Raw genomic sequence first — 217,952 nt, 5'->3', positions numbered from 1 at the left:
GTAGGAATAGCGCGTTTTCCTCTTTAGGATGCGTGTGCACAGGAATGTAGTGTGGGGTGAAAGTGGCTGGAGCGGTTGTCTCGGGAGCACGTCCATGGTTGTGGCGAAGTTGCCAGCTTGCTGGTCGCTTAACCAAACTACTGGGTTTTAGTGCGTAAATACCCGCCGCAAATAACTCCTGAAGACTAGGGTTAAGTTAGATAGATCGGGTTAGGCAGTTTAGAGGGGATGCTCAATTTTGAGGTTATTTTGTGGTCTGCGATGCGCACTATTTAGGTCAATACTATACATTCTTTTGTTTACCGGGGACTGATTTGCTGTTGGGCATCGTTCAGGTGGTGTTCATCATCATGGCAGGAGTAGATGAGTTCATTGCTATTCCTTCGGAGCAATTTTTGGATCAGTGTACTAGGGATCAGTTGTTAAAGATAGCTGACCATTATAAAATCAGTGTAGGCGACCGAAGGTTAAAGGAAAACGATAGATTTACTATAAGGGCACATTTGTATGATATTGGTGTTTTAACACCCGTACAAAAATCACATAGTCCTACTAATTTGGCTTTGGATGAGTGTTCGCAGGATATGTCTCATAGTGTAGCTTTAAATTTTGAACAGCAAAAAGAAATGTTGATATTGCGGATGAAGTTGGAGAAGGAGAAGGAGAAAGAGTTAGAGTTGGAACGGATGAGGCAGCAAGCAGAAGGTGATAAAGCGTTGGCACTAGAAAAGATGAGGCAACAAACCGAAATGGCAAAGCTAGATTTGGAAAGTGAGAGACTGAGGTTAGTTAAAGAAGGTAAATTCAATGACTTTTCCAGGAATGAAGAGTTTGCTCGAAGCAGCGGTAATTCAAGTGATATTTTGAATAGTTTGCGCTTGGTGCCTAAATTTAGTGAGAAAGACGTGGATGTATTCTTCACGTTGTTTGAGCGGATTGCAGACACGAGGGGCTGGGTTGATTCAGACCGTATCGTTTTGCTACAATGTGTGTTAACTGGGCGTGCTCAGGAGGTTTTTTCCTCGTTGTCTCTGGAAGACAGCGGTGATTGTGCAAAGGTTAAAACTGCTGTACTGAAAACGTATGAGTTAGTCCCTGAAGCATACCGTCAGCGTTTTAGGAGTTGGAAAAAGGGAGATAAATCATATCTTGAATTTTCCCGTGATTTGGGGATTCACTTTAGTCGATGGTGCTCGGCTTCAGAAGTGAAGGATTTTGATGACTTGTGTAACTTGATGGTGCTTGAACAGTTTGAGAATTCAGTTCCAGAACGAATTGCCATGTACATAAGTGAACGGAAGGTAAGGACAGCAGGGGAGGCTGCTGCCCTTGCGGATGATTATTTCTTGACCCACAAAGGTAGCGGTGTCGATGTCCGCACGCATGCTTTGTCTGGGGGAAATGTTGCACCTGCAGGAGGGATGTTTTTTTCTAGGGCGTCAGGTGGGAGTTTGCCTCGAGAACAGAGAGTTGATCATGGAAGAGAGACTGCGTGGCGTTTAAGTTACGGAATAGGCCAGATGTAACTGGTGTAAAGCCGGTGGCTCTAGCGGCACCAATTTCCAATGTGCTTTCAGACCAGTCGAGGGTTGAGTCACCAGTTGTGATGTCAAAGCCTGACTTAAGCTCATACTTGCCGTTTATTTCAAAAGGACATGCGTCGTTGGTTGGAAATAACTAGAGGGTGCCAGTGACTATCTTACGGGACACGGGAGCATTTGAGTCATTTGTGCTAGAGTCTGCTTTGCCGTTTTCTGAGGAAACTGATACTGGATCTTTTGTACCTGTTTTGGGCATGGGTATGTCTATTTTTAATGTTCCTGTACATAAACTTGTACTTCATTCAGAATTGTTTGAGGGCGAAGTGAAAATGGGAGTACGTCCTGCTTTGCCCATAGACGGTGTCACTGTAATTCTGGGAAATGATGTGGCAGGAGCACGTGTGTGGGGAAGTAGCGCGGTACATCCAGTGGTGGTCCCAGTACCGCTGGGTAGTAACGGCCCTGATGAGAATGAAAAGCAGTTTCCTGAAGTGTTCACGGCCTGCGCTGTAACACGAGCCATGAAGCGGCCGACTGATTATGCAGAGCCTATAGAAGTGGAAGACGTAGAGAGTGAGGCATTGGAGTTGTTTGTAATGACTTTGTCTAACACTCCCTTGTCTGTCTCCCATAGTGAATTGGCGCGTGAGCAAAGAGCCGATGGTACGCTAAAGGAGCTTTTTCAGTCTGTTCTGCGGGTGGATGGGGTGAAAGATCGGGCAAATGGTTACTTTGTACAAAATGAGGTACTTGTTCGGAAGTGGGTGCCACATTGTGAGAGCTTTGTGGGAGATCCTGTGTATCAGATTGTCGTTCCCTCCAAATTTCGTGATTTGGTCTTGCGTGTTGCTCATGATGAGTCGGGGCACATGGGGGTTGGTAAGACGTATGATCGTGTCCTTAGACATTTTTTTTGGCCGCGGATGAAGAAAAGTGTTGCAAACTACATCAAAACATGCCACACTTGTCAATTAACTGGTAAGCCAAATCAGAAAGTGAAAGTTGCTCCCCTGTATCCGATTCCTGTTGTAGACCAGCCATTTGAGCACCTGATTATTGATTTGTGTAGGCCCTCTTCCTCGTTCAAGGTCGGGTGCGATGTATTTGCTAACTGTTATGTGCAGCAGCACCAGATACCCAGCAGCATATCCGTTACGCACGCTAACAGCAAAATCAGTGGTGCGTGCTCTGGGCCAGTTCATATCCATCTTCGGCATTCCTAGAACCATTCAGAGGGATCAAGGGTCAAATTTCTCCTCTCACTTATTCACACAGGTATTGAAACTGTTTCATGTGCAGCACAATCAGTCTTCTGCGTACCATGCGCAAAGCCAAGGAGCGCTGGAACGTGTCCACCAAACTGTAAAATCAATGTTGAAGGCATATCATACCCGGGTATCTCAGGAATTGAGTGCACGGGCAGATGATCCTCAGTCAGTGTGTTGGTAACACAGTTTTGTCTCGCAGTGAAGCTGCTTGTGGGGATGATTTACCAAATCATGACTGCATTGTTAACTGGTCGGCGTAAGAACTCTGAGGTACTTTCGGATTTAAACAGGGTATTGTCTCATTTGTCCAGAGCCCCATGTCAGTGATTGTTCTCTAGTTCTTCATTGTGGTGTCTCTCTCACTCTTAAATCGCTTCCAGGTACCAGTTGCAGAGATGAGTGTGAGGCTACAGGATGAAGGCGAAAGGAGCAAGTACTGTTCGGGGGACTTTGTATTGGGTCTAGTGACAGTTGGGTGTAAATATAATTTAAGGCCGTGACAATCAAAAAAGAAAAAGAAAAAAAAAGTTTAAATGTTATAACGTTATAGTGGTTGTTGGTCAGGGTTCCGGTGGGGACCCTGTCTTTATGGGCGGGGGTGTGACGGCCCCAGGGCCACTGCCAGGGTATATGTGGGTGTGTCTCTGTCTGTGTGGGTGTGTGTGTTACAGGGTGAACTTCCTGGTGGAGTGGAGGCCATCAGGCAGATCAGACGCAGCTGGCCACTGTCCTGAGTGCATTAAAACCTGCCCCTTTCGGAGTGTTTGGGCGACTTCTGGTTTTCTCCGGTTCCCCAGCGCAATGGTGGTTTCGGTGGTCGAATTGGTTAAATTGGAGAAATAAAATTGTTGGCTGACAAATCCCTGTAGCGTGGTTTCTCGTATTTGTTGTGGCCTTGGAGCCGAATCATAACACTGCAAACACACTTACACACAAAAATTTTAAAAATAAAAGTGAGGCTTGGAACGAACAAATGGGTTTACAATGAATACCTCACACTTATGTTGAAATGTGTATGGGGAAATGAAACCCCTTAAAATGTGCACCTGTCAATCACCTGTGTAACACGTGTGAAGATACTAGAGAAGTTTTACTGTTGCTCAGTAACAGTTTCAAAACCTAGTTTCTAAAACAAAACAAGACTAGACTCAAAAAATGGTTGAAACAATACATACTTCTAAAAGTGCTTACAATTGTCTTAAAAGCTCTGTATCTGTTTTTTACTTTTTTGCTTTTACTTTGATTTGACTTAAATTCTTTTTCTGAAAATTACATTTTTCAGATTGGTCGACGGCCGTGACTTTAAGTTGCTTTAAATCAGCACAGCCTTGGGTTCTGTTTGGGATTAGTTGGCGCTGAGCCGAAAACAACAATAAAGAGTTGTTGGCCTCAGAATTAATTAAAACTGTCGGGATCTCAATGAAAGAATAAGAGTACTTTAAGTTCATTAATTAATCAAATTAATTAATCCAATACACCAATATTTATAATTTCATGGGGGAAAAAAAACATTTTTGGTGTCTTTTGATGCCAATGTACATTTTGTTCTTGGTCCTAATCAATTTCTAGCTCGTGAAAATGTACTAAGCCTTTCCTTTAGGTGATGTTGTTAATTAACATTATCAAGTCAATAAAGTAGTTTATGAAGTGTTTTATGATCACGTCTGCTGCCCTTTACAAATGCAGATGATGACACGAGTTAATTTCAGAACCACATCCCCTCACCCACATTCTTATTTAAGCTTTTTAATAAATGTTTCATCATAACAAACCAAGAGAGAGAGCATCGATACTCCGCTTAATGACGCGTTATTAATAGTTTGTATAGGCGGGGTTCCCGAGCGCATTGCCTTGAATAAGGAAGTTGCAGTCATTCTTCTGAGCGCGCAGTGATCGTCACCCTGTCAGCAGACCGAGGAGCAGCACCTTACAGCCATTCCGAGGATTCCTCCACCTGTCCAACAGGTGCAGCTGGCTGACGCGGAACCGAGGCGCGTGTTGGAAAGGCGGCTGTGTGAGCGCGAGAGAGAGCCCTTCTAGAGGAACCTATGGCCGAGTGTGTGCGTAAAGCGTGCCCGTGCCTGGGCGCGCTGTGGCAGAGGATCTTCAGCGACAAAAAGCCTCCTCCCCCAGCGAAAGGTGGTGCAGGAGGAGGCGGCGAGCCGGAGGTCCCCTCCGCTGATGACGAACCCCAGACTCCGATCCCCGCGTCGGACGCGGTGCCCGAGGGAGGCTCCATGTTCAGAGCGCTCTGGGCGTTTGAGTCCCGGCACCAGGACGAGCTGTCGTTCCAGGAGGGAGATCTGTTCACCGTGGTCAACCGCAGCGGAGACTGGTGGTCCGCGCGGAAGATCGAAAAGAACGGACGCGTCCTGGAGACCGGGATCGTGCCCAAAAACTACCTGGAACGGGCCGAATCCCTACAGATGCAACAGTGGGTGTTTCAGTTTTTTTCCTAAAGTGCTCTTTAACTTTCTGCGCGGTGGAGTTCTGATGAATGAAACAATAGTTCATCAGAATTCTTAATTCATGATACTGTCTTACTGGATATTTAAGACGTGACAAATATTTTATGACATCATTTGGTTTGACATACGGGCGTTTTTTTTTACATTCCGACTAAGGGAAATGACGTCATTAAAGAGCAGTAAATGTAAAGGCTTCCCAGGAAAACATTTTAAGAATGACCTGCATGGTGACATTGTTGTCGCCAGGAAGCACCGTGGAGTATATGGCCCTCGAGTCAAAAGAATTGAAGGTCCAAAGGTCAAGGCGTTTTCATTTGTCACTTAAACTGTCCAGACACATTGGAATTGTTGTGCAGGACAGAAAGATAATGTTCTCAACAAAGCAGAGGTCAAATGTTAATAAGAACAAATATCCTCAGCTTTAGAAACTAGCAGTGTACAGACACATGTTTACTGCAGCTCGTTAGTAATGGATTGATAGAAAGATAGATAGATTCCCTTTTAACATGATCTCTGTCTTCTTGTATCTAAATGAAGCCTACAATACTTTAAGCTGAGGTCAATACCTCTATTCCGAGGAAGAGTCCAATTTTGAAACATCAATCTAATATATGTTTTCTATTACATAAAACAGAAGTACGGGAATTTTTGGGAGACAACCAAACTATGAAAAGATGATCTGATTTACTGTCAATAGTGTTTTGAATGTAGCTTGAATGAGGTTAAAGTTTAAATTGTGGAACTTGTAACGCAGCTCGCTCCACTTCCCCATTAAAGATGCCGTGTGAAGAAGGATTTGAAGGCATCATGCGGGGTAACTTCTCCCGCGGGCCGACCATGTGAGAGCAACATCACGGTTTCTAGAGCCAGCGTTTGGTTTGTCCGTCAGGGGCTTCTGAAAAGACATTTTGAGAAATTGGCGACCAATTCTTAGTCCTTTGATGCCGTTAGTGGCAACTACTCTGATGTAAACAAAATTAGGCCGACAAAAATAGAATATTGCATCAGTGGTAAACTGGATGTCATACATTTGGGTCCACTTGGTGTGGTGTTGGCTCTCCCAGCCTTCGCGGCTTCACATGAGAGGACAATCCACAAAGAACTTGACATATGGCTAAGATGTTACCTAACATATCTATGCAAATTATATTCCAATAAACACGCAGAGACACTTCCAGTAAATCTTGAACATTCTTCAAATAAATAGGTCAGCCATCCGTCTTCCTTCCATTGTGCTGTAGACGTTTCTATTAACTGGGGTTGGCACGCCGTCAGCACTGTTATTATGAATCATTGTTGGTCTCTGCGTCAGCCCTGTGATTGACTGGGGGCCGGTCCAGGATGTACCCCCGTACCTCCCCCTACAGCTGGTACTGACTAGATTCCAATCAAACCTCTGTTTTCAGTCAAGTTTGTGTGAGAAATGTCAATAAGCTTTCATAACGCCGGGCCGTGTCTGTGTCTGAGTTGTGGAGCAAACTGTGAAGTAAACACAGGCTCACCACTTCTTGTTTTCTCTCATTCTATCTCTTTCTCTCTGTTTATTGCTTCAACAGAATGGGAAGTGTGTAATATGAAGTTATTCCCGGATGTCAACATCTGCGAGAAGGCTGAAATTAAATATAGTTACTGTGTAACTGTTCTACTATCAGAATAAAAACATTTCACTGAGAAGTCAGGCAGAAAGCTCAGTGTTAAATGTGTTTTTGCTTTTGTGTACTGTGCTGCGTAATATTGACACACCTGCTTCTCTAAACACTTTTGACATGTTTAGATACTCTGACAACTTAAAGTTACACCTTTAAAAACTTTTTTCAAGATACCCAGATGACAACAGGGACATGTTGTCTTCTTATCAAACACTGTTTGGTTGCCAAAAACATTTGCCAGCCCATATAAACCGACTTGTTATTGTGTAGTTAACGTCTGAAACCATGACGACCCTTAATCTGTGGCTTTCTGTCTTGGCCTAGGTGGTATTTTGGTCAAATGAACCGCTTTGAGTCCCAAGGCCACCTGCTGGGCTCAGAAAACGATGACGGAGCTTTCCTCATCAGACGAAGTGAGAAAGAAAACATTGGATACGTTCTTTCAGGTAAGAGGAGGCGGGGGAGGTCGGAGTGAGGAAGCCCAAAAACGAGAACAGTAGCTGCGTGGTGGAGATAGAGCCGCTGCGTAGATTGAGGCAGGGTGGAGTCCAGCTTTAATAAAGAAGTGCAGCCCGTGTTATGAGAATGAGATGTGGGGGAAGTATTGCGTTTAGAAAAGGGAAACGCTCGGCCCGATGTAGTTTGTTGGAAGAAAGGAATGGATGGCATTGATATGCACTTTAATCAAGATTGTAAAATAGATTTACCACTTTCTTATCAGTACAATAAATATGAAGTTACAGCCAGCAGAAGAGAGCTTTGCCTGGAACAAATGCTGAAAACAGCTGGTCTGGACCTTCATCCCTGAAGCTCCCTCATTAACGAAGGAGGGAGTATAAAAGTTTGGTGTTCTAAAACCCAAACGCGAGTATTAAGTGTGATAAATCAAAGAAGTAAAAAGTGGTAAAAATGGTCCTTTACTTCTGTTATTACAGTCACACGGCATCTAGCTGATCCCCTTTCAAAACCAATCAGCACAACCAAATAATGTCAGTGTTTAGTGTAGTAATCAGCTCCTCTCAACACAGGCTACAACAGGGGAGTCCAAAGTGCAAAATATAATACGGAATAAATTATATTATCCAAGTTGTAATAAACCGAAGTAAAACTTTAACCAAAGAAAAATTTGGAGGAGCAGTGTTGGGAGACACACAATTAGGAAAATCTGCATTACAGTAAGAACTTTACATTCCTGTAGGATTATTGAATGTTCCTTGTTATTTTACATTTCTTTTGAAATAATCTGGGCTTTTCATTTTAGAAGCTCAAACTACAACAAATGAAATACTCTATCAGGCCTGATTCTGACTGTGTTCATGTATTTATCTCTCTGCAGTGAGATCAGGCAGTCGGGTGAAGCATTTTAAGGTCCTCAGAGCAGAGGGAAGTTTGTTTTTCGTGGAGTACAACAAGAAATTCAGTTCTCTAATCGACTTGGTGGAGCACTACTGCGGCAACAACCTGCTCAACATCGGCACGCTGGGAAAACCATGCAAGAGGGTAGGAGAAGCTCTGATTCTTGTCATATAAACACAACCTGAGGACAAATTTTTCACTCAAATAGAGTTGCTGCTAGCGAGTGTGACACTGTGTTTGTAGATGTCTTACATTGTTTGCCTACAAGAAAGCGGCAATATGAAATTTGCCGAAGGAAAAATATAAACATGAAACCATAATGATGAAAAGTAAAATCCCAGATATGTTATTGTTATAACAACAATGTTTCAACTATAATTGAAACTATTATTCTATCAACCAAAAAAAGAATCCGCAACAATGTGACAATCCACCATGTAGGTGGTTTTACAAGCTTCAGCCGTCTGAAATGTCTTAGCATTTTCAATTCAGTCAATCCGGAAAATCATTTTTAGGTACTTTAGTTACGGCATCAAACTGTACAGATGTATCAAATTTACAAATGTTGCAGTGATGTAAAAAAAAATAGCTTGTTCATTACAAACTACTTTAAGCTATTTATGTGATTAGGATGTATGCGCTGTAACTGTGTCCCTTTGTTAGACACAAATATGTCCTTGTGTGTTTCCTCCTTCAGAAAAAGCCCACCACCACAGATTTGAATCATTTCACTGTGGATGAGTGGGAGCTCCCGAAAGAAGAGTTCACCCTGGAGGAGCAGCTGGGCAGTGGGTACTTCGCTGAAGTCTACCGGGGACGCTGGAAAAATCACATTAACGTCGCCATCAAGATCATCAAAAGTGGTATTTCCCCATCTTTGTTGATCTAAATAAGCTGGAATCAATAAATGGATTTTTCATCACAAGGAGTGGCTTGGAAAAACCTTGAACAAAAACAAGAGATGGGCGTAAAATATTTAATAAACAAAAAAGGAAATAGAGTATGTAGTTATTTGCCATTTTCATCCAGTGATCGAGTCAGAATATTGGGTTCCAATGATGCGTTGTCTGTAAACTAGTAGGCGGTGGTGCAGAGCTCCTGTGTTGTCTGAGAATACAAGTGTCCATTTTCAAAAACATGTCAGACCACATTGATCGAAACCGATGAGAGAAAGAACCAGAATGCGGAGACATTAATTATTGTAATTGCCGTAATACATTTCTTTGCTGTCCCACTCATTGGCTGTCAGCGGTGTTACCTGGGACCGAAGTAACACAGCTGTAGTGCTCAGTGAATACCGATGCCACGTGGAGCAATTATCCGTACAATTACTTTCTGGTTGAGTTAACATTCACCTTTGACAGGTGAAATAGTGATGTGAGCTATTGTGGAAGCTTGAAGCAGTGGAGTCTGTCAAGTGGCTCTGACTAACCGGAGAACTCATTACATTAGTACGTTAATCATGTAACACCGTACAATGAGTCATCCTTCTCTCAACAGGAAGTAAAAAGATCATATCCGGTTATTTCCAGCTATTTTTGTCCACAATGTAACTCAAGACTGAATCTAAGGGCAATTTATTGTTATTTATGATTAGTGATAATTTGAGTTATGATAGTTTGTATCCCAGGTGAAGAGCCAATATACAATGAAACACAGGATTCTCTATTAGTTTATACAGTGTGCTCAGGAGCCAAGTCCTGTATTTTAGCAGCTAATATTTATTTGAATTGTCTAGACTTGATGAACAATACAATACAGCACTTGTTTTTCCTATTTGTCAAATGGTCAAGATTCCTTGGTTTCCATCTTCTGTGTTGTGCATTTTTCTCTTCTTTTTCATCTCACTTTCTCCCCCCCCCTCCCGTCCACTCCCCTCCCCCCATTGTCTGTGTCCTTGCAGAATCGGAGTTGAACCACCAGGAATTTCAGAGGGAAGTTCAGATGCTGAAGTGTCTGCGCCATCCTCACCTCATCTCTCTGTTTGCTACCTGCACAGCCTCAGCACCTTACTACATCATCACCGAGCTGATGGAGAAAGGCAGCCTGCTTACTTTCCTCAGAGGTAGAAATCCTCCTCTCCTTCCTTTCCTAAATCCTCAGCTCACATTTTTCCCGTTCCTCGCTCTTTACTGCCTTTAGGAGGTCAATGGCACTCTAGAGGCGTGACCCCCTCACAACCAACACATTGGTCTCAAGCACATTCATTCTTCGCCACTTGGACAAAATTGCAAAAAAGGGATAAAATGCCACTGTTGGCCAAATCTCTGTTTTTCATTTCCTTTCCTTTTATAGGTTCAGAGGGTCGGAGTCAAGACATTGGATCCCTCATTGACATGGGGGCCCAGGTGGCTGATGGGATGTCATACCTGGAGGAGAAGAACAGCATCCACAGAGATTTGGCAGCTCGAAATGTCCTGGTGGGGGAGGACTACATGTGTAAGGTGGCGGACTTTGGATTGGCCAGAGTGATCAAGGTACGAAAGGGAGTTAAATGAAATGTATTTTCCGAGTCAGATCAAGGCTGCAGGTTTTAAGACAAGAGATTTCTCATGCAGGAGCCGTTCTACATCACAGAAGATAAAAAGATCCCCTACAAGTGGAGCGCTCCTGAGGCCATCAGCCACGGGAAGTTCTCCAACAAGTCAGACGTCTGGTCTTTTGGTGTCTTGCTTTATGAGATTTTGACCTATGGAGGCGTTCCTTACCCAGGTCGGTGGAATTCATTGAATAAAAATATGTAATTTATAGCAGATTCAATCAGTTATACATGGTGATAGTGAAATGAAATATCGAGCTGAAATCCTTAACTACGGTTACAATAATGTCCGTAGGCCTTAATTCAAGAATAAACAGGCTTGCTTATGCATTTGAATGCGCCACAGTAAACACAGCCGCAGGGTGTTAACTTTCTAAATCACATCAGTTCCCCTCGTAATATTAGTGTGTGGGTATAAGTATATGGGTTGAGAGAAAGCCTCCATGTGCATTTACAGTAACAGAATTTAACTTCTGCTCCCGCGCAGCCTTCACCAACCAGGAAACCTACCAGCAGGTCACCGACGGTTTCAGGATGCCAGCTCCGAACAATTGTTCCGAATCTCTCTACAAAGTTATGCTCAGCTGTTGGAGCGCCGACCCCTCCGACAGGCCCAGCTTTCACGACCTCAAAGTCAAACTGGACAGCAGCTCCTACGAGATGGAGTGACCGCCAGCGTCCACGAGCCGCAGTGCAACCTCAGCTCCACGGAGAGTCACGCGCTCGGCCGGGATTTTGTCGACGACTCTCAAATTGAAACTGATTTTAAAGACTCTTTTGTAGAACGACTTTGATTGTGTGTTTGCGAGGCGCAAAAGAGCAAATCCCGATGTACTTTATTCAGTCGACTAGACAAATTGATTGTTTTCGTCATTGATGCAACTGGTGACTTTTGTAGAGATCGCAGATATTTATCTGCCTCTGGCTGGAACAATGTCAGAAGATGTGTTTAGTCTTCCTCAAAAGATTGAGCAGGTATCGAAATATCTACTGGTGAATTTTATCTATTCGCTCACAGTGAGAAAGAAAATAGCGAAACTATCACCAAACATCAGTTTACAAAGTAACACACAAATGCAAAACACCACTTGGCAAGACAATCTCACCCAGCGATCAATTTAGTAGTTGCTGTGGTGTTTTTTTCCATGATCGTGATCTTCACCATCAGAGCGCGTGCGATGGAGGCAAAAGACAAGCATTGGAAATGTGACAACACAACAACCGGGATGCGCCGCAACATCTGCTGATGATGGTCATGTAATCAAAAGTACCTTGAAAAAATAAGCTTTAAAACACTCTTTTTACAAATGTCTCACATGTTGATACTAATAAAGCGGATACTAACAGGCTGCAATGTTAAGCCGTTGATGGTCACTGACGGCCAGTGAGGGGCAGCAAATTCAAACTTGTAATCAAAATATATTTTTCCATTCTTTTTGAAACTGTAAAAGCTCCAATAACAGTAACAATATACTTAATATAACGTGATATCATCAGTGACAACAGGCTGATTTGGTATTGGATACTATTGTTTGATTAAAACAAAGTTACAAAAGCGATGTTCAAGTCCTGCTTGAAGTTTCCTTATATATTAAAGAAAAATCAGAGTCACTTCCACATACAGGTTATTAATTAAACAATGCTATTCAATCAGAACTCAATATCGATGACCAAATCCCAGGTACAGATTAATACTGAACAAGTAAGATGTGTTTAGAAAATATAAAAGTTTGATATGTGGATTAAAATGAGTTTTGAGAAAAAGTAGAAAAAGACAGTTTTACACTTCAGTTTTAAAGAACTTGTCCACTCCAATAAGCTCCAAGGTCCTGGGATGTTTCCTTGGTTTAAAACTGTAAGCCATCAATACGTGTTTGATTCTTTTCCTTCTTACGTTCGCGTGAATGAGTCCACAAACGAGTCAGAACAGAGGCCCGGGAGGAGGAGATAAAGCTCTATGGGCTCCATCGAGATCAAGTTTCATCTGAATTTTAGACGTTTCTGCGCACCACCACAGCAATATACAATATCTATTAGCGAGCGAACGTTAATAGCAATTTATGATGCAAAACCAAAAAATTAGTATCAAAACAGAATATTTCATTTCCTAATAGTTTGGGTGTTTCCATGCCTTAAGCGTTGACTGTGACACAATTATTCAAAATGTTGCCTCTGTTGCCTACGCAATTCCATATGTGAACTGAGGCACTCAATGATCGGTTGAAGAGTAGACTTCTGTTTTAATTCAATGGATTGAACCAAATCACCACAGTAACAGTGTAAGGAATTACAGCCATTTGACAGGCGCATTCATCCCCATTATCACAAGTAATTGGACATTTGTTTGCCAGGCGGTTTAATGATCAGGTGCAGCCTGTTCCCTCATTATTCCATCACATATTAAGCAGATAAGGGATACGGCTGAAAGAACCCATCAGGACCGGCCAAATCGACAGTTTGGTACATTGCCAAAAGACGGCCTAACTTTAACCTACAAAACGTAGGTTATAGCATAATAAAAGGACATCGCTCATATCTGACACTGACTTAAGAGCTGTTGTAATGATTATCAAGCCTGTTACGGCCCTTTTGTAGATTCCAGGACAGTAACACGACAATCAACGACAGGCGACAGTCAGGGTAAAAGGGGTCTTTCTGCTTTTTTATTATTACACACAAAGATGGCTCCCAACAGGAGGGAGGGAGATGGTGGAAGATGGGACCTACAGGTCTTCCAAAAATTATACATCTCCAGAATATTAACTAACATCTAGTAGGGTAATTCAATAATAAATACAAATTTAGGAGAAGAAAAACATGCTAATTATTTTTTCTTCTTCAAAAGACTTCTTACATTTTATTTTTGAGACTATAAAAACGGCATCAAATGTTAAGCTAGATAAGCGTGGTGGTTAAAAAAAAAACAGGTATTGACCAACATCAGTAATGTATGTAGTACACTTGCCAGATTTTCTCCACAAAGCACATGAAAGCCTCTACGATTCTGTGTACAGATACGCTGTTCGATGCGATCCAGGAGAAAGTAAAGTGCCCTCTCAGGTCAGGTCAGATTAAAAGCTTGCTCTTGTAAACTGCCTCCCATCTGAGACCTTATTGCCCTGCCGCCTGCTGACAAGGCAAATCTGCTTGGCTTTTGTGTCCTTACTCGCAAGTGAGGATTAATAGACTTGTTGTTCCACAGGAAGCAGGGCGAAGTCTGCTCTTGTATAACAAGCAAGGGAAACAAACGTTCACACCTGCTCGAAGTTTCATACGGAGGCTACTTGCCATTCTCCAGCAAAAAACAGCCCGAAAAATCTCATTCAAATAATTTGGTGGGATTATATTTAAAATGGTGAGCGCTTCTGTGTGAATCCTGCAGCTTCGAACTGAGAAGACGTGGAAGTGGATTACAGACTGGAGTTGAGCTCCACCTGACAAGATAAAGGAGCTTTTATTTTTAACAGCTAAAACCCTTATCGAGTGTTGTCACGTTAGCTATAGATTTTAGGTTGCTTTCAATCCCTGTTATTTGTGGTCCTTGCACAAAACAACTAGTGATAACAACTGTTGTTATCAACAGTTCAGTCGCTGACACGTCAATGAAATTCACATTAAAAGCAAACAGTTCAGCATTTGGATTTGTTGAAAAAAAGCTGTGCGATATAACCTTTGAGTTTGAGAGTATGAGTGGGACTCTGGAACGCAGCTCCAGATGCCTAATGTACGGACTGCTCGAAATCACGTCCACTCTTAGGATAGCAGCTCCCTTATCCGAATATTTGGGCTTGACATTTGCACAGTGAAAGGACTATAAACGATCTGTGCACATGAGCTGGTCCCACTTATTCAGGGAGAAACACTCTGCTGCTGCGTTTTGGGTTTGCCATTACTTTGTAATACCTATTTGTAATAAATAGAACATTCCCTCCAAAAATAGATACGTTTGCATGATATAGGGCTGCCCACTAAATTACACCAATTTGTGGCATTTTCCTTTTCCTGAGTTGTATAAATGTTCAGCCCAGGGTTAGATCAATGGAAGCCATACACTTATAAAAACTGTCTCTCAGGATCAGAGAACTCCTTTACTGCAGTAAACTACGATTTCAATAAATATAAGAAAGAATATATTTGAATGACCATATTTTTCCCATCACGGGTCAATGATGACATTTAGGTCTTTCAGGTAAAATACAACACTTTTAGGAGGGGGCTCCTCATGAACTCTGACTGGGCGGAGGCCGTGAATTACACATCAGTGAAAATCCAGGGACAGTCGAAAAAGTGTGCGCTGTCACGCCGACGGAAGGGGAACCTCCACTTCCATCCACGTGACCTTTGATCTACATCCACCTCAGAATGTAGGTCGCAGCGAAGCTAAAAGAAGTGGCTGCATGTCTGCGAGGTAAACAGCTGCTGACCTTTTGACTTGGATGCTACTTGACGCTTTGGCAAGAACACAAGCCACTCCTTCTTCAAGACCACCGCTGAGTGGTCGCTGCCCGCAGAAGGGAGGCTGCAGATGTTGGGTTCATATCCTGCACAAGATCAATCCGACACTGAGGAGTCTGCAGAGCGGCAGCTTGTGTTTTGTAGCGGATTTACTAATCTGACGGTGAGTGTCTGCATGAGGAAGAAAAGTGTGTGTTTATCACCGGGGAACCTTCAGTGGGATTCAATGAGGTTAAGGTACAAGTAGATGAGATTACATTATTTGGTGTTTCCTTCTTTTGATTCCCTCGCTTCCAATCCTTTCCTCTTCTCTTCCTTTTGTTGTTTCCTTATTCTTTCCTTTTTTTTCTTTGCTGGCTTACTCCCTTCTTCGCTCTGTGTTTCTTTCCCAGATTCAATTTTTGTCTCCTTGTTTGCTTCCTTTTGTCTTTCTCTTCGCTCTTCATTCATATCCTAGATCCTCTTTCATCCTATCCATCATTCTCTCTTTCCATCTCCATTTTATGTTTATTTCGTTTCCTCCTTTTCTCTTTGTTTCTTTCCTAGATCCATGTATTTTTTCCTTCTTCCTTTCATTTTCATCCTTTCATTTATTCATCTATTTACTTCTAATTCGATATTCCCTCCCTTGTTACCTCCTTTTTTACTTCTTGTGCCCTCCATATTTCTTCTTCTTTTTATTTACGTTGTCATTTCATTTAAATATAAAGTTTTCCTCCTGTCTTTCTTTTACTTGTATTGTTTTTTTTCTCTCTGTCTTTTGTTTCCTATTCAGCTAATGCCTTCATTCAGTTGATGCGATTAAAACAGAAAAAAATAGAAAGAAAACCACAGAAAATCAAAGACCTATGCATTTTGTTATCTGAGAGCGATGCAACGGTGAAAAACATGGAGGTTGGAGGGGTTTAGGTTTGAGGGAAGAAAAGGAGGGGCAGGCTCTATAGGACTTATAAATCAACAGTGGGCGGTCCGGACCTTTCCCCTACATCTTACCCACCGTCCAGCCTACAAGCTGCCTTTAGGTTCCCTTCACACAACGCAGAAAAAGAAAAGTGGCCATATAAGAGATCTCCTTTCTTTTCCTGGATTGTGGCATTTATACTGCTGCCAATATCTCACCAGGTTAAAGTTCAGCAAGTCAGAGTCACAACTTTTTATCACTTTTGACTGAACGATCCTGTTTAACAAATTGAGATCCACATTTAATAGTTGTTTGTGGGGGTTTGTGGCTCTACTCAAGCACATAGAACTTTGTATCTTTCTGTTATGAAACATATTTAGTATATTTAGCCATTGATGCCACTTCATGTAGGATCCATTTGGGAAAAATGTTTCCTTCAATACACTGCACATATTCACAGGAATGTGCATTAATTCCGTCTCTTATCTTTAGTTATACAGTTTAAAAAAGCATTGTTTATTTAAACTGTGACTGACTGATTACTTAACTTTATTAAGGAGATAGTACATTTAAAGTGAACTTGATGGAAGCCTATGAGGGATAAGCCACTCAATGAAATCATCTGTTACCAAAAAATCAAAAAAAGAATTTAAACAGGGAGATTTACTTCCCATTGCTGTAACCTTGTGATAAGATAAGCAGCAAAAACAGTAAAGTGATGGACACACACACACACACACACACACAGTATCTAATAATAGCAGCATCAGGTCACAGTTTAAACACACTGTCCTTTGGTTCATTGGGGAAACCGTTTCCCTTGTTTGCTTCATAGGATATTGAACTCAGTTTTTACCTTGTGTTTTTCCTCCACGTCACCCCGACATTAGTACTCTGTGCTGGTGTAGTTTTTAGTTTTGGTACTAGAGGCGTTCTGTTCTCTTTCTGCTTATGCAAACTGACCAGTGCATCTTCCGTTTGCTATTTAACACCAGTTTATTTCTACTGAAGAATCTCCAGGCACCCAATTTAAGTCCAATTCAACATTAAAATAATTCTGGTTAATACACAACACTGCTACAGCCTGCAAACTCATGCTTTGATGTTATTATACAATTCAGGACTGCACAATGAAACGTAGCTGCAGCTTCCTGCACAAGCATATAAAATACAATACAATTAGGTTTTTAACATCTCTGTCTCTCTCTCCCTGTAGGTGAGCGACTGCAAACATCTGGCAGCATGACCAGCGTCAACTCTCCAGCCTGTCTGCTCGCCCGTAACCACTTTTACAAAAGTAAGCCCAATTTCTTTATATACAATTTTGCTTTTGATGAGCAAAAAAATACCAATAATAATTGGTTATTTGATCTAATTATTTTTGGTTTCAACCATAATTGCAAACCAAGCAATTTGAAGACTTAGACCTGGACATTTCTTTTCTGGACAAGTTCCGGCATCTCAAACAAGCAGATTCTCTGCTTTATATGATTTCTAATTTAATACATTTTTCTGTAATTTTCTTTCTCAGACTCGTCCCCCAGCCACGAGAAGATAAATCCTGTTGTTGAAGTGTTCAGCTGTCAGAACCACTCCATCACACACAATCCGAGACGGTTCACCCTCTGGGTCACCATGGTAACGCCTCCAGGTAAAACACTACACACAGACCAGGTAACATGTGGTACGCTACAATGTGATTACAATGACCATGCAGTGCGTGCACCCAGTGACCGGTACAAAATGCAGTGACAGGAGCTGCCCAGCAGGAAACTCAACTACTGCCAAATACAACTGTAGAATCCTGCATGATACTTTTCAAAGCACATTAGAGTATTTCTAAAAAGAAACATGATTAAACTCTTTGTGTTTTTTTTGTTCCAGGATTCCCAAGTGGCATTGGCAACAAAGGGGTATGGGTCAATGTTGTTCTGACCACTTCTCCTGTTCACCTCTCCGCCTCCAAACCAACCAGCCCTGCTGACCGGAGCGTCAAGTAGAAGAAAACAAGCGCACCTCATTGTTCACAGAATGATAAGGAAGGTTATAAAGCAGTTTCTCATAACGTCCCCATTCTTGAGGCCTCTTCGCTGCTCGGGTTTGACAGCCTGAGTCAAACACACAAGCTCAGACACAGCGGAAGATTCCAAAGTAAAAAGGCACATGAATGTAACATTTACTATCAAAGCCTGTGAGTGCAGTCAAACACGTTGATTGCATACAGTTCCAATCTACATTTATGAAATTGTAGTCCTTAAGTGGAGTTAAAAGTTTGTACTGTCACAAAGTCGGATTTGAGTAAATACTACTTCCATCTCTTCATTGGAGCAACGTTGTTAAAGTGGTGATCGATGTAAATGTAAAGCGATCATTTCAGTGGACCAGTAAATTTGTGTTATGAAAGATGGTATGCAGGTCATTTTAATCCCAATCCCTACACAAATGAACTGAGGATAACAAAATATATACAATGACTACCAGCCCAAATTCACAGAAGTGTATTTCAATTTGGCCTTAATTTGTGTCCTTTTTTGTAATATGGAAAAAGGAAGCCGGCTACTTAGCAGCTGTTCTCAGTAATGAAGGTGACTGGGAATATGTCATCATGAACAGCTGCAGCGCTTCCATCATAACTGATCATAAGTATGCACACACGGCTAATCTGAATTTAGAACTGCAAGGGTTAGTCAACTAAATCAATAATTAATTAAAAGAAACTTACACCGCCAAATATTTTGAAAATATAACTCCGGTACTTATTAGAAATTCCAAACCTTGGAATGTGGATGTAGTCAGCTGATCTATTCAAATTCATTTGAAAGTAACTCTACCTCTGTTTGTGTCGTAATGTGCTAAAACAGATCATAAATCTTACGGTTCTGACGGATCAGTCACGGATCTAACATTCCCTATGGGTGGAGGTAACTAGTCGCTATTCTTAAAACTATCATGTCGCCCAGCAGTGAAACCATCAAGTCAAAGGAAGAACAGATGTTGTGGAACAGAAGAACAAGGTGCAGAGCCTGAAAACAAGGGAACAAATTCCAGGCGAGGAGATGAAATTGCCTCCTTCCTTCCAACTCTCCAACGACCGACTATGCAGCCGGTCACCCGGAAAAACTGCAGCGTGGGAGGACGAGAGGCCGCTCCGCTCTTCAGATGAGCCACAGAACAAACCCTCGACCTTTTCAGCACTGTGATACAGAGGCCCCACTTTGCAGTATTGTTTGTCTTTGCTCCGCTTCATGCTGCCAAACAGACGGCAGAGGGCTGAATAGAGGACAGCGGCGCTTACACAAATCCATCTCACAGTCAAATGGAAAGATCCATGCATGAGGATTTGTGCTGCAGCACAGTCAGCGGGGACAGTCGAGGTTTTCCGCTTCTGTATCGTCGAACCCTTTACTGTGTGCATGGAGCTGGCTTCTACTTAGTGACCACTAGCAGTTTTTGAACATATAACTTGCTGACCAAACGACTTTCTGTTTTATTACAGTGAACTCATTCAATGTTAAAAATGTGATGTGGTATTTATGGAATAGATGCGTACAGAAAAAAAGTTAAGCTTTAATTATGCCTGTGAATCAAATAATTGAATCACAAAACTTTTAAAAATCTGCATGTGAAACAATGTCATATAATTGTTCGGGCAACGATCAAATATATGCTGATATCACAAAACAATACAGTAATAACTACAATTGTGATGATATGAGACAATATCATATTCCCATTTAACACAAAAATACATTTACGTTGAACTCACAAAAAACACAAGTGTCATTTGACCATTTCATTTCTGGAGGAGAGAGTTGCGCTTGAACGGAAATGATAAAAAGGTTTTGCTATGGGGATTTCAAAATAAAAGCATTTTAAAAAGCTGATATAAATCAAGGTCGCTTCCTTTGCACTCATAGTGAATTGTTGCTCACCGAATCAACACTGATACAGATAAAATGATTGTTACATTATGCAATGACCCCAACCGTAGCTCCACCCGCCCTGAGGGACATCTAGGAAGATTATTCATGGTGGTCTCAGACATGCAGGACTGAACACTTCGACTTCCGGCGTTGCAGAATTTAATCTATGGTTATTTGGGTTGGCTTCTTTGCTAAACGTCAGAAGCAGCAATAGAAACTTGAATCCAGAAGATAAATATGTCATGAAGCAACACGTACACACTACAGCAGCAGCAAATTGACGTAGTTGAAAAAACGTGAAGCTGATCTCAATACGCACCGGAAGTAAGTGTACAGCAGGCATTTTGAGGCGTTTAAATAACCCTCCTTGGGCCATGTGCGTCTGGTCGGCTCGTTATATGAGGTTATGAAGAGCGGGTCACGTGATCCAGCGTCACAGGCTGGTTTTCGTATTCCGCACACCTTGTGACTCAAGTACTGGAGGATTCTTTTTATTTTATAATTATTTTACCCGTAATCATTACATCCCAAAAAAATTGTTACTCAAACTGCTTGGCTGAGAAAGTCACTATGTTGCTAATAGTTTAATTTACTCAAATAATGTTTACCTCATGAATAGATTCTAAATGATCACCGTAAAATTATACTGACACATTGTAAAGTGGCTATTCTGCTCAAGTAACTTTATTTTAATAGGTGTAGTATATTCTGCGTCAACCAAGGGAAGTTCTAAATGTTAAACTGTTTCTACACAGTTGTTTTGCTGAAACCATCTGGCGGGGTTTGACCAGTTTGATCATCCTTAGAACTGGCTGGCCTACAGATGTGGGTGTTTAGACAATGAGCAAACAGTTACACAACTCCACACTCCGGGTTCAGCGGCAGCAGTTGAGGACGTGAAGTGCTGCGCTCTGGGTGTTTACTCTGCTCCTGGAACAACCCTGTACAAAACAAGTGGACCGCTGCTGGCAAACATTTACAAGTTCACATCCTGATCCTTACAGGGCCATTTTAACCAACTACTATGGCAAAGTCTTTAATAAAGTATAACCTGAGTTAAAGTAATGTTCAACATTAAAAACCAGTCGTGTGCAAACTATACTCCTAGCATTTATTTTTAATTAGTTTTTGAAGGCACATTTCTGCTTTTAGTGTTTGTGAGGGGAAGAAAGACTGACCCGAAACGGAACATTCGGCTGCAAGAGTCTTTATTGCATTCGCAATCACAGGGTGACAAAAGTGTTTAACAAAGGCATGTTGATGTGAATGCACCACGGGGTGTCTATGCAATACAGTATACAAACACGGTACAAATATTCAAAAACAAGTGTATCAGTTGCATCACAAGCATGTTTTTTGTACTTTATTTGAAAATTGCATTTTTTTCTTGGTTGTCAATAAAAATAAAAAAAGTAAAAAAAACACACGTTACATAAACTAATCCATGTAAGGCAGCCCTAGAACTACAACATATAATTAAAAAAAAAAAACTAAGGTTGTAAACGGGACATTGCCCCGTCACCTAGCGTTGGTCGTTGGTTCCACCCTCCCCCCCTCTGAGGTACGGCTTGGATCAGGGCGAGACTGCAGGATCAGGAAGAGGTGGGGCTTCCTGAGTCACTGCTCTCATTCACCTGGCGTTGCATCACCATCTCCTGGGCAACGCAGGTGATCTGACCATTTGTCACTGTTCCTTGGACCCCCGCCCTGACAGAGACGGAGATCGTAAAAACCGGTTCTTAAAAGTATAGAAAGGGTGTGACTGTTAAACCAGTCATTAGTTTACACAGGGACAGGTCATAGCGCATGACGCAACCACAAATAACCCTACCCAGAAAATGGATTACAAGCAGTGTGTTGCGATTGATTAATAAAAAGTTTTCTGCGAACTTTCCCCACCTCAAAAATCCTTTTTATAGGGCCGCTTCTGATATGACTTCTAGGAAGTTAAGCTATTACTACTGGAATACAAGAATGACTAGGTCCTGCTCTGTTGTCTGCCGATAGTGTTTACGACCGTTAAGGACAAGCCAGTTGAACCAGTTTGCAGGACATGTTTACAGACTGACAAACTGCAAATGCAATCTTTTGATAGCAATCTTTGAGCCTGGTACCAGGTTAAAAAGTTCAACCTGAAAAGAGTCAGTCAGTTTACATGATGGTATAATTCAAATCTTTGCTTAGTCGGACTATGCTATCTTTCGGGGCAAGTGCTATTATTCCAATATACATGCAGTGAATAAATCGAATCATTGGCCGAAAGCATGTCATATCTAATAAGATAGGTGGCGCTGTTTTCATTACAACTAGTTGTGATACAGCCATTTCCGCTTGACCACTACCAACAACAACACTACGAGAAAGATGGCGAATGGAGAGCAAGGTGAAGCTACAAAGGTGTTTACATGCAACGGATAATTCAATTTCAGTCAGACTAAGCCAGTTATTCGAATCCATGTAACCACGCTGAATGAAGTTCAAGGGAACGTCGGCGCGTCTAGTAGGAGCAAGCAGTAGAACGGACCACCTTGTGGCTAAAGCACAACACACACTATTGACCGAGAAACTAACACCAACCCATGACAGGTCGTCTCAATGGCAGCTTTATTGAACCAAGCAGACCTGGATTCATTTGTGACACTAAAGAAGGGCATTTAAATGAGTACTTACTTCTGTTGTGCCTCCTCGGTCAGAGGGGTCATCCCTGGCTGCTTCCCAAAGAAGAAACTGGACCACCAATGTCCAGAGTCCTGCTTGGGGAGTCCTGAGGAGGTAGATAATGAAGACAGGTTCATAGCAGTAACACAGCACCCACTGTCCATTTCACTCAAATGCTCTGTAGTAATTTAACATATTGACACCATAGGACAGAGTGGACGACATTGCTCTGTTGAAGCAAGACAGCAGACCCGATGAGTGTGGAGAGTATGCACGTTTGAGTTGAGTGGGTGTTTCATCAGCTGCATTCCACGGGGGGACATGACTCAGGTTTCACCCATCGGGACTCATCCTCACTGTGACATCTCCAGTAACAGCTAAATTTACGCTCAGGTGGCGGAATGACCAGTACAAGCACTGTGGGCCATAATTAACTTCTAGGTCAGGCAGATTCTTAAAGTGCGTACAGCTTGGCATGTATTTGAACACAAGGTTTTTTTTTAAATGCTGAGATTTTTTGATCCTTAATGAAGTCTGGATTATATGAGCGCAAGTAAATCCCACAATCTCAAGGAAACTTAACGTTCTTAAATGTTCAGTTTTATGGATACAAACACACACCTGGATGATGAGGGATGACCTCTCCTGTGTACTCCGAACTGCCACAAGAGCTGCTACTGGATGTAGAACCAATGCGCCCTGCAGGAGGAGAAAATCAGCAATAAAAATAAAATATTTATTTTTTTAAAAAGGTGAGAAAGTGGTAATGCATAGTCAACCAAACTGAACAGGTAAAACGTAAAGCCGGTAGAATGATGACTCATCCAGCGTTAAGCAGGAAGTCAGCTCGACCCGTTGGACTGGTGTGATTAGGGAATGGGAGGAAGGGAGACTCACTTCGGTAGTAGTCGTTGGTCGCCACGAGGGAACCACCTGCTGGAATGGATGCCATTATACTGTAGTTGGTTACTGTACTTGATGGAAACCTGGAGGAGGAGAAAGTTTTATTAAAGAGTTATTTATTATTAAAACTTGCAGGTATGCTTTACTTATTTTTATCTACACGCTTTACAAGGCAAAACCCCACAAAGCGATCCAAACCGAAAAAGATTTCACAACAGGGGCTTGAAATACTATACTAAAAACCATAACAAGCATTTGTCTTTGCTTGATAATCTAAACGAGAAAATATGACAGTCTCATGCACGGCAGAGAAACAAACGTGGATGATTCGATCAGGTCTCACAGACCAATACTTAATGACTAAAACCCAAACGCTTCGTTTTGCTGTAATCGCACGTTAACGTCCTTAATGTGATGACGTCAGTCACGTTTTGCAGGGAGTCTTGTTTACACGAGATGGCCACTGCACCAAACCGACATTTTGACGATATTCTGTGACATGAAAATAAAATAAGGTTCATTTAAAAGATTATGACACTTAATTGAAAGCCTAAATTCAAAAAGTTATGTGCTAAAAATCTTAGCAGTTTTTAAAAGGCAATAAAAACCCAAATCGTGGCCTTTCTGGCCGCCGTAGCGGGGACATTTTGTCTCCAACAAAGACCAAAACAAAATCAACGGTTGACGTTGTGTCATCACGCCTGGTAACACGGCCGTTAGTGTTCTGTGAGGAAAACACACAAATACGACACAAATAACTACACACATAACGTTTATTCTTCTAACGTGTACGTTTTACCCCTCCACACCCATAGCAAAGACCCTAACGTTAACTGCTTCCGTTACCAAGCTAACGTTCGCTCGACCACAGCTCCCAGGAGGGATATGTGTCAACCCCAGAAGAGACTATTCCTAAAAAAGCAAGTTTGTTACCGAAACCAAAAAGAGACGTCGGTAGCAAACACTGGAAATGTCCCTCACCTCTTGTCCGCCCACACCGCCAACAAAATACTGCGGTACCACAGTTTCAAAAAGCGGGGGAAAACCTCACCTTTTTACGGGACCAAACGTGCTCGATCTTCCGCAGCACCCAATTCAACTCAGTCGCCGAGGCTGGGGGGGGTAAACGCTAGGCGACGGGGCCCATTTGAAAATAAGTTTTGGGTAAGTGTAACCCTCCAAGGTCCGAACGGATGTCGGCGATGCTTCTCGTCGCGTAACGGTAGCTCGCGACTTTATATAATGGTTCGGTGACGCGTCAGTGGGCGGGGCGTGTCAAATTACAGCGAAACAGCGAATAAAGAACCAAGAAATGGGACGAAAGGTCGCCGACGAGAGATGATGGGCGGGGGGGACTGGAAATATATTTTTAGTGTGTTTCCAAAATAAATGGAAGGGAAAGAAATTAAACTGCAGGAGGCTCAGACATTAAAGTTAGGAATTTTCCCCTTTTCTTTATGTATTTAATGTATTTAATTTCAGTTATTTAAAAGTGATATTTAGTTACAATATTTTCCTGATTTCACCAAATTTCCGTGAGACAAGATGTTCTCTGCACAATCACCGATTATAGTTAACGAATCACAAAGACATGAATACATACAAGGAGTCCCCTCTTGTGGTGAAATACATGAATTGCACCAGTCTGAACATTCACTACAGTGGGCCTGTGGCCTCTATTGTTTGTAGAAACGTATTACAGTTTCAAGTCATTTACCGTTATATACACATTGTTGCGATTGGCATATAAAGAAACGTGTGAATTTAACCACAGAACTAAAGGAATCCAACATAAAAGTACTTATTGGAATATCTCAACCATATTGCCCATATTTGTAGCAGACAAACTTATCTCTCAAAAATATGGGATACCTTATTTTAAAACATGTAACATGTTCTATATGATTTAAAGTAATTAAACTGCCTAAACTTTGACAATTCCTTCATTTTCTTTTTGTCTGTGTGAAGTTGGTTGGAAATATGTAGGTAAATACATTTCTTTCAACGTTAACGCTACGTAACTATTCAAATGTACAAAATACTGAACGTTGTCGGCAGGATTCGAACCTGCGCGGGGAGACCCCAATGGATTTCTAGTCCATCGCCTTAACCACTCGGCCACGACAACTGCGTTGCTGTTTGCAATGTTTGAATATCTACTCTACTATAAATATGAATATAACAGGATAGTACTCAATAGATGGTAAACATTCAGTCATCAAAATAATGACGAGACAACCATTTCTTTGTAGGCAGTGCTATTTCACTGAGCCTTAAAATTTGCCAGACTGATAGGAGAAAGTCGCCAGCAGAGTGGCGCAGCGGAAGCGTGCTGGGCCCATAACCCAGAGGTCGATGGATCGAAACCATCCTCTGCTAAGTTTTTTTAAAAGTAACAGTGTTACGTTACATTTTATTTAGCTGACGTTTTTATCCAAAGCGACTGGGCCCGCGACCCGGGGATTCTTTAGCTAAAATCCCCACACCAAATAACATTCATTCTCTATGGTAGTGCTAAACCACTACGGATGTAATATATATTTGGCCACCGGTGGCGCTGCGGTGCGGACCGAGCATTTACCCGGATTTTAAGCGTTTCTCCGGACATTCTCCGCAGTCTACCTGGGAAAGAGCACCGAAGGGACGGTGCCCTTTTGTCGCACCTCGCGCTGTGAGGAAATCACCCAAACTGCTTCAGCACTACCATAGAGAATGAATGAGAAATTAGGGATTTTAGCTAAAGAAACGCAGGTCTTTATAAATACCTCTCCGTTACGCCATACTTTGTCCTTCCTCGTTAGTATAGTGGACAGTATCTCCGCCTGTCACGCGGAAGACCGGGGTTCGATTCCCCGACGGGGAGTTATTTTTTTTTGGGCCGGAGGAAGTTACATGCAGGTTCTCTTAACATTGGCGTTTTCACTATTAAACTACAATTCAATCCACAAGATTTAACCGTAGTTTAAGGATTGGAAGCAGGAGTGGTTCTTTCTTTACCAACCTTGAGGGAGAAGGCCTTCTAAATACTGACAACAAAAGGCATCTCCCCGGCCCAGGCAAGGAGAAGAATCTGTTCACTAGTAAAACGGCTTCACCGCAACCAGTGGGACAATATATATTACATCCGTAGTGGTTTAGCACTATTATAGGGAATGAAACCGATCCGATTTAGAGATTTTAGCCAATACGTCTCAAGTTGCTTGTAAATCTAGAAAAACCTCAGTTTCCTCTTATGGCACCGTTCCTCGTTAAGGCGGTCCCCAATTAGTCTCCAATTCAGAGCAGAGGGGTATGTTTGACTCCTAAAACAATTCATTTAATGCCAATTGATTTAAGACCAAAACAAATTAAAATAAAAACTTACTGACCAAACACTTCATTAATTTAAAGGAATGCTTTATTAATATCCAAACATATACAAGAAAAAATAAGTCATTCACCATAATTGTCCAAATCAAATCCCTTTTCTACATCAGTTAGGCCCAGGATCTAAATAAAGCTGTAAAAACGCCACTGTCCTCCAGCCTCTGCAGCGACTAACACTTCCCATTGGCACCCAAATCAAAAGATTTTTTTTCTATCCACGTCTACAAAACCGATAGCAGCTTTTAGAACAGGCGACATGTGCACTGGTGGGGGCGGGGAGAGGGGGGGGGGGGGGGGGGTTTAAATCTAAAACCGTTTCTTCCTAGTATGTTGAGATCTTTGTGTATTTGATAATTCCTCAGCTTCATACAAGAAAAAAAAAAACCATTTTAGAAGTCAATTTGTTGAGATCCATATTTATCTCGACAGAGCAGAAAGGCAGAGCCCACTTGGGGCAGAAAGACTTTGTAACAGATATCTAGGGATTGGCAACTTGTTTTTAAACTGATTGCAAATCATTTGTACAAATACCAAAATGTCACACCTCTCCCAAAAAAACAAAACAAAAAGAAAAACAATTCACCTAACAGGAATACATTAACTAGCAAAGTGATCAACACAAAAAAAAAAAATACACGGCAGCAGTTATAAAGCCGGGAGGAACCACATTTTATTGTTGCAACATTGTAAAATATTATTGGCAATGTGAGACATCGAAACACCTTTATTAAATCAACAGCAACACAAGATTGACTGGGCCAACTTGTGTGTGTGGGCCTCATGCAGTAATAGTATTTAACGTGTGCTAACTGGAGTGCATTGAGGGGTTGTTAGCCAAAGTCTCTAATGGCAACGAGCACTTTATGACAGTTTGTGGCCACTCAAGACTCAACATTTATGCTCACTCTCCCAAATGGTTTAGGAGAGCCTGCAGACTGGTTCAATCAAAACCAGTCTGTGCAACTCCAAAACCTTTTCTACCAGCTGAATTATAACAAGTGAACCATTTAAAGTGAGTAAGGCTGATAGAGAAGCATTGACATTCAGAGTAGTGTACAAAGCGACGCCTCACATGGAGTTCTGAACGCTAAATAGGATAGTTACGATTATCTGTAGTGTTCATGAGGTTCTTTTCCATCATCCCACGTGGTCGAGAACGTTTCTTCAGTGTGGCTTTGAATAGAGGATCGATAACTGCTGCAGTTCACCATCAGAAAGGTAAAGCAGTGATAAATATTTTGATTTTAAATCACAGCTAAAACGGATATATATATTCCCCCCCCCCCCCCCCAAGTGTCTAAATTATTTCTTGCAGCACATTGCTTTCCTTCCATGTGGTTTCTCCAAAGTGGGCGGGGACACACTTGACTTATTTGAAGTACCTCATACAATCATCCTCCAAAAACGGATCCCAACGGTGCCTCCACCAACCGGAGAACTACAGTCAAACAGAGGGAAAAAAAAAAAAAAAAAAGGGGTTCCAAACATTCCGACACCACGGAGATTTGCGTCTGACTTGCAAATGACGGCGCAGAGTGAAACCATCGAGGTACACCGTCGTCAAATGAAACCATTTTGATTATGTTCTTTCGTGTACGATTAATCGTGAGGCCAGACGGGTACAAAACAAATGCAGCTCATTAGTCAGTTTCACAAACATTTCTACATTTATAAGACCACAGATGTACTCAGAGAAAAAAGGAAACTTAGAAGAAAAACTGTCTGTGAAACTGACCCAGACCCCCCCCTTGCTTTTTCCTAAACCTCCCTACCTGACACTGCCATTTGGCCGCAACAGTGACAATATATTTACTCATTTATTTTTATACATATTGATAAAAGTTATGTAAAAACATTTTGCAAAGCAGTGTAAAATAGTTTGTAATACAAAATGGTTTTAAGGTTGCTTTTTTTCCTTCCTGTTTTTACATCCTGGGAGTGTTTTGCCAGCCCCAGGTCTTCTTTGCATGGGGAGTATGATACAACTGAGATGAGAGATGCACGGAGCAGTAAAAGGTCTAAGGAGTGAGATGTGAGGACCCCCGACCCCGAGAAAAATCACTAAACTGTCACCTGTGTTCACATTGCGGGGGAACCCGCACAGCTGCGGGGAGGAACCCTGTGAAAGTTTGAGAGAGAATATATGGAGATACCGTGGAGACGCTAGCATGTGCAAACAGTGTGGATGTACGACGGAGGTCAAGTACACAATAGCAGTTAGAAACAAGAAGACAGAAATGGTAGCAGAACAAACCACCGCCTCGCTTATGCCCGTAAAATGCCCCCCACCGTCTACGCACCCTCTCTAACCGCTGATATGGGGCCCAGAAACACACCTACAGAGTGACCTTTTGGGGGATCACAAGACCAAGGATAAACGTGATCTTCCTCGTTTAGCTGAAGAGCGGGACATCTTAATAATGCCTTTTAAAAAACAACAACAAAAAACAACAACTATTTGGACTTGTTTGAACCAACAGAGTGATGTGCGTCTAACCGGGGAAGAAGTAGAGGCAGACGGTGATGATGTGACAAGAACACAGCCCGTAAATTATTCAGGTTTAGAGAGAGATCAACAAAACATCCTTTTCCTCCGCAGCAGGGCGGAAGAACGGAAGCTGCGGGACGAGCAGTGAGAGACGCTCGCCCCGCCTCAAAACCAGTGTGTTCTTAGTCTCCTGCAGACCTCGTGGCAAATAGCCAGTGGCGGCGCGTTGGTGAGCTGGAGGGTCAAAGGTCAGGGCTGACTCTGCGGTGTGAAGTGATTAACAGTACAGTCTCAGGTCGGGAAGAAGGTGGCAACGAGGAGGTAGATGTGGAGCAGGGATGCATTCAGAAAGACGGGTTGTCCTGAGTGGGGGTGGTGTCGGTGGGGGAGCCGATGGCCTCCTCGCTCCCCCTGGGGCCCACGACCTTGTGCTGGGGGGGGGGGGGAGGGGGGAGGAGGAGAGAGAGAGAGAGAAGGGCGCGGGGTTATTGATTGTCTGCGCAATATATAGTTTCTTTCCGGTCGGGGAAAAAATACCCTTCTGACTACATTTAATATGCATTAGCAAGTCCTAAAATCCATGACACTTCAAAGAAAAAAGGGGACGTTTGGCAGTAAACAGTATCCGAAATTACGTACGTTTATGAATGTCCGCTCACCTTCAGGTTTCCCATTTTATCCTCAAACGACTTGAAGGTCGCAGAGTTCCTGCAGAACAGAAATATAAAGTATGAAAAAAGGTAAAAACACTTTAGTTTACATTTCTTTACGTGCGTGTAATGTTCAAAACATTTCAACTGTTGAATACACACATCTCTTCATCTGGGGTTAACTTGCAATCAAAAGGTTTGTGAGAACCTGCTTTTAAAAAAAACCCCATTTAAAATGATTTAGTGGTTTTATGAGTCACTGCAGCCATGATAGTTTTAAGCAGATAAAGAAAGTAATGTGTGTTACACTGACAGTGATCAGGTTGGTGTGTTACTTTACCTCATGGCGGGCATACTTATAGAGTGGCGAATGGAATAGTTGCTACTTTGTAAGCATTAAGAGAGGAGACAGAAGTGCAAGTGTTATAAAGCGAGCGAGTTGTGACAAACACACAAAACACAACTGCATTTCAAACAACAACACCTAAGTTGGCCTCAACTCATAGCGCCATTTCTTATTTACGTGCACTTTAGACTGTAAAACACTTTTCAAATGGAACATTAGCTTCGTATAATAACTAAACAAAATGTGACTCAGATGATTAATTCTCTTGGTTGGTGCTACTTTGTTTAAAAATGATTTCACGTTTGCTCGCTGTCATGTCTAGAGAAGTGTCCTGGGAATTTTAGAAGAAAGACAGCAGCGCTGGTAACACTTTATTTTATGGTTCCCAGATTGAGAATCTCTCCCTTCAGTAATCTTGTCAGACACAAGATGAAAGCTGAGTCCGTCTACGGCAGAAAACGAAGCGCTTTTAGCGGACCAACATGGACGGTGGGGGGGGAAGTTCTCAGCATTGTTACATTGCAGCATTGTAAATGTTGTCCTCGTTAGACAAATATGGGCAAGGTTGAAAGACATTCAGGTCCACTTCAAGAACCATCAGCTCACTACATTTTTTCCAGGTCAGCATTAAATAGCTTTCCAATAAATAAATAGTAAGGGAACATTTTTACTTCAATAAAATCTAATAATTGGTCTTTAAATGAAGTAATCATAAAATAAAGTGTTACCAAAAAAAACGGCTACAGTTTTTGTTCAGGTACCAGCAGAAAACAACATGCTTCTTTAAGCGTTAATGCGCCACGACAATTAAGGAAAGAAAATAAGAGCATGTTGGGAAAAACAAGTCAAAGCATCAATAGAAAGAAAAAAAAAAAAAGAAAAAAAAAGTTTGAATTTCATTCTGTAACACATTTCATTCTGTACGATCAAAACCGGGCACGTTAGTCTTACCTAAAGGAATTAGAGAAAGGTAGAGCTCTGCAGGTCAAACCAAGGCAGCAATAAAACAAAACAAGGTGGGGAGAGACAGCGTGAGCCAAAAGCAGCAAACCAACAGCAGTAACCGGGGGAAACACAGCAGGAGGAGATAAAAGCGTTATCAGGAGGGAAAGTCTGTGTGTGTGTGTGTGTGTGTGTGTGTGTGTGACGAAGGACAGCGGACTAAAGGAACGTTGGGAGACCGCGTCTGGTTTCTCACCGCCATACTAAATGGCGTTCTGTTGTTACACCGAATCAATGACTACGGTTACACAAACCAAGTGTAACAGTTTTTGACCTTGTCCTAAAAGACAATATTCCTAGTAACCTGTTTACATGGCAAAGGAAAATGAATATTCCAACACAATTCCAAATACAACAATCTCAGGGGACAAATTTTGAAGATGCACAGGAAACACAGTGGATGACTGAATAAAAACATGCAGGGACAGACAAACAGTAAACATTGTAAAATATTGCTGGAATATGTTAGTGGGACATGAGAACCACACACACACCCATGCATGAAGAGTAAATATGAATGCGGTGTTGTTACATGGGAAGGACTCATCAACTGGAGCATCTGTTTTTCCATCAACAATGATGTTCTCATGCGTGTTTGACCCGGGCGATTCTGGCCTATTCTAGAGTTGGAAGTAATTACTCTTCACCCTGAAATCACACTTGTGTAAACACTACAGACATCGTCGAAAGCCAAAGACGCCGTTTTACTTTCAAACTCAGCATCTGGGATTTTCCTTTAAAGACCGACCAGTGGCCTTCTACGTCGTGAGTTTTTAGTGCCAAAAGAAAAGGCTCGTGTTTCAATGGAAAACCAATTAGCCCCTTTAGTTAGTCAAATAAACACATAAAACAAATATGATTTGACCGTCAGCTACTGGTTCTGGTTAGTGGACACATGAGGCATGATGGGTCGGTAAAATAAGACAAATGGAGAGCTACAAGAACAAAAGAGCTGCTTGTCACCGTCACAGAATGTGTGTGTCTGCAAGTCAAAGCTCTCACCGCCATCTACTGTAGGCGGCGCAGTGACACACAACCCCACTATGATATCAAGGTCGGAGATCTTTGTGGTTGAACACTTCCTTCTTTTATTCTTGTATTTTAACCAGACTGTCGGGAATTTGCGTTTGCCGTGTCATACCTCATGTCGCCCAGTCTCTTGCTGAGGACAGAGCCCACTGTGGTGAACGCTGCACTGGTCTTCTGTCCCGCCTGGGAAAGGGTCTCTTGAGTCTTTTTGTATCTGCAGGAGAGAGGAAGAGGATGATGGAAGGGAGGTAGGAATGGAAAGAAAAAAAAAAAAAAGAAAAAAAATGGAGAAAATAAAAGAACAGGTGGTTTGTGTAATAAAAAAAAAGTGGGATGGCAAAAAAAAAAAAAAACATTGAGGAAAAGAATTGAGTGCGAGCAAAAAGAAAAAGGAGTCAAATGAGCAGAGGGGGATGGGAAGGTAAAAACAAAAAAACACATGAAGGGGTAAATTAGACCAAACCCAATTTAAGTTGCTTCTGCCCTCAAAAGAAGAAGTGTCCCCCCGGTGATTAATAATCATACGGAAATACAGTCTAAGGGCTGGTTTGTCATCAAACAGGAACCTGGTACAATGTGCTGTTAAAGGACTTACTGATCAAATGAATCTAAAAGTATTGATACAGTAGTAACAATAATCTGAATGTGTTATGAATGAACCTCCAAAATGTTCAGTGCAGTCCAATGGAATTAAAGCGGAGATCAAGTCAAATGGAACATGCGATATCACACTTGGAAGACGAAGAACTTCGGGAATGTTTGTTTCAAATATTCAAACCGTTTTATCTCTATTCACATACTTTAAGTGTAGTGCTTGCAGGAAGCTGAAAAGGCTCCATTAATCCAAAGCACCCACAATCTTGAGTAACAACAATCGAGCAATATGAAAACAGAAGCGTCCGCCCTACCCGTGTGCACGATGGAAACAGATTTAAAACAACAACTTTGACCAAACACACCCAAGGATGAAAGGTACAGCAGTTAAGTCTGCTGTAATAAAGGAGGGACGACGAGGAGAAAAAACGAAAAACACAAAAAGTTTGAAAACTATCAAAGGTAGATTTCAAATCACGTTTTAAAACTGGTTTCCTTGAGAGAAAAGATCAGACTTGATAAAACAGCCTTGTTTTCTTTCGCGGGCCATCTCTCTCAGCCCTACTGCTTCCCAGCTCCAGCGCCATAACGAACACACAGGCGGTGTGACTAACGTGACGTGATCGGGCGCCTCGTGAGGTCATTTCAGCACTTTTTTTTGGTGACGATTACATACACGAGTAGAATGAACCTTCTCTTTCCACCAAAAGCCAGAATTAATAAGAGGAATTTCATAAAATTGTTGAGCGGTTCCTTTAGCAAAGCGGCTAGCTGGGAAGTTGACCTGTGGACAGGAATAACAAGTGTGGTCAAACTACTCCTGGTGGCACGGAAGCAAAGAAATATGGAACAGCAACACAAAAATAAATAAATCAGAACTGGCGAAAGCAACCAACAGGCTGACGCAAACATTCCCTCGGCGTGTGAATGGACACACAAGAAACACACACACGCGAGCGCCATGATCACCTGGTCCACCCAAAAATACACCAAGGCTCAGCAGCAGATGGTTCAGAGTCAGAGCGAATGCAGTTTGAGAGATAAACGTGAGGCTGGGTACAAACACTACAGGAACACTGGCATGCCATAAAAACCGGATAATCCGGTACTTAAACTGAAACTAAAATGTCTAAAATTGTCTTAAGAGTTTTGATAAAACAGAAACATGTTAATTTAACCACCACTTGAAAGAAAAAAAATAGATGGATAGTCAAAAGCAAAAAAGAGAATAACTCCCAAAAGCAAAGCAAACTTAAAGAAACCGTAGCAAAACAAACACGAAAAATGAAGGGGTCAACTCACGCTTCAGAGCGGGAAATGTCATCCAAAGTTGCTGAGGCAGACAGATATCTGAAGACACAACAGCAGGATAATGACACAGGGGAGAGGCACACACTCGCAATACACAACAACAGATCACAGTAGAGAGCGGCCCCACGATGGGAGGGGGGGGGGCAGACGCAACTTCAGCATCGACCGCCTGCTATCGTTTTACTGGTTGGATGTGCAGCAGGATTTTAAAGCCTTTAACATTTGAAACCAACGTGATGGGTGAACGTTTTCCTTTTAAGAGGAAGCGTACAGGGAAATAACAGGATTAGACACAACACACAATGTAAAATAATAATGTGACCAAACACTTTGGCTCTCATGCGGTTAATGAACAGAAAATGATTTCACATCGAAACCTCATTAGAACCAGTCAACAGGGAGGAGAACTGTACAGTCCACCAGAACATTGTTCTAAATTATTTTTAATTTACTGCTGGTTTATGAAGCCACGGTGCATTTAGATATACTTTCCTTGTTGAAAACTCTGAAATATGTAACAATGTATTATTGGGGAACCGCCTATACATTCACATAATTTAATTTTGGAAAATACTGTAGCAGCCCTGACTGCTGTTTATTATGGAGTGAACACCGCTTCAGTAAACCCAGAGTCCAGGTATTATAATTAACAGTATCCAATTAACCAAGATGGGATGGTATTTGGGATTCCGATAGAACGGAAACATCCGTAACACGTGAAGAAGAAAGTGGGGGATATTTCAGCATTGGGTGGTGATCCACACATCGATGAGGGGAATGCGGGTGCACATAGTTTTCAAAAGGTCCCCGTTTATAATTTGCCGCGATGTACACGGCAGGCAATTTGCCAAACGTATACGTCTCAAAAGCAAAAAGGCTATCAGCAAGAACGCAGCCTACTTGAGGAAAACAGTCCGATAGGAACTCTCAAACACCAAAAGGGTTGAAGCACCAAACACCAGACGGAACGCTCTATTCAGGACTGGTAACAAAGAAAGCTTCATCACACTCATGCGAGGAGTGCAGCCTGGACGCCATCTACAGAGAGAGGAAGTGTGTTTGTGCCGACTGCTCTTTAGAACAATCGAGCCGATAAGGAAGCAGAGCCAACAACACAAAAATAACGGGAGATCCAAGTCCACATTGATCTTTGAAACACAACCCACTCAACTCAGAACAGCTGATTACAGTTATACTGTGTGTGTGTCCTTATAATATATAATGGCATTAACATTTTAGAAATGTTGGTTATTTAATATATGAGAGAGAGAGGAGAGATACACAATTAGTCTCTTTTTGACATCTGAACAATATTTGAATTGGTTCAGTTATGTGTCTGCCTTTTCTTATCTTGCATTAATGGTGTTAAAGTTTGACTAAGTTTCACCTTAGTAGGAGGACGCATTTTTACATTTACGGCAGTTACAACAAACACGTTTGCGGTTTAACAAAAACAAGTCAAATATAAAAGCAAAGTGGCGTGATTAATAGGAGCCGGCTCTCCTTGTCGATGAGCACAGCGGGGGGTGACATCATACACGACAGCCTCGTCACATCCCCTTTGTCTGACAACACACCACCAGTGTGTAACGGCTGGATTTGCATTTGCAGCAGAAGACAATGCTTTTGAGAGCAACAAAATGTGTTTTTGTTGGAGGGAGGACATTGAAGGACCCTCAACGATGATTTGTCCAAAATGCTACAATAAACTTCAGCAAAGCCAACAGAAAATAAAAGGCAAGACATTGAAAATATAAAACATCAGCAGCTCTGAATGAGCAGAGCTTCTCAACGCACCGCATTTTGTTTCAATAAAAAGTCTTCATCTCTCATTTGACTGTAATAGCCAGGCAACGTACAATTTAAGTGGCCCATTGCTTACTTTATTTGGCTCAGTTCAACTCTATTTGCACCTCATAACTCCTCTCATCATGTTACTGTTAAAATAAATAAATAAAATAAAAACCAACATCCCCTTATTTTCACCTCCCGTCATCACATTCCTCTCCTCCCACTTGTTGCTGCAGCAGTTGCGAGCTGCCCGTCTGTTCACCGGGTTGCATTCACGTCGAGGATGAGAGACCAAAACAAACAAACAAACAAAAACACACACACACACACACACACACACACACACACACACACACACACACACACACACACACACTTCCTCTGCTACTCTAGCAAATATGTAATAATCCACTATTGTTCTGGTTCGGTGAGCAAACACCCCACAGAGAGAGGAGTGAGAAGAACAGGCAGATTCCGGCGTGTGGCTGCTGTTTGTGAGGAAAAGTCTAGAATCGTGTCAGCAGTCAGTCGGATGAGCCTGCCAATCCGGTTCATATAACAGGCGGCCAGGTGGAAAATTCCATTAGCTTCAGACGCCGCCGCAACGGAAGCAGAAAAACCACCGCGTGGCCTGGATCGGCCCAGCAGTACTGTAACATCGTCAAAATAAATGTCAACCTCAAAACCAACTCCCGGGGAAGCTTTATCTACTCTGGGAGTTTATTAAAAAAAAAAAAGATGAGATTCCCATAGAACAATTAGTCCCCCCCAGTTTGAAATTCAGTCCAATACTGGTTAGACATGAGAGAAAGCGGCCCGTTAGGCCAACGAGGGATTCTTAAGGAGCCACACTGATGGCATCGTTGAGGTCAGCCCTCCTTTATCAATACATTTTAGACAGAAAAAGTCAGTGTGTGAGTGTTTTGCCCCCTGAAATATTAAATGTTTAAATCAGACCATACAAAGTTGAATCTATTTTTATGAATATTTGAAGATTTCAACCCAGATCCTATAGCTGTACACCTAAACTGAAACAAAGAAGATTTTCCTTCATATAATATTATACGTTATTAATTAAGATAGTTGCCGTGGCTCTGTGATGTTTTAATAACATAATATTGAAGCTCAGGAAAAACTTTCACGGTGCCGTCTTGTGCTCAGGGGCCTTTTGTCTCATAATGCCTCAAATCCAGGCAACTACTAATGGGCATCAGCTGATCACCAGTTATTACATCACTATATAATTGCTTTGACATTGTGTGCCAGTTGATTGTATTTAGCTAGTGAGCCCCCCGGCTCAAATCCTTATGGAACTATTGCAAGAGTTTGGCTCAATCTAGTCCAATTTGCAAAACAAAAAAGGTGAATTGGTGATCACAAACGCGGCTTATTTTTGCTCGAGCAAAGCCTGGACTCTAGCTTTCAAACTAAAAGTTCTACAGCCTGGTGAATGGTTATAAACGCCCCGAAGGAAGCGTCTGAGAAAATGTTCAATATTGAAGGCCGCTGCTTTGGAGAGGAAGTAGAGAGGAGGACGTGTGTCAGCACTTCTAGACGGAAGAAGAGAGGAAAGCTGACCTCTGGGAGAGGAAGTACAGAGACAGATGACACTGATAAGAGGAGGTGGGGATAGAAAACAGGAGAGAAAGACTAAACTAACAGCTCCTAGTTCTACCGTCTGCCCTGACTTCTATTTAAGAAATGCTGCCACGTCTCTGCAAACAGCACTGCTTCAAAAAAAGATATCGGATTATTAGAAACAAACAGTGAGTCACGGGTCACAGTAAGACAAACGCACACTCAGTTCAATCAGTTATGCAACTCAGACTGAAGAGAGACACACAAAATCCCACTGCAGTGCTACACGTCTAGCCGTATGTGCAACAGGCGTCTGACAGCTGCAGGAGAACTGATCTGGAATCCAACAAAGCAGGTTTGTCACATCTGGAAAAGCTCCTCAACAGGGTCGCAGAAACAAGAAATATGAAGATGCAAAAGACAGTTTTACAACCACGAGAAATACTTTTAATGTTCACCTCAAAGCGCCTGCTAAACTGAATACGATTCACTTAACTTAATGCTTCCAACATTCATTTGGAAGCATTCCCTTTAAGCATCTCATTGTATACGAGCAAAAGAAGAAAAAGAAAAAAAGGAATCCTGATGAATGTCCTGCAAGCACACACCAAGTCAAACTGCAACTGTTGCGATGCGAGTGTTGTCAAACATGGTTAGTAGGTGAGAAGGGAGAGTCAAAGTCAGAGCGTGAGAGAGCAAACAGCGCACTGACTCACAGATCCAAGCTGGTAACTCTCTCATTCCACTCGCTCAGTTTCTCAGTGGTTCTCACATAGCTAGAAAACACAAACATGAGGGTGTTACACCGCTGGGGTGAACATGGAGGATTTAAAGCACGTTGGCTTGAAGAGGAAGGAGAATCTTTGAACACATTATAAATGAAGTATGAACTAAAATATGGTCTAAATAATGTAAAAGATGTAATTATCCTTTAAAAAAAGAACCTTCCATTTTTGGTGGCTGGTTTTTGAAGCCACCGTCACTTGTACAATTCATATTGTTCTGATTTTCACTCGAGTGAAAAAGACCCGATCCTGACAAAATACTGGAGGTTTGACCGAATATTAAATAAAACAAACAAACGAAGTCTGAATGAAACGTCACCAGGGGTACAATAAGGGGATATGAGACTTTGACCATCCCTGTATACAGATACATGGCGTCATCTTCATGATCAGCAGCACAGCAATGATCCCTTTACCCTCGAAACATCAGAATAATTTGAAAAAGTTTTGACTGTGTGCTCAGGGTTCTTCCGTGAGTGAACACCTTCTGCAGAGGTGTAATAACTAATCATGAGGGATCATCCCGATCCAAAGAGTCTAACTTGCAAAGTCGAAGCATTAGGTTTAATGTCAAACAGAGAAGCGGCTTTGTAAAAGAAAACAATAAGCCATGGTGAACACAGGATATTAATATATACATTTTCCATCCAAAAATGCAGCGCCTTTGTCTCAGCCAACGTCGATCATTCAGAATATAATTGGAAGACTTGAGAAGCCCGGATGAGTCACCACATGGTGATTAGTTGTGTGACTGGCCTCTTTCTGATAAAACCGCTATCAGAGAGAACGCGGGGAGGTCCGACTCATCGCACCGGCCCGGCGCTCAAAGCCACTTCTACTTCGTCATGCTTCCAATCACGCTAGAATACTTTTTAAAATGCGGGCATTGGATACGGATTCCTTATTGAAAAAGGAGCCTCATCTTTTATCATTTGCGTTTCAAAACATTAGTTGGAGATTCCGTCTGGTTCCTAAACTAAATGGCCATCTGCTAAAATCAGAGCAGTTGAGTTTTTTTTTACCATTAAACATCAAGGCAGTTTTGAACATTTAACCGCCTCAGCTTTGTAGAAGCCGTCATCCTGCTGTGGATAAAGAGTCATTTATACAGGCGGGGAATCATTTTCCGTCTCGTCGCTGTGCTTAAATAATCCGGCCGGATTAATACGTACGCGTTGGAGGTTTGTACGTCTTGCCAGCTCTTGGTGAAGTTCTGCCGGAGTTCGTTCAGCGGGTTGAGACCCAGTTTCCTTTTCAGGTCTGCGGCGTGTCGCTCTTTGGCCGAGAGAACCTGACGCAGAGTGTTGATCTCCTCCTCCACCTAAACACACAACGGAGACGCCTTGAGAAGTGATGTCTCGGGTCGTCCTCTGTATTGTGCATTTGGGTTTGGAATATCTTGGATAATGATTTTGATTGTCTCTCTGCAGTCTTCTAAGCGGTCGTGTTGAATAGATTTATACATCGGTTAATATTCCGGCTCGTTACAGGCATTATAGCAAACGTGGTTGGTTCCTTGTATTCGTGTTGAGCTGTTTTTTAGAAGGACATTTCTCTTTGTATTTGCTTTCTGCAGGTTCAACCGTCAAGTCTGGTTGAACCACTCGACTTGTATGGGTATTTTCACAGTATCACAGTATAACAGTATCACATGACTATTGTGGTCTCTGGTTACATGTCAACATTATGGGGACTATGGAACATCCGGGCCCTACCTTTGTAAGCTCTGTGCGGAGCTCCTCGGCCTCCTCCTCCGTCAGGCCAGGTGGAGGAGGGTTCGCTGCGTTCCCCACAGCCCCCTCCACCGGCACGTCAGAAAGGCTGTCCGAGTGGTCCACTACAAGGCCCTTGTTAGGAGAGTTCAGGTTGATATCTGGAACAAGAAAGCAAGAGAGAGAGAGATGGAGGAAAAGGTGAAGGATAGGAGACGTTAATGGGAAGGCAGCAGGAGGCTAAAAACACACACACACACACACACACAGACACACTTCGATCAGTTGAAGTGTTAAAAGCTTAGAGTGGTTTCCTAAGAGTATTCTACCCCCCCTCTCCAGCAGGAAGAGAAAGTGTCAATTAGTTGCACTGCACTCTGGAAAAAGACCCATTAAAAAGGTCAGAAAGGACACAATGCAGTGGACCAGAAAAGGAGGACAATAAACTTCCCAAAAAGAACAAACGACAACCATAAATCAGTCCTGGTGTAAACCGTAGGTTTGCAAAAGCAGAACAATATTACTTTCTGCACTAAAATTCGTCAGCATTACTTTTTCAATGAGTCCAGCCTTCGTCATTAACCTGAAGGCACCGGCAACAATTTGGCAACTCCTAAAGCTTAGCACTGTAAGAGAATACGTCACAAAAAGGGAAAAACAAACAAACAGGAGCTGCATTCTGAAACTGGGTGAAAGTACACAATCATAACTGATTACCAGAAGAAAAATAGCAATTTTACGGCTGGCGAGGGATGAGTGGGCCTGTTCCGCTGTCTTAGTAGTCCAACATTCAAACACCCATCCAGCTATTTTATATAGGTTAAAATAGTTTGACCGCTGGTCTTTAAGCGTGTCGGAGCAGAGGATGGAAAACACACAAAGGCTCCCACCGAGCGGTGTCTCAGAGAATAAAGAAATAAAGCCAGACAATCGAGATGTGGCTTCAAAATCTCTAGACCATGTGATCCCTCCTCGGCACCAAAACTCCTGATCGGAGTGACGATGCACAAACGAGTTGAATCCGTGACTTACAGGCCAACTGCACACTCGGCACAATCGGGCAGCTGTCCCCGGTTCAGCACTCCGGAAGAGTTAGCGGGCCATCGTGGTGGACAACCCACTGAAGCCCCCACCACGTCAATTAGTTGGCCTGCAGGGCTGACCGCTCCGCGTCAGTCTGGCACACTCGCTCGTGGTGTGCAACAGCGTATTGCAGAGTCCCGTGCGGCGCTGCCAGGTGTCTAGCCGAGACAGCGCACGCGTGTGTGACAATAAGTAGGAATTAGTAGTAACGTTATAGCCGTGAACATGGCAGCGCATTTAGCTTTAACACAAGACACGGCAGACAGACGCATAATAGCGCCACAAACGATCATCATCTGTGGTTAGTGCTGCGTAATGCAGAGCTTTAACAATAACATCCGCATGAGAGTTGGCGAGGGATATGAACGCTCCGCCCGCTACGTATATGTTGATTGAGCCAACAATGATTCAGCGTGGCCCACAGAAAACAGAGGATGGAGAGAGAAATGAACCAGGGCTCCTGTAGGAACAGGAGAAAAAAAAAAAAAAGATTTCTTTCTGGGATTTAAAGGTCAAGCTCGGTACTGTGTGTCAGACGCACCTTGATTTGTTACACACTCCAGAAGGCACCCTGACAACAGCCAAAGCTCAGTTCTGTTGCATGTGTCATTTGACTCATGGACGATCACAGCCACACCCTTAACTTGAATACCCTCTGCTGCTTTGCATACATTCCTGTGGATATTGATTTAGAAAAAGTGACCGGTGGTGCTTCTATGATTGATGATGAACTTTGATTTAGACTTTATCCAAATCTGACAACTATTGTTGGCATTTGGCCCATTCAAAAAATGTATAAATTATTATCATTTCTATAATTCATATTAACACAGATCCTTAAAAGCAAGTTAACCGCACAGCTCATATGGCTGTAAATGAGCTGTGAAAAAAAACAACCCATGACATAGCAGTTTCAACATGCCGATTGATTCCCAATCGACTACCAGCGGCTAACACAACAGGGATAACACGTTGCTGACCGCGTTGTCTTTACTAGCAGCTGTTAAGTTAAACTCAGCATTGTAGAAAAGGAAGAAAGCAGAGTCACGGTTTGCGGCTTTGAGGAGGGTCACGGACACGACGCGGATGGATCTCCACCCCCGTCGATGCTTATGTTTTTCAGCTATTGTTGTAAAGTAAAAAAAAAAAACTTGTCAAAACATACATTAATCTCAAGTAACACTACAAGCATCCACGCGTGTTTAACCATAATCTACTAAAAACTTAAGTGAAACGTACACAGTAACGTTGATGCATTTAATATCACACGTTCTGCTGCCCAAGGGTTACTTTAAGTTTTAACTTGTGATTTAGAATAAAATACATTTTACTTTAGTCCATTACTGGTTTAAATTAAGAAGGTAGCTATCGGAATACTGTTTTCCACCTCTGGCTGAGTCAGGAGCCGTCAGTGACAGCGACGGAGCAGCAGCTAGCATGCTAGCAGCGCCGAAGATGACCGCACAGTTAGTCAGCAAATCCGGCTATAGTCGACTATTAAAGGGGGATTCAGATGTACTGCACGGACACGTGTTCGGATAAAGGCGAGGCAGAGGCCATAGCTCGTGTTTAACTTTGGGAAGCCACTAAAACAAAAGTGCTAACTTTAGCTAAGCGTTTAGCTAGCATTAACGTTTGTCTTTTTGTTTACAAAAGATATAAACTCGAAACTCGGAATTTAAATTCCGGCGAGACTCACAGAAGGTATGGTGACGTGGTTCACTTGTGACACGTAGGCATGTCAGTCGATCAGATAAAATTATCAAGAAAAAGTTGTCAGTAATACGAAACGCTTTGCCTTCCTCTTCACCGAACTTACTCTTGTCCCTGTCAATTACACCAGCGGGCCCATACGGTCCTCACGACTGCAACCATGTCCGGTTTTATCATCTCCAAACACGTAGAACCTTTCAACTACACAAGCGAGCGGCATTATTATTGGGTAGTTATCTATGTGCTGGATACATTTATTACAACAGAGTTATCTGTGCCCACCAAACATTTTAAGAATTTCTGAAGCTAAGCTAAACGCTTGCTAGCAAAAAAATGTAAGTTACCTTGACTGGCGGGGTCCATTTCGGTGTCGATTTCACAGAGTTAGAACTTCTTTTTTTGTTCAAAGTTGACCTCGAGGGGTATGAAATGAGGATATCGAACTAGTTAAGTGTGCGTTCCCCTCGGCGTGTATTAATCTTCCTGGTTTTGTAGACTGCTCCCACTCAGACAAAGTCGTCAACAGAAACTCAAAACAGCCCAACAGCCAGCTCAGCTTAAACGGCTCTTTGGAAAGCTCACGACAACAGTCACAGAAGCACGTCCGGTATGGAATTTCAGAATAAGATAAAATAGAGCAAAAGATAGATAAATACGTAAGTCAAAATATATGTATTAACTTAACTAATATAGGTATTATACATGGCATATTTTAAACAAAAATGCGGTGCCCTCAGTCTACTGCTGAAAATGATAATATACTTACGCCAAATCACGGTAAAGAAGAAATGCTATATTTATTGCAGATAAAATTCCCAAATTCTTACTCAAGAGACTTCAATGAATTCATATTTTTTGTTTTATAATGGGATTTAAATGCCCATCGAATTGAACGTATAAACGTGATCTTCGTTTCCGTGCTTTTATTGTAGAGGCGTGTCCTTTAGACAGGAAGTTTCTCTCTACTGACAGTAAAGTTTTGGATTTCTGAAAATGTCTTTTCCGGTGTAGTCTAACAACTTCACACAAACACTTGAGTTTATATCCCACACAAAATTATATGACAAGACCTGCGTACTAATCATTTATTGTTTATTTACGCAAAGCCTCTTTAATACACAAAATACTTGAAGTCAGAAAAAGTGAGTGACTTGTTTCATCAATGCATGTATGAAACACATCCAATATCTCATCTGAACCACTCTGTCCTGCATCAGACACCAGTTTACATTCACCAAACACTCACAAAGTGTAGTCACACTCACAAATCCACAGAAAATGCTGCTGAAGCTGCATAAAAAAATCAAACAGAGCAGTTCATTTTGAAACAAAACCTCGCTGAGTAGAATGTTACATCCAAAAAACTGGTTAAGAAAGAATGTTTAACTCATTGTGAACAACTGCTACATCTACTTATCTGATATCACCTAAAAAATGGTGTTGACATCTTAAATATCCTCTAACTGAAAAGAGAAACAATATTTAACACAGACCTTTATGAGACGTTTTCTGAGATTTTAAATATTTAGGAACTTAGGAAGTGTCCAAATTATTTGATTTGACAGAAGACTAAAATGCAATAGGAAGTATCGCAACATTGTTGTTGATATCGCAGCTATTGTAAGATGCTAATAGAGTAAACATCCTAATAGGACTAGTTCAGGCTACATCTTCCTCTTCTACTTCTACTGGGCTAATAATAATACTTCCTCTTCATTGAAAAAACAGATAATATTTTCTCCGTTACTTCAGGTGACAGTGGAAAAATAGCTAAAATACTTGCGTTGAATAATACCATAAATTAACAATACTCCATTTCAAGTAAAACAAATGCATTCCAAATGTTACCGACGTAAAATAAGTAATTTTGGAAAAATATATTTCAAGTATGAAAAGCAAAAGTACTCAAAGTACTCAAAGTACTGTATTGGCAAAATACAAAATGGCACCTTTAACAATGTCATATTTCAATAAATTGTTATATTGTATGTTTCTATCCACTTATGAATAAAAGTTAGAGCATTTCATTTTTCAATTCTTGCACAGGGTGACACGTTTAGATATAACTCGTAACCAAAACAGTCAGATGAATAAAGTGGAATAAAATCAAATGAAAGTAAAGTAAACTCTAGTAAAGTACATCAAAATGGCTCCTCCATCAAATACTACTTCTTCTCTGCTGTAGTATGACTGCTAATGCAACAGGAAACAATAACTTGACAGTTGTGAAGACCTTTAGTAAGAATGGCAAAAAGCTATTTCCTCTCATAATAAAAGCCCGACGTTTTCCCTTGCTGATAAAACTAGTGTAACTTTGGAGTAAAAGTGTGACCATAAGCAACAAGTGTCATTGTGGCGCTGAGCTCCTGAACCTGACTGGAGGGCAAATTTCTTTCTCCTTAAATCATCCTCTCCGAAGCTTCTCTCCTATTGTCGGGGGAGTTTACCCAGCAGAAGCAGTACCTGGGTGTGCTGGGGGATCTCAGTCTCCATTTGGAGCAAAGGGGGGCATCAGATTACTTGATATGAAGACTCAGTATCAAATAGAAATAGTCATCATGAAAACAACACGTTTGTCGTTCACTATCACCAGTGGTGGAGGACGTGTTTAGATCTTGTAAGTAAATGCAGTAGTGTCACACTGGAAATTAAATACAAGTTAAAAATCCTATATTTAAAATGTAAAATGAGAATAAGTATATTAGAAGTCTAATCGGGAAGAGCATTCAAGAAAAAGGTACATTTAGGAAATGTTCCCAACCATGCAAACACAACGTATCATACAGCATGAAGCAGAGGGGTGTCGTGAGTGGTGTCAGTGTTGTTTCAGTATAAAAACATCAAGAATATTAAAAAAAAAATACTGTTGTAATGGTTTAAAGTTGCATAGCTAAAGTGTCAGGGTATACCTGAGCTGTGCAGCAGCGAGGATGGTTGGGTCTCCCGCTGGTGTTATGTTCAAATGAAGCAGCCGGTGTAAGCCCAAACCTTCTGCAGGAGGACCAGGAAGGCCAACAGGTAGAAGAGCATAATGACAACCTGGAGGAACATGGAGGGATGGGCAAGGGAGAGGAACATGGAGGGATCATGGAGGTGCTAAATGATGAGATAAATATGACAAAGTGAGGAGATGAGCTGATGCAGCAACTAAAAGACTGTAATGTGGAGAAGGAAGGAACGAGGACACAAAACTGTATTCAGAGGTTACATAACCATAAAGTACTTTTGCTGCTTCTGCTAGTACTGAAATACTGTCTGCTTTTAATACTAATAAATAAATATTGTTTAAACATCACCTTTGTTTTTAATTGCTTTTGCTTGAATAAACGTATTGTCATCGTTACTATCATTGTTACAATGAAACAAGCTTAACTTTTAATATACTCTTCCTCTTTACTCATTTCGCTTCAATTCCCCAAAAAACAACCAGACAGGGACCTAAGTGGCGAAGCATTTTCAGCAGGAAATCAATCCAAAGTCATATTTGATCAAATCAGTAATCAAGTTGTGATCCAATTGAAAACCGTTAACAGGCTCAGGGTTCCTTTAATCGACATTAGAAAGAAAAGGAGGAGCTGAAAGTACCATTTGTGTGTTCGTCTCCTCCAGCTCTTCACAGCCGGTGCCCCCCTTGACCGCACCAGGAGCTGCACATCCCTCCGCTTGCTCCTCCTCCTCATCCTCCTCCTCCTCCTCCGTCGTTTTGTTCTTCATCAGAGCGGGTTCTCCACCATTTAAGTCGGGCTCCACCGAGTCTCTCACCAGACCAGCAGCTGGTTGGACTGGGGCTGATGTTGGTGCAGCTGGTTTCACTGGTGGGGATATTATTGTTGGGTTGAGCTCTATAACTGGTTCTACAACACGTTGTGGGTTCTGCAGGGAGGCTTCCTGGTGGTGTTCTGGTTCAAAGATGTGGACAGAGGGCTCTTTGGGAACTTCAGGCTCCTTTTCAATTTCAGGAACATCTTGCACAACTGCTGAGAGAAAACGATACGTGCTTAGACTGAATGTACACTTTAATATGTTACGGTTAAAGCTTTATGTGATTAAAAGAGTGTTGGTCGAATTCTTTAGGTATAAACTCTGTGAATTAGTGCAACGTCAGCATGTCTCAAAGAGTACCAAGGTTGGTATTTAAACTATTTTTATACGATTAGAGACAATAATCGTAGTATTTTACTGCATGTTTTGTTTTTTCTCTTTTTAGCTAAAGACATCCATCTGTGGCTATTTTTGTTTAATATTTAGAAATATCCCAGTCATCATTTTCATTTTTAAAGTGGCAGTGTAGCAATGCAAAAGGCTTGCTCTTGGAATAGGGTTTGGTTTGGACTCATAGACCTTAAATAACAATATAAAAAAAACCATCAGAATGTTGTATACTCCACTGTCCGGCATATTAACAGTTTGGCCTTTACAAGCACATGTAAAAATATTATTGTTTTTACTTTTTAATGCTATTTTGTCTGACAATATTTAACAGCACTTTCACAAAGTGGACAGTAATGTCTCTTGTTGATACTACATGGTGCTGCTGAAATGTCTCTCATGCAAAACAAACGGTGTCTTACAAAGATAAAGTTTCAACGTAGTTTCCCAGGCCGTCCCTCTTCCTACCTTGGAGGAAGTCGATGCTCTTCAGAGCCCTCTCCTGTCTGCTGAAGTTAAATCGGTAGGGGCTCAAACTCTCATCACCTGGTTTCAGTGTCTCAGCTGGAGAGAAGCTGGTCGCTGAAATCACTCTACTCAACAGACAGAAGGGGGTCAATGAAAATCGAGGTATGGGGAGCAAAGAGTGGACGAAAGAAAAGGAAACAGAAAAGATTTTAACTGTTTAAAAATAATACCATCCAGTGGGCTACAAATCCTAAAATGTCTTGTCACAACACTCACTTTGTGATCAGCTCTCTTGAATTCTGAAGAAGGGAAATTAAAAAAATGATACGGCGTTATTTGAGAGAATCTGGACTCAAACAATGATTACGTCTACATCTATCAGGTATTGTTATGGACATGCTTTTTCAGGCATCGACTCAATGCAGCACCTGCACAAACGCAGCCGTGTCCCGCTCCTCCATGCTGCTCACGGCTCTCTCCACCAGTTTGCAGTTGGCTCCCACGGTGTCTCTATGGCAACGGGCCAACGCCTGGGCCCGGCCTGTCTTTTCTTCCTGCTCAGAGCTGATTCGCTGCGTCATCACCTTCATGATGATAATAATGAAAAAGACAATAATAAACCACTACAACTGTGAGCACTGTTTCTGCCGCTATGACTTTAACTGCTTACATATAACTTGGATATATACAGAACATACGGGATTTTGTATATTAACATTAAAATTTGCAAAACAACAATATTATAAAGTCTATAAAAAATATGTGAGGAGTATATATATTGACATGTAGTTAACTTAATTAGGACATTTAATCTCTGTTTATTCAGATCTGCTACTGCTCTCAGTGTGAATGCCTGTTGCCAATTACTATTTTTATATTTACCTCCGAAAAATATAGTTAATATAAAATAACGATAATAAATATATAAACGTGCAGAGAACTTTTAAACAGCTGACCTTTTGTCTCTCCTGCAGGATCGAAAACACACAACTGAACTTCTCACACACGAGTTGTTTCTGAGTCTTACTGTTCTCCTGCAGAGAGAAGCATGAAGGAGAGTGCATGAAAACAGCACGCTCATCTGGCCAATGTTTCTGCACTATTAGAACTGGAAACCAAGTGTGTGCTGTGCTCACTTCCTGTCTCTCTGTGAAAATGATTTTCGAAAATAGTCTTCCTAAAACAGTCAAATGTGTACATGGTAGCATGGTAGCTTTTATCAAACAAGAGGAATAGTGCATTTGTTAGGGACTTTTTTCAGTGGGAGAACAATCCATAGTTTTCTAGTGAGTATGTGAGCGCACACACACACACACACACACACACACACACACACACACACACAAACACACACACCTCTATTTTTTTGCAGGTCTCCTCCAGCTCATTGATCAATGCCTGGACTTTGTCGTTGACTGCCACCAAAGAACTGACTTCTCCACTCAGCTCATCCTGAAAAAGAAAAGGAAATTAATTTGTGAGTATTACATAATTGTTATTTGCAGCCTTTAGTAATAGTTCTGCACTTCACTTAATCAAAAGTTTGTTAGTACCAGAATTCGGAATTAGTTTGACAATCAAAGAACGGACACGGCTAGCATCTTTCTCCGCATGTAGATTTCCACAGATGAATAGCAGAAGGATAAATGAAGATTGAATAGACGTATTAATAAAGCTTTCCAAACATGAAAAAAACACAGGTCTGTACCTTCTTTTGCTGATAGATATCTGTCAGAGGAGCCACCTGACAGGACTGATGAGCTCCAAAAACCTTACACAGAGAACATGTAGGAACCTGACAGGTGAGACAGTAAATGTTCACCCTCTCGCCCTCATGGTCCGAACATGTCACATGAGCAGAAGGTGGAGGAGGAGGTAGTGGGCTGGTGGAGGGAGAGAGAGAGAGAGAGAGAAGAGGGGAAACACCACATGTCATATGTATTTATGTCATGGAAGCACACTGCACCACATTTCATGATTGCCTGTTACGGTCGTCTCTCCTCACCCTGCAGCGTTGCCGTTGTTGCCGACTTCCTGTTTGTAGACGTCGACGATGTTCTCTACCAGCAGGTTCCTCTGCAGGCTGTAGACACCGTGGCGATCCAGCACAACTTCCTGTCTGCAGGTCGGACAGCGGAAGCGACCACTGCTCACCTGCATGGTGGTGCGAGCCTGGAACAAGGAGGGCTGCACAGAAATAAACCCCGACAGAATGTTGTAATTATTCACACAGGAATGCTCAACCCTCCATGACGTCTCTAGATCAGCCAATAGCAAAGTCTGGGTCGCAGGTGGTTGAAAATATATTAATAAATGAAAAAAAGACATGTAACTGTAATCATATACAATAGTATAAAAGGCTGCGGGACATTCTCATTGTTTGGCATGTGGTGAATTAGGTCTCAATGGCTTCTTCTTTTATATGGTGATTTTGTACACTACATAAACCTACTTGTTTATTTATTATCTACACACCTATTTTACTAACCCTATCACTGACCGGTGAGGTGACATCATGCATGTCTCTTAATACATTTTTTGAGTTGATATCTCGGGTTGTCCATGTCAGTTCCGGGTGCCTGGTTGTGCACGTGGGCTCACGGCTCTGCAGAGCTCACGTACGGCGGTCACAGATGATAATGCCGTCCCCACCGACCACTTTTATCAAACTTTCAAGGTCAAACAACCGGGCCCACGGATTTCAGGAAAATGTTTCAGTTTACAGCACTTTACTAACAAAAGGATAAAAAAATACAGATTGATAGTAGTGGAAACCAATTAAAGAATTGAGATTCAGGGGGAAGAGCGATAGACGGGTGAAGAAGAGGACAGATGAGCAGAAAGGCAGAGGGAAGGTTCGAGGTGAAACACGTCCTGAAATAGTGACCTTTAATAAGCTTCAGCTGCTGCTGGGAGATCAGCTGGTAGAGAGACAAACACTGAGCACTCAGAAGGAGAGATGGTTTGCATGGGCAGCTTGAGTTTATATCACTTTTGTCAATATTCACACAATTTAACAGTCTGCACCAGTCTGTAATTATTAAGAGGACCCCGGGAAAAAACGTTTCTGTATCCACAGGCAAATTTTCAGATTTCAGACTATTAATTAATAACAAAATTAAAACTGGTGATATCTAAAAATGTCACCCAAGGTTCCTTCCCATTCAAATGATCAGATTTTCTCTGTAAACGTACGTTAGGTACGTAACAATAATCCCTACTAGTATAAAAAGTTGAGGACTGCGGGAAGGTGAGCTGTTAGAGGAAGCTGACGTTAGAAGGCCAAGAGGTGACGGGATGGGGACATTCACGTGATATCTTCTTAGAGTCGAAGGTCACAAACATGAGCATGTCAGTAAGGAAGTAGTGCACAGTAACTTTCCATTCAACATGCCTCACACATGCAAGTTAACGCACACGTGAAGTGTGCTTGGGTGTGCATGATAGTCCTACTGGGTGGTAAAATGTCACTAGAAGAAATAGTGTTATTTCCAATATGAAATATTCTAAAAATGATTATGAACCTCAGACGACCTGATTTTGGAGATAAAGGAAACTGATACCTTTGTACTTTTTTTTAAGTAAAATTGAAATGCATAATACTGAATATTTCTGTGAAATATAACTGTGTTATTTTCATCAGCAAAAAAAACAAAGTACTCACACACATGGGTGATCCGAACAATAGCAGTAAATATAACTCACAGCAGGTGACAACGTTCCTGAGCGAACGAGTTAAACATCCACACATCCCATTTTAGACACTGATAATCCACTGACCCCAAACACACACACACACACACACACACACACACGCACACACACACATCTGACACAGGCTTTGTTTGAGTTCTCTAATATGAACAATGGAGTCCTATAGTATGACAAATGAGTGTGTTCCAACACATGCAGTACATACAGAAAGGTGAGCACATACAGGGATTGTATGCTCAAAACGCACAGTACAAACATGTGTATATACACACACACACACATGTGCCGCGTCACCGACCTGGTACAGCTCATTGGCACACTTCCTGCAGAGGTTGTGCTGACAGGGCAGGATGACCACCGGTTTGCTGAAGAGCTCCAGACAGATGGGACAGATCAGCTGTTTCTGCAGCGTTGCCAGCGCCGCCTCGCCCTGCACCCCCCCGGCGGCCTGCAGGCAGCTCGGCTCAGCCCGCTCGTCCAACTCCACCTCCTCCTGTTGGCCCCACAGCTGATTGAATGCACGCAGTGCCGGCTATTGTTTGATTTTTATTTTCTCCCTGGAAGACATTTCTTTGATTGATTAATTTCTATGAAAATACACCGTACAACTCGAGCTTTGTTTGAGGTATGTAGGTTAATCATGGAGGAACCAAGTTCACATTACTGTTTTCACCGGTTTCCATATTTTCATATCTTTTTAGAAGCCTTAAGTAGGGAAAGATCACTGTCGTAACAAGTTAATACTATAGATGCACCTTTTGTAAAAGCTCTAAGAAAATATAATATTGTAAAATGTAATTACTGTATATGGCTTTGTACTTTCCACTATATATTCTTTTGATATATTCAACTAAAATGATTATGGTGGATTAGACCTCAATCCCAGCTGACATTTGACTTGTCGTGGTAGAAAAAGCACAGGTGAAATGCCATTTAATACGCATGTGCTTTTGACATGGCAAAAGGGTGTATAAGTATCTCAAACTGCTAGAGACTTAAATAAAGTTCTGCTGCATATATTTGTAATGTCCTACACAGTGGGGGTCACTTGGGTTGTCACTATTTGATTTAATCAGACACGTTCATTGAACACATTGAACAAAAACTGCACATTCAACCCAGAGATCAAATGTTCAGGCTTTCTGTAGAGTTCAGTATTATAAGAAAAACCATCATGAGTGCAACATATGTTAAAAAATGGCCAAAACCATTGTACCATCATTGTGGTAGATCACATGAGAGCAATGTGTGCTTCTTCATCGCGGTAAAAAGTGTTAAAAAGTGTAAAAACATGCGAATTCCCCATTATGGCCCTATACAGAGAAAAGCAAACAGTCAAGGCGGAATGAAATCCACCCGATGACTCACCTTCTTCTCCATCTGTGTTGGTGTTCCTCCTCCGCTGCCTGGCCCTTGCTCTTCTTTAGAGTCAATCACATACTACTTTTTTCCCCCCAATTCTCTGTTATAGTATTCAAATTCAAAGCACGAACGAGAAAATAAAACAAAATACTGAATTACTTCTTATTGCTTCTCTGTATTTGTACAGATTGTATCTGTTTACATGCACAGAGAGGGACCATGATAATGTCCCACTATCTCATTCACTTGGAAACTAATTTGTTGCAGCTCCAACAGAGAGAAGAGGGCACCGTTGGCCTTCTCAGGTTCTGGAAATACCCAACTCCCTCACTCAGACGGCCTTCGTTGCCTCGGCGAAACTTCTCATGTCGCGTTACAGTTCGAAAAAATGTCACACACAAAAAAAAACAATTTGGTAAAAAATGAGGTCCAAAAAAGTAATATCAAAGTCAACCAGTGGGAGAACTGCTGGGGTCTCATCCGGGGGGAGAAGGTTTGTGACCTCTCCTGACACCAAATCCACCGGGACAGGGTGTCTCCCCAGCTCTTCACCTCTTACTGCCCGTCCTCCTCTTCCTCACACGCCCTCTCCCCTGCTCAGCCAACACTTCCTCCCTTCTTCCGTATGTCCACCTGAGCAGAGACTGCTGGGATTGTTTGTTGGAAGCGTCCTCGCCATCCACAGCCGTGTGTGAGTCTGTGTCCGCGGACCGATTGCAGTTGGGTGGCGTCAGGTTTCAGTGCCTCTGAAGTAACCCTAACACACACACGCACACACGCACAGACACGCACCATATCAGGCAGTGGCTGGTATGTGGACGCTTTAAGACCATGCCGGCAGTGCTCGATCTACTATTACACACAAACTGTCCTCTTAAAGGTGCTTACCGTGGCCTTTTAATATAAACGAATAGTTACCGCATTCATCTTCAGACACTTATTGGAGGGTAAGAGGACCCCTGCGAACAAGTTAACCGCTACATGTACAGCAATGTTTCTATGCACAGCATAACTCAATTACTGGGTCTGACCACATTCATTTTAAGTGAGACACTACATTTTGTAGATAATTATATCGAGTCCATAAATGCTCAATATAATTATTTAATATAATACTATAAAAGGAGCTGTACATAGGTAACCCCAATTTTTATTTTACATCCAGTATTTTCTACACTTAATATACATTTTGTAGCTTTTACTGAATGGATATTCATTCACTGTTTGTACAGCAGCCATTTTCTCTAGTTTATTGTTATTTGGGATACTTAACCAAGAATGTGTTTTTTTTCAGATTGCTCAAATTAGTTTGATGTTCCTTTTTCTTTTGTTATATTGATAGTTCAGTACTCTGAACCATAAATGATCTCTGCCCACTTTTCTTCTCATACATGCTTCTTCTCTGTGACTTAACATGACATATTAGTTATAAATATCTAGCGTTCAAGTGGATGATGAATTTCATGATGATAAAAAAGTTTTCTAATCTGATTTAAAAGTGACATTCCACCTATTTGACATTTAAAAGTTTGTTTTCAGGGCTTGAAACATTATATAAAGCCTTTAGCAGCAGCGGCCGGACTCCGAGCTCGTTAAAGACAACGTTTGGGAGCTTACCAGACTGTTACCAGCTCCCCAGCTTTGCTTTTCATTTTGAAATAGAAGACGCTTTGACAAAAGAGGCTCTGAAGCAACAGAAACATTTATTGTACAACAGTGTATCATTTACTTTATTTACCCACACATTGGCCTGACAGACACAAACATTGTCCATGCTAAGAACAGAAGACCTCTAAGTCCCTACGCACTGTGTGTATATACAGCAGGTCTGTCCTTTTGCCACTTCATTGTCAAAATAGTTCACATCTAGAATTCTATACATCCCCGTGGCAAAAAAACTAGTTGTTAATAGATTATTAAAAACATAATAAAATAAATAAAATAATGCTTTGATATCAATATCATCTGGTCGCTGTATTTACTTATTTATTTGACATTGTTTTCGATCCGACGATGGAAGTTTCTAGACTCCAGGTTTATGTGTCTCAGGCTTCTGCCTCCACTCACTCAGACACTGCTGCATGTTTGGTCAATAGAAGAAAAATTGCAAAAAAGTAAAAGGAGGGATTTTAACAATGGGGCATTTCAGTGAACACACAACATGACGCACAAAACTAATCAAGTTAAATCTGATTTAAAAAGAGCACCTTCGAATTTCATAACAACTATAAAAATTATTTTCAATCCTTAATTGGAGTCCAAAAGCTGAGTTACAAACTTTAATACTACAACAAGGAATGAAAATCAGATTTAAGGAGCCTGTTTTGAACTGTTAAAATACGTCGACTATTCTTTTAGCTTCAAACTCTTTTCTTTTACTTATTATGAAGTTTGCTGAAAACAATTGAAATTTGCAATTCGACGTTTGGAAGATAATTTTTTCATTAGCTGATATTGCACCGTCTCCTGATATGTATAAATACATAATGAACAAAGTGTTTGATTAAGAAATTAAAGGAAATACATTGAATAGATTAGCCTGGCTGGTTCAATTACAACATAAATCAAAACTGTTGACACCAACAACCACAGTGTTCCTATATGTCATCATCTAGCAGAGTGGAGTGCAACTTGTGTGTGACAAATCAAGAAACGCTACAAAAGAGTTAAGTTAATAAGTGTTATTATGGAAAATAAGATCCTACATAAGCGTCCTGCTTATGGTTAACTGCTCTTCATTTGTTATGAGGATGAAATAATCTACTTTTGCCACATCAACAAATAAGACTTTTGATATCAATATCCTCCCTTCATTAACAACATAAATGAAAAAATAAAAATAAATGAAAAGCAATTCTACAGAGACGAATAGAAGAAAAAGTACAGTGACGTAAAACCTAGACAGACTTTAAAACAACATTTACAGCATTTTTACTTTCTCACAAAAAAATGAAAACCTAAAAATACACAAAAAGTGGGTTCAATCAGTTTACATATGCATGTTCCTCCAGATGACACCAACAGGTTACTAATGTACAACGTTGTACTCCGTAATATCTCATCTAAGAACACTGGCTCCCACTGCACATGCACAGCTTCCAAAAGTCAGTCCTTCGTGTGCGGAGGAGAGAGAGGACCAAGACGGCGACTTCTGTGAAGGGAGAAGAGGACGAGGAGGACGCGGAGGACCATGGCGAATCTACAACGAAGTGACGTCACTAAGTATTACTGCTTCTACCGAGAAACTGAAGCAATATGATAATCTTTCTCAAGATTGATCCAAGTTCAATTGTGACGGCACCCGATGCCAGTGAGTGACAGCTGCCCTCTTCCACACACACACACACACACACACACACACACACACACACACACACACACACACACACACACACACACACACACACACACACACACACACACACACACACACACACACACACACACACACACACACACACACACACGGGCTCTGTTGACGTCCACATGGGTGTCGAAGACAAATAAACGAACCCTGATCAAAGCCTTGAGCAGAAACACTTTGAAAGTTGCTCTTTACACTACGAGTGGTGATTATTTTTACCTCTTCGGATATTCAGAGTCGCAGCTCCCTCAAGTTGATGTTCTTCCCTCAAGTTGTAAATGAACAGGGACATAATCACTGAAACTGGCGACGCCCCAATGAGGTTCCCCAACGAGCTAAAAGGAGACGGCTTGGTTCTCATCCACAAGCAGGAAGTTCTTGACACCAAGGGTGAAAGACTTGGATGACGCGTCAAAAAATGTTTTCCTTGAATGCGTTGCATAAACTTCCACTTGGCAAGTATGTGAGATGGCAAACTTACTACAGCACATAAGAGTCAAATAAAGTCTAAAACAGAGCGATACCGAATTCTGTTTCTATTACAAGCTCTTCTCATTTTCTTACCGCTTACATATCCATAGTTTCTCCGCTCACCTCCTCTCCCTGTCCCTCAAACCTGAGATGGGAGTGAAGGACGTCTCGGTTTGTAAGTTTGCATCATAACCTTTGGGCCGGCCTAGCAGATATGGGCAGACGACGGAATGTACCCGCACATTGCACGTGTAGGTCCCCCACGCTTTGGCACCGCTCAGAGCCCGACACACATGCACTGTAGTACGGAAGAAAATAGACGTAATGCTTCTGGTGGTCTTACTCTTGGATAGAGTTAAAACGAGAAACGAAGCACGTCCTGTGTAGACACGCAGTCAACGACGCGACATGTACCCTCCCCCCCTCCCCGAAAAAGTATAATTGTGAAAAGTCACTGCATATTGTTAGTGTTTAATATCTGGCCGGATTCATCCTTAACTCAAACTGAATTAACTACATTTTAGTTAGCCACATGGTTGCTCAAAAACTCCTGACTTGAGTTTGCAGACAGACATCATTTATAAGCTCAATCCTTTTTTCTCTCTCGTAATTTTTTAATGTAAAGAAAAAGCAGTCCTAGCTTCCAGCTCGCAAGGTATTAAGTGAATGTGTCCCTATGTCTAGCCTACTAATGTAAGATTAACTATGAGCTCCTCTGTTGCTCTGGAAAATCATGAAGAAATACACAATCCTGTCTAAATTATTTTGTTTCCTCCCTTCTCCCTTCACTTCACATGAATAATAAAATGAATGTGAATCAAACGGTAAATGGCCGACTGTGAGAGATGCTATCTAGTATCTGCTGGTGTGTGTTTGTGTTATGGATTGGTGCTATAGCTGTGGTTACTTGTCGGTTGCTGCTGTGTGTGTGTGACTGTGTGTGTCTAGTATGCGTCGGTTCTGTAGCTTTGGTGGGCATCAGAGGTGAGCTGAGTGTTTTCTGTGGCTGAGGATGGCTGCACCATGACGGGGTCACCACCATCTGGGGAGGACACACACACAGACATATTAGAACACATGCTAACCAAAAGTATAAATGCAACAAACAAAAAAAGTTTCCGTTCCTTGCATAAACACATTTCACAAATAAGAACAAGTATAAGAATACACATTGAATTGGAATATCAATAGGTTGGACAAATGCACAGTGTGTCATCACCCATCATAATCCACTAGAAAAACAGACAAATACTCTTAATTTAAATCAATAATACAAGTAATGTAACAAGGATCCAAATGCCAGAATACGCAGATTTTTATTTGATGCACATTTTAGTAAAGACCTTGAGCTCCACACTGCACTTCCTGGTTATTTTATACTTAGATGTTTACTAAGTACAATCAGACGGGGTTAGACGTAAATATTGTATTTCGTCCAACCCAATATCATAATATTAAAGTGTTGCATATTTTATGGTCTAAATAAATATCACGTAGACATTCATAACACACGTGGTTGATAAGTGCTGTGTTTTTCTTCGGTATCGGCTCTCACCTCTTTCGTCAGCGGTCATCTGGGCCTCCAGGTCCTCGGGGGAGACGTAGAACTCCGGCTCCTGGTCCATTGGCGGTCGAGGTTTACATTTACCGCAGCAACAGTTACAGCAACAGCACAGGCAACAGCAGCAGTAACAGCCCGTGGATAGGCAGCAGAAGACGAACAAGGCCTGTGGGAGGAAAAAGGGAGACTTATAACAACTGAGCTGATGAAGGCCCACAAGGACTCGGCAGAGCAAAGGAGAGCCACAATTATCACTGAATCCTTATTATACACTGATGTTAAAATAATGTATTCTCAAAACATGTCCATCAGAAAACAGGTGAAAGCAAGTTATGTGCTGTGAGTTAAAATAACAAATCTATCATCTATCTATCATCATCAGGATCATTTTGATGCTGATCCTCCGGTCATTGTCAGAAGTTCTTTTAAGGCAATACGTAAATATACCAGTACTTGGAAGGGCCAATAAAGTTGATCATAAATATAAAGATCGTACCTTCGCCCACCAGCTGGACAGAACAAAGTAGGTGTTGACGTTCTCTTCTCCAAACTGCTCCGCCACGTAGAGCCCCAGAGAGCCGTATTTGTCGTAGATGTTCTTCTTGGTCCCGTCGCTGAGGATTGAGTGGGCGTTGTTTATTTCCTTAAACTTCTCAGCTGCATCCGGGTTGTCCGGGTTCTTGTCGGGGTGAAACTTCAATGCTAGTTTCCTGTAAAGTAAAATGATACAAATAAATAAAAGGTCATGTTAGCAATGTTTTCTCTACTATGCTGTTTTTAATTCACGTACAGCACAAGAGGTAAACAAGTGTCACAATAGCTCTCTAACACAGCAAAAATTGTGACTGTGTTCGAATCCCCTTTTCTCATTGAAAAATGCTTTCAAGTCAAAAATGTGTTGAGGGAAAATCCCACTCTCTAATACCAGGCTGGTTATGGGACATCATTGGGGGTTATGGTCATCGGATCGACCCCCGAAAGTAAATCTTAGGTAGCTCTTCTTAACATCGACTATGTAGCAATCTTCTTCTCTTCTAACCGCTATATGACTTGCACTCAACTCGGGAGCTTATCAAGATTCTGAAAGCATCATTAAAAGCCACCTGGATCTTTTTCATTTTTGCCTTTCTATACTTGCACCACGAGAGGGCTGTAAAGAGTCTATACTAGCAGGCTCTGAAGACAGCGGTCTTCCCTGCGCTTAGTAACAGGCCTTTGGTCCCCTCTAGTGGTGCCACGTTAAAAGCAATATCAAAGATGGACTATGTGGCTGTTGCATGACTACATTCCCGTCATAAAGTGTGGGCAGTAGGTGTGGGGAATATTAACGCATACCTGTAGGATTTCTTGATGTCCTCCGTCGTTGCAGACTTATCAACTCCCAGCACGGCGTACAGCGAATCTCCTGATGTGGAGAGAGATCTCTGCCTCTGCTGCTCCATGGCGTCGCTCGCTCGATCCTTCTCTCACGCGCACTCAGCCTCTCACCTGGTCGGGTAGGAAGAAAGACAAGAGGACAAAGAGGTTGGTAAACTAATCTACAACGAGTTGCATGGGTACAGTAGGCCTTCCTGCTGCAGTGAAAGTTAGACTTTAGACAGTTTCTCCTGGCTCAGGTAACCGAACCAGGTAAATAATAATAATAATAATTAGCCAGTGTAGAGTATGTAGGATGGGTGTTATGTGCTCATGTATCCGGACTCTCATCAGGATCCTGGCAGCGCTGTTTTGTAGAGCGGTTTCTGCATGTTCTTGTCAGTGATCTCACAGTAGTCCAGTCTTGTGCAGATAAAACGAGCTTCTCTGCATCTGAAAGGGCTAAAGTGGGGCGGAGTTTGGAGATGTTTTTGAGATAATAAAAAAGGAGACTTTGCGCAAGTGAGAGAAGGACGTCAGAGTGCGAATGTTGTTGATCTTGGATTTGAAAAAGTCAATGAAGCTGTCAATGCTCCCCTGTAGGCCTCATTTGAAGAGGAGGACTGTGGCTGCAGGAGATGATTTATGGTGGAAAAAAAGCTGTTTGCCGTTGCCGGGGTCTTTATGGATTAGGCTGGAATAAACAGTGAGTGAGCATCTTTAATCGAGTTGGTGTAGGCCCTTTGATGCTCACAGAAAGCCTGTTTATGGAAAGTTAGTGTCACAGCGTCGTTCCAGGACACGACCAGCTGTTTTTATTTCGTGCAGCTCATGTGTGAACCGGGGAGCGGCGTGTGAGAAATGTTGAAATGAGTTTTTCACTTGGACATTTATAGAGAAGACACGCTGGCTTTATGCAGGAGGAATATTTTTAGAGAACGTCATGTTTTATGAGCTCTGAAATTAGCAGGAAGTGATAATTGAAAGAAACAGAAACGTATCCTTTCATACCGATTAGGCTGCATATTCGCCCCCGTGTTATAGCGGTAGGGGAAACAGTGCTTTTGATGGTGTTATAAACTATCACACAGACACTCAAAGCTTCGTTAGACAACTTCAATAGAAACGTAAAAAGTACTTTGGAAAATAAGTCAATTTTGTTGTCAAAGCTCATGTAGATGTTCTGAAATATACGTGCATTTGTGCTAAAGCAATTGGTGGACGCCGGAAGGCGATGCATGTAAATAGTTGAAGGAGTGGAAGGAGATCAGCAGTCAGGAGGACACGATAAATAAGCACAGCTAATCCACACACTGTGGTCTACAGCGCTTATGTACAGCAGGCTCCGTGAAGCGCTAATTAGATTCAACCACACCACTACAAGCCGGAAGAGAGAGATATAAACTACACATATTTACTTGCAAACGTGTAGTTTATGTACGTCGATGTAAAGGCTTAAACGTTTTGAATCGATGAAAGGAATCCATTCCCCGAGCTGTGAACTGGGCAGCAGCGGAGCACTGAGCCGGTGCGACAGCAGGTGCATGGGGGCCAGCAGGCTTAGAGACCACATAAGCCTTTTCACCTACACACGTTCGCTTGGACTAGTATGCCAGACTTAAATTAAAAGGAAAGTAAGCTGCGTGGCCTCGTCAACACCAGACTGGAAGCGTTCCGGTGAGAAGTTATCACGTTATTTATCTTTCATCCGCTCCACGCGGCCATGAGGGGTTTGACCATACAGGCATTCTTCACAGCTGGTTTTGCATGTATAATATTTAGTAAATTGAATTAAACATGCACTGGAATGAGCCCTTAACAATGAACTTATGTATATTTTTGTGTGCTTTTACTGATCCTCCAGTCAGTGCACTTGATGGTTGCCTCTTGCTTACCAAACTATAGTCACACCATAGAGACCAGTTCACTGAAAGAGGGAACAGGGGCAAGGAAGGATGGGCATAGAATTTGATTGACATGTCTTCTCCTCATTGGTTAGTTCTTTGGCGGCACTCATTGATTCCTCTTCGTTGTTAAAAACCCTGCAATTTAATATATTATCAAATTAAAATTGAGAACTGTATTCAAAATGTAAACTATAAGTTGTATTCAGTTATGTTAACCAAAGCAAAGAAGGGCTGTAGCAGATTTTTAGACTTTTTAATTTATTTTTTTTATTGGGGTTTTCAAGCAAATGTTGTCATCATATGACTTCGGCCGTGGAAAATGATATTATTTGTTATTGTGGTTACATGAGTGTAATGTATAGTGTTTTTGATTGACAATTGAAAATTTAGCAAAATTGTTTATAAAACTCCCAAAATACTTAATGAAGCAGAACGTGTTGTGAATTGTTGGATAAGACAAGCTAGAAAAGATCCAAAGCAGTACCTACTGGACAGCAATATGAATATATGCTGGTACCACTGGTGGAAGGAGGGGGCTGCTTCCTCTCACACACCATCTAATTTTACAAGAATTTTTAGATTTCAAAAATGTGAAAATAAATAAAAAGGGCACATCAGGCTGCTAAATATATTATTACGGTAGTTCTCATTAGTGTGTCAGCCATTCATCTCAGTAAAGGCTTTTAAAAAGGCACCAGATGGCAGCTGTTGCAGCCCCACAATAGCTCCACAACACCACCCTGCTAACAAGATCACACACAACACCTTCCTCAGCCCCGCCCACTGCTGGTCCTCTGATTGACCAGTCACAACAAAGATTCACCACCAACGTGTTTCACCACAACGATACGTGCGTTTCATCTTCACTGCAAAGATTGTCAACGTAGTAAAACACTGCGCTAGTGTTTGTGGGGAATTGGCCATTCACAGGAACAAACAGACTGGAAAGATTAGCCACACGGTGTGAGCAGGGGAAGCATATGGCCTGTGTCTCAGAGAGAGGGGGGGCTGGGGTGTGCGATGTGTGTGGAGTGTTTTCCACAGCACAGTCGCACTTTTCATGTCATTCATTGGAGGATTTTCCGTGAGCGTGTAACACGTATAAATGCATACACTGCATGCACTTTCATTTAAAACAGGTTGCTTTCCTTTAATATTATGTAGGTTCTCACCATCCAACTGCAGTAAAATAAATAAATAAATTCGCCAACAAGCAGAAGTATATAACATCTTCTATCACAATGGTTTATGCTGTGGTATCATTAGACATCATTACCAATACCGTACAACAGTCTTTCACTGCCTGTGCTCAGAACCAGAGGGAAAAAACAGCACTGTGTGAGCATCAGCCCAGATGTTACAAGCTGTGTACCATCGGTTAGGCTTTCTATGCTGTCAACTCACTGTCACTTGCCGAGGGCTTGATTGAAAACACCAGGAACTTGAAAGCAGAAGTAAAAGCAGAGTAGCGCGAGGGAATGATGGGTCAAAAAGTGAAAATGCAACAAATTCTCGTTCTGAGGGGAGAATTGGCCAATGCGGTTTGAAGATTTTTAGGATAAGGCTGCGGCAAATACAAAGCAGCGCGCCTTCAGGCTGACCATTTGTTTTAAAGTTTATTTTCAATGCTAAATTGCGCAACAGTCCGCACAGAATCTACTATTTCTTACTAACCCAAAAATATCTGAATCTGCAAACATGAGAGAAACTAAACTGAACCACAAAAACAACAGTTACACCAGATATTTACTGATCCCTAACAGATTTTAAATAACACTATAATTCCCAAGTAGGCCTCAGTCATTTGTAGATTTTTAGGACAAAATGATTCATTAGTCAATATTTTATTTCAAATGCCAACTGTTTGGAGAATAGCTGGACGACAGAAAAAGTAGCATCGGTGTTGTTTATGTCACAAGTCCTACTTTAGTTGATTTCACAATTCTGTGCGAAGTATAGCGAGAGAAAAAAACAAACTGTTGTTGCAAATAATGCTGACAAAGATAAACAGGACTAGCTTTCGTTTATGACTGAGAACAAAGGCCCTCATACTAACACAACAATTGCAGCACAACGCTTTGAAAGCCAAAGTCAAGGAAGGGACGGAGTCACCATGAGATGTTTGTGGCACGTTATGAAGAAGAAACAATGTTATAGGGGATTATAATCCCCAGATATAGAGCCATTCTGCCTAAACACCTTTAAGATGATCAAACAACTACATGATGTGCTGCGGTTATGATTGTTTTCTATATGCTACAGTAAGTTAAATTCCTGTTTAATCGGGCAAAACAAGACATTTTAAAAAGTCAACTTGTGCTATAGAAAATGAAAACAAGCCATCCTCACTATATCCTGACATCTCACGCACACAATGACTTCATTATTTGAGAAAATAATCAGAACTAATCGATAAAGGAAATAATGGTGATTTGTGATGCTATTATATTATCAAAACAAAAAACAAGGCTTAATTCTCACAAAAAAACAAAACACAGACAGACGGGGAGGCAGTGATTGTAGTGTGTTCCTTATTCATTGAGATCAGGTGGTGCACACGCACACACACACACAAAAAAGCCATTCCTGCCTAAAAAAATCAATAGACGTAATAAAACCTCAATGCTGCCACTGACACAGTAAACACAGCTGCCACACACATGCAATAAGGGCACAAATGCATTGCACGGGAAAATAAAAAAATAAACTATATTTTTCCCCTTTGCTTTCATTCCCATGAGAGAGCAACATTTCCTATCACTGTCCCCGTAGCAGCTGGAAACATAACTAAGCCCCTTGTACGAGGGTAAGCACAGGAGGGTCCTCTTCTTGTAGCGACTGAAGAACGACGACGAAAACGGTGGAGACAGGAGAGAATGAGACTAAAAGCAGCCGCACAGGCTCCTCTGTATCTGCTGAAAGCAAAACACACACACTTGTATTCTTACGATGGTCATGAACCGCACAACTGCTGGGTGACTGAACCGCGTTGTGGCGTAAAAATATTCCACTTGATAACCGGGACTAGAAAAACCATTTGCATTTGATTTTCCTATCAATATTCTGGACTGTGTTAAAGGCACCTGCATGGTGATCAACTGACAAAGTCTCTTCAAAGCAAATCGCAGATTCAGTTGACATTTACAACAAATGTACATAAACACACCCTCCACGTGCTGCTTTGCCATCAGCCTCTATGTCTTGGCCTCCGGTGCAATGATGCCGAAAAGAGCGAGTGCAGCTCATTAGCTGATGTCCGATCGGCTGTAAACCATCAGCTGCGGGAGCTCAGTCAATGATCACGCTCATGCTAACAGCGCAGGAGAAACCATTAAAGCGAGGACGCGCTGAGGTGCACTGAGCAAACTCTGGCTGCATGTACACTTTGTAGAGCGGTCCAACACAGTTTAGTTGCCAGCTTCGGTTCATGTGAACTCCCTGTGAGGTGATTACAATAAATGATATACGTGGCGGTAATGACAGCAACGAGGAGGATAAACGAAGGTTGTGATGTCACAGAACTGCCACTGGTCCTAAGTGGGTAGAAGTTGGCACGCATTTGATTATAATAGAACATCTATTAAACGGATTGTAATATTTATTTGTATTCAGGAGGGATGAGGTTGATTATTCCCCTCGATAGTTGACCGAATCATTTCATTATAAAAAAAGACAATGTTTTTTCTTTTTTTCACTGAACGTTGACACAGCGTATTCTCCAAAAAATGACTAAACTATTTGGATGTTTTACTTTCAACATCATTGTCAGGATAAATGTCTAAAATTGTATCGGAAAACATCATCCAAAAACTACAGGGCAAAATGCGTGGTTGCCCTTGGGCAAGGCACAACGTGTCTGTTGGCTCAGTGCTTAATAAAAGCTCAGCTCGGCTGTAACTGTGAAGCCAACGCTTCCAAAAATACTGTTCCATAGAGTCCCAACAATGATGGTGTTATAACATAATCAACACGTTTGCTGGGAAACTTTCACATTATTATGCACCATTCAGCGGAAATCAGTACTTTAAACCGAAACACGCATAATCCACCGCAGCACATCTGATGTTGAATCACAGTCCAAGTCAAGAGAGGATGACAGACAGGCAGGGTGGGGGGGTCAGCGTGATGAAGATGGAACGACAGAGGTAGACGGGGGTGGAGGGGTGGACGGTGGTGTCGGGCACACAGAGATGGAGTGACAGGAGGAGAGAAAGGATCGGTTCAGGTGAGAAAGACATGGAGACGAAAGTGGGAAGCAACCACAAAATGGGAAGCGAATGTGATTGTTTGACAGCCTCGTGGGACTTTCGATCACAGGACTGTTACACCATCCTGTCGTCATCCTCCAAACACCCATGACCTGAGACATTTAGCACAATCTCAATGTAGAAAAGCTACGTGCTTTGTCATTTAGGAGAAAAGTGGGTTTATGGAGCTTTACAAGTTTGAACTTCAAAAGGTTAGTTGAAAGCCAGATTGGCCAAGTTAAGCTCAACGAATCTTTGGGATCAAGAAGAAGGAAACTGCTGAATAAATGTCTGGTCAAACTATAGTATGTTGGCAAAAAAACACCACAATTTGTGCAGAATGTTTCTTACTAATTGTAAATAGTGTCAATCAAGGTGTTGCTAGTTATTTTATTCATCCGTTATTTATGCAAGGAGACATGATTAATGTCTCCCTGAAAAGGATTATTTTCCTGTATGGAATGCAACACTCACTCCTGTAAGATTCAGCGATTTTTAAACTTATCCTGATGAATATTGGGGTAATATCATGAATCACAATTATTTGGTGAATAATTCTTTTCTTCATGTCACCACCACTGAGCTAAAAGCAGCGGTGTTCATGTTATGAGAAGTATTAAGCCACTTCTCTGATAAGCGATAATGAATCCACAATGAATCAAGTGGTTGTGCAGAGCTCAGTTCATGCAGCAGCTCCTCTAATACAGGTTTAAAATGTCAGACTGAAAATGAACCCTGTCAGCCTTCTACGCAGGGGGGGATACAAATATCACCAAAGTAGGAATCCCAGCTGGGGGATAATTTTAGGTTTTCAAGTGCAGTGACGCTGACAAGACACCGTCACACTGCACCACACAGACAATCCCAGTGACACAAGTAAAGAAATATCACAATGAGTTGGGTAAATCCATATCAAACACAGACCAGAAACAAGTTTATGTTATGTAAAAGGTCCAGTTGTCTAGAGGAAAAATATACACCATTGTTGGGGTGACGAAAACAAAAAGCTTCTTAAAATGCGAGGATGAATGCATGAAGATGTCACTGTGGGCCATGGGAAAGTGTGTTGTGACTCAGGAGATAGAAAAGGTCATCCACTAGTCAAATTATTAGAGCAAACTGTGCCATGGTGATATCAGACAAAATGTCAACTTGTTAAACCCCGATGCCCATCTTCAGTCTGATACCGCATCGATTTTGCTAATTGATCACTTAACAACCAACACATCTACAGGAGATCAAAGGCCACGACAACATATTTGGAGCGGGTGTTGGAAGAGTGGAGAGTGAGTTAAAAATGGTTGTCATGTTTGTCATTAGTCATCCTCCTTCCCAGGCACGGCGGACAACGCTTGTCAATAGCTTGACAATGGCGTGACATTGGCGTGACGTTGGCTCCCAGTGTGGACGGAGTGTGGCAGCAGTGATAATCTCCTCCTCGGCTCTTCTGCTGGTTTTTCCTTGTCTAGGTGTAACGTTATTTGTGTAGAACTGTTTTTACTGAGTCACTAAGGGAAGTGTCCGTACCGATGACATCAATAACCATTACGCAGTAAACTCAAACCGTACACTGATCAGCTGTCACTGAAATGATGGCGATGCAAGAAGTTAATGAATGAAACCATCAAGCATTTGAACACATTATCACTAGTCTCTGAACTCAGAGGGTAGAAACAGCCTGCATGAAATGCATACAGGGCAAACAGGTTGTTCAAGTAAAAACAGCATCACATTTTCCTGGTATCTACACTCAGTTCCATTGTGTACATATGTCATAGTCAAAGTAACACCACTCAAATGGATTGTTCCATTAAAAGCGTAGCTCGGAATTCAGAATGAAGATAAATACAATATCTTTTGATCCAACCGTAGAGTCCGCAGACGTAATGTGGTGAGAGAACATGTGAACAAAGTGATAAAATGCCTGATACAAAACAAAAGCACCATGACTGCAGGTCTTGGTTGATGTATAATTTCCAAGAATACTAAAAGGCAGTTAATGACAAAACCAAAGTGGGTGCAGCAGAGCCCAAACTGCAAGGATAGAATAACGTCTTCAGCATTACATTCATCTTCTGCCATTGACAAACATGCCGCGTGCACTCTCACGCGCCCACCTGCCACTACACACACACATCACGAGAGAAGACCAGCAAAGCAACGAGTGGGGTCCCGTGCGGGACAATACGACGGCAGCAATGTCAACTACTTAACTAGACATTCTTAAACGGCTAATGTCTATTTATATTGGCATACGCGATCAACTAACAAGTGGAAGTTGCACCTGTCTCCCTTTCTCCGATATTACCAGAGACGAGGCGAGATCACAAACACACGAGCCCTTCACTTGGCAACAGACTGCAAATCCGGATTTATCCCGTGGATTCTTTCTCGCAGTCGTCCTCAAGACTGATTAACGTTGACGCTAAATCTGTGGCGTTAGTACCCACGAGAGGCGATATAAATCGATTACGATCCAGCCAACGCCTGCCCGCCCGCCGTCACTGTGTGTTGCTTCGTGACTGGCAAGCGAGAAAGAAAATAACGGTCGGCTCGGGAATAAAAACCCGTGGTTAAAGCGGATAATCTCCAGGCGCCGCATCAAACGGAATCACGCAGCATCCATGTTGGTTAGGATCGCCTGCGCTGGGGGCGATATGCCTGGTTTGAATCACCCAGCTAGCACTTAACGCTAGCTCGCTAACTAATCCAAGGGCAGCAAAGCTGGATTGTGTTAGCCCGCTAGCTCACTGTGTGCGTTTCTTACCTTGTTTCAAGTGTGGCTTCTGGTTGTCTTTAGACTAAGCGTAACGTCAACTCTATTTATATTATACTCTCATTCCAGTTCTGCGTTGCTTTCCGCCGTTGAAACCATTCAAATCGGCCGGTGGAAACAGCCACAGAGCTAACGGCTACACCAGGAAGGAGGCGACTGTCAATCGTAACTGAGCGGAGCGCAGAAACCCTCCCACCGAACCCCCCGCCCCTCTCTTCCAAAGCGCGTTCGCGGGGAGGTGGGCGCGCTCACGACGTGACAGGAAGTCGGGATTGTTGTACGTCGAGAACGTCACAGCATCTTTGCTAGTAGCAACTTAACAAGGAAAAAGTTGATGAAATCTGCCAACACAACTTCAGGTATTTGAACGCGATCCTTTTGTAAACGTCAGCTCCAAGTGTGGTTGCTCGTGTGCAAAGTTGGCAGTTGTTACAAAAATGAATGACTTTTACTCGTTGGATACGTTTGGCCTGCTGCTCATGGGTTTAGCTAAGTCACGGGCTAACGTTAGCATTGATATCCGGCATGACAAAGCCAGAACTGGGCAAAGCTAACGTTTCCTGGCTAACTGCTACTTTTGTTATCTTTGCTAAGAAAAGTATATCTGATTAAAACGAACTGCTCAAAACTCCCGAAACAGTTACATTTAATCACAAAACTATAGTTACGGTCCACTATCAAGTACAAAGTACCGTAACGTTACACGAAATCTAACTTTAATTTCAATCTAACGTTATAACCCAAAGTCACAATTTCTTAGTGCAAACTGTTATGTTAACTGCTACAAGTAACGTTAACTAACTTTGAGTCTAAAGTCCCGGATTCCGTTTTCCGCAAGAATTACATATACAAAAGAGTAACTTATAAAAACTCGTTCATTTCTGTTCTTGTCCACAAATATAAGAAATGACTGCGTTAAGTAACGTTACAATAAATGCTCCAAATCGATGTCTCCTCGTTATAGTTGTTTCTCGTACCAGCAGTTAACCGTCATGCCACAGTGAAACGAACCTGATCCCCTTTTCTTCTCCTGCCTCCAGACTGATTTAACAACGTAATCTCAAGATGTCGTCAGGTGCTCTCTTTCCAAGCCTGGTGAGCGGATCCAGGGGAAGCACCAGCAAATATCTGGTGGAGTTTCGTGCTGGGAAAATGACCCTGAAGGGAAACGTGGTGACACCAGACAAACGCAAGGGCTCCGTATACGTCCAACAGTCTGACGACTCCCTAATTCACTTCTGCTGGAAGGATAGGACATCTGGAAACGTCGACGATGTGAGTAACCGCTTACTATTACTGTGTGACATTAAATAGTTGTCATAATCAGGGACGTTTCTATCACCCCCTCAGACTTTAAAACTATTGTTAAGTATCCAGTGCTTACATTCAAATAAATTTTTGTTTTCAAACAGACAAAAATGCCTCATGCCGTAGTTCCAAGTATTGGGGGTTTGAACATGGCCCTCTGTGGTACTGCTAGGGTCTCTCTTCTTCTGTCATCTAAATAAAACCATTTGTGATCCATTGAGCTTGTATTGTTTTTTTGAGTTCAGTATATATTATAAATATTTATAAAGATTGTTTATTATAGACTATTTTTTAACTGGTTTTGGGTACAATGTTCGTAATACACCCTTTGCTTTTCTATTCATTCTTTATTTGTACATACAAGCGCTTTTCAAACCAGCATGGCGACACATTGCATCTGTATTTAGCTGGACTTCCACAGAGCAAGGACGGTGACCGTATCTCCGCTTTTTTGCAATTGGTTGATGTTGATTTTTTTTTGCTGGCAGAGCAATCTCAGCGTTGTTTTCCGCCGCTCTCTCTTGAATGCTTTTTGTTGTGGTTTTCCTTTACCAGGACCTGATCATCTTTCCCGATGACTGTGAATTCAAGAAGGTGAGCCAGTGCACTACCGGACGTGTCTTTGTGCTGAAGTTCAAGGCTGGATCAAAGAGACTGTTCTTCTGGATGCAGGTGAGAAGAGGAGACCCCTCATCTTCTTTCTAAAGGGAGGAGAAATGGAGTCTGTCTATTTATGTGCAGGTAGATGGATGTTCAATAGAAGGAAACTGAGTGGAAAAATGAAGTGGGAGGCAATAAGAGTGAGGAGCAGAGAATTGTGATTATTATGCGGTGCATGTGGCTGTAATCAGTAAATTAGTCGGCCACACGTTTTCTGGATTTGTTTTTGTCCCGTTTTTATAATCTTTTGTCTAAAAAGATTTACTAATTTGTCATTTTTAAGCAAAGTGATGTTTGTATAATGAAGAAACCGACTGTACAGTTAATATATATTTAATCATCTTCTCGGTTTTGTGAAATTGTTCGTCCATCATCAGACAGGAACAATTTGAAGGTTCAGATCATTTGCGATTGAACGGAACCTGTTAATTTGGTCTGTGGAGAATTCAACTTTTGATTTCAATGAATTCCTGCTTGCATTATTTCCATTAGGAGCCAAAGACGGACAAAGATGATGAGTACTGTCGAAAGGTGAATGAGTACCTGAACAACCCTCCCATTCCTGGAGCGGCAGGAAGCGGAGGCGGCAGCGGGCACGAACTCTCTGCGCTCGCAGGAGAGGGAGGCCTGCAAAACCTGCTGGGAAATATGAGCCACAACCAGCTTATGCAGCTGATCGGACCAACCGGACTGGGAGGACTGGGTAGGTAGCACTGACTAAAATCTTAAATATTTGACACTAACCAAAGCAGAACCTCGTAATATGTTGCACAAGGAAAGTAGCCTAAACATGGTGACAAAGAAGTGTGTGTATATGTGTTAATTGTTTTTTTCAAATACAAATAAGACATCACTTTGGACTCTTTTTGATTTCTTCGTGTTTGTTTAAGGAGGTTTGGGAGCTCTAGCAGGTCCAGGTCTTGCCAACCTGCTGGGCAGTGGAGGACCTGCCACAAGCAGCTCTTCATCCAGGTACACAGATGTAAAAGATGATGTGTAAAAAATACGATGAATTACTTTTGAATATTTATATTACAATAAATAATTCTGTCGTAGCTCTCGTAGCCAATCGGCAGCCGCCACTCCATCATCTGGTGCAGCCCCCAGACTGAGTTCCTCTCAGGCCCCCACTACTCCTGTGACTCCTGCTGCCACAGCTGTTACCCCATCTACTGTTGCTCCTTCCACACCAGGTGAAGTACCGTCATTATGTGTTGGTTCCCGGCCAATTAACAATCAAGAGAAACAAGCTAAATGTCCCCCTTTTTTCTTTTGGATTTTTAACAACTTGCTTTCTTTGCAGCCTCTGCTCAGACCCCACTGGTCCCAGCTTCTGTTGGAAGCCCCGGCTCCCACCAGCCCATCCAGCTCAGTGACCTTCAGAGCATCCTCGCCACCATGAATGTGCCAGCAGCGTCGGCTGCTCAGGGCGCAGCGGGTGAGTGTATAGAACCCACCATCAGGTCATTGGGTGATTTGAGTTACCAAGGGAGCAAATATAAAGAGTAGAAGTTATTCATTTTTATATATTTTTTTACTCAAGATTGTTATCTGCCAATCAGCAGTAAAACTTTTATTTCACACAAAGATGTAACGTATTAATAATCAGCTGCCCGTCTGTTACACCACTGCGAGTCCAAGAGGATGAAATGTAGGGTCAGGATGACTGACTGTGCTCCTCTCCTGTCCTCTAGTGGACCTAGCAAGCATTTGCACCCCGGAGATGATGGCTCCCATCCTGACCAACGCTGCGGTCCAACAGAGGCTCCTGCCGTTCCTCCCCAGTGGAGAAAGTTTACTGCAGAGTGCCGATGAGATCCAGAGCACAATCAACTCACCTCAGTTCCAACAGGTAACGCATGAACACAGAAATTCCAGGAAATAATGGATTGGGGATCCAAAAAAATCCCACACGGTCATGCCCTGTAAGGCATTCAAATACTGTGACACTATGGATTTCCTTACCTTTATAGATATACATCTATATTTTGACTCGCTGTACCTGATTTGAGCTTGTTTAAGTACTGCAGCATGACAGTAGTGAATTAACCCCAGTGACTGTTTTCTCCCTCCTGCAGTCGATGAGTATGTTCAGCAGTGCCTTGGCCTCCGGCCAGCTCGGCCCTCTCATGAGTCAGTTTGGTCTTCCGGCAGAAGCCGTGGACGCCGCCAACAGAGGAGGTGAGACGCGTGCAATGGACAGATGGACTGGGAACACACGTGATTCTCATTTTTTTATATTTTTTCTCAACTTACACATTCTTGTATCTTCCTGTCAGATGTTGAGGCTTTTGCCAAAGCCATGCAGGACAGTAAAGGAGACGGCAAAGCGAAAAAAGACGACGAGGACATGAGTCTGGATTAGAGCTCACACTGCCAACGCGTAGTCAAATCTGAGATCCATTTTGCTTTAAGGCTTTTTCTAAACCCGTTTCCTCTGTAACTATTAAGCCCAAAGTAAGATTTGTTTTCCTTCTTTTGTTATCCTGACTGAGTGTGGAGGCTGTCGGGCTCTTTTGTGATTCACTCTTAATAAAAAAATGATTGGCATTCACAACTTGCCTCCAGGCGTTTCTTTTTGCACAGGGGAGGAAAAAAAAGCCAAGTTATTTGTATTTTAAAAGATACTTTATTTAAAAACACGGGGTCTGGGAGTGATAGCTTATTCTTTGTGAGATTTTTTAAAAGTGATTATATTACATACAAGTTTCACACACACGTTTGGTACATGTTTACAATGATGATGAAATGTTCCTGCACACGAGCTGTGGTGGTTGTTCATAAAGGATTAATCCCAGTAAATGACTAAAATAAATGGCCAACGTACATTACTCTTCACATTTTTTAATTTTTTTTTCTAGAATTTGGATATTGACATGTGCACCATTCATTGGTAGCAAAGTGGTTGACCTGAAAGCAGCAATACTACCTAAATGGTTACAGTTCCATTTTTGATTTTAAAATTATATTCTACCATATTGTTTTCACTAAGAGTCACGGAGACTCTTAATATTCCCAAAATGTGCAGTCTTAGTTCCAGGGGACATTGCTCATACAAACGGGTTCACAGTGTACCGACTAGTAGGTACTCTTAACATTCTGCCAGAGATGCACAAGTCTGCATTTCTAACTTCGGTGGCGTGGGGGGGTTCTGTCCGCTGGTGTTGAGGCGGAACTGTTGCTAGAGATTTTTTAAATTCCAGACTTTTTCATGGGGAGGCTAATTTAATGGTAGGGGAAACACTGGATTCAGGAAATTCATCTTTCAGCATTTGCTTCCAAAAGCCAGACATTGTGTTGACAAACCACACATTTTAGTATCTGTGCAGTCGTTATAGCACCCTCTAGCACAAAAACAACATACTGTAAAATAGAAAATATACATTTTTCTGAAAATAGAAAATAAATATTAATATATATTTTAAATTAGCTACAGTAACATGACACCCACCACCAGTAATTTGCAGTTGGGAATGTGAGGATAAGATCGTGTGTGTGTTGGGTTTACATGTGAGGGCAGCCCTGCGTCCCCACTGCTCCGTGCACAGCGAGCGGTTTGGACAACGTGGCGGGTCGGCGGTTAATTGTCGCTGCGCGGACGCAGCCGTGAAAGGCCGGCAAACCTGCAGGTAGACCCGGGACTGTGACGCTGTCTGAGAGGGAGGGGGGGCAGAGAGGGACAAACATGCTCAACAGAAATGTAGAATTTCATATGGAAAAATGCAATATTTAAAGAAGAAATATATTAATATATTGAGAAACCACTCCAACAAAAAACGTTGGAATTATGAGTGAACTGACATTGAAACGGCTGGGTTTGATCCAAATGAATAGAAATTATATCAGATGGTGATTCTTTGTGGAAAAACTACTTTTTTACTTTCACCATAAGACATGATAAAACAGGGTGAGGCCAAAGACGTGAGTGTGGACTCACCAGGTACCCCTCCAAGGTAAACGGTCTCTTTGGACCCCGCAGAGCGGCTCTGTTTGGGGCCGACGCTGTGCTGCGTATCTTCATCAACATGGAGCTGCAGGACGTTGTTCTTCTTCACCACTGGAGACGACAAAACATCATCATCATCTCAGCGGTACAATAGGGCAACAACGAGGTGACGTATAACTAGTTGATATGAACTCACCTGTGATTGTGTGCCAGCGGCCATTACATAAAGGTTCCTCAGGAGTGAAGGAGGTGGAGAATTCACCTTTACCGCTGTTAAACGAAACAGTGACCTACACACACACACACACACACGCACAATTCATTTCATTTAATTTCATTACACAATGCACTACAATAATTATTTCTTTAATTTCCATGACAATTTGAAACCAATAGTCTCCAGCTGTCTCTCACCTCTCCCTGCTTGAGGACCAAACTCAGCCGTTGGTCAGGTGATGTCCCGGCATGAAACAGCAGCCCAGAGTCCAAGACGGGCCGAACCTCCAACTGGATTTCCAGATCCCGACCCAGAACTAGGGCCTCATCTGCAGGGACAAAAAAAGGCGCCTTAAATCAGAACACATCGTGACCCAGACGAGATGCACCATGAATGAACACAGAAGAAGATTGCATGTAAATACCTATCGCCATGTGTCCTCCCTGGCCAGAGAAATACGCTCCGGGCTGCAGAGGACTCTGGAAGCAGGGCACCATCCCCTGACTGTGAGTGGGGGTCCCTGCGCGGGCTTCGTTCAGCGTCAGATCCCTGACACAGCCGGCGAAGCCACCAGAGCCTGGAGCCTGAAGTTTACCAACAAAACAACAACACAGGCAGAAAACAACTCATGAAGGAAAAGATATGTGATGACGGTGCCTTTCTGTCCAGGAGTCTGTGTGTGAGACAACAGTAAAACCACGGTCACGGTTCCTATATAATTCTGTTCTCAATTAACCTTCTTAGAATTAACAATTCTCTTCTCTTCTATTTTAGTTTTACTAATCCCATTATTTTTTAATACCTCCCATTACTATGTACTTCAATATTTTACTATCCTTTAAGACTTTTTTGGGATGCAGTTATTTGATTAGAAATGAATGTCTTATTCCTATAAATTAGGAATTTCTAATTGTTCCGTAGCTGACTGGCGGGTGTAGTTTGCGGTCTGGATGTTTTACCCTCAGTGAGGGGGGGACTCCGCCGACATATAAAGGCCCAGCGAGACGAGTCGCGTCTCCTCCGGGGATCCTCTTTGACTGGGCGCTGATACCGTCCACTACGAGGCTGATCTTCTCTCCTTGGCGCCTTATGAACACCTGATGTGGCAAAGCGGATCCGGAGCGGATGAGATAGTCAGGGGAGTCGGACACAGGATTGTGGGATGAGATAATGTCGCATTGATGTTCTAAATTTCACCCCCGAGGTCACGTGACCCTGGCTGTAACCTCACCGTGTGCCATTGGTTGTCGTTGTACTTCTTGCGGCTACGCAGGCTGACCTTCCTCTTTCCTCCGTCCAGCAAAAGCAACAGGTGGCCGTCGGACACGCTGAGGGACATCACGGCCGCGCCGCGCTTACCGCCGGCTGCGTACAGCACCAAACCGTCAGAGGAGTTGATCCTCACCGCCATGGAGATTTGAGGCCTTGGGGGGGGGGGGGGGGGGGGGGACAGAGAGAGAGGATTAAATATTCACTTACAAACATTGTTTTAACTGCCAGATAACAGCCCAGTCTTAACGTGACGAATGCACATTAATAATAATATATGTTCAGCTTCAATCTACCAACTATTCACTGACTTTGTCTTTTGTTTGCCAGTGTACAATTAGGTGGTTTATGTTTAAAAGAAAGCCGCCTGACGCTGCCAGAAAGTACGCTGGCGCTGAGCCTGAAACACCAGGTAGAGCAGCCGTGTTTGAGATCCTTCCCACAGTTTGACTCCTTGCTGTAGAAAAAGTGACAGCATCGCCAAACTGGAGGGATGACTTCTCCAAACGGGGTCGCCCCCCCCAAAATCTACAGTGCGTTCCCACTCACATCGAGGCGAGTGAGCCGGGCAGCGAGTTGTATCTCTGGTAGCTGTGTGTGGAGCCGCTGAAGTGCGTCGCTCCGACCTCCCGGTCCGACGGCTCCCCCCGACAGGACTCCCTGGTGTTACGGCTCCGAGACCCAGCGGGCTGCTTCTTCTTTCCCTGTAGAAGAGAGAGAGTTTACACATATATTTGTTGTTTGTACGCAAGAAAAGCAGAGATTGCTGTGTGTGTGTGTGTGTGTGTGTGTGTGTGTGTACCTTGGATTTGTTGCTGTTTTTGGGCCGGGCAGCGACAATCTGCTGAGGTTTTTTGGCAGCAGGACAGGTGAGAGGAACGTTGACGTTTTCTTTCACCTTCAGCAGGTTCAACACCGTCTGAGCATTCTTTTCACTGAAGACAAGAGTCACGTGCACAAATTATAGATCAGGCTCAATTACAATACACGTATGTGTAGTAACCATTTATCATGCAGGACACACAAACCATTATCATTTGAAGAAAAGTGATTTCAATTAAATAGAACTACAAACGTGTGTGTATATCGTGTACATTCATGGCTCTGAGTCTTGAGTGTCACCACATTTATCAAGTTGTAAAAAGGTTGTTTGTTAAAACAGTGTTTCTTTCCATGTTGTTTTATCATTCAAAGCTCAACAAGGGTCACAAGCGCTCAGCTAACCCAAGATTTAACCCCACCTTGCTTTATTATTATTATTTATTTATTGTCCACCATTTCTGAAACTCAGATGTGTGCTCATCATCTGGCACCTTGTTGCTATGCGTTTACAGAAATGTACATTAAAATAAGAAAAAAAACACACATACAGACACTATAGCGCACTTTTTGTTGTTCAAATGGTTCTTGTCACTACATTTTTTTTTTTCCATCCTGCCATTACTTCTCACCTCCTGATGAAAACATTGCTGATACATCCTGTGAGATTGGCGAGGCGCTGGTTGGGCATTCCACCCAGGAAGGTGCTGCCCTCTGTGGTCGTGACACTCCGCACCCTGCTGCCCGTCAGGCCGCCCTCATTGGCTTTCTCCAGCACGTCATCCACATACAGACGCATCCTGGAGCAGGAGGAGCAACACAATGTCAACAGGTCACTTTTTTTTGGCAACTAAATTTGTTTGTCAAAATGTCTTTTTAGCTCAATTTGGCCTGACGCTGGATTACAAAGCCAGCCTACCCGTTGATGTTGTTGTAGAGAGCAACATAGTGGCTGTTGTCATCGTTGTACGTCTTCTGCGTCCTAATCTCATTGGGGCCAGCTCTCACTACAACATGGCCCTCCTGCAATAGCACCTGACACACTCCGTCCTTTTTACACACACACACACACACACACACACACACACGCACACACACACACACACACACACACACACACACACACACACACACACACACACAACAGATGCAGGTCAGAATACAATATTTTACTTTTTGAACGCATTGACCGATTTAAGACAGCAGTAAATAAGAGAAGAGACAGAGGAAACAGGAGTAGGCCGGTTACTCGTCAGACCTGATCATGGTGGTAGAACATGAGTCCCTCCTTCTGCCCGGTCCTGAAGCCGAAGCTGGAGTAGAAGTTATTTCTAAGAGTGGGAATGTTGGCCAGGGACAAGTCCAGGTAGCTCTGACCAGAGAAATGAGCCTCCCGAGCAACCTTCACCAACACACACACACACACACACACACACACACACCGCAGGTCAAGACACGCCCGGCAGGCAGAATTAAAGAGAAAAATAGTTACACATTTGCACTTTATTACAGGTTCAAGGATTTCAATTTCTAAAAAAGTCATTGAATTTTGCATTATAAACTTTAAGCATAAACACATTTACGATACTTACACACAATCAAAAAAGTTGGTTCACCACTGGTTTCGTATTTACAAACGAAATGTACAATTGAATCAAATTTACTCCTTAAATGATGGGCTGCGTTTTCTTACCAACAGGTCACTGTCGCAGCCAAAACTGACACCGGAGTTCTTCATCCTCTTCAGGTCGATGTGAGAAGTCAGGGCCTTCACATTCCTGAAGCAGCCCTTCACAGCCCCCCGATTGGAAAACACAGACTTCAACCTGAAACGAGACGAAGACAGAATGAAACAACCTGTTGGAGGGAGAGCTCTTAAATAAATAAAGTAAAGCTGAATACTTTTTGGGGGTACAATCACTCTTCAACAAGCAGACAAATCCACCTGTTATGGGCTTGTATCATTGTTACAGGTAACATCCACATAGAACAGAAAGGTAGTAACATTAGTTATCTATATGGAGTCATATCTGCATCCATCTGATGACGCAAGCCAATTTTGTTTTTAAGCCCACTATAGTAAATCACAAATTTGCCTCAGGGGTATTTTATTTATTTTATTTTATTTATAAATACATCTAAAATGAAAAAAACCTTTTTGTAAGCTCTGCGCAGCAAGCAGGATTTGTTTTTCTGGAAATGGAAATGGAAATTGCCTTCTATCGTTTATGACTTAACAGTTGAAAATAAGCTGTGGTTTTTGTATTATTAAATTGTCAGGGTTTTTTGGACTGAATTACCCTGAAGGACCATGTGGGGTCCTCAGTGATCCAGTTTTATGTATGGCACCTGTCACGAGTCTGTGTGGTCTTGATTGTTCTCATTGCGTTCACCTGTGCCTCGTTCTCTAGCCTTTAAAAAGCCAACTGTGTTTCTTTGTGTTTGCCGAGTCTTGGAACTTACCACCTGGAGCTGAGCTGCGTGAGACACTTGATAACGTTTCTCTGTTAATACCGTTTGTTTTTTTAAGATCTTCTGTTGTCTGTTCTTTGGGACACCCTTAGTTTCCTGTTAAATGCTCTGACTTTGTTTTTAGTTGTCTTGGAATGTTTTGTCAACGGTATGGAGCCTTCTACTTTTTGCAAGTAAAGAAACCTTTTTTTTGACTCAACATACGACTCGTCCGTGTCTGTCTCTGCACCTGAGTCACCACCACTTGCAGCACAGTGGTAGGCAATCTGCCTGCTACACCAAGACCCAGGTTCGGATCTCGACGATCGTGATATAATTTAGGCCTCTCAAATTGCATACATTTATTCATTTCCATGAAAACAAAAAGGACAACTGAGCCTGTTGGAAATGCCATTAGTTTTTTTTTAATATTCGCTTATAAATTGAGGGCAACGTGAAGTATCATCAAGCAACGCCCCCCCAATAGAGGATATAAATATCTGCAACAAAACCCATGGCAATCAGCCCACTATTACTTTGTGTAAACTACTCACTTCTCAGGCATCATGTCCTCTGGTACTCCTCCGAGGTAGTAGCTGCTGCTGAACTCGGGAATGCTCTCTGTGAACTCGTGGTTGTAGAGGCCAATGCGGTTGTTTCTCACCACCATGCGGTTATTACTTCGCACGATGATGATCTCCAGCTATCCAATCAAAAACAACCCGGCACACGTCAGTACACTTGCAAATGAAATCCAACACAAAAAATGCCTTTTTTTTTCTCCCAGCTGTGAATTAACAAGAAATTGGTCCTTCTCAACATGGATATGATATATAAAGAAATGAGTCAGTGTGTTCTACACATGGGAAAGACGCCGGTAGAGATACGTGGCAGACTTACAGCTTTGGGGTCGGCGTCACTGATCATCAGGAATTCAGATGAAGGATCTTTGGGCTCGAGCTCCATCAGTTCACCGCTAAAGTCATAGAGAACCTTCAGCCTGCCCCCAAGTACCGCCAGACACAGGAAGTTATTCTGATGGAGGAGAGAGAGGCGTTGATTAGAACCCGACCAATACGAGAAATAATAAATAAAAAAAATACTTTTGCTCAATATTGGAGCAATAGAAACGTTTTTAAAGAGTATTTACCTCCTTATGCAGCAGGAGCAGTATTCCTTTGTGCGAGATCAGTTTGACTTCCTGTTCAAAGCGCTGAACGCTGGTAGATTCACCAGACATGGTGATCTCAGCAAAGCCGGTACCGTCAAAGTAAGCTGCGTCGTTCACCCAGGGCTGAGTTGCTACCGGCTTGGACCTTTTTTAATCCATAATGATTTCATACAGAAGATGACGTGCAAAAAATATAAAAGCCGGTTTAGTTAAATGGAAAGATATTCTTTTTAAGACCAAATGTTGGAGGTTATTCAGCCACTATGTTGTTACTTATTAAATGACGAGTTGTACACTGACCTGCCGTAAGGTTTCTCCGCTGTGGTGTTGAGTTGAAAGGTGTTTTCAAAGTTATACAGACTGAGCACTTCCTCGTTGAGCGTATCTAACTCAATACAGCCCTTAAAGAAAGGCAGCACAAGCGGGGTGGGGGGCTGAAAAACAAAAGTAGAATAAAGGTAAACTAGCTATATAGTAATCTAATTCATAATTAAGACAACAGTCATAAACCCATAACATATAGCATAGCATAGCGGTAGCTTTTATTGTGAAAATATCCGGTAAGTATGTCTGTGCAAACATTGTATTAACAATGAGGATGCTCTCATAGGCAATGAAAGCAATGCAATGCGGTGGAGCAACTGTCATACGAAGGCCTTCCACCATGTGCTCACTTTAAAACTACTTGGATATCCTCCCACGAAGAAGACGGTGTCGTCAGTCAGCAGGTTGAGCAACCCCTGATCTCCCACAGCTTCCACGTAGGCTTTGGTGACCCTTAGGTCCCCCTGAGAGGCTTCTGATGACATGGACATCTGACCATACTGCAGGATCCTGCATCCAATCAGACAGACAGATAACGTCAAGAGACAGCTGATATGCTTCGTGAAGAGGAGACGCATATGGACATATTTCATGCGGGTCTTACCTTTCCAGCACCACGCTGTTGAAGTTTCCATCAGACATGACGTCTTCAGGCATAAGCACTGCGGCAGTTTCTCCTCCGACATTGAAGTACCACTCCAGTCTTTTTCCCACCAGCACCAGGCCCAGGTACTCCTTACTTGACTACAATTACAAAATAAACAGTAATGAAATACAAAGGAAACATACTGGATGACAACTCCTAGAAACGCTCCCTCGATCTACCATGAAGCAGAGAATAACTCTGGTACCAATCAAATGACTGAAATGTAATGTTCACAGCTTTAAGACAAAGTTCCTACATCAAACAGGCTTATAACGAGGTCAAGGGATTATATTGAGCCACTGAGTCATGATCTCTGGCAGAGAACCAAATGCCTCATCTAGTTAGACGATACTGGGGAGGAGGCAGACGTTGCTACAGCTGATACCTCAAACCAAAACAAAGCATACAAAAGTAATAAAAAACTGTATCAAAATGCAACAACCCATAATGAGCTCTGGTGTTCGCTGTACTCACGTCCTTGTTGCCGAGGTAGAAGATAAACTGCTGGTCACTGTCGTCCTGCCGCCTGGATCGCGATGGCTCCGGCAGAGTGATGTAGAACTTCAAGGAGGTGTAGGCCGCCAGGTCGGCCAGGTTACGGGGAGTACGGACCTGAACACTGGACGACCCGTTGAACTTCATCGACACACTCACCTGGGTGGAGGAAGGAGAAGGAGAAAATTACAGGCTTTTGTGTTCCAATTCCAACTTCAGGGTGTGTGTGTGTGTGTGTGAGAGAGAATGAGCGTGTACCTTGCTGGCGGCGTTGCGCGCCTGCTGTATGAGCTGTCGGATGCGGCTGATGTTCTCAGAGATGTTTGGCATCAGTACGGATTGATTCTGCAGTTTATCCAGCTTCTTCATGAGCAAAGGAATAGACTCACCCAGTGCGTTCACTTTAGAGAGAGAAAACACTTAGTCTGGGTTGCACCAACAAGGATTCCCTTTTAAACCAAATTAAAACACAACTCAATTTTAAATCATGAATAATTCTAAAACTCAAGGAGGAATTAGATATTTTTCTGCCAACCATCATAGGCAATGGGGTATTTATTTTGAGTTATATTCATACGATACGTTCACACACGTCAAGAGGATCCTACCGGTCTTGTTGGCCTCCATCAGGACGTTGTTGATGTCATCATTGGTGGAGTTGGCGTCTCCATAAGTCTGCTCCCATTGGTCCAGCTGCTCCTTAATGGGACGCAGGGCATCGTTGACTCGTGTTGCCGTGGTGTTTGCCAGATCAGCTGCTTGCTTTGCCTCGTTGATCTCTTGACTCGCATCTGTTTATCACAGAAAAAGGGGTGTAAATGTATTTTTTTTAGAGTAGGGGGATGCGTAAAGGTAAATACATTTAGGATTTCTATGCATAATAACAAATATATGAATGGCGTCACAGTTAAGTTGTGTTGAGTTAAGTAGATCATGTTTACAGACGGGAGTGAGGACTGAACTCCACGGCGTGTTTTTTAAAAGGAGGTTTGGCCAAAAATGAGATCAGGCATGTAGCAGAAACACACACAAGTGCTTCCGCAGCACCACAATTCAGAACCTGCAAGTCTTCACACAATAGAGATTACAGGTGTAAGTGAAAACAAGTGTAAAACAACTCCCCGAAGCTATTGGCAACTGACACTTGTGCGTACTTGTAGTGAAGTTGAGGTTGTTCTGAACAGCTGCCAGGTCTTCCATCACATCCAGCTGTTTGGTTTTGGCTTCGTCTATTCGCCTCTGAGCGTCTTCCAGCTGTGGCTTCAGTTCTGTGCCGCAGGAAATGGAGAAAAAAAACATCAACTACTCAAATGTTCAAAGTAAAATCTACAAGACTCGTCTTTTACTTGATTTCATGACAAATAAATTTGCGGATGTGAAAAATGTGTGCTTACCATTGTTGAGTTCATCATTTAGATTCTCAACCTCATCCTTCAGCTCAACACTGTGGTTCCTCAGAGAATCAGCCATTTGGCCGAGGTTCTGGTCCTTTATGTTCTAAACGCACAAACCAGACACATACAAATCAATAAGTTGTTGCAGTAGTTTCAATGTGTGCACATACATCTTTAACAGTGGAGGAAGAATCCGCGTGTGTGTGTGTGTTTTACCTCCATTGTGTCGTTAGCAGCCTTGTAGGCCATGTTGGCTGCTTCCTCTGCCTCTTTGATGCTGTTGATGATCTTGTTGTAGGATTGTGTTACATCCACAATACCCTCCTTCTTGGTTTCGGCTATCACACTGCAGAAAAAAAAGATCATTACCAGCTTCTCTTACTAGTCATGGTTACGGTCCTGGAGCTTTTCTGTGGATCATTACTGGGCCGAGCTTTTTAATCTCTGATTGAGTTTTTATTAAATTAACCAATGAAATTCTAAAAGACAATGCTATATTACTATAACAAGACCAAGTCAGTAATCATTGGTCAAATCATCACAACTTACCGGAAACACTCCAAAAGTTTCATGACAAACAAATGCACGGATCTCAAATCCCAATCACTAGCTAAAGGGACTTTGTAGAAATGAGCCACACACAGGTGTATGAGCAGCTACTGTAACTACTCTCTTACCTGGAGAGGTTCATGGCCAAAGTGTTCAGCAGCTCAGCGTGTTTCTCTGCTTCCTCCACCAGAGGAATTTTGGAGTCGACCAAAGCAAAGTTTTGCACTTTCTTTGCCAAAGGCATCCTGGCGCCGTCCAGCTGGGCCGCCAGACGCTCATACTCCTGAGAAAGACGTTTGAAGTGTTGAAGTGATGCATACCATCCATCCCTAGATCACTAAGCCAGACGTTACTTTGTATTTCCTAAAAGTAGTTGTTAAGCTTCTCAGCATATTGACATTATCAAACATCAGGTGTGGCGCAGGCAGGTATTCTCTTCAAACCTCTTTGGAGTCGTGCAGCATGGACAACACATCGTTGACCTGCGCTACGTCGTCTTCAGCCATGGATAGCTGGTCGATCACCTCCTTCCGCTTTGAGAGCAGGTCTTCTATCTTCCTCTGTGGGACAGAAATGGAGAAAAGGAGAGAGAGAGAAAGTTAATATTGCTTTTCCTCACGGTCGTCACTTTACCGGCGTCGTTGATTTCCCAGCTCACCTGGTTGTCCTCCAGAGTTTTCTCGTTGATGTTGTTGATCTCCGCGGCCACGGCAGTGTTGTTCACGGCTTCGTTCAGGGCGTCTCGGAGGTCCATCATTTGCGAGTGGAAGCGGGCCAGGCGTTCTCTGATGGCACTGGCCAAGTCGCTGTTTTCTCCCTGACGACCTGCCAGCTCTTCGTTAACACGGTCCAGCACTAGCGGAGGAGACACAGGGGGACAAGTTCAAGAGCGGTTCACAGTTGGGATTGTTTTGGGGTCCAAAGTTTTACTGAAAGCTGATGAGAAAAATCAAATGTGCAGTTATCACTGGATTAGTCAATCCCTGTTTGAACACATTCTTCACCTTGTAGCCTTTAACTATTTAAAAAAGGACACTTGTTGCCCAACAACCTGCTTTTTGCCGCAGAGAATTTAGGCAGTATGTTAAACGCGGTATGCAGAACTATTTAGAAAAATGGTAGATGGAATTAAGAAGAACACATATGTCATTGAAAAAAAACAAAACCTTACATTCCTGCGCCGCCGTCTTCTCTTCGTCAGCCAGTCTCTTCTGTCCCACACAACTCCTGTACCTCATCTCCCTCAGCATGGCCTGGACCTCCCTCATCTTCCGCTCCCTTTCCCCGTCGTCCTGCTCGGCCTCAGTGTCATTCAGCGAAGTCCGGTTTGCCATCATCGTGACGTCTATGGACAGCACCAGAGCAACATCAATTAATCAGGTGGAAAAGGACTAGATAACAATATATCTTGAAAAAAACATTTTTTTCTTAAAATAAGGACTTCTCAGAATAATGATGGTAAAATATCACCACCATAATATGAGACACTTTCTCATATTATGACTTGAGATCATTTTCTCATTGGAATGACATTTTTTAATCCACACATTGTCAGAAATGTGCTTTCATACAGAATCAAACGTAGCAACACTGATTTGCTGAATGAACATCTTGTTTCATGTTGCATAAATACATTTTGATACATTTCTGAAGGACTCGGGTCCCTTTTCACACCTTTTAAATCCATGGTCATGTTGTGGATGAAGGACAGCAGGTCTTGGGCCCTCTGGTGTGTGTTATTGGTTCGGTCCTGCAGGTCACCGACCCGGTCAGTCAACACTGTCGCCTGAAAATACCACCACAATAGAACACCCTCAGTTCTGCATGAAAGCAAACATAGTATCTATCTACTAAATATGATATTTTTGAAGACTCAAATTTGTTATTTTTAAACCAAGACAACAACATTTAGATATTTTATATTCAGATCAATAATCTGACTGAGAACTACTAAGAAGTTTCCTAAAAGAGCTTCAAATAATTTGTTTTTTTAAATACAAATACTTTTGAGAATTCAGCCCAAGTTAGTGTGCATTAGTGTGTGTGAGTTCTTGTAATAAGTGACCACACCTTGCCGTGCAGGTCATCGATGTCATCATTGATATTCATGATTTCGGCGTCCAGCCGGTCAGCTCGACTCCGGCTGTCATCCAGCGTACTGTTGTAGTTCTCAATGGCGGTCTAGAATCACGGGAAGACGTCTTATAAGCGTTACGACACCCCGTACAGTACGGCGATAGATCCGTTGGGCCTCGTGAAGGTTTTGCGTGCGTGTAGACTCACAGTGACTTCCTCCACAGACTTGTTGAGACTGCGGAGCTGAGCCCAGGCCATCGAGCTGGCATTCAGGCTGCTCAGCTGAGCGGCTACCGAGTTGAAGTCTTCGCTCAATTTGTCGAGATCCTCCAACAGGACGATGACACAGCTGTCACAAGCTGCGAGGGGCAAAACACTCAACGGTTATAAGAAGTATTTCGATGTTCTCTGGTATTTTTACTCTTTCCGGTATATTGTAAGGGTATTAGGTAGTTGCACTTACGTTCGCAGTGCACGCCATCGTGGTGCTCCACAGTCACGCTGTATTTTTGCTTGCAGGTGTCACACTGTTTTCCCGTCATCCCGTCAGGACAGCGGCACTCTCCTGAGCGAGGGTCACAGCGACCTCCTCTACAGCTGCACTCTGGAGAGCGGGAAGTATCGATATGACGGCTGCTGATGCTTCAAATGATAATGCCACTTTTACAGCTCTAATAGCGTTTTTTTCATATTCCTTTCTGCCAGCGGATTTCTACCGGGCTTTACAAAGACAGAATAAGACTTTGCAATGCGTCCCGCACGCCCTCACTCTTGCATCCGTTGGGTCCGTAGTCCCAGTATCCAGGAGCGCACTGTTTGCAGTTTGGCCCGTTGACTCCGGGCTGACAGGCGCACCGACCGCTCTGAGGATTGCACGGCTGTACGAGGGCGGCAGAGGCGTCGCAGTCGCAATGACGGCAACCGGAGCACAACTCGAAGCCGAATGAGCCGACCTGAGAGGAAAAACGGATTGAGGCAGAGACGTGGGAGGGCTGCTGACCATAACATCCCGTTTCTTCCCAGACAAAGATTCATTGTTTAGATCATAGATCCAATATTGCAAAATTGAATCATCATATATAGGATATTTAGGAAGGAAATACCAGTGCAGCACTTACTTCACAGCGATCACAGCTCGGTCCGGTGACTCCAGCTTTACAGCGACACTGTCCAGTTTGAGGGTCACATGACTCGGTGCCACACGGGGAGCAGTTACACTCTGCATTAAGAAAACACACAACATGTGTTTATTTGCTGCTAGAACTTCTGAAAACCTTAATCCATCATATTGTTCAACAAATTAATAATCATTTTTAAGAATCAATGGTATGAATAAAAATGGGGATACCGTAATTCATCTCTGACTTAACCTAATGACCAAATTTTTCTTCATTTTCTATAGCTCAATAGCTCAATGTTAAGCAACAACATTGACTTTGATGCACCAAATAATGCAGAGCGCTATAATCCAGCTGCAATGTTCCTATTCGAAAAAAGGCAAATAGCATGCACGATGAAGCTGAACTCACTGGTGCAGTTTTTGGCAGTGACCGCGTCTCCGTAGTAACCAGGGGCGCAGATGTCACAGTGAGGGCCGCCCGTGTTATGCATGCAGCTGAGACACTCCCCAGTCAGCGGGTGACAGTCGGTGAAAAGCATGTTGGGGTCCGTATTGCCGTGGCAATGGCAAAGCTGGCACCGGCTGCCCAGCACCATGGGGTTGCCGTAGTAACCTGGGGCGCACCTGTGTTAACAAAGCCATTTTTAATGACACACGTATATCTGACAAAAGGTTTTTCTTCATGTTGCAGGAGTCACGTTGATGTGAACTTACTGACAAGACAATGAGCTTAGATTTAGATTTAATTACATAAAAATGATCAAAGTAGTTGAGTTATCAATTAAGAATCCAGGATAGAGCTGCAAAAATTGACCAAATCAATTGGTCAATTTTTGTTGGTTTAAAGAAAAGTAATCTGAAGGTTTTGAGTGATTAGCAGTTACCTTTCACAGTGAGGTCCAGCGTAACCCGGCATACACAAACACTGCATCCTGTCGGTTTTCTGCACGCAACCTTCTGCAAAGCTGAAAAAAGTAAAAAAGTAATATGTGATTAAATGGAAAGGTTACGAGAAGAGGACTCAAAAAAAAGTTGTTAAAATATTCTCACTTGTTTGATGCGACCCTTAGTGGGCAGGGACAACTGGAGCATGCCACTGCCTGTCCGTCCAGGCTGTTGTTGCCGAGAAAACCTCCCTGGCAGATCTCACAGTGGTCTCCGGCAGTGTTGTGCTGGCAGTTCTGGTGGACAGAGAGTAAAAAAGAATGAGGAGCATAGTTGACGTACCAATAAGAAATTCTAGAGGGGAGTCATGCCAACTGATTTATCATTAAAAAAACCTTACCGAACAGATTCCTGATCCGTCCACACACTGGTCAGAGTGTCCGTTACAATTACAGGGGACACATTTCCCCAGAAACAAGCCAATAGTGTCTCTGTAGTAACCCGGAGCACATTTCTATAGAGAAGAGAGGACAGCGAAGACCATTTTCATTAATTATAATAATTAATAATAATTAATTATTTTTATTAATCGTCTTTTTTTTAAACTAAATCACCTTCCAGTGAAGTTTAGGTAATTAAAAAAAGTCCACAGAATCACCTTAACATTTTTTTTGTCAAACACCCTCAAATTGTAAATCTACAATGATAGTATTTAACGAAAAGCAGTAAAACTAGGAGCAATATTCAAATAATTGCAAAGATGCACCATGCTGTCACATGATAATACTATATTATGAATTGTCATCTTCGCCTTGCTAAAGGGAAACATGCTTTTGGGCCTTCTTGGTCCCTCACCTGACAAGAGTCTCCCATGTAATTGGCAGGACACATGCAGATCTCCACGTTGTTGGCATGGCGACCGGCAGGCAGGTTCTCCGCGGCCTCCAGCACGGCGCCGCGTAGCGACACGGAGTGGGCAGACTGAGAGTGAATCGCTCGGATCTGCAGAGACTCCAGACCGACCAGGACCATCATCAGTTCCTCCCGAGACACAGAGTTACCAGTCTGAGCGTGACGGAAACTACCCTGTAAGTAGAGGAAAAAGGTTTGGGCTTCAGTCTGTATTTCCTTGCGGGCCATTGTGGAATAAAATGTCCCACAGGAAAGTACAGCAACACCTGTTCAGAATCAGAAACATTTATTTATATTATATGTTGGACATACGAGGAGAATAATTCAACTAACAATAGAATATAAAAGGATATAAAATAATATATAATATACAAAATAAAGAAGGTAAAGTGCACACATAAACAAATAGCCTGTTGGCCAGCAGATGACAAATACAATAAAGAAGAAAATTCTAAAGGAAAAAACAAATAAGCAAATAAGCACACTAAATATTTATTCATACCTCAACCATGTGAACGATCCCCAGGTGAGGCTCCTCAGGTGAGGAGTACTCCCTCTCCATGAACACCAAGGTCATCTGGTTACCCTGCAGGAGGAGAGGAATACTGTGAAAAGGGTGTGTACAGTAGTTCAACAGAGAGCGTGTGTGTTCTGTTGTTTATTAAGCATTTGCTAAATAAAACTATTCTCATTTTGCGTGTGTGTGTGTGTGTGTGTGTGTGCAACGCTTCCTCTACGTGTAACTAGGTTACTGGTATATTTGTGTGTTTTATACCTTGAGAATGATATCTGGCCGGGAGGCTTCTGCAGGAAGAGACAACACGTCGCCTCTCATGGTCTGAGTGTGGAGACGATACCGCAGATAACCTCCATAGGATGAGACCTGCGGAGGACAGAGGACCGGTACGTTAGGCTTTCAGGAGAAATCAAGAGGAAGAACAAACAAACATTGAAACGACAAAATATACACAGCAAAAGCAGACAGACTACTTCTTAATCCATTCAGCAATGGATTACACTGAGACTGTGCAGTGAAACAGAAACAAGACCAAGGGCCCATGTTTCCATGGCAACCATGCGGGCTTACTAAGAGCTGACATTTGAAGCTGGTTTATGAGACGTTAAAGGGCTCAGTTTGGGCTTTAAATCAAACCATCAGCCCGCCTGCAGAATGATGCTGGTTGAATCCCACATGAAAGCAGTCAATTCAAACGTCTAGACAATAATGCTTATCTGTATCCAAACAACTCGCCTAAGCCTTTGAATCATGATGCGGGATCATCTTGTGTGTGTTCTGTAGGGGTGTGTGTTGTGACCTCGACTAAGCCTATGTGTCTCGTGATTTGATTAGGACATTTAAATGAAGGTGAGACATAGGGGCCGTACCCTCAAAAGAATTAAAGGCACCTTTGTAGAGATAAGTAGGTCAGAGAAGGCCGTATATCAGTATAAAATTGACACAGCTTCATAGCCAGTTAAAATGTTCCTTGCAGAATCTATTCAGTCATCTTCAGAGGATATCTTTCTCCTCTTACCTTGTCTCCCAGGTAAGTCTTTGGTGCGTGCCAGTGAATGTCCTGGTAGACATCGGGCACATCGCTGAGGTCAGCCTCAACAAGGTCCTGACCAGGATACAACACCACCGGTACTTCCTGTCTGTCTGCCCCAAGCAACACCCAGCCCTCCATATCCATCACCTAGACGACAGGGGAACACGTTAATGTTTCACAAGTGTTCCAACCATTTTACAACCAAGCTAAATATTTGCTTGTTTAAGTTTTTCCGTTGTGGGAATTTTGTGCACCGTTCCACCCGTATAAGTTTGAACTTGAAATCCAGCCTTTTCCTCCAGATGTTTAGTGTTGAGATTGTGGTAAAAGAACGAGACACAAGCACCTCTTTGCGCCTCTTGTCGGAGCTGCGGCAGCGGTCGGTCGCTCCGAAGCAGAAGCAGCTGGTGCAGCCCTTAGGGTTGGTTGGATCCAAATGGAATGTACCAAGTCGGCACTGGTCGCATCGGGAACCCTGCACGTTTTCCTACAGGTGGAGGACGGCGAGTAGATTAGACAACACTGTTGAATGCAGGCAGACGCTTGTGCGGGTCATAGGATTAGCCCACCTTGCACAGACACTGTCCTGTGAAGGAGTCGCACACTTCCTCTTCAGTTCCTGCCTCGTTGCAATTGCATGGCCTGCAGTTGGGGTAACCATAGAAACCAGGGGAGCAGCGGTCGCACTGACGGCCAACGACGTTGTCCTTACATCTGGAAGAAAATAACATGCAATTATTTTAATAAATATTTGAGAATCAATGCGTCTGGGTTTATTGATCAAATAGAAAAAACTCTGATAATCATTTGCAAAATGACATTATAATCTTGCAAGAGATGAACGGTTTAGTGCTCCCCATAATCACAGAGCTGATAAACATTTAGACTGCAGGGTACATACAACTGTCGTATAGGTTAGCATTGTCCCCTTGTTTCCAGTGTTTATGCAAAACTAAGCCTGTCGCCGGATAGTCGCCTCATCCAACTCCTGAAGTAGTAAAAAATGCTGACTGACGCCTGACAAATTACGTTATAAAGGCTGGAGGAGGAATAACGGAGGCAGGCTGAGCGATAAGGACGAAGACAGACTGCAGCTGTGTTGTTGCCAGTCCTCAGAGAGAGCCAAGAAACAGTCTTGAACAGACAAGAGTTGGCAAGCACAGCTGTCCAAAGAGACAGCAATCAACCCAATGAGAGACTCAGAGCCAAGATCCTGTCAGGAGAGAAAAGCGCAGAGAAATAACTGCCTTCTTAGGTATTCCCAAAAGGAGGCCTGGCATTTGAGAGTTGAACTTGTTAAACTCCAAATATATCACACAGCACAGTAGTGGCAGGTCAGGGAGCAGATGATGATTCATGGCAAGCGGGACGGGGGTGGGGGGGTTGGTCTGCTTCTGATTTTGGCCCCAGAGTCACAAACAATGAGGATTTAAATGATGATTTCCTCCGTCTTGCCGTACCTGCACTGTCCACTGAAGGTGTCGCAATTTACATCGGGGGAGGAGATGCCCGGCCGGGAGCAGTTGCAGACTTCACACCCGACCAGCGGGTGGCAGCCAAACGTCTGGGGCTCACACTGGGTGCACTCCGGGAGCACGGTCCTCGGAGGGCAGATGCAGTCGCCGGTCACTGGTTCACATAACCTCGTACCACAGTTACAAGCTGGAGGGAAGACGAGATCCATCGTAAGAAAATTACCTTTTGCTCGCTTGAACCTCAAGGAGACAGAGAACAGGGCGTAAAAGAAGAGACGGACACGTAAGTTCCTCTTTGTAAATTACTTACTGCAGCAACAATACATTACAGATGTCTATGAACAATTCTACCTTCTTTGTTATCTTAAGTTGCTTTGGCTAAAATGATTTCTTTCCAAACAATGTGACGTCGCCTGGAAGCCATTTTGGAAATCCACATTCATTCAGTTGATACGATGACACCTTTATGATTCGGGGCGCGCAGAAGCAGCACGTCATCATCATTTGACAGGCAAGCAGTCAATGGCAGGCTTACGTCTGCAGTTGGGGAACCCCCAGAAGCCCGTGGCGCACATGGAGCAGTCGCGGCCGATCACGTTGGGCCGACAGCGGCACTGGCCGCCGAACTGCTCGCAGGTGTCGCTCTCAGCGCCGACCTCGTGGCAGGCGCAGGGCATCGCCCCGTTGTTGAAGAAGGCCGACAGAGACACCGCCGAGCCGAGGCAGAACTGAGAAGCGGTGGTGGGGCTGGATGGAGAGGAAGAGAGGAGAGGAAGAGTCCTTCGTTCATTCATAGCATCGTTAAACAATCACAATAAGAACTCATCTAAAATATCTGTAGCACTGGTTCTTTAAATCAAGAAAATGCAATATAAAAAACACTGTGATTGCTCAGCTCTGCAAACTGACTTGATGTAAAAGCTGGTTTGTCCACAGTTGCTTATGAAGTCGTAGGATTTATCCAGAGGCTCCTCATTCAGGGAGTTGGAGCTGTAGCTGCTCTCGGGCACGACCAACACATAATCCTGTTATGACACAGAACATGGAGAGGCAAGTTACGGAGAGAGGAACAGCGTTCTTTCTGCCATCTCGTATGAGTGAGTTTTAAGGAGGCACTTCAAGGTTCAGCTCAGGCACTGTTCCAAAGGGCCGAAGCAAAAACAGAAACAGACATGAGAGGATATGGAAATGCTCAGTCTCGTATTATGCTCTTTAATTCATGGCTTTAAATACTACTTGTATGTAAAGATGTAGGGCATTTTCAATAAATAAAGAGCAGACTGTAAAACTGTTTAAAATGACACCAACATATGAAGCCTGAAGATATTTGTGGGACACTGGTTGGACACAACTTAGAAAACAGAAGAAGACCAATACAAGTGAAACAAAAGGGAGAGAAATCAAAGCAAGGCAGTAACACTAACCAGCCACAGCGTCTTGCCAGCAGGAATCTGCACGGTGAGGAAGACCTCATGGTCCGTCACATCCAGAATGATCTGGTTCTCAGAAACCAGGACGTTACGGCAGCCGTAAGCGTGAGGACAGAAGGAGGCGTTGGCTTGGCCTGAAGAAATAAAATCATGAAAACTGTGAATCTCCATTTGATTTTGTACAGTGTGACAGTGATGTACATGCTGGTACCTTGCCAGATCCGTCCAGCATTGATGTACACCTGCACAGGGTAGTTGGGATGGAGAGGCTGGTGATAGTGGAGGATGAAGACGTAACGTCCCAGGGTATGGACACGGGTGGAGTACACCGCTGCATTCTGGGTAAGGTGGTAACAGAGGAAGAGATTTTTCTTCAAACGTTCTTATCTTCAATGTCTGAATTAGCCACTCCAACAGTAATGTTTTAGGGGCAGAATCACAGATAAGAAGTCATCTTATCAACTGTGATTCCTACCGAACTGTGTTGGTTATGTGTCATTCCTTAAAAGTGAGATTGGTCCTTCAATCCTGTAACAGAAGCTCGGCAGGAATTTATTTCTCTTTGTGCTTTCTGTTCCAGGTAAAAACACCTCAAGATATGCTTCAATTTGAGTATCAGTCCAGATAAAAGTTGTCAAGTCATGAGGACCACAAGCATGTTTTCATTATACCCATAATCCTTTGCATGATGGGGTCATTTCCTACCGTTGTTTTGAATTTCATCCGCTCTCCAAATCAAAGGCATGATGGTAATTTTAGACGAGGATAGAGAGTTTTACTAAAAGTCCAGCTGATCCTAATTTAAAAAAGCGTAATATACTCTAGTATGCAATATACTATACTGAATGGTTACATCTTTAGAAGATATAGTCAACTCTCTTCTTGCAATAGACTCACTTTTAAATTGTAACTTTTTAAAAATGAACAATTCTTTTTGTAGTAAAATAACAGTTCCATAAAACTTCCCACCAACCCCCCGTACCAAACCTCAGCTCCAGACACAAAGCCTATGAACAAGATCTTTCCAAGTGATTCAAACTATAGTGATAATACATTGATAAGCATATTAAAACCTACCTGCACTGAATCCAGCCGGATGTGGTCGCCATTATCTGCTCCGTAGGGAGGTCTTTCTCCTCCTGTCCAGGCCGGCTTGTAGCTCTGGTAGGAGGGCAGAGGAGGAGCTGCTGCCGGGGAGGCCTGGACGGGCTCCTGCATTGAAGAGCTCTGGCCTTCTTTCAGGACCAGCGAGTCCGACGGCATCTGGAAGCGTGAGGGGATGCAAGAGGAACTACGGAGACAGAGGGAAGTGGCAGTTGTTGAGTATGAGCGTGTTTGCAAAGGAGTTATAGTAAAGTTATTATGTGTGACTTTACCTGTCAGGTGAGAACTGTCCATGAGTGCTGATGCAGTGGATTTTCGGTTTGACGTACTCCATGGTAAACTCGCCTTTAGGCACCAGGTACACTTTGTGCTGAATAACGTGAAGAAACACATGTTTTTAACGGAAATAGGCCCAAGATGGTCAATGGAGAGAAAGTGAATCAATGTTTGAGGAAGTCATTCATTAAAAATATAAAAGATAATGTTTTTAGAATAGGCAAAAAAATCTTATTGAATGACTAGTGAAAGGAAAACGTCTGTAAAATTAAAATGTACTTTAAATCTAAATGTTCTTTTGACCCAAGTATGTTATCCCATTGTGGTCAAAATTATGCAAAACACAATATAAAAAGGTGGCGAACAGCAATTACAAAAATGAATATTCTTTTTTGTCATTTCTGTTTTCTATCCATTTTGTCTCATCTCATTTCTATTGGCTTGTATGCTTATGATGGAGAAATTGAGGATTGTGAGGATTGGATTGTGATGAATAGCCTCAAATTAGTTTTACAACAAACCTTTCGAACCAGCCTCTCAGGACTTAAAATAAAATAAATAAAACCAACATTTCAATGTTTGATTCAAATAAGCTCAGTTTCCAAACAACAGCTTCTTGAAAATCTCATCCGAGCCGAAACCTTCCATGTTTATAACCCTATCTCCGGCGTGCTCATCCCATGACTGCTCGTCTCCGGGTCTCTCATGTGACGTGCTTGTGTTGCGCTCACCAGGAAGAAGCTGGCACGGTCGGCGCTCAGCTGGATCTCGGCGTCGGCGGGGAGGGAAAAGACGGCCGCTCTGTTTTGCCCGTCGATCGCCACGGCTCGACACAGGAAGCTGCTCAAACACCGACAGTCACACACAAACAGACACAGAGTGATTAAGAGGTGTTGACAGACTTCACAAAGAGCGGTAACAGTGAACCGTGAACCAGCTGAGTCCACACGTTAGGGTGAAAACACACACCTTTTATCTGCAGCCAGAATGAACAGGCTGTGTTCTGATCGCTTTGTGATTCCCTGCGATGTGGTCTGCGCAGGGCACTCATGCCGTGTTAAATAAGATTACAAACCTTTGGTGGCAACATTAGTTAAATTCAAAGAGACGCATGAAAGGAAGAACTGCCGGCTGCAAGTTGATGGTAAGATTACCCATCTGTCATTGCGCCGCTCTGGTTTGTGGAGTTTAACAATAATTGTATAAATGTCCAATCCAGCTATTTATTCAGGTAGGGACAAATATATTGATTTTCCAAATTAATACAATATTTGATTTCATGAGTGTTTCCTCAGCAGCCGCAACAGGCGTTGGAAGGTTTTAGGTTACGACGGTAACCAACAATCCCGGAATAGGGAGTGAGGAATAGTGTTTCTAAGAGAAACCGGTGTTGCTAGGTTCCTTTCTGACGAGCTTGCAGGACCTAACAACAGTAACTAAGGGGACGGGGCTTAGGAAGGGTCCACCATCATACTGGTCGCAGGTAGCAGTTTTGTGGTACTTCTACCACCAATTCCTCAATTCATCTTTAAAAATGGGGTGAAAAGCTACAGATAGAAATATTTTAGTTCTGCCCTCTCCAGATTTCTGCACTTATTCAAGGGACGTGGAAATAATAAAATAAATAAAAAAAGAGAAAATTGAATCTGAGGAAAGATCTCCTTCGTACCTGTATTTGCAGTGCTGCAGGGTCACGCGGTGCTCGTGTGCTCGTGCTCCCGCCATGTTTACAGTGACGGACAGAGTTTGTGGCATCTCTTCCTCACTGGAGTATTCCACCACCAGAACGTAATTGCCCGCAGACGACAGACGTCCTCGCAGCTCAACGCTGATCTGAGGGGTAAAAAAAACAAAATAGTTCATAAAGCTCCGACTCTTTGTGTGTTCTATAAACCAAGATAAATACTTTCCCCTCACTTACATCGTATCCGCTGCAGACCGCCATGTCTGGGTGACGTGCGGTGACCTTCTCAGTTGGGCAGGGGCGCGGCAGGTGGTTGTCGTTGCGACAGCTGGCGTCGTTGCCCGAGATGGAGGGGAAGGAGTCCAGAGACAGATATCTGTACTGCAGACAGCTACATGGATAGAGAGACGCATCAGACAGTGACTGAAAGTATGATTGATTTCCGTTTGTTTCATCCTCACGACGACACAAATGTGTAATGTCCTCACATGGGCCCAACTTTGAGGAAAGGATTCTATGAAGGAAATTGAACAGAATTATAAGACCTATAATTAGTCTGACAATATAATTAGAATTAGTTTTGGGGTAAATGGAATAGTTCAACATTGTGGGGAATCTTAATGCCAACGTTTTGGTCTGTATGGTTAATATGAAGATAGGCATCAGGCTGTAGGATCATACGCATCATATAGGCGGGAGAGTAGTACCGGTCTACTTCTCCAACTCTCTCACCGAAAGAAACATATATTCCTTTAATGTCAAAAGGCTTCCCTCAGGGTTTAAAACCTGTTTTTACATGACCAGAAAAATGTACCACTTTCATTCCATATTGAAGCACCTACATGTGGAGCTGTCTTTTTATTTAGTGAAAAATGAATGTGCATATTTACTTGTGGCTGGCTTCAGGCACAGAGCTGTAGAAGCAGGGCTCAGTCACTCTGATCTGCAGGATAGGAGCCTCGTAGTAGGCGCTGGGCAGAAGTACGAGGTAGTCCTGAAGGCAAAATACAGTGTTACTGACCCAATAAATAATGAACACAACACAATAAATGCAATCCCTTTGTCAACTTGTGCCACTAATCAGCTGGATAATTGGTGGATTAAATCTGACAGAACATCCCAAAGGTTTTCTCTCTTGGCTTTCTGTGCCATGGTTACTTTGCATAAACAGCTAGAGGTTTAAATGTTTGTAGAAATGTTTAAATACAGGTGAGTTGTGTGTGTGTGTGTGTGTGTGTGTGCGTGTGTGTGTCTCACCAGCAGGATTCCTTCTGCCTCTATAACAACAGTCCAGGTTCCCGGGTTCAGGACAAACGGCTCCACAAAAGTGTTCTGCGGAACATTGACGAAAGTCGGCTCCATACTGGGAGCAAAAACAATTTGTTTGGACTGCTCTGAACCTGGAAACACACACACACACACACACACACACACACACACACACACACACACACACACACACACACAGCAGTTTTATATTACAAATAAAATCAAGAGAGAAATAGGTTGAATACTGAAAATGTATTTGAGGGAAAAACATGTAAAAATTGGACAATATAAATTAACAACAACAAAATACAATTAACTGTAGAAAGAAAATATAATACTAAAATGAAATTGCTTTGATACCAGCACTTTACAATGAAAAACACTCACACTGACGCACTCTTGTGATTGGTGTAGACGTACCTCTGCGGTTGACCTGATAGGCTGTTATTTTACCGTTGGACGTAGCGCCCTCAGAGTTTACATATCTGAGGATGAAGCGAGTCAAATAGACGTCTGCCTCGCTCACATAAACCTGAAGCTTCACTGCAGTCTACAGGGTTGCAAAGGGTAGAAGTGGGAAAAGAGGAGAAGCGTGGAGGGTACAATATATGAATACTTAGGTCTTACATCCCTGAACTCTGCACTGATCTGTGGCCCTGGAGGTTAGAAAAGGTGGGAGGAGAAGCCGCCACCAACATCGTCTCAAAGCCACCAACCACAACACACATCCATCCATCCATCGTCTGACAGAGAGACACCCGAACGGAAAGGGGGAGACATAGACATGTCTGTTTGGAAGTCCAAGTGAGAAAAATCTCTAAAATTCATAATATAAAAAGAAAAGAAAAGAGAAGACAGAAGAAGAAGCAGCTCGGGAAGCATTCCTGTTGTTGTTTTTTCCACTCACAGTTACCACAGTAGTAGTTCATGGCTTCGTCTATAACCGACACCCGGCCCCGAACATCCGAACCCCTCCTATTGGCGTAGCGCAGCACCACATGGAAGAGGTCTGGAGAACTGACCGACACCGACACCAACACTTTGGACTGTCGAAAGGCCGGTGAGCAAGGCAGCAGGCAGAGGGAGCGGGAAGGGCACGATGACGGGAAGGAAGAGGGGAAGGGAAACATAGGAGGGAGGAGGAAGGGGGTAAAGGACACAGGTAGTGGAAGAAAAGGAGAAGGTGGAAAGTGACAAGAGAAGGAAGATTAAAGGGGGATGAGAGGAAAAACGTGAGGGAGGGAGGGATGAATAAATACAACACCAATAGAATAAGAGAAGCTCAGCCAAAGGTGAGACTTTAATACCATCACCACTATAAACACACACTCTAATGAGCCCAAACCACCTGGAATATCTCTCTGGATTTCCACTTCTCAGCACAAATATACAAAAAAGCTCAGAAAATATCAGCCAAAATGTATTTTAAAATATGAACTTCTTAGATCTATAATGACATAAATAGTCACTCAATCACTTCATCAACCGCTTTGGAGTAATACGTGCTGAGAGGTGCTTCCACCAACGAGAAATACCACTTTAAATGTCCACATCACTTTCAGCCATGGAGCTGGCTTTCAGATTCATTCAGGGGGAGCATGACAGGGCCACAGTCACAAAAATATGTAATAAATATTAACAATCACACTACTTGTAAGAAAATAACATAGAAATATATCAGTGAGATGATATGAAATGCAATGACCTGATTTAATACCTCAAGATTTCTGCAAATGTAATATTAGCACTAAGTTAAAGGGGCACGGTAAATATATGAGCAGGATTGGAATACAATTAATACCCAACCAAATCCTCACTGCATGACAAGTGCCGATGTTAAAGGTCAAATGCAACGTTCCTACCTGGACGGGGGACATCTGAGCATAACCCCTCCAGCTGAAGTCCGGGAACTCAACAGGGTTGTAGCCAAACCGCACTGGTCGGTCATCCAGCATGGTTCCCTCCTCAATCTCAAACTTCAGGTGATGGAGGTCTGGGAAGTAATGATCTGGACGAGGTCTGCAGAAACAGGTGGCATTTAGTGTGAAAAAGTAACGGCTTCCCTTGTGCATGTTCATTGTCTGGTCAATTGAAGGATATCAATAACGCTGTGTTATATATGACTCACAGATTACACTTTTGTCCCTCCACGTTGGGTCTGCAGAGACAGCGGCCGTTCCTCTCCCCACAAGACTGACCCGCTGAACCTCCAATGTCACACTGGCAACCTAAATACGTCACACAAAAATGTAAATACCAGATGGCCGCATCCCAACGCATTTGTCTGAAGGGAAACAGAACATCTAAGATGTTGTATTAGACAAAGCTGATGAGCACTCACCTTGGCAGCCAAAGTAGTTGTGCTCCTGCAGGTTGTAATAGCCTTCCTTACAGCTGGAGCAGGTTCCACTGCAGGCGTTGGGTTTACAGTAACACTGACCAGTCGCCTGTCAGAGGAAAAGTGGATTATTACCATTAGAATGATAACAGGAAGCCTGCCTTTTTTAAGTAAAAGGTTATCGATCATTCTGTTGTCTGTTTAACCCTCAGTAGGAAGATTGTTTCGGATAAATAATATTATTTTCAAATAATGGCTGACAAATTGCAGTTAAATTTGCTTACCTGTGCGCACTCTGCAACCCCACTGATGGTGCCTGCAATGTTACACTCACAGTCTGCAGGAGAAAGAAGACACTTAGACTCGAGATCATTAATTAGCTCCATTAACAGCATTCAAACCAGTGAAACGTGGTGTGAGATGTGGGCGTTTGTAGTGTCTTACTGGTGCATCCATCAGCAGTGTCGGGGGAGAGGTTCCAGTACAGAGCTTTACATTTGTCACAGGCCGGGCCCTCCACATAACGACGGCACTCACACTGGCCCTGAGAAGGTGCGTGTGAGGAAAATAAACTACAATGAGACCACAATAATAAAATAGAAAACAATACGATCGAAACTTACCCTTTTAATAATATATATATATATACAGTAATCCCTCGTTTATCGCGGGGGTTACGTTCCGAAAATGACCCGCGATAAGTGAAATCCGCGAAATAGAAAACTTTTTTTTTTTTTACAATTAGCAACTTTTACATGTATACAAATACAGTGACTCGCGTGTAGGCCGTTTCACTGCTCTTCAGACTGGGCCGCTGCATCCTGACTGCACTCTGCAGTGTTCTCTTCTTCTGAAGCCCGCGGTGCAGGTGTGTTTGTTCGGGAGAAGAACATAGTGATAGGCAGCTGTTGTCGCTCTTTTTTCTTCTTTGCAAAAAGATCCTTGTACACCGACATGCCACCATCGATTACGTTGGAGAACTGTAATGAACGGCTCGGGAGTGAGTTTTTAGCGAATCAGAATGCAGAGCACAATGCACCAAAAAAAAAAAAAAATGCAATATGAAAATCCGCGAAATAGCGAATCCGCGATAAGTGAACCGCGAAGTGGCGAGGGATCACTGTATATATATGTGAGTTAGATAACAAATCTTTAGAAATGTGTTCATTATTTTGAGATATTAGCTCAAGAAATATTATTATTATTATTATATAATGGTCAATGCTATGGTAGCCCTGGTAAAACTAATCCCTTGTGAAAATGATTATTTTATTTCCATGACTTCAGCTTCTATAATTAGCTAAGCTCTTTCAGTTGACGCCATTGTTTTTTGTCACGGTTACCCTTAAAAATAATTTGTAATACAAAACAGAAAAATCTTAAAAACTCACCACTGGTGGCGGCACCGTATACTGAACAGAGCCCGAAGGGTGGCAGGTACCAGCTTTAAATGAGAAAGAACCACAATATTCATACAGCTGAGTTTTAAAATGTAGTTATTTGAAGTATACTGCAACAAATCCAGTCATAATATCAGATAATATGCTCGTTCATTTGTTTGGTTCTTCACCACGATACGGTTTGTGTTAAGTGCTTCTATGTCCTTTGCATATAACAGACAACATGAATTATCTGTATAGCGTTAAGACGACAGTTGTAAGCAATATTGACATAGTTTATCCTGTCAGATAACAACACAGCAATGAACGTCTGTCACAAGAAGGACGTTGGTTTGTAAGATTTGAGAATACGTTAAGACTTTGAACCTGAAACTGAGAACATATCTCGCTGCCAAAGTCCTTTAGACAACACTCGATAGTTTAAACTCTCTTCGTCAAAAGCTGAAGTCCAAGCCAAGTCTTTGTGTAGCCTAAAGTCATCAAATCTTTCATGACACTCAAGTCCAAAACTCACGCAAATGGTGTCACTGTGAAGCCAAAGCAAACACTCACAGGTGTCCTCCTCATCCAGCCGATATTGTGTGTGAATGCAGCATTGCTCGTGCTTCCATCACAGCACTTGTTGCACGTGTGTGTGTGCGTGTGTGTGTGATTAGCTGTCGGTCACATTAACTACAGCTGTCACACCTCACCTCTATTACGTTAAGCAGCCAATAGAATTTGCCCGTGTTTGACCCGCGTGTGTGCAAGTGTTTTTCACCTCTGCAGTTGGGGAAGCCGTAGGCGCCGTGTGCACAGCTGTCACACCTCAGGCCGGCCACGGTAGGCAGACACACACACTGTCCTGTCACCTGGTCACAGCTGATGTAGCGGGAGCCCTCTGCAGAACACTGGCAGGCTGAAAGCAACACATCATCAACTCCAGTTATTCATCAGTTTCATCCATTGCTTTGTTAAGCATCACGTAGCAGCCGCAAAAGAAGTCAAGTGAGATTTCCGGACAACACAAAGGCGATTGCTTTGTTCAACTTTGGGATAGCAGCCAGGAGCGTTGTGTGTCGATATATATAAAGTTTGTTGACTTACGCGTGCAGCTTGGGTAAGAATAGTAACCCGGAGCGCACTGGTCACATGACACGCCGCTGTAGTTGGGCTGGCAGTGGCAGTGACCCGACGCGGTGCAGCCGGAGTCCAACGAGGTGCGAGGATCACACGTGCACACTGAGAAAACAAGAGGTGAGACGTAATAACGAGCAAATCGCTCCCCTGTTTCAGAGAAGATTTAAGCAGCTTTATTCTCAAAACATAACACTTCATGAGATGGTGCGTCAAGTTAAGCCTTTCCACGTGTCTTTAATAAATCATCACATTCTCTCTTTCCCTTACTATATACAGCAGTAACGGTGCTTTTTATCACTTTCCTTTTACATTTACATTTCTGGGTGCGTGTGTTTACCTTGACAGTTGGGGTATGAGTGGAATCCAGATTTGCACTGCTCACATCGAGGACCCTGAAACTCTGGTTTACACAGACAACGGCCAGACGCATCGCAACCTTCAGGCAAGGAGCCGACCGTGCTGCAGCCACACACTGCACAGACAGACGTGGAGAGTCTTTGTGATTTGGACAGACACGGGATTTAGTTGCAACACCAGACATAAACGTTTAAAAAGGCCCGATCATGAAGGATTTTCTTATAGAAATCACACAAAGATAATTCTCAGAAAACTCACTGCAGAAAACCCCCCAGATATTATCCTGTATGACCCCAGGCAAAATGCCCAGCGTCATGGTTTTGTCTGACCGATCTCCTGGTTTTGTCTGCATCTATTCTCTCTTTTTCATAACATTATACGGTCCAGACGCCGTCGCAGCTGCAGATGACTCACATTGGCAGAGCGGGTAGTTGAAGTAGCCCGGTGCACACTGGTCGCACTGGTAACCCCGGAAACCACTCCGGCACACACTGTGACCTGTCACCAAATCACATGACCCATCCAGACAGCCGGGACCTGAGCACTGACAGGCTGCAGACACACACACACATACACACACAAACAAACAAACATAAGGACATTTAGTTAGATAAACAAACGGCAGAAACCAAGACTGATAAATACCACCCATTTTTTAAAATTGTATTAGGGATGAAGGTGTGTGTTTTACCATCTTCAATCACTCAAGGAATGCTGTAAAACCATTTACTCTGAGTAACCCAGTTTAGACACAAGCTGTTTATTCAGGTGTTTGTGTGTGTTTGTTGCTTCTCCTGGGTGGTAAACTAACACGGGATAAATAAACAAGCCTAGAAATAAAACCTTTGAAATTCCTACCTCCTGTTTGTGCATTTGTATTTTTGTGTCTGTTGTCTGTGACACAACCCATCAAACACAACTGTCAAAGTTTTGCAATCAAAAACCTATAAAGCCTCAATTAAAGCAGAGTCATTTTATTTGAGAGCTTAAAGGGATGGGGTCGTCATGTGAAGTTTTATCCTTTATTAGTTCACAAATGATGTGTGTTGACACGACCGAGCTCAGATATGGGAACTCAAGTCCCAACAGCAAAGGTTGCATTAAACCACGGCCTAAGAGTTTATTTTCATTTTCTTATTCATATTTTGCAGATGAAATATATATTATATTATATATTTGTCAATTCATGTAAGCATCTCTCACCCTGACAGTTGGATCCATAGAAACCGGGAGCACAGGTGTCGCAATGGCCACCAGTGAAACCTGGTTTGCAGATACAGGTCCGGGTTCGGGGATCCGGCCGACAGAAGTTATCTACGGTACCGGCTGCACTGCACTCACAGTCTGCAGAGAGAAGACAGGAGGTTTTTATAGAGAAGGGTTTTTTTTGTCAGTATTGTTTCTTCAAACGCATCCCGTTTGAGCCACAGCAGGTGCCACACCAACATGTATCAATGAGTTTGGACTGAAAAGTGTTTTGTTTTTTCCAGCTTATCACATTCCACTGAAATTCCATTTACGCCACACTGATTTTCTCAAAACTCCCCCAAACATCTGACTTTCACAAAAAAAAAAAAAAACTGAACAGATGAAAACCATCATGGAAAACAAGTGTTTTGTATTATAAGCTAACCTTCATTGTACATGTCTGCCATACTCTGCTAAAGTATTTGAAAGTATGCAAGTATGATAACAGACTTGCATACTCTGTAATGGTTTAGATAAAAGAGACAAAACCTTTTTACTCAAATTGGATCCCAGAAGCAACAAAAGAGCAACACATACATGTATATTAAAATAAATAATGTAATTAAAATAGGACAAATGCATTTTTTCTTACGGATGATCTCTCCTGCAGGTTTGGCTTCGCCGTTGTTGTTGGAGGTGGGGATGGCTGGTGGACACAGAGAAAAAGCGAGATATTAGAAAGCAGAGGTTTTAGGGCAAGGTGCATGTGGATGTGATGTCCAGTTACAGTAGTTTTTGTCTGGTACTCACAGTAACAGTCTGGGAAGTTGGTGAAGCCGCTGGCACAGGAGTCACAGTTCTCTCCGGTGTAGTTTGGTTTGCAGAAGCAGCGACCGGTCAGATCCTCACAGGTACCATCTGAGAACTCTGACTGACAGTCACAGCCTGCAGAGAGGAAGAGGGAGGAAGAGGAGGTGCAAAAAATGACAATACAAAAAAAAGAAATTATATAAATGATGGAAATGTTATATTTGCATTTTAATGTTTTGTGTTCATTTGATCCTGTCACTCACGTGAGCAGGCCAATGGGGAGTCGATGCTGTGGTCAGGTGACCTGTAGTAGGTGGGGATGCAGCGCTCACAGTTGGCTCCAGTGGTGTGATGCTGAAAAGGACGAGTTTCCGTTACTAATGATTGTGATGCGCACAATTGCTTGATGATAATACTTTATATAAGTACATTTTAAAGTATTGATTTTGTATATGGAAAACACATTATTACGGAAAACTGCACATTAAGGCAATTGTAAATACAAAAAAGGAAAAATTACAGCACCGTGGGCGGAAAATTGATGCTATTTGAGAGTGGCAGATTTACAAGAAAAAAGTCACAAATAAATAATAAAAACCTCAAATCAGTGAGTTGTCTTTTCCTGAACAGAGTTTATTGGTAATTCTGATTGCAAAATATAGATTCCTTAGGTCATTACACACTGCAAGTGGCAGCGGTGACTGTGATCCCTTATTAAACAGGAAAGCACAAAACCACCACTATTATTTTACTCTACTACAAAATTAGGACCATTTGATCTCTAAGGACATTAGAGGTGTTTCTATGAAAATCACCCCTGCAATTATTACTTGTTATTTATCGACAGACAACATTACCTGGCAGTTGAGGCAGACTCCTCCTCCTCTGTTGTGTCCGTGGATGTCGATGCTGCCTCTCCGCTGATCCACCTCGGGGTCGTAGTAACAGTCAAACGAGTGACGGTGACAGTTACACGCTGAAAAAACGTTTTAAACTCTTGTCACAACACAATTATTGGACAAAACATTCTATATGACGTAATCAACTTTAAGCTCATAGTCCTTTACACAAGCAGGCGGATTAATATGAAATAACATGGACAGAAGCCCACGAACAAACATGGAGCATGAGGAAGTTTCCATCACCTGGAGGGTGAAAAGTGCATGAAGAACATGAAGCAGGATAAAATAAAATGACAGGACAAGAAGAAACAGGAGAGGGAAAGAGAGTAAGGAGCAAGTCAAGACGTTTCTGTTCTCAGCAGAAGAGAGAAATGTGTGAAGCTATTTATATAACACCACACAAGCTTAATTATTTCCTGACATTTGATGTAAGTCAGTCGTTAGGTTCTTTGAAGTTTGAAGAAGAAATGAGAAGTTTGGGGATATTTTATGAATCATGAAAGGGATTTTTCATGCAGCAATCAAAGAACGTTTCAGGAGTCCAGAAAATAGAACATTACCCAAAGCTGAAATGGTTGATTGTCTCTAATTTAAATATAAACATTTAAAAATAATTAAATTAATGTTGAAGCCTCATCAAGCCACCATGAAACTAACAAACCATGTTCTTTGACATCAGCACAAAAAGCCAATGCAGATGTTTTGATGCACTTTCTATTGGGCTGGCGAGCGAATTCATAAAGTCGTGTCATCAACATGGACAAGAAAAGAACTTTGTGCTTGTGTTAATGAGTCCTTTCATTACATGAATCAAGTCTAACGGCCCAAACTTGACATCATCGTTCAGACATTCTTCAACTTAATCTAAGGTAAAGAAAGGGAACCGTAGGCTTAAGACAGACATGCAGAAAAACCTCAACAAAGTTTGCTCTTCATACAGAGTCAGTGAAACCCGGATATAGAGCTTTTTGTTCTTATCTGACCCTCAGCGCCTGAGAGGTGCCGGCTGGATAAACCAGCGCTCCTTATCCTTCACCTCTGATTGTAGTGAGTGCTTTTTCTCAGACTTGAGGCACATATTACTTTTTTTGCTTCCTTGAAACCAACCCCCCAAAAAAAGAATAATCTAAAAAGGCTGTCGAGGGAGGATTTAATGCATTAAACTAGCAGTGACTCATACAAAGTACCACACTCTGCTCTCAAACAGATATATTACTATATTATTCATGTAGGCAAACCATCATCAGAATTCCTGCGGCTTAGTGTTCATCTCGCTGGTTGATTAAAGGTAAATGCATTATATATTGATACTTCCAGTTAGCATGTGGCTGTAATCTGATCCGCTCTCACTCTACCTGTGCTGCATGCCTGCATCTCCCTGTGGCTGTAGTTTCCTATCATGTTGCCCTTTGGTGACCCTTTTGCCATTGTGGCACTCACGTTGTTCCTGTTAAATATAACTGCAGCTTTGATAACACACGGCTCTCACATGTAAATATAACCGGAGCTTTGATAAATCAAGGGTGCAGACGGCGGCATTCACAGAGAGGTTTTGCGGCGCGATTGACGCTTTTTTGTGGATTGTCTTTGTGAAGTGCTTTAATCAACACATGTTTGGGAGGTAAAATGAGATAAAATATACTGAGCTTGGGAGTCACAAACATATGGTGCCTTATTTCATCAACACAACTAAAAGAAAACCCTTTTCTTTCCTTATTGAGAATCACACTACCTACAATCCTAACGGGGAACAGAAAAGCATCTGATTGATGCAGTTTGCTGTTACCAAAGAGCTTCAACTTTGAATAATTGGATAAAAACTGATCTGTGTGTTTACAGATGCAGGAATCCCCCATTCTCTGTTGGGTGGAAACTGTTGAGCTCTCTTAGGGCTCATCAATAAATCCTTCCCATTTTTGTCATTTAATTCAGAATCTTAAATGACAAAGGAGCAAATGCCACTTTTATATATTGGCACTGTGAGAACTTTTTACACCAACATCGATGATGACTGAATCCACGGGCATCTCTGAATGGAAACAGATCTCCTGGCACACAGGTAGCAGGAAATAACACAACCATATTTTCATTGTATTCATGTTCATATTCAACCAGGGGTCCTGGAGGAATTTTCTACAGTTAATTTGGATGTGTGCAGATTATCAGCAGCACGGCAGAACATGTGTCTGTTGAGCTCCTTTAAATTAGGACAAACTCCTTCCATTGAACCAACACATAAAAAGAAACACATTTCACTGCAGAGATCACTGGTTTAACTGTGTGTGTGTGTGTGTGTGTTCTTCCACAGATGCTTGAGTACGTGTGCATCAGTGAACACAGACTCCTACTCACGTTCACACTCATTGGCACTGTAGGTGGTGGCTGGCTTCCACGGCAACTGGTTGTAGCCGGGGCAACACTGGTCACAAGACAGGCCACAGGTGTTGTGCCGACAGTCACACTGTAACCTGTAAACAACAACAACAACAACAACAGTATGACTAAAGTAAACAACAGATTCGGTTGGAGTGCCGACGCAAAATACTTGGAAACCAATGCACAGTTATATTGCACAGTTCAAAAAACATCTTAAATTATACACATTAGCCAAATATGAGATCTGTGAAAATATTAAGTGAAGGAAATTTAAATTGTATTTATTTGTGCGTGTGAGTATGCGTGCGTGTGTGTGGGTGAGAGTGTGTGTGAGTGTGTGTATGTATGTATGATATTAATCTTCAAAGTAATATATACTAATTGAGAATATGGATAAGAAAGGGGTGGGTATCTATAAGCTTTTGCTTCCCCCTACTCCTTTTCTTGAACAAAAGGTGTATTTTCTCATTTTGTGGTCTACGTCTATGTTGATTTTTAAATTTTTTATTATTTGGTGTCTACATGTTCAAGAAATAAAATTCTTCAAATCAAATCAAATCAAATCAATGTTCTAAAATCAGCCGGCTGAAAAGTTCACATTCCTCTTCCTCCAACACTGCTGCCGTCACTTCCAAGCACGCGGAAGAGCAAGTGTGTCAGACAGTGAATAGAAACGAGAAAGGTGGAAATAGAAACCCCTACAATGAAAGAGTTCATCTTCCTACTTCATTGACCGGCGGCTGACTGCTTCACCACAGATTTTAATCGGATTAGTCTGTAAACCTGCGGCCTGCCGAGTGTGGCCAAAACACAGCGGGGAGGGAGGAAAGAAACCGTTAACACTGTTGCCTCATCTCTCTGTCTTCTTACGTCAAGGAGAGACAAAGACAGAGGACTGGGGACACAGAAAATCACCAACAACGACAAAAGTTTGATTTCAAATCCTAAAATAACAATGCTCTTAAACCGACATGGGAACCGTTGACTTTGCACGTTGCTTCAAACCGCGGATTCATTCAATCTCTGTAAATCAAAATTTAGTTACATCAACATTATTGTGTTAACGACATGTTCACAGTCCCTGGGCTCCCATTCTTTAACTGTTCTGTGTCACTTTGTATGTGTTTCATGTAACTTTGTAGTAGTTTTGATCTTCTTTTAGTTACTCTTTTTCGGTCATTGTTTTTCCCAAAATGTAAGCTGATATCACGATTTATTTACTGAATGGTCAAAATCTTAATAGCACACTGAATAATACAATTCATTCCCATTTGAAATGTATTTTAGGTGTTTAGAATGCCTATTTGGAGGGCTGCTCTGCTCTGGCCCACGCTGATAACGTGTCTGCGTATTGTGTTTCAACGGGCTCATTGTGTTTCCAGCTTTCACCTCAACTCCACCATCCATTCAGCCTCTCTCACTCACACACACAATATACTTCACACGCTCACTCATGCATCCCCAATCTCTGAGGCTCTCCATCCGTCTTTCCTTTGCTCCCTGGTGATCCGCCCTGCTCAAGCGTTTTAGGAAGTGGCTTTCAATGGACGGCTTCCATCAAACTTCACTACTTCCTGGTTTTGATCGTCAGCTAAGGACCAGCAGCTTCCTGACCCAAGCAGAGTGAACTCAAAGGGCCATAAAGCACAATTTCCCCTATTCAATTCACAGTTAAATATTTAGAATTAGGTTTCTATTTCACTTTTTAGTAATGAATTGTTCCCTGAACGCCATATTCTTTTACCTGAAGAACAAAACTTTGGAGGAACTCTGCATTATTGACACAACAAAGACAGTGGATGAAAACAGTTCAGTGGCTGTCTATGGTGCGGCCTTTGACTGTGTGCTGTGTACTTAGAAAGCACTATAGTGGATTTGACTTTATGTTTAGCTTTATAGACCCTGACAGATTATATAATTCTTGTTTGTTTGCTCTACGTTTTTAAATTGTTCTACATAACCAACATTTTTTATTTTAGTTCAGTGGGAAACTTTTGCTTAGTTGCTTACTTTTAATTAGTTTTGTCTGCTGACAATTCTCAAAGTGTATCATACCAAGAAAGTCTATACTATTTTAGGGGGTTATTCTGTAAAATAACCGGAAAAAAAGTAGTTGAATGTTATATTGTGAAACCTTGCTTTCATTTATCATTTCTCATCAGTGTTTTACTCAATGTATAACTGTGTAGGACACAATCTCCATCATCATGTAGTCTCTGTTTCTTGGCCTTTAAACTTTTACAGTTACATAATCATATCAGCAGAGCAGCTATAGGTCACATTTTTAAACACAGAGCTCCAGTCAGCACACCGTCCGTCGTCTGTAGCACACCTGCTGGATGTACAACGTTAAACAAAGTCCAGCATTGATACCAGTTTTCAGATTGGAATTCCTTCGCTCTGACACAAAGCAGAGAAAGCATTTCCAAAAGCTTGATGAGGTCAGGAGGGATTTTTTAAAATTCCTTATGCCGTTTTCCCTTCAATAAAAAAACCCGTCTCTATGAAACAAGTCTAAATACCCCTCTAACAGAAACTGTAGGACTCAAGAAATGAAAAATATTTGGAATATAAACAGTTTGACAAGGTTCATGTCTCAGTCCGTCAGGGACAACGTGTGAAATACCAGTCACAAGTTCAACAACATCTCAGTCTGTAATTTGGTAAAAGAGTAACAGATGTCCCTATAAGTGGAATTGTGACTGGATTCTGGTTGATTTCGAATATGAAGGACGGGAAACTGCTCCATCGCTAATAAACAACTCTCTGCTTTACACTCACATCTCTGCTTTACTCATTTATACGATTTTCTCTATGATTCCATTTAATTATTGCAAGTGCTGTATGCAGAAAATGTGAGGCTGCTGTCCAGTCACACCCAAAGAACCAAAACACACACACATACACACACACACACAGGGGTGGACACAATTATACTTAACACACTCTACGCACATGGCACCAGCTGTGCTAATGACTAACCCAGATGTGGCCTCCCCTCTGACAGCTCTCATCCTGAACTGGAGGTGAAGCAGCAAAGTGAAACCAAATGGTGCGCACAGGCCATGTAAAATGATTATTATTACACACTTAACTTGTGTTCATAGATCCCTCTGGATATTTGTGTCCAAATTAGGGAAATTATTTTAACCTCCAACATATTTTTTACTTATGTTTTCATCTTTGGCTGCAACTGTCGCCATCCAAGGTCTTCACGACGCATGACATATTAGTCTGTACAGTATTTTCAGGTCCTGTAAAGCTCAGGTCCTTATGCTCAACCAAGGGATTTGTTAACAAAAAGTCACAAAGCAAAGGTGGACGTGTTTTGGACGGCTCAATGCGGTTTAAAGGGAGTGAAGCCAAGACACGCTCAGGTTAACTGTACTCGACATCAGCCTGCAGGCGCTGCCTGTTAAACAGGATTACATTATGTTGGCAGTGTAAAGACACTCCGTTGTGTAAATATGTACCTCAGCTGATAGAGATTAAAGCTCTTACCGTATGAAACTATACAACTAGAGACATTAAAATGCAGTGCAATATAAACTTGATTGAATTACACATAAGGGTGTTGTGAAAACTTTTGCTACGTCTTGTAATTCTTTTGAATATGCGAGTGGTTGAGCGGCATTAACGTAAGACAGCCAATAGTTGTCCAAAGCGTAGCCCTGTTTTAGATTGTAATTTTAGATTTTAGTTTAAATGTCTAAAAAGCTGAGGAAGAAAGGAAAACAGAGTACTAATATTCTGTACAAAATGAATGTTTTTCATTAAGTACTCTTCCGCAGAGAAATATGTTTCACCTCGGGTTGAGGAGGTCTTCTGCAATAAATTGTGTGAAGATGTGTGTGCACGCAAGCAGATACCACAGTACCTGTCGGGGTCCCACCAAGATATAACAAACACCTCCTCAAGCTACACCCGTGTGCCACAAACACCGACGGACACGCAGAGGACGTGAGGCTCGGCTTTAGCTCGAGCGCACACCCGACAAAGTGACTGCAGCTGCTCTGCTCAGTGTCTGGAAGAAACAGACTCAAACACAGATGCGACTGTTGGAGATCTACTGTTTAAAAGTAGATCAGCTCGGAAGTCTGACAGTAAATAATTGTTGGTTACTATTCAATTTTTAAATGTCTATATTTCACTTGAGAGTCAGTTGTTAAATGCGTAAAAATGCAAGCACAACTTCTAGGCTGGCTATCTATCTATATATCTATATATTGGCAATATCATAACGCAGGTCAGACACTGCTGTGATGTTCTAGATCCATTCTGGAGGAAACTCTCTCTAACTGGACTTCACTGAAGATTAACTCTGATTAACAGTAGAAGGAAGGAAACATGTCACATGTGTGTCAGTATCTACTGTCAAACCAGCAGCAGAATATTCTCCTTCACTGTACATTAAAATATTTGACAAATGCCAGGACTCCCTCCCCTCGGCCCCCATCTCCTCCCGATGAAATCCCTCCCAAATTCCCAAATCAGTCACGCGTAGAAAAAAGACAAGAGCTACAGCATCGGCTTTACAAGACAGGGGGCAAATATCTATCGGCAGATCAAGGCGGTGGTTCATTCTTTTGTGTGTGGGCGTGCGTGTGCGATTGTGTTACACGATGTAATCGTGCAACACACACACATACAATAAAGTTAAACATATGCAGTCCACTTCCACTCATCATGAGACACCAACACTTATGTAGAACTTTACAAACGTTCTCACACACACACACACACACACACACACACGCACAGTTCATCCACATGAATTAAAACTGGCTCTGTATTGTACTTCTGCTCCAACAAAAACAACTAGACAATTACCTGTATGATATCACACTATTTGTTCCTTTCCTTCATTACGTTGAAGATAATGAATAATAAAGACAGATGTTGAGAAAAATAAAACCCTTATGAATCAGATCCGACCAGTAGGTTGAGGATATCAATTTGGCCATTTCCATTTTGCAACGTTGAGTGTGTATAAAGGTGTCGGAGTGTGGAGTGTCTGCACAATGTTTCTTTGTGTTGCAGCATGTAGACGCGCCAGACTCCCGCTCCATAAATCATTTTTATAACCCGCGGTTTACCAAGACACACAATCACACACACACACACACACACACACACACACACACACACACACACACACACACACACACTAACAAACACACAGAACAAAATCCAGTCGAAACAATGTTGTCTGTGAGTCATGACAGTGCCGTCTGATTTCGATATTGTGCGTGCGTGCATCTGTGTGTGTGTGTGTGAAATCCATTGACCCTTTGAAGGCCGGGTCCCACCTGTAGGGGTTGTTGGGCTCATCGGCGTCGCAGGCTTCAGCATGTCCGTTACACACGCAGCGTCCTCCGATGCTGATGTCTTTGATACTGTAGTAATACTGTAACATGGAATGAATACACAAGAAGAGTTACTACCATCAATATGTTGTAATACGTCATGTTTTAGTTGAACGAATATATTGATATTTGGGGAAATAGGATGCAACATCCACACCACTCTTGTGCCTGCACCGTAAATATGACGCTGAACACGAAGGTTTAAAACGGAACATCTGCAGCTCACTAATTTAAACGTTAGCAGCAGATTTTTCTTTTTTACAGATCGCTTAAAGAGATCCAGGGTAACCGTATCCCTTCCAATTCCTACGGGAATGACTGGTAACACCTTCATAGTGGCTTTTAATTCCCACAGATCAGATAAGAGATAAAATAAGATAATCCTTCATTAGTCCCACAGGGGGGATATTCACGAGATTACAGCCACAACGGTTTAAATTGAGACAAGACACAAGGTCTGAGATCAAACAGCTATTTTAAATAAGAAGTAATAAAAACAACAAGGATCTACATTTATTTAATTCAATATTATATATACTGAAAGATATTATATATACAAAACTATACTACTTAAGTGTTTATATTAACTTTATATAACATTTTCTTGGTGTACTTGGACCAGATTTGACAAATCTTTTATAATTTTGCAGTGATTGTAATACTGTAATACTGCATCTTAATGCATCATTATGACGTCTCTAAGGCTGTAAGACTCCGGGGCAAACACCTGCAGCCAAGTGTGCAGTTACATGGACGTTTCATTCTCTTCTTCAGAATATGACATCACCGGATCTTTCCTAATTGGTTGCATTGCGTTACCCTGCGGGTGACGGTGGGGTCACGGAGCGCCTTTCCCATCAAGTGTCCCAGCAGCGTGTTGGTTCTCAGGAAACGAAGCCTGATATTGGTGGCCTTGGTGAAGTCCCTCAGCACCGGCGAGTAGGAGAAGTTCAAAGCCCCGGGCCGACCGTTCACCAAGGACACAACAACCTGGGAGAGGAGGACAGAGGCTGGTTATCATGGGACCAACAGGTGGTAAAACATAAAAGATTAGAGTCTTGGAAAGTCCTGCAATCATCAAGCGGCCCCTTATTTTGGTTGTTTTCTTAATTTAATATCCTGCCACCGGCAAAATTGTTGTCATTGTTGAGTTTATTTTGAAATGTTTCACTCACACAAGTTGTATGAAAGCAACACATTTACAGTTGAACATTGGAATGAGGAAACAATTGCTGTGCAGCTTTGAACAAAAGACATAATGTACTTTTTACACCAATGCACACTCACCTCTCCATTCTCCAACGGGACGATACGGGAGTACTCGGTGGTGCAGACGATGTCATTGTCATTGCTGATCCTCTCAATGGTACTCTGTCCAAAACGCTCAATACAGTCTCTCTTGGAGGCTACACACACACACACACACACACACACACACACACACACACACACACACACACACACACACACACACACACACACACACACACACACACACACACACACACACACACACACAGAGGAGTGTAAATGATACTTAGAAGAGGATCTCAGTTTGGTGGATGTCTATAATTTAGTTCTCCATAAATGTAGCTCAGCAGACTTTTCAGCTTCTCAAAAGCTGGATTGTCTTCATCTTCTACAGACACTGTAAACATAACGAAAGACGCAAGCAATCTCATAATCACAATAAAAACAATAAGAGCATGTCTATAACGTATCTATCAACATAAATGCATGACAGCAAGATGTTTTCTCTGATTATTCCGTGATGTTCAGACACACAGTTTGTCAGTTATTTGACTGCATTGAAAAGTGTTTGAAAGCGACCCCAGGGGAATAAGCGTGGATTTATTATTCATGCCAACGAGGTGATTTGGAGTCTAATTAGAATGTAATCAATTATTTCTTCATGAGCTCTTTGTGATAGAAACATAAAACTGTCCGATCAACAAGCTACTTCTCGGACTGAATACCTTCATGTTCATTAATAAAAAGTCAGTGTGAACAGGAATCAAAACTAACCTCGGTCTAGAACAAATCAAGCCAACTACGGGCGTGAAAGCACTCAAAGAATCTAAATGATATTTAAATTATGCCATCGAATTACGTTCGAGACAATACGATTTTGGTTGGTTAATTTGGTTGAGAAAACCTTCCTCTGTTTCTATAATAATAATAATAATAATCAAACTGTGTGTCTGACTGCTTGAGATTTAGGCTTGTTTTGTTCACATTGTTTCTTCATGAAGATACAACTACATTCCTGAAATAGTTTTACTTTATCTCAAATGTGACCTTGACACAGACGAAGACTAAAAGAACACAAAAACAAGACAAATGAAAGGAGGCAAGGGTGATTTTAAAATGTCACAACGTCACATCCAACTGTCTCTGAGCTCCAGCAGTTCAGACTAAAACTGTCTCAACTCCCACAACCCTCAATTTTGAAACCTCGAGATGGAGTTCATAAGAAAACAAGGCAATCAGGGTTTTGTTGGTTAAATGCAGTTATTTTTGGTCCCTGGTGTCCCGCCAGCTTTTAAGTTTAACGACTCCACCTTTAAGATTTCAGGGTGGAGAAGGTTATCAAGCAGAAATGTAATTTCTCTGGCATCTTGGACACCTGGAGCAGCTTTCAATAATCCAAATTAATGAGTAGACGCACACAAACACACACACACACACACACACACACACACACACACACACACACACACACACACAATCCAGACCCAAACCCCTTCGGACTCTTTCTTTTCTACTCAGGTGAACATCAAGCTGTGACCTGTTGGCAAACATGCCTGGAATTCCCCTACAGCCCCCCGGGTTCGACAGCCAACCAGCTAGCAGCTGTATGAAATATCCCCCGACGTGGCCGACAAACCAACCAACCAACCGACCAACCAACCAACCAACCAATCGGCCGGCCGGCCGGCCACCCTAAGACCTGCTGTTAAACTGTGAGATTAGAGGGAGAATTAAGTCTAACCACGGGGGAGGTTAGGAAAGCAAGCAAGTGAGGCTGATGGAATCTGACACGTTGCTTCTAATCACCAAACAGCTGGACTCACGCACACGCATGTATGCATTGTGCAGATGAAGATACGTGTACAATACTCACAGGCGAAGTACTGCCACGGTTGGTAAGTCTGACCAAAGTCGACGGATCTCTCCAGAACCCAAAGGTCAGGACGAGGAGAGTTTGCAAACTTAATCAACACGTAGGCAACATGGAAGACCTGCGGAGACAGAGAAAAGACAATATTGCACGTTATTACATTATGAAAGCACCTGGCAGCTCCGTTTTACAATAAGGTTTATGGGTCTTTGAGGAAAACATCTGTTACTGATTGGAGTCAAATGAGTTTGTGGTCAACCTGCACAATCACTACGGATAAGCTTTAAGAGGAACCATGAATAAATAGCCAATCTCCTAGATGGTCCTGTCAACTTCCGTGGACCATAAAAGTTAATTAGCATTAAATTCAGACTGTTTCCTAGCCCGTTAAAAATGTCATCCAGTGGCCTCAGGAAAAGGAAGGAAGAAAAGTGAAAAGGATGAGAAAGTAAAGCAAGAGGAGGAAATTAAACAAAAAGGAAAGATGGACGTGAAAGGAAAGGTTATGAGGAATAAAAGGGGAAAAAAGAAAACAGTGAGACATGGAACAAAAGTTTAAAAGGGCATCCAAAAATGAAATAAAGAAAAGAAAACACAGAAATAAGACAGGTAATCAAGCAAAAAGGAGAAAGGATGGCATGGGATATTAGTTGGAAAAGCAAGCTGCCAACTTCTAATGAAACCAGTCGGCGGTCAACAGCTGACCTGTGAAACTTCTCCCCTCGTTACAGAGGAATCACGTCAAAACCAAGCGCAGAACGTTTGATCTGTTACGTCAGGTTATGTGTTATATTCTGATTCCTGTCGGTAATGAGCACCAGGTGCTCTGCAGTCGGACTCTAAGGCAGCTGTCTGCAGCCTCTTCTCTTTCCCTTGTCATCCCTCACTCATTTCCTGGAAAGGCCCTGAAGCTTGTTGGACGCCGATGACAAACTGCTCCCATGGGCAAAGACAGAGGTTCAGCTGTATTGTTTTGTCTGTCAGACCTCGAAACAGAACACACTGAAATAATAAGATGACGCACAAAATAATATCCCGACTAATCAAATTCAATTTTTACAATCGTCTGCGTGTGTTTGGGTGTTAGTTGAGAGCTCCATTTAAGGGACAGCATACGACAATTTGAAGTTCATTTAAATGAACAACGAAATGTTGATTATTGACATAGTGGTCTGTTTTGTGTTTTCTGGATAAAAACAAGCATTTTATGTTGATTATAGATCACATTTTAAACTATATAGTGGCTCAAAAAGAAATTTACTTTTAAATGTTTTGTCTCTTTTTCATCAAATAGATTATGCAAGTTGTGATACGAGATGAATTAATCTAAACTTGTATTAGCTTCGCCCCTAAATCAACAAGAGACAGTTGTACCTATCTTATGCATTTTATGGTCAACTGAATGTGTTGTGCCCCCTTAAAAGACCTTGTTGCATATACTGTGTACATATTAAACCCTGATGACATAGAGAAATACATGTGCATCTTAAAACTATCATGCTGTCCACTCAGGGTACGATCGAGGACCACAAATTGGGCGAATTTGATGGAAAATGTAATTTGAGGCTAGTAAAAAGCATGTCAATGGTTCAATGTGAGGTCGGTCTTTGTCTCACCAAATGAGCACTAACACGCACACTGTGACCGTCCATCACTGGAGTTCAACATGTGTTCAACATACTTCATAACAAAGAGATTGACGTACTTCCAAAGAATAAATGCGCGTTATTAAAAAATATCTGTCAACATGTGTGTATGTCTGAAGGAGATCTAAAAGGACAGGAAACAGAAAGAAAGCACGTCCCTCAGGGTGGAAGAAATTGGAGGACAAATCCAGAAGCATTCTTCTGATTCCAGGGTTGAAGCTTAGGGAGCAACCTAAAGTTCAGAGAAGATCTTTTGAACAAAAACTTCATTTCTAACTGAAAACATACAACGGATCAAAGATCAAGTGATCTGCTCTGAACTCCAGACTATATTGTGTTTTTTCATTGTAGTGAAAATGACAAAAAGTTGAAGGGAAAAAAGCACACGTTATTTGCTTTGTACAGTCTTTTATTCTGAAGGCAACAGTGCGCTACACATGAACTTCCCTAAATGTATGTCTGGACATTTAGAATTTACATCCCTAAAAGCGCCATTTTAATAAATGATTTCCAGCGAGAAGCCTTAGTGTGGTACTCAAGTCTGATAGTGTAGGTTTGCATGTGCATTGTAGTGTATTTTTTTTTTTTATTTGATTATGCATTTTAAATCCTGTTAGTAGCCCCAATTTATTAAATGTACCAGTGATCTGTTTTTTCCTTTGCCCCTCAATAAACAGAGACTATCACACATTTTTTAAATATATTTTTTGCAGTCTTCGTCAAATAACTGCTTTAATCAAACTACATCGCGCTCCAGATACAGTTTAACAATGTTTAAATTTCCTATTTTATAAATTTCAATTGTTATACGATTATTCATTTCACAGAGGGTCATTTATCTGTGATAAAAGAGGATTTGTCCAATTAATCATGATATATGTATTAAGCCCGTTAGACAGACAGACAGCAGTGCAGTGATTAGACTGTCTGTCTGTCTGTCTGTCTGTCTGTCTCCCTCCCTCCATCACTCGGTGGGAGTCAGACTGTTGCGTGATCTAAACACACACACACACACACACACACACAGACACACACACACACACACATTCACAACAAAAGCTTTTGCTGACCCCTTTTCCCCCCATTACACGTGCACACCCCTCTGCAGGATTTATAGATTAGTGGCGGCCTCCCAGGTCAGCCTCCCAAATTTGCCTGTCAATCCCATCAATTACACTGCTGTTACCGTAGCAATGGGCAGCTAGCAACAGAGCAAACTATGGGGGAAGTGAAACCGATGAAAGGAATAACAGAGATATCAAGGCTCATCTGTAGAGAATTATTTTTGGGGGGGTGCCACCACACTACTAAAAACTGCATTAATTAGGCAAATGAACGGCTTTTCATTTGCTTTGACTTTAAAAAACTACAATCGAGTGTTTGTTCTGAATAGTTTACTAAAGCTGTGACGGACATGTGACTGAGTAAATGGTGCAAATGAACATTTCTGTTTGCTGGGGAACAAATAAGCACAAAGATGATTAGAGTATGTATCTCTGTCTATTAATTTAAGAATTACGATTTGGAGGGTGTGTTGCTAATAGAAATATAGGAAGTTTACCGTTTTTAAATGTTTTACGGTATGTTAGCTACATTTCCTTTTCTTCTATTTAGTAACTAAATATTAATGAAAAGGGAACAAAAAGCATTTTCTTTTCCCATTAAGTGAAACACCTCTTTGACTGAAGTTTTAGCTCACTGACTTATTGTGAGACTTATTCCGGGGAACCTGAAATAAGTGGCTCTTTCTACAATGACACACCTTCCCTACAAAAATAGATGTTTTGAAATTTGTCAAAATGTAAATATCAACTCTCCCTCAAGATGATGTCTGAACGCATACGCATATATATGTGTTCAAGGAATGTGCGTGTGTGTTCTTCTCTGACTGGTTTAATAATTGTACGCGTTCCTCCGTGACAGCGCATTCCTGGTTCAATGTAACCATGGAGATAAGACGGTAGACAGACAATAAAAGGACAGAAAGGGAAGGATGGGGGCATGAAGGATGGGGGGCGTGAAGGATGGAGGGGTGAAGGAGTCACAACCTGTAGCAATGCTGCAAAGTGGGAGAGACAAGATACATGAGACAAAGCTCTAACGGTGTGTGTGTGTGTGTGTGTGTGTGTGTGTGTGTGTGTGTGAGTGTGAGAGAGAGAGAGAGAGAGAGAGAGAGAGATTGATAAAATACAGGACCTCACCATTTTTATTTTTCAATTGTCACCTCCTGCATAATATTGTCCAGATGATACAACATATACCAAAGGTAATATTTCTGATGGTCAACATGGTGCGGCAACGGTCTGATTGATCGCCATTCAAAATCGAATGACCTCGTCCTTGTGAAACATGAATCCTTCTGTTCATTGTGTTTGCACTGACTCTTCCTGCTATCTGTCAGTTGATGTGTAATCTCTTTCGGTCCGTCTCTGCAAACAGATTCAGTGGTGCCAGTCTGAGGAAAAGCTGTTGTGATCACACACTCAGACACACGCGCACACACACATCCACAGCAAACACACACACACACACACACACACACACACACACGGCATGTATAGTAGAGGAAAGCAGTGAAAAGATCACGTTTTAAAGTTTATCAGTGTGTCCATCTGTCTGGACAGACACCTACTGCTCTATGTGCGTGCGTGCGTGTGTGCGTGCGTGTGTGCGTGCGCGTTTGCATGGGAGAGCTTTCCTGAGAGCGAAGGTCATTCCTCACATTCCAAGTCAATCTCAGTGTCTTTCTTGTACCCTAATTCTCCCTGAACATGTATTCATCCATTCATTCCCCTTCCTCTCTGCAGGCGTTTGAGAATGCCCATCTACTCCTCCTTCAGGATCCCACGGAAGAATTCCTGAAAACGTTCACGGTTCCTCTTCGGTTTCAGCGTGAACATTTTCTGACGGCTTCCGGTTTCGCTGTTTAAAACAATCCGCCTCTTGGGAATTATAAGGACTGAAAGTGAAACCGTCTCTATCAAAGCAGACCTGTTTGCCTTTTCCACTGTGGAGCGATTTATCCTCCAACACAAGTGAGAAACTGGTGGTCAGGAAGGAGCTCAAAGTGTCGTTGAAAGTGGGGACATCTCACATTTAGAGCTCTAATATCTGAATTTAAGGCCAGAGTTAAAACCTGCTGTAAGTAAGTATCTGCTGCCTGTGAGAGAAATAAGAGGTATTACTTCTTAGCAGTCACTAAGGGTGACGCTCAGCTTCTTCAGCTAGAAAAGGGTGTTCAAGTACGTTAACGAACCATCACGACCCCCCCGGGTCGCCTGGGACGGGTCTCCTTTCCGTCCCAGAATCAAAACCAAACGCGGAGAAGCAGCGTTGAGTTTTTCAGCCCCACGTGTCAGGAACAAACTCGCAGAGGATGTGGATGCTTTATCTGTTTATTTCATAAACTGCACTGCGGCTTTCATTGTTTTAATTTCCTTTTTACTTCACTGTTGTTAAATGTGCTTTTCTGAGGTTTCAGTGTTTTTATGTGAAGGGCTTTGAATTGCCTTGTTGTTGAAAAGTGCTCTACAAACAGATTTGCCTCTCCTTACCTTCAAGTACGCGTTATCAACACGCCTCCAAATGAACGGAAGAGAAAACATAACGAACACTTTTAGAGGACTGTGTCTAATAACTGCCTGCATGTACCCAATTAACGCCCCTATATCCCAAACGGCAGTTCTCCAGGTGGCATTTTGCTGCCCTGAGGCTAAAGGTATGTATAGGCAACTTTACACCTTTAACTCATATACATTCATGCAGCCGGCCCATACATGCTCAGCCAGTGATCTCAGCGTTCCTAAACCACTTCAGAAATTTGAAGATTATACACTCTGTCTTTATCTTTCCATCCTCACGTTGGTTTGCACGGCGTTGAAAATGCCGAGTGTCTGACATGTCAGAGCAAGAACGGAAAAGCTAGGTTATCCCTCGGTGATGAGTTGCGTTCTAGCGATGTCACAGGGTTGGAGATGGCAACTTCCATCTTAAAAAAAGATATTGGAATGACGTTAAAATTCAAGATATTGCATTATTAGTAGTAATTCCAACTTATACCCTTTTAGGTGTTTTATAATATTAAATACCACAGAAATGTGTGAATCACATACTAACTGGACATCTTTTCTTTCTTGAATATCTCATATCATCTTAATATTTTTATGAACCCTGAATATATGTCTCACCTCTTAACGCCACTCACCCCCTAACCCCCTACTCACAGGGTATTAATAAACATAATAACTTCCCTGAAAGTCCCTGCGCTGTTTATATCAAAACGGGACGACTGGAGCATCTCGGGTATTAAGACGTATCTTTGTCAAGAGCGCAACACTAAAGAGGACAAGTAGGCGACCACGAGACAGTGAAACGAGTGGTCAAGATAGTGAGAAAAGAAAAGCAGGCATGAAGATGACGGGAGGAGACGGACAGGAAGAGAGATACGAGATAAGAAAGATTGACTTCATCTTCATCGTGGAAATACTGAGTGAAGCTCCTTCTCAGAGAACGTATCAGGGGAGACAAGGAAGGAGGAAAAGAGGGGGTGTGGGAAGAAGCTCACTTTCTTTCATACTGCACACGTCACTTACTGTCATTTTTCACTCGTCACTTGTTCGCTAGTGCACTTTATTTTTAAATATTTTTTAACGTTTTAAATATTTTTTATTTTTAACTTTAACTTTCTTCTCTTATTTTATACTAACCCATAGCCTTATTCTACTAACCCATTGCATTAGCATTTCATTTTATTTTATTTCATTACTTGTGCACTGCTGTCTTGTTGTCTATTGTTACACCGTCTACTGTCACGCACCAACCGCCAAGTCAAATTCCTTGTATGTTTGACATATTTTGGCAATAAATGTTTCCTGATTCCTGAAGGGTAAAAGTGAGGAAGAACAACGACACCTCTACTGCTGCCGTTGAGCTAAAGGTCATTTACACTGACTTTGCATTTTGTTGCGTAGCTTTCCAAGCGTACGGCCTTGTTTATTCATTTTAAATTTTATGCATTTTGGGGATATTTGAATGTTTTTTTTTTCATCTTGGAACAATCACGGTAAAGATGCCATTGCCAGGATAAACAGAGAGAGAAGCTAAAGGGAAGTAGCAGAATGAAAGGATGAGGTGAAACAAGCAGAAGAGGCCCCGGAGGGACAGTTTATCCTCAGGCTTCTTCTTCAAATTGATGCCTTGTTCCATCGCTCTGACACTTCAACATCCCCCCAGGATGTGGAAACTCCTGCACAGTGTGCGTCTCTTAATGTAATGTTGTCTGTTTTAAACCTTGACGCCGAGAAGTGAGAGCATGGTTTGAACAATCAGCTGGACTCAAATTGAGGAGCTGCTTTTGGAGATACTATGACAAGATGTAGCATGTAATGGTGGACGTAATCCACAAAAACATTCACTATAATCTCATAACAACCAAGTCAATAAACGTTTTTAAAATCTTAGGTTGGGATGTTTCCTAACTACCTCATGGACAAAGTCTGCTCACATGTCGCAGCCTGACAGAGGAAATTAGTATAAATGTCACCTGGGAAAACGTTGCTGAAAATGTTCCAAATGTGTCAAAACTCAAAAGGAGGAAAGCAGATGAACTATAAAATATGAAACGGTCTGATGATTACAGACTCAGAAAGGGAGGTCAGACAGAGGAGGATGGGAGGTTTTCTTCTCTTATAACCTTGACTTTCTCCACCTTCCTGATCCACTACTCCTTTCTGCAAAATGATTGGAACAGATAGCCGGAGCGAATTCCATAATTAGTGAAGAATGGGAGGAGGAGGAGGAGGAGGAGTGATAAGGGAGAGAGAAGGGGGAGTACAGGTTGTCTTAATAAAAAGAGAGGAGGAGGAAGAGAGAGGAGTTTTGTGGAAATTCTACAGACAAATACTGATTATGGGTTACATTCAGTCTAGCTACAAGTAATCTTTAATAGACAGAGTTTGATATCATGTGACCCGCAACTTTTTGTCACGTCAAACCGTTAAAAATCATGTCTTTGTTCCTTTTCATTTTTACGATTTTTGGGACAAAGAGGTTCTTTCTAATGATCAAAAATACATAAATCCAGGTTAGCACCAAAAAGTAGTGTATTCTCAATCCCTTTAGTTAACAGCTGGTAGAAATGGCATCAGTGTGGCGTTCTGTGCGAAATCTTTCAGTGAGATCACGTTTAAAAAAATCCAACATGTTGGATCCAATATGTTTCTTTCGAAAACATATTTGCGGTTGGAATTAGTTGTATGAAATTAATTTAAACCCCGTGTTCTACACAAGGAGTTTAAATTAATTAGCTCAGAAGTCAAGCTGAGAGACTAATTTTACCGCCCCGCTCCCCCCCAGTCTGCAAAGAGGTCAAAGGTCAACGTCTGGGGCTAGTGGGGGGCTCAGGAGCTGTGTGTGAAAGTACAAAGTGAATGATTAAGTATGACATTACCAGCAGACTGGTCTCACCGAGGCAAACTCAAGCAACAGGTCTGCATCACGTGACTCAATCGTTCAGTAGTATTTTAAGCCAAAGATATTAGATATTATCAAAACACCTTCTCTGTCGCATGGTGTCCATCAAGCAGACCGACGGAAATGTGGCCCACCACCACGGCCAATATCCCCAGCACGTGTCACAGTGTGGGGCTGAATGTGCTGAGGCCGCCCAGCTGTGGGCATTAATGGCACCAGTCACAGTTGCTGCCGCGGCTATCGGCTTGTTTCCATCCAGTAGCCAATAAACACCTCGCTGTTCTCAGACAGTCGGTACAAATGTCTTTCTGTATCTGTGTGCTTTGATGACGTGGTGTTCACAAGGTCTCAATAAGCCGACCGTGTCCCGTTAATGCATCCAAACCCCAGATTGGCAGAGAAATGTGACGAGACACTGTTGTAGAGACGGCCCCTCGTTCCCGACGACACGATCCCATCTCGTTCAGGTCGTATCTCAGAGGGATGGGGATTTAAATGTGGACTTTGCCCAGTGGAGCACATCACGGGGAGTCACAGTTTCTGAACTCTGACTAAGCTTTAATGAGACAACGTCAGCAGCTGTAGCTGAGCTGGATAAACACACACAAGCGCAAACATATAGAAAATTACAGCTGATCATTGTTGGCTTTTTAAAAAGGATTTAAGACTCAAGGGACTTGGGAATTGAGGCTTTCCTCGCCCAAAGCATTTTTTTCTGGTCAGATTTTACCTACTACTAGTAGATTAGATGATGAAATGCCTTAAACTTAGTTGGGAGACATTGTGTAAAAAAGTTTTATGACAGTTATAGGGACGGTATCTGCTCAAATCGCTCCTAAGAGGCCTTAAAGTCAACAAAATTGAATACAAAATCAGTCTGAAGTGTGTTTCCAGTGTATTTGTTTGCACACACGGCCTTACCCTCCTGTGGCTGTGTGCGTTTGAATGTGTGGGTGTGTCAAACATTTGACCCCAACAAACTCCCTCCGTTCCACTCCCATTCAACATTTTATGACTTAACTATGGGAAAACACTCCTTTCTGTTTGCTGCCCTCCTGTTCTCTCCATAGTCCTCATCCCTCCATTGGCTGCTCTCCACTCCTGTGTTTGAACAAGGAGGAAGACATTCCTGCAGCTACACAACTGTGAGGCCACACTCACAGTGACAGCAACAGTGTAACACAAGTTGTCACTTTTTTTCACAATTCTTGTTTGTACAATTCACTAGCAGAATCTTTCTCTTATATTAAGTATTTAGAACTTTTCCATCCAAAATTGTTCTGGGAATTTTTCCTCTACTACAAAAGGTTTTTCTCATCTTAATTTACACTTGTGTAGGATTCAGTTTCGATACAAAGGTCCTTCAGACAAGAAAATAGTTAAAGGAATGTAAGTCATCATTTCGTATCAGCTTAAAATGAAAAAAAAACCCAACACACACCACTGAATCAGCAAAACCCGGTCGTAAAAAACGAAACAAAGGTAAAATATTAAGAGATCTTGAGCAGAAGCTTTCACGGTTGAATAATCCCTGAAAATATGTGATTTAGATATGAACACCTGGATAAAAGAATGAATGGCTGTCTTTTGTGTTTCACATTAGAACAGCTATAGATTTGTGCTCTCTTTACTTATCATGAGCAGCAGTGACCTTGCACTTGTGTTCATCATCAGAAATATAAAGTAAGATTAAATGTAACTCCGTGACCTCTGACCTCTACTTCCTCTGCACCTCCCGCTCTGCAGAGCCGTTCGCCAGCAGAGAAACTCAAACAACGTGCTGGATTTGACCAGGTAGAGAACTATGTTTACTCAAACCGCTCTTTGTCCCGGCTGTTTCTTCATCTCTTCTGCACGCTACGTTGCTTTATTAGCCTGTGCATCCACCTTTACTTCGATCGAAGTGGATAATCTGTGTCACATTTTAGGAAATTCCCTAAAGTCGTTTCTGAGTTATTGCGTGTATGAATGTGAAGACAATGTGTGTGTGGCCATGGCTGCTGCCAGACCAGTCGCACGCAATAACACTTGTTAATGCAATATCTCAATGTAAATGAAATACAATACAATTAGACTGACATTTTTTCCGCAATTTTGTCATTTTAACTGAAAAAAATGAAAATAAAATGTGTTTAAAGTTCGCTAGCAATAAATTGCTAATAACTAGTAGGCTATTTAAACCCTACCTGAAAACATTGGAACTATCCGTTGAAGTTTGGATCAAAGCCGTAAAAACAGATCCCAAACAGAATGATCTTCATTGACCAGGTACGCTCACTCCAGTTTTTCCATTTCCCTCCACACGCTGTACTGTTCATAGTACTGTAGATGTAATGATACCTGCTGGTTTGTACATTTTTCTGATCCATAATAAAAAAATAACCGCGTTGCGTTGTCAAATTCAGGTCTTCTTCCACAGTAAATGAGCTCATTGTGTGATGTCGGTCAGACATTAGCATCAGGCTATTCTTAGTCTGGCTTGGTGGAGCAGAAAGAAAGCGGCTCATAGTGTCCTTCAGGGAGGACGAGCCTGGCACAGAAAGTGTTTTTCTGTCTGAGTAGGAAGCTGCGTCCACTCCTCTCACATTTTAGCTGGACATAAATAACAGGATCTATTCTTTTCCCTAAGAGAATAGTTGAATTAATTGATTATGTACTTTTATGGGTTAAGTATAGAGCTCAGTGTAGAATGTGTTCGCACAAAGGCTGGAAGCAGGAGGAACTAAAAGCAGTGCTCGAGTCCCAAACTGCCTCATTTAAACAGTTTTTAATAAACATTGAGACTATTTTGGCTGAATCAAATTAACTTACACATTTGTTAACTTCACTCAGCGTGGTTACATGGATTCGAATAACTGGCTTAGTCGGACTGAAATCGAATTATCCGTTTCATGTAAACACCTTTGTCCATGTGCGGTCCGACTACGATCCGACTAACACCCCTGGATGATCCGATCCAGTTGATAGTTTGACTATTGCGGCATGTAACGGTGAATCGGATAAGGAACTGGACTTTGCGTCTTTGCGCATGCTTGAGATCCCGACGGCGTCTTCTCTCCGTTATCAAATCAGCCAATAGCGCCATTCGCATTCGCTGTGCTCCTATTAACATCATGCAAACATAGTAGAGGGATGTAGCTTCACCTTGCTCTCCGTTCGCCATCTTTCTCGTAATGTTGATGTTGATGTCGTTGGTTGTTGTTGGTAGTGGTGAAGCGGTCAAGCGGAAATGGCTGTATCACAACTAGTTGTAATGAAAACAGCGCCACCTATCGTATCGGATATGACATGCTTTCGGCCAATGATTCGATTCATTCACTGCCATGTATATTGGGATAATAGCACTTGCCCCGAAAGATAGCATAGTCCGACTAAGTAAAGATTCCAATTATACCATTATGTAAACACACTGACACATAAGCTGCCTCCTTAGTTTACTTTAGCTAAAGATTCGTTAGCTAACCAATTTACAAAGTTTGTTTTCAGCTTTTTTTCTTTTTGGGACGGCGTGTGAAAATCGGCTCATTACACCATTGCGTCCTTTCAAAATAGACGTCTGTCTTCACAGGCAGGAGGGTTTACAAAAGGGTTGGTTGAAGTTTGTTGCGTCTCATAAAGCCACTGAAGGGGGCCTTTGTCAATCAATTCTCTGATCCCGAAGTGGACGGGATCTTTGGTCAGTATTTGACAAGTTGGGAGAACGCGTTGACTAAGAATGCGTCAACAGCTCAAACTGACCAGCAAAAGCCTAAACATCCCTTGAATACAAAACACTGAACTTCTCACATGTCAATCTATGTATTAACCAGTAGCATGCACGTTGCTTACAATGGAAGGATTATATGGCCTTGAAAAGAAAGCATAGGAAAAGGAGAAATTACTTCAATGTAGGAGGGGTTTTTATTGCAAAATGTGGAACTGAATTCACGGAGGATTAAAGCTTCTTCAAACGAAGGAAGTGCGTGCACCTCAAGTGACTAATCTCCTATAATTAATTTCCCATTGAATCCCATTTCCTCTGTGAGGAGCATTCTGAATGCCAAGATTGGGAGGGCTGAGGACCACATCAGCACAGCATCAAAAGGAGCTCGTGAGAGTGAGCAAACACCGTCAGACAATAGGACTGAGCTGGAGCCCGAGTGGACATTCTGGTTGGCTCGGCCTGGAAGACAGCGCCAACAACTTACTTACTTACCAAATACTTTAGAACCCCCCCCCCAGGACCAATTGTAAAAAAAAGACCAACAAAAACAAAACTCAAATTATGTATATGAAACAGACAACATGTGTATATGAGGTGTAACAATTGGATGTCAGCTTAAGGATGACAAATCTATTTTTTATCCTCAAATCTATTTTTAAATGATCCTTTACCCTCTACAAGCAGGACAGGAGGAAAACTCCAGATGTCCGTCCCAGTGATAACGCAGAGCTGCTGGGACAGAAACAGGCTGACTGACAGGAGGAAATGGATGGGCAGCACAAGAAAGACACAAGTGGATGGAAACATTGAGTGGGCAGATACAAGGGTAAGAGGTTGAAATAGGAACCTGCAGAAGAAGATTTGGTGAGGGCCAAGTCGACAAGCTGAAAAGTGCAACCAATAGGAAAGAAAGAAACTGGTACATTTAACACAGAACAGGGTGTGTGTGTGTGTGTCCCCAAATTGAGGCCGGTCAGCCCGTTCAAAGCCCCGGCGAGGTAAGAACTGATAATGACCTTTGACCTGTGACAAAAAGGATGGAACAGACATCATGCGTGACACAAACACAGCACCAAAGTCACCACGACGCAGAGTCACGGGTCAGGATATACTGAATCAAATAGAGCAGAACTACGGCTGTGGGAGAATTCAGACATCGCACTGAGCACAAAGCGCCACGACAAATACACAATTATTAACACGCGCATATTCACTCACTCGCACCAAAACCAAACCACTGAAGCGAGGCCACGGACGTCTTCTAATCACTTCCTCTGCGTGATAATGGCTAACAGAACATTTGACATTTCAATCACAGATAAAGTGTGAGTAACTTCGTCTCTAGTTCCCATGTTCTCCCCGTGCGTTCCGTCCGGCTTCCTCCCACGGCGCAGAGACATGCTCTGGGGGTTGGGTTAATTGGTGATGATGTCATCACTCATTGATTCATTGTCAAAGTCAAAGGCAGAAGTGAGAATAGGACGTCTTGCTTGCGCGTGTCCCAGCCAAAAGAATGAGGAAAATCTACAAGAACCAAACCAGAGTGTTTTCAAAAATATCCGACTAAAGCTAAAACTGTATGTGTGTGTGTGTCAGACTTCCGACAGCAACACACTCTGACATCAGCTACAACAACATGCAAAAAGCCCCTAAAAACGACCTTCTGAAAAACCAGCCAACTATTTTTGACTACGTCCACTCCCCCTGACTCCATCCATCCATCCCTTTATTCTGCTTCAAATGTGGCATCAACTGTATCCCCCTTTGCCTCAATCTCTCTCTTCGCTCAAAGATGAATCACTCCTATTAAGGTCAAATGTGTGTGTCTCTCTCTATCCCTCCACCTCTCTTTCTCCCCCTCCACGCTCATTTTCCTGGCCAGTACACATAATGAATGACTGAAAAATGTGCACAGTGTGTAAGCTCTTGTCCGTGTGAGAGGACAGTTTCAGGGGCAACATTTAACTGTGAGAGAGAGGAACAGATGGGAAAACGGGGAGATGAAGGACATTGCTTTGACGGTGACAGGAATAAGAGTCACTGGGAGATGGAAAGGAGTGGAGGGAGTAATGAATGACTCCAACTGTTGATCCTCAACATCACAGCCAACAAGCTAAAGAGGGCTAAATGATTCATATCAAGGAACAGAAAGAGGTTGAATTCTAAGGATGTAGTTGTGGACAGTACAGTAAGGACAAAAGGCTTAATGATGATAACGTATAAACCCCTCTGTGAGGCTCAAAATGCTGCATTTTGCATCTATACACGTGGTTCTTTGCAGATTTCGATTTTGACATTTTCCGTTTTTTTGACAAAACCAACACGGTGCTGCTTCATATAAAACCTCGTGCACATGGGAACGCAAAAGCAGACATTACATGCTACATGTCCTGTGGCAAATTGTGAAAAACTAAACTAAACAAGTGACAGGTGAGAAGAAAACAAGTGAAAAAGACACATTGAGAAAAACATCTTCATTGTTCACATATTGCTGTTTGTATCCAATATGTAAGCAGACAACTGTTTGCGAACACATCATCCATAATAACTTGATGGATACTCATTGTTGTTTAGATCCGTTTCATTAGCAGCTGCAAACAGTGAGATTCATCTGTGTGGAATATTGTTATAAACAAGAAGAGGCCCGAACGGATGACACGGAGGAATATGAGAAGGATGTTGGATGTCCATCATATCTATCTTTGGCCCTTCTCTGTCTTTATTCCCGTCATTACTGTGTCAGTCATCCACTCTAAATAGGAGTCTTTGTTGCTGGAACGAGTCAGAGAAAATGAAGAGAGATTGCCATGCAAGGGGAAAAAAATAGAAAGGGAGGCATTAGAGGGAGTACGAGATGATATCTTGAAAAGTCTAACAGGCACTTTCAAAGAGGCTTCTATTCGACTGAATGTTGCGCACACACACACACACACACACACACACACACACACACACACACACACACACACTTTCACACCTGAAGAGTGCAGAAAAAAATAATAGACAGAGTCCACTTGTCTTTTTGTTCCACTCAGCCTTCTGATTAGAGAAACTGCTGCTTGGCAGACGGTAAAATCCGTGTCCTGAGGCCCATAAGGCCCTTGTGTCACCGGGTCATTGGGGTTGGCTTTAATTTTGCTGCGTCACATCACTGTCACATTGGCAGGCATTTATGAGTTTATGTGACTGTTTTGATTGCGGATGGCATCAAAATAGAAGTATTGGACTTCTGAGTCATGGCTAATTACATCTTTATTATACAGATACTGGGCGTGTTATCATCTCTTGAGTTAAGTTGCAGAAGAACACACCACAAACACTACAGGTGACGTCGCGCGATCCAGCAACATGCACATACTTGTACACCTGTGAGGTTCTGTGTACCAATGACAAACAAAGAACAACATGGAAGGACAAGTTTTTAAATTATAGTTTATTTTTCTGAAAAGTTCCACCTGGCATTACATCCTCAGGCAGGCTGGCAGAGTTGAAACAGATCTGACCCTGTAATATTAAGCTTAGCTTGACATCAAAGTGGAACCATTTAAAAAAAATGTTTGATGCAAACTCACTTTACCCCCAGAAAGCATGTCACGTCTGTCCGGCTTCCCTAAATAAAGTGAACCTCCACCCTTAGAGCTGGCTGACACTTTAAAGTTAACTGTGACGTGCAAACCCCCTCAGGAGCAGGAAGCATTCAATCGGCAGCAGTTGGCACGGCACTCGCACTGCAAACAATAGCGCTACCTCAACACTGCATTGGAGTGTGTTTGTGTGCGTCCGTCTGTCTTTGTCCTGTAGGGAAACTTGCCAAGACATGGAGAGTTTAAGGATATGGAATGTTGAGACACACACAATCTCTCCAGTAGGAAACTGATGTCAAGCTCCAGTAAAGTCCATTGCTAATATACTTTTAAAAGTATTCATGTTTGATTCATTTGACATCATTTGGTCCACTTGAGCCAGTTGATCAAAATGTTAATAAATCAAAAACCGGGCTGGATCCTTTAACTCTTGTGGTTTCTTTTTGCTTTCATTTATTCCAACTTTGTGATAGCCCAAAGATTTTGACCAACACAATACATCTATCCATCCATCCATCTATCTATCCATCGTCAAACCGCTTATCCTGCACACAGGGTCGCGGGGGGGCTGGAGTCCATCCCAGCCAACTTCGGGCGATAGACAGGGTACACCCTGGACTGGTCGCCAGCCAATCGCAGGGCTACACAGAGACACACAACCATTCACACATCTACGGGCAATTTAGAGTCCCCAATTAACCTGATCCCCAGAGCATGTCTTTGACACGCAGAGAACATGTAGACTCCACACAGAAAGGCCACTGGGCGGAATCGAACCCCAGGACCTTCTTGCTGTGAGGCGACAGTGCTAACCACCACGCCACCGTGCCGCCCCTCAACACAATACAATGAAGGGGAAAATAATCAAGATGATAGTGCTCAGAGGATTGAAACATTTTGTTTGTGCCACTTGTCTGCACAGGAACAGTGTCCATATATTTCAAATAAGTTTCCTCTGATACTATTTCTTTAGTGGTATCAATAAAACTCTTGCATGACATCAAGATCTGCAGCAATCAGTCGATTCCTCAACGAGTATATCAACAGAAAAATGCTCCCTGACTACTTGCTTAATTACAGCTGAGCTAATGCCAACGACACCACCACACTACTGAGAAGTGGAGTTAGCAAAGCCTCCACTCGAAGAGGCACAACCGCCGTCAGAACGACAGACAGACAGGTGAGACAATAGGCAAACTCAAGGTTAGCAGAGAACAGAGAAGACCTCACCGGAAGAAAATGAACGCGCAGACAGACACCAAAACGCATTCCAAACTGAAGCCTATATTGAGCTCTAATAATAGGCTCTTGAAACAGACAAACATCCGCCGCTCCATCTCCTCCTCCTCCTCCTCCTCTTCTTCTTCTTTCCATGCCCTCACCTGCCCTCACTTCAGTTTTCCTCCCCCCTTAAAACCTCCTTCCTGTCCTCTTTTCCATGTTCTCACCTCCTTCTCTCCTCCCCTCTCCCTGGGACTTTTGTTACACCTTGCCTCAAAGAATGGATTTGGTTTCTTTGTTTTTGTTTTTTTACCGTATCGAATCTCCTCCTCCTCCATCTGTTATCACAGAATCTTCCCGCTGTCACATACCTGTTGAATTAATCTGCACACACAAACATAAGTCTGTGCATGGGGTAGAAACACACAGCAAGGCTACATTGCAGCCCACAGGGAAGACAACTGAACTGAACAGGGTATGAGCTCATCCGATGATTAGGTAGCTGTCAATCAACTTCTCCCCTTCTTCCATGACTGGTTTCCTCAGTACACAGATAGAGATTTATGGTCTACAGATATTGGAAACAATAAGTAAGGCTCTTGCACTATGTTGCTCTTGCACTATGTTGTCTTATCTGTCTTGTTGTCCACTGTCTGATGTCATGCACCAACCGCCAAAACATATTTTGATAATAAATGTTCCTGATTTCTGAATTAAACCTGAAGTCATTGGATAATTCAGTGTAGCAAAGGACACCTGTAAAAGCACCTCAGCTTTCAAATTTAATTTTAAATGCTTGGAAATACTCCCATCTGTATTCTGTTTGAAGCTGTAATATTTGCGTGAATTTGAGTAAATAAAACTGACACACAGGGTTATTGTCAAATATAGTAATATAAGACAAAAAAAAGTGGATCAAAGGGATTTGGGAAAAGTAGAAAGAGGATCACAACTGCAGAAGACGACATCGCAAAGTGGGGTTTGATTTCTGAAGAAAAGGACGAGCAAGAATAGGGAGAGAGGGTCGTTTAAAAAAGAGGGAGAGAGAGGAGAGCAGGAGACGGCAGAATGAAGAAGAGATAAAGGAAAAGGAGACCCAGATGATCTATAATGGACTTTATGATATCTGTTAAAGAATGGGTGGTATAGATATGGAAAGAAAGAAAGAGTAGTGTGAGAACTGGGGAACTATTGTGACACATCTAAGAACTACCCAGGTACCCACACTTGATGCAGGCGTATGGTGGAAGAGGAAAAATCAAAGAGGTGTTGAGATTCCAGAAAGGCATGTTTGGTAAGCGGGTACACACCTGCTGCAGTGAGGCTCTGATATGCTGATACTGACGGTACGTTGTGTTCAATGCCAAACAAATTTCACAACGTGAGAATTAGTGATACATGTGGAATGCTGTTGTATATTAGGCTGGACTGTAGTATTGGTGCGGACCAGAGCTAAAGTTAGATTTTTACCATTGGGTTGCGTCCAATATAAGATGCTCTGCACAAACTCATTCTTCGCACAGTGCGTTGATCTAACACACCATCGGCCCCAAACTGACCCAAATAAGCAAAACGTACATCAGCCAAGACGTGACCAATGCACATTAAAAAGAGTGAGGTAATTTAACAGGCCTTCCCGTCTGCAGGTTGAGGCAGGTTAACTGACATTCCGATCTCTCCCCCGGCTCTTTCTTTCATTCAGCAGGAGAGGAGGGGGAGGGAGGGGGGTTGGTGGGGGTCAACACACACTCTGAGGCCTGTCACTGTGTCACACACTCACACTGGCATTAGCCTACCTACATTCTTTCAAGACAAAACTACTACCTGGTAACCAGAGACACTCTCTCTCCACCTCCCCCCTTTCTCCCCCCCCCCCCCCCCGCTCTTCTTCTCTGGCCGTAGTCTTAGCATTGATGCCACCGAGAAAACATTTTGCTGCCGTGTGGCGGTTGGAAACATTTTTTAAGTCCGCGACCTGCATCCGTCACATGTTTCAGTCCGTTCAGATGAGTTTCCAAATCAAACTGTTTCAGCACCACATTGGTTTTCTCAATCATTTTCTCCAACGTACTCAGTGGCACCAAAAGCATCCCAACGATGCTGTAGACAATAACAGCATTACAATAAGACTAACCGACTGACACTCATCTACGTCTATGTCTACATTGAGAAATACCGTCCTTAACTGCTTCACTGGGTCAAATAGCGATGTCAGTATTACCTTGAGGTTGTTTAATAAATAACCAGTAAAAAGAGCCTCACAGTAATAAAATCCACATCCCAGAAAAGGCTGCGGGTAGGCTGCCTCGTTGTGATCCGATAGATGCGAACGCGATTGTGAAAATCTTCATTCTTTTACTACTTTCACAAGGTAAAGAGTCTAACAAGCTTAAACACTCGGTGACAATGACGGCTCCTTGCTTGAGACCCTCGATAGAAGGGGGCGCTTTAAGAAAAGAGGGGAGAACAGGGGTCCGATGGACGGCAGCGGGATGGGAAACTAAATGGCGTGACTGAAAACACTCTTGTCGAGGACAGAGGTGCACACAGACACACACGGCGCCGCAGGATGAGGGCACTCGAGCAGGAGGGCCCGGCACAAAAGAGTGGCATTCAGAAACATAAAAGGTTGTTCAAGAGCGACGGTCAAGAACGCAAAAAGGTTAACTTGGAGCTCTGAAAGACAGTGTGTGTGTGTGTGTGTGTGTGTGTGTGTGTGTGTGCGCGCGCTGTACATCTATACACAAGTGTGTGTGTTTCTGGTAGAATTACTGCAAAAGAAGAAGGAAACAAACACAATGTCCTACCAAAAAAAAACAAGTTTACCAGCAGCTCACAAATGTTTGGGGGGGTAATTTCACTATATGTGGCTTTGACTGAAATCCAATCAGCCTCATTTTAACTTGAAAACTATGAATGTGCATCAGTTGTAATGGCCGGCAAGAAAACATGTTCACATTTTTAATACAAGTGGCACGTTTATGAGAACCACAATTTCAGGTGAAATAAATATACTCTACAAAACACACATCAACACCTCACAGCCCTCAGACAGAAATCTGTAAAATGTGCCACTTTGATGTGACCAACTGAAAACTCCAACAGGGCAAAGCATCTCCAAACCACAAAACACAATAGTTCAAATATGAATTGGGTGTCTACCGCTTGCTGCCAACGTTCTGGGTCAGGCCATAATGCAGATTTTTCACCAAATACTCTCAATATCGATACTAAAGGCGACATTTTAGGGTTGAAGTCAGAGCGGCGAACACGCCATCCTTCAATTTGCCGACAGACAGCGCATAACATGAGAAACACTGGCAAAGCAGCTTCGGTACAGAGCGTTTTGTGCTGGAACCACAGTTTGACCAACGAGAAACATCCAAATAGGCAACATGCTTGGATGGGTTTCAATGAGCCTTACCTGTCCGAGGTCCAGGGTGACGTTCACCTCGTTGTACTCCGTGCTGCGGGACAAGGGGGGGCTCTGCCACCATCGCTCCGTCCCGTCCACGGCGTTGGTGATGGGGTGAGCGCGGTCGCTGTCGCCCTGGCTGCAAATGTCGCAGTATTGTCCCTGAGAAGACAGACAGACGGTAGAAAGTGTCAAGCTTTTGTTCAGCGGGCGTCGTTGAGCCCTCGCGCTTCACTTTCCAGCTGTTTCAAACACATCTGCACCGTCCTTACGGTGTGATGCACCCGGTGTGTCCACTGAGTAGCTTCAAGGAGAGGAGGAGGAACTAATGAGACACCGGCTGTAGTCTTAGTTTTATTATCTCATTGTCAGTTTAACACTTGTGTGTTTGCTCTTATTTACAGATCTTCGGTGGAGACGGAGCTTCTTGCTTAGAGACGGCGTGACAGGATGCAAGAAGTGATTTACACACACTGGGTATTGTGGCATATGACACCTCAGTGTTTGAGTTACAGCCCAATGTGTCCCAGAAAACAATGTGAAAAAGAAGTTTGTCCCCCTAAGCCGCCGTAGGTCATATGACTTATATTAAAAGCGGGAAAGCGACTCCACTCCGGTTACTGTAACAGTGAGGCCGTAGCCTCTAATATATCTCTACGAGTAGGTTCAAATGTACCATCAATGTAGTCTCCGTATGGCTTTTTTGTGCCCAATTTGCACACGATTTCAGTCTGATTTGACATCATAGTGCACATTGTGAAACAAGTCAAATCAATAATAATTTCACAGCCTTAGTGAACAAAAATACAGTCTTCTACTATAGAAGTATCTCACTCAAACAAAGTTCCCCAAAGTCAAAATTATAATAATCTTCTGTTACATGAATTAGTCACTTTGTCATAACAATCATTTGAGAGGCCAATTACAGGCTAAATTATGTGTCACTGTCTGGTATTTGTTTCTTGAAATTAAAAAACAAATTCAGGCACGCAGTTCCGCTGTCTAATCGCCTGAAGGGAGAATTCCGTCGGCTCCACACATTCTTACGTCTCTACGCGTACATTTCTCTAAACTGTGGTTTTCCACCTTCATGCTAATTTGACAGAGCGGCCAAACCATTGAATTACAACTTCCGACTCGAGTCCACTTGAAGTGTCCTCTCCACGTCTTTGGTTTCTAAAGCCACTCTTCATTTTTAGCTAATCCAGTTTGTCAGCGCGTTTAACCCGACCACCGTGGGCAATCTGAGCGTTAGCATAAACTAAACAAGTGCCGACTTGAACAAAAGCCCGAGTTAGGAGATGTTATCACTGCAGGTCACTGAGGTCAGAGGTCCATGGTTACTATCCGACTCCACCCCCCCAAACCTCTTCTCTGTGTGTTAATCTTAAAAAGCTTCAAATTATGATGTTAACAATCCATTAAGTATGACCCTTGGTGACACCCATTGGTGTCGGGACCACAAAGCAGTTCATAACGTCTTAAAGACAGAAATGAAGGAAGGAAATCAGCAGCTGAACGCAGACATTTGGGTGCTTGTGGGCTTTGGATCAACCAGCTGATTTCCTAGCCGGGTTTGTCACTCCTTAAAAGAAGAGTCTGCTTTATTACTTTTGCCCGGCTGTCAAACCCCCTTTCGCGCTATTTCAGTCTCTTTTTATCAGTTTTCTTTTCACGGCCCACCCTCAATCCTCTTTTGTCAACAAAACGACCACCTGGAAATAAATATGTAGAGTTCTCTTTATTTCTCCCTCTCTGTGAATTACTTAAGCACGTCCAGCGACATGAGAGCGACCAGTGTCTCCTGCAATGTTCAGGCAACAAATCCACCTGGTTATGCTTAAGATACGTGGTTTGGCTGATAATAGCAACTACAGAACTTGTGTTACGTGACAAATAAGATAAATGTTAAGATAAACGGGCAGCGGTCTCCGTGGTGAAAAAGTCTTGAGTTTTCTGCTACAAACTGCACTCCCCCCTACTACTGTTTTTAATTAATAAAAAAACCCTCTCGCCGCTTGCTGTCAAATAAAAACAGGATTAACCTCAGGACAGAAAAGTCAGTGCGGTAACGCAACAAGTGGGCGGAGCCACAAAAGCCCCGCGTTGTGGGCTGAACCCGTGCTGCTGGTGCTAATGGCCAGATTATTGGGGTTCTTTGGGAGATTTCCTGAGCTGTTTGTGGACCAACGTCACCTCTTCAACCAAACCGCCCGGAACGGGCAGATCAGAGAAAAGGCTGAAAGAAAATTCTGCTGAGAGAATATTTGGTTCTAATCCTCAGTGTGGAGACGCTGAAGTGGGTCAAATGAAGTTAGGATCAAGTACTGCAGAGAACTGAACAAATATAGAGCTAAATTACCATCTGAATTAAAGATAATTGCCAAGTAATCTATATAATTATTTCTTTCAGTCTCCCATCTAAAAGGGGGACGGTGGAAGTTTTTAACTCTTGTTAAAGTTTATTAAACAACCCTCACCCAAATCCCTCAGGCCACAGGCTTTTTGGGCTTCATTCTCAGTCTCACTTCAGACTCCCTGCTGTTCATTCTCGCCAATCTCACATTCATCTCAACGACAAATCCTTATCTTCAGGTCAGCCTCTCTTTTCATTTCAGGTCACGAGGTATTTATTAGCATGCATGCCTCTTGTTTTACAACCACCAAACCATCAAACATCAGCTAAGGATTCAGAAGGGACAGAATCCCTTTGTTCCTTCCAGACTTATACAATAGTCTCCCAGACAAAATTGATCTGATTTGAAAAAGACCCGGCAGTTGCCGGGGAGGGAAAAGGCAACGACAGGTGGGAGAGGGAGGGAGAAGGCAATGAGCCTGCTTGTTATTGCTTTTAATGGTTAACCCGTGAAACTCCGACAAAGCCTTTGGGTTAAACTAAACCTGGAGCCTCAAACACAATGAGAGTTCACGAGCTCTTTGTTACATCAAAAAGTCACCTAGAAACATGTAAAAGCATGACGTGGTGAAACGCTGCCTTCCCTTATATAAGTGTCACGGGTTATTAAGTCCAAACAGAGGAAGCAGTGCATGAAATAATGACTTGGCAGGAGCGCCGTGCACACTGCTCACCCCTTCAACTCTCTGGAATTGGAAGAGGGACATAGCGAAAGCAGAGAGAGAGAGAGTGTGTGTGTGTGTGTGTGTGTGTGTGTGTGTGTGTGTGTGTGTGTGTGTGTGTGTGTGTGTGTGTGTGTGTGTGTGTGTGTGTGTGTGGTGCATTTCAGAAGCCCACCAGTGTGTCACATATCTAAATCTGATTGCATTCAGTCCTTAAAGTGCACTGATGAATCACAGCACGGGAAAGGATCTACAGGTACGTGCACACCTCCAGGTGACGTTATATGTGTAAAGGGGCCATAACGCTGACATGCTCTCATACTGCACGAACATCAGTCACCGTAAAGGCTGCTGAGCATCAAACACCGCACGGATCATTCATCAGGGCCAAAAGCGCGGAAATCACTGTAAAACTGATCCGACCAAGTTTTCCGACTCGGCGTGAGTTGGGATCGAACACTCACCTGGATGGTCTGACTCGGGTCCCCGGACACCGGGCCTCCCACCAGCTTGCAGTACAGGTCCTGCAGGGCTCTGCCGCCGTCGTCCTCTCCACAGGTCGCCGACGCGGTGATCTTGGTGCCCTCGGCCAGGTTGAAGTAAGGCGGGTGCAGGCTGTAGCCGTTCACCCCGTTGGTCGCCAGCTCCTGCGCCGAAGCAAAGCGGCAGCAGGTCGCCACGAGCGGCCACAGCAGCAGCGCGACCCGCCGGAGGGCGCGCGGAGCCGCGGGGCGCGCGGAGCCGAGCGCCGTCATCTCCACCTGTTCGCTCGGTCCGGGTCCGAAGAGGGAGGAGGGAGTGAATGAACTTAGAGTTTTAAAAAGGAAAAGGAAAAGTAAGCCGTTAACGCGGGTTTGGAGAGAGGGAGGGAGAGAGAGAGAGAGAGGGAGAGAGAGAGAGGGGGGGACGGGAGTTGGTGTTGTAGTCCCGCGGAGCGGTGTGTTGAGGTTTCTGTCGCTCTACCAGGCACCTATTCTCTCTCTCTCTCTCTCTCTCTCTCTCTCTCTCTCTCTCTGCACCCTCCCCCCCCTCCCCGTTTCTCTGGCTCGGTCCGTCCCCAGCGGCTGGTTGGAGCACCAATGCTTTGTGTTGGATGCACTTTCTTTCTTTATTGATTAAAATAAAGCCATCTCACGAGGATGCCCACTTCTGATATATTTCTGTGTTTTCTCTCCTTCATTTTTTTACTTCCGTCTCTAGTCAGCTTTTTTTAGAGTTCTTCATTCCCCCTTTTCATAACTACCAACCCCTTCTCATCAGTTCAAAATGAGTAAATGTGTTTGCTCTCCTGCATCATTACACTAAAATGGGGAAACAACAACCACACAGACAGAAATGGCATCCGGCTTAACCATCAAACACACAAGGAAATACACAGAGACAGACAGGTGTGTCTCAACAAACATGCAAACCCCACACGTGGATCCGGTCAGCACAAAGAAAGACGAATCCCACTGGGGCTTGATTTGGGAATAGGTGGTGATTTGTGGTATTGATTCATGATATTTGGTTGCGTAACGTTTTTTACTTGTTCGTGTTTGAACACATTTCACAGCATTTAAGCATCTGAAACAAAAATAATGTGGACAGGTGTCTTTGATATGTGAAATTTGAACATCTTTTTCTGTTCCCGTGTAATAAACCTTGTATTGACCTGCGAATTCAGACACAGATCATTTGCTGTGACATCGAAAACAGTTGAGCGCAACAATCGTTGACCTGACAAGATAATAGTAGAAACTTCTCAAACCTCAAAGTTTGACTCTTGACTTATTCCAGAGCTTCCAACCACATTTCACAGTCGTTATCAGAAAATTGAGTGAACAAAATTGTTACATGACCAAATCATTCAACCTTGTCAAGATCATAATGCTGTTGGTTTATAGGTTTTAACATTTACAGAATCTGCTTAGTCATAATGCTGCATAACAATAAGCAGAATAGGAGAGCGATCACAAGGGAGACACAGGAAACTTATCTTTTCCTCAATTGTGCATGTCGTTTTAGATAAGATGAGGTTAATGTAACAGATGTGTGCGGTCCACATCCCATGTGTCACGGTTTGGGTTTATTTCCTGTTTTATTTTGTAGTTTCGTGCCTCCTGTGTCCCTGGGTTAGCTTCACTTCCTGCCTTGACCTGTCACCCCCCCTGTGATTGTCTGCCTCGTCCCTGATTGTTTCCACCTGTGTCCAATCACCTGCACCTTCCCAGTGTACTTAAGCAATGTGTGTCTCATGCTGTCATTGAATGCCCTTCATGAATGTCCTCCCATGTGTGTTGCATGTGGTTCCCGGCCGCGGCTGTGTTTTCTCCCCTCAGCATTTTAGATTTTTGATGAACAAAGTAGTTTTTGTGCTTTTTTGTTTGAATTTCATAGTCATTTTGAGCCCAACCATAAGGCTTTGTAAATAACTAAGACGTTTTGTTTGTTTTGTTGCAGCTTGAAATGTTAACCACACTGCGACCGCAATCGGGAGGAAATAAGTTTCACTCAAAACTTAATTGAGACGGCCTTTAGGCTGTAAATGAATGGAATGTTGTGAGAGACAGAACTCCCCCACCACCACCTATAATGTATACAACCACCTGTTACCGTGTTACTCTAGTTGAATAGTTAGCAGGTCACATGATGACAACTGCGCAGACTCCATGGCAACCGTGCAAAATCCATTTGCTAATCAAGATTGTGAAATATGGTTGAAAGCATTTCAAAAGCTAAAAAATACTATATTTTGTCATGGACACATACAGTTGTCAATAGCGATGTTGGCGCTGTTAGGGGGGAAAGCCTCATGTAGCATCACACTTAGATTATCTTGCTCAGGTTGTTGCTGATTGCTGGAATTTGTTAGCACCAGAGCTACACGGTAAACGCTTGTTTGGGAGATTGTGTTCACAAATGTTCGTCTATCTGCTTAAACTCCGGGACACAGTACAGGCGGCCTGTCAATCCTCTCCTATCATCCTTCCTCTTCTCTGTCTTTCTCTTTCTCTGTAATCTCGTCATTCTGCCAGCGAGCTGTCAGACCAATCGCATACAGACTGTGGTCTTGTTGTCGGTTGGTGTGTGCGAAAGCGAGTGTGTGTCCACTTAGTATTCCATCTCAGCTCGCACACTTTCTTTCTGTCTATTACAAAATGATCTCCTCATCACACAGCTAACATTATAAATGAGTCCCTGCAGACTTTGGTTTCACACAGACCACAAGCAGTGGTCCCCTGAGTGAGTGTCCTGTGTTTGTTTGAGCCATTCATCCTACCCAAACTGACCATGAGTAGAAACATTAGCGAGGATGCGTCAACAATAATCGGCGAGATGATAAAGTTCCCTAAAAACATGATTGTCTCTGCCACATAGAAGAACATCCCTTTATAATAGACTGAAACTCACAGAAGAAGGTTTTTACACTGATTCAAGGGGTGAATGAAAATGTACGTGACTTATTTAGGTGTACAATTACATGTATAATTTCAACAAGTCAAAGGAGAAATAGTACATTGTTCATTTTTGGAAAAGGGTCAGGGTTAAAATCCCCTATTAACCTCTCACTGCACACACAGACTCTCCTGTGCTGCAGCTTATACATCTCTTGAATAACACCTGAGCAGCTGTGTGTGTGTGTGTGTGTTTTCCCATGCACTCTGGACTGCCACCATCTAATCAAGGTGCAAGAACCACTTTAGAAGATGAAAGGGTTTCTCTTCCACACACACACAAATGCAAAGATAACAGATGCCAACGTGAGTCAAGTAGTATTTACAGGCCTCTTGGTCTGAAAGGATGTTTATTAAAAGAAATCCTATACCGGTGAACCTGCGGGGAAAAAAAGGAAAGAAAACCAGTTAAGATAAGTAAGGCAGGTGAAATTACTGCCACGTCTTCTCAGGCCAAAGTCCAGAAACCTCACACATCTATTTCCTCCATCGTCTGTCAAACACATGCTGAACTCTGACCTGGACTGCTGTCTGCCTCTTACACACACACACACACACACACACACACACACACACACACACACACACACACACACACACACACACACACACACACACAGAGGCTGGGGTCAGTGACCTCCTGTAGTTTAAAGGACTCTAGAGTCACTGTGTTAATGCAGCAGAGCTTCATTCACTGACACACTAGAACATTCCTCAGGCTGTCTGGAGGCTCACTGGTTGTGTGTTGCAGTTTTCATCTTAAACTTGCACAAATCTTCATCATCAATGAACACGTGGAATATGTCATATATTTAAAAATAGGCCGACGTCGTGTTCGCGCGGTAAAGTCACCCCCAGCGGCTGTTGGTCCATCACAGTGAGCAGGTGGAGCTACTCGTATTATTATAGCCCTTCAAATCATGAACAGCCTCCTCCTGTTCTGACAACTGATTGAAATGAAACACTGTTTGGATCTCTGTTAAATGTCATCCAAATGTACCATTAAATGCCAAAGAAGCCAGGATATCTGCTTCTCCCTGTTTCCAGGCTTAAGGCTACAGAAAGTAAATAAACATATCACAATGTTGAAGCGTTGCTTTTACTGCAAACAAAGATTAATGGAGCTCTTTAGGACGAGAGAGTAACGACAAAAGAGAAAAAAACATGAAAAGACAGAGACAAATGGAGGAAAAGAGAGGACGTGTCACCTTCACCTCACTAATCCACTCATTCTCTCGATCTTTCTTCCTGAACTCTACAACTAATCTACTTCCTGGTTACCAAGGAAACCGAATGAGAAATGAGGGATAGGCCACTTGTTGTTGCTAACTGCTAACTGCTCCATCAATTGAACCACTTACCCCCTGCTGGTACCTACACACACAAACACACACACATACACAGACACACACACACACTCACAATCATAAAAACACAAATGAAGAGGCTGGAATTTAATTGAAAGACTGGCAGGGAGGAAGGAAGTGTCAGAGGAAGTAAGAAAGTAAATTCAAGTAAATGTGGCTGCGCGATGCAGCAGCAAGGACACAATCAGTGTTTCCTTTGAAGGCGTAAGTATCACTATCTTACTTCTGCATCTTTTTTATCCTTTTTATAACTTATACCCTGAAATACAATACAAAATGGCAAAGGATTGAGATTACAATAAAAACCATCGGACAATATTTTTTCCACAAATTTGGGTAGCAACTTGTTGGTTTTGCGTGAATATATTCCAATCCGACGGGTAAACAAATTGGTCAACATTAGTGTCGGTTAAATTGTGGAAGCAGCTCTGTAGCTGTGAGCCTGAAAACTAGATGATTTTATCATGACTTTGTTCTTCTCCTTTGCAGCCATAACTTGAGTATATGATGGTATGGTAGATGGTAACAGCAGTGAGTAAATAGTGTGCCTCCATTTCCAGCATTTCTCGAGTTTGCCGCCTCCCGCCATTCTGGAGATAGGACACACACACACACACACACACACACACATATAAATGTTCAGCACAGTGCTGAGGGCGGATATGTTTGATGTGCTGTGGGCCGGGGAGGGGATGTTTTGGGTTGACAGCAGACTAAAATGTCTGTCTATGAGGCAGGTACTGACATGCCTTCTCTTTGTCTCACACACTCCTGGTGGGCCCCCCCTCTCTCTCTCTGTCTCTGTCTCTCTCTTTCTCTGTTCTGCTTTTACTGCCAAGAAGAAAGGATCAGAGCTTTATGTTATTGATGCATATGGTCCCTTATACAAAAAAGTATCATGGTGAGATTGCATTGCAATGTGGTTTAAAAGCTTAGGGCTCTGGGCTCTTTTCATTAGAGCTGGGTGCTCAGCAAACATCTCAAGGTGATTTGTTTTGTTTGGTTGAGCAGCATTTATAGGCTGTAATGTTTCAGTTCAATGTGATTTTTTTTAAATAATTTGATTTTCGTCAAAATGTTAGAAAACAGATACATTACTAAAGTTTTTAATGAACTACCAAATTAGTTTATTATATTAATGAACTAAAATGTTTTCAAGGTATAAGAATATTCATGATAATTATGTATGTGCAGTTGCAACGGTACAATATCACCACATAAATGAGGGTAAATTTTCTCTTTCTCTCTCACCAGTGTCTGTTTCACCTCTTCATAGATCTTTCCTACTTTGAAGTTTGCTGGTGTCCAAAAGAGGACAAAGAAACACAAAGAGACGAGGCTAGGTGCTTTCTGCAGAGGAACAAAAGGATCAGCGAGGGCGATGCAAAGATAACTCCGGGAGAGAGACAGACAGAGGCATAACAAAAGACGTTAGGAATACGGTGAAGAAAGAAAATTAGAGTTACGGTAAAGTGTAAAAAGGAAGGAGGAAATGAAACCATGCAACACATTAAGAAGGCTGGATAAGGAAAGACAAACGGTAATATATAGCCATAATATATAACCGTGACATGAAGTCAAGCAGAGCAAAAGCTATTCAGGGTGACGCCATTTTATTTTCTTAATTTAGAAGTACCACAAGTTAGTTCACTCAAATCTTGTCTGAGTTCTGTTTTAATTGACATCTAGTGGCCTTAAAAGGAACTGAAGGCAGAGCTGGCAGTGTTATGGGCTGACGCCTCCCACCACACTGCATGTGCAGCTAAAAAAGGAAACAGCACCTGGATCAGTGATGTGGTGCAAAAAAAGCTGACACAGACTTCTACTGTGACGAAAATTCACTTGAGCTTCAGTCGATAAAATTACATCACCGACCGACACAAAAAACTGCTCAAGAATATGTGAAAAACAATAATTTTACATTCAATGTAATCAAATTGTTAATATAAGAATGCATTTAACATTGTTCTGAGCATGTGGGTTTCCTGTCCCTTGTTTGAGGGCTGAAACAGAGTCCTTTGTCTGTGCCGAAGGTATGCAGGGGGCCAGGTGAGGGGGAGCATGAGGGGCCTCAATCCCTTCACGTTAAGATCATTGTATGGCGAGCTTAGACTCGCCTGGCGCACCCTGCCAAAGGCAAACACATGCAGCATTAAATTCAGATTAGGAGTTTGGCTTCAATTGAAGGCGCAGTGAGTGTGTGTGTGTGTTTGAGATACTTGAAAGGGAGAAAAAAAAAAAAACCATACGGTCACACTTCCACTTCTATAGGCCTTGCAAATAAATAATATTCAAATCTTTCTTCCTCTCCAAGGACACACACCGGTGCATCCTTTCAAGTATTTTCTTCATTTAGACAGACAGCGGTTCTAAATTTGTCCATAAAAAGGAAGTGATTTGATTAAAAGGCTTAACAGAAGAGCACATTCACCATTGTCTGTAATTTCAACTGAGAAAGAGAGACCGCTGAGGAGGTCAGAGCTGGTTACCTATTGTTGCAAGTACAGTATATCACACAATTTGCATGACGCTCTAGAATGGCAACAGGAGAATTATTCTGTAAAACTGATCGCACACTAGAGACATTCACCTTTGATTCTCCTTCAGTTTGTGATATCAAACTGGCTGAAAGTGCATATCTATAGACCACATATCAGTATATGTCAGAGTATAGAATAAAGCGCCAGGCAGAACGGCTTTTTAATGGACATGAATGGGAAGCAGATATTTCCTCACATACCATGGTCCAAAGTCCAATCATGCTTTCTGGGAAAAAGAGAAAGAAAGAAGGGGATGGAGACGAAATGATGAAAACAAACTGGTCACCTGTGCAATTACTCACCTGAAGAAAACGAGAGAAAATGTGTGGGAACAAAGCAGTAAAGCGGCAGTTGATGGCAACTATCACAGAGGCTGTGTGAGGTTAAAGACGCCCTAAAACCGCTCTCACACGACACTGGCTCATCACTGTATTTACCCTGAATGCACACTGTAACCTCCGCCGGCCTTGCCCTGTCATCCACACTTTGACCTTTATTTAATCTTTTCCTTGAAACCCAGCTGGTGAGCGTGTCAGACAGGAGGTAACATGTCTGTCGACAAAAATGTACCTGCAAAAAAAACCAAAAAAAACAAAACTCTTTTAATAAGTTTCCAGCACGTCAGGCGTGAAGAGAATGCAACATGTTTGAATTAGCAGCTGCTTTCCCTTTTATTGAAAATCAGTTTAAAACAGATTTTGCTCATTGATGTTAAATTTAAGAGTTTGAGATACTGCCTCCACGAGATGTCGTCTTTCAGATTAGTGGAAAGAACATCCAGAAACTAAGATAAACCTTTTATATAAAACGTTTTTAATGCAGGTTATTTTTACACCTTTCACCTGTAGTGTCATTCCTTTACCTGAGAAGGGAATGCCGGAGGTGCTATATAGAGATACAATCACACAAGTCAATAAGCCAGATGGATACAAATACTAAATATTAGCGATCAAAGTCCAATATATTTAAATATCACATTACTCCGTAGGTTTAGAAATAGGGTGGAATCAAACCCAGTCAGCGTGGGAGGAGACAGTGCTAACCACGACACCACTGGTTAGAATTCCTTATGACGCCATTTCAGAAAATAGATTTTTCCCTCACCATCATGCCCTTTCATGACTATAGTACAAATTTCATCAACACTCAAAATATTTTGGAAACGCTGAACCTTTTTTACATGCTGGGTGAAGCTTAATTTGTGCTGTGTCAAATTAAATGTGACCTCTATAGCTGGGACACCGCAGGGCAGGTAGTTGTCAATCCAGCATTGGCGTAGTCTACAAACATGCGTAGAACATTACTGCCCCCATGTGACTAGAGAATGATCATTTTAATTTAGAAGTGAACTTTTTTTTTTTTCAAAGGAAAAATCAGTATTATAAACCAACTTTTCCATTAAAAACTAGTTCAGTACAGAGGATTGCAGGATAAGTTTGGTAAATTGAGAAACTCATTAAAAGGCTTTTGCGTAGTGTAAAAAAAACACCAACATTAGACTGCCATAGCTGAACAAACTTTATTTTGTAATTTAATGGGTACAGATCAGTCTAAAACTCTCCATCATCCTCTTCTTCCTCCTCTGCACTATCCATGCCAACCTCCTCATAATCCTTCTCCAGAGCGGCCATGTCCTCTCTGGCCTCTGAGAACTCTCCCTCCTCCATCCCCTCCCCCACGTACCAGTGAACAAAGGCCCGCTTGGCGTACATCAGGTCAAACTTGTGGTCAAGCCGAGCCCAGGCCTCTGCAATAGCAGTGGTGTTGCTCAGCATGCACACGGCCCTCTGGACCTTGGCCAGATCTCCACCAGGAACTACGGTGGGAGGCTGGTAGTTGATGCCCACCTTGAAACCAGTGGGGCACCAGTCCACAAACTGGATGGAGCGCTTGGTTTTGATGGTGGCAATTGCGGCGTTCACGTCTTTGGGCACCACGTCGCCGCGGAACAGGAGGCAGCAGGCCATGTATTTGCCACGCCGAGGGTCACACTTCACCAGCTGATTGGCCGGCTCAAAGCAGGAGTTGGTGATTTCGGACACCGTTAGCTGCTCGTGGTAAGCCTTCTCAGCGGAGATGACGGGGGCGTAGGTGGCCAGTGGGAAGTGGATACGGGGATATGGCACCAAGTTGGTCTGGAACTCTGTCAGATCAACATTGAGGGCGCCGTCAAAGCGAAGGGAGGCGGTGATTGAGGACACGATCTGACTGATCAACCTGTTCAGGTTGGTGTAAGAGGGACGCTCGATATCGAGGTTCCTACGACAGATGTCAAAGAGGGCCTCGTTATCGACCATGAAGGCGCAGTCCGAGTGCTCCAGGGTGGTGTGCGTGGTCAGGATGGCGTTGTAGGGCTCCACCACGGCGGTGGACACCTGGGGGGCCGGGTAGACTGAGAACTCAAGCTTGGACTTCTTGCCGTAGTCGACAGAGAGACGCTCCATCAGCAGAGAGGTGAAGCCAGAGCCGGTGCCACCGCCAAAGCTGTGAAACACCAGGAAGCCCTGAAGGCCGGTGCACCGTTCAGACTGCGGCAGAGGGCGGGACACAGCACACATGAGCGGCGGTAAGACAAATAGTGCAATTAAGCAATTGTTCATTTTGCAATACCAGAATAGGTTTCTGCATGAAAGAAGACTGAGCTTAATAGTGGTTGCACAAAGTTACATTGTGACTCATTCAGCTCCTTACATTTCAGCCCAAAGGCGATATTTCACAATACTAAACACCGGCTCAAACGTCCTAAAAACTTCACGCTCTGAATTCACCCACCAGTTTGCGGATCCTGTCGAGCACCAGTTCAATGATCTCTTTGCCGACGGTGTAGTGTCCACGGGCGTAGTTGTTGGCAGCATCCTCCTTGCCAGTGATCAGCTGCTCAGGGTGGAAGAGCTGGCGATAGACGCCAGAGCGGACCTCATCTGAGTAAACAGATTTAGGAATCAGAAAATCAAATGAAGTTTGGATTTTATTAAAATCAATGGAGGTATCTGAATTTATATATAAAAAATACATTTAAAAAAAAGTTTACCAATCACAGTGGGCTCCAGGTCTACGAAAACTGCCCTTGGGACGTGCTTTCCAGCTCCAGTCTCACTAAAGAAGGTATTGAAGGAATTATCTCCTCCCCCGGTGCTCTGGACGCTGGGCATCTGTCCGTCCGGTTGGATGCCGTGTTCCAGGCAGTAAAGCTCCCAGCAGGCGTTTCCAATCTGGACACCGGCCTGACCGACGTGCACAGAGATGCACTCGCGCTGGATGGGGAAAGGAAAGATGTGTGACATTTACAAAGGAACAATGACCAGACAGATTTAAGTTTTGAACATATCAAAAGGAGCTGCTTCAGATCACGGCCACATGTTGAAGACGGCTAGAGGCTAAAAGGGAGGAGGGAATAAATACAAAGGACTCTTTGTGGTACCAGAGTCCAAAACATCATGGCAGAGTCACCTGATGCCTGCTGTCCATTTATTTATAGTCTCAATTTGTTTATGCAGAGGAACAGATATCATGAAGGAGAAAATGAAATGAAAGGATCTACCTTTGGACGGACATTAATTTAACTAACCAAAAACAGCTTTTGTCATTTCTTTGTATGCAGTTTTAAAAGGAATTTGTACAACATTTAAAGATTAGTGTCGTGTCACTCATTCATTGAATTTCATATGAAATCATGGGTCTGGAAAAAGGTTGAAAATATTGGGAAAATCTAAAATAATTGGATGAATAGTTGAGAATGCAAAGTCTTGGAGAGTTAATAAAAAGATGTAGGGTAAATGCAATAAGAAGAAAAAAAACTAGTGAATTATATAAATTTTACACCAATTGGGTCACTGCAAACAGTACATTTGAACACAAATGTTAAGAGGGGGCAATTAGAAGAAAAAAAAAAATTCAGACAAGCCCCAGACAATTGAGCAACAGTTTTAAGAAGTGTTCCTATTGGAGGCCAAAGCATAAACGCGGGGTCTCAGAGGGGGTGCTCCGCGGGGTCTCAGAGGGGGTGCTCCGCGGGGTCTCAGAGGGGTGCTCCGTGGGGCCGTGGGCCTCCCGCCGCTCCGTACTCACCATGTCTGCTGAAGATGTGGGAGCGAGAAGGCTGACCGGACTGATTCCACTCTCACTCTGCGCTTCAAGGAGTGCTGTGTGAGACGATTACTGAGAGCTCTGAGGGCCGAGTCACTTTATAGCGGCCTCACGGGGCGGCGAGGAAACAGCTGAATCCAATTGATTGAGTTACAGGAGCTGGATTCCTACTGGCTGAAGGGTTATCGGCCATGACGGGGAGAGGGGTTTTCCATAAGAGCTATTATAGTTTATTGGATGTATCAGCATTGGAATACAATTAATGTACAAAAACGTTCAGGTTATTGTTGTATGATTGAATTAGAACAGTTTTTGCATTAAGTGTACTTGAATACATGTCCTCCATAATTGTTGTCCACATATGTGATTTTGTGTCCAATTTCTCAAAGGGAGTAAAATCTGAACAAGTATCATTTTATGGTTATTAGGAAAAAGGTGAATTCCAGGGTTTCTTTGTATACTTGCAGTTTGTGTCAAAGCGGTTTTTCAGAATTTGAAAGACACTTTGTTGTGACATGCTGCCCTCTGCTGGAATGGGGTCCTGGTTCATAACTATGTTAATCCCTGTCTTCTAAACTAATAAAGATGACTGAATCCGATCTGTCGTGCCATCATTCATAACGAAAAGCCAGTGTATATACAAACATTCCAGTATAGAGCCACATTTTTTTTACAAAATAATGAGCATTAAGAATAGTTTCTAGAGCAGGCGGCAGTAATGTTAGTGTTGATACACAACATCTTTTTATGATTGAGATGATATACTGATAACATTTTAGATCGTTTGGTCCAGGCATTTCCAGGCCCTTTGGAGGAAAAGTTCCCGAGGGGACTCAAGTTTGTATGATGTAGCAGTTTGAGTATCCTCTAAAAGATTCACACTCCATAGAGCCAATTTTCAAGTGTTGCTACTAGACATTACATACTAACTGGGCAGCACCAGCTTTAAACTTACTGGAAATGTGTGTAATCAATAAAACATAAAGACTAACCACATAAGCCATTGATGTTATTTTGCGCTCACTGTTGGTTTCAGAAAAGTGGATGCTATTACATCAGCAAAATCAATTAAATGCCATAAAAATGACCCACTACAGATTGCCATTAAGTTAGCATTAGGGAAACACAATTAGTCATAGCTCCTTCATCCTTTATAGGCGGTGCTCAGATGAGACTTGATCGACAGACTTAATACCAGTCAACTCAAACTCTTCAAAAAAGGTACAGATCTATGCACTATTGTTCTGCATATTCCAAACCGGCTCAAACTTAAGATTTTAGCTTTGACAAAAGCATCCAAGTTAAATGCATCCAAGCTAAAGATTAATACTAAAAAGACCTTTTCCTGATATAAACATGTTCACGTCACTTCGTGTATTTCAATTGTTGATAAGAAGACCAGAACGGCAACAGATGTTTTTATCCCCCATTTTATTTTTTACAAAGTTTGTACTGCTTCAGCATCACACTTAGAGGTTCCTGTGAAACAAGAGAACAGAAGTTAGTTGATGAATGTCCAAGTAGACATATCCGAACAATTCAAATTGTAAAGATGGTAAAGATAATGAATACGCAAACTTTCAGAAATAAAATACATTACAAAAGTTTGAAATAAAGAAGTTACAAAAAGAGGTTTGTGAACTTAAGTAACAGCCACATTTTTGACACTCACTTTGCGACAACAGAGTCATTCTTTGCCAGCCTCAGGATGGAGTCATCAGACTCACCCTGTAGGACAAAAACAAATCTGGTCAGACAAAAAGATTCCAGCGTTTGTAACAGAACATCCATTTTATTATCTTGCAACGGTTGTGGAATGTAACAGTATATTTAGGCTACTCAAACATTGTACTACAGGGAAACGTTTTCTACTTCGCAACTATTTGACAATTGGTTAACTTGCTAACTAGTTATTTAAAATACTTTGATTCTTAAACGTCATAGTATTTAATTATAATGCTGTAGTGAATGTGACTTCATAATTCACCCTTGTTCCTAGTGTGGTTCTACACACTGTTGTTTCAGGCAGTTATTTAGGTAATGTGTTATACACGTAATTACGACCGTTCCGGGATCGCGGTCCCTTTAAATGTTCTGTTGTTGCTGATGACTTAGAGCCTGTTGCTAGGGAGAATACAGGGCTGCGCCATCTTGTTTATTCATTCGTTGTGGAAGAATAAACGAGACACACTTGCGTTCTCAACTTGAGGAATTGCCTTTTATGTTCAAATGCAACTTCCACAATGTATTAGTTTAAATGGGCATCACTTTTACCGGTTGCAACATTTGAGTAATGAACACATTAATGGGCAGCCAGTCCAGCTATTTCTTGGGAAACTGATACTTAAACAATTTGAATGTTCCAGAAAAAATAAAAAATAAAAAACTGCTTCAGTAGAAGCACCTGATAAAAAGGTAAAGAAATAGACAATATGAATAGCAAAAACAGCATTGTACAACGGGGCCGTCATTTAATCCTCTCCTAAAACACACTGATTAAGCAAATGTATGACGGTGGGGGAAAAACCCCAAAGGAACATAGAGCGAGCTGGGCCTCACCATTCTGCGGATGGCGCCACAAATGGCGTAGGTCTTGAACTGACCATTGAAGCGACCGGTCACCTTGTCAACCTGCAAAGGACAGAATTTGGGATTAGAATATTTTCAGTGTAAAGCAGCCAATGCACATGGGTGACTTTATGCAAATTAAAGACATATTAAAAATAACGGCATCCTCTGACATTGAGTGGGTTTCATAAAAATGTTGGTCTGAGTTTGTATTGTAAACCACGGTCAGAATTATCGTCCCGTTTTTTAAACAGTCAGTTGTTTTAAAGTTTATTGCGGCAACTTTAAACTGCAATAATTGTCTGAAGAAAGGATCTAAGCCAGGACCGCCAGGCAGTGAGGCAGCAGCCGCCCTGGTTCACGCCACATTCATGTGATTTGTAAGAAAAAGTGACCAACAATTGCATTTGGTCTCTGATGGCAAACTGATACGTTTAAAGCAACAGCCAGAATATGTTCCAGTTATGACGAAAAAAATATTCCAAGTGTTTTCACGTTTGTATTAAACCTGGTTAAAAAAATTAAATTGTCCGGCCGTATGTTTTTCCCTTGAATATACTGTAGACAGGGTGTAGCAAGATACTTCGATCCCCCCAAAACACAATCTACGGCGTAGGTAGATACACACCCCTGAAGTAATTCAGGAGAAATTGTCACAATTATCAATTGCTTCTAACCTAAATCCTAAAGTCTCATGCCCACATTTTACAGGCTAAACTTAAGCACATTCTCCACTTACTTCAGCAATGTTCATCTGGATGGAGGCATGGTCCTTGGCCCCAATGATTCTGTTGCTAGCAGAGCTGCAATAAACACACGTAATGAAAATGTGACATCACAGGAAACATGGTGATCTTATTAGGGAGGCACGTTCATCCTGAAAGTTGAGCATTCAACACCAGTTTTACTGTATGTTTGTGTATTTCTAGCTAACAAGGTAAGTTGAAGGTTCGGGTATTTTTTTACAGAGTTTTATCAGTACATGAACGTAAATAAAGGATCGCACTGCGGAACGAAACACTCACCATTTACGTGGGATGTAAAGGTCCACAAATTCACCAGCGTCGTTCTGCATGTTTACAGGTTGTACAGGTGGTCGCCTACAAATCTGAAAGAGTCGGAACCAAAAGACGAAGTCAGAAAGGACGTTACGTGGGTTTTAAGCGCTAACGTTAGCTAACGTTACGGTAACTCCGACGATACTCCGAGGCGCTTAATGACTCAACAGCGACTTGTTCCCAAACCTACGTGAACATACATGCGTATCTAGAATACGGAGAAGAACAAAGTCAGCTTTTTAGACGAGTAGTCATAGAAACCCGCAGCTACAGTTAGCACCGTTAGCATGCGGAGGGCTCATCGCGGCCGCATGTGGTTGCTCGCGCTGGCGAAACGGCTTTTACACGCGATCTCTGCACGAAAACGCCACCCGAAGCACGTCGAACACCACGTAGACGCGTTCAAATCGACACCCCTCCTAAGAAAGCCGTCTCTGAGCGGAGAGGAGACGTACTTTTAACAGTTTAGAAGACGAGAGCTCGACAGAGACGCACCGTATACGACAAATGGCCGACAGGAAAGGGACAGCGCGCGACCCGGAAGAAGAGATATCTCTCTCTCTCTCGATGTTTGTGTCGCCACCTGCTGGATGGACACTGGTGCTACACCCGATCCACAGCACATGGACAAAGGATGTAGACGCCCTGACAACTATATTACATATAACTATTTTCATTGCTCACATATGTATGTTAGTATATATTGTAAAAGGGGCTATTTACAGTTTCCAAGAGGATATCTTATCGTTAAATCCAATAAAGGTTTAGTCTATTGAATTGTCCAAAATTACAAAATTACATTTTGGACAATTCAGGTTGTAAAAGAAACAACTCTTTAAGTGCAAAATAACGCAATGCAATTCAACTGTGGGAAAATATAATTTAATTTACAGGTTCCTATGAAGAGATCTTGTTCCTTAGTTTGTTTTCAAGTGAATAAACTTTGAAGCAGTGCACATTTCTCAGGTACTTTGACTAGTTTTAGATCCAAGTAAATTAGTTAAGCTTGCTTCCTCATCTTGTTGACTTCTCATTCAGAGCAATAGTAGGTTCTAATACTGATGTTGGTTGTATGGCTCCCAGTCAATGTTGCTGTTTTCCCCAAAGGTGTTGGATGGGGAGTTCAGATCTCTTTTCAGACCAGTCCAGTTCTTTCACACAAAACTGGGAAGACCACTTAGAGAAGGTTTTGAGCATTGAAATACTGAAACAGATGTCAGCCTCCCGAAACAGTTTCCACAAAGCTAGGAATAGATTATTCTCTAAAAGCATTGTATTCTGTGGCAGGTTTATTTTCTTTACAAAGAAAGAGGCAGAGACCAAACCATGGAAATCAGTCCCCTTACCCAGCAAATGTGACCACATATGCTCAGCTACTGTATGCTGTGAACTTTAGTACATATGGTCTTGGGTTTTTAAGTGACAGATACACAAAGTTCACAATTTGCTTATACTTGAAATAAACTGTTTATTTAGAGTACAGTCACATGGTAACAATACAAAATGCACTGTAATGAACCGAAAACAGATGTCAAACCATCTTTCGGAGGGATACGCTACATGCACATTATGCAATAGAACAGTTTTAACGTTTGTATTTAACACAGCTATTCTGAATGTATGACATTTTTGTTATTGTACATATCTCACGATACATCATGCAAGTGTGATAAACGTATGCTGCACACGCAACACATCTTACAAAGTATGTAGACTTTGTTCTCCACAAAATCGGATTCGCCTCATAACATATACGACTCTGCCAAAAACGCACCAAAACATGATGTTTTACAATTTCAGCAATGACAAATAAAAAATGTGAATCATCCTATCATAAAGGATGGACTTTTATGAATTATTACATTCATGTACTGTATTTCATTTGAACCTGTGAGTACCTAAAACAGTCATACATTTCTAATAAAAAGTCCTTAAAATATTTTAGAGAGCTTTATTATAATGAACCAAAGTGGTGTGAGACTGATGCAATCAAATACAGATAAACCTAAACATATAGGTTGTAGAAAAAAAAATGCCAAAGGCACCATACAGTGAAACAAAATATATTACTAAGTAATAAAAAATAGACTATTGCAGCTGCAGCCATGACTTGTCCTGATGTCCTGTGGTTTTCATTTATTGCTGACACATGTACACCCAACAGCCAAATTGAAGGGACACTTGCACCACGTGTAACTGGTGTCGTTTACGCGCACGTGGCGGTAGACCGAAACCTGGAGGATGATAGGTTTAGCGATCATGTCCTTCACATTACAACTATTGCAATGAGCATACTGGATTATTGCGGGCTCCCGGCCGTTTATCTTATCCTCACTGGAAAAAAGGGAGAAAAGTATACATGAATATGGAGGCATGTCTGGAAGCAAATTGGTAAAACATTTGAACAACAGAACCATCACAAATCATATGTATTAATCAATAATTTGCTTTATGAACGAATGACGATGCCATTGAATGTATCAATTTATGTGACATAAATTGATATTTCATTGATTTACTCTGCAGTCTGTCAACCATTGTCTGTCAAACACGTAAACAAAAATGGAATAAAAGAGTGGATAAATAAAGGAATTTGCACAAAGGTAAACAAAAAAAAAAGCTAATTAAAACTGAAATATCAATTTATGTCACATTTCATAAATTAATTGATTGAACTTTTAAAAAATACTTTTTGATCAACATTCCCATTGTTGACACACAATCTCACAATCTCCAAATATTCATAAAACCACTTTCTTAACATTCTTGTACATAGAGGTTTAGGGGGTACGAAGGCTGGTTCATAGATGAATAAGGAAAGATTTACTTCATTCAAGTTCTTTCAAAGCTACAACAAATATTCAAACCCAAGTTAATATTTCATTTTTTATCAATTTCTTTTCAAACTCTTTTTCCTTCTTGACACACAGCCTTTTAGGAACCAGTGAGAGTGCCTTCACCTTATTTTCATTTCTGATGTTTTTTGAAAAACACTTCTGTAACCCGCCCTACATTTAAAAAACCCAAAACAATGATCCCCTCTGGCCAAAGAAAATAAACTCACTCAAAATTCCAGGGTGCAATTGAAGAGTGCCGGAGTTCCGACACATGTTTGAAGTCTGGCTGGCAATAGTTAGTGGTACTTTTGCAGTCAGGGCCACATACACTTTCGCTGCACACCATCCCCATCAGACCAAGAATAAACTGGGAAGAAACACAGATATATGTTAGAGTCACATTATTAACATCATCTGCATTTCCTACCTTTACTTGTTATCTAGTAATAAATAAAAGCTAAAATGCAAAACCCCCCAAAACATATGAATGAAGTAGTGTTTAAAGCTTTGATGAATTTTGCAGTATTTTTTGGTAGGTAATGTCTATGCACAATACCAGTCATGCACAATATGTATTCTATGAAGTAAAATACCATTACCATACCATACCAACTGTCAGTTCCTTCTTTGCAGAAGAAATACAACATAATTTCTGCACTACATGTAAAAAGCATGAACTACATAAAAGATAAACCTTCACACCCCTCAGCCGTGGCAAGTTATCAATCCCTGAAAAGCTCCCATATTACTGTCAGTACTCACCAAAAGAGAAGGGAAGTTCATGGTGAGGCTAATTAACCGGAGCAAATTCCTTGAACTCAGAGAGCAACAAAGGAGGTTATCTCTTCTGTCTAACCTGCGGAGTCCTCTCTCACAAACCTGTCTGCCCTCTGTCACTCCGGCGTTTATATATCTTTTGCGGCGGTGACGAAAGAGCATTTGCATCAAAGGGGAATCTACTGCGTGGGTCTTTCATGAACACAAGGATGTAATCTTGGCTTTGTTGTCACATGTTACTCTTGATTTCACGTGGTTCATTTTCTCAGGTATTAAACACAATATGTAACTTGCTTCACAAAAGAAATATAAAGAGCTGTGGATTTTTTCACATTTTTTTTCAGTGGATTTTTGCTCCCTAGCATTGAGATGTGTTACTTTCTGAATTTTTACAAACACACCCTTATTAAAATTTAATGATTTATCAATGCAGGACCTAAAACACAGGGTATAATCCATTACCCTGTTCGTGTTGGTATTGATATGATGGGTAGATTTTGACAAATGTTGTGATATAGTCCTATTTGAAGGATATATTGTCCCACAAAGTAGTATAAGTAGTATTCCTAAAACACAGTCAATGAACAAAAAGATTGAACAGCGTTGCAGCATTCTGCTCCTTCTCCTGATACTATTAAAAAACCCACAACAATTGCACGCACAGGTGAAAAGGGAGATCTCGTGATTCTTGGGACTTCCACACCTACAACGTCACTTATGCTCACCACGCTCGAGAGAGATTTGCTTAGAAACGCCTACACACGGCTATCCCAAAAGGCGTGTAGTAACAGGCTGCCCCATCTATAAACAGCCTGACACACGATCCCTGCTCGCTCCCTTGCTTTCGGTCAGCTGTGTCAGGCTGCAGCGGGAGAACCAGTGAAAGGTTTTATATGTAATGCATGCAATGAGAGAAGCGGAACTGTGAGCAAATGCAAAAATTTAAAGTTTAGTGTTTTTTGTGTCTCCCGTTATGCATGTAACACAGAGAAATGTAAATGTTGACATGAAATATAAATGAGATGTAACATTTGCATTGATGCTGATGACAACCGTAGGGACCGTAGGGAGTCTCTATGGGTACGCACAATTTTTGGAGTAAGCTATTCCACCCAACAGAGGACGTACTTCCTGTATTGGCACTGATGGTTTGCATCATGTAAATCCTGGACGTACTTTTAGGTGTATAGGGTGATCCCGAGCGGGCACATTCGCATTTTGACCACAAACACATTGACAACCAGGTCGGCAGGACAGCCACACTGATTAGTGACTAATCAACAGTGATGAAGTCATGTCACATTATCGAGGATACATTTTCATACTCCCTCGCCTCATCCCCATTGTATTGTATTCATTTATAACGGGGCCTGTGAAAGGTGGCCATGCAGTGAGCAGTGACTCACGTTCACTGTCAGTCCCTTCTTCTGCTTTTCTCTTTAAATGTCAAGGCAACAAAGGCCTTGACATTTAGCTCAGAGAGTGCTTTGTTATAATATTATTTAATACAGGATATAACCAAAGGAATTGCTAGAAATTGCTTAAATGTAGCTAAGGAACAAAACCATGCTTTTCCATTACTTTAATGTGTTGCTGTTGTCCAAAACCTTTCTATTTTCCTGGGGAAGACCTTGTGATGACATGTTGATTTTGTGCAAGAAAAGGAAACAGGTTTGTGGATGGAAGGAGTGCGAGAGAGGAGGAGCGCAGGAACAAAAGATGTTCATAAAGAATGCAAACGATATCTAACATTTCTAACATTTTTAACGTTGTTGTGGGGCAGTGTTTTCTAGCCAAATGTTACAGGTCTCAGGATGAGAGATACGGGTTTAGGACACCGAGGCGAAACCCCAGCACTGCACTGCCACTTAGAAAGCAACATGCATAAAATAAATTCATTCCAAATTAAAAACAAACAAACAAACGTAACCATGCATTTTGTGTGCGTCACACAAACTGCGTGTATTACTAATTTACACACAGGGAACCCCTACATATACTCCAACACATATGTAAATCAGGACACCACACTTTATTACTATATGACTTCAGGATGTCCGTGACAAATATAATCATTTAAATAAAATGTTATGACGTTCATAACGACAGGGAGAATGCGCCACAACAACAGAAAGTGTACCAGATAATAGAAGTACAGTTTAAAGTTAAATTAATGTGGGCAAATTACATTTAGTGTAAAGCATGTGAAGAAACTTGAGTGGAGACCATTTTCACTTAAAAAAATTGATTTATTAATCCGCTCTCTCTCTCTCGATGTTTGTGCCGCAAACATCGAGAGATTAAACTGCTTGGATGCTTCCCTCAGATAACCTTACGTTTATACGTTGTGTTGGCTGGCTGCCTTAGAAAACATGCTGAAGCCTTGCTGGTCCAAGCATATCATGGAATATTAGCAACCTGAATCACATAAATTATATTTGATTGAATAGAGACCTTACGTTTGTTACCCAACAGACTGAAGCCAGTTAGATACAAAAGGGTTCCTATTACAGGTCAGTCGATACTGTTCTAGAAGTCCTCCTTGATTCTGCATTTTTATTAAAATCTGCAACGGACACATCTAGTGTAAGTTTCATTGTGCAAGCGAAAGCAGAAACCCAAGATTTTCAAAAGTCTGGGGGTGGGGTTTCTACTTATTCTGGTGGATGAGTAACTCTCAGAAAATAGACACTACAAGAAGTAGCAAGATACTGGAACCAGGCTGACAGGCTGATCGCCTCGAGGCTGCGAGTCAAAGTTTAAGTATTTAAAAAGGTGATGAAATTAACATGGATATCGACAAGAAAGAAAGGTCAATTGGAAGGAAAACAACATCAATAAAGAAAATAACTTTTTTTTGCATGCTATTATTTGTCATTTTTGCCGAGAAAAACAAACAAACAAAAAAAAAACAGTTTTTCAGTTAACCTGACAAAGCACCAAAATAAATATATTTGCATGGGGTAATTACACTGCTTGAACAAAGTCAGATCGACTGGGGCTTGAAGCAAGGCTCTGTATGTGTGTGTCTGTGTGTGTGCATGCGTGCAGTATGTTTGACGTGTGCAGACAGGCACAATTAGAGAGACCCGTATTAGTGTGAACGATATGGTGTGCTGGAGTGAGTCATGAAAAATGCGGGTGTAAGCCTCCAACATAGATTCTTAAACAGCCGCAGCCTTTATTGTGAAGCCTATAGCGACATTATTCCTGACGTCCCATTTGAAGTTAACGCAGCCTACATTTGTCCTCCGAGACATCTTAACAATTCCCATTTGCAGCTCTTTGCCGCTAACGCAGACGTGCGTGTCAGTGGGTGCACGGTCACGCTGTTGGCATCAACAAGAGAGGCAGCTGGCTGTTTTTTTACAGAAGAAATCGCAGTGTTCTCACAAGGTGTAAAAGTGGTGGTGGTGGGAGGATGTATGACATCACGTGGTATCAGATGCGGTGCATAGACTGAACAACGTCTGTCACTACAAGTTGATATGTCAAACTGTTGTCATTTTGCAATGTGTATTTATTGGTTACATTATATTTTCTGCTTTAAATATATCTGAGGCAAAAATATGGCAGGTAGCTCTACAGGTCTACCGTTGAAGTGTGTAGTAAAATAAATTATTCATTAAGGAGTGTTCACATTTGTGAGGGAATATTGAGAAACAGGGATGATTTATACAGAGGAAAACAAGGGTAAGAGTGTTACATCAGTCAAAACTCGACCACAATTCATTGTGAAAGATAGACAACTTGTCCAACCCGTCATGCGAGTGTCAGAAAGTGCCAAAATGACAAAGCAACACTTTGAGGATGACGACAGGGAGGTTAGTCGGAGTTCTCAATAACCCTATGGAACAGAGCCAGCTCCTGGTTCAGCCATATAAAAACAATCCCAGACAAAGTCAAAGTCAGTAACAGTGGCAATTTAGGGTTACTTAAAAAAAGAATAATCCCACAGGCCGCTACAACAAAAACTCTTTAATCCATTATCTCAATACATTTTACATTTCCCCAGAAATCTAAAGTAACACACTGTACACATGCAAGGCCGACAAAAGAAACCAAACTTTTTTTTTTACCCTGGATATCTTTCAGATGACGTTTGTCTTAAATATAATCTGGAAAACTATACAAATATAAGCCGTTAGCTGCCAATACAAATAAAGTGATCACATCCAATGTTCCCCTGAATTCATTCAAAAGTTGCGTTGATGTTAGGAAGCGGGGTCGGGCCCACATTAAAGAAAAATTGGTCACCCCGGGTTTAAGGATTAGTGACACATTGTCCTCCATCATTGGATTGCCACATTTTATTACGTGAAGATGACATGTGACAAGATATTCCTGATGTGAGACCAATCGCTCCTCATGGGTGTGGGTGATGGTGTTTTCCTAGTGGGCACCACGAGATGCAACACATCAGGACAGTCATATTACAAAACAAGCAATAGATTCCGATTTTTTCATTTAAAAAAAAAAAAATCTTTATTCTATATTCATATAAAGAATATTCTTTCTTTGCTCATCGCGCTTCTCTCGTCCCTTCGCAACTGCAGAAGGTCAGAGGTCAATGGCCTCTGATGTTAAAGGGCTTTTAGAAATCTGGTCGAAATTACATTTTCACCGTTGTGTTTACTCCACTTGGAATTTTCGGACTATTAAAGAAGGAGAGCAGTTGAAGTTGGGACTTCCTCTCTGTGGAGGCCGGATGGTGACTCCAAACTGGTCTAGGTAGCCTGCCGGCAACAGAGAGAAAACACAGAGGATTTTAAAGGAAAGAAAACCTTGCACATCTCATTTACACAACAACATTTTTTCTTTCAGTTTGCCTTCCTACACTTCTTTGTTTGTTTTTCAGTTTCGGTCACCCACCTACTCAAACATTTGTTCTGCATATTGTTGTGAAATTTACATAAATGACTGACAGTCTCCATTTATTGTGTGGTTGCTTGGTCACTATATTTATATCACTCCAACTTTCACTGATACATGGGGGATAGATAAACTGTTCTGAGTGGCTATTTTAAAACGCGCTTACCTCAACATTTAGAAGTCATGGTATAAATTATTTAATTAAAGTATAAAGATCAACAACCACCAGCCACATTAAAGCATTTATAGTAACATTACATTTCCACAACCTGGCTCCGGGTTTCGGATCACGGATGAGTAGTCACAGCTTGGATCATTTTTCAGATCAGCATAGAAAAGGGGAGGAGTCAAATATAACTTTGCTTTCCATCTATTGAGTAAAGAAGTTCAAAACACTTCAGGCAAAGAACTGGTGGCTGTAGTTTTACATAAAAACAAGAAGGTATCCAATTTGAAATAAACGAATCAAAATAAAACATTAAAATACTTCGGTTTAGGTGCAACATGAATTATGTTGACTTCATACCCTCTTACTCAATACTTTTTTTAATCAGCTTGCTCCTGGCCATCTTTTTGAAAACCTGACATTAATATTAGCCTGCAGCTTGTGCACGCTTGTGTCTCCCCTGCTATTACACGCCGTGAGCGCGCTGGGCAACCCCCCCGCCTTGCATGGAATGCGTGCAGGCAGCATGACAGGCAGCGGAGCAGTGAGCAGGATCTGATTGTGCAACCATGTTAAGGAAATATTGATTGGCGCAGGGGTAGAGAGGGTGTGCCGAGAACCGCAAGGTTGGCGGTTTGAGCCCCGGCAGCTCCATGTCCCATGTCGAAGTGTCCCTGAGCAGGACACCAAACCTCGAATAATTGCTCCCCGGCAAAAAATGTAAAACGCCATGGGTAAAAAATGCAATGCAAGTCGCTTTGGAGAAAAGCGTTAGCAAAAATGACCTGTAATAATAATAATAATAATAATAATAATAATAAGGGTGTAACGATTCATTCACTGAATCAATTTATATTCCTGCGATCCAACTGAATTGATCTGTGCTGTGGCATTCCGGACGACACAAATTGATTGAAATGGTACATAATCGATTGTATCGATACCAGGAAACTGCACATTGGATTTAAGTACAAAAACGGCATGGATGCATGTTTGTTTGTTTGTTTTTTAGCACTTTAGATGCGTTAAACGTTACTCAATTCAGTCTGCCTGTCTGTGACGTCATCAGTACGCAGCGGCAGCCGCGCGAAACTCTGAACAACAACAAAACACAGTGTGGAGGAGACGACTGCGAGCGAGACATTTACAAACCAACTTATCGATCCAGCGCGTGGAAACATTTTGGCTTTTGCAACCACGGAGGTGTTCTAAATAAGTCGGCCGCTGTTTGTAGAATATGTAGAAGCCAAATAAAAACCACGGAAACACGACGAATCTTTCCGGCCATCTACTAAGACGCCGTGCGATTAAACAACGCTGACAGTCAGGACCTCTAGCAGCGTTACCGCTGCAGCAGCAGCAGAAGGTAACTCCAGCTCTGCAGACACCTCAGGCCTCGCCATGTAAAGACATGCAACCCTACAATGTGGTTGAAAATCCGGGGGTTCTGTGAATTGATCCAAACATTGTGTAGTTATTGTGTAATGTTAACCTTAAAAATGGCACTTGATTTAAATAAAAGTTTAATACATTTGCCATTAATTGTTGTTGTTGCTTGTTTATCCATAATTAATTTAAACCTGATTTCCTTACAAGAAACAACAGGGATTTCAGAAATTTTGCCTGCACTGTCCAGTAAAGTTACTGAATCGATTTCAAGTCACTGAATTGAATCGAATCGTTCTAAATTAACCCAGATCGTCCATGAATCGAATCGGCAACCATGAATCGCGATTCGAAACGTTGTTAAAATGAAAACGTTACACCCCTAAATAATAAAACTATATTTTTTTATTTTTTTATATATTACACTATATAAAAAAAATATATATAAAAAAATACTGGTTGATCCATAAGTGATCTGAAGCGTAATGGGCGATCGGAACACCTCTAGCTACCATTTTGAAGTGTGGTTACATCAGTCAGTATCGTCAGCAATGTCAACCTGACGGGTAGGTGCCAAAACCAAAGGATGCCAAACTGTCTGCAATAACCCAACAGACGGCGAAAAGAAAATGAGCAATGCGGGGGCACGGCTTTCATGCCTCGCCTTTCAGGTGCTCTGCATTGGGTAATCTGCCCTCTGGGGACAAAAGCACACTCGCCGTGATTAGAGACAGACATATAAGAGATGTACTTTCTGTAGAGGTCACACTTCATATCAGTGGGTGGCACCCAAAAGCTGTTGAAAAGCAAAAGACGGGGGAAGATGCTGCCGCATCGGGCACTGTGACTATAGTCTGACCTGAGCACTCTGCCGCTGCATCTTGTGCGCCGAGCAGGACGCCATGTCTCTCTCGCCCGAGCCTGCTCGCTCCGACTCGCGCTCCCGCTTCCCTGTAACACCTCTGCCGTGGGGGACGAGTCCTGAAGAAGAAAACACTTCATCATCATCAGACACACCCTTTTAGTTAGGCGAGTCTCCTGTGACCTCAGTGCACTGGGAAGAACCGCATATTGGTGGTGGGGAGGAATCGGGTCGCCCTTGTGTTGTAGTAGCACGAGAGAGAGAGATAGTGGCACCAGACCCTTTAGGTTTCCTACCTGGGTGTTGAGGCACAGCAAACTCGTGGTGGACTTGGCTGCTGGTGACGGTGTGGCTGGATTCGGAGTGGTATCCTGCAACAGGCAGAAAGAAACAAACCTTGAACTGGAATGTTTTTTGAGCTATCGTACACTGCTAAAATAACAATCAAGCATCCGCCAAAACATTGATGTGACACCCGTCACATATCATGATATGTTATTATCTGTGGTCTAACATTTTTTGGGGACTATTGGCTCCACAAAAGCCAACTAACCCGCTTGCTGTTTGCAAATAAATCAGTTAATGTCACAAAGTCAACAAACACCAGATGCATGCCTTGTGTCAGCTAACTGGCAAACCTTAGCTCAGCTTAGGTTAAAGTATAAATATAAAAGGCTAGAAACGCAGACAGAAAACATGTGAGGGGCGGCCCTACCGTGCTGCGGTGAGGGTGTTTGGAGTCTGCTGCTCGGCTCCCTGGGTTCTTCGTTTTGAAAATTGAGCGGGATGCTTCCGCTGCCCGTTGCAGTGGAGCTCCCCGACACTGCAGGCATTGGAAAAAAACAGAAACAGAGTTGAAAACATGGGACTAATTGCAATGAGTAGATGTACCACCCCATTTTAATGAAGGCACCAACCACTATGTCAAGTACATTTTTTTACTTACAATGAGAGTTGTTGTTGGTGTTCCCTGGCTGCTGCTCTCCAGGAGAGAAGGGCATCATCCCACCGGTTCCATTCCCATTTGTGGACGGCACTGATGCCAGCATCCCTGAAAGACAAGAACACCTTTGTTATTCTACCCCGAATAGAGAGGACATAAGTCTAGAGAGGACATAAGTCTGTTTGGCCCTTTTAAAAAGGGACTGATGCCGTATGTCTGGGAAACCTGTGCTTGAATGCTTGATTTCTCAAATATCTCTTCGGTAAAAAGTCTCTTCTCATAGTTTATAGACCTATTGTAAATTGGGTTGTGGGGGTTTGTCACTGTTGCAGTCCAACTAATGGGAAATAAACTACCACATTTGTTACTGTACAGCAGGACATTGCATAACTCTCTAGTATCCTTGTATGGTGCAGCCCAAGTATTAAACTGTGCAGCCCTGCGGGCCAACTGGCATGGCTCTGCTGTTAATCTAGTAAAGTGGTTCTCAAACTGTGGGGCGCGGACGTATTACAGCTAGTGCGCGAGGGGCTGGGGGAATTTTTTTAATTCTTTTAAAATATTAATAATAATTTTATGTATTATCTTTTATTGATCCCACATGGGGAAACTATTCTCTCCATCTTACCCATCCTTAGTGATTAAGGAGCAGTGTGCTGCTGTGAAGCACTCAGTGTCTTGCTATTAATAACACACGGAGTCACAAAATGTCATTATTTCAATGAAAATTCAGCATGGACCATTTTGTTACATTTTTGTGGGGCCTGACAGAAAAGGTTTGAGGACCACTAATTTAGTCAATGAATTGATCTCTTACCCAGTCCCCTGTATCGACTGAGTTGCTGGTAGATCTGCTTCATCCTTTCGATGTTAAGTCGGCTCGCTTCTGCGTGGTGCACCATGGGCTTTGGGTAATGGACACCTATTATGCACTTGGCAGTTGCCTGCACGGACTCTGGAGCGTTCCATGGGTCGTAGATGAATTTGGCGGGGAAACCTCGAAGGACAGGTAAGTATCGTCTGCAAGCACAGGGAGTAAAACAGGGCTCATGCAGGCATGCAGTATGTGGATAATTTGAAGGGTTAGGAGAAAATATCTGACCAAAAAGACATACATCTTTATTTCAAAAGATTCAAAGTTTAATTGTGAAATATTGATAATTAAGTGCAATTGCATCTTCTCGATCCTATCAATAATGATGCATATATGTGATAAGATACCGTGTTTTATTACTGTTTTCACTACAAAGGAATCATTGCGTTTTCATTTTACAGCCTATGTATGTGGTGTAACTGATAAGAGCATGCTGGTCATCAGCAATTCAAGTCTTATGAAAAACAGTTGCTTCAAAATGAACCACAACACTGCACGATATGGCAGATAGATGAGAAGTGTATTGTACAAAGTCCCGGTGCGAGTCAAAAACTTGTGGGGAATTACTGTGATTCTTGCATTAAAGTGGAATATCAATGCAGTGCACAATGAAGCGTACAGATCACAGCCTGGTAGAAAAATGAGGGGCTCTGGTCCCAAACATTTTTTTCTGCAAACAGAAAAAGGATGATCCTCCAAGAAAGCATCCAATAATTGCCGAAAGCAACAAGATAGAGAACTAAACATCTCACAGTAGTAATCCAGCAATTTAATAGGGTACCCCCCTGTCATAAGATTGTGTCAGATCATCCCCATCCTCTTTAATTCAGTCAGATCTCTGCCGCGATAGGGAGAAGCCGAGGCAAAATGACTGGACATCCAAGCATCAGCATGAAGCTCTGGCTCAGCTCGAGCCCAGAGAAGCACATGTCACATTGGTTGTTACCGAGGGTAACAACTTCCAAAAACGTATCCACAAATAGCTACACAACGACCAAAGGGGCATTCTCTGACAATTACAGGCACGCAAAGATGAACACTGAAATGTGTGTCAACGTGTTTCCCGGTAAGCATGAAGTCCAAAGAGACAGAGGGAGGACGGGTGCCATCCACATAGGAGGTCAGCAGTGCCAGGAAAGGTACCCACCTTATGAAGTCCCCGTTGGGGTCTGTGCGGCGCCCAAAGCCCACGGGGCAGTAGCAGTGGAAAAACTGCTGGAAAAATGAACTGCAGGAAAGCCACATCCAGCTGCCCGCATTCACGCTCCAGTCTGCATCTAGGAGCAGCTCCTCAAAGACCTGCCACATAAAAACAAGGGTTTTAAGTTTATTCACCATTTTAAACATGGAACTGTCCTGAATGTGACATCATTCATTATTGCAGTCTATGTCTGGTGTCCCATCCACTGCTGTCCCTGCCCTGTCCGTGCATTCTCACCTTCATTCCTTCCTCCCAACTGATCCACAGGTCCCCCCTGGTGAGGAAGCAAGCTACTGCATGCCTGGCCAGGTGATGGATCCACCCCTCCTGCCTCAGCTGAGTCATGATGGCGTCTATCCAGGGAAATCCTGTCTTTGCCTCCGCCCACTTGGCAAGTGCCTCGGGATTTTTTTCCCAGGGTATGCGGACGCAGATCGGGTTCCCCTCCATCTTGTCAAAGCGTGGGTTGTTGGTTGCTGTGGTGTAGAAGAACTCCCGCCACAGCAGCTGGCCATACAGGGAGAGTGGAGGGGAGCTGTTCTTTTTTACCTGGGTCAAAAGAAAAAGCAAGAATAGAGAATATTTATATACACTAGCCGATGTTGTAAAAAGATGTTTTCTTTCTTCCAGGTTCTGTAAAATAACTGTGAAGCTGTAGCAAATATTAACACTTTCTACATTGAGTGATGCTGTTTTCTTGTAGCTTTTATAGAAAAGTGAGCCACACCGGGGGATTTATAAACTGACCTTGTGGTAGAGGTCAGTAAGCTTGAAGTAGAAAAGGCGACAGGAGAGGCAGCCAAAGCGCAGGTAAGGGCTGAGGCCCGTTGGGCTGGCCAGCAATGAGTTGGCGTTCATTCTGGGACGCTCAAAATTAGCCACCCACGCCTAAACAGAAAGAAGGGGGACAGAGAGGGATCGTGGATTAGAGATGGTAGATCCAAGGCACATTTATACGTTTTTTTGGTATTTATTTAAGGAACAGGATAAAAAAAGCATGTCAATTAGGAGATTTGACATATACAAGAATAGAGGCAACCGTGGAATCAAAAAATGTTCATTTTGTAGACATTTCATTATTCTATTATTTTATTTAAAAAGCGTGTTTCTGTCACTTAAAACCATCATAAACATTTTTTCTGCTGAACCTTCAAGCATCCATTAGCCTAACAAAAAGAGGTGCAGTACTGACCTTTCTCTCTAGATGGCGCTCTATTCTCGTCAGTGCCTCGGTCTCTCCTCCCGGCCACACGGCCGTAGGCAAGCCCTCTGTGTCAAAGCCTGGGGAAAAAACATCTTCTGAGTCATTTTCCTGGGTAAGAACAGTGTGGCACTCGTATATTGGATGAATAGACAATCCTTCATTTATGTCAAGTACACTAAAACAACAACGTATGTAGTTTTAATCAAGAATATCAGCATTGCCTTTCACCAGCTAATGACTACAAAGCATCACCAGCAATGTCCCAATGTCATGTGGTTGCTCTTTCGCTAATAGAGAAGCTTTTCTAAATTAGTATTTTGTCAACAAAATGTATATTTGGGTAGCTATTAAATAATAGCTTCCATCTTTACATATACAATGTTGCTGTAATGAATAAAATACGGAGGAGGGATCCTCATAAGGTCTCATACAACCATCGCCTGTGATTTCACTGCTCGGGCCCAGTTGAGATCAGAGTGGGCAGTGTGTGGCACCTTAACTGAAATTAGTTTGACACCCCTGGTTTTAGAGGTTCTACCTCAGCGACCCACACCGTGTGTATACATGTCCAAGTGCAGAGGTGTGCGCTGGTTTTCTTACCCAGCTCTTCCAGGGACGGGACCCCGTACTTGTCTCCGTGGTCCTCAGAGACGGGGGTGACGCAGCGACCCATCAGGGTTTGCGACAATGTCTCAACAGGCATCTCAGGAGGATCCAGGCGACTGATCAGAGTCTGGAAGCGCTTGTAGGTGAGAGGAGGTTGTCCACCATTCAGCTCAATGATCCTGGTGGAAGAAAGGAGACTGGTCACCTTTCTTCCACTTTCTGGTCATCTTTCATCAAATTTAGGACTGTCAAATAAATAACTTAAAGACTAAAATCTATCAGTCGTTATTTTACAAAAGGTCAATTATTACATTAGCATACATATATAGTACATACAGCACAGGAACACATTAAGTTAAATTAAAAATAACATGCAACAGTAACGTGGCTTTATTTCTTTTTTTTTAACTAAAAACATTTGAATGGATTTGGATCAATTTCTAATAATAATTCCAAATCAGATCCTTTTTCAAAAAAAAAAAATCACACAAATACATTATAATTATAACAATGTGAAATTGTGTCTGCGTTTGTATTTTGCTCACTTGTCCAGGTCGTAGAGGGTGTGTGATGTCTTGACTATAACCTCCACCCCTGCCTCCATGGCGAGCTTCTTGATAGCAGCGTCTCTCTCCTTCCCAAAAGGCTCCGAGTCATACTCGAAGGTCAGACGAGAGATCTTCCACTCCTGAGACGGAGAGAGAGAGAGTCTTAAGTCTCCTAACTGTGAGTAGAGTTCGATGAAGGACTTTGTTGAGATGACATGATCATGGTGGGAGGCTGTCAATTTTCTGTGGACGCTTACCTTAAAGAGCCGCGGGAACACGTTGGCTGGTTGGCCCCTGATGACAAAGAGGCGAGAGTTGAGCTTCCGAAGGTTGGCGTCCAGGTCCTCCAAACACTGGAGGAGAAACCTGAAGAGGGCAGAGAAATATTTATTACGGATTGATTCACACTGTACATTCTAGTAAAAGTATGTGTGTGTGTGTGTGGGGGGGGGTAGCATTGGATGGCTGCTGGGGAAAAGGGTATTTCCTCAAACGTTCTTGGCTCTATTGAACTGGTAGCCTCATGGTTCCGTACCCTTTTTTTCTCTTACAGTTTAGATACAATCCTGGTAACAAGAAAGGCTAGTCGATAAACATCTCAGTCCTTGAGAGCTCCAAAAGGTGAAAACTGCAAAGTGTGGAGGGTTTTTAAGAGGCCGAAGAGCTTCTTAAGCCGAGGAAGAAACAAGTGGAAATAGAGGTGAGAAAAATAAGTTCCACCGCCGAATGGTCAACAGAAACATTGATTGCAATCATTGATTGATTGATCTCGCCTGTGTGTGTGTGAGCATGATGATTGATTCATGCTTCCACTGTTCTCCATTTAGCCTTACGGATTAGAAGAAAAGTTGCTTATGAATATCTGGTTTGGATTTTGTGAGAGAGACATGATATGTTTTTCCTGCCAGTGATCAATTTCCATCTTGAGTACAAACATCAGCTGGATGTTTTTGATCAGTGACTTCAATATTGGCCAATCCAATGTGGGAAATACAAATAGCACTTCAGAGTAAAACTGGGCCAGCGAGCAATAAAGGTCGCAGCATAACTGACTTGTCCCCCCCCTGCAGAGCAGATGTGAGGGTTTACAGACTCATTCAGCTCTCACGTGAACTCACTCGTAGTCCCTCAACATGGGGCCGGGTTTTATGTCACAACACACATACACAGTTCATTTACACAACACCAACTCCTGCTGATTGTCACCTATTCATCCAGTCAACTAATACTAAATATACCTGCTGACCTGACCTCTATATATAACGGGGATTATGTGAGCAGTGACTGAAAGAAAAAGGGAGCTCTGTGTCGCTCTGCAGGTACAACCAGGTCACAGCTGTAACAGAAAACAATTAAGACAAGAAACAAAAGTCTCCATCACTACACATGGGGTGATTGGGGTGCAAGCCTCAATATGGAAGCCGACTATTCCTAACAATAACATTAGGCATGTAGATAAAGACGAGGCTACACTTATTAGTTTAATATTGTTTGTAGGTATGGCCGCTTGGGATTGTTGAAATATAACTGTTATATAGAATTTTGAAATGTTAAATAAAAAATGAAAGAAAAAGGGAAATTCAGTAAAGCCATAAATATTGAACCACATAAACATTTGAACGATCTTACCTCCACCTGTTGACCCCGACGTTGGATGAGCCCGCGAACCAAGGGTCCAGGAAGTAAACGCAGCGCAGCGTGCCGGCCCCTTGGACCGCCTGCAGGATTGCTGGGTTGTCATGGAGACGGAGGCCCTTCCGGAACCAGTGGATGGAATTTGGGGACATTTTATTCTGAAAAAAAAGAGAGGAAGTATTTTACAGCTGGTTGTAGCTTAATATGAAGAAATGCCTGAACTTTGGTAATTTCGATTTTTACATGAGTAATTCATCGGTTGACTTGACAACAATGTAGGATACTGCTTTAAAAAAAACGGAGCGCTTTTAAAAAGGCATTTTGAGGAATCCTAGTAACTTAACTTGCTTAGAATAGGTCACACTGTCTATTCTGAACGGACGCAGACATTACATACAAATCATGAACTTCACCGGAATAACAGTGCAAAATAAAAAGCTGTTAAACATGTCATGAATGTAATTTGGTAATTTATACAAGCGTTGAGTCTTCAGCAACAAGATCCCTGTGGACAGAAATTAGGTCACCAGAGCAATTCTTATGTAAATTCAGCAGTGGCGCTGTTTTAAAAAGTGTAGCCGGTTGCCCCGAAAATGTACACCCTGCAAAATGCCAAATTCAGCCGTCTTACCTCGCGCTGGTTCTTCAAAGGTGATATTTATATCAAACCTAAAGAAAGTACCATTCCTTCCACTTTGAAGTAAATGGTAGCGACGTGTGCCAGTAGGTTGTCTCTAAATAACGCACACAGCCTAATTCTGCACTACTTTGTTTCATAAGCGACGGGTTCACTGCGCATGCCCAACATCCTGAGCCCAGGCCGATGCTGCCTTCACGGCACAACGGTTCATTGACGAAACGAGTGCACACAAACAACCTCGACCCAACTTTGTAATTGTAAAGTGTAATCGATGACATCGGCGTGAAATAACAGCAAACACGATAACATATCTACGGGTGAAACACGTTTCAGATGATATGTAATTCTTTTTACATGTGAACCAACTCGTTTTTATTCAAAGGAGAGACTGCATTACGTATACATTTACGGGGGCGCTCATGACAGAATTGGATAATAAAGAGAGTATCAAACAGAAGCACTCTTTGTTGTATGTATTCTCTGCTTAAGAACCTATCCGAAGCGTGAACTATGTCAGAAAAATTCGATCATCTGATTTACCGCATTACCTAAACGCCTCACCAGACTTGTCAAACGTGAACAGCGACGTACATGCAATACGATGTTCCCATTGGCCAGTTGGCCGACACGCGTAAGCAACGATGCCGGGTCACGTTTGAGAGGCATGGGGGGGCTACACAGTACGACAGATGATCCAATTATAGTACTTGATGGAAAAACGGAAGTCCACCGTCACAGCAGCAAGTTGCTTACGTCATGAATAATTAGCGAACGATCACGTATTTAAAAATGTATTATTATCTGAATCATAGCGATTCCAATTTATGTTTCTTTAAATGAAGGACAGGCGTGAAGACATTTGAATTTACTTATTATTTGAAATATTATGGAAACTGTCAAGTCAGGGCTCTCTATACTCTCTTTACACCTCCGAATTGAAATCTGTTATATGATTATAAACTTTAATAAATATTGTCCAATATAACTTTATGAGATGTATTATAATACGCATCATCACCTTTTTTATAAATGCAAAATATGTAAAAACATAATTCCTCTTCTCATATTTTTTCTTTATTTTTTATCTCTTGTGTGGTGTAAGCCACTTAAATCAGTCATTTAGTACTGATTTTGCGCGCCTTTATAATTGATGACGCAATTGTGTGTTTGCTTGCGCTTCTCCATGCACCTCTGATCAGAGAAAGGACAAAATCACTAACTGTCCTTAAGCCTCAGAGGTGCAGACGCAGAGCCGACGTCTCATCTCAAGGCTCTGTGTGTCAGGGTTGAAGGGGTGGAAGGCAGGACTCAAACGCAGACTTTTCCAAAACAAAAGACTTTAATAGTCAAAAGGTCAAAAAACACAGGAACCGGGGGCAAAAGCACACAGACGAGAAACTACGGCGATCCAAGACGAAAGACAATGACGCGACAAGTGACACACAAGGGAGGTGCAGGTGATTGGACACAGGTGGAAACTATTAGACGAACACAGGGGATGACGAGACAAGGCAGGAAGTGAAGTTACCCGGGGACACGAGTGGCAGAAAACTACAAAATAAGACAGCAAGTGAACCACACCGTGACACTGTGGAGTTTTGACATCCGCCTTCTGCTAAATCAGCAAATGTTTTTGTTGAAACAACCATCTTTTTTATTTGTGCTGTTTTAAGATTGTTCATTTATATTATATGTATATATTTCATATATGGTCAGAACATAAAAATTCCCAAATTAACTGCTGGACTTAACTATGTTACTTTAACATCCAACACGACTTTTTAGATTACTGATATCCTTTATCGTTTTAATTATCTTATTCGCTATGATTATAATAAAAACTATATTTTTATGATCAAGGTTAAGATAATTAAAAGGGTAATGGCTCCTCTTCACTAATAACTACTGGACAGCATTTTTCTTTTTTGACAACCAGCACTAGAGCTGCAATGCAAGTGGCCATGGACGCATAGAAAGACATCAGAGTCCAATCATAGGATGATGAAGTACATCAATACCCCAGTAAAAACACTAGAATATGCCTCATCCAAGTAACGACCTTGTAAAAGCTGTAAAATACTTGTATCAGACCTTTGGGACTGTACCACACTGCACAATGGCATGTTCTACCAGCCAACCACTAGCAGCTGTTAGAATGAGAAGTTGGCTGTATTATTACTAGAAAGGAATACGAGTGAGCCATGAGGACACGTTGCGTAATGACAAATGGCCACTTTCCAACAACGTTGCAACATTCCACAACTTAATTGAGGGTTCTCCCGGATTGTTGCGTGTGTGGAAAACTGAGTCACAGCGCAGAGCTCCCGTCTTCCTCCAACTCACTAATAAGAAAAGAAGCCTGCAGGCAGAAAACCCACACGGGCGTGCAAACACAGGAGAACTCAACAATATATTTTTTTCAAACTCGTATGCACGTAGGCTGTAAAACACCAAAATGTATTTCTGCTTGTTAGTGTAGGCTAGGGCTTGACCTTGATTTTGGTTCTGTCCATTTTTGTTTCCATGCAGCTGTCAAACATCTGCATTAGCTGTACTAACCTGATGTCAAATGTTCACTTGAACACGGTAAGTCCCACACAGGTTTTTGGCCGCTTGTGAAGTCATCCAACAGAACATTGTCATTAATAGTTCTTGCATGAGGCCCTCTATCAAATAAATATTAAATATAAATATTTCTGTCTGAATGACGTTGACCATACTTTTAAGAAACTTTTTATTTTGCTCACCCTCGCTCCTGCCATAGAGCATTCAAATTGTTTGTATTCAAAGTCAAATTTCCTCACCACACAGTTTCATTTTCTAAACAGACATTTCAGGGAGAACATTAGCTTTTGTACAGCTCCATTCAGTATCAATCTATTATTGAGGGGGAAATGATTCGGCTTGTTAAAATATTCTTTTTACCAATCACAATGTTCTTTGGTGGAGCTCAGGAGGCAGCAACCGGTTAAATAGAAAGAGAAAGCGACAGCCTCATGAGACACACGACCAATGGAAAGCTCATATCCTCTAATAACACTCACATTATGATGATTTGATCTATTGACTGACCAGCCCTCACTTCTCGCTTCCATTTTTTACAAAGTACTTCCAGTAATAATTTGTTTTTGTACATAGTGTTTATTAATTTAACTATGTTGTTGTCATACTGCATTGTGTCTGTGCTGTTTGTGTGTGGACTGTGCTACTGCCTCTTGACCAGGTCATCCTTGTAAATGAGAATTGGTTCACAATGCATTTTACCTGGTTAAATAAAGGTCAAATAAATAAATAAAATACAATTTGATGATTTCTTACACTGCATTACTATCTAAAGTTAACTTGTTTTCTATCCTTATGTTTGTATTATACAATGTGTTCTTTTTCCACTTCACCTTTTGACAATTTATGTAAAGCGCTTTGAATGTGCTCTAAACCCTCCTTGGTTAGTGGGGATTTACCCACAATTCTCTGCTGTCACAGGGTCACGTTGACGTGAAAAGCAGAATGTCGACAGCATGTGTGTGAGCTTTTGATCTCCAAGGCAGATGCACATCCATGTGACTTAGTATGACACATGCATACTCTAACACGGCAGCACATGCCCACCATTTGCCTTAAACCATATATGAACACACACACACACACACACACACACACACACACACACACACACACACACACACACACACACACACACACACACACACACACACACACACACACTTAGCCAACTCTCCTTAGCAGAGGAACACCACGGATACCGTGTGTTGTTTACTTAAAATTGCTTACTCTGCTGTTGCACTTACAAAGTACTTACTTTTGCACACAATATGTAATCGATAGGGACTTTCTCATAACACCATGGACTTTGATTCTCTTGCTCATAAATCTTTTACGACCAACGATTGTGGTTCAGAATTGCCTAAAAATGATGTTGACTTACATAATGCAAAATTGGAGCGGATGCTACGGGGCAGGTTGGAATTTTAGGCATTTTGCATTTCACTTTCGATGCATCGGGACACAGTAAATGTTGTTCTGGCATAAGAAATAGCATGTGAGTATGTGTATTGGAACACACACACATGTGTGTCAGCCTAATGGAGGAAGTGATGTGGTTGCTGTCTTGAACACGATACACACGATCTCACACATTGCCTCTGCTCCTTCTGTTTATTCATTCCTCCCTCTCCTTCCCATCCTATTCCCGTCGGAGTGACGATCACTGGGGTTTTTGATAGTAATACTTAACAGAATTAACTCAAAACAAATAAAAATCACACTACATTTGGAAATCATTTCCCAGATTGAAGTGTTTATACGGTTCTTTTTGAGCCATCTTAGATCAGCGCAGACCCACACGTGAACACCAAGTACCGACTTAGCAGCATCACCAATCTGCACCCCCCAAACATCAACACCCATGTGCTTCTTCTGTCCACAGTAAAGGCTGTGCTCATTGGCGCCTCAAACAACCGGATGTGATCTAAAGTGATGAGCAGGTCCTGACTGTGTGCTTCTTGCTGTGATTCAGCAGCAGCCCGTTCCTCTGTTGCACTCTGGGTCCAGTTGAGGGTAAATGTTCCCTTGAGGTCCAGGTTGGAGAGGATCCAGACTTGACTGAACCGTCAAAATCTCCTGCACTAACACCCTAAAACAGATACAGTGACTTCAATGATTATTATACAAAATATATTTCATATTGAGGAACGTCTTCAACCAACCAATTCTTTTTTATGCGTTTGTCTCAGTGGCATTGAGAGAAACACGTCAAGTACAATACTCACTAACAAACAGTGGGGACAGGGTCTTTAGCATCCTCTTGTTTCCATGTTGCAATCCACTCATTGAAAATTAATCTAGGTAAACAAAAATCCCCATGAAGCCATATTCTAATTTCCTGATTCATTTCAGGCTTATAACAGTTTAAACGTTGCTTTGATGGAACAGGTGTAAAGCCACTTTCTCTGAAAAAAGGGAAATGAATGATGAAATACAGGAAGTGTCACATTTTCAGAAGCCTTTATACAGAAACTGTATTTTTTGTCACTTTTTGAGGGAAAATTATATTACCTTTTGACATACATGACCAATATGTTTGTAAGCATAGTCTGCTGATGTCCTTTCTTTATCTTGGTACTCCTTTAAAGGACCTGAAAGGATTCCAACGAGTGACACCACCATGCAGCCTCTTGTCGTTGGAACTAGTTCTTCAAACAGAACTGTGATTGTGACCGAGATTAAGTAATCGGTGAATGTTTTCTTTTTTTAATTAACAAAAGACTACATATTTGCGTCACAGATTTCTTGTTGGTTGAAAAAGTACTTTAAAATGTACTATTCAGTCACACTGCATCACCTCAAATCTATACTCTATATGTGTCTTTACCTCATAGCCTCCCCAACGTTCTTGTTCTCTTTGACCGAAACGTCCATCCAACTAACAAACCCGTTGGCCTTACTGAACCGGTCGATGCTGTCTCCGGAAACAACGCGCTGTGCTAGATCGCACTGCAGAGAGAAAGAGAAGCATTAATGCATTTCGATATTGTTAGGTTAGTGGTTCAGAATCGTGACTGGAATTGAATAATCCCTTTATTTGATGTAAATGGTTTCATTTAATGTGATGTTTCAGTCCCTGACAGAAGTGGAAAGAGGACCATTATCTCTGTGAGTTACACAGACACACACATTTAGTTGTTAATTGTTCGAATGCGGTGACTCACCTTGTTGGCCAGGAGGATGCACGGGATGGAGTTTCCGTCGGGCAGCGTGGCTTTGTTGTCAAGGTCCTGTTTCCAATGGCGACAGTTGAGGAAGCTGGCCGAGTTGGTGACGTCAAACATCACAACGCAGCCCAGTGCGCCTTTATAATAGATCCTGTTCATGGATATGAAACGTTCCTGGCCTGGAGGGAAGACAAAGAGTTTATGTTATTCATCCATGCGTCCCTCGATCCCTCCGTTGAACCGACCATTTTGATACCTGCGATGTCCCATATTTGGAGTGTGACTTTCTCTTTATCTGACCACAGCAGCAGCTTCACAGAATAATCCACTAGGGATATAAGAAATAAGAAAATACATATGAGAGGAAGACAAATAGAGAAAGTGAGGGGTAAGGAGTGAGAAGTGAAACAATTGAAACAGAACTGAAGACAAATAGTTGTACAAATCTTGCTCAAAATAGAAAACAGAAAATACCCCAATCTTTACTGCTAATTTCTGGACTTTTATTCTAAAGGCCTTTACTCACAGGGAGCATAACTCTAGCTAAATACTTTCAATATCTTCAGATTTAACCATCCATACCTGCAGCAAGGTAAATATCTAAAATTGTTTTGGCTTGGGTGTAGGAAAGTCATAAAAAATTTAGAGGACTGACAATGGATGTATTATGACATTTATGAAAGCTCTAACCTGTGGCGTCTTTATCCAAATATCATGTTGATGAAAATTGTAAACCATTCGACAAAGCTTATACCAATACTTCAAACTTTATACACAAACCCAACTCCACAGGTTTCAAAACAAGTGTAAGGCACGGCCCCTTTGTACTACAGAACACAGAAAAGGCGAAACCAAACCAAACCAGACGCACCTCCCATTGTCATCTTGTAGGCCTGGTTGAATTGTCCGTTGACGTAACGATGCACAAAGGAGGATTTCCCAACATTTCCATCGCCAACAATCAGTATTTTCAGCAGGTGCTCGTTCATCACTCTCCTCTGCCAGACAACATCACGTGCCAACGGCTCAAGTGAGCGTTACTGCCTGTTTTTTCTGATTTTTTTTTCTCTGACTGAAATACTGAAGAATAACCCACCTGGCTTTTTCTTTACCTGGGCTTTTCTTTGCAGTGGTTGTAATTGCCGTTAGCCCTTCTGAACTCCAAAAGAAATATATATGCACAAGTTACCCAATCTGTAAACGATGAGGACTGTTGCGCTGCCCTCTTTTCGAAAGCTTTGTTTTCAGGAAGCGAATTGCCAAAGCCCAGAAATAGATCAGCGTCATAAAAAACACGCCTTTGTGGATCAGGAAACTACAACACGTGAGCACTCTGCCGTTGCCTTGAAGACTGCCTTCTTGATTTCAGGTTGTACATCTAACAGTGGAACTCGACCTACATGCAGTTTATTACCACAATGCTGTTTCCCTTTCAATGTTTTAAAATGAAATCCCCCCTATAGCTCTTTATGCCGCTTCCTTCTCCCACTAGACCAGCTTCAGTTAGGGAATAATGGTTGACAGAACTAATGGCGAGTCAAACATTAACTGAACGTAAACTCTGTATTACTTGCCATTAAAGTCAGGTGCTTACTTGGTCTCGATGTGCTCACTTAAACCTTTGCTACTAAATGTAGTGAAACTACAAAATTTTCCTTTATTTAAGTTCTCAAATGACTTCTCTTTATCTGTGTTTTCCTCTGGCCCACCTGTTCATTCTCCTCCACTTCACCCATATTCTTTTTTTTCGTTTTCTGGTCTGCTATCTAGGCCACGGTCTCTGGCCCATGAACATTCTCAGTTCCTCTCTGATGCTCTCTGAGTGATGCTGTTCGAGGGTTTTTCCCCGTTTGTGTGTATTTTTGTGTGTTAGTCCTCTTTCTTTCACTTGCAGTACCACTCAGGGTTTAAAAATGATTGATTGTCAAAGGTCCATTCCACCAGAAAACACCAAATCAGCCAAATACAGTTAATCTGATCACAACATCACTTTTTTCTTTTTTATGAAAGTGGACTGACAAACAACAAAACCTCAAGTATCGTACTCTTAATTATTCGATTTATTTTCCCCTTCAAGTTGAAAATAATGGACTTGTGTTGTATTTGTAGGTGTTTTAATTAATATTCATTAGAAAGAGTTTTTCCTACACGATGGGTACTATGAATAATAATCAGGCAGAGCGGAAGAGTCAGATTTCCTTCCTGAAAATCTCAATGTGTTGATTAGTTTAACCAAGGCTTAATGCGAGATGTTTTTACAATGGCCATTTCCCTAAACATTACGGCTTTTTAATGACCTCTTTGAAGTGATAATACTTTATTCCTTGTCTCTGGGTTCTAATCATTCGTTCCACAGTCTCAAAGTGTCTGTCGAACCTGTCAGCCGGGGTCGCTTCCAGCGACCTCTTAAAGATCGCTGTTAAAGATAATGGATGGAATCACGATCAGTATCATTGAATATTTCATTTAAAAACAGAATATTAATAAAGGCAGTTGCAAACAATTTCATAAAATATGCATACAAATGTATCATATTTTATAATTTGGATGATTAACCATTTTATTCTATGATAACGAAGTGTGATTTATTTTTAAACTTACAAAGTAATGAATGAACTGAGGGCTACAATGACTTTACAGTACAGCATGTGGTGCTGGGCCTTAGGCTGGTATTTGTCTGACCTCTAGCGGTCACATTACAACCTGCAGAATCATCCACAGAGAACAAAATGTCTTTCACTTGTTCTGTCCAAAGGAACGGTTCTGTGGCAAAAATCAAATAGCCTACAATAGATTTAATGGAAATTAATATGACGCTACGAAATAGGGTTGTGTTGTATTTTCAACACCACAAACAGGCCTCCGAATAGAAAAGGATACAGCACAAATAACTATTAATTAAATTAATTATTAATTTAATTTGGGGAATTGGTTTCTTCATACATTTAAAACAATCGAATCACCTAAATTCTTAAACCTGATCTAAACATGTTTCAGTGTTATGTAACAAATACATAAAGTTAGAAAATAAAAATAAAATGAATGAATGCAAAAGCCTTTACTCCCTCTCCAGCACTTTGCAACTGAACATTGTTGAAAAAGCTTCTCCATAAACTCATTATCAAATTGTCATAAATTAGACAAAGTTCTCCTTGACATATTTATGTCTTTTCTATTTCACATTTTGACCCACGGAAGGACGGAACCTGCAGCCTGGAATGTTGGTTGTCACAGCACAAAATGCAGTTCAAAATTAATTTTGAAAATCCACACTTAAGTGCCAACAGTCATCATTTTGTCATTGTTTTTACTCTTTGACTTCAATTTGAAAAAAAAGGTGAGCCAACTGTTTACAACTGGACCTTTAAAACACTGGGTGAGCAGAACATCATACAAGGTACAGTTTAGTGCAGCGTCGCCCAGTTTAAAGTCAGATTGATTAACCCATTTTACCCAACTAACACATTTGTTAATAAACTTCATGACCTTAGTGAGAGGATTAAATACAACGTGTTCTCTGAGCGGTAAGCTAAAAGCTTTTTTTATGTCCCACAGATTTACCACGAGACAGCAAGATGCAACGTTTGACTGTCAGGATTTGCCTCCTGTTGCTGTTCCTCCATCATCTGACTTCAGTTGAGGAGGACCAGAGCGTGCCGGTGGGGGTGATTGTTGACAGCTCGCCCTGCAGCGCCACCTGTGGGCTGGGCTTCAAAACTCAAACCGTTTGTCTGATGAAAGATGGCGAGAAAGCCACAGAAGAAGTGACCAGCAGAGATGCAACGGAGGTAGAACAGAGATGACTTGAACAGCTAACACTAAGGCTGCGTCGCACCAACAATGATTTGTTTTTAACCTCAATTAAATCAAGTTGTAACAAAAGTCAAAACTGGCTCAAAATGAAGATATCATTTAAAACCCTCTTAATATTTACTCTAAGGAACTTTTATCTGGTTATGGAAACCCCTCAATTTACTAGTGGTGTCTCTTCGTGAGCTTAAGTAACAGGGACCATCAACAAGGATATGTACTTTTTCTATTAGATATTGGCCAGCCCTATTGAATTTAACAAAACTGAGATTAGTATTTAATTGCGCAGAGCTCTACTAAAACTCTTTAAGTCTGGATTTACTCATTTTAAACTTGCTTAACTAGAACATATTTTTTGATTGAATGATCCGATTGTTGTGTAAATTCCTTGATGGAAGGTGTCGGGGGATTGCCGTGTCCGTAAGGTAAAGTGTCTGGAGTCGTGGCAGTGTGGACTCAGCACCATGACTGTGACTTCAGGACAAAGAGTGGAGGTTGATTGTCTGGGAGAAGTCTTGGAGGCCATGGGGAGGTTCTCCTGGAGGTATGGGTGGAAGAGATTTATTAGGGATTGGTGTTGTTTTGATTACAAACAGTAACCTTCGGAACCGAAGAAAAATGCTCAGGTTTTGCAGTCCAACAAGGCCAAAAACACATTTATTTACAATTATTAAAAGCTTGCATTCTGCCATTCAAAGCTATCTGTTGAATGATCCAATGAAGGTAGGGTGTGTCATCTTTAAGAGGGAGAACAACCTGCCATTGCTGCTGTGATGGAGGGTAATGCTGAGTGTGATGTTTCCTTCATTGGCTCAGGGTGTCGTGGCGTTACGCCCGAGGAATAATCACTTCTGATGACTCTCTGTTTATCCGCTGGGATGCTCCGCTGCTGGATCGAGTGATTCTCAACCCCGTCAAGGAGGAGGACGCAGGTAAACGCACACACACACACACACACACACACACACACACACACACACACACACACACACACACACACACACACAGGATTTTGGCTTAAGCTTAGAGCACCTTTGGGCTCTTGGCTGGGCTGCTCTACAGTATCTGATTTTCAGTTACAACAATTTGAGTTGTACAGTAGGCGGCACGGCGGCGTGGTGGTTAGCACTGTTGCCTCACAGCAAGAAGGTCCTGGGTTCGATTCCGCCCTTTCTGTGTGGAGCCTGCATGTTCTCCCCGTGTCTGCGTGGGTTCTCTCTGGGTTCTTCGGCTTCCTCCCACAGTCCAAAGACATGCTCTGGGGATCAGGTTAATTGGGGACTTTAAATTGCCCGTAGGTGTGTGAATGTGAGTGTGATTGGTTGTATGTCTCTGTGTAGCCCTGCGATTGGCTGGCGACCAATCCAGGATGTACCCTGTCTATCGCCCGAAGTTGGCTGGGATGGACTCCAGCCCCCCCGCGACCCTGTGTACAGGATAAGCGGTTTGACAATGGATGGATGGAGTTGTACAGTTATATACAATTTGCCCCTTTTTTAAGATGCCAAGTCAAGTACAAGTTGTTATTGTAATAAAAATATAAAAATAACATTTACCAAGTCAATTGGCAATCAAATGATTCTTAAAAAATGAAATAATTAAGATTTTCACAATTACATTGTAGAAGCTGTGATACAATTTGTACTCATACCAGCATAAACAAAGCCGTGACTGCACCTCTATAAATAACTCCAGATCAAATAAAGTGCCACTAATCAATCATGTCATTTTCAGGTACTTATTGTTGCACCGTGCAGGACGTCGCTCTACGCAGGGTGAAGAGGGCTTACTGGGGGATCCGGGTTTTGCCTGCCGGGGTTCTCAATCTGGACTACGAAAGCTCTCAGGCCCGGTGGGAGTCCACTGGAAACTGGCAGAATGACACCGTGTCACACCAACACCACTACTTGACGGCTCTTCTCTACAAAGTACACTTTGGTTTTAAGAGGTCATCCGTTGGGGCCCACGATGATAGTTCTATTACTTAACAATGTAGTCTATGACATGTAAATTGTGAAATGTAACTTCCAGATCCCGAACTAACTATATTGATTAAGATGTAAGTGTTTAAAGGTACATTTCACACGTGGCACTAAATATATTGATCTCTTTCACCACCAGCCAATTTGTTCTGCCTGTTTACACAGTTGGTGATCAGTTTGAGCCTGTCAAGCGCAGCTGTTGCATTGGTGCTGCTCCTCTACTGGGCAGTGAGGAGGGACAACCGGAAATTGAACAGATGCTGTTTTTGCATCCCTCGGCGCATAGACAATTAAACTTCTGTTCCACGTGCATGATATTGGTACCATCCATGAAAAACAACAACAAATAAACAAGGATCTTAGCTGCAACGGGGATTGATTTCAGTAAAATAAATCCACTTTTTAAAGCAGTTAGGCTATAAGCTCTACAAGGCTACAATCAGTTTCTTTGGGAATAATAACAACATAACAGATAATTGTTGACTCCATCTTCAGCTCAAGCAAACGTTGTGTTTAGTTTATCACGCTGCCTTACGATTTGTCTTTTGTTCACGTTTTCGCATCACATTATTATGATTGTATGATTGTCCTCCATATACAGCACAACTATAGAAATGAAGATTAGCATATTCTTTTAGAAGCCAATATTACACGTACTGCCCTTCTAGTATCTCCTGGAACAATCAGTAGCTGTAGCCTTCAGTCACAACTTGTTTACATAATATCTCGAACCAGCACTTCCTTTTGTTAAAGTATTTCGGCTCTCATCTGAGAGCTAGATAATTAACATAAACTTGATTATTTCATGCAAATTAGGAGACTAAGGACTTATTAACCACTGAAAATTCGTTCACTCTAAAGTGCTAATTTATTGGTTAATGAAAAATTACTTTTTAATTTCAAAGTAAAATATGACTGGATAAATAATGATTATTATAAATAATAATAATAAGTTGCCCCACCCAAACCGGTGGTCCAAACCTGAGAGGAGAGGGGATGTGGTCCTGAGGCTACATTATTTCAAGAAAAATAAGATGACCTGTGGAGGTTGACCAGGTTATTAACCATAAAACAAATGAGGGAAAAGTGAAAACATTTCAACTGACGTCAGGAGTCAGGACTGTGTGTCAGGTTGTTGTCTAGCTGTGTGCCGGCAGATGGCAGTGTCGGTTCATTAGGAAGGTTCCGATGCACAGTATGACGGAAGAGATGCGCATGTTCATTCAACTTCTCCACCGTGACCACGCTGCTTGATGGGACTGAGCTGATGGAGGGGGAGGAAAAGCATCCTCTCAAAAATGCAGATGATGAATCTCAAGTCATTGATCGCCAAAACGGTTGAATGGAGGAAAAATGATGAAGTGACGCTTTGATTCTAAAAGTGGTTTAGCTAAATGTTACCACTAAAATGGTAACATCTAGCTAAATCAAAATTGATAAAACATTTGCAAAGCAGTACTTTGAAAAGGTCTGTAGGAAAATATGTAGGGCAGAAAATATAACAATATGTAACATATCGACTCATGCACACTGTCCCCTTCACTTATATTTGTGATAGATATAGAGATATAGAGATATATTTGTGACTATTTAAATATCCCTCAATGCAAGTGAAGAAGATCGTCCTTGAGATGTTTTTGTACCGAGACGACCAGACAAAAGACAAAAAGGACTTCAGGATGAATAGCTGCAGAATATCGATTTGGTCGAAAAGGTACGGTAGACGTAAGGATGCGGTTGGGAGGTTTGAAAAAGGCTTATCAGTTGAGCATTAACTGTAGGTAAAATCAACACAGCTGAAATAAAACCGATCAAAACGGTCTCGGTCCACTGTTCCAACAATCATCAGCTCTGGTAATCGGATAAGTAACAAATCCCCCAAAACAGGTAACTGAGATCACATTTTCACTGTTGTACAAACCCTATTTTTTGTCGCTTGTGATGTTGAATGTGACAAATAAAGGCTTCTTATCTACCGGGGACAGAGAAGGAGTCCAATGCAAATGTGCTAAACTGCATACACCTGTTAACTTAGACAGACTACTATCTAACGGGACATGTTTTACAACTTTTGGTGATAAGAGCTTGAATTAGAGAGTTTACACACTATTGCCGAGCGTTAAATAATCTCAATATCTAAGCCCGTTTTAGGACAGGTCACAATATTAAAAGATGTTGGCTTGCGTACAAACTGACACAGAGAGAGAGAGAAAGGTAATTAGGAGAGATGTCTTTGTCGGTAATGAACGTCTCTATTTGTGCTGTTTTGGGAAGAGCGGAGGCAAACGAGGGGCTCAGGGGAAATAACGCAAATGCAATTATGGTGATATGCTTACAGTAATTCATTCATTTCCTCTAGAACTTGTTCCATCGAAAACCGAAGAGCGTCATTTCCCTCCATGTGCTTATTTACAACATCAGCCAACAAGATGTAACTGTTTTCTCAGTGCTCGCTGCACAAACAATTTAATTACCGCTCCACAGAACCATCATAGAACACATTATACTGCCATTGAAATCTACATAGGATGATGTCGCCAACAAAACGATTCTGAATCATTCTGAAAGAGCTTGAATGCTAGATGTTTGTTAGAAGCATGAGCACTGGGGAGATCAACGAACCCCCCGTGTTGTTCTCAGTTTCCTGTAGTTAAAATGTAAAGTGAAATAGATGTCAGGCTGTGTTGCGAGTGACCTTTAGATGTTTGCTATCTTAGAAAAAGTCTGGATCTTTCATAAACAATATTGTTTTTTTGCTGCCTCTCTTGAGCCATAAGCTATAGTGAAAAGTATAAAAGTACATTGATTAATTAATTCACCATACAAGTACAATAATAATGTTCTTACATTTTCACCGCAATACAGTATTATTGATTGATAATAAAAAAAAGAGCAAATTGGACTCTTTAAGAACGTGTGCTGTGATCTCATTAGAACGATTTATTCAATAGGACAAGGTGTTACGCCCCAGTCTAGGGGTGCCTAAGGTGCAACATGAATAGGCCCCAATCTTCCCCGTCTCCCAAATAGCCACACACACTTTAAGTTTGTATAGGGGATATTTATTGAAAAAAAGCTCTAGGTTGAGAAAAACCCAGTATGTTGAGGCAAAGACAAACCACGGCTTCGCCGTTGCCCATCCCCAATATAACAAACAAACCAAAAAACGAACCTAGCTAGAAAATAAGACGCTGACCTACCAAAACAAAGGAGAAAAATAATGACATCAGTCTTACCTACCTAACTACTTTAAAACAGGAGAAAACCAACTCAAAAGTAAAACAGAATACTTATTCAGCTTCACGGTATGCTACAAGTGGCTGGTTGGAAGAGGAGGAGGACGAGGGTTGTGCTCTGCTGCTGTTCTCCCCTGCTCTTGTCTGCTCTGCCTCGGACGCCATCTTGGCTTCCATTATATGCCGGCTGCAGCCAATCACAGGACGGGTGGGAGACCGTCCACCAATCCGCGCCTGGTGGTGGCACATCCCTGTTTGAATAAAGAAACCAGAAAGACACCAAAAGAAACCCACAAACACTACACAGATGACCCCAGTCATAACAAAGGGAACACATTAATCACTAGAACCACTTTTTAACAATGGTCAATTGAAAAATTCAATAGCAAAAACAAATAGGATGAGGTGGTTAAAGTTTGAAGCGAATATAAATAAATTGTAAGTGCTCTCCCGCCTCCGTCCTCGTCCCCGTTCTCCTCTCTGCTGCTGTCAGTTGGCGTTACAGCGTGAACCGGATGCTTCCGATCAGCAGCAAAGTCAGGCTTATCATAGGATTGCAGCAACTTCCATCACCACCACCACCACCGCCTCCAGTGTCTGGACTCCAGGGGGAAAATGCCTTATCTCACCCCAGCATCTGTACACCTGGATTATCGCATACGGCAAAATGAAGGACAATCGGCAAACACTTTGCGGAATTGAAAAAATATGCTTGTTAAACAAATTATTGTTAAATTTTAATGAATGCACTCCTGATTGAACTCAAAAGTCATTTTTCCCTCTGGACTAGAGACAAACTAACATCTCGCTTTCATGACAGCTGGGTGGACACACATATCTCCTCTCCTTGTCTGGAGCTTTTTGTCATCGCAGCCACAAATTCCAACTGTCTTGGTCAAAGCAGAACACAAACATCATCCCTGATTTGTCGGCACCGCAGTTTGAACCAGATGTCGCGTAACAAAGCCGCCAGCATGTTCTGGAAGTCCTGCAGATTTAAATGAATTGGTTCTCATTTAATGACATTAAATGGTTTTCCCAGTTCAGAACTTAAAGAGCGAAATTAAAAAACTGAAAGGCTTTAATCAGGTTCCCCTACTTGAATGATAATTTATTCAGGACTGGGGCATAAAGTGCACAAAGAGATTTTTTGGTGGGCATGGAAATCTAGTCATACAGCAGCCCTTTTAGCATGAGCCCAGCTGTACAGATAATGTCAATCAATGTCATCTCATTGCTTCTCTTTCATTTGGCCTTTATTATTCTGTCTGTCATCCAAACATTTTTAAAAACTCTGAACAGGCGGCAACATGCGGTTCTAAAAGTTCCTGCATTACATATATTCTAGATTCTATAGTCATAGTAAATAGATTCTATACGATCACAAATTTTAACAAAAAAAAGGAAAATGTATTTTTTTACTCGAAGAAAAATAAACCCATCAGATATTTATTGAAGGGCTCTTAACCTTTTCTACTGCATCCATTGTTTTTTGCTGCTGTCCTCTTCTCTCTAGGACCTGCTGCCCGAGTAGCATTGACATTTCTATGAAACACCCTTTCTCTGTTGCGTGTAAGTGCACCGTTTTTTTAATGTCACAAACGGAATATCGCTATATCTGACAAAAACCATCGGCAAGAACATCTAGTTTGAATTTGAACTGATACCATAATATTTCTATGTATTTCAAGTCGTCTGTGTATTGTGTTGCATAGATATCTAGTCAAATCACCATGTTGACAAGCTAGAGCCGGTCTGTCCTGTCATGCATGCACTTTTTATTCCAGAAACGTTAGTGAGTCACTTTAGTAACCACATTAAGAAAGTAATCATCATAGTGTTATGACTGATTCATACTGCAGCAGATGGCACGTAGCAGGTCATTTATTTTAAAATTATTTTGGACCTTCTACAGATCCTGTATCAGACGATCTTTGATCCATTTGATAAGCGTGTTTTAATAGTGATATGCAGGTTTTACCCAGCACAACAACAAAAATAGATAGAAGAGTTAAAAGTATGATGATGAGCTCCCATAGTCTTAATAAGGAGAAAAAGACCAAGTTGGGTGGAGGTTTGCGCTGCCTCTTCATAGAACCGTACCAGTGGAGGGAGAATTGTGCAGCGGTGGATGAGGAGATTCAGGATGTCCGTCGGCCAGTTTGAGGATTTGCTGCATCAACAGCATGCATTTCTTAATTGACGGGCCATCCACTACGCTCCAGTTTGTGTTGCCGAGAGCTTGGCTTTCACGCTCAGGGTCCTTGCCAAAAGGCTCTTCTCAAGAAGTAGGCAAAAGACTCGGGTTCCCCACTGTGTCCTGCATCCTCTCTGAAGTCTGCCATGCATGGACTGACATCGCCCAAGACTGCTGACGATTTAGAACTTTGTTGTGTCACAAACGTAAATAGAAGTCAAGTAGCTATAAAAAACCCGTATGAAGATCTGGCATCAAATACAGAGCTACTATTATGCACTATGATCAACTATTCATCAAATATTTTGTCATGTGCCTCAGCAGTTAAATTATCTACATATTTAAAATACATTTTTGCTGAGAATGAAAGAAAAAAGTTTGAAGCTTGTAGATTTTTTATAAGTTTGTCTGCAACTGATGGAGAAAGTTCATATACAGTATAACTTGTAGCATGTAAATCCAAACTAACCGCGAGCATGCGCGTGTATATCTTTGTGTGTGGGTAAATGAGTGAACATACTCAGTGCTAGTTACACATGCATGTCCTTCTCCCAATCTGAGTTTCCATTTTTTCCTGTCTGAGAAACCTGTTCAGGGTGTCAGTGACAATCTGCCTTGTGACTTGCTTCCTCTTAACTGGCCTGCATGGTGGTGTCAGAGAGGCCCTGCTGCTTGGAGAGGCAGATGATGGAGCGGCTGTTTTGTTTTGCCCGATGTGGGGTTTGCAATGTTGGTCTGCTCTTCATCCAATGTATTAGTGAGATAATCTGAAACAGATTGTAGAGAATTGCTGGGCAACTGGGATGATTTATCCTGCTAACAGGATGAATAGATTATCTGTCAAGGGAAATTGACAAAGCGACAGAGTTAATGATGGGCAGAATTCGGTTTCTTGCTCAATTTGTCGACTATCTATGAGACAGCTTATTTTTTGGCTCCACCCTCTTACATCACCATCCGGCTCTTCAGCAATTTCATTCCAGGAATTTTGAGTAACCGTAGAAGTTGTATAGTCATTACAAGACCCATCAGTGGTATCCATATTGTCTGACATCTGAAGCTCACATTAGGCGTGAATCAGGCATTAATCCCCGTGTCTCCAGGGCCTCATTTCACCGTGATGACACACAAGGTCACAACAATATGAGAGCTGTTGTCATACTGCTAAAATGTACAATGTAGCTCAAAGAGCACGCCAGATGAGGCCATCTGTCCTTAAATCCTAATATACTATCTGGTCTAAAGTCAGCCGGATGAGGTAATTCACACTGTCAGTTTGCCCTCTACTCCAAATAGTAAAGACAGGGGAAATATACAAAGCAAAAAGCAGCAGGTGTCTGAGACAGCTTTGCTTCATCTGGTCTGCTCAATCACCAATGTATTCTGATATATATGAAATAAAATAAATGTACCAGCTGAATTCCTACAACCAAGGTAAAATGAAAGGCAACACAATAGAAGATAGGAGCTAAAATTGAGTGCACAGCGGGTACAAAAACACACATACACACACACACACACACACACACACACACACACACACATCCCCGATGATTGACCTTTTCTTGAAGACCTGCCAAGGTTCACCTGCTCGGTAATTGGAGACATTCACAGGGGGGGGTGTCTATGCGTGTGTGTCCTGCAGTGACGACAGAGCAGGTTTACTTTCACTGACATTTATATTGTGGAAGTAGTAAGAGCTGCCGTTTCAATGTGTGTGTGTGTGTCTCCTGACAATAAGGCACATTAAATACGTTTCCCTTTGGGTCTAACGTTTCTGTTATAAAAATGAATAATTAAGTACCTCGTTAGTTCATGCAGGACACGGAAGTCATGCCCCGCCGGTCGTGGCCGTTTGACAGCCAGCAGATTGAATCATCGCTTCCAGACGATCACATACCAAATCACAGCCAACGCTCACCTCAAGGAGCTTCATTTAAATACGACTCCCTGCCGCCTGACCGCTTCTACATCAATTATGTTACACAGTGTACGGCTGGCCAAGCTTCGTCTCCTCCCCCCCCTGCCTTCGTTTAGTTCAGAACTCATTTTGTCTCAGCAAATGGTTGAGATTATATTCAAAGTGTACTTTGGGCTCATTCCTTATGTGTGGTGCTCCCTGTTTTGGCTCAGCAGCTGATTGGCTAATTCAGGAAGCAACAATACTTAATTGATTAATCTGATTAACTTCAATTTCTCAAGAGAAGATGAACTCCATCACTTCAATCCATTTAATTCATTTAATAACTTTCACATCAATAACATGATCGTCTCTGTAGCAGCTGCTGCTTTAGCAGGAAGACTTTCATGACAAAGCTCCAGAGGGGACGTTTGTATCTGAGAGACAAACGTCTTCTAGTTTTATTAAGTGCTCATTGGTTTTGGGATTTGCTGAAGATGAAAATTATGAATGTGTCCACGTCGCTCCACAGCGGGACAGTGGACGACCGGCAGGTCGGAGCACCTTCTACCAGCCAGTCACTCATGAAGTCACCCAGCAACACTACATGATACTGTTTGATGGAAAGGTATGTAAAACATTCTATAAAGTATCAGATATAATAGTACTTGAAAAAAAATCCATTTTAGCTCCCTGGCAACCATCAGAGGACATGACACATGGAGCGTCCTGGCCTACATGTTCAGTGGTGATGTTGGAAGATCATCAACTGGAAACATGGAGAAAAGCCCTTCAGCAAAAGGAGATACTGTGTAAGTAACTGTAATATTTCATGAAAACGATTTGAAGTCACCCAGAGGTCTGAGGTAGCTTTACACATCGGCATCTTTTTCCTTATTTGTCTGCTATGTTACACTGAGTTTTAGGATCTGCTTGTGTGAATGAGGGACGCTGATGACGCTCTGAAGACAAAGGGACGGTTGGACATAGTGGATATTGTGCAAAAGAACTCAAAGTGAGTGTTAACTAGTAGTATTTCAATATTTTAGATTATTTAGTGAAAATAGTGGATCTGTAATAGTGGAAAATTATGAAAATGAAAATATGAGGTTTTTTTTCTTCGAAGTACTAACTAGACATCGTGATCCTCACTCCATCTGCTGGTGGCGTTAACGCGCCAATCATTGATTCATGAGGAGTTAGGAAAAGGCAACTGCCGATTTTAGGGAATGCGTCGATTTTAACTTCACATCTTTGTAAATGTGAAATCAAATCATTTCACATAATCAAGTTTGTTCTGAGCAAGAACCTTTTGAAAGCTTCAGCTACTCTGAAGAAAATATTCAATGCCAGATAATATCAGGTACTACTGTTTTTATTAACTATAATATTATAGTACAACATGTAGTCACTCCATGTATTACTTTGGGTCAACAGGAATATAATTGTCTAATGTTAATAAATGAATTGTATTGGAACATGCGTCATTAACAGGTGGTTAGCGCGGCGCCGTGGCGGTTAGCATTTGGCCCCTGTAGTATTTGTTCTTTCTTGCCTCACGTTTCCATGGATCATGTTTCCACTGTTCCTGCCTCCTGCCCTGCCCTGCTGACACCTGCTGCTGCTCATCATCATCATTATTATTTTAAATATTATCACATTACTATTACTGTCATCATAAACCAACATTACCTTTTCCTAACGTCTTTGTACTTTCCCTCCCCACAGGTTTCTGTGGATGGTGGTTCTATCTGATGGTGTTTACATCTGATGGAGGTTTTATCTGATGGAGGTTGCCCCTGCAGTGGTCCTGCATTACACCTGGCTTACTAATCGCAATATTTGATTCATTTCTGTCATATGAATTGAACGTATTGTACATCTTTTACGTTGCTCATTCTGTACATCCATTGCAGTCTCTCCTTCTTGGTAGAGGAATCCTCCTCTGTCCTGCTAAAGGTTTCGCCCCTTTATTATTATAAAACACTCTGCGACACTAACAACATGAACACAAAGTAATGTGCGAATTTAATTTTTTAATTAAAAAATTAAATTAGCATTTGAAATTACGTTTTTCCACTGTGAAATACACAAAACTTTGTTTTCCATTGCTCTTCAAAGCCATTCACCTTTACCAATCAGCCTTAGCAGAGTGTTTGGGTTTTCATCTGCCACCTTGAGGTTTATTCATGTTTAGGCAACTAAAGCTCATTGATTAAAGGGATAGTCAGGGCTTTTTGAAGTGGGCTTTTGTGAGGTGCTTATCCATCAAAAGACGGCAGTCAGCACGCCCCTTTAGTTTAAAAAGCAGACGGGTAACGGCAAAGCGCTGTACTGCTGCTGACTGGAGCACCAGGGAATCCTATTTTGGCTGACGTAAAATAAATCAATATCAGATTAAGTTTACGCTGTAGTTAGAATACTTTTAAAGGTTTATTTTGACAGACAGGGTGAGAAAGCCGTCCAGTCTTTGTGCCCAAGAGGATACAGAAGTCGCTATGCAATATTGCTGTTGTTATTTTACCACGAAACGTTCAATAACAATTTCTCAATTGACTTTGCGTCACTGTGTTTGGTTTGTCCTTGTCTTATTTTGTATTTGCCTGCCTCTCGTGTCCATGGGTTAACTTCCCCCCTCCATGTGTTTTCCTTCTTCTGTGATTGTCTGCCTGGTCCCTAATTGTTCCCCCCTGTGTCCAATCACCTGCACTTCACCAGTGTATTTAAACCATGCGTGTCCCCTGTGTCATTGTCGGTTTGTCTGTTATCCCCTCGTTCCTCCAAATCATTCCATGGCTTGTTGTTATTAAAGTGGTTTCATTTAAACATTGGGTTCCACTCTTGACACCTTTTAATTTGCTCTGTGTGTCGCTCAGTGTACTACCTTGCTTCCCCCGAACTAATGCCCCAAACTCTCAGTCAACGTATCTGTGGTATGTTGCCGTTTCAGTGCTGATATTTTCAAGCATTCCATTAAACGCAATTTAAAATCTACAACTGTCTCTAAAGTCCTTGTGTCATTGTGTCAACAATCTACCGGTATGTCATCTGACAACGCACAAGAAATACGCACTGCTGTGAGAGAAAAAGGGTTTTCTGATATCAAACTCAGACACTTTGAACAACAAAGCATCCACCCCCGACCACCTCCCAACGGCTCCACATAACAGACTATAATTTATTAACTTTGGTTTAATTTATTCATTCACCTAGACACAGTTCTTGTGTAAAAAAAAACCTGGAGTAAACTGTTAATTTACACTCGATTGAATTCTCTAAACTGTCATTTTCATAAGACCGCATTAAAAATGTTAATATTTATTCACATGTTGCTGCAGGAAAACAACAACAAAAACTTTGAGTGCAACCGTGTGAAATCAATATGCAGTCTATCACTTCGGAAGTTGAGTCTGAGGTATAAACCTTTTACGTTTTACTTTCCCTTCTCTGCTCTGCTTTGCTCTTTCTCTCTTTCCTCCTCTCTCTCTAACTATGTCAGTCCTCGCCTTTATCTTTCAAAGGGTAATTATGAGAGAGGCAGCGTGTCAGGAGAATTCTCTGTATGGATCTATTTGCATAATTTCTTTCACTGGCGGGGCTCTAGTGTTTTCCTGTACACTTGATAAGAAAGAACTCATTACAGACTAGAGACTGAAGAACAGGCCGAGATATGAATATTGTGATTTATATTAATTGGTACAATCCGCTGCTTGCCACTACGAGGAAACATCAACTTCACGCTGCTGGAGGCACTCCGGACATGAACCCGCACCGAGTGGGGCAGACGGTCAAACACTGCTTCAGTAAATTGAGAAGTTCTCTAAAGGGAATCTGTGCTTGGAAATACCACCACTTTTGCAACAAAAATAACGTCCCCATGTAATGTGTATTTGTAAGGGTTGAAACACTGGTGTAACGTGACTTACATCATAATGTTACCTTTAAAAGTAGCCTCTAAAGTAGTATCTAAAGATGAGGGAAGGGGAAAGTTTGCTGAATTGTTATTGGAACACAGATGAAAAAGTGGCTGGACTTAGATGGAGGTCCAAATTGGACGCTGATGACTCCCACCCCAACTGTCCGCCATTTTCAGTTTCTTTCACTTCACTTGGTTTGTGTTCCTTTCGTCCTTCTGCCAGCTGTCACAGAAAGTGTTTTGAACAAATAAAGGACTCCTAACTACGATGTCACAGTTTGATAGTATACCATCTGCATGCGCTCCAGAGAATCCTGATCTTTATGAACAGTTCTTTGGACTTTTAATGTGGGAAAGATGTACAAAAGTAATATTTTATAGATTGTGGTTTGCTTTTTTAAACTAGGGTCATGTGGGTGTCATTCATGTCCCTACTGACGGTGTCCTCTTGCGTTTCATAACTAGTTACATGCAGAATATCTATGATATAGCTATGATATTATCTCTACAAATATAAATATATTATTACAATATCCACAGTTTATTTCACACCCTCAATTAGTAAATCACACTACTTCTTTCCATCTTTTCCTGCCAGTCTGTCTCTATCAGAGTTCAAATACTTGAAGAGACCCTCTGGTGTATCATGTGTTTGTTGAGTATCTATTTACATCGGGATCAGTGCAGACTCCACTGTAGTGCCTCCACCTCTTCATCATTTGAATATCAATGGGGCTTATGAAGCTTCTGTGAGCAGAAACACAACAACCTTTGATGAATGTTAGAGCGAGTGTGTTTTGTGTACACAGCATGCGTGCATACTTGAAAATGTCCCTGGTTCAATTCTGTTAGTGTCCGTGCTTCTGTCCAACAAATGCTTGATAGGTGAGCTCTAAACTTGATCCACATCACACATATTTGTCATTTCTTGTTTGAATACACTGTACATATGCAGATGCACGGAGCACACAGAGAACTTGCGATTAATCCATCTGCCTTACAGAAAACAAGGATGTGCTGTATCAGTGCGTCTGTTGTTCTGCAGATGAAAGGCTTCTTTTACTGCCATGGGCGGTGCGATGGCGGCTTAATGTTCCAACCTACAGGCTCACAGTTGATCACTTTTTACATAACTCTGTGTAACTTTATCTCTGAAGCGCGCACTTCTACTCATTGGTTGTGACTGTTTAACTGTGACTCTTCTTGCAAGAATAAATTATTTAACAGAATAAAATTAGCTTTCATCATATTCTTCATTTCATCTTAACAAAACACCCCTCAAAAGCGAGAAATTATTTTCGACCACATTGATTACTTAGAATTACCCTTATTATTGATGTTCTAAACACTATAAAAATAATACTTTTTATTATACCTACTGTTGTGCCTCGTGGGACGAATTTGGGATTGTAGATTCTGGGCTAAATAAATAAAGCAGATTTTTTATAAGCAGCCAAGCAGTGTGTGACTGTTAGTGTGTTTGTATTGTTCATTCATTCTGTCAGCTAATTTTAATCGCTCCTCTGTTTCACCTGCATTTCCCAAAGGCAATTAACTCCACCTCTGCTTGGGGCTGCTTGTGTCTCTGGTGAGCAAAGATAATATATCAAAAACACCAAGACATTGACATTGTTTAGCAGTCTATTGGTAATTTGACGGCTCATTTCTCACTAAAAAAACAGGCTTGGTAAGTGATCAACAGGTTAACTTAAATATCCCATATTTGGGAAAGTAACTGACCTTGAATGATTTTTTTTTAAACAAGGGGAATTAATTGAGTTGTCCCGGTTTGGAATTTTAAAGAGAACTTTCAGAACTAACATGAATAATTACTGTGACCTTACCTGATATGATATTTTTGTCATATCACCAAAACATGTTTATTATTTGTGGGTTTATATCACATAGTTTGATACAACCTGACCTGAACTGTCTCTACATTAAGTTAGACATGGAATTTATTTCTGTAACTTGGAAGATGTTTCTTTGAGTGGAAAAATAATCAAGAACCTGTGATATTTATCTGCGTCAGGCTTCTAGATCTCACCAAATCTGCTGTTTGAAGTCTGCTATGTGACATGTTTCAATTACAGCTCCGGGGTCCTTTGATGATGCCCCACTGGGATGAGTTTGGGTTGACTTTGTGAATTTTCCCTGCAGCGCCTGTCACCCTCCTTCCCTTGTACACCCTCTCATCTATTGCTTTAAAGAACTAATGCAACTGAGGTATCAGAGTAGAAGGGAAGAAAAAAATGACACCTTTTTAGTCTAAAAAAAATGCAAATGTGACTGTCATTTCTCGCTCAATGGAGTTTACAAAGAATTCAGGTTGAATAAAAAGTTGTTTTTCAAATCAAGGTAACAGATATTAACAATAATGTTAACAATAATATAATATAAAAAGGTAGCTTTTAAAGATTGTGACTTGTCATCATTACGTTTGAACAGAATTTTGAAATAAGATAATAAGATTTGTTAGGCTGCTTTTATCTGAGGCTTTCAACTGACTGTTGAATGCGTCAAAATGGAAGAATACATGAAAGTACTTAGAAAACAGAAGGTGGGCAAGAAACAAAGCCTTAAGGGACAACTTATGCTCCCTTTAATTATCTGTACCCCAAATAGATGGAGGGCATTCATTGATCCTGTCACATTTTATTCATGCCCCCTCAATGGAAATAGCACAATAAAGATGAGTGGCAAATGTCTTTTGTGCATTACAACAGAAATAGAATGCCATAACTTAATAGAAGAATCACGCTATTTAAATGTTGGTTATTGGAAAAGGAATCAAGGCTATAAATACTTATACATTGTCTCTCCTCCCTGATCTGTAGGCAGCAGCCTGAGTTTGTGTCACGTTTCGGTCCCAGCTAAATCAATCATCGATATAATTGTTTTTTGTTGAAGTCACAAGAACTTCCTTTTTTATTGCTTTCTAAGCATTTTTTCTGTCCTCTTTGTAGAGCTGGTTGCCATGTTTCTATAGTATCCCAGAATTAAAAAATGTAGAAACAAGAAATTCCTGTAAAAGCGAGTGTTTGGTATTTGAGAAACTAAAAAAGGAATGACACAGAATTACTGTTGAATATTAAGAGCAGCCCTGAATATAAAATGAGACAAATAAAGTGAGTTTCCACGGATAACTTCTTTATTCATATTTTCTCACACAACCTTTAACCCCCTAACTCTTCATAGGGGGCATTTCACCCTCACTTTACTGGCAAGTTCAACTCAAGGAAGACCTTCTGCCAAGTGCTTTAAACACAACACAATATTAAATTGTGCAAGATCATTTTTGGTATCGATTGCCAAAAGTATTTTTGAAAGAAATGAAGAAAAGATGCAAATAGGGAAAATATTTTTTTCCAAACCACATTTTTTGCATTCTAGCAGTTATCAATTGTTAACTATTAAAAAAAGTGTTTCTACTTCTTATCTATCTTAGTCTAGAGTTCTCCAAACATAACATCCTCTGCCGAGCTTAAACCAGATCGACTAATACAAATCGTCTCACACTGATAAGTAAGGCCAAGTCATTTTTTTTAATATTAGGTAAAGGTTATTTTCTTTTCCAACCTGACAACCATGATTTCTTTTGGATAGGTTCATCTGTACTCTTTCTGAATTTCCCATTTGTTAGAAGTGCAGCTTTCAAAGCAGACTTCATCTGTCTCTCCCCGCTGACTATTATTTGGTCTGTATTCTTTTCCAACCATTACACGCTCAGGTCATCACTGTCTTTCCCGGGATCATATTTGACAGCTGTAATTAGAGCTCACATCAGGCTGTGATAGCAGCACCGAAAGCAACAATTACTGAATTGAAATGGAGACATTGATGCTATTAATCTTTGTGTTATTACAATTTATCTCCATTTCAACTGCTGCATTTTAGCAACGCGTGCCTGTTCACCGATGAGTTAGTGGGGCCACAACTTTACAAGATACTGGGTGTAAAATGATTTTGATTGATATCGCACTTTTTAAATTCAGTTAATTGTGTAAATGGCCAGGGTAAACATAATGAATGCCACCTGTGTGAATTACAACACAGTCCTGCTTTCAGCGATCCCTAAAGAAAAGTCTTTTTTTTAAGCCTTAGCAGCAGAATTAATGGACCCGCTGAAATCAAGAAAGGGGTAAAAATAAGGAGGACTGTCAATATTGTGTCACCTGAGGGTCACAAGGAGTAACTCAAATAAAGAATCATTGTTTAATATGAAAACCGTCTCGGCACATTGGATGAAATTTGTTAAATTATTAGCCTTGAATTAGAATTACAGTTAAATATAATGTTAACATAATTAAGCGGTCTAATATATACAGGGTTTTCAAAAGTAATGAAATTCTAAATTCTGGTTTTAAAACTTCTTTCATGAGGCCTTTCTTCAATTCAGCCGTTAGCAAAAGATATTCACAACTCGGCATACTTTGAACCTGAAGGATCTTTACCTGCATTACACGCAAGTTGTGCACACATGCACACATCAAAGCAGCGTTTGATTGCTTGTGGCTGAACAGTGTAGAAAAAATGGAGGAGAAATGCCAAAGGCTCAGCAGAGAAGGTGTGCAGAAAAAGCCCTGCAGGAAATACATGATATGATCACATGGTTAAAAACAACTCACATGGTAGCAGGAGCAACTTTCAGAAAAAGGTAATATCTGGCATTAATCATGCTCTATGTAGTGTTGGGCTGCAGTGTTGTACTGTATCCAAGGGGGTATTACAAAACTCAGCTTTGGTTTTTATGCCAACAGTAGAAAAGTATGCATATGCATGGACATCCTTTTTTTGGATAAATAACGGCAGATAAGTACAGATTCAACGGAGCAGCTTTGGGACTAGCAACACAAGTTTGAAGGTGAAAAGCAACATTCCCAGGTATGAATAGCTGTGATTATGTATCAGTTTTTCAGCTTGTCGTGTTGGCCTAATTATATATCAATATTTTTGTAATCTAACCAATCCATGCTTAATAAGAACATGGCGTTGATGTTGAGCACAAGAAATATCAGGATTTTACAGCAGCGGATACTGTATATGTGAAAACAGCCTCCTTAGTGCAGATATTATTCGGCCAAATGAAGGTGAAACAAGTCAAATGCCAATAAGCAACATTATAAGAATGTAATGTTCACTATTTGTTTTATATATTTGTCCCATGATCATTGGCAAGAACAGAACACATTGTCGGGCCACCACACACATAACATTAAGAAATGGTGGGTTATGCGTCACTAACAAGATAAAAAAATGTCAGAGTGACTCTAAAGTTGATTGTGGTAATGAAAGACAATGATTGAAAGAGATTTATTTTGAATAATGGATAGATCAACCAAGAGAAAATGAACCTGATTCAATCGCGTTCATCAAGTTGACTTTATGATACTCTAATGTTGATGGAATACTAAGATGCAATGCTGGAAAGATCATTTATGGCGCCTATTTGGACTTTAAAGTGAGTGGATAGATGGATGGATCTGTTTTGTTCCTACCAATCTGCAATAAATGAAAGTACACCAGCCTAGTGTCACACTTTGTATGTCGTCAAATGTTCAATAAAATCTTGATTTTCGGGATTTAATGTGTTCAGCACTGCAATTCATACGCATTTGTGTGGCGCTCCGGGCACCTTCTTTTGTATTAGTGTCCTAATTTCTCTCAATTTTTTTCTTGTTTGGGAGATGGGCGCTGAGTGTGGTTGTGAATCTCACTGGATTGCATATAAAAACGTATGATATAAAAACTGATAAAACTGAAAATGAAGGCTTGAAATTTGTTATCGTGTTATAATCAATCACTGGTAGATTGATTTCTTCCTGGAAGCGGTCACGTGAGGAGGCGAACGAATTAGGAAAGGACACATCACGACTGCTAAGAACCGATCAAGTAGCAAACGCAGGTGTGAGCGTGTTTATTTCTAAACATGTTTCTATGTTCATTCAGACCAAATACATTTGACGATGAAGTTGTATTCGTAAACAACAAAGACCCCTTGCCAAAATACTGGTATTTAAACATTCCAAGTAACTAATAAAATGGCGGCGCAAAATTCTCGTGGATGTACACTGAAATTGTCCATGACTCTTATTTCTACTCAACAGGGAACAACTTTCTGCAGACACTACGCCCGCCCACTATAGCAGCATTCAGATCTATTATTTGTTTCTTTATCCTGCTATTGAGCTGCGAAAGCTCATTTAAGGGGAGGCTGACTTTTGTTCACAGCCGGAACTCATTACTCAACCGGATATTGACAACAGCAGAGAGCTCTGTGTCTCGTTAACCGTCAGTCAGAACAAGATTGGTCCCGGTGGAAGACATGTTTCTGTATCCTAACCAGAAAAAAAAAGTAAAAGAAGATTAAAGAGCAGAATTAATGAAAGAATGAGAGGTTCTTTTCTCCCGGGTCTCGCCACAGCTTTTCAGTGCCTTTGAATGTTCTCCCATGCCTTCAAAGAACTGAGTAATAAACATTAATCGTGTTAGTGATAACAAGAGGAGATACTTAGCTTTAACTTTGCAGGTTTTAAGTGTTGTGTTAAGGCATGTGTTGGAGCCTCGGTAGAGTGTGCAGGAGGCATGACAGGACTCCATTACTGTCTCATAATTGGTTTGCAATTTGTTCATAAGAAATAGGAGGATTGTATTATTACCTTTTTAAATGTATCTGACAATCTGACATCTGTGTTCTCATACAGTCTCAAACGGTTAATGTCTCAATTAGTGTTCGGGTTACCCAAAAATATTTAAAAAAAAATGCCAATTGACAAAACTGCATTGCATCTCAGACATGTGTGTAAATTAAGTATAACTGAAAGAGTGGTGTTCTTAATGAATTGATCTTCAGGTCCCCTCTAATCTTTGGCTCTGTGAATGCTTCATAAAGGATGAGTGCCAAAAAACAATGTGCCATATGTAGCAGGTCAGAAAGTACAGCTGAGATCAAGTTTGCGTTCAGCCACAAACCTTTGAATTTGTCATGCTGCAAATAATGTGTTTGTGAGGGGTCAGGACTTCGACTCAGGTGCAGAGCAATAAGGCAACAGAAAATTCTTTCAAGGTTTGGAATCTTTTACTAGGAGAGTAAACTAATGCAAAACAAAGGGGGCACAGGCAAAGGCGGAATCCACACGCTCTTGTAGAAACAAAAAGGAAGAGAGCCTGGCAACAAAGTAGAAACAAGATTACAAAAACAGCACTGGGAATTTAACAACAAACATGTACCTCTAGGAACGACAAAAGATAACCTGACACAGACAAGTGGGGAACTGAGGCTTAAATACAGGTGGGGGTGATTACAAACTAAACTCAGCTGTGGGGGGAAACTAGATACAGGAAGTGCCGTGGTTACAAAAATAAAACAGGAAGTTAATCTTCACAGTCTCTTCGAGTTGTCACAGTGTTATAGAAACCCATAGAGTTTAATGCAATGAACATCAAGAAAACAAATACACACGAGGCAAGAAGAAACATCTCCACCAGCATGACGGCAGCGTTTAGCAAATATCTTCATTATCTTCATAAAATTGACAACAAATCCGCAGCAACACATTAACAAATCATCTTATATATTTCCAGGAATTACATAATCAATACAAATAAGCTTGTGTTTGGTGGCTACAGGTGGAGATGATGCGGCTCGGTGTTGAACACTTAACTCATACATTACACAGTAGTCTCCTCCAAAGGACAGTTGGGACAAAGAGATTAGCCTGTACGATGCAGCAATTTTCATAACGTATTTGTTGCCAGGAAAGTTTATTTAGTTTATTTATGATCGTAGCTTGTAGTTAATTAGATGTATATAATTTGCTTTGCTAGTGGTAATACTTTCAGCCAGGAAGGTGGCACGTGTCTTAGCTGTATGTAATAGTGACTAGAAAATGTTTGGATCTCTCATATTCCATGCAGGTTTTTGCACTAAAACCTTCTAAAAGCTCTTCAAAATCCTAAATTTTTCCCCATCTACGTCCACATAATAAAAAAATTAAAATCTTGGATGTGCACCGACGGACCCCCACGAAGGTGTGCCCTTGCTGGCTGTGCAGACGCTCATGATCCTCGTGGATGTACAAAACACACATCAGGCTTCAGCCTCTTGCGGCGTGTTTGAGGGCCTTGAAGCTCTTATCTCAAATGCTCCGTCCCCATTAGTGTTTTGGCGGAGTGACTGGAAAAGATAAAAGGGCCCCCGCCAGGGAACCTTCAAGTATCAGCAGGGTTGCAAAAGGATAAAGTAATCTAAATATATTGAAGAGTCAGACTGTTTAGTGCCTTGTAAGTGATTCAAATATTCATATCAGTGCAAAGAGGCTAAAACCATAGCGATATGTTCAAATGTGTTTACTCAGATAAACAGACAGGCAGATGAGTTCTGTAGCCTGTTTACAGATTTTCCATTCAGAAATGTAAAAAAGACAACACCTTAATATTAGTCCAGCATGAGGAGATCAAGGAATATTACATGTGTTGTCAAACTTTATCAATATAATTCTGTATCACTAAGAAATATTCATAATATCTTATCAAAGTTTCTTTCTAAGATTCTTTTGCTTTGGGCATTTATCATCAGTTGGGAGTAGAATCCAATTATTTAAAATCTGGCTTAAAGTTTTTTTTTATTGTTCCGTTATCAGTGGTAGAAATTTAAATACTTTTTTTAAAAAGAAACTTCAAGGTGGAGGTTGCTGCATGAGTAGCCCAGGCCTTCTGTGACCAAACTGACAGCGAGATCTTTTTGCAATTGTAGCCGAAATGGACTTCACCACTTTAAAGTTTCGTATCCTGCTAAATGGGCTCCTGGAGAATGTCGAAAAAATGCAACGTTCCTTCTTTCAATATCACCTCTGAGGCTATTTTCTTATCATTATTGGCCCGATATCCGGCACAAGCCATGTGCAGCAAAACAAAACCTTATGCCTCCTTAAAACATCTGTCATTCTTGTAATTTAATAAACACTACTGTAATTATCCAATACGTATTGTTTCTAACTCTACTTCCTCAATATTAAAGACTACGATTAGATTAAGCAATCTGATAATGTCTGGAAAAAAACTGCTTTTGATAGAACGTTGTGCAGCACAGAGTAAGAATTCATCTGGAAAGTCAAACTATAAATCTCTCATGAGGTTATTACCTGGAAAAAATATTTGAGTCCACTATATATTGTATAAAAACAATAAAGCTAACTTTTTGTAAATTAAAATAAACAAATTCTACAAAAATGAAATAAGACGCTTTCATACTTGAGACCTCAGCTTCTGACGAGGAAGGAACTCTGCATTCATTCATATTCTAATGTGAAGCATTTTGTTGTTAGATTTATTTCTGCATAATTTAACATTCATGAGTCACCATGCTACCAGAAGACATCGCTGTCATGATGCAGGGGAATGATTCATCTATGACTAAGAAACTAAATGAGACTGTAAACACAAAAGAGGGATTTGAGGGTGGCACCACTCCATCACTGGGCTGCAAATCAACAGGAAGCATATTTTAGAATGAATGCTGATTTATGTTATTCGATTGAATGCAATTTATTTTGTATAGCCCAAAATAAAAAAGAACCCTCTGAGGGCTTTACAATCTGCACACATGGGACGTCCTCATGAGGTGGAGGACAAAAGGGGAAGAAACTTTAGGGTGAGCAACAGAGCAGGATGGACCGAAGTGCAATAGTCACAAGTACAGAATGAACAAGACATGTATATAACATAAGTAACGGTATCTGATACATAGATAATAATCCTAAAATTAATATACAGGATAATGAAGAGTCATAACATTGTCAGGATCGGGGTGTAGGCAGAGGCAGGACCCAAACACAGACTCGACAACAAAGAGACTTTAATAGTCAAAATCAAAATCAAAAATGCCAAGGGGCAAAAACGCGGACGTGGAACTTACAAGCCATCCAGGGAATGACATCCAGGCATAACGTGCAATGACGCGACAAAGGACACTTAAATACACAGGGAAAGTGTAGGTGATTGTACACAAGTGGAAACAATCAGAGACACAGCAGGGGAAAAAAAAAAGATATATTTATTTATTTTTTGTGTGTGTAGGCTATATATAGTATATATATAGCACACTTGTTGCTCTTGGCTCTGAAATGTATTTTCCACGCGTTCTTTCAATGCATTTTTCTTAACGAAAAACGAGAAAACTGTTTTCATTTGATGTTTTTTACGGTAAAAGGGACTATCAAAAGGTACACGGACCGTCTACAAACAGGCACTGTGTATGCTAGGCTAGTCCTGAACAGGCCTTATCAAAAATGTCTTGTTGTATGATTTCATTTAGTTACATTCCTGTGTAATCCAAAAACATTGGACAACCATTTTGAACTAACTCTTCCTCAGACGTCTCTCATCCTTAAGTTTCTTGTGATTTCTATCCTTATTTGACTCTTTTTGGCTGACTGCTTATTGTGTGTTATTAGTGTGTGTGTGTGTGTGTGTGTGTGTGTGTGTGTGTGTGTGTGTGTGTGTGTGTGTGTGTGTGAGTGGGTGGACGGTCCCTGTGGCTTGGTCACTGGACGGAGTAATCAGCCGTGTGTTTTCTCTCCTTAGTGGACTCATGTTGTCTCCAAGTACGGCTGACGGATTGGCCGCCGTCATCAGGGGCTCCGGATGAGGGACTCAAAGAATGAAAGAAAAGCTATATTCCTATAGCTGTGAATATCTTGCTATATAGCTATATTCCTTCACCTATTTCACTATTCCAACTGCCACGTTCTCTACTCTCCTGTGAGAGAGAAAGTTATTCCTCAAACGTTTTTTTACCTTTGACATTTCTTTCATTCAAACCTCTTCCTGTAAGCACCCCTTGCCTCAACCATTCTCTCCTCGGTCATCAGAGGCAGTCATGCCAACTCTTGTATAAAAAAGTACCCATTGAAGGGTAAGATAAGAGCTGAAGAGGACAGCTGTTCAATGTGAGGTCATGTTGGCTTTACAGCTTTCCCACTAGGATTTTTATGCATCCGTTGATCAGGATTACGGTGTTTAAAGGGCCAGTGTGTAGCAAATCAAGGGAAATATTGGCATAAAAGTAATAAAATAGTCATAGCAATGTAACTAAGTGGGTTATCACCTAAAACCAAAAAGGATTTGCACCCTCCGATCCGCTGTCTTGGAAAGGAAGCTGTGAGTAGACGAGTAGTCCGTTGAATGCAATATGAAAAACCCTTGAGTACTTTAACATGCGCTTGTAAACATGTTTTTTCTGCTCGTTTTAAAATTTGAGGCCAGGCTGCAAAGAAGGATTCACGGAATGTACAATATTTTAACAAACTGGAATCGACGTATATAAGGATAAAAGGAGGAACATTTGTTAAAACATCATTAGAAGCCAATGTGGATGATCAGTGGTGGTTCCTTTTATCTCCATTTGTACCTTTAGTAGCTAAGCAGTTTGAGGAATTAGCAATCTCAGGCTTTGCAGGGTAGTGGGAGAGACAAAGGCAGTATTACGTTGCATTTATTTGATTCTGCTCTGGTGAGATGTTTTATTGCAGTGAGTGAGAAACTGTTCATTGTCTCTTTGTGTTGTAGACTCAGAGTGTCCTACTAACTATGTAGTATGTGTCTGCATTGGATCTTATGTTGTTACTTAATGCCGATTTCTCACAGCGTTTGTGCATTCAAACAGGCAGGCACTGTCTCCCAGTGTTTGTGTGTGTGTGTGTGTGTGTGTATCCAGGTGTTTGTAATCGCCTGTGTGAGCACACGTCCGCCTCCTTGAGGGAGATAAGGTAGCGCCAGCCTGCCAGTATTCACTGGCAACAAAAGGAGAATTTCATGTTGTGCTACACGCCCCCCTGTCTCTCTTGTAAAACTCTTAAAAGGAAATTAAACGAGTTCTGGACACATCCACTGACCAAGGAGAGATAAACACAGCCATCTAATTACTAAATGTAAACCCAGAGTCTTTTGTCATGTTTAAAACATGCTGGGTATTGAGATAAAGGAAAAACAAAAATCACCTTTCTCTCTGACGCGCGGTATCTTTCATCAGTTTGGTCTCAAGAAACAAATTCAACCCCAACAGCAGGTGGTGAAACACTGGCTTGGTGATAAAGACACTACATGTGGTTGTTATATAAAGCCACTTTGAATGAATCAACACCTTATTAAATGCAGGATAAAATCAATTTTAACGTACATTTCCAAATGAATGTGGGACTCAGGATTGGAACTGAAAGCAGTAACAGCAGCGTTCCTACAACATTCATCTCACATTGTCACAGTTTAGCTCCACATCCCCACTCACTCCAACATTCATTCTGTACACCTGCTTGGCACATTCACCTCGTCAGCCCAGTCACACTCACCTCTCTACCCTACACACTCCCTTCAGTATTTAAACCGCAGTCAGTCACTCACTCACTCGCTCGCTGCCAGATTGCGCCTACGCTTCACGCCAGACTCTCCAGCGCTTATTTTCTGACGGAGCTCCTGCCGCCGACCCAGCCTGCCCCTGTTTACCCCGCTAGCCCGACTCCTGGTGAACCTACCAGCCCTTTTGTCCTATCGTTATTCTGCCTGCTGTTCCGGAGCTTTAATAAAAGGTCAAAGAGTCGTGTGGAGTGCATTTGGGTCCAAACAAACCGTTATGCACATAACACCCAGTCCCCTCTTTAAGTAATCCTGCAACGGCTCAATGTTGCTCAAGAAAATGGAAACACATTATCTGAAGGTTAGCAGTTTGGCAATAAAGATTTAAACCTGGCAGACGGATCTCAAGGGCCTTGGTTTGTTCGTAAAAAAGGCCATTTGGATGACATCCTTGGGCTGAATTTGGTCAGTGTCTCTGCTGCTTTGGGCCACCGACCAACCGTCCACCACGTGCTCAGATTTGGCAATATTCAAATCACACGCACCCATTGCCCACACATACTGGAAGCTATGGGCAAAGTACAGCAACATGGGTAAATTTGATGCACACTGTCGCCAATAGAACGTCTGAAAATAACTCACTTAGGCCCAGTTCAAAATCAATCTGATTCACATTGGTCAGATTAAAGTGAAAAGAATGTTCCCACCAGAAAAGAATATGGCATTTAGGACAAACCCACGGTCATGAAGATACTCATTTAACGTTACATGGAATCTGCCTGAGGAAGAGGAGGAGGGTACATGTCGCTAAATACAAACTTTCCACCGACCGCTTTTCCTGGCGCATCGCGGAGAAAACCAATTGGGTGTCTGGATGCTAAATGTTTATACTTCTCATCCAAACACAATCAAATGCACTCTGTCTGCATAGCGCCATTTATCTAGATGGGTTTTTTGTCTTTGTGTTTTTGAACTACGACAAGCCGGAAGTAACGAGGCTGTTTTTAAAATGTAAGGAGTAGAAAGTACAGATATTTGCGTGAATATAAGAAGTAGAAGTAAAAAGTCGTCTGAAAAATAAATACTCCAGTAAAGTATAGATACCCAAAACTTCTACTTAAGTACGGTAACGAAGTATTTGTACTTCGTTACTTGACAGCTCTGTGCGAGACCATGTTGTAACTTTTAGGAATAACAGCTACAACAGTAATTTTGTCTTTGGAAAGGCCTCGACCTTTTAGTGTGTGCAGAGACTAATGGGTTTGCCTATGAAGATGTGCCAGGCAGTGGAACAAAGGTGATGACCTCAATTCCGTGTGTTACCAAGGACGTGGCATGTGGTCTTGTCAACGGTTTCCTTGACAACTGCAAACAGAGTCTTCATCCACAAAACAGGCTTATATTAATAGGAAAGCCTGATCATTTGAGCCATTCAAAAGGGGTCCACTTGTCAATTAAAGAATTCACTTTTATTGTGTAAAAAAAGTGTAAAAGGAAAAAAAGTGTTTTTAGAAATCATCCCACTCGTCATCATTACTGCACCACCTGGATCATAATTTGAACAATCCTCCTTTTCACTTTCAACTGTTGTTTGTGTTGGGACATCTCCATGTCGCTAAAGTAATGAATGAAGACAGCCTGTAAAGTGGAAAGGCTGAAATGGGTTAAAACACACCAAGCTCCCATCGGGCGTCAAAATCCCAGCCCGGTTCAGAGTCTGACAGAAAGCGATTAGACGAGTAAGCTGTCTGAGAAGAAAAACAATCTATTCTTAACAAGACGAATCAACACAGCATTCTCAGGCAAGTGGTAAAAAAGAAAAGTTGTCTCCTTACTGGGCCCCTGAGCTGCTAAATGAGGACCCTCTTAAGGCAGCGCCACAGCAACTCGGGTAAGGCTCATGTGGCTGACAACCCTCCCATCAGCACCTCCAGGACTCAAAAAAGCACCGTCATAAAAAGTCAATGCAAAGACACGAATAGACGGAAACTGCGCCAGTATTTTAAAAGCTATCTAAACATGAATTCAGACTCAAGCAATTACATGAGGATGCCGAGTTTTCCTTTTTGAGCTACTCAAGTCATCCCCCCTATGAAGAAAACCCTCTAGTGGAGCCATGTCCCCAAATGCACACACACACCAACGCTCTTCCCCCATCGCTCCTACCTCTCCTCCACCGGCCAGAACACCACTTTCAGACGGACCGGCAGAGTGGTCGGAAGATTTACTTGATAAGGTTCTTCTCAAGATCGCCCTCACCTACCTCAGAACCTTTTGCCTCCACCCTTAAAAGAATGGTTTGATTCCTAATCTAGTCGGGAGATGTTTCAACCCAGACATTTCAGGAAATGGGAACATTGCACGTCTCTGCTGGAACGCTGCAGGCACATCTGTTATGCATAAGACGTATACATGAACGTTTTATTTAGCATTTAAGGATTATATCGCTGTTCTATCTTATCTGTTATGTCCCGAAGTCTGTTATTGAACTGTTTACATAATTACCAAGCTGATCTTTGATAACGGCTGGATCCCCCCCTCACAAAAAATAATCAAAAGATATCCTTGGTAGTGCTTAGCAAACACGTAAAAAGGTTTGACGTGTGTCAAAGCTTAGATTGAAGTAGAGGTTGTTTTTTATACTTGAAAACTGGCTCAGTCACTGCCCATGCCATCTGACAGCACAGACGCACACACATGCACACAAACTAACACATGCACACAGTCACAGCTGTCAGGTTAACTTTGTGTTGCATCCTGACTGACTATTGCAATCACTGTGCCATCTGCCAATCTGTGACCTTGAGACTAATGTGAATGAGTGCTTGTGTGTGTGTGTCGGTGCGTGGGAAGAAGTGTGTGACGTCTGCTTGCGTGAGTGGAAACCTACAAGGTGGGAAAAACAAGATGAGATGAAACACTTTCACATGGCAGAACTTTCTGACCTCACACTCACTCTTCCCTTCCATCCAGACGTTATTCTTTCATCCTTCTGTTCTTTCGTTGGTCTTATTTTCATCCTCTTTTCTTATTTTTTCTTTCAAACATTTGACAAATAGCCCTGTACAGCAGGTGCTCTGGGTTGGCCTTGCTCTCGGCATGCCTGTTTCAGAGAACATTTTTAACAAGCCACCCTGCTGAGTTCCCGTTAGGGTCAACAGCTTGTCCTTTAATCTCTTTACTTAAGCAAAAAACGGCAAACATTTTTTCTCCTTTTTATGATGTTGAATAACATTTTCTCTCATGCCAATTAGTGGAAGTTAAAACACTAAATTAGTATTGCATATAATTAAAAAACACTCTATGACAGCCTGCATGTAGTTTATTTGAAACCCCTCATTTCAGTTCATTAGCAGTCATATATGAGTTCATACGTCTACTGTTTTGTTGGTTGATGAGGTTAGAAAATGGAATGAAATCCACATCTCAAGCTTTTCACAATACGTGTCTGAACGTGTGCAGGATGAGAAGGAAAAAACATCACAATGCATAAAGTCAGTAATCAGGTGACAGGGAGCAGGTGTGCAGGCAGGTCATGTGACTGAAATTAGAGGGTGACGTACGGGAGTGCAGAGTAACACACAAAGGACGATCTTGGTGCTTCAGTGAAGCACTGTGATACTTACTGTATGTATACATTTCATAAATTAAGACATTCTTTTTTATATCCATACATCCAATGTTTTTTTCATCTTTCAACCTTCTTATTTGTATCCACACATCCGACTCTTCCTCCCCCTTCATTTTGCCGTCATACTGAGCTGTACTTTTTTTTTATCTCTGCTGCTTGCAGGCTCTTTCTTATCTGTAACAGATCGTTCTCTTTCTATTTCTGCATGACTCCAATAACCTCCCTTTATAAAATTCGTTTGTTCTCTCATTCACCATGCACCAGTCTGTGCATTTATGCTTCTTCTATCCTCTAAACTCTTTGTTTCTCTTCTCAACCCTGATCTTCCCACACGTTCCCCCCTCTCCCTCTTCCCTCATTTATTTTTTCTGTCTGAACTATCACTGTCAAACCAAACATTTGTCTCACAACCGACAGATTTTAGGAGCTTTCACCTTTGATTTTTAGTGCCAACATCAATAACTTTCGCACTTTCTTTTCTTTTGATTTTCCCCCCTTTTTGTAATTCCTGAATCTCCCATCGTATTGATAAACCTTCTCTAGCAGTGGTCTGGCTGGCCTGATCATATTTGAATATGTTCGTTGTGCCTTTACACTTTGCATTAACCTGTTAACGAAGATACAGATAAAGTATTAACCCAATCCGGAGAGACTTAATTTAGAGTGAACAATCATATTATATGCACTTGGTAGACAATAACATAACAAACATAAGACACTGTGTGGATGAAGTTGACTGAAGATCGGTTGAGTGGGACCGATGATCGTAGTCGAAGGAACCTTGGGCACTTGATGTGATGAAGAATAGAGGTGAATAGGAGGAGGGTTGTTCTCTGCTGGAATAACAACTGACAGCAGAGAACATAACAGTTCATCATAATGTGACGGCATGATTACTTTACGTGGTTAGTGACAATCTGGCTGGAGTTGAGTTAACTCGTGAAACTCATAGTCAGTCGTGAAGAGAGACGCTTGGTGTAAACATCCAATTCCAAACGGCTTTTATTTTTTGTCTATTTTAGACAATTTCACAGATAAAAATGGGTTTTTCACATTGGAAGGCTTTGTGCGTTTGCTTTCCTATGGAGATACTTTACTTTTTGATGCTTGTTGCCACCTATAGATGCCGTTTAGCACGGTGCCCTGCTTTTCATTGCAGGATGAATAACATATCTCCGAGACGTTTTTTTCATGTGTCCAACTAAATGTGCGTCAGTGTATCACTTCGCTTGGTCTCCAAATGTATTTATCTACCTTTTTTTTTTTTTTTGCTCACTTACTCTCTACTTTACTTTGCACTCCAGGTTTTATTCTGTATCTTTTGTGTTCAAGTCGTGTTAATGATTAAATGGAAAAATTACAATTTACTCAATTTTATTTAAAAAAAATCCTCAGGGTGCTGTTCACTATATTTTTTGTGAAACTAATTAAGCCATTTAGCTTAATGAGGTCTCCCGCCTCAAACATCATTCCACCATCTCTCTCTATCTCTCAGCAGTGCTTCTATAATCTGATCAGTTTACACCTGGACTCCAAAAGGATCTTCATTAAACTCGCATTGTCGTTGCTTCAAGATGAAATGACAAATTATAATTATATTAAAAATAATTTTCAATCAAGTCTTGACCGAAGATATAGGACAGATTTTCTGTGTACACCAATGACAGCAAAAAACGGAAATCCTAGTTAAAAATATATTAATAAATCACGAACAATTAAGAAATGCAGTGTACTTGAATCCTTTCCATGTACATTTACAAGCGCCACTGGATACTCAAAAGGTCAATTGCTGCTTAAATCATCATGTATTTATAAAACTAACCTAATTAGAAATCAGCGACAGGGGCCATTAATCTGTGGAACAAATACGTTTTATTTATACCTAATAAAGAATATAAAAATATAAATATTAGGGCTGTCAACATTAACACATTAATCTATGCGATTTACATGGCCTAGAATAATGCAACAAAATATTTTAACGTAGTTAATGTTCGTAAACTGAAAGTTGACCGCGGAAATGAAACGACTGCTAGCTGCAGTCAGTTACATCAAGAAAGAGCTTTATGCATTGGTAGTAAAACAAACAGTGGTGCGACATAAAGCAGAGAACTGTGCAGAGGAATTACTCCGTGTGTCAAACCTCCAAGATGATCAAATGTGTGTAGTTTTGTGTTTTAAAATGACATTAACAATTAAACAACAGTGTCTAAAATTCACCCTTTCTAAAGTGATTACTTGTGGTTAGTTTTTCTTCTAAAGACTAAATCTTAAATGTAAACATTCATTATAAACAACGTAACAACAACATTAATTAATCGCCATTAATTGAGATTAATACATTTCAAAATGTGCGATTAATTTGTTATTTTTTTAAATGTATTGACAGCCCTAATAAATGTCATTATTTTGCCATATATAAACATTGTGGTAATAGTAACGCCCAAGTAAGGCAATTCATGTTGCTTTCTATTTCCGGTGACGAACGTTTTCTGAATACACAGAAAAGTTAGCCTTCATGGTTTTTCCTGATAAAGCTCTGATGAGTCTTTTTATGTCCTCCATTAAATACCCATTACCACCACTATATCCATCTGCTGTGTTAAATTCCAGATTGTTGAAAATATCTTTTCTGACAGACAACAGCTTGCTTAAGTGGTTCAGTTATCGCCACAACAGCCACAACAGCTGGTTGTTAAATGCTAAATCAAACTATCCTCGTCTTTTTTTCCTACCAAGGAGAGAGCAGCTTGCCTCACATCGCAAATCCTGCTGGAAAGAGCACCTCCTTGTTTGAGAGAATGGTTTTAACTGCAATGGTTGTCTTTAGACCAAAAAGCCACAGAATAACTGTCATCTGGAAAGGAAGGATGTCTGCTGAAGCCTTTTTAGAGCAGTTGACATGGAAAGTATGCGTGTGTGTGTGTTGATGGGTGACAATATTACTCATTTGAGTGATACCTAAGTGTGTGTGTGTTGGTATGTTGAAACAATCATGGACTGGGTCACAAATGTAGGTAACATTGGGCAAAAGGTAGCTTTGTGTGTAAATCTATTTAGCCCCCATTAAAGCCAATACTCTCGTCAGTGAACTGTGGAAGTGAAACCTCTATGTGTCACTTAGCAACAGGGAAAACTTCCTGCTTCATATACAAGATTTTTTAATCATGTTAACACAGCAGCCCTCCGTGTCGTTTATTTTTAAAAGACTCCACGACACTAACAACATAAAAACAAAGTAAAGGGCTGCTGCATTCAAAATAATTGACAAAATACAAAATTCTAGTTTCTTAAGCAAAACTAACAAATCATTTCTCAGTTTATATATTTTTACTTACAAACTGGATTTGTGTTTGTTGCTCTCAAAACAGTTAAATAAAGACACAAATCCACCTTTATATTCACATATTATAACACTTGAGAAATTGAGAAATGCACTGGTATACATTTCTGTTTCATTATGTTTTGCACAAACACGTACACGGTTGGTCTCGCTGTAGGCAAAAATGGTTTCCAGGGTTTTTCCCAAAGTCATTGCAGGACTGGGGCTCATCGTTAACAAAGATCATTAGACTTGTTGCTCAGCCCTCCCCAACCCGTGGAGACTTTTCCAAATCAATCCCGTTTGGTTTGGCATTGTTCTTTCTAACCTGCTGTAATGTTTTACTGAAAACATTATATAAAAACTCTCATTTGAGCATTATCTTGAAAACATTTATGATCACAGTATTCATTATTCAAGGGTGCATATTTAGTGGGACAGTCATCAAGTATTTACAAAAACCAAGATAAGGCATCCTCAGCACGGCGCTCTTTCACTGAAACATTTTTGAACATGCTTCATCTCTCTGAAAATCATATTTCGGTGAAAAAGAAATTCAAAGCTGGGAGCTTCTTTTATTTAGCTTTATTAAAAAAATCAATCAATAAGACAAAAGAGGTGCAGAATTTGTTTTATTTTGTTCTTGTCTTGTTGTACAGAAACTAAGAAACTAAAATCTGTCATTACCTTAAAATCATGCTAAAATCTGCAAAACTAATCAACCTTTTTTAACCAAGGCTTTTACCAACCACCCGTGTTTCTCAGTACTGTGCGAGTGCAGTTCGGTCCAGGTTTATGGTTTGGCCTATTATCTAAAACTTTATTCTTGCCAATGAAGCTTTACATCATTTAAATAGCTCGGTGAAGGAGTGGAGTTCACCAGCAAATAAGAAAGCAGGTTACTGTAAGAAACCACGCTGAAATAGTAAATCAGAAAATTTGTCGTTATCATGGTGAATCAGTGAAATCCGGAGCTTTTCTATATTACAATAAACATTTCAGATAAGCATTGCACACAGAAATGAAGTTTCTGGTCTGCTGAAAGCAATAAAGGGAATGAAAAACCACTGAGGAACAAGGAGGCAGGAAGGGAATAAGCGTGAAACCAATACGATGCTTATCTCTTTGTCAGACGTTCATGAACAAAAAATCCCAGAAGCAAAGGGTTTGGAGAGAAGGATGAATAACTGATGAATGGTGCAGACGCCGGGGATGAAATGAAACATGGAGAAGACACTCGTTTTTGATAGGGCTGCCAGAAACTTAAAGACCGGTTTGCTGCAGGATGGTGAGGGGACAAAATTGATGAAAAAACATGAAAGGAGTCAGAAAGGGGAGAGAGTCCAAGGAAAGACTGATAAAAGAAAAGTTGACAGAAGAGGTTCAAGATGGATGGAGCAACGGTGAAGGGAATTATTTAAAAGGATGGGAATAGAGAAGATGAAAGAGAAATATTACAGGATGTATGGATGCAACCAAGGTTGAAATGAATGCGGTAGAAATATCAGTGGTGAAAAAAGGTGGAACGGAGAGGAGAAATAGAACTAAGAGACCCCAATAAGGTGCTACTAACTAATACTTTGTGCCGCATAAAATGTCAACTTTACTGAAAAAAGTTCTCTAATCTGACCCGGCTTAGTTAAATTTGTTCCTTGTAGATCATTTCATTCTAGCTGGCCTTAATTACTAAACATTGTTAACTGGATTATATTTAAAATTGAAAACTGATAAAAAAAAATTTCTTTCAAAAGTATGATAATTGCATTGTAAGTTCATCACACGGCCACTAGTGACAGACAAAAGAAAACGAAAGTAATGACGGATATTACATTCGACTGTCTTTACGAAGACAAATCAGAGAAAAGACAAGGGGACAGAGAAAATACAAAAAATATATTTTGATAGCTGAAAAGGCATAATTAGCATTAAATGAATATTTTACATACACTGACTCTGTAACATCCACACAATTAAATGCTCTGAAAGTGTTAAAGAGATGCATGTCCTTCTCAAATCACTCTTTAGCCCCAATCCACCAGTTAAAGCGGAGTTGGTGCAATAGAGAAATGTCCCTTTATGTAACTATTTTCACATCTGACATTCAGACAGAGTCAAAGTTCCCAAAGCATTTAGTGATGGTTCTTCACTTTTGATCAGTGCATGAGAGAGAAGCCACAACAGTGAAGATGAGAGAGACAGTTTTTTTGTGATAGACTGGGTATCAAAAACAGAAGACGATAGTGTAAGAGGGAGGCGTGATTTAGGACAAGAAAACACCGAAGGAAACCCAAGATTAAAGCAAAAGTAAAGATGACAAAGAATTAAAGATGTTTTTACTTCATATTTCGTCCAATATCCATAAATGAATGAGGTCTCTTACGGCCAGAGTGAGGCTCATTAAACTGACTGGCCTTCTGGTGAGATGGTGTTCCACCGGCGGACTCCAAGTACTGTACCATTACAATGAGCTATGATATGAACTGCCACCTCTCAGGGGGCTCAGGCCTTTTGATCAGGACTTTTGCACCCTCAGATTATGTTTTTTCTCCATCCAAATTAGGTGCTTGATGTACTCACTCATGGAAAACCATGATTTTTCATCCTCAGATGCGAACCAAGTCCTCATACATCCATTTATAGTGCACCTGTTCCTCTCAAA

General features: G+C 41.8%; 12 protein-coding genes, 1 long non-coding RNA gene and 2 other non-coding genes across 46 annotated transcripts; 5 read left to right on the top strand and 10 right to left on the bottom strand.

Moving 5' to 3' along the window:
- Window positions 1–4,650: 4,650 nt before the first annotated feature.
- On the top strand, window positions 4,651–12,380 carry LOC120829840 (protein-tyrosine kinase 6). The gene is made up of 8 exons (XM_040194357.2): window positions 4,651–5,243; window positions 7,251–7,372; window positions 8,263–8,426; window positions 8,980–9,145; window positions 10,186–10,347; window positions 10,578–10,759; window positions 10,841–10,994; window positions 11,309–12,380. Exons 1-8 carry the CDS (start codon window positions 4,858–4,860, stop codon window positions 11,488–11,490), a joined length of 1,518 nt encoding a protein of 505 aa, XP_040050291.2. The 5' UTR covers window positions 4,651–4,857; the 3' UTR covers window positions 11,491–12,380.
- Window positions 12,381–15,283: 2,903 nt separating this feature from the next.
- On the top strand, window positions 15,284–20,067 carry LOC144388768 (uncharacterized). 2 transcript variants are annotated; one of them, XR_013453012.1, is made up of 4 exons: window positions 15,284–15,439; window positions 17,394–17,474; window positions 17,709–17,828; window positions 18,062–20,067. It is a non-coding gene; the product is annotated as an uncharacterized LOC144388768 (long non-coding RNA). The 2 variants fall into 2 exon arrangements; XR_013453013.1 differs by having other exon boundaries at window positions 15,384–15,513.
- A 1,224-nt stretch (window positions 20,068–21,291) lies between these two features.
- On the bottom strand, window positions 21,292–25,037 carry ppdpfb (pancreatic progenitor cell differentiation and proliferation factor b). Its single transcript, XM_040193827.2, has 5 exons — window positions 24,713–25,037; window positions 23,656–23,744; window positions 23,380–23,457; window positions 22,771–22,864; window positions 21,292–21,807 (listed from the first exon to the last, which is right to left on the bottom strand). The coding sequence occupies exons 2-5, from the start codon at window positions 23,708–23,710 to the stop codon at window positions 21,693–21,695; spliced, it is 342 nt and encodes a 113-aa protein (XP_040049761.1). The 5' UTR covers window positions 23,711–23,744; window positions 24,713–25,037; the 3' UTR covers window positions 21,292–21,692.
- Window positions 25,038–25,707: 670 nt separating this feature from the next.
- trnas-aga (transfer RNA serine (anticodon AGA)) lies at window positions 25,708–25,789 on the bottom strand. Its single transcript has one exon. It is a non-coding gene; the product is annotated as a tRNA-Ser (tRNA).
- A 663-nt stretch (window positions 25,790–26,452) lies between these two features.
- Window positions 26,453–26,524, top strand: trnad-guc (transfer RNA aspartic acid (anticodon GUC)). Its single transcript has one exon. It is a non-coding gene; the product is annotated as a tRNA-Asp (tRNA).
- Window positions 26,525–27,040: 516 nt separating this feature from the next.
- tpd52l2b (tpd52 like 2b) lies at window positions 27,041–43,703 on the bottom strand. Of its 17 annotated transcripts, none has more exons than XM_040193060.2 (10): window positions 43,454–43,682; window positions 40,317–40,474; window positions 39,774–39,922; window positions 38,533–38,592; window positions 34,439–34,486; window positions 32,655–32,756; window positions 31,463–31,489; window positions 30,506–30,550; window positions 30,155–30,223; window positions 27,041–29,946 (listed from the first exon to the last, which is right to left on the bottom strand). In XM_040193060.2, the coding sequence occupies exons 1-9, from the start codon at window positions 43,470–43,472 to the stop codon at window positions 30,157–30,159; spliced, it is 675 nt and encodes a 224-aa protein (XP_040048994.1). In that variant the 5' UTR covers window positions 43,473–43,682; the 3' UTR covers window positions 27,041–29,946; window positions 30,155–30,156. The 17 variants fall into 17 exon arrangements, with proteins under 17 accessions (XP_040048994.1, XP_040048990.1, XP_077946579.1 ...); XM_040193056.2 differs by having other exon boundaries at window positions 30,175–30,223; XM_078090453.1 differs by having other exon boundaries at window positions 30,506–30,547.
- A 481-nt stretch (window positions 43,704–44,184) lies between these two features.
- Window positions 44,185–53,584, bottom strand: trim101 (tripartite motif containing 101). 5 transcript variants are annotated; one of them, XM_040194379.2, is made up of 12 exons: window positions 52,809–53,584; window positions 51,739–51,933; window positions 49,732–49,913; window positions 49,435–49,609; window positions 49,083–49,178; window positions 48,683–48,760; window positions 48,155–48,310; window positions 48,003–48,025; window positions 47,727–47,851; window positions 46,695–47,086; window positions 46,019–46,148; window positions 44,185–45,750 (listed from the first exon to the last, which is right to left on the bottom strand). In XM_040194379.2, the coding sequence occupies exons 1-11, from the start codon at window positions 52,818–52,820 to the stop codon at window positions 46,068–46,070; spliced, it is 1,515 nt and encodes a 504-aa protein (XP_040050313.2). In that variant the 5' UTR covers window positions 52,821–53,584; the 3' UTR covers window positions 44,185–45,750; window positions 46,019–46,067. The 5 variants fall into 5 exon arrangements, with proteins under 5 accessions (XP_040050313.2, XP_077946552.1, XP_077946559.1 ...); XM_078090426.1 differs by having other exon boundaries at window positions 44,185–45,596; XM_078090433.1 differs by having other exon boundaries at window positions 44,185–45,596; window positions 46,695–47,083.
- A 902-nt stretch (window positions 53,585–54,486) lies between these two features.
- On the bottom strand, window positions 54,487–69,862 carry dnajc5ab (DnaJ (Hsp40) homolog, subfamily C, member 5ab). Of its 2 annotated transcripts, none has more exons than XM_040192283.2 (5): window positions 69,496–69,862; window positions 59,534–59,686; window positions 58,695–58,908; window positions 58,193–58,364; window positions 54,487–57,679 (listed from the first exon to the last, which is right to left on the bottom strand). In XM_040192283.2, exons 2-5 carry the CDS (start codon window positions 59,638–59,640, stop codon window positions 57,582–57,584), a joined length of 591 nt encoding a protein of 196 aa, XP_040048217.1. In that variant the 5' UTR covers window positions 59,641–59,686; window positions 69,496–69,862; the 3' UTR covers window positions 54,487–57,581. The 2 variants fall into 2 exon arrangements, with proteins under 2 accessions (XP_040048217.1, XP_040048216.1); XM_040192282.2 differs by lacking the exon at window positions 69,496–69,862 and adding an exon at window positions 68,476–68,675.
- On the top strand, window positions 68,623–73,009 carry adrm1 (ADRM1 26S proteasome ubiquitin receptor). Of its 2 annotated transcripts, none has more exons than XM_040192281.2 (10): window positions 68,623–68,843; window positions 69,525–69,759; window positions 70,348–70,464; window positions 70,945–71,155; window positions 71,346–71,424; window positions 71,509–71,645; window positions 71,756–71,890; window positions 72,147–72,304; window positions 72,531–72,633; window positions 72,732–73,009. In XM_040192281.2, the coding sequence occupies exons 2-10, from the start codon at window positions 69,550–69,552 to the stop codon at window positions 72,815–72,817; spliced, it is 1,236 nt and encodes a 411-aa protein (XP_040048215.1). In that variant the 5' UTR covers window positions 68,623–68,843; window positions 69,525–69,549; the 3' UTR covers window positions 72,818–73,009. The 2 variants fall into 2 exon arrangements, with proteins under 2 accessions (XP_040048215.1, XP_040048213.1); XM_040192279.2 differs by having other exon boundaries at window positions 68,717–68,843; window positions 71,343–71,424.
- Window positions 73,010–73,061: 52 nt separating this feature from the next.
- Window positions 73,062–140,616, bottom strand: lama5 (laminin, alpha 5). 3 transcript variants are annotated; one of them, XM_040192277.2, is made up of 80 exons: window positions 140,074–140,616; window positions 136,541–136,693; window positions 116,495–116,612; window positions 114,658–114,776; window positions 114,190–114,360; window positions 113,314–113,411; window positions 107,981–108,096; window positions 105,584–105,702; window positions 104,990–105,080; window positions 104,727–104,861; window positions 104,569–104,622; window positions 103,932–104,072; window positions 103,143–103,280; window positions 102,709–102,843; window positions 102,339–102,473; window positions 102,013–102,150; window positions 101,244–101,296; window positions 100,297–100,396; window positions 100,137–100,189; window positions 99,856–99,961; window positions 99,643–99,742; window positions 99,377–99,533; window positions 98,422–98,560; window positions 97,503–97,645; window positions 97,136–97,239; window positions 96,483–96,636; window positions 96,231–96,394; window positions 95,293–95,401; window positions 94,558–94,655; window positions 94,259–94,472; window positions 93,393–93,519; window positions 93,176–93,315; window positions 92,661–92,776; window positions 92,287–92,498; window positions 91,737–91,938; window positions 90,846–90,990; window positions 90,623–90,763; window positions 90,262–90,423; window positions 89,502–89,609; window positions 89,229–89,312; window positions 88,670–88,900; window positions 88,215–88,328; window positions 87,980–88,110; window positions 87,814–87,894; window positions 87,339–87,553; window positions 86,928–87,028; window positions 86,579–86,762; window positions 86,273–86,413; window positions 86,017–86,168; window positions 85,804–85,914; window positions 85,408–85,519; window positions 84,905–85,078; window positions 84,392–84,588; window positions 84,177–84,293; window positions 83,862–84,016; window positions 83,401–83,530; window positions 83,185–83,287; window positions 82,945–83,058; window positions 82,399–82,581; window positions 82,049–82,191; window positions 81,770–81,949; window positions 81,254–81,393; window positions 81,000–81,159; window positions 80,626–80,759; window positions 80,305–80,470; window positions 80,055–80,189; window positions 79,709–79,857; window positions 78,397–78,529; window positions 77,962–78,105; window positions 77,623–77,753; window positions 77,336–77,503; window positions 76,687–76,819; window positions 76,434–76,588; window positions 75,847–76,039; window positions 75,575–75,712; window positions 75,040–75,199; window positions 74,813–74,943; window positions 74,595–74,688; window positions 74,390–74,509; window positions 73,062–74,105 (listed from the first exon to the last, which is right to left on the bottom strand). In XM_040192277.2, exons 1-80 carry the CDS (start codon window positions 140,362–140,364, stop codon window positions 73,957–73,959), a joined length of 11,085 nt encoding a protein of 3,694 aa, XP_040048211.2. In that variant the 5' UTR covers window positions 140,365–140,616; the 3' UTR covers window positions 73,062–73,956. The 3 variants fall into 3 exon arrangements, with proteins under 3 accessions (XP_040048211.2, XP_040048210.2, XP_040048212.2); XM_040192276.2 differs by lacking the exon at window positions 98,422–98,560 and adding an exon at window positions 97,902–98,064; XM_040192278.2 differs by lacking the exon at window positions 98,422–98,560 and adding an exon at window positions 97,935–98,064.
- Window positions 140,617–148,450: 7,834 nt separating this feature from the next.
- Window positions 148,451–151,164, bottom strand: LOC120829721 (tubulin alpha chain). The gene is made up of 4 exons (XM_040194088.2): window positions 151,022–151,164; window positions 149,985–150,207; window positions 149,726–149,874; window positions 148,451–149,481 (listed from the first exon to the last, which is right to left on the bottom strand). The coding sequence occupies exons 1-4, from the start codon at window positions 151,022–151,024 to the stop codon at window positions 148,504–148,506; spliced, it is 1,353 nt and encodes a 450-aa protein (XP_040050022.1). The 5' UTR covers window positions 151,025–151,164; the 3' UTR covers window positions 148,451–148,503.
- A 1,532-nt stretch (window positions 151,165–152,696) lies between these two features.
- On the bottom strand, window positions 152,697–155,247 carry rps21 (ribosomal protein S21). The gene is made up of 5 exons (XM_040194086.2): window positions 155,161–155,247; window positions 154,633–154,715; window positions 154,347–154,410; window positions 153,599–153,670; window positions 152,697–152,767 (listed from the first exon to the last, which is right to left on the bottom strand). Exons 2-5 carry the CDS (start codon window positions 154,680–154,682, stop codon window positions 152,708–152,710), a joined length of 246 nt encoding a protein of 81 aa, XP_040050020.1. The 5' UTR covers window positions 154,683–154,715; window positions 155,161–155,247; the 3' UTR covers window positions 152,697–152,707.
- A 6,995-nt stretch (window positions 155,248–162,242) lies between these two features.
- Window positions 162,243–173,499, bottom strand: LOC120829664 (cryptochrome-1). Its single transcript, XM_040193971.2, has 15 exons — window positions 173,208–173,499; window positions 172,571–172,734; window positions 171,199–171,307; window positions 170,939–171,081; window positions 170,388–170,572; window positions 169,776–169,864; window positions 169,331–169,471; window positions 168,821–169,132; window positions 168,530–168,681; window positions 167,326–167,528; window positions 166,512–166,616; window positions 166,281–166,388; window positions 165,862–165,936; window positions 165,563–165,684; window positions 162,243–163,015 (listed from the first exon to the last, which is right to left on the bottom strand). Exons 2-15 carry the CDS (start codon window positions 172,726–172,728, stop codon window positions 163,007–163,009), a joined length of 1,911 nt encoding a protein of 636 aa, XP_040049905.2. The 5' UTR covers window positions 172,729–172,734; window positions 173,208–173,499; the 3' UTR covers window positions 162,243–163,006.
- A 4,015-nt stretch (window positions 173,500–177,514) lies between these two features.
- LOC120829782 (ras-related protein Rab-7L1) lies at window positions 177,515–180,226 on the bottom strand. Of its 6 annotated transcripts, none has more exons than XR_013452990.1 (7): window positions 180,045–180,226; window positions 179,820–179,946; window positions 179,205–179,276; window positions 178,946–179,127; window positions 178,609–178,730; window positions 178,007–178,441; window positions 177,515–177,870 (listed from the first exon to the last, which is right to left on the bottom strand). XR_013452990.1 is itself a non-coding variant. In XM_078090381.1 (7 exons), coding segments are annotated over exons 2-7 (567 nt in total). In that variant the 5' UTR covers window positions 179,938–179,946; window positions 180,045–180,226; the 3' UTR covers window positions 177,515–177,869. The 6 variants fall into 6 exon arrangements, 4 of the variants coding, with proteins under 4 accessions (XP_077946507.1, XP_040050128.2, XP_040050131.2 ...); XR_013452989.1 differs by having other exon boundaries at window positions 178,007–178,078; window positions 178,293–178,441; window positions 179,820–180,216; XM_078090381.1 differs by having other exon boundaries at window positions 178,007–178,078.
- Window positions 180,152–185,109, top strand: tmem81 (transmembrane protein 81). 2 transcript variants are annotated; one of them, XM_078090348.1, is made up of 6 exons: window positions 180,152–180,317; window positions 182,504–182,736; window positions 183,157–183,302; window positions 183,575–183,690; window positions 184,493–184,686; window positions 184,906–185,109. In XM_078090348.1, the coding sequence occupies exons 1-6, from the start codon at window positions 180,152–180,154 to the stop codon at window positions 185,032–185,034; spliced, it is 984 nt and encodes a 327-aa protein (XP_077946474.1). In that variant the 3' UTR covers window positions 185,035–185,109. The 2 variants fall into 2 exon arrangements, with proteins under 2 accessions (XP_077946474.1, XP_040050514.2); XM_040194580.2 differs by lacking the exon at window positions 180,152–180,317 and adding an exon at window positions 182,182–182,345.
- The last annotated feature ends 32,843 nt before the right edge of the window (window positions 185,110–217,952 follow it).

Source organism: Gasterosteus aculeatus, chromosome 2 (genome assembly GCF_964276395.1).
Source record: "Gasterosteus aculeatus chromosome 2, fGasAcu3.hap1.1, whole genome shotgun sequence".
NCBI lineage: Eukaryota > Metazoa > Chordata > Actinopteri > Perciformes > Gasterosteidae > Gasterosteus > Gasterosteus aculeatus.
The sequence above is the reverse complement of the archived record's forward strand: the minus strand, read 5'-3'. Positions and strand labels throughout refer to the sequence as shown.

What these genes read in the sequence shown, in the direction of transcription:
- rps21 (XM_040194086.2), bottom strand. Translation starts at nt 154,682, where the DNA reads ATGCAGAACGACGCTGGTGAATTTGTGGACCTTTACATCCCACGTAAA. An exon ending in CTTTACATCCCACGTAAATG is followed by an intron (nt 154,411 to 154,632) that starts GTGAGTGTTTCG and finishes TGTTTATTGCAG; the next exon opens with CTCTGCTAGCAACAGAATCA. An exon ending in GTGGCGCCATCCGCAGAATG is followed by an intron (nt 152,768 to 153,598) that starts GTGAGGCCCAGC and finishes TTTGTCCTACAG; the next exon opens with GGTGAGTCTGATGACTCCAT.
- LOC120829721 (XM_040194088.2), bottom strand. An exon ending in CCTGGAGCCCACTGTGATTG is followed by an intron (nt 149,875 to 149,984) that starts GTAAACTTTTTT and finishes CTGTTTACTCAG; the next exon opens with ATGAGGTCCGCTCTGGCGTC. An exon ending in TCGACAGGATCCGCAAACTG is followed by an intron (nt 149,482 to 149,725) that starts GTGGGTGAATTC and finishes CCTCTGCCGCAG; the next exon opens with TCTGAACGGTGCACCGGCCT.
- LOC120829782 (XM_040194194.2), bottom strand. Translation starts at nt 179,937, where the DNA reads ATGAACGAGCACCTGCTGAAAATACTGATTGTTGGCGATGGAAATGTT. An exon ending in CTACAAGATGACAATGGGAG is followed by an intron (nt 179,277 to 179,819) that starts GTGCGTCTGGTT and finishes TTATATCCCTAG; the next exon opens with TGGATTATTCTGTGAAGCTG. An exon ending in CCAAATATGGGACATCGCAG is followed by an intron (nt 179,128 to 179,204) that starts GTATCAAAATGG and finishes TCTTCCCTCCAG; the next exon opens with GCCAGGAACGTTTCATATCC.
- LOC120829664 (XM_040193971.2), bottom strand. Translation starts at nt 172,728, where the DNA reads ATGTCCCCAAATTCCATCCACTGGTTCCGGAAGGGCCTCCGTCTCCAT. An exon ending in TGTTCCCGCGGCTCTTTAAG is followed by an intron (nt 171,082 to 171,198) that starts GTAAGCGTCCAC and finishes TCTCCGTCTCAG; the next exon opens with GAGTGGAAGATCTCTCGTCT. An exon ending in AACACCCTCACCGCAGCACG is followed by an intron (nt 165,937 to 166,280) that starts GTAGGGCCGCCC and finishes TGCCTGTTGCAG; the next exon opens with GATACCACTCCGAATCCAGC.
- tmem81 (XM_078090348.1), top strand. Translation starts at nt 180,152, where the DNA reads ATGAGGACTGTTGCGCTGCCCTCTTTTCGAAAGCTTTGTTTTCAGGAA. An exon ending in CCAGCAGAGATGCAACGGAG is followed by an intron (nt 182,737 to 183,156) that starts GTAGAACAGAGA and finishes CCTTGATGGAAG; the next exon opens with GTGTCGGGGGATTGCCGTGT. An exon ending in CGTCAAGGAGGAGGACGCAG is followed by an intron (nt 183,691 to 184,492) that starts GTAAACGCACAC and finishes TGTCATTTTCAG; the next exon opens with GTACTTATTGTTGCACCGTG.
- adrm1 (XM_040192279.2), top strand. Translation starts at nt 69,550, where the DNA reads ATGTCGTCAGGTGCTCTCTTTCCAAGCCTGGTGAGCGGATCCAGGGGA. An exon ending in GACTGTTCTTCTGGATGCAG is followed by an intron (nt 70,465 to 70,944) that starts GTGAGAAGAGGA and finishes TATTTCCATTAG; the next exon opens with GAGCCAAAGACGGACAAAGA. An exon ending in AACCGGACTGGGAGGACTGG is followed by an intron (nt 71,156 to 71,342) that starts GTAGGTAGCACT and finishes TGTTTGTTTAAG; the next exon opens with GAGGTTTGGGAGCTCTAGCA.
- trim101 (XM_040194378.2), bottom strand. An exon ending in GTGCCAATGAGCTGTACCAG is followed by an intron (nt 49,914 to 51,738) that starts GTCGGTGACGCG and finishes ATTTCTGTGCAG; the next exon opens with CCCTCCTTGTTCCAGGCTCG. An exon ending in GAGCATCGACTTCCTCCAAG is followed by an intron (nt 47,087 to 47,726) that starts GTAGGAAGAGGG and finishes GTTTTCTCTCAG; the next exon opens with CAGTTGTGCAAGATGTTCCT.
- LOC120829840 (XM_040194357.2), top strand. Translation starts at nt 4,858, where the DNA reads ATGGCCGAGTGTGTGCGTAAAGCGTGCCCGTGCCTGGGCGCGCTGTGG. An exon ending in GATTGGCCAGAGTGATCAAG is followed by an intron (nt 10,760 to 10,840) that starts GTACGAAAGGGA and finishes TTTCTCATGCAG; the next exon opens with GAGCCGTTCTACATCACAGA. An exon ending in TGGAGGCGTTCCTTACCCAG is followed by an intron (nt 10,995 to 11,308) that starts GTCGGTGGAATT and finishes GCTCCCGCGCAG; the next exon opens with CCTTCACCAACCAGGAAACC.
- tpd52l2b (XM_040193056.2), bottom strand. An exon ending in GACGTACAAACCTCCAACGC is followed by an intron (nt 38,593 to 39,773) that starts GTACGTATTAAT and finishes TGTGTTTTCTAG; the next exon opens with CTATGTGAGAACCACTGAGA. An exon ending in CCTTTCTCTAATTCCTTTAG is followed by an intron (nt 30,551 to 31,462) that starts GTAAGACTAACG and finishes ATGCTTACAAAG; the next exon opens with TAGCAACTATTCCATTCGCC.
- dnajc5ab (XM_040192283.2), bottom strand. Translation starts at nt 59,640, where the DNA reads ATGGAGCAGCAGAGGCAGAGATCTCTCTCCACATCAGGAGATTCGCTG. An exon ending in GACATCAAGAAATCCTACAG is followed by an intron (nt 58,909 to 59,533) that starts GTATGCGTTAAT and finishes TTTACTTTACAG; the next exon opens with GAAACTAGCATTGAAGTTTC. An exon ending in TGTCCAGCTGGTGGGCGAAG is followed by an intron (nt 58,365 to 58,694) that starts GTACGATCTTTA and finishes TTCCTCCCACAG; the next exon opens with GCCTTGTTCGTCTTCTGCTG.
- lama5 (XM_040192276.2), bottom strand. Translation starts at nt 140,364, where the DNA reads ATGACGGCGCTCGGCTCCGCGCGCCCCGCGGCTCCGCGCGCCCTCCGG. An exon ending in CTAAGGGTCGCATCAAACAA is followed by an intron (nt 87,895 to 87,979) that starts GTGAGAATATTT and finishes TACTTTTTTCAG; the next exon opens with CTTTGCAGAAGGTTGCGTGC. An exon ending in CCCGGCTCACTCGCCTCGAT is followed by an intron (nt 76,040 to 76,433) that starts GTGAGTGGGAAC and finishes CCCCCCCCCAAG; the next exon opens with GCCTCAAATCTCCATGGCGG.
- ppdpfb (XM_040193827.2), bottom strand. Translation starts at nt 23,710, where the DNA reads ATGGCATCCATTCCAGCAGGTGGTTCCCTCGTGGCGACCAACGACTAC. An exon ending in GACCAACGACTACTACCGAA is followed by an intron (nt 23,458 to 23,655) that starts GTGAGTCTCCCT and finishes CTCCTCCTGCAG; the next exon opens with GGCGCATTGGTTCTACATCC. An exon ending in ACCGAGGAGGCACAACAGAA is followed by an intron (nt 21,808 to 22,770) that starts GTAAGTACTCAT and finishes CGTCTCTGTCAG; the next exon opens with GGCGGGGGTCCAAGGAACAG.